At 46.4% G+C, this 238682-nt stretch overlaps 11 protein-coding genes, 2 non-coding genes and 1 pseudogene across 32 annotated transcripts; 8 read left to right on the top strand and 6 right to left on the bottom strand.

Moving 5' to 3' along the window:
• Window positions 1–5876: 5876 nt before the first annotated feature.
• Window positions 5877–35120, top strand: CHD4 (chromodomain helicase DNA binding protein 4). 7 transcript variants are annotated; one of them, XM_041735479.1, is made up of 40 exons: window positions 5877–6028; window positions 6903–7080; window positions 10574–10695; window positions 10937–11131; window positions 11349–11467; window positions 11593–11834; window positions 12090–12217; window positions 12467–12602; window positions 12757–12935; window positions 13119–13358; window positions 14348–14551; window positions 14662–14867; window positions 15227–15358; window positions 15439–15535; window positions 16221–16412; window positions 16899–17099; window positions 17287–17424; window positions 17698–17819; window positions 17911–18084; window positions 18424–18565; window positions 18652–18783; window positions 18899–19016; window positions 21225–21349; window positions 21689–21926; window positions 22090–22265; window positions 25989–26169; window positions 26254–26340; window positions 26431–26519; window positions 26623–26756; window positions 27077–27221; window positions 27335–27500; window positions 27770–27867; window positions 27977–28106; window positions 28495–28566; window positions 28869–29006; window positions 29265–29373; window positions 29485–29617; window positions 33096–33294; window positions 34163–34326; window positions 34502–35120. In XM_041735479.1, the coding sequence occupies exons 2-40, from the start codon at window positions 6981–6983 to the stop codon at window positions 34517–34519; spliced, it is 5721 nt and encodes a 1906-aa protein (XP_041591413.1). In that variant the 5' UTR covers window positions 5877–6028; window positions 6903–6980; the 3' UTR covers window positions 34520–35120. The 7 variants fall into 7 exon arrangements, with proteins under 7 accessions (XP_041591413.1, XP_041591415.1, XP_041591412.1 ...); XM_041735481.1 differs by having other exon boundaries at window positions 10916–11131; window positions 12796–12935; XM_041735478.1 differs by having other exon boundaries at window positions 10916–11131; window positions 25992–26169.
• Window positions 27545–27684, top strand: LOC121480465. Its single transcript, XR_005984983.1, has one exon.
• Window positions 35121–35563: 443 nt separating the features above from the next.
• On the top strand, window positions 35564–47974 carry NOP2 (NOP2 nucleolar protein). The gene is made up of 16 exons (XM_041735482.1): window positions 35564–36075; window positions 36372–36481; window positions 39008–39053; window positions 39201–39289; window positions 39460–39707; window positions 41436–41491; window positions 41607–41761; window positions 41866–42065; window positions 42215–42304; window positions 43321–43408; window positions 43485–43625; window positions 44200–44339; window positions 44473–44562; window positions 44724–44846; window positions 44968–45196; window positions 47197–47974. Exons 2-16 carry the CDS (start codon window positions 36376–36378, stop codon window positions 47850–47852), a joined length of 2457 nt encoding a protein of 818 aa, XP_041591416.1. The 5' UTR covers window positions 35564–36075; window positions 36372–36375; the 3' UTR covers window positions 47853–47974.
• Window positions 47975–48416: 442 nt separating this feature from the next.
• IFFO1 (intermediate filament family orphan 1) lies at window positions 48417–61815 on the top strand. Of its 9 annotated transcripts, none has more exons than XM_041735486.1 (10): window positions 48417–49261; window positions 53242–53302; window positions 53462–53557; window positions 54857–54997; window positions 55278–55286; window positions 55940–56121; window positions 56266–56386; window positions 56664–56759; window positions 59665–59795; window positions 60758–61815. In XM_041735486.1, the coding sequence occupies exons 1-10, from the start codon at window positions 48489–48491 to the stop codon at window positions 60855–60857; spliced, it is 1710 nt and encodes a 569-aa protein (XP_041591420.1). In that variant the 5' UTR covers window positions 48417–48488; the 3' UTR covers window positions 60858–61815. The 9 variants fall into 9 exon arrangements, with proteins under 9 accessions (XP_041591420.1, XP_041591423.1, XP_041591418.1 ...); XM_041735489.1 differs by having other exon boundaries at window positions 48421–49261; window positions 55281–55286; window positions 55964–56121; window positions 60754–61815; XM_041735484.1 differs by having other exon boundaries at window positions 48421–49261; window positions 60754–61815.
• A 1101-nt stretch (window positions 61816–62916) lies between these two features.
• Window positions 62917–66769, bottom strand: GAPDH (glyceraldehyde-3-phosphate dehydrogenase). The gene is given in 13 exon segments (XM_041736910.1): window positions 62917–62986; window positions 63092–63273; window positions 63373–63451; window positions 63543–63585; window positions 63588–63642; window positions 63644–63694; window positions 63919–64000; window positions 64100–64215; window positions 64328–64418; window positions 64542–64648; window positions 64732–64831; window positions 66415–66455; window positions 66672–66769. Coding segments are annotated over 12 exon segments (999 nt in total). The 5' UTR covers window positions 66438–66455; window positions 66672–66769.
• A 2421-nt stretch (window positions 66770–69190) lies between these two features.
• Window positions 69191–92381, bottom strand: NCAPD2 (non-SMC condensin I complex subunit D2). 3 transcript variants are annotated; one of them, XM_041736820.1, is made up of 33 exons: window positions 92248–92381; window positions 91637–92160; window positions 90719–90868; window positions 87006–87081; window positions 86678–86736; window positions 86024–86202; window positions 85579–85721; window positions 83314–83441; window positions 83116–83239; window positions 82798–82945; window positions 81639–81836; window positions 80578–80712; window positions 80392–80479; window positions 80123–80303; window positions 78951–79075; window positions 78113–78349; window positions 77593–77767; window positions 77215–77299; window positions 75419–75552; window positions 74930–75062; window positions 74755–74839; window positions 74514–74681; window positions 74037–74206; window positions 73132–73243; window positions 72936–73059; window positions 72700–72855; window positions 72059–72236; window positions 71879–71973; window positions 71314–71394; window positions 71018–71201; window positions 69966–70092; window positions 69718–69879; window positions 69191–69493 (listed from the first exon to the last, which is right to left on the bottom strand). In XM_041736820.1, the coding sequence occupies exons 3-33, from the start codon at window positions 90843–90845 to the stop codon at window positions 69408–69410; spliced, it is 4203 nt and encodes a 1400-aa protein (XP_041592754.1). In that variant the 5' UTR covers window positions 90846–90868; window positions 91637–92160; window positions 92248–92381; the 3' UTR covers window positions 69191–69407. The 3 variants fall into 3 exon arrangements, with proteins under 3 accessions (XP_041592754.1, XP_041592753.1, XP_041592755.1); XM_041736819.1 differs by having other exon boundaries at window positions 91637–92375; XM_041736821.1 differs by lacking the exon at window positions 91637–92160 and having other exon boundaries at window positions 92248–92375.
• LOC121480471 lies at window positions 86281–86608 on the bottom strand. Its single transcript, XR_005984987.1, has one exon. It is a non-coding gene; the product is annotated as a small nucleolar RNA U85 (small nucleolar RNA).
• An 81-nt stretch (window positions 92382–92462) lies between the features above and the next one.
• MRPL51 (mitochondrial ribosomal protein L51) lies at window positions 92463–93638 on the top strand. Its single transcript, XM_041735390.1, has 3 exons — window positions 92463–92697; window positions 92782–92892; window positions 93323–93638. Exons 1-3 carry the CDS (start codon window positions 92619–92621, stop codon window positions 93517–93519), a joined length of 387 nt encoding a protein of 128 aa, XP_041591324.1. The 5' UTR covers window positions 92463–92618; the 3' UTR covers window positions 93520–93638.
• A 3160-nt stretch (window positions 93639–96798) lies between these two features.
• On the top strand, window positions 96799–97347 carry LOC121480222 (annotated as a pseudogene).
• Window positions 97348–112027: 14680 nt separating this feature from the next.
• On the top strand, window positions 112028–119588 carry VAMP1 (vesicle associated membrane protein 1). Its single transcript, XM_041736829.1, has 5 exons — window positions 112028–112407; window positions 115727–115853; window positions 116063–116221; window positions 116925–116976; window positions 117389–119588. The coding sequence occupies exons 1-5, from the start codon at window positions 112382–112384 to the stop codon at window positions 117403–117405; spliced, it is 381 nt and encodes a 126-aa protein (XP_041592763.1). The 5' UTR covers window positions 112028–112381; the 3' UTR covers window positions 117406–119588.
• A 52-nt stretch (window positions 119589–119640) lies between these two features.
• Window positions 119641–127341, bottom strand: TAPBPL (TAP binding protein like). Of its 2 annotated transcripts, none has more exons than XM_041736825.1 (7): window positions 127020–127341; window positions 126013–126228; window positions 125626–125883; window positions 123304–123642; window positions 122203–122505; window positions 120944–121027; window positions 119641–120756 (listed from the first exon to the last, which is right to left on the bottom strand). In XM_041736825.1, exons 1-6 carry the CDS (start codon window positions 127339–127341, stop codon window positions 120948–120950), a joined length of 1518 nt encoding a protein of 505 aa, XP_041592759.1. In that variant the 3' UTR covers window positions 119641–120756; window positions 120944–120947. The 2 variants fall into 2 exon arrangements, with proteins under 2 accessions (XP_041592759.1, XP_041592758.1); XM_041736824.1 differs by having other exon boundaries at window positions 119648–120756; window positions 126013–126231.
• Window positions 127342–127507: 166 nt separating this feature from the next.
• On the bottom strand, window positions 127508–130759 carry CD27 (CD27 molecule). 2 transcript variants are annotated; one of them, XM_041736828.1, is made up of 6 exons: window positions 130470–130759; window positions 130189–130320; window positions 129091–129303; window positions 128847–128936; window positions 128471–128590; window positions 127508–128214 (listed from the first exon to the last, which is right to left on the bottom strand). In XM_041736828.1, the coding sequence occupies exons 1-6, from the start codon at window positions 130603–130605 to the stop codon at window positions 128090–128092; spliced, it is 816 nt and encodes a 271-aa protein (XP_041592762.1). In that variant the 5' UTR covers window positions 130606–130759; the 3' UTR covers window positions 127508–128089. The 2 variants fall into 2 exon arrangements, with proteins under 2 accessions (XP_041592762.1, XP_041592761.1); XM_041736827.1 differs by lacking the exon at window positions 127508–128214 and having other exon boundaries at window positions 128244–128590.
• A 65672-nt stretch (window positions 130760–196431) lies between these two features.
• On the bottom strand, window positions 196432–203514 carry LTBR (lymphotoxin beta receptor). The gene is made up of 10 exons (XM_041736148.1): window positions 203164–203514; window positions 202928–203024; window positions 202582–202707; window positions 202350–202502; window positions 201893–201989; window positions 201653–201744; window positions 198665–198772; window positions 198300–198325; window positions 197517–197745; window positions 196432–197352 (listed from the first exon to the last, which is right to left on the bottom strand). Exons 1-10 carry the CDS (start codon window positions 203257–203259, stop codon window positions 197111–197113), a joined length of 1266 nt encoding a protein of 421 aa, XP_041592082.1. The 5' UTR covers window positions 203260–203514; the 3' UTR covers window positions 196432–197110.
• A 7972-nt stretch (window positions 203515–211486) lies between these two features.
• SCNN1A (sodium channel epithelial 1 subunit alpha) lies at window positions 211487–236073 on the top strand. Of its 2 annotated transcripts, none has more exons than XM_041736147.1 (13): window positions 211487–211549; window positions 212222–212581; window positions 223027–223294; window positions 224367–224557; window positions 228606–228709; window positions 229108–229271; window positions 229698–229796; window positions 229995–230112; window positions 233592–233670; window positions 233801–233858; window positions 234039–234094; window positions 234242–234317; window positions 234658–236073. In XM_041736147.1, the coding sequence occupies exons 2-13, from the start codon at window positions 212226–212228 to the stop codon at window positions 235036–235038; spliced, it is 1950 nt and encodes a 649-aa protein (XP_041592081.1). In that variant the 5' UTR covers window positions 211487–211549; window positions 212222–212225; the 3' UTR covers window positions 235039–236073. The 2 variants fall into 2 exon arrangements, with proteins under 2 accessions (XP_041592081.1, XP_041592080.1); XM_041736146.1 differs by lacking the exon at window positions 211487–211549 and adding an exon at window positions 211568–212047.
• The last annotated feature ends 2609 nt before the right edge of the window (window positions 236074–238682 follow it).

Genomic DNA, 238682 nt, shown 5'->3' with positions numbered 1-238682 from the left:
ATTATGGGATGGAGAGGCCTTAGGAGACAGGGAGAGTATTATGGGCTGGAACAGCCTTAGGAGACTGGGGAATATTATGGGCTGGTGAGGCCCGGATCCAACTGGAGGCGGGAGGAAGGGGTGCGGGGCGGGAAGGGGGGGGTGGTGGTGGAAGGGAATATTATGGGCTGGAGGCCTCCTGCGACCAGAGGCAAGAGTATTATGGGCTGGCAAGGCCTTCGGTGGCCAGAGGGGGGAGCAGCGGGGGATGGCACCGGCTGCATGTGACTGAGGGGGGGGCCAAGTTGGGGGGGTGGCGAGTGGGGGTGGGGGAGCATATTATGGGATAGCTCTTTGTACCTACTGCGGGGACTGCTTCTCCAGAAGATATTATGGGATGTCGTGTGTGGGAGGGGGAGTGGGGCTGGGGGGATTATTATGGGATGGTGGTGCAGAATGGGGAGGGCCTGAGGAGCTCTTCTCCAACACCCCCCCACCCCCTACTCTCTTGCCATCCTCCCTAAGGTCTGTCTTCTCTTTCAAACGGCCCAAGGGGAACACCTGAAATCCACCCCGACACGCACACACTTTGAGCACCTCAACCCATCCTGGGCATCTACCCTAACTAGCAGACACCTCCAGGGTGCTCAGGGGGGAAAACGGCCCCTGGGAATTGGGAGAAAGCCCCAAAGCAGGGTTGGAGTGGCCAGTGGACCACACCTCCCACCTGCACTGTGTCCCCTTGGCTCTCAATCCCCTTGGGCCACTCTCCTCCCCTTCTCCCTCCACAAAGTGGGGGCCCTTGATCCTCTTCCCCTCCCCCCTCCCCTCCATTTCCTCTCCAGCTCCCTCCACAGCCGTAACCAGTAAAACAGGCGGCCAGCTATTATGGGATGGCTGCTCCCGGCAGCTCTGCAGGGAGGGGGCGGTCACCGCGGAATGTCTCTTGTGGGTGGCTATTATGGGATGGCCGCCTCTCTTTTTTTTGGGGGGGGTGGGGGCTAGCAAAGAGAAGGATTATTATGGGATGTGCCCTGCACAGCTGGGTGGGGCTGTCCTGGGTAGGTGAAGCTCTGGGGAGGTTGGGGGGGGGGGGTGAGGAAGGAAAGGAAGGAAGAGGGAGGGAAAGGAGCTGGGGAGGGTGGGGTGAGCCCTGGAGTCAGACCTGAGGCCTGGCAAGAGTAACTGGCTGGAGAGGTTCTTCTGTGACAGCTGTTTGAAGGGGCCCCTGGGGCAGGCAAGAGTTGGTCAAATCTGAACCCTGGACACCTGGGTCCCTTTGCAGCTTGTCAGCTGCAGGGTGGCTGAGTCCAGGGCCTGCAGCACTGGGCTGGCAGTGAGAATGCCTGCGTTCTGGCTGTGTGGGCTCTAGTGCTCCTGGGTGACCACAGTACCTAAGCACTCTCCTCCCCACTTTGTCTTCCTGGATTTGAGACTTGGGACTACAGCTCAGGTAGGTAGGTTGGGCCAGGGGGGCTTTGCAACCTTGCAGTAACACTCAGGGGACAGAGGCTTTGTTGGCTCCTGAAGGGCAAATGCCTGGCCTGTCACCCCCCCCCCCCCCCAAACCCTGCACACCTGCATCCTGTCTAGCCATTAGAATGCATTGTCACTTTGGCTTTTCTTCCCTATGTTGTCTTTATAAACCCCTTTTTCTGACAAAGCAGGAGAACACTGGTCCCTTAGACCTCTTATGTGCAGAGTTTCTGGGGCTCACGCAGAACAGATATGTAGAGAGAGCATGTGCTGAGACGTCCATGGACAACCCACTCTGAGTGTTATTCTAGGTTCTTCTGTACCATGGGATGGAAACATGGGATGGAAACAGAACTCTAAGGTAACCGGCTAGAGAGGCTGTCCCCCTGGGTGCATTAATCAGGAGATTATCCCACCCTCAGTCTCTGTGGGCCAATCATGCTAGTGGTTTATTTGTAATTTATCTGGAAGAGTAGCATGGGGCCAGAATAGGGAGTGGGGGAGTATAGAAGCACCAAGACCACAAAAGCAATAGTTAAACACACACATCCTAGCCCTCTCTGGAACTCAAGAAGAGAGGAGGGGATTCTAACATTCTCCTTGTGGTGGTAGCACGGAGAGGTGGGGAGTAAGATGAGGAAGGTGGTAAGTGGGTAGAACTTGCAGGGATGGGGGCAGAGGGCTGTGGAGGACAAAATCTATCCATATTTATAACCATAGGCACAAAGCTGTGGCTACCCAGTTATAAAACTCTCTTCCTGGTTTATATTATGAATCACTGTAGTAATGTGGTATACATAGGAGAAGAAAAGGCTAAGGGCCAGATGGAGATATTACAGAAGGGAATTTGAGGCCCAGAGGCAAGCTGGATCCCCGAGAGAAAAGGGGGGAGAGAGGAAGGCATAATAGATCTCCAGCAGCTCTACTTGCAAAAGAGAATCTTGTTGGAAGAAGGTATACCCACATTATGGTATCTTAAAAGAGCTGCCTCCTCTCCCCTAAGCAAAGAGTACAAGGTTCATCTTTAGTACTCAGAGAATCATGGGAGAGGGTTTGCACAAATGGATGGGGCCCAATCTTGGTGTCATGAGAATTGAATCAGGGAGGCTATGACAGCCTTACAGAATGGGGGAAACAGCCTGTACACCCATGGATGTGGCAAAAGGGTGGTCTAGGCAGTTAAGTCAGGCAGGAGTTGGTGAAAAGAAGTATCCACATCATTGGTGCTCTGCTTGGAAGCAAAGGGATAGTAACTTTCTTTCTTTTCAAGATTTATTTATCTATTCATGAGAGACACAGACTGAGAAAGAGGCAGAGACCTAGGCAGAGGGAGCCCAATGCGGCGGGGGCGGGGGGGGGGGGGGACACCATCTCGGGATCTCAACCTGAGCCAAAGGCAGGCGCCCAAACGCTGAGCCACCCAGGCGTCCCGGGATAGTAACTTTCTTGGAGCAAGTTCTTACCTCCTGAATTTATTTCTCCTTGCTACGTCTCCAGCCCTGGGTTCCTAGGCAAGGGCAGAGTCCTCTGGCCAGGCCCCTTCTCTAGGAAAGTGAGATTAGAAGAGCAATGCAGTGATGGCGTGAGGTCTATCCTATTCACTTCTGATTAGGAAGGCTCCTCCTAGAAGAACATCCCAGTTTCTCTACCACCTGTCCCACTGCCGTAGGTCTTGGATTTGTATGAAAAAGGCACATGAGAACAAAGAAAGGCATTATCTCTGCCTCAGGGGTCAGGGGCAGCAAGGCAGTGGTGCCGGGACATTGGTTCTCATTTGGGTCCTGGCTCTCTGGGAATCAGGAAGAGGGAAAAGTGACAGATTTATGGGTGCAGGCTCTCTGAGGGCTAACAGGTCTTAAGATTGAGCTCTTGGACTTTCTAGGGCTGGGTCCCCAAGGTACTGCAAGATAGGCCCAGTCTGGGAAGTGGAGGGTACATGTTGGAAGACTACCTTGCAGCATAATTGAATGAAGGAAGCATCCTGGAATGTTGACTTGTACACAGGAGGGAAGATGGTGAATATTATACATCGAAAGGTTTTTTTGGATGGAGCATGGGGCCCCAACAAGATAAGAATGGGGGCAGTTGGAAGTATGAGACTTCAGGATACAAACAGTCCAGGTTAAAAATGTCCAGGACAGGGATGCCTGGGTGGCTCAGCGGTTGAGCATCTGCCTTCAGTGCAGGGCATGATCCTGGAGACCCGGGATTGAGTCCCGCATCGGGCTCCTTGCATGGAGACTGCTTCTCCCTCTGCCTGTGTCTCTGCCTCTCTCTCTATGTGTGTCTCTCATGAATAAATAAATAAGATCTTAAAAAAAAATGTCCAGGACATTGAGGGTCAGCATAATTCGGTGTTCAAGAATGAGGGTAACAATTCTGGTGTGTTAAGAGTCTCTCAAGAAGGAGGCACATGATAGGATATTATAGGATTCAGAAACGCTGGATAGATGGACATTGCTTTCCAATCAAAATCCCTTAGTGTGGTAGGGAACAGAGAGGAGATATCTTGGCCACCCATCTATATCATCCTTTTGGAATACCTTGTAGCCTATAGAAGGACTATCAAGAACCTCTGTTGGGATCTGATCTCTCCTGAGACCAGTTGGGATTTATTTTATTCTCTGTAACAGGAAGTTGGGAAATAGCACTGAGCAGTGTTCCCTTGACACCAGACATTCTATCTTGTCTCATTGTTTGATGAAGGGAGGCACCTGTGGTCCTTGCATTCCCTGTGGTGCCCACCTTGGTGCCTTACTAGGTATGCTGGCAACATCTGTTAAATGAACATGAGTAGCAGTGAGTCGAGGGAGAGTGGGTCTTGGATCTTGGCATATATATTATATATATATAATATGTATATTATATATATATATTCTCATGTCACATCATGGTGGGATGTCCATCCATGGGAGTGGCCCAGGTGTGTTGCACCACCTGACCTGGAGAGGTAGGATGAGGTGGGAGAAGGACTGCTGAAATGTTGAGAAGTAGGCTAAAGACTCCTTTCTAAAGATTGGAGTTTATTATGATTAGGGGAAGCTGTGGGGCGAATTAAACTTTATGTAAATGGTTCATCTGGTCAGCCTGGTATTTGGCTGGTCTTACTCAGTATTTAAGAGCTGGAGCTGGAGGTAAGCATCTGGAGAATAACTGGATTTGGGTGGGATTGGGTGGGGCCCTAGGTTGACTGGCAGTTCCTGAGAGTCTAGAAATGGTCTGAGGGAAGGTAGGGCTTGCCCTAGACATCAAGAGGTTTTATGCCAGGATACTGCTTTGGCCTAGAAAGGGATAAAGGTATGTACAAGTTGGGGTGGGCAGTGTGGGTAGCAGCCTGCTTACAACCTTGTGGCTCTGGGTGTTAGAATAGACCTGACAGCCTGAGGAGGTGGGGGAGGTATGAATGTGAATATTATGGGATGCCTGGCTGGAAAGGTATAGGGGTGGTGGCTGGCGATGAAGCATTATGGGATGTGCTGGGAGTATGAGAGTATGTCTGGTGGACCTCGGGCTCCTTGACATTATTATGGGATATCAAGGTGTGGGTGGGAGAGTAAAATTATGGGATATCTTTCCAGCGTTAGAGGAAAGGAGATTGGATGTCCATCTGTAGGGTGACAGTAGGGCTGCCGATCATTAGAGGATATCTCTTTGACAGAGGAGAAGAGGTGATTATGGGCTGTGGAGTTAGAACGCATGTATGAAGGCTGAGGGTGGTGGTGTGAGGATCTAGACCCTAGTCTGCAGGGGCTGAGGGCAGCTCAGGCTAGGGGGTTGGTTATTATGGGATGTCAGTATAAAAGTGGGAAACTGATTATTACGGGATGTGTGTGGGAGGAGGCCGAAGTGTCCGTTGTAGTACTGGGGGGGGGGGGGCGTTGTTTCTGACTATTATGGGATATCAAACTGGGGGTGGATGAAGAGTGGTTATTATGGGATGTCTGTGGGGGATGGGGAATGAGTATTATGGGCTGTGAGGCTTAAGTGCTGGGAGGGGTGCTTATTATGGGATGGCCATGGGGAAGGAGAGGTGACGAATTATTATGGGATGTTAGCATTAGGGCCAAGAGTGAAGAAGTTGGCAAAGGATGGCTATTATGGGATGTCTGAGGTGGGGAAAGGGTTAGTTGCAAAAGGTCTGCGATATTATGATATGTCAACAACCTTAGCATATAGGTGTATGGAGTGTATGTGTGTGTGGGGTGGTGGTGGTGGGGTGTCCGTGTGTATTATGGGATGGCCGGAGGTGGGTGGTTGCCCGGGTGACACGCGCGCGCGCGCTCGAAGGGGGCGTGGCCAATGGTTGCCGGAGCGACGAGGGGGCGGGGGTTGCCCGGGAGACCTAAGGAGGAGGGTGGCGGTAGTGGAGGGGGGGTTGGAGTTGGTTGAGGTTATTATGGGCTGTCCGTGGGGGGGCGGGGCCTGTGCGGTGGGATTTCCCGGCCGGTGTTTCGGGCCCTTTAAGAGGCGACGCCGGAGCCGGAGCCATTTTCCCCCCTTCGGCCGCGGCGAGGAGGAGCCGGAGCGGGAGTGACACCGGGCCGGACCCAGCGCGACCTGCGGCGGCTCCGGGGTGAGGAGAGCGCGGGGTTCCTAAAGAGACGCCCCTCTGAGCCTGACCAGCCCCCAAGCTCATCCCTGCATCCACCCCTTCCTTAGATGTCCCGGACTCGCGGACCGCCCCCTGCCCAGAGGAGCCGACCCTTCCTTTTCCTTGCCTGCAGGGCGCCCTGCCCCCCCACCCCCCCACCCCCGCCCTAAGCCGGCCCGAGTCCTGCTCCCCGCGACTCCCATCTCGGGCTTGGTCTCCCACAATGCCCGGCGCCCGCCCCCTCGCCCTTTGCTCACTTGCCCCCCGGGACACGTGGCCCGGCCCCCTGCCCGGTGGGCGCTCCCTCGCCCCCCGCGTCCCAGCCTCCAGCCCCCTGGAGCGCCCGAGCCTCCACGCCCCCTCGGCCCCGTGGCTCCTCCGGAGAACCTGAGTTGTCCCAGAGGACAGCCTTTGGAGAGCTGCCCTGTCTGGGGACTGGCCCCTCCCCAGGCGCAGGGAGGCGCCCCCCCACCCCCAAGTGACCTTGTGTCCCCGAGCGCCTCGCTGCCTGCCGCCTCCCCCGACCCCCCCGCGCCGCGGCCACTCGGACCCCCCTCCCCCCGACATACCCTGCTCGGTCCAGCCTGGTTTCTCCCCCTCCCCACGCCTGCACCAGCCTGCCCTCGGGGGCGTCGCTCCCGCTCATCTGGGGGGCTCCAGTTGGGGAGCCGGCTTCCGGGCTGCCCTCGAGGAGTGTGGAACTAAGTTCAGCCTGAGTGGTTCGGGTGCCCTGCTAGGGTGGCTGGGGTTGGGGGGGCCGCTTTGGTGGTGGGCGGAAAGAGCGGGTGGGTGTGGGGGAGGGGGACAGTGCGCGTCACTGACTGTTCTCTCTTTCTTCCCCCCCTCCCCCGCACAGTGACTCGGGCCAGTGTAGAGGGCCCCAGGCCGCAGGCAGGAGCAGCTGGGCCAATTCCCTGGCCGGGAGCGGAAGGGGATGGCGTCGGGCCTGGGCTCCCCGTCCCCCTGCTCCGCGGGCAGCGAGGAGGAAGATATGGATGCACTTTTGAACAACAGCCTGCCCCCACCCCACCCAGGTAAATCTTCCCCAAGGGCCCAGGGCAGGAAGGAGGCATTTGGGCCCTCCCTAGCGACTCTGGTGAGGCAAGGTTGAGTTTCTCTCTCTCCGTGCAGAGTCTGAGGTGGAGGGCATCCGAAGGGAGTGGTTCCCTTCTGCGGAGCTCTTGTGGGAGGGGGTGGAAGCCATGTGCCTCCTGGGCTCTGGGACCGAGATGCAAGCTTGCTGTACTGTCTGTTTTAAGGAATGCTATGCAGTTCCCAGTTGAGGGAGCCCTCTGGTCTGGAGACCTTACCTTGTGTGGGTCCACGGAGGAATGCAGGTGGCTGGGACCCCTTGGAGGTGGGGTGGGGGTTCGGGTGGGTGTCGAGGATTGCATGTTGAAGACCAGCCCGGCATCTGTGTTAGCAGGATCCTGTGGTTGCTGCTGTGGAAAGGAGAGAGGGAGTGCTGGTTACTCTCTATCTGATTATTTTTAGCTTCTGATCAGTTACCGGTTTTCTGTGATGTCTCAACTGTGAAGTTTGAATTGCGCTCCTCCGCTGGGATGTAGAGAGCTTTTAGCAGGCAGATTGCTGGAATGTTTCAAATGGGGAAATGATGGGGGCTTGGGGTAGGATGTCACAACCTGAAGGATATACTAGGGAGGGGCAAAGGAAGGGAGGTGACACCCTGGGCACCCCCCCCCCCTTCCCATAGCAAATGGACATAATACAGACTTTTTTCCTAGAGGCTTCTGCTTTGGTGCAGGGAGCCTAGGGTTTGGGCTGGTGTCATGAAGTGTTTGTGTAGGTGTGTTGGGGGTTGTTCTGTGTTTGTGGGTGGCTCCTGGGACTGGCCAAACCCGTATGGTTGTAATCATCCTGCCTGATTGGAGAAGCTCCTGACTCTCCTCAAATGGTGATTGATGTCATGCATCTGAGTGGATGTCTCTCTCTTGTCTGTCTTTCCTTTTTCACAGCCCGTAGCTAAGTCACCTACTTGTTTCCTTGACCTTTTTTTCAAGCTTCTTTTTTTTTAAATGTCATTTCTTTATCCTTCTGCTTATCTTTATTTTTGCTTTAATTCCGGAGCCTGCTGGTCGTGTTTTTGTTTCCCATCAAACATCTTTCACTTCTGCCTTCTCTCTCCTTAGCTGTAGCAGTAAGTTGTGGAGGTCTGGGAAAGATGTTCCTACATTTTGGTGTTTTCTAAGTTGGAAGTCTTCAAGTCTTAGTTTGAAACTGAGGCCACTTAGTAAAGGGGTCAGTCTTGTTGCTGAGTCTTCAGCTGTTGGGATGAGAAACTTAGGCTCGAGTCTCATCACTGTGTAGACCAAGGTGGCAAATTTCTGTACTGTTGCCCAAGGTGGGGGTGGGGTAGCAGCATTGGTAACATGATCTGACTCTCTCTCTGAGGGGCAAGAAAAGTAGTAGTGCTGTCCAGCCAATGTTGGTTCCACATTTTGGCTTCCCATTGGCCCCTTGGGCTGGGGCTGCCCCTGTGTTGATTGGGAGCAGTGCAGGCTCCCAGGGTGAACTCTGCCCCAAGCTGTAGCATGACCCAGTTTTTCCACTTGCCACACCCCATTCCTGCCCCTTTCCCAAATCTTCTTTTATGTCTCAGCCACTTTGAATGTTGTCTTGGTGCATTATCTGCTTGAGAAGTTTGGGGGTCTTATGTGGATGGGTGTTCCCTTCACCTGCATGGGTTTGTCCTGGTATCCAGCTTTCACGGAGGTGAGGAAGATGAGGAACTGAGAGATGTGACTTATTAGTGAGGGGGATGACATGGGGGATTGCTTTGAAGAAGCCTTAAGAAAATGGTTCTTTCTGGTGAGATCCAAGCTGGTGTTCCATTCCCAAGGGAATGGGAGGGGCTTTCATATGCCTGGCCTGATCCTGGGCTGAGTGGGGGGAGGCTGATGGTGCTTTGTCAAGCCTAATGTCTCATATTCCCTAGTATCTGCCTTGCTCAGGAAGGGCGGAGCCAGAAGCATTTTAGGGCTAGTTCTGGGAGTCAGGGGCGAAGAGAAGAGAAGGAAGCATATTGTCCCGCACTGTCCAGGTGCTGCTCTTCTTTTCTTCGTGTGAACATCACATATGCTGGATAGGTGGCTACTTCTAATCTGTGAGAGGTAGTTTAGGGCCTATGGCTTGGACTCTTGAGGAGGTAGGTGGTGAGAAGGGAACTGAGTTGTGGAGACTTCTTCTGGTCTCCCATTCCTCAAGCTAAATTTTTTGGGTATCAAAAATTCAAGAAAGTTGCATGCTGTGACCACAGCTCCACTGAGCCTTTGTTAAATCTTAGTTCTGATGATTGGAAAAATAATTATGATTGAGGCAGTGACCCAGTCTTTCTTGTAGTATTACCCTTCATGTTTGTCTTGGGTTTCCTTGCCTAGGACATTAAAGTGGCTTGTTGAGAACTGTGTCATCCCAAAATAGGTGTTAGGAGAAGTGGTATGTGGACCTAGGGCCAGGTAGCAATTTGGGAAGTCTTGTGAGGGTAGTCTTTCCTCGGCTACCTCTCTCAACCCAACCCCCTCTCCCCTGCTACTTCCTGTCCTATGTTGGCAGCTGGGTGCCCTGGGCTGGCTTTTGCGGTCAGGAGCCATTTTCCCTCTCTTCAGTGGGTGAGGCACTCCCTCCTTCTCTCCACTCCCGCCTCCCTGGGCGGGGGTGGCTTAGGAAGAAGGAGAGAGAGGAGGGAGGAGGGAGTTGGTGTGAATGTGTGTTAGTTACAAAGGAAGCTGCGTCCTGGCCTTCTCCTCCCCCTGTGCCCCTTCCCACCTAGCCCTGCCCAGGAGCTCTCAGTATTACCCTAGGCTTTGTGTGTGCTCCCAGCCAGGGAAGGAGGTGGAGCCAGATGGGAGGAGGATGGGGGTGTGTGTGGAGGAGATGGTGACAGCTGGGCTGATTTGGGCCCCTGGGGAGAAGAGGCTACTGACCCAGGAGAAGCTGGGGAGGAACAGTAGAGCTGGAGATGGGGAAAGGAAATTATGTTTGGGAGTGGGTGTGATATTGGGCGGACAACTGAACCTGGGGCTTGAGGATTCTGGTGGTTTTGAGCAGTGATGACCCAGAGTGGGTAGTCAAGGGTGTGGTTTCTGGGCCCCCTGCACTGATAGGCTCTTTCATTTTCATTCCTTGCTTTGTAGAATATTTGGTGGGCAGTTAGAGGAGGGCTAGATATATTTCTCTTATTTGGTTAATTCTAAGCAGCTTGCTGGAGCTGCACTGGTGAACATATAGAGGACTCCTGTTAGAGATGAGGGAAAGGAGGCAGGGGTCTGGACAGCTGCCCGAGGTGGGCCTGGTCTGGCCTGGCAGGCCTATTTCGGGTATATACAGCTCTCTCTTTGTCTGTTTTTGTCCTGAGTATCAGCTTCCTTCTGTGGAGAGTATAGCAGTTCTCTTCAGTGGAATCTGGGACAAGAGGTGGGGGAATAAAGTCTAAAGCCTCTGGATTAGGCTCTAACCTTTTGCTATTGATCTTTTCTCTACCTGTCTTTCTCTGCCAAATATATGTAGAAAATGAAGAGGACCCAGAAGAGGATTTGTCAGAAGCAGAGACTCCAAAGCTCAAGAAGAAGAAAAAGCCTAAGAAACCTCGGGACCCTAAAATCCCTAAGAGCAAGCGCCAAAAAAAGGAGGTGAGTGGGTGACTGGATGTTTTGGGGAATAATAAGAAGAAGGGAGCAGCTCTGAGAATGGTCGAGGGGTAGGAGGGGCATTTGTTTCTTCTTCTAGAATGGTGGGCCAGGTCCTGAGGTCCTCAGCCCTGGGGATGAGCCTCAGGGCTGTCCTGAGGTCAGCATGTGTGTAGCATGTGTGTGTCTGTCTCCCTCTCCCTCTCCCCCTTCCCTGCTCCAGCGTATGCTCTTATGCCGGCAGCTGGGGGACAGCTCTGGGGAGGGGCCGGAGTTTGTGGAGGAGGAGGAAGAGGTGGCTCTTCGCTCAGACAGTGAGGGCAGCGACTATACCCCTGGCAAGAAGAAGAAGAAGAAGCTTGGACCTAAGAAAGAAAAGAAGAGCAAATCCAAGCGGAAGGAAGAGGAAGAAGAGGATGACGACGACGATGATTCAAAGGTGCCTTGGACCTCTGTCCTTTCCTCTGTGCTTGCTGTCCACTTCTGTCCTTTATCTCCCAGATAATACCCTGCCCCTTAGTGCTCTTCTCTCCCCGTTTGAAATGATTTTCTCTTTGCTCTTCTTCCCTGGTCTTGCAAGCCTTCATCTCAGCTCAGATTCTCTTTAGCAAGTGTGGGTACTAGGTGTCAGGTCTTTGACCTTGCTCTCTCTGCAGGAGCCTAAATCATCTGCTCAGCTCCTAGAAGACTGGGGCATGGAAGACATTGACCATGTGTTCTCAGAGGAGGATTATCGTACCCTCACCAACTACAAGGCCTTCAGCCAATTTGTCCGGTAAACAAGAGCGTCTTGGGCCTGGGAGAGGAGAGTGCTTGTATGATCTCTTCTTACTTCTCTTTCTCTCTCTTTTATTCTTAAACTTCTTTTCACTTTGTTGTTCTTGTCCATTTGTCCCCCAGGCCCCTCATTGCTGCCAAAAATCCCAAGATTGCTGTCTCCAAAATGATGATGGTTTTGGGTGCAAAGTGGCGTGAGTTCAGCACCAACAATCCCTTCAAAGGCAGTTCTGGGGCTTCAGTGGCGGCAGCAGCAGCAGCAGCGGTGGCTGTGGTGGAGAGCATGGTGACGGCCACTGAAGTTGCACCACCTCCTCCCCCGGTGGAGGTCCCTATCCGCAAGGCCAAGACCAAGGAGGGCAAAGGTGAAATGGGATCCAATGCAAGGCGGGACTGACATGGGCTTGGGATTGTTGAAGTTAGAGGAAGCATGGGGGTGCTGCTCTGTTAGCCTAAAGATAGAGGAGTGTGAGGGAGAAATGAGTCCTGGATTTAGGAGGTTTGGGAAGCTGAACATGGGGAAACCAGCTTAGGTGGAGAATATTTTATCATCTTCCCCATCTTCTACCTTGTCATGCATTTGGATTATACTATCTTACTTGTGCTTTTCTGATCTTTAGGTCCCAATGCTCGGAGGAAGCCAAAGGGCAGCCCTCGTGTACCTGATGCCAAGAAGCCTAAACCTAAGAAAGTAGCTCCCCTGAAAATCAAGCTGGGAGGTTTTGGTTCTAAGCGTAAGAGATCCTCGGTGAGAGCCCAACCCATCCCTTTGGTGAGGGTGTCTTATCTAATAATGATGTTACTTTATGTCAGAGTCTAGCCTTTATAGTAGGCATGTAAGAATGGGGACAGGTGGCTCCACAACAAGGTGACTAGGCTTCTTACTTGACTGTCCTGGCTGGGGTTCTAGCACCCTTAGTAAGAGAGTGATCCCTTCTCTAGCATTCTCCTTTCCCTTGGCTTCAACCTCTAACTTTCTTTCTTTTCATTCTGCCAGAGTGAGGATGATGACTTAGATGTGGAATCTGACTTCGATGATGCCAGTATCAATAGCTATTCTGTTTCTGACGGTTCCACCAGCCGCAGTAGCCGCAGCCGCAAGAAACTCCGAACCACTAAAAAGAAAAAGAAAGGTGTGTTTCTTTTTTGTGTCTGTGTGTGAATGGGATAGGGTGGGAATGATTGGGGAAGAATCTCCCTAAGGAGATCAGGGTTAAGTTTATTTTAGAGGGGGCGGGGGGAGGTAGTTTTTTTCTAATAACTGGGCTTTCCCTCTTCCTTGCCCAGGCGAGGAGGAGGTGACTGCTGTGGATGGTTATGAGACAGACCACCAGGACTATTGCGAGGTGTGCCAGCAAGGCGGTGAGATCATCCTGTGTGATACCTGTCCCCGAGCTTACCACATGGTCTGCCTGGATCCGGATATGGAGAAGGCTCCTGAGGGCAAGTGGAGCTGTCCACACTGCGTGAGTACCTGGCCATTGTGTGGCCCTTTGGAACCCTTGAGAGGAAGGGTGGGATGATGAGGTTTTTTTGGGCCTGGGTGGTGTTCCTGGTGTGGACTTTGGGAAGCATTCAAAAGAATGGGTGTGGTTCTGATTTGGGTGGGTGGGGGGTGGTGGTGATCTGACTCTGGTCCTTTACTGCAGGAGAAGGAAGGCATCCAGTGGGAGGCTAAAGAGGACAATTCAGAAGGTGAGGAGATCCTGGAAGAGGTTGGAGGAGATCCTGAAGAGGAGGATGACCACCATATGGAATTCTGTCGTGTCTGTAAGGATGGTGGGGAGTTGCTCTGCTGCGACACTTGTCCTTCATCTTACCACATCCACTGCCTGAACCCCCCACTGCCAGAGATCCCTAATGGTGAATGGCTCTGTCCCCGTTGTACGGTGAGTGATTGACCCCAGCAAAGGTGGGAGGTGTGGGTAGTGCAGTCTAGCAGAAGGGTATACCTCTTTCATGTGTCGGCTTGGCGGGGGAGGGGCGCTGAGGTGCAGGAGAGGTCATTGGAGAACTCTTTGTCTTTTAGCCCTGAGACAAGTTATTTTCCTTTCTCACATAGTCTGGGAAAACGTAGGACTAACTTTGAATAGAGGAGTTGATGTTTTGCCAGCTCTCTTAAGGGTTGTGCTTCTAGCTTAGAGCATCCACCCTGTCTTGGCACCCAGCCTTGAGGTCTTGGTAGCTTATTTTATTTTACTTTATTTTTTAAAATATTTTATTTATTTATTTGAGAGAGAGAGAATGAGCAAGGGGAAGAGCAGGGAAAGAGGGAGAAGCAGACTCCTGCTGAGCAGGGAGCCCTACATGGGGCTGGAACCCAGGACCCTGGGATCATGACCCAAGCAAAAGGCAGATGCTTAAGCAACTGAGCCACCCAGGTGCCCCAAGGTCTTAGTAGTTTAAAATGGTTAGTAGAGTCACTTAATTGCTTGTCAGTTGGTTATGAGAGGAATTTTGGGATCCAAGTCTTGGGGCTTTCTGTGCTTTCCTTGTTCTGGTTTGTTGTTGAAGTCTAGTTACTGGCCTTGTTAAACATATAGTAGCAATAGGGTCACTCAGGTACTGGATGAAGTCCAGAAGTAGAGCAGGAGTTCTATTATTATTTACTTAGAGTGGTCCTTCTTGAAATGAGATTTAAATTTTTTTTTTTGAGATTTTAAAGTTTTTATCATTTATTTATTTAAGAGAGAGAGTGAGAGCATGTAAGTGCACGAGTGGGGGTGCAAGGGTGGAGGTGAGGAGAGCAACTCAAGCAGAGTCCTCGATCCCATGACCCCGAGACCATGACCCAAGCCAAAACCAAGAGTCAGGTTCCCAACTGTGTCATTTCCTCCTCTTGGTAATGATTTGGTGTTGAATCCTCTTTTTTTCTCAGTGTCCAGCTCTTAAGGGCAAAGTTCAGAAGATTCTAATCTGGAAATGGGGTCAGCCACCATCTCCCACACCAGTGCCTCGGCCTCCAGATGCTGATCCCAATACTCCCTCTCCCAAGCCCCTGGAGGGGCGGCCAGAGCGGCAATTCTTTGTGAAGTGGCAAGGCATGTCTTATTGGCACTGCTCCTGGGTATCTGAACTGCAGGTAAACCTGGGATAGGTGAGAGATCTGGGGGCTGCAGGGAAGAGGGTCGTGAGAAACAGCCTTGTGGATGGATGCCACTCCTTGGTGACTGCTATCCTCTCTGCCTGCAGTTGGAGCTGCACTGTCAAGTGATGTTCCGAAACTATCAGCGGAAGAATGATATGGATGAACCACCTTCTGGGGACTTTGGTGGTGATGAAGAGAAGAGCCGGAAGCGTAAGAACAAAGACCCTAAATTTGCAGAAATGGAGGAACGCTTCTATCGCTATGGGATAAAACCTGAGTGGATGATGATCCACCGAATTCTCAACCACAGGTACCAGTGGAGCTGGGCCAGACTGGTGGTGGTCTTGGGCATATTGGAGGTAGGCAGCATATCCACTGAGAGACTGCTGCCCAAGGGATTAAGAAAATGGATGTCACCGGTGATTTAAACTTGGAAGAGATGTGTACTTGATATATTATTAACTGACTGAATCCTGGTATTTGAGCCACAGGAGAAGACTATAGATTAGATGTAATTTTAGGTCCAAAGACTGTGTAGTAGAGACTCTGATTACATGTGGCATCTGGCATTCCTAGAAGTCTAGTTTTTGGAATACCCATTATTGGCACTTTTTGAGAGTGAGGCATGGCCTTCTGGCTCTGAAGATTTTTTTCTCCTTGACCTTGTAGTGTGGACAAGAAGGGCCACGTCCACTACTTGATCAAATGGCGGGACTTGCCCTACGATCAGGCATCCTGGGAGAGTGAGGATGTGGAGATACAGGACTACGACCTCTTCAAGCAGAGCTATTGGAACCACAGGTGGGCAGCTTTGCTGAGGTGTGGAGTTTGTTCTTATTGAGAAGGACTCTAGACAGCTGTGTGATGTTTGTCTTCTTTAGGGAGTTAATGAGGGGTGAGGAAGGACGACCAGGCAAGAAGCTCAAGAAGGTGAAGCTGAGGAAGTTGGAGAGGCCTCCTGAAACTCCTACAGTTGATGTGAGTTGGGGCAGAAGAAAGGGTAGAATTTGTTGGGTAGGAGGATAAATCTCATGTGCTCTAGTCCTCTGATGGTGCTCTTACTGATGCTCTGCCAATAGTAACTTCAGAGTAGAATGCTTCCCTACTTCTCCACAGCTCTAAACCAGGGATATGCTAGAATCATTTTCTTCTTGCATCATCAAAAATAAAAACATAGGAGATGGTGTTTCCTGTGATTGAGAAAGTATTATCTAGGGATGGGTCACACAACCACACTTTAATGAAACTGGTATTGGAACCTGGGTCTTCTGACTCATAATTCAGTGGCTCAGTTTCTCTGGGTTTTATTTGTGTAATATAATGTAAGGGCTGTTAAGGTTAAAAAGATGACCCTAGGGGGAACATATGATTATTTACCAGGTGAACCTTGCTTAGCAGAATTACTGTATTGCTAGGGAGGCTACGATGTATCTTTCATCAGGGATCTGTAGGACCAAGATCTCCCATCTGTCTGACAGGTTAGTTGCCTTCCTGGAGGATCCTAAATCAAACACAAAGTTACAATGGCTGTTGGGGATCTTTCCCTCCCCCACAATCTTTGTGGCTCTTAAGAATCTAGTGAGGATGTGTGAGGAGCAAGCATCTGTTACCTTACAGAAGGGAGTTCTTGCCGGCACTTGACTTCCTTCATTTCATCCTTCAGCCAACAGTGAAGTATGAGCGACAGCCAGAGTACCTGGATGCTACAGGGGGAACCCTGCACCCCTATCAAATGGAGGGCTTGAACTGGTTGCGCTTCTCCTGGGCTCAAGGCACCGACACCATCTTGGCTGATGAGATGGGCCTTGGGAAGACTGTCCAGACAGCAGTCTTCCTCTATTCTCTCTACAAGGAGGTAGGAAAGCTGGGGCTGTTAGTTTTTTTATGTGGGTATTTTATGTTGTGGTCGTTTCACATTTTGAGGAGAGAGGAAAAGGAAGGAAAAATTGGTCACAAAACTTGAAGAACACTGTTGAATGACAGTCAGGTAGACACATGTCCACAGAGATAGACTGGGGAGATGGCAACCTGGGTAGAGTCAGTGGTAGATGCATAGAGCCTCAGTCTTGGAGGAATAAATACCTGTTGAGATAAAGAGAGTTGTGAGTGGAATTAGCATGGAAAGACATACAGGAAAGGCTCAGATTTTAAATTCTCTGTAAAGGTGGCTGTGCTGTGGGAAGTAGACAAGGCATTTACGTACGTAGAGAAAGGCAAGGGTAGGAGCAGCACACATGCTGGTCCTTGGCTGGCTTTGTGGGCAGTGGTAGAGATGGGTGCTAGGCCAGTACTATGCTGGGGCCTTCAGTCCTTACTCTGCCACTTTTCTTCTTTCTCCAAGGGTCATTCCAAAGGCCCTTTCCTAGTCAGTGCCCCTCTTTCTACCATCATCAACTGGGAGCGGGAGTTTGAAATGTGGGCTCCAGATATGTATGTGGTGACCTATGTGGGTGACAAAGACAGCCGTGCCATCATCCGAGAGAATGAGTTCTCCTTTGAAGACAACGCCATTCGTGGTGGCAAGAAAGCCTCTCGTATGAAGGTATCTCAGTGGGAGGGAGAGCACCCTAGAGGGAGTTGTTGCTGTGGGCTTACTGCTTCTTCTGACCTCAGTCCCTGAGGTGAGGCAGAAGGATAACAATTGGGAGGAGGAAAGACCCCATAAGTCTCTTGGGTTAACCTGCATTTGAGGAGTTGCACATTAGTGACCAGGTCTTCTCCTTGTGTAGAAAGAGGCATCTGTGAAATTCCACGTGCTGCTGACATCTTATGAATTGATCACCATTGACATGGCTATCTTGGGTTCCATTGATTGGGCCTGCCTTATCGTGGATGAAGCGCATCGTCTCAAGAACAATCAGTCAAAGGTGAAGGAAAGGAGGGAGGTTATGGCCCCTGGTTTGAATTTTCTGGTACCACCTACTCATTAAGAGGGGACCTAGGAGGAGAGGAAAGGGTGAAGTGGTCTCTCTGCCTTCCCTCCTCACTTGGGATTCCCCTTGGTGGCCAGACCTTAAAAGGGAGATAGAGATGGGGGAGCGGGGAGGGCTTAACTATTGGGCAGCAAAACAGCTCAGTTTGCAGAAATTTACCAGAGCCCTCTTTTCATTGAATTTTACCTTCTCCATCTGCTTCTTCAGTTCTTCCGGGTCTTAAATGGTTACTCACTCCAACACAAGCTGTTGCTGACTGGGACTCCATTACAAAACAATCTAGAAGAGTTGTTTCATTTGCTCAACTTTCTCACCCCTGAGAGATTCCAGTAAGTGTACATTTCTCCATAATCAGCTGATAATTCTGCTTCAAATCTTCCTGTTGCCCATTTCCTATATCACTTTCCTTTCTTTCTGAAGCAATTTAGAAGGCTTCTTGGAGGAGTTTGCTGACATTGCCAAGGAGGACCAGATTAAAAAACTGCATGATATGCTGGGCCCTCATATGTTGCGGCGTCTCAAAGCTGATGTGTTCAAGAATATGCCATCCAAGACAGAACTGATTGTGCGTGTGGAGCTGAGCCCCATGCAGAAGTGAGTCAGAAGGTTCAGAAGCATCGACTCCATTTTGTAAAAGTAGTTAGACACCTACTAGTCTGAAGAGTGCTTCCGATTCCTCCCTATACTTTGCTTCAGGGCATCTGGTGACCAGCGCAAGCAAGATCTCCAGAAACTTGATGCCATAGTTCTTATTTAGTTGAATACCTTATTTAACATGGTGGTGCTGGTGCTTATTAGGGTTCCATCTGTTAGGTCCCAAAGTGAGGTATGTTGGGAGGAAGATCTCAGACTTTGGGATGGTATTATGAGTCATGTGAAGTTAGGAGTCCTATAAAAGCTCTTGAGTCTGATCTTTCTGTCTTGTCCACGTAGGAAATACTACAAGTACATTCTCACTCGAAACTTTGAAGCACTCAATGCTCGAGGTGGTGGCAACCAGGTTTCTCTGCTAAATGTGGTGATGGATCTGAAGAAGTGCTGCAACCACCCATACCTCTTTCCCGTGGCTGCAATGGTATGCTGTGCCTTCTCTTGCTCCTCACTGGGCTGGAGTTGCTCCATTTGGTTCAATGTTTTTCTCTTTTGTGCTCCTTTCCTCAGGAAGCCCCTAAAATGCCTAATGGCATGTATGATGGCAGTGCCCTAATTCGAGCATCTGGGAAATTATTGCTGCTACAGAAGATGCTCAAGAACCTTAAGGAGGGTGGGCACCGTGTACTCATCTTCTCTCAGGTATTTTGTGGGCTAGGCTGGGAGCTTGAGGAGAAAACGGTAGACAGCCCTCAGCGACATGAGGCAGGCAATTGTCATCTGACTCCCCCTTAATTAAACTGTGCTTCTTTTCTAGATGACCAAGATGCTAGACCTATTAGAAGATTTCTTGGAACATGAAGGTTATAAGTATGAACGTATTGATGGTGGGATCACTGGGAATATGCGGCAAGAGGCCATTGACCGCTTCAATGGTAAGTCAGAAGGAGTGGCTTCAGTCTGTATGTTCTCATTCACTCACGACTTTGCATGGATCATTTGTTCTTGTATGTCTGCTTTTCTGTGTGGTTCTTTAGGATTTTTGTCAATTGATGTGGAAGAGTAAAGCTTTTGAATGCCCTGATTGAATGTATTGGGCTTTTCCTAGCAGATAATTTTTTCCTTTGGAATCTTCATCCTTTTTTTTTTTTTTTTTTTAATTTATTTATTCATGAGAGACACAGAGAAAGAGGCAGAGACACAGATAGAGGGAGAAGCAGGCTCCATGCAGGGAGCCTGACATGGGACTCGATCCAGGGTCTCCAGGATCACACCCTGGGCCGAAGGCAGGCACTAAACTGCTGAGCCACCAGGGCTGCCCCGTCTTCATCCTTTTTGATACACGAGGAGCTTTCATTTAACCCTCTTTGTTGTATCTTGAGGCCCAGAGAGGGACCAGGACTTACTCAACTAAGCCATTCATAGCAGTAGCTGCTGCTCTTCTTCCTCCTCCTCCTCCTCTTTATTTTTAATTTAATTAATTTTTTTAGAAAGTTTTTTTAAAAAAAATATTTATTCATGAGAGACACACACACACACAGAGGCAGAGACATAGGCAGAGGGAGAAGCAGGCTCCATGCAGGCAGGGAGCCTGATGTGGGACTCTATTTCAGGCCCCCAGGATCACTCCCTGGACTGAAGGCAGGCACTAAACTGCTGAGCCACCCAGGGATCCCCTAGAAAGTTTATTAACTTTTTTATTAATATCTGCACTCACCCATGGGGCTTGAACTCGTGACCCCAAGATTGAGTATTACATGCTCTTCCAACTGAGTCGGCCAAGTACCCCCTCACTTTTTATTTTAAAATAATTTTGGGGGATCCCTGGGTGGTGCAGCGGTTTGGCGCCTGCCTTTGGCCCAGGGCACGATCCTGGAGACCCGGGATCGAATCCCACGTCCGGCTCCCGGTGCATGGAGCCTGTTTCTCTCTCTGCCTCTCTCTCTCTCTCTATCATAAATAAATTAAAAATAATAATAATTTTGGACTTCTTTTTGTTTTGTTTTTTTTTGTTTTTTTACGATTTTATTTATTTATTTGGCAGAGAATGAGAGAGCACAATCAGGTGGAGGGTTAGAGGGAGAAGGAGAAGCAGGCTCCTGGGAGACCAGGGAGCCCAACACAGGGCTTGATCCCAGGACCCTGAGATCATGACCTGAGCTGAAGGCAGACGCTTAACCTACTGAGCCACTCAGGTGCCCCTAATTTTGGACTTTAAAGTAGCAAAAAATAATACAGGATTCACATATATTCTTTACTCAGCTTCTCTTAATAACCGCTTCTATAACCACAGTACAACTGTCAAAAGCAGGATGTGATGACTGATGTCATACTAATAACTAAAATGTAGACCTTAATTGAATGTCACCACTTTTCCTCCTAATGTCCTTTTTCTATTTCAGGATCCAATACCAGATCTCCCATTGGATTTGGTTATTGTGTCTCTTCCTCTCTGTGACAGTTCTTCATTCTTTCCTTTGCTATCATGCTGTTGATACTTTTGAGGATCACTAGTTAGTTTTTCTGGACTGTCTCTAAGTTTGGGTCTGTCTGACGCTTTCTCTTGAGTAGGTTGAGCTTATTAGACATTTTGGGCAAGAATGCCATAAAAGCAATGCTATGTTCTTTTCATTGCATCATACTAAGGGGAGGACATGATATTGATAATGTTCCATTACTGGTGATGTTAACCTTGATCACTCAGTTCAGGTGGTATCTACTTAGTATCTCTACTGTACTCTTTTTCATATTATAATTGATATCTTTTTTTTTTTTTTAATTGACGTATCGTTGACATAGTAAAGTATCAGGTGTGCCGGGTGGTAACTAGACAACTGTGAGTTATGCTCACTACAAGTGTAGCTGCCATCTGTCTTCATACAACACTATTATAGTATCCCTGTATTTCCTGTGCTGTGCCTTTCACCTCCATGACTGGATGAGGGAGGTATTTGAGACTGTGGTCTTATACTGTTTCTCCTTAAACTTGCACATTGATCTCAGCATCCATCCGTGGACCTTGCTTACGGTGATTTACTACTGTGGTGTTTGCCTGATGATGTTTTATATTTCTGACATTTCTTCTACATTTATTAATTGGAATTCAGGAGACACTAATAATGCTGTTTTGGTTCCTTTTGTAGCACCGGGTGCTCAACAGTTCTGCTTTTTGCTTTCCACGCGGGCTGGGGGCCTTGGAATCAATCTGGCCACTGCTGACACAGTTATTATCTATGACTCTGACTGGAACCCCCATAATGACATCCAGGTGAGCAGAGGTAGCGGCCTTCATATACAGTAACTTACTGGTATAATGCAAGTATTCTCTGTGAGGGCTTTACCATCTGGAATTAGTTGTTCCAGGGGGGAAACAATAGATTCTTTCTATGTCTTTTATATCACATGAGCCAGAGAGTTTGGATTAGCTATGGTCTTATTTTGGATACCATGATAAAGGGTGGGGTCGGGGGGGGGTAGTTCATTTGAAAGCAAGTTGCAGCTCTTGCCTTGTGCTGGATTTAGCTTATTATGTGAACATCAAGGCAACAGCAGAAGCAGGAAAATATGGTTACTTCAATTTCTGGCTTTGTTGTGTACCCAACTTCAGGCTTTTAGCAGAGCTCACCGTATTGGGCAAAATAAGAAGGTGATGATTTATCGATTTGTGACCCGTGCGTCAGTGGAGGAGCGCATCACGCAGGTGGCAAAGAAGAAGATGATGCTGACGCATCTAGTGGTTCGGCCTGGGCTGGGCTCCAAGACTGGATCCATGTCCAAACAAGAGCTTGATGACATCCTCAAGTTTGGCACTGAGGAACTATTTAAGGATGAAGCCACAGATGGAGGTGAGCTGGTCAGGAACTTGTTTTGGTGTGGGGCTCGGCCTCTCTAAAGGGTATATTGATACTTAGGGTCCTGAGACTTGGACCTAGGGTCTTCTAGGATGTGCTTTTACCACTGCAGCTGCTGAAGCTGACTTTGAGGGTGTGGACCCCTGATTCTTTACAGGAGGAGACAACAAAGAGGGGGAAGATAGCAGTGTTATCCACTATGATGATAAGGCCATTGAGCGACTTCTGGACCGTAACCAAGATGAGACAGAAGACACAGAACTGCAGGGCATGAATGAATACTTGAGCTCATTCAAAGTGGCCCAGTATGTGGTACGGGAAGAAGAGATGGGGGTGAGTATGAGTCCAAGTCAATGCTGTGCTTGGTGATTGGTCTGGAAATTGTTACTGAGACCAGGATGGTATTTGATCCAAGAGGAAAACATCTGTACGTAAGTCAGTACATTGATGAACTGATAAACCTCTTTCTTTGAAAATAAATACTATCACATATGGGCAGTCGCATTTTCATTTTTGCCATGGCTGTCAGAAAACTCATAGCTAAATCTCCTACTCAAAACTTATCTGTATTAGTTTTTCCTCTTCAGAATCTCATTTTCACTAACTCATTTTATTAACCCTACGAATTAACTTTTTTTTTTTTTTTTTTTCCTACGAATTAACTTTTGATTGTTACCAAGTCTCTGGAGAAAAGGCAAGAGATGAGATACCTATCTAAGCAAATCATTTCCCTGTATTTTTAAAAAACATTAGAATTGTTTTCCCTTCTTCTCTTCCTTTCCTTTACTTGGTCTCTTGTACAAAACAACAACAACAAGAAAACCTAAAACTGATAAATGCGTGGTTTCTTTAATACCCCCCCCCCCCCCCCCCCCCCCCCCCCCGCAAAATAGAGTATAAAATGGGAAAAAAAAATCACTTTCTCTTCTGGTCCCCTTTAGACCACTCAACTCAGGGTTCTTTGAATTGGCGTAGATTTCTGGCAGTATTTGCTATCTTTTCTTTTCTCATCTTTCCCATTCAGAACCATCTCCCTTGCTGTGCTTTTCTGATATATACCTGTTACCTTTGTTCCCTTCTGGAGGTGATGCCACCAGCCTCTGTTGTGGGTAGTGGTGGCTAAAAAGTCTGACCTGGCTCTATGGACCAGCAGTGTTTAATCATGACAGCCCTTCTGTAAGGTGCTCCCTGTTTCGGTCATGGCAGGGCTGTGTGATTGACTGGGGCAGCACATGCTGGGTGTTTGGGAAGGGAGGGTGGTTCTCTCACTGATGACCTCTGCTCTCAACTACTCAGGTCCACAAATGGCCCTCTCTCATAAGTGGCTGCTTTGGCTGTTTACAATATTTTTTAAACATATTTTTTGAATAAATAGTAATTCACATTCAAAAGATACAAGGAATCACTTTCTTTTTTTTTTATTTTTTTTAATTTTTTTTATTTATTTATGATAGTCACAGAGAGAGAGAGAGAGAGAGGAAGAGACACAGGCGGAGGGAGAAGCAGGCTCCATGCACCGGGAGCCTGATGTGGGATTCGATCCCGGGTCTCCAGGATCGCGCCCTGGGCCAAAGGCAGGCGCCAAACCGCTGCGCCACCCAGGGATCCCAGGAATCACTTTCTAATCTAGTTCCCTCCCTGGGGATAACTGATTTTTTTCAGTTTCTTGTATGTTTTTCTTTTCTATTCTTTCTTTCTTTTTTTTTTTTTTTTTTTAAGATTGTATTTATTTATTTGAGAGAGTGAGCAAGAGAAAGAACGCAAGCAGGGGGAGCAGCAGAGGCAAAAGGAGAAGGCTCCCACTGAGCAGGGAGCGCAATGCAGGGCTCAATCCCAGGCCCTTAGGATCAAGACCTGAGGGCAGATACCTAATGGACTAAGCCACGCGAGTGCCCCAGTTTCTTGTATATTTTTCTAAAGGTATTTTATGTGCATACAAATTATGTGCATATCTGTCCATCTATATGCACACATGCATGTGCTTACAAACACCTTTTTTCCTTTTTTTTTTTTTTTTTTTTTAGAGTGAGAAAGCACATAAGTACAGTGGGGCGGGGAGAAGTAGAGAGAGAATTCTAGGCAGACTCCATGCCCAGCGCAGAGCCTAACATGAGGCTGAATCTCAAAAATCCTGAGATCTTGACCTGGGCCGAAATCAAGAATTGGATGCTTAAACTACTAAGCCACCCAGGCGCTCTTCCCTTTTTTAAAAAAAACACAAAGTAGAATTTGTTATATATAATGTACTTTGGTTTTGTCCACTTAATAAATCTTAGAGATTTAGGGGTGCCTGGGTGGTTGAGCATCTGACTCTTGATGTCACTATTTATTTGTTTATTTAGATTTTAATTATTTATTCATGAGAGACAGAGAGAGAGAGGCAGAGACACAGGCAGAGGGAGAAGCAGGCTCCATGGAGGGAGCCTGATGTGGGACTTGATCCCGGGACTCCAGGATCACGCCCTGGGCAGAAGGCAGGCGCCAAGCTGCTGAGCCACCCAGGGATCCCCACTGATGTCGCCTTTAGTCATGATCTCTGGGTCTTGGGATCAAGCCCAGTGTGGGGCTCTGTGCTCAGTGGGGAACCTATTGGGTTTCTCTTGCTCGCTGTCTTCCTCTACCTCTTCCGCTTGCACTCTCAGTAAATAAGATATTTTTAAAATGAATAAATGAATCTTTGAGATTTAGTCCAAATTATTACATAAAGACCTTCCCTCCTCTTTAAAAAAAAAACAAAGTTTTATTTTTTTAAGTAGTCTGTACCCACCATGGGGCTCAAACTTCCAACCCCGAGATCAAGAGTTGCATGTTCAGAGCGCTTGGGTGGCTCAGTGGTTGAGTGTCTGCCTTTGGCCTAGGGTCATGATCCTGGGGTCCTGGAATGAGTCCTGTATCAGTCTCACTGCATGAAGCCTGCTTCTCCCTCTGCTTCTCTGTCTTCTCATGGATAAATAAATAAAAATCTAAAAAAAAAAAAGTTGCATATTCTACTGACTGAGCCAGCCAGCTTTCTCCCCTCCCCACTCCCCCCCCCTTTTTTGGGCTGTATAATATATATCCTTATTTGGAAGTACCATGATTTATTTTTAAAAATTGAGGTACATAATTAACGTGAGTTTCAGGTGTGCAACAAATTGATTTGATATTTATATATTTTGTAAAATGATCACCATGATAAGTCTAATTAACATCTGTTAACATGCATGGTTATATGTTGTTGTTTTTTTTTCTTGTGATGAGAACTTTTAACATCTACTGTCAGCAGCTTTCCAGTATGTAATACAGTGTTACTAACTGTAGTTACTGTGCTGTGTGTTGCATTCCCAGGACTTGTTTGTACCTTGAAGTTTATACCTTATACCTTTTGACCCTCTTTACCCATTTTGCCCACTTCTTATCACCAGGAGTTTATTTGGTTAGTTCCATAATGATGGACATTTAGGTGTTTTCTGCTAGTATGCTGTTTGTAGTGGTTTTGTACTAATGTAAGAGATTTGGAATCAGTTGCTGGTCCTGAAGTGTCTGAAGAAAATAAAAGACTTTCAGAGGAACATAAACATTATTGGGACCTAAGAGGATATGTTTGTATAATTTGCTGGATTGTTTTTTGCACACAGTTGGCAAACTTAAATGAAGTTACGACGAACAAAAGAGCTTATGACTCTTCTACTTTATGTCTTATGAAGTCTTTTACAGTATTTCAGAAGACCTTCCATCCTACCTTGCTAACCTTTCTTCTCTACATTTTGCTGCCTCCCAACCATATAGGTGTCTGCAAAGGGGGTTAGAAGAAAGCATACTCTCTTCATCCTTCTCTTGTGATAACAGCATCATCTCACGTTTTTCTTTAGTTATGTTGACTGCTAATCTCTACGTAATGAGCGATGTCCTGTCGATTAAATTTCCTTTTAAGTTCTTAGGTCCAAAGAGGCACACTAAAAGTATTTCAGAGCCCAGTCCTGAAAAGGAGCTAGTAGAATGGGAACTGTGAGGACCAGGGGTAGCTGGTGGTGCTGACTTCAGCACCCCTGAGTCCTGGCCCTCCCTCTGTCCCAGGAGGAAGAGGAGGTAGAACGAGAAATCATAAAACAGGAAGAAAGTGTGGATCCTGACTACTGGGAGAAATTGCTGCGGCACCATTATGAGCAGCAGCAAGAAGATCTAGCCCGAAATTTGGGCAAAGGAAAAAGAATCCGTAAACAGGTCAACTACAATGATGGCTCCCAGGAGGACCGAGGTGTGTGTGGCCGGCCCCGCCCCCCACCCATGGGCCGTTCCACTAGAGCAGTGGGCCCCGCTCATCTGCCCTCTCTCCCTCCAGATTGGCAGGACGACCAGTCCGACAACCAGTCCGATTATTCAGTGGCCTCAGAGGAAGGTGATGAAGACTTTGATGAACGTTCAGAAGGTGAGAGCTTTGCCTTTCTGCTGACTTTTTAAATATTGCTTTGTTTCACACCCCTACCAGCATCACTCACATGTCCTTTTCTTCTTGCAGCTCCCCGCAGGCCCAGCCGTAAGGGCCTGCGGAATGATAAAGATAAGCCATTGCCTCCTCTGTTGGCTCGTGTTGGTGGAAATATCGAAGTAAGTGCCATTTGGTTCTAAGGTGGGGTGGGTGAGTGCTAGATACTTGGTCATCGATGGAGTAAGGCCTACTCCCTCTCACTTAGGCTCCTCCTTCCTCTAGGTACTTGGCTTTAATGCTCGCCAGCGAAAAGCCTTTCTTAATGCAATTATGCGGTATGGGATGCCACCTCAGGATGCTTTTACCACCCAGTGGCTTGTGAGAGATCTGCGAGGCAAATCAGAGAAAGAGTTCAAGTAAGTGGAGAGCTGGAACAACTGATGGTAGAGCAAGAACTTCTGATCTCTGGTGGTTCCATGGTACTAGTCAAGGCTGCACAGGGAAACAGGCAGGTTCCTCTGTTGAAGTTGGTCGGTGTAACCACTAGTAATAGGGTTCCTTGTGTTCCTAGTTTCCCTAGAGGAGAACCTGGGGCATGGTGTGGGTTCTGGAGAACTGGCCTTCAGTGTGATGGCAGGCTTTATCTTAAGATGGAGCCAGAGTTGTTTGGTGGAAAGATCTCCTCTAGGAGTTGGCCTGATTGCTGTTGAACTCATTTTCTCACTTCTTTGCTCAGGGCTTACGTATCTCTTTTCATGCGACATTTATGTGAGCCGGGAGCAGATGGGGCTGAGACCTTTGCTGATGGTGTCCCCCGAGAAGGCTTGTCTCGCCAGCATGTCCTTACCAGGATTGGTGTCATGTCCTTGATTCGAAAGAAGGTGAGCCCTAAGCCTCTCTGCATTGTTCAGAGTTTCTACGGGAAACTAGAGGACAAACGGGAGAGGAGCCTAGAGCTGAAATTGGTCTTCACCTTCCTGTCCCATTGCTACAGGTTCAGGAGTTTGAACATGTCAATGGGCGTTGGAGCATGCCTGAGCTTGCTGAAGTAGAAGAAAATAAGAAAATGTCCCAGCCAGGGTCACCTTCTCCAAAGACTCCTACACCCTCCACTCCAGGGGACACACAACCCAATACCCCTGCACCTGCCCCACCTGCTGGTAAGTCTGTCTGTACTGTCTGTCCTTTTCTGTTCTTTTTTTTTTTGTCCTTGCCAGTGTTTCTTCTGCTCCCTTGTGTTCAGCTCTGACAGAGGAGTCTGGCAGGACACACAGCAATCTCCCTCTCAGTTTAGGAGAGCCGTCCTAAGAATAGGGCTGGCTCTTAAAGGCACGAGAGGACAATTTAAGATAAGACCAACTGAGAAGGCATGACCTTTTCTCTGATCTAGAACTTTCTTCCTAATTAATTGCCTTCTATTGGTCTGCAGAGGATGGGATAAAAATAGAGGAGAATAGCCTCAAAGAAGAAGAGAGTGTAGAAGGAGAAAAGGAGGTTAAATCTACAGCTCCGGAGGCCACTGTTGAGGTAAGAGATGGGGGTGACCGGATGCCATACGGAAGATAAATGAAGAAGCCCATTCATCTTTTCAGTTGCTGGCCTGTCTGCCTCAACTTATGTATTTTTTCCTTTGAAGTGTACACAACCCCCTGCCCCTGCCTCAGAGGATGAAAAAGTCCTTGTTGAACCTCCTGAGGTTGAGGAGAAAGTAGAAAAGGCGGAGGTGAAGGAGAGAACAGAGGAACCAATGGAGACAGAGCCCAAAGGTATCCATGTTTCCAAGTATTACATCCAGATCCCTGTGAAACTTAGGTACTTCTAGCTGGGCTAAGGAAAGGTCAGGAGGAAGTGACACCCTGGAGAATCCCCTACCCTTGATTTTATATTGAGGGTTTTTAATTCCTTAAGACATTTTTTATGATGTTAGTCATTGAGATTTGGGGTTAAGACTGTTCCAGTTGGCTATGGTGTGGGACAGAGGAGAATCTTCTTTATTTTTCTTTTTTTATAAAGATTTTATTTTTAAGTAACCTGTACCCACCATGGGGCTCAAACTCACAACCCCAAGATCAAGAGTTGCATGCTCTAATGACAGCCAGCCAGGCACCCCAGAACGTTCTTTATATACTCTCAAATCCCATCTGTTCCCCCCAGGTGTTGCTGACGTGGAGAAGGTAGAAGAGAAGTCAGCAGTAGATCTGACCCCCATTGTGGTAGAGGACAAAGGTGAGTGTTTGGCGAAGCTGATCGTGACTAAAAAGGACTCTAAAACTAGATGCAAGGACTTTATCTCTGGTACACCCCCTGGCTTCTCACACCCATATAACTATTTAATCCCAAGCTAAAAGACTCCATCTGTCCCTACATATGATTGTCACGGGCCAGTGACATTTTTCTGGGTTTGAGAAATAACTGTATGGAGAAAGGGTGAAGGTGGCTGCGTGCTTAGAGCATATAATGCTGTAGGTAAGGGCCAAGGTGCTATGCTTTTGTCTGGAGCTGACATTTTTTTTCTGCATATCCTGTAGAAGAGAAAAAAGAAGAAGAAGAGAAAAAAGAGGTGATGCTTCAGAATGGAGAGACCCCCAAGGACCTGAATGATGAGAAGCAGAAAAAAAATATCAAACAACGTTTCATGTTCAACATCGCAGATGGTGGTTTTACCGGTATGACATTGAGGGACCAACTGGGGTTTAGAAGGATCTGAAGTGAAAGTAGGGCTCTTGTCAGAGGCCAGGATACAAAGATTTTACCTCTACCAGATAAGGGACTGCCAAGTTGATTGCACATTCCTGACTCTATGTTAGAAAGCCAGAGGCCTACTCCTAAGATGGCATCTGTGGGCCAGGAATAAATAGCTTTTTGAATTCTTACAGATATTTGCCTCTCTTGTTCTTCTCCACCTTCCCCAAATTCCTATTCAGAGTTGCACTCCCTTTGGCAGAATGAGGAGCGGGCAGCCACAGTCACTAAGAAGACTTACGAGATTTGGCATCGGCGGCACGACTACTGGCTGCTGGCTGGCATCATAAAGTATCCTTTGCTGGAGTCTGGGCTGAGGTTCTTGGTAAAGGGTTCTGAAGGTCCTACTGTTTGAAGTTTCTGCTTTCCTTGTCTTGTTTTTCCTGAGCAATTTTCCAATAGCCATGGCTATGCCCGGTGGCAGGACATCCAGAATGACCCACGCTATGCCATCCTCAATGAACCTTTCAAGGGTGAAATGAATCGTGGCAATTTCTTAGAGATCAAGAATAAGTTTCTAGCCCGAAGGTTCAAGGTGAGCAGGATAGGGAGGAATATAGTGTTGAAGTGACAGCCTTTGTAGTGCAGAAGGGACTGTAGAGGAGGGTGTCTCTTCATGCAGCCATGCTGTTTATTGCATTCTCCTGTTACTTAACTCTTTGTATTGCTCCCAAGTGTCTTAAATATTAGAACTAAAGACACAGGAGCACCTGGCTGGCTCAGTCTGGAGAACACGTGATCTTGATCTTAGGGTTGTGAGTTTGAGCCCCATATTGGGTGTAGTGATTCCTTAAAATAAGTAAATTAAAAATTAAAAAAACACAACAGGACAGACTTGAAGATTAGCTCTTTAAGGGCCTAAGATGACTGTGCCTAATAAATGACACAGAAGAAGGGGCACCTGCCTGGCTCAGTCAATAGAGCATAGGACTCTTGATCTCAGTGTTGTGAGCTTCAGCCCCATGTTGGGCATGGAGCCTACTTAAAGAAAACAAATAAATAAAAGAAATGTAAACTAATAAATGACATGGATATATCAGGGGAACAGTATAGGTTAGAGTGTTAGGAAAGATGGAGAGGTAGGACTGAATTGGATCTCTGAAGAGGGAAGGCTGTCAGTGGGCTAGTGGTACTTTTTTTTTCCCTAGGTTTGAGAGAGCCTATGTGGATAAAGGGGTGTGTGGGGTGGATGCAAAGAGGAGATGTGAAGGTAGAGCTTCATTCTCAGAATCACTAGGGTTAGTAAGCCCAGGACTGAGAGGAGTCTCCGTCTGGAATTCAGCAAATGTATGTTGAGGGCAACTTGTGTGTAGACTGTCAAAATGGGGTACCAGTGGATAAGTCGTGGGTTTTAAGCTGAGTATCACTGGGGGAGTAAGAAATGTACACTAACCGTTAGACATCATGTGCCAAGCAGTGAGTAGCACAAGGATACAAAGACAAAGACATGAGGCACGGTGCCTGTTTTCAAGGAGCTTTTAGTTTAAGGTAGAGGCAAATGTGTGATCAAATGAATGCCACTCTATGTATTGGGAGAGCTCCGTATGAAAGTTCTCCAGGGGGGAGTTTTGGGGAATCCAGAGAGAGCTCCTGAATAGCTTCATGGAGAAGGCATTGGAATTAAATTTTGATTAATGTCATAGAAATAGCTGGATAGAAGCAGAAGGCTGTTTGAATCAACAGGATGAAGTAGGGCAAAGGCCTAGAGGCAGCAGAGCTTACAGAGTTTGGAAACAGCCCAGTGGGCTGTAGAAAACACTTGTGTTGGGTGATGGTGGGAGGTAGATTAGAGAGCAAGGTAAGAAGTAGAGGTTAGTAGGTGGGTTTTTGGCACCTGATAAGAGTTGGGCAGCCATTGAAGGTTTGTGAAGAGTTATAATACAACCAAGGGAAATGGAAATAGAACATTCATAAGATTATAGAACTGTCATATAGTCAGGAGGTGTAAGGCTGGGCTGTGATGCTTTTTGTAGAAAATGAAAAGGGCGGGATGCCTGGGTGGCTCAGCAGTTGAACATCTGTCTGGCTCGGTGTGATCTGGAGTCCGGGGATTGAGTCCCACATCAGGCTTCCTGCATGGAGCCTCCTTCTCTGCTTATGTCTCTGTGTCTCTCATGAATAAATAAATAAAATGTTTAAAAAAAAGAAAAGGATGAAATAAAGGAAATCAGATACCAAATAATTGATAGGATTTACTGATTTATTGCAGTCAGTAAGCCTTTTCTCTTAAAGGGCCTGATAATAACTATTTTAGGCTCTGAGGGATACACATGTTGCAAATACTCTGTCATAGTGTGCAAGCAGCCACAGGTTATAAACAAGTGGGAATGAGTTCCAATAAAACTTTATTTACTGACATGAAAATTTGAACTTTATGGTTTTTTTTTCATAAAGTGCCACAAACTATTTTTCCAGCCATTTAAAAATGTAAAAAACCACTCTTGGGCCATAAAAAAACAGACAGTAGGCCAGATTTGGCCCATAGGCCATAGTTTGCTGACTCTTGACTTAATGGATTTGAGATTAAAAACTAAAATTTGAGCCTGAGTCGCTGAGAAAAATTATCATTGGCAGATCAGGGAAGTGAGGAGACGGAGCAGTGTGTAGAAAAGAGTTAAGTTCAGTTTTAGAAAAGTGCTAATATCCTCCCTCTACCCATCCTCCCGCCCCAAACGTGGGATCAAAGAATGATCATACATGAGTGAGATCAGAACACTCAGTGCTTGAAATGCAGGTTCGAAAAGCATCAGATCCTTTGTACGGAGGGGCTGGCTGAACTGGGAGAGGAGAAATCACTTAAGGGAGTGCTTTAAAAGAACAGCAAGCCAAGGGCTGATGATCCTGGGGAAGGGTCATAGTTTGGGACAGGAGGCAGTTGGTGAAGAAAACAGGGCATGTAGATTGAAAGTAGGTGCTTGGTCAGTCTGGGGATAAATTACTCTGCTCATTGGAACACATCTTGTAGAAGAAACAATAGCCCATTATTCTCATACTGTCCTATTTCCTGACCCCTAATGGCTTTATTGTCTTTAAGAACCAGTGGATGGATACTTGAGCAAATTAAGTCTTATAACTTCTGAATCAACATTCTGTCTCTTGGAATATATTGCAAAGAACCTTTTACATAGCTCCATCAGGTGACACGTGTAAGTGTTCATTGCAGTATGATTTTTGGTGGTGGGGCCTGGACATAACCTAGATGCTTGCCTGGGACATCGACTGGGAGTGTAGATAGGTAAAACGTGGATTCACATGGAGCATTTTAAGCAACAGTTAGAAGGAATGAAATATATATGATAGAACAACATAAATTGAACATTTTAAAAAGATCTAAAGTGGGGAAAGGAATAAAAGGTTTTTATGTGTACAGGACAACAACATTCTGTAAATTAGAAATGCACACATGAAACAATACTCAGTTTTCAGGAATACCTGCACAAAGCCATGTGGTAAGTATATTAGAAGCACTGCTTGTTGGGAAAGAAAGGAATGGGAGTAAGATACGGAGACAAAAGAAACAAATACTCTTAAAACATAAAACCACTTAAACAACATGATGTGGTAGGTATATCCATAGGACAGACTATCATGCAATCATTAAAAAATCATCTTTTATCAAGGGCAGTTTTAATAAAGGAAGGTTTATTAGAACTTCTACAAAGTTCTATGGAACTTTGAGTGAAAACAGGTGTACAGAGTGATCTCAGTTACATAAAAAATACAGATGCTAGGAACCTCAACACGTTAACAAGTATCTATAGGAGGTGCAATTACTATGATCTTAGTTTTTTATCTGCTCTATTTTCTAGATATTTAACATTTTTGTATAACTGAATTCATAAAGGGCAAAGAGTTTTAAAAACATGGATTTCCAAATGGGGATTAAAAAACACAGTGTTGAAGGGCTTGGGTTTGGGGGAGCCATCTGTAAGTTTCTTTACAGATTGGGAAAGGCCCATCGGAAGCAAAGTGAGCGTCAGTGCAACTCCCCTCTGCTCTTTATCCTTCTCCAGCTCTTAGAACAAGCCCTGGTGATTGAGGAACAGCTGCGTCGGGCAGCTTACCTGAACATGTCAGAAGACCCCTCCCACCCTTCCATGGCCCTAAACACGCGCTTTGCTGAGGTGGAGTGTTTGGCGGAGAGTCACCAGCACTTGTCCAAGGAGTCAATGGCAGGAAACAAGCCAGCCAATGCGGTCCTGCACAAAGGTAGCCAGTGGCTCCCCTGCCTCCTACTGACTCAGCTTCCTTCTGCTATCTCTCCCTCACACATAGTTACTCCTGGTTTCCAAACCATTTTTAGAGCCCCTCTGTCTGGGTGCTTAGGATGTGCTGGGGATCTTTGCCTTCTTCCTTGGAAAGCTAGTATCTTAGGGGCAATCCAGGACACTAGTTCTTTGGCTCTTAATATATTCAAGTTCTTGGAGGTAGAAAGCAAAGCGGAATAATAGGGTGTTACTGGCTTACTGTAGAGGTAACTTCTGGTGTTTTAAGATCCTGTCAAATTCAAGGCACCTGGGTGGTTCAGTGGTTAGCGTTTGCCTTGGGCTCAGGTCGTGATCCTGGGATCAAGTCCTGCATCAGGCTCCCCACAGGGAGCCTGCTTCTCCTTCTGCCTATGTCTGTTTCTCTCATGAATAAATAAATAAAGTCTTTGGGGAAAAAAAAAGTTAAAACATGAAGAGGGGTGGAGGGCGAAATGAGGGAAAGAAGGCTGATATAAACAGGAAGGAAGAGCTCCAAAAGGTGGAGAGGAAAGATGGTGAGAAAAGGAAACAATAGAAATCTCTCAAGGAGTGGAAAAAATAGGAGCAGTAAGGGAGCAAGGTTAGTGTGAGGGTTCAAGAATGTAAAGATGCATAGCATCATGGACAGTTGAAACTGGAATCTGAGAAATAAGAATTTGAGTGTGGCGGAGGCTGGTCAGGGGACTCCAGAGAAACAGTACTCCAGTACTGGAGCATAGTACTCCAGCATTCCAGCACATCACTCGCTTGGTCACTGAGAAGTAATGAGGGGCCGGGTAAGAAGGTTCTCAGTCTTGACGACCACAGCTCACCTTCTGTATTTCCTTGTGCAGTTCTGAAACAGTTAGAAGAACTGCTGAGTGACATGAAAGCTGATGTGACTCGACTCCCAGCCACTATTGCCCGGATTCCCCCAGTTGCTGTGAGGCTACAGATGTCAGAGCGTAACATTCTCAGCCGCCTCGCAAACCGAGCACCTGAACCTACTCCACAGCAGGTAGACCCCTGTCTTCTGGCCACCTGTTTCAGCAGAGCCATACTGGAACTTGTAACTTTGCTCTCGGTCCCGAGTTTCATATACTGGGCAGGTGGGGCTCTTACCAGGGAGTTCCCTTGGGATTGGGTAGATCCTGTGGTTTGGAATTCTGACTCCTTTGGCTTTTTTCCTATAGGTAGCCCAGCAGCAGTGAAGATCTGGATCTATGATACCACCTCCACCGCTGAGCAGTGACCTTCCTCACTTTCCCTTGCCCAGCTTCTCCCCGGGGGGCCTGAGAGACCCTCTCCTTCCTTCTGCCCCATCTTCCGTGTTGTAAAGGAACAGCCCCCAGTGCACTGGGGAAGGGGGGAGTGAGGGGCAGTGGTGCCCTTCCTGCTGGAGAGACAAGCAGCAGTAGCGCCGGCGCCATCTGCAGGGAGCTGGCGGGCTGGCCTTCTTCTGGGTCCTGGCTTCTCCCCACTGTAACGCCTGTTACACACAAACTGTTGTGGGTTCCCGCCAGGCTTGAAGAAAATGATCTGAATTTCTTCCTCCTTTTGGTTTTATTTTGTTGGTTTATTTTGTGTTTTTTCTCCTTTTTTGGGGTATTCAGAGTGGGCCGGGCCCCTGGGCGAGACACAGCTACCTCTGTTGGCATCTTTTTAATACCAGGAACCCAGCGGCTCCAGCCACTGAGCAGCTAGAATGAAATAAAGTGGAAAAAAAAAAAAAAAAAGGAAAAGAACCAAAAGCATAAAAACCACAGCAAATTTCTTGATGAAAATTGAAAATAAAAATTTCCTTGTATTTTAGTGCTCTGGTTCAGTGTGGGTGTAGGTGAAGGTGGGTGAGTGTGTCGGGTATCCTACAGAAGAGCCATGTTCCGTGTGCTTGTTGTGCCTTAGGTGCTCGGGACCCAGGATGACCGACCACCACCTGGAAAATGAGCTACAAAACTAGACCTGGGTTCATACCCTGTGCTGCTGTTCCATAGCTTTGTGAGCTGAGAAAGTTAACTTACTGGGCTGTAGATGTCTCATAAAATAAAGATCTCTTCCCATAGAGGTGGGGAGATAAAACTAGTAAAGTGCTTGGAAAACTTTGTAACAGCTGCTAAGCGCACCGCCTTAGCGCTTCTATTCGAAAGAAGGCTGCAGGGTATGGTTAACTTGTGTGAAATGAGGACCCAAGAGGCCGCCTTCAGCCTCTGGCGGTGTGAAGCCAGGCAGAGACCTTCCTCGACGGGCTGAGCAGGGGTCTGTGGGGCCGAAGAGGTGGCTTTCCTGGTCAAAGGGGCTGGAAGGAGGGGAGTGGCATGGGGTTCCGTGATCCCGAGACTAGAAGGAGGGTGGAGCGAGCCACGAGGGCCGCCGCCGCGTCCTGGTTAGGGGTGGGGCGGCTCGGAGGTACCAGTTCTTCCCGCTGAAATCTGCGGTGAATCAAGAAGCCAACACTTTGCGGGAAGGGCGGGAAGTCGAAGACGGTTCCGTCCTCCTCGCTTTCTCGGCCTCGGAGAGTGACAAGCGGTCCGCCTCTGAATCTCCCCGCGGGCCCCGCCGCCAGCCCAGCGCGTTCCCAGGGCGGCAGTCCGTTCCGGGTCTGCGGCGGACTGGAAGGGACCGGAAGAGGCGGGCCGCGAGGTCGGCGCGCCTCCGTGCGCCTGCGTGAAGCGCTTCCTCCGAGCGCGGAGTCGGAACCGTGACCTCGGGGTGCACGTGGAGTGTCGCGCCGCTCCCCCGGACCTCTGGGGCCTGGAGCCTGTTTCAGGTGAGCCCGGCCTTCGCGCGGGTGTGGAAGTCGGGGAAGGGTGACTGCACTGATCCAGACTGGGGCGTTGCGAGGGGGACGCCGTACAAACGGCGTGGGACCCGAGGGCCGCGCCGGGCCGGGCCGCGCGTGGGATGGAGGTCTGGGCTTGCCGTGAGGGTCCGTTGAGGGAGAGGTGCTGGGTCGAGGCTCCAGGGTGCCCTGCCCCACTCTGATACGCTGAGTCTGCCGTCTCCGTTTCCCTTTCCCTTTCCAACACACGCGACTCTGTCCTCTCCCATGTTTCTTTTCTCCAGAACTATGGGGCGCAAGTTGGACCCCACGAAGAAGGAGAAGCGCGGACCGGGCCGGAAGGCTCGGAAACAGAAGGGTGCTGAGACCGAACTCGCTAGATTCTTGCCTGCAGGTAAGGCTTAGGGCCCCCCCTCTCCTCCCAGGCCTCTAGGTTTTGCACCGTTCTTTCATCTGAAGCACATTCTCCTCCGTTTCTCGTCTCTGTATTTATTTTCTGTTCAAGGGGAATTTTCTTTGAATGAGTTACTAGCTTTATACATTTGAAGAGAAACCAGAGTTTGTTGTATGAGTTTTTAGAAAGCCAGTATGAATGGAGGCACCTGGTGGCTTGGTCGGTTAAGCGTCCCACTCTTGATTTTGGCTCAGGTCATGATCTCAGGGTGGTGAGATGGAGCCTCACAGCAGGCTCCCCACCCAGTGGTTCACTCTCCCCTTACCCACCCCATCCCACCCTCGCTCTCAAAAAAATAAAAATAAGTGTGAATGAAACACTTATTATCATCAGCACTTAGAAATTAGGGAAGATGCAGCAGGGACCCAAGTACCCATGCAATGAGAGGTACAGGTTAATACTAGGTTAATACTGAGTAAGGTTATTAGAAGACCTACGCATTTCGAGTTTAAAAAGATTTTAATCTGGGTTTTGGAAAATGGTTGATGTTTTAGTAAGTGGAACTTGGAAAGGGAACAGACCACTCACATCAACTGCTTTGTGGAGGAGGTGAGCATGGGAAGGCACAGATCTGATTCCCATATGGTGAATAATCTATGGCATGGAAGGCTGGGGATGACAGAAGAGTGGACAGGTAGTTTGTGTTGGGCATTAGATAAAAGATGCAGGTTTTTGAGATACTAGAAAGTGCTAGCACTGGGACACCCAGGTGGCTCAGTCGGTTAAACATCAGACTCTTTTTTTTTTTTTTTTTTAAGATTTTTTATTTATTTATCCATGAGAGACACACAGAGAGGCAGAGACACAGGCAGAGGGAGAAGCAGGCTCCATGCAGGGAGCTCGATGTGGGACGTGATCCAGGGACCTCAGGATCAGGCCCCGGACTAAAGGCGGCGCTAAACCGCTGAGCCACCCGGGCTGCCCTAAACATCATCAGACTCTTGATGTCCACTCAGGTCATGATCTCAGGGTTGTGGGATCAAGCCCTGCATCAGGCTCCTTGCTCAGCGGGGAGTCTGCTTGAGGATTCTCTTTCTCTCTTCCCTTCCCCCTGTTCATGCACACTCTCTCCCCCTCTAAAATCTTTCAAAAGTGTTAGCCACTATACTGAATCTGTTGGACATGTTATGTCACCTCATTCTCTTAGTGCTTTGTGAAAGAGACATTCTGAAGGAAATGAATGTTGAGAGGTTAAGCAGCTTGGGCATTTGCAAATGACAGGGCTGGCATTTAAGCCTTTTTATTTTTTGGAGAATGTATGGAAAACTAGTTACTAAGGTAAAATCTGTGGCTGGTCACTGATTAAATTGAGAATAAAAGAAAGCAGAAGAAGGGATCCCTGGGTGGCTCAGCGGTTTAGCGTCTGCCTTCGGTCCCGGGTATGGTCCCGGAGTCCCGGGATCGGGTCCCTCATCGGGCTCCCTGCGTGGAGCCAGCTTCTCCCTCTGCCTGTGTCTCTGCCTCTCTCTCTCTCTCTCTCTGTCTCTGAGTAAATAAATAAAATCCTAAAAAAGAAAAAAAAAAAAAAAACCAGAAGAGAAGACAATTTTGTCACATAAATCCATTTGTTATAGACCAGCAGTGTTTCAGATGGTGGAGCTTCTGCTGGTCCCTCAGTTCCTTCAGTCTTCTGATGGCAGAGTTGACTGCCACAGCAGAAGTGGTGGTATAGGTCCAGGCACCACAGGCTACTCCATATTTATCATCCCATCCCCAATTCAGACCTTCTTGGGGGGTTTAGGCATGTTGCAGCAAACCAGGTCCAAGGCCAGAGAGAAAAGATTAATTTTGAATCTCTCTTGTTACCAGAATGATGGTAATACTATTTACTGAAATCAGAAGTCTGGAGGGAGGCCCAGTTTGGATTTAATTGATGAACAACCACATATAGATCACCTCCTTTACATCTCTCATCCAGCTCCTTGTAAAGCTCTGTGGAGCGAATTAGAATCTACTCCCTTTCATTAGTGTATTCTTTTTTTTTTTTTGTAAGATTTTATTTATTTATTTGACAGAGTGAGAGAGCACAAGCAGGGGGAATAGCAGGGGAAGAGGGAGAAGCAGACTCCTTGCTGAGCCGGGAGCCAAACTCAGGGCTCAATTCCAGGACCCTGAGATCTGAGATCATGATCTGAGCCACAGGCAGAAGCTCAGCGGACTGAGCCATCCAGATGCCCCTAATTAGTGTATTTTTTCTCTACGTTTATTTTCACTTCTAATTTTTTTTAAAAAGATATGTTTATTTATTCACGAGAGACACAGAGAGAGGCAGAAACACAGGCAGAGGAGAAGCAGGCTATGTGCGGGGAGCCTGATGTGGGACTCCATCCTGGCATTCTGGAATCATGCTGAGTCGAAGGCAGACGCTTAACCACTGAGCCACCCAGGCACCCCTCTCTTCTAATGTTCTTTTTCATTTTCTTTGTAACCTATTGTTCTGCTTTTCTCTTTTTTTAAAAAATACAGCTGGTGATGAAAATTCTAAGAGGCTATCTAGTCGTGCTCGGAAGAGGTGAGTGTGGTTGTGCAGGTTTACCTGGATTGAATTGGTACTGCTTATCTTTAGTCCCATGATCACATGTGGAAAGGGCTGTTTGGGGACTGTCACATTTCAGTGGCAGAGCCTAGAGGTATGTTCCATTTCCTCACTTCTTTTCAGGGCAGCCAAGAGGAGATTGGGCTCTGCTGAATCCCTTGTGATGCATAAGTTCCCTGGGACCAAACCATTGCCTGGAAAACTACCCAAAGGTCAGTGAGTATAGGAGCTGTGTGCTCTATAACGAGTCTGCTGGGTTCTGGGTGGGGAAGGCCTTGCTTGGCATTTCTGGAGAGAAAGAAACAGGACATCTTTAGGAATAGAAAGTGTAGGTTCCATCAGTGTGTGGCTGCCGTCAGTCCAGAATTCCTCAAATCCTTAGGAATCTCTGGAGGAGCTGTCCAGACACCTGGTAAGAAGGGAGCCCAGCCCTTGCATCACGGTACTCAAGGCAAGAAGCATCCAGCACTGACCCATAGCAGTGAGGAGGAAGAGGTGGAGGAGGAAGACTCTGAAGAGGATGGTGTGCTGAACCAGGGGGACCTCTGGGGCTCTGAGGACAGTGATGCTGATATGATAGATGACTATGGCGCCGACTCCGACTCAGAGGGCGAGGATGAAGATGAAGAGGTGAGCTTTAGTTCTCTGGGTGTTAAGGAAGGGATCCTTGCCTTTTAGTCTTTCCGGGTCCTTGAGACTCAGTGACAAGGATGAGCTGAGTAGAGAAAAGGGGTTTTAGCATTCCATCATTGTTTTCCTGTCATCTGTGTTTGCTCAATGCACACAAAAGTGTAGAAAAGCTGTAGGATTGATCATTTTGAAATACGAGACTCCTTAGTGCTGGTGAGGACCTGGTCAGGTGGATACTTGAGTGCCCCACTGAGGGGAATAGAGAGCATACATAGTTTTTTAGTGAAGCATTTGGTGTTTGAGAACCTTGGAGAGTTTCTTCCTTTTGACCTAGTAATTCTGTTTCAGAGGAGGATCCAGAGTATGGACAGATTTATTGACTAGGGTTTAAGAAGTTATTTATGTAGGATTGCCTGGCTGGCCAGTCAGTAGAGCATGGGACTCTTGGACTTGGGAGTGTAGGTTTAAGCCCCATGTTGGGTATAGGGATTACTTTTAAAAAGGGAGGGGTTCTTTATGTATTATTATATAGTTAGTATATGAATATGTTAGGAAAACTTCTCAGGTGATACAAGGTGTTTTTTTTTTGTTTTTTGTTTTGTTTGTTTTTTTTATGAAAACAAAGTTCACATTTGCACCTTTTTCCTAGACTGCCTTTTCTCTACAGAGTTACTATCAGGAGATTTGCAGGCACCCTGTGGACTATAATGCTCCAAACTCTGGAAGCTGCCAAAATACCCAATATGCTTAAGTAAATTTTAATTTCTTTATACGCTAAGTTATAAAGTGTATAAAGTGTGTAAAGAAGCTTATAACTAATTAATAAGTTAACATTTGGCTATTATGTCTATGAAAGTCCTGGTGATCTGTGACTGAGAAAGGGCAGGAAACAAATTTGAGGATGCACTGGGTGGCTCAGTCAGCTAAGTTTTGCCTTTGGCTCAGGTCACGATCCTGGGATCTTGGAATCGAGTCCCTCGTCAGGCTCCCTGCTCAATGGGGAGTCTGCTTCTTCCCCCCTGCTTATGCACTTGTGTTTTTTCTTTCTCTCAAATGAATAAATAAAAGCTTTTAAAAAAATTATTCATTTGAGAGACAGAGCACATGCATGTGTGGGAGCAGGAGAGAGGCTGAGGGAGAGAATCAGACTCCTGAGTGGGGCTCAGTCTTAACTACTTTGAGATCATTGACATGAGCTGAAATCAGGAGTCAGCTGCTCAACCAACTGAGCCACACAGGCATGCCCCAGGTTCTGAGCTTTTTAAGGAGAAGGGAACTACACACAAAAGTTGAACAGTTTTGGTGAAACCCCTTGATCCGTTACTTAGTTGCAGCAACGGTCAATATTGTACCAATCTGGGGATCCCTGGGTGGCTCAGCGGTTTGGTGCCTGCCTTTGGCCCAGGGCGCGATCCTGGAGTCCTGGGATTGAGTCCTGCGCCAGGATCGAGTCCCGCGTCGGGCTCCTGGCATGGGGCCTGCTTCTTCCTCCTCCTGTGTCTCTGCCTCTCTCTCTCTCTCTCTCTCTGTGTGTGTGTGTGTCTATCATAAATAAATAAATAAATCTTTAAAAAAAACTGTACCAATCTCACATTTCACTTCTTTAGGTTCCATGCTTCTGAGAGTGTACTTTTGCATTTAGGAAATGATAAAATACAGAGATAAAATACTACCTGGGAGGGTAGGAGGGTAGGCTTTGCATTACTAGCCCCTTGTCTCTTTTTTCAGCTGCTGCCCATTGAGAGGGCTGCTCAGAAGCAAAAGGTTCAGGAGGCTGTGGCTGGGTAAGTTTTAGAAACTCTTAAGATGGAGACCAGGCAACAGCTGGGGTGAAAGAATTGAGGGAGGAGCTGGTGTCTGTTTTATTCTGTGAATCCTTGTTTCTGAACCTGTTTCTAGGGGCCAGTGGAGTGAGGAGGAGACTGAGGAGGAAGAGGAGAAAGGGTCCCTTCAGTCACGCCCCCAAAAGGATGATGAGACAGAGGGGGGCTTACAGATTAATGTGGATGAGGAGGAGTCCTTTGTGCTGCCCCTTCCTGGGGAGATGGAGCAGGATATCCTTCCAGTGCTGGGTGAGGGGTAGGGGAAAGGTGCTTGTGAGAGGGGATTTCCAGGCTCTGGACATCATGAAGCAGTTACAGTTCCTTAACACATCCACATGCCCAGGCTCCAGACTTGCAACGGATTCACAAGCGCATCCAGGATATAGTGGGAGTGCTGCGTGATTTTGGGACTCAGCGGGAGGAAGGTCGGTCTCGTTCTGAGTATCTGCACCGGCTTCAGAAGGATCTGGCCACTTATTACTCCTATGGAGACTTCCTACTTGGCAAGCTTATGGACCTTTTTCCTCTGTCTGAGGTACTGAAGTGCTAATCTAATGCCCCTTCTTTTCTTTTCTCACCCTCTCAATCTTACCATGTGTGAGGAAGGCATCCTCCTTCCTCTTTCCTCTTCCAGCTAAACTCCTTGGCCAGCCTGACTTGCTCCCTGCCATTTTGCTTTCCCAGCTGGTGGAGTTTTTAGAAGCTAATGAGGTGCCTCGGCCCATCACCCTCAGGACCAATACCTTGAAAACCCGACGTCGAGACCTCGCTCAGGTAAGGGATGGATTTTGAGATTTTTGTTTTGTTATCTCAGGGGGGTGTTGACTTCTAACCACAGAAACTCCCCTAACTGACTTAGATGGGGGTTGAGGAGTGGGCTGTTAGTACCTAAACATTTCTTGGTCAGGCATGATCCAAAGGCAAACTCAGGTAGGCCTAGTGTCATACTGGATTTATCTGACTGGCTTGGGGCCCGGGAACTCTGAAGTGGGAACTTGTCCCTTCAGCTTGTGCTCCCTGTGACAGGGTTGAGATGCTGCATCAGGATTAAAGTTCTGCCTCAGAACAAAATGGGAGTTACCTGCTTTTTAGATCATTGAGGGGCTGGTGAAACTGATTCTTGCCCCCACACATGCACAAACAGTATTTTAAACTCACCGTTTTAGAGGGTTCAGGGGTCCTATGTTAAATACTGGTGTTCTATGGTCACTGGCAGGACCCTGTGTGTAGTCTTCCTGGTGTGAATGTAACCTACCTGATCCTTATCTTTTTTTTTTTTTTTTTAATTTTTATTTTTATTTATGATAGTCATACAGAGAGAGAGAGAGAGAGAGGCAGAGACACAGGCAGAGGGAGAAGCAGGCTCCATGCACTGGGAGCCTGATGTGGGATTTGATCCCGGGTCTCCAGGACCGCGCCCTGGGCCAAAGGCAGGCGCCAAACCGCTGTGCCACCCAGGGATCCTGATCCTTATCTTTAATGTGCTATAGCCGGTGATGTTATATTTTATAGTGGTAAGGGGGACTGAGCCTACTGGAACATCAGAGTTCAGTTCCATGAAACCAAAGGACAAGAGCTGGCAGTCTGCTCCATTCAGATAGAGTTCAGGCCTTGAGTTAGAGCCTAAGGCTAAGGGAAAGGACGTCATGGGGTGATATAGGAGAGGCTGCAGTCAAAGAGTCTATGACGATTTTGTTGTAACTCAGTAGAACAATATTTTTATATTTCCACCTGTTTTCTGGATACGGTAGCCTACGAGGTTATAAAATCTTTATCTTTCTTATTTTCAGGCGCTAATTAACCGTGGAGTTAACCTGGATCCTCTGGGCAAGTGGTCAAAGACTGGACTAGTGGTATATGATTCTTCTGTGCCCATTGGTAAGTATCCCCTGCCCCATAGCCTCTTTGCCCCTGCCCTTGTCCCAGCATGTCACTGACTGGTCCTCCTCCACAGGTGCTACCCCCGAGTACCTGGCTGGGTACTATATGCTTCAGGGAGCCTCCAGTATGTTGCCAGTCATGGCCTTGGCACCCCAAGAACACGAACGGATCTTGGACATGTGTTGTGCCCCTGGAGGAAAGACTAGCTACATAGGTATGAGAAAGGCAGGCAAGGGTAGGAGCCATCTGGCTCTCTGCTTTTCTAAGTAAATGAGGTCGTTGACTCTCTGGTGCTCAAGAAAACAGTGCATAAGCAACTAGCAGAAAAGTGAAGAGTACAGACTCTGGATTTGGCCTGGGTTCCAGCCCCTTGTACCACTAAGTGCCCATATGACCACAGACAAGCCTCTGGTCTTGTCTTACTATGTGAAATGGGGCAACTGTGCTTGGCTTGGCAGTTACATTATACTTGAATTGTCGGGGTTGAGTTATGTTTTAGAAGTCCTTAGCAAAGTGTTCAGTATATAGCTAGTTATAGTCATTTTATTAAGCTATTATCATTTAAGTAAATTAGTCTGGAGGACCAAAAAGATGCTTGGTAACTGAAAAACACCACACTGGCAGTCTTAACTCATCAGAGAGTGCAGGTCTAGATCTGTCCTGTAGACCATGGGGAGGAGGCCTATTCACACTAAAGTTGCCTTGAAATGGTGAGAATTCACCACTTCACATGGATTTTTGGGCTGGAGGGTGGCTGGCTGGTGAGCACCATGCCTCTCTCCCTTCAGCCCAGCTGATGAAGAACACAGGTGTGATTCTTGCCAATGATGCCAATGCTGAGCGGCTCAAGAGTGTCGTGGGTAATCTGCACCGGTTGGGAGTCACCAACACCATCATTAGCCACTACGATGGGCGCCAGTTTCCCAAGGTGTGGCTCCCCTCTGTGTGTCTTCTAGTTTGCCTGTCCCCTTCTTGACTTCAGTGTTGAAATTTGCCCCTGGAAAATAATGGTGTGATATGGACCACCAAAAACACCTAATTAACCTATCCTTTTTCCCCAGGTGGTGGGGGGCTTTGACCGAGTACTTTTGGATGCTCCTTGTAGTGGTACTGGGGTCATCTCCAAAGACCCAGCCGTGAAGACTAACAAGGTGAGGTGTTGGGGGGGTGGGGCTAAGAGTGAGTGTGGGGGCTGGCTGAGAAGTCTTGGCCTAGTCCTTGCAAGCAGGGATGAGAGGTGGAGTCTCACCTCTTTTCCTGAGGCTGGCTTGTGACATTTTGACACCCTTCTATCGGTCTCTCCTTGGGATAGGATGAGAAGGACATCTTGCGCTGTGCTCACCTTCAGAAGGAGTTGCTCCTGAGTGCTATTGACTCCGTCAATGCTACCTCCAAGACAGGAGGCTACCTTGTATACTGTACCTGTTCGATCATGGTGAGGCCTCTGTTGTGGCGGAGCTCAGGGGACAGGGCCAGGAGGCTGTTGGCCCCTTAGAGCTCCCTTCAGCTCCAGCTCTACTTTTCCTTCTCTCTTCTTGTCTCCTTGATGTATCCAGGTGGAAGAGAATGAGTGGGTGGTAGACTATGCCCTGAAAAAGAGGAACGTGCGGTTGGTGCCCACAGGTTTAGACTTTGGCCAGGAGGGTTTTACTCGCTTTCGAGAAAGGCGCTTCCACCCTACCCTGCGTTCTACCCGCCGCTTCTACCCTCATACCCACAATATGGATGGTTTCTTTATTGCCAAGTTCAAGAAATTCTCTAATTCTATCCCCCAGTCCCAGACAGGTAAGCATACTCTGCCCTTTCTGCCCTTCTTCACCACCTTTGCTCTTTCTACCTTTTAGGAGGTTTATGACTGCAGGGAAGGGAGGGATTTCTGCCTCTTTCATTCCAGTCAGAATCGTTCCAGAGCCTGGACCCCATTTGAGTATATGTTAAAGAATTCGTGCAGCTGGGAACCTTTTCCTTGATCCTGCCAAGTGGCTGCAGTCTTTGGGCACTAAATGCATTCCCAGTGCAGTTGTGGTTTCTTTTCCTTCTTGGCCAAGGGTTGCCTTCCTGGTAATAGACCTCAGCAGAGGTCCAGCATTGTCAGCACCGGGTTGGCACAAGACTCCTCTGGACTATTAGAGGTTCTTTGAGCCCATCACACTAATTGCAGATCTTTTTCTCAACCATCTTGAGTCTGGCCTAGATCTCGGAGAAGGGTGGGGTTTTCTGGAACAGGCTTCAGAGTTCTGCCAGCTGGGCTATAAGCCTAGGTTTAGTCTTTTTTTTTTTTTTTTTAAGATTTTATTTATTCATGAGAGACACAGAAAGAGAGGCAGAGACATAGGCAGAGGGAGAAGCAGGCTCCATGCAGGGAGCCCAATGTGGGACTCAATCCCGGGACTCCGGGATCATGCCCTGAGCCAAAGGCAGACAGAGACTCAACCGATGAGCCACCCAGGTGTCCCTAAACCTACGTTTAGTTGGAAGAGGGAGAAGTGAGTTCTCTGAATACAAACTGTGACTGAGTTGATTTCTTTTTTAAGTTACTTATTTATGTAATCTCTATGCCCAATATGAATTGAATTCTTGATCCTGAGATTGAGTCGCATGACTGCAATTTTTTTTCTTTATAAATAATGGTCCTCACGAAAGTCACATCTGAACGTTAAGGGAAACCGTAAGAACTAGCAAAATTTGCTGTAACTTTATTTTTATTTTTGTTTTAATTTTATTTATTTAATCATGAAAGACACACACAGAGAGAGAGGCACAGGCACAGGAAGAGGGAGAAGCAGGCTCTGTGCAGGGAGCCTGACGTGGGACTCGATCCCGGGTCTCCAGGATCACGCCCTGGGCCAAAGGTGGCACTAAACCACTGAGCCACCGGGGCTGCCCTTGCTGTAACTTTAAAAGTACGTATTTAGGGACTCCTGGGTGGCTCAGCAGTTGAGCATCTGCCTTTAGCTCAGGGTGTGATCCTAGAGTCCCAGGATCGAGTCCTGCATCAGGCTTCCTGCATGGAGCCTGCTTCTCCCTCTGCCTGTGTCTCTGCCTTTCTCTGTCTCTCATGAATGAATAAATAAAATCTTAAAAAAAAAAAGTATTTAATGTCATTTCTCATTTGTGCCTTACTAGCCTGTTTCTAGTTGCTGTGTATGACTTATTTTCTTGCATCTCATCAAAATCTACATAAACAAAAAACACCCTCAGACTGGTCTTTGATTAAAAAAGAAAAAGCCCAGTGCCTCAGTTTATTCAAGGTTCACCTCCTCCTCAAGAGTGTCATGTGACCTGTCCTGAAGGGGGCACAGCTTCCTCTGAAAACCTTTTTGCCCAAGGATGGATAATCTCTTCCTTTTTATTTGTTTATTTTTGATCCCTTTCTCTAATACAAGATTCAGATGTGACTTAAATAAAGGCCAGGTAATATTAAGTAATACGGATCTAGATAGTGTACTTTTTTTTTTTTTTTTTTTAAGATGTTATTTATTCATTCATGAGAGACACAGAGAGGCAGAGACACAGGCAGAGGGAGAAGCAGGCTCCATGCAGGGAGCCCGACATGGGACTCGATCCCAGGTCTCCAGGATCAGGCCCTGGGCCGAAGGCAGGCTCTAAACCGCTGAGCCACCCAGGGATCCCAAGATAGTGTACTCTTATGCCAACTACGTGGCATATTTGGTCATTAGTAGGCAGTTTCCTTATCTTGATACTGGTTCTAACTTCCTCTAGTAATGATCAGGAACCAGTGGTGAGGCCCATTTTCTTAAACCACATGTTTCATTTTAACCTAGGAAATTCTGCAGCTTCCACCCCTACAAGCCTAGACTTGCCTGAGGTGAAGGGCCAGGTGACCCCCAAACCTGAGGGCAGCAGCCAGCCTGCCAAGAAGGCCAGAGTGGCTATGAAAGCAAAGCAGCAGTTGCAGAAACGGCAACATCCCAAAAAGGCCTCTTTCCAGAAGCAGAATGGCTTCTCCAAAGGGACAGACTCAGGATTGTCCACTGTATCTTGTGACACAAAGTCCCAAGCTTCTTCCAAGCTCCAGGACAGCAGTCAGCCAGCTCAAGAGATCAGGGGACCAAAGGTGACTAAGAAACTAAAGCAACAATCAGCTACGCTGCTGTCCTCCAAGAAGGTTGCCTTCCGGAAGCCGAATGGCCCTCCTAAGGGCACGGACACAGAAGTGCCTGTGCTATCCCTTTCCAAGACCCAGGACACACTCAAGCCTGAGGACTGTGATCAGCCCCTTAGAAGCACCAGAGGGACCAAGAAAGTAAAGCAGCAGTTGCCAGCACAGCCTTCCAAGAGAGCTGCCTTCCGGAAACAGAATGGCACCCCCAAGGGACCTGAGACTCCCGCCATGTCCCCCGTTGATTCCAGCCAGCCCCCACCAGCAAAGAGGAGAAAATCTCAGTCCAGAGGCAGCAGCCATCCAGTGTTGTCTTAGATGAATTGCTGGTACTAGACTGGGGTGGCTTACTGCTGTTGGCACAGGGTTGGAACTCTTAACCTCTGTGAGGCTGGTGTCCCCACTGCGTATGAAATCTAATACACATTTTATAATCTCTGGCCACTGTGTGTTTTTTGAAGGGACTGGGTACTGGCTTTGTTGCTTGAAGAGTAGTGGCGGGAGGGTGGGGCAGGGCCCCTCTGAAGAGAGAAAATAATGTAGTCTACTGAGAAATGAGTTTCAGGCTCTTGGGCTGTCTCCTCAGGGGCTCAGGGTCTGGAGTCAGTTTGGATTCTGGGGAGAGGAGGGCAATGGGGGTGTAGAGGGGATGGGCATCCTGCCAGAACCCATGGAGTAGCAAAGGACCTGGATTTTCTTCCTCTGTGCCACCCTGGCTTGCAGGCATGGACTGGGGTCCGCCAGCCTCAGACCCGGAAAGATCCCGGTGCCAGCTTCCAGCCCGGCCGTTCATTGGCTTCCTCTCTCCCCTGCCCCGCCCCCGTGACCTCTGCCCCTACCGTCGGGCCGTCTGATTGGTTGCCCCGCGTCCGCCTGGCGCCTCATTGGCTCTTCCCCCTCGCCCTCCATCCCTGCTCCTGTAGCGGTGTCGGTCTCCCAGCAGAAGACGCCACCATGAATCCGTTATTCGGCCCCAATCTCTTCCTCCTGCAGCAGGAGCAGCAGGGCCTGGCCGGGCCGCTGGGGGACCCTCTGGGAGGCGACCATTTCGCCGGGGGAGGGGACGTGTCCCCGTCGTCGCTCGCCCCGGCCGGCCCGGCTGCCTACTCGCCGCCCGGGCCGGGCCCGGCCCCCCCCGCCGCCATGGCTCTCCGCAACGACCTGGGCTCCAACATCAACGTGCTCAAGACCCTGAACCTCCGCTTCCGCTGCTTCCTGGCCAAGGTGCACGAGCTGGAGCGCCGCAACCGGCTGCTAGAGAAGCAGCTGCAGCAGGCGCTGGAGGAGGGTAAGCAGGGCCGGCGGGGCCTGGCTCGCCGCGACCAGGCCGTGCAGACCGGCTTCGTCAGCCCCATCCGGCCCCTTGGGCTGCCCCTGAGCGCCCGGCCGGCCGCCGTCTGCACCCCGTCGGCGCGGGTGCTTGGCTCGCCCGCGCGGTCGCCAGCCGGCCCCCTCGTGCCCTCCGCGGCCTGCCACTCGTCGCCCTCCACCTCCACCTCCACCTCCTACTCCTCGTCAGCCCGCTTCATGCCCGGCACCATCTGGTCCTTCTCTCACGCCCGCCGGCTCGGGCCGGGACTGGAGCCCACGCTGGTGCAGGGGCCTGGCCTGTCGTGGGTGCATCCCGACGGGGTGGGCGTCCAGATCGACACCATCACCCCCGAGATCCGCGCGCTCTACAACGTCCTGGCTAAAGTGAAGCGCGAGCGGGACGAGTACAAGCGGAGGTAGGGGACCGGGAAGGTGGGGACCGGGCTCAGCGTCATGCCACACATGGGGCCAGGACGAGGTGTGGGTGCTGGAGAGGACAGCAGTGCGGCCCAAGAATCAGGGAGGAATAGGAGAGTAAAGTTCCTGCTGTGTAAGGAGGAGCTTGGAGGTAGACAGACGGCACTGGGTACAGGAAGAGGGGAATCCACAGGGAATGCAGAAGTCACACTCGTGACAGGAAGAAGGATTCTCTAAGCGGAGGATTGTGGGGAATACATATTTTTTCTTGTGGCTTTTCTTTCTGTCTCATCTAGGCTGCAGTGTTTGGATGACTGCATTAACTGTGGGGTCGTGTGCTGTGTGAAAGGGACACGCGTTTGAGTGGTCACATCTGGGGTACTAAGCCTCTCCAGGCGCAGCCCTCAGAGCAGTTTTGTGATAGAGGCTCCACATACTGATCAAAAGTAAGAGACATAGCATAGAGCTTTCATTTGGGAGTCTAAATGAAATTAGAAGGGAGTGGTAAGGGAGGGGCTGCATCTCGGAGTGGGCGACCCTGCCACTGCTCTGGGTTTCCCAAAGCAATGTTGATGGAAACTGGGAACTTACCCCAGTTCCATATGAAAGGCTCTGGGACCCCAGAACATTGCTCAGAGTAAGTAAAAAATAAATAAAATAAAATAAAGAAAACAAGGGGGAAAAGGAATTTGCTAGGGAAAGGGGAAGGGACTGGTAGTTGTCACAGGACTTGTGGAAGCTGGGGGAATCTGTGAAAGTGCAGAGAGCCAAAGGATGACGAATTGTGAATGAAGCCAGCAGAGGAACCGAGTGGGGAAAAGTTGAGAATATGGACACACCCTGTGAGTATAAGGCAGCTGGGGGCCAGGCCCAGTGCTGTCTGAGGAAGACGATTTGGGTTTTCTGCAGGGGACTGGCAGGGTAGCACAACGGGCCAGGGGAAGGGATGTGATGCTAGTGCTGGCTGTATATCAAGTGGATCCCTTAGAGGGTTGATAACCAGGCCATGAGGAAGGAGCATGAACATAGCCAGCCCTCTGTAGACTTCGTGAGGGATGCCATGGTTGAGAAGGAAGATGACAGGTCAGCAGGAGGCTTTATTTTGGGAGCCATTATGGTTAACCTCTTAATTGACTACTCTGACCCCTTGTGGGCAAGCCTGGGAACTACCCTTGCGGCCCAGTGTAGCGGAGATTGGTGTCCTCTGGGGCTTGGCTGAATGCTCCCAGAGATTACCCCAGGGTCTGGGGGCAGCCTTCAGGGATCTGTAACCTGCCAGAGTCTAGCAGATTGCAGACCAGCAGGCTTTCTGAGGTTGAGTCCTGTCCTCATGCTGGCTTCCTTCATCATAGCCCGTGTTATAAGTGCCTTTGGGAGTCTCAGTTCTCCTAAACCATTCTCCTCTCCATTATTTAGATGCCACCCAGAACCAGCCTGCCCCAACCCCTGGCCCAGCCCCAGCACCTGCCCCTGCCCCTGCCCTTGCAGGAATTAATTAACATTGCCAGCAGCAGAACACGGACAGTTCTGGAATGCACCCATAACCACAGAAACAACTGCTGTTCTCGGGTATTTGTTTTTTCTTAACTGAAAGAGTGTTTGTCCTTGGTCCAGCTGTCCAGGGCAGCAGAGAGTTATTCCTTGGGGATTGATGAGCTCATCGCTCTGCAGCACGCTGCTGTGCAGAGGGCCCTGCAGCTAGAGTTGTCTGGTACGTGACACTGGCAGTTACTCGTTCCTCCACCCCAGATCCTGTGCCCTCGTTCTGTTCTCTTTAAAACAACACTGAAGCTCCTATCTGTGGCCTGGAAGGCATGGGTAGAGCTTTAGCAGTAAACTGGGAAGAATCTGAGGCCTCCCAGGTTCTATTTTCAGCTCCCCCTGCTTTGTGCAACCTTGGGTGGATCTCTCCTGGCCTCAGTTTTCCAGCATAGGAATGGCCCCTGCTTCCTCACTTTGCTCAAGGATACCGTTTATTTGGGAGGGAGGTCTTTAGTAAACGTAGAATTCATGGAGATGGCTCAAATTCTACCCATGTCAAGGGAACTTTGTGAGACCAGATTTGAATGGAGGTTGGAAGGAACCTACTCGTGGGAAAGTCAGGCTGGACAACAGAGAATTCTAGTAAGCGTCCAGGGGCGCCTTGGCTGGCTCAGTCAGAAGAACACGCGACTCTTGACCTCAGGGTCGTGAGTTTGAGCCCCACTTTGGATGTAGAGTTACTGAAAATAAATAAATAAATAAATAAACAAACAAACTTTCAAGAATTCTGGTAAGCTTCCATATGAATTATTTTCAGATTAAAACAACAACAACAACAACTCTAAGGTTTTGTTCACCTCAATCTTTCCCTAACTTCCTTATTTAAATTTCTACCTGAATTTGTTGCTTCCTGCCCTTCCCAGTGCATCTTGCCCAGGGCTATTGTCCCCTTGCCAGTCTTGCTTCCTCCAGGGACTCACGGACTCAGGGGTATGAGGGCACTGAATCCCACACCTGCAGGCTGTCAATGAAAAAACCCACAGGCCCAGAAAAGATAAAGTCTTATCTATATAAAGATCTAACTTGATGCTGCTAGGGCCCCTCCCTGGCCCTGACTGACTAACTGATGGAGAATGCTAGAGCAAAAGAAGGAAGGACATGGGGACAGCGGGGAAGGGTGGGCAGAGGGCCAAGAGGCTGGGGAGCTGGGTTGCGTGATGGGCCGGCAGGGTGGTGGCCAGGCTGGCTCCACGAGGAGGGGCACTTGCTGATGTAGAGGAGTTATTTTTAGGAGCACTGCAATGCAGAGCCCAGTGAGGAGCAGGAGGGCATGGAAGGAAGAGGCTGCGGGCAGAGCCCAGGAAGGGAGAGGGGGGTGAGGTGGGAGAGGGAGGAGTAAGTCCCACGTCTGCAGAATCTGTCGGTCAGCCTTTCGTATTCTTGCTATCCTTTTTGCAGCCTCTGGCTCCCTTTCTGATCCTAATCCTGTGGCTTCTCTTGTACCATGGCTTCCTTCCTCAGCCTGGAAGAAGTGGCAGGAGGTGATAGGCTGTCTGAGTGGAGGCTGTGTGAGTGGGGTCTGGGCACCCTAGCAGGCCCCTGAAACCCTCCGCAGCGTGCCGCCCCCAGCACTGTCCTACCGCCTCTGCACTGCCATGGCCTGTGCACTGGCTTGCCAGGGACTCACGTCCGGGGAGAACCCTAGCTCTACGCAGCAGAGTCTGCCTGTGGTCAAGGGGGCCTCCTGGAATTCCAGGAGATGCCGCTTCTGGTTCCTACCCATCGGGTTGGCAGAGGTGCTTTTCTGTACTTTGATTTCCCTACCCTCAGATTTTGGGTGTCTGGGAACCCCAGCTTTCCATCGCTTTCACGCCTCAGGGCCAGCCCCATCACCTCTCCACTGCTTGCTTTCAGGGGCTCTGTGTGGGCCTATTCTGGAGCTTGCAGGGGACAGACTTTCAATGTCTGCTCCCAGGCTCTTGACCTACCCTGTGGATGTGGTGTATGTCCTGCAGCTGCTTCTCTGGTGTTAAGTGGCACCACGAGAGGCAGGGCAGTGGGCTAGAGGAGCCCTGGTCTGGTGCGGGCAGGAGGCAGGAGACTGGATCTGTGCCACCAAAGGTGGGGGGCCGGGCTGGTGGACCGCAGTGGGGAGAAGGCCAGCTAAGCAGCTGGCTGGGCCAGGGCCTGAGAGGGACAGGCGCTGCAAGGGCGCAGAGTGGTAGCAGTTGCTCTTAAATCCAGTTCCTGGGGCATGGCCCAGAGGTTCTGGGAAGGCAGCTGGTGAGCTTGCACTTGCCAGGAGGCGCGGAGCCACCCGACAGCTGCAGCTGGCCACCCACAGACTGGCCAGCCATTCCTGTCCACAGCCCCTGTGCATCTAGGGCACAAGACCTAGAGTAAGAGAGGCCTGAGCCAGAGAGGTGGGAGGCAGGGAGCTGTGGGGTGGGGTGGGACCCCACACCTACATTCCCCCCCTGTCCCCCATGTCTGCCAGGTGGGAAGAGGAGTACACTGTGCGGATACAGCTGCAGGAGCGAGTGAATGAGCTCCAGGAGGTGAGGGCTGCCCACCACTGTGCTCCCTCCATGCTCCCTCCTCCCCACCCGGCCCCTAGCAACCCCCCAGACCCTGTCCTCCCCTGGCCCTTCCTTGTCTTCACCTGCATTCTGCATCGACAGCACCACTAACAGGCAGGGCTTTCTCCCCAACTGCAGGAAGCCCAAGAGGCTGATGCCTGCCAAGAGGAGCTGGCCATGAAGGTGGAGCAGTTGAAAGCTGAGCTAGTGGTCTTCAAGGGGCTCATGAGCAATGTGAGTGCAGCCACCTCACGCCTGAGACCAGACAGATAAGGCCTTTCTGGTTTGGGCCTGTTGGTTTCCTGGACCCCATCCTCACCCACTTCATTTAAAAAAAAATTTTTTTTAGATTTTATTTATTTATTAATGAGAGAGAGAGAGAGAGAGAGAGAGAGAGAAAGAATGGCAGAAACACAGGCAGAGGGAGAAGCAGGCTTCACGCAGGGAGCCCGATGTGGGACTCGATTCCCAGTCCCCAGGATCACGCCCTGGGCTGAAGGTGGCTGAGCCACCTGGGCTGCCCTCCTCACCCACTTCACTATGCTTCCATCTACCTCTGCCTGCCCCTACACCACCCTCGTTCAAAAGGAAAAGAAGGGGGCACCTGGCCAGCTTGGTTGGTTAAGTGACTGCCTTCAGCTCAGGTCATGATTCCAGGGTCCTGGCATCGAGCCTACTTTGCCCTCTCCCTCTGCTCCCTACTTGTGTTCTCTGTCTCTGCCACAAATAAATAAGTAAAATCTTTTTATTTATTTTTATTTTTATTTTTTTAATTTTAAAAATTTTTTTTATTTATTTATGATAGTCACAGAGAGAGAGAGAGAGGCAGAGACACAGGCGGAGGGAGAAGCAGGCTCCATGCACCGGGAGCCTGATGGTGGGATTCAATCCCGGGTCTCCAGGATCGCGCCCTGGGCCAAAGGCAGGCGCCAAACCGCTGCGCCACCCAGGGATCCCAGTAAAATCTTTTTAAAAAGAGAAAGGAAAAGAAGGAACAAAAGGCTCGGTGTCATATCCAAGAGGCACCATGGCCTCCATCATAACTAGAGGTTGTCAAGCGGTTAGTTAAGAACCCAGAGCCCAGCTCTGTGGTGTGGCCTTGGTGAATTCCTTCACCGCTCTGCCTCTGTGTCCTCCTCTGTGGAATGGGATAGTAAAGGCATGTACTTTGCAGAGTGACTGTGGAGATTGTAATGCTCTTAGGACCGTGCTGGCACAGACTTAATGCTGAATGAGTGTTAGCCATTCTTCTTCTGACAATATTTCCTCCACTTTTGTAACACCCAGTGGTCTCACTGGGAGCATCAGTTCTAGGAGGGAGCCCCTGTGGGTCCTGGGCTGTGCCCTCCAGGGCTCCCTGTCCAACCAGGGGGCCTGTGGCATGAGCAGCCCATGAGTGCTGCAGGGAGGGCATTCAGGAAGAGGGGGCCATGGTGGTGTGTGACTGGAAAGATGAGGATCTTACCAGGGCCATCCTGGGGCTCGTCTAGGGTACTGGCTGCCCTCTCACTGCACCCTACCTTCCCTGGACAGAACCTGTCTGAGCTGGATACAAAGATCCAGGAAAAGGCCATGAAGGTAGATATGGACATCTGTCGCCGCATTGACATCACCGCCAAACTGTGTGACGTGGCCCAGCAGCGCAACTGCGAGGACATGATCAAGATATTCCAGGTGAGGGGGTGGGGCTGCCCACAGGCCCTGGGCTCCTGCCCACGCCTGCCCGGTGCCTCAGCTCCTCACGGGAGGGGGGCGCAGGCAGGGTCCTTCCTTCATCCTCCTGGGGGCCCCACCCCGGCAGTGGGGGCCCTCCATGGGACTAGGCTGGGGGGCAAGAAGAGCCTCTGAAGAGAAGGTTCGGAAGCCATCTCTAACGCCGTCTCCCCCTCCCTCTCTCCCCCTCTGTCCGCCTCCTCTCCTCTCTTCCTTTCATCTTCTCTTGCTTCCTCCACAGAAGAAGCTGGTTAGTTTGGCTCTCATGCAAGCTTTTGAATGTCCCGTCCCAGTTTCTCAGCCACCCTGGCCTTTGGCCATCAGTTTTGACCTGCTGGGCTATTGGGCCCAGACTTCTCCCATCTCCGTTCTCCTTGCTCTTCCTCCGCCTTTTCTCTATCTCGTTCCCTCTTTGCTCCATTTCTTTCTGCCCCTTCTCCGGCTTCCCAGATCTGGACATGAGACTCAGGTTCTCCTTTGTATACACCGCGTCCTCCTCTTCCTTGCAGCCTGAAACTTGCCTTTTGGTTCCGTCATCTCATTAGAAAGGCTTTTTTTTAATTTTTATTTTTTTAGCAAACAAATCCTCCGTAGTCATTCTGCACATCTACCGTGGGTGCCCCAGGGCCATTTCTCCCCTGGTCTTACTGCCCTATTTTCTCTGTTTCTTCTTTTTCTTCTCAGTCTGCAGCCCTGTCCCCATCTGTGTCTATCCGCCTGTCTCTCGGTAATTCCGGTGTCTGTTGCTGTCGTCGTAACTGTGTCTTCTCTCTCTGTCCCTGTCTACCCCACCCTCCCGCTGGTTCACGCTTCTCTGCTCCCTCCCCACCCCCAACCCCCCAACCCAACCCCTGCCGGCACCCATCCGCCCTTCTCCTCATGCACCCGGCCTCGTCTCTGTAGTCTCTGCACTTGTCTCCCATTAAGGTCCCATCCATGGGGGGGCGGAAGCGGGAGCGCAAGGCTGCCATCGAGGAGGACACCTCCCTGTCGGAAAGTGATGGGCCCCGCCAGCCCGATGGGGATGAGGAGGAGAGCACAGCCCTCAGCATCAACGAGGAGATGCAGCGCATGCTCAACCAGCTGTGAGTCCTGAGTCCTGCAGGCCCACCTCTAGCAGCCCCCATCCCGAGGCCGGAGCCCCCACTACCCACCTCCCACCCCCAACAGTGGCCCTCCTCTGGCAGAAAGGCCCCCGCCCTCCTTGACAGCGGGTTCCCTGTCTCTAGGAGGGAGTATGATTTTGAGGACGACTGTGACAGCCTGACTTGGGAGGAAACTGAGGAGACCCTGCTGCTTTGGGAGGATTTCTCAGGCTATGCCATGGCAGCCGCAGAGGCGCAGGGAGAGGTAATGGCCCCTCTCTCCTCTCTGCCTCGGGGCCGGCCAGGCCTGCCCCCCACCTCAAGCTGGATGTCCCGTCCCCTCCCCCTCCTCCCTGCAGTCGCTGCTTTCCCTCTGTGGCCTCCATCCTCTACCTGCTTCTCCCCTTCTCCTTTATCTTCTCCACCGTCTCCAGCTTCCTTTAACCTTACTCTCTCTCTCTCTCTTTCCTGCCTCGGCCCTGTGCAACACCCCCATCCCACCCTCCCCTCTGGCCTTGCCCTTGCTTCCCTGTCTGCTCCAGCAGCAGGAAGACAGTTTGGAGAAGGTGATTAAAGATACAGAGTCCCTGTTCAAGACCCGGGAGAAAGAATATCAGGAAACCATTGACCAGATAGAGGTAAGGCTGGGGGTTGAAGCTGTGACCCCAAGGGTGCCAGACACCAGACCTTTCCCTCTCTCTCTTTTGTGGGGCTGGAGCCTTAAGACCTCAGGCTCTGGAGGGGGGTGGACAGATGTGGGTTCTTTTTTTTTTTTTAAAGATTTTATTTATTTATTCATGAGAGACACAGGGAAAGAGAGGCAGAGACACAAGCAGAGGGAGAAGCAGGCTCCATGCAGGGAGCCCGATGCGGGTCTCGATCCCGGGTCTCCAAGATCAGGCCCTGGGCTGAAGGCGGTGCTAAACTGCTGAGCCACCCGGGCTGCCCCAGATGTGGGTTCTAGTCTCAGCCCTGTCACTTACTTTCTGCTGCTCCTGCTTCTAATGGGCTACTTCCGCTCTCTGAACCTATTTCTTTATTTGTCAAGTGGGGTCTGAATTGCAACCCCCTCACAAGCTGGTCTGAAGATCAAATTAAATGAGGCAATGAGCTGAGGGCAGTGCCTGCCTCCTAGTAAGCACGCTGCGTGGTGGTTTTACAATTATCAGTAGTACTGTCCGGGTGATAGCAGCAGCTACTAAGTAGACTGTGACTTTTCTGTTTCCTAGCTCAGCCCTTCGGCTGATGGAGGAACCTCTGTTGTCCTTCCTTAGCCGGGAGGGTCCTTCGGAAGCAGGCAAGGGAAGCAGTGCTCTAAATTAGAGCTAGGCCTGCAGCCACTGAGGGAGATTTGTGGTGCTCTGGGTGGAGGGGCGGCCTCCTGCTCACAGGGAGGGCCCTTCGCTTAGGGAAGAGGCTGTGGGCCTGTAACTCTCAGCCTCTCTTCAAGCCCATGTGGCATATTTATATACTTGCTGCTCTCACACTGCCTGCATTTTGAGAAGTTGACAGATGATTTTTCTACATGTGTGTTCTCCCAACACATATCACATGGTCTTGCTTCTTTAAACCACCTGTTTTGTCTCTTGCCCAGGCAGACAGAGGCTGAGTGGTTTTTTTTTTTTTTTAAGACTTTATTTATTTATTCATGAGAGCTACACATAGAGGGAGGCAGAGACATAGGCAGAGGGAGAAGCAGGCTCCACCCAGGGAGCCCAATGTGGGACTCCATCCCTGGTCTCCAGGATCACGCCCTGGGCTGAAGGCGGCGCTAAACCGCTGAGCCACCCAGGCTGCCCGAGGCTGAGTATTAAAGGCCTGCAGCCATGTGTCTGCTCCCCGATGAGGAGGGGGTGAGGAGCCACTTGCTTTCCATCCACTTGCTGACACATGTGGCAGTCTTCTTCTCTTGCAGTGAGATGGTGTTAGGAGAGGTGTTGGGAGAGCTCATGGGGCGGGGGCATTAGGTGCAATGTTGGCCCTGGTGACCCCCGGGGTGACTGGGATGAAGGCAAGGTGCATTTCCCATTATCAGTGGTAAAGCCAGGGCCAGATGGAGGGTGGGAAGGAGCTCCTGCTGTCTTTTCTGCTTCCTCTCCATCGAGTCCCAGCCCTGTGCCGCCCTCTGGTCACAGAGCAAGGCTGTGATTTTCAGTGGAGGCTGTTGGACACCTCCTAGCGTGTGGTGGCTGCCTTCCCTCACCCCTGCTTTAGACGTGTGAGATAAATAAGGGGACACACACAGATACATAGCGGCAACTGGTGGAGATTTGGAGATACATAGCCTTGTCTTTGTATAGAATACATTTGCTTCATTTCCTTCTTTCCTGTCCTAGTGAGTGATGGCCTCTGGAAGCTAGCCCCTTCCCCTCCTGCTCCCCTGAGCTAGAGAAACTGGGGTGAGGCAGCAGCCCATCTGAACAAAAGCTGGTAACCCCTGGTTGTCTTCCTGGATTGAGTGGTGGGTGGGCATGTCCTGCTGCTCTGGCTTGCTACGGTGTTCCAGCTCTGGAGTCAAGGCTGCCAGCCAAGCTGTATCTACTGGGGCTCCCGATGCACCCAGGCCACCATATCTTCTCTCTGGCCCTGTGACCCATTTGTTTCTTCCTCTGAGTTCCCATCTTCTCCCTGTCCAGTTTGGATTAGTTCTGGGTGGTTTCCTCTATCCAAGTTGGATTATTCATGGGTAGTTTCCTACCCTTTCTCTGCTCTCAGGCAGCCAGGCCAATCTCCTTCAAGCAGTTTTATTCAGCCTCTCCTTTTGGCCCCTGTCCTTTGTACCCCAAACAAAGAGAGGTCCAGATTGTCTCTGGCCCAGATCTTTTCCGCCTTTGCCCCACCTCTCAGCTCTACCTCTGTGAAGGAGGCCGTATTTCCTTGATTCTGAGCCCCCATTTTCTCACGAACGTTTCCTGGAACATTTCCTGAATGGGGATACATCTTAGAACCATTAGGACACTGGCTGTGGCCGCATTCTTTCTGTTAGATGCTGAGTCGGCTCACAGGTGAGACAAGAGGGCACTAAGGAGAGGATTGAGCCTCTTCCAGCAGAGCAAACGGGAGGGCCCCCTTTGTGCTGTGCTATGTCCCGGGGGTCACTAAGTGATTTCCCCATCAGGGTGCTGGGCATGCACAGGCAGAGATGAATACGACCCGTGGCTGGCCTCCTGGGAGCACCTGAATGAGAGAGGGAGACAGATGGGGTGCAACCTTGTACAGGGCCATGTGGGAAGCCCGGTGAGGGGGCAAGGCTGTGCGCAGATGGCCGCCGGGCTCTCTGTTCTGCTCACATGTACGTTCCTCTCAGAGAGGGTCCGTAGCAGAGGCCTCTGCCTTCCTAGGCAGAGATTCCCAGGACAACTAGGAGGAATGAGAGTACACTGGGTGCCTTCTGACTTGGCCTGGCTTATTTTTAATCTGAGCCCTCACCCATGGCCGCCTGCCACCCCTCACCCCCGGTGGTGTTCTTGGTGTGTTACCTTCCTGGGAGTTTGGGGCAAGGACAACGCTGACCTGGATGGCCCTGCCCTGCCCCTGCCACAGCTGGAGCTGGCCACAGCTAAGAATGACATGAACCGACACTTGCATGAATACATGGAGATGTGCAGCATGAAGCGAGGCTTGGACGTGCAGATGGAGACCTGCCGCCGGCTCATCACACAGTCTGGAGACCGGTGAGGACCTCCCCTGGAGTGGGGGCTTGGCCTGCCTTCTTCCGCGTCTTCCTCCTAGGGTGCGCACGGGCGGGGCAGGGGAGTGGTGGACCAGAGGCCCTGTGACCCTGAGACCCCATGCATCGTGATGGGAGGCCCTTAGAGGCCACCTGGTATGTCAGGCCAGCCCGACAACCTTCTCTCCCTTAGCAGGCGGATAAGGGGTGTGTGCCCATTTGTGGCTGGACAGCCCAAACCTCCCAATGCCACTAACCCTGGTGGTTCCCCTGGTTAGGAGCAGCTAAAAATTGGCAGGGAACAGAAGAGGTGTGGGGGCAGATTTTTATCTAAAGCCAGGGCTACAATTGGTGCATTTAACCCTGTGTAAGCTCTACCTCTACAAAAAAGTAAATTTTAAAAAGTCACAAAAATACTAGACAGAGTAGATTTAGATAGACATAAATTAAGTCTGTGCACTCGGGCTCAGGCAACCTCTCTCATACTATGATTTAAGATACTTCTTTTTTTTTTTTTTTTTAAGATACTTCTTTTTAAATTAAATTAAATTTATTTGAGAGCAAGCAAGTGAGCACAGCAGGGGGAGAGGGAGAGGGAGACTCCCCGCTGAGCAGGGAGCCAGACGTGGGGCTCGATCCCAGGACCCTGGGATCACGACCTGAGCCGAGGGCAGATGCTTAACTGACTGAGCCACCCCGCAATTTGAGATATTTCTGAACTCTGAGCCTCCCAGAGTCCACAGGATAAAGACAGGGACCATATCCCGTCAGAGTAGGGTAGAAGAGCTTTCTCCCTTCCCTGCTTCCCTCACCCTGCGGCCATCCTCGCCTTTGTGGCCCTCCTGTCCTTGCCTGAGATGGTGCTCACAGGCTTGCCTGAGAATAAAGTCACGGGAAAGAGGAATGCCAGACTCAGCAGGATGCCTGCCTGCCCCAAGGTGACAACTGGTGTTTTTTTCTAGAAAGTCTCCTGCTTTCACTGCGGTCCCGCTTAGCGACCCGCCGCCACCGCCGCCAAGTGAGGCTGAGGACTCCGATCGTGATGTCTCATCTGATAGCTCCATGAGATAGGGACCTACCTCCAGCTTGGTGCCCTGGGGCCCCCACCCTGCTGGGAACTCACCGAGCCAGAGGGGGGTTCACAGAAGGGGAACATCATTCGTCTGGCCACACCAAGCCTTGCCCCTGGGGACTGGGGCGCTCCTCCCTCAGCCTTCCTGCCTGGTCCTTAGCCTCCAGGGCCCTAAGGTGTCTGGAGTGAGGCTCAGCCCGCCCGTCCCAGGCGACTCCCACCACAGCTGGGGCTCTGCTGCCTTCATGCGTGGGTGTCTGCTACTTTCTCATCTTTAAAGTCCTGCCAGAGCAATTGTGGCTCCTTACTTTCTCCACTGAGTAAGGAATGTGGTTGTCAGAGCTTCCTTCCATCTCTGGCCTCGAGCCAGCTGGCTGATTCTGTACTGGTGCTAACCAGCCCAGGTACTAGTATGAAGTGGATTAGGCTGGATGTTCTATGGCTTATAAACACATGCAGTGGGAGGAGGACAGACTGGGTAGGCTGTTCTGTCCTCCCTCTGTCGTTCAAGTGCTCACTGCCGTCTGCCCGTGGATGGCAGAGACACAGCTGTGACCCTTCCCTCACGGAGCCTGGGTCAGGCAGCTTCTCAACCTGACTGGGTGCAGTGTTGTGGAGGGAAGTGGAAGCCCTTGCTTGTTTCCCAGTCAGTGCTGAGTGGCAGAGAAAAAGGTGAAGCTACTTGTGTGTGTGTGTGTGCGTGTGTGTGTGTGTGCGTGCATGTGTATGTGCTCAGGGTCTTAGTCTCTTCAAGAATCCATTGGAGATCTGTCTCCTCCGTGTCTGTCATACACTGAGGGGCAATAGGCTAAGATGTCCCAGACTGGGAAGAGGTTGGGAGAAACTGGAGACATGGCAATGAGGGAGGACACGTCAGCCTAACTGCCTGAGGAAGGCTGAGCTGACATTGGAATGGAATCTTTAATAATAACCTGGAGAGTAATTTACTGAACACTTGTGTGTCACTGTTTGAAGCACTTTCTGGTGCTGGCTACACAGTCCCTTCTGGGAGGTAGGCACTGTTCATCACCTTACACGTGAGCAGGTACAAAGTAAGGCGGGGAGGTTGTAAGGAACTTGCCCCAGTGGAGGCTCCAGTGGCAGAACTGGGGCCTCCATCTGTGGCTGAGGCCAGCCTGTGCTTCCACCCCTGAAGCCCTCACCCAGGGAGATGGCACTGATTCCTTCAACATGTCCCGAGAAAGTACTAGAGGTGGACATTACCCTCACTTTCCTGACCACTTACCACAGTGCTTAATACAGCCACAGAATGTAATCCTTCCAGACCTGCAGGGGCTGGGCACTGGCTTATCTTGCAGATGGGAGTAACCAGGGCACACATGCCAGTAACTTACTCCAGATCTCACAGCTGTGAGGCAGAGTGGAATTTGCACCCTGGCAGTCACTATATTCCACACTGCTAGGGCTCCACTTCACAGTGGCCAGGTAACCCAGCCTGGCCAAGGCTGTTAGATTTGCTAGCCCAATTCCAAAGCCCTGATTTCTCTGCTAGGTTACCCTCCAGGGGACTGCAGACAGTACAGCTCTGAGCTGGCCAGGTATCTGGTGACAAAATGGACTGGTCCTCTGAAGTGGCCATGCAGGATCCTGTAGCACCAGGGGCCCCAGAGGGATACTAAGCCATAGTAAAGAGCAACAGCCCTTGGTAGGGAGTGCTGTGTGCACGCAGTCGTGAAGGATGCCTTCTGTTAGGGGAGGCCCATAGCTGAGTTTTGCCGGTTAGGGTAGGCTGGACTGACCTCTCTTTGGCACACAGCCTAGCTCCCCTCCCCTTTACCCCAGACCCTGTAATAAACTAAAAAAACAAAACACAAAACCCCCAAAGACTTGGCTGGGTACAGTATATTTTATTGATGGTACATGACAAGGTAGGGCTCCCCAAGCCCCTCCCCTTCCTCAGGGTCTAGGATGTAAATTGGAGGTCAGGAGATTCTCAGTGTGTTGGGGGATTAAGTTGGGGCAGGGACTCCCCAGCAGCTGAGGGCCTCTCTCTTCCTCTTGTTCTTGCTGGGGCTGGTGGTCCAGGAGGCTCTTATTCCTTGGAGGCCATGTGGACCATGAGGTCCACCACCCGGTTGCTGTAACCGAATTCATTGTCATACCTGGAAGGAGATCAAGAATTTAAAGCCCATTTTCCTGAACCGGTCACCAGAGGGCACCAGACTCCAACTTCTTTCCTAGGTGCTGCTCCACACAGGGCCACTTACCAGGAAATGAGCTTGACAAAATGGTCATTAAGGGCAATACCAGCCCCAGCGTCAAAGGTGGAAGAGTGGGTGTCACTGTTGAAGTCACAGGAGACAACCTGGTCTTCAGTGTAGCCCAGGATGCCCTTGAGGGGGCCCTCCGATGCCTGCTTCACTACCTTCTTGATGTCATCATATTTGGCCTAATGAGGTAGAAATGAGATGCTTATTCAAGGTCCAATTTTGCGGTTTTCCCTGGGACACTAATCCCTAGGCCACCACCTTTTCCAGGTCACACTTACAGCTTTCTCCAGGCGGCAGGTCAGATCCACAACTGACACATTGGGGGTGGGGACACGGAAGGCCATGCCAGTGAGCTTCCTATAGATGGGAGGGGGCAGAAGCAGGGTCAGCGACATCCTCCCTGGCCCCCCTCAGATGCCCAGGGCAGAAGAGCAGCAAGGAACCTCACCCGTTCAGCTCAGGGATGACCTTGCCCACAGCCTTGGCGGCGCCAGTGGAAGCAGGGATGATGTTCTGGGCAGCCCCTCGGCCATCACGCCACAGCTTCCCAGAGGGGCCGTCCACGGTCTTCTGGGTTGCAGTGATGGCATGGACAGTGGTCTGGAGACAAGGGGGAAGGAGTGAGGGCCTGCCAGTAGTCATCGCCTCACCGACCCTTTGGCCTCCCTCTTCCCCTTAGGAAGAGTTTAGGGATAGAGTGACCGGACCTCGGAACCCCCAATGCCCCATAGCTCCCACAGCCCAGGATCATGTTCTAAGTGGGGAAAACAATGTAGTCCCAAGTGAGAAATGAAGGACCTAGGCACTTTCCCCATCACTCATACCATGAGGCCCTCCACGATGCCGAAGTGGTCATGGATGACTTTGGCTAGAGGAGCCAAGCAGTTGGTGGTGCAGGAGGCATTACTGTGAAGAGGGCGACAAGTCAAGGTCAAGCCAAGTCCATCCTGGAACACGCACAAGTACTATGGGACCGCTTCTCCACTATTCTCCTGCCATACCTACCTGACAATCTTGAGGGAGTTGTCATACTTCTCGTGGTTCACGCCCATCACAAACATGGGGGCATCAGCAGAAGGAGCAGAGATGATGACCCTCTTGGCCCCGCCCTTCAAGTGAGCCTGCAGTAGGAATCATTATGATCCAGGGGCTCCCTTTCCTGGTCTACATTCGTACTCCCTACCAAATCCCAGGGTCACCCTTCTCCACCTTTATAGTTTCCCTGGCACTCACCCCAGCCTTCTCCATGGTGGTGAAGACCCCAGTGGACTCCACAACATACTCAGCACCAGCATCACCCCATTTGATGTTGGCGGGATCTCGCCTACGAGGGAAGACAAAGATGCCAAGTTCAGAGACACAAGGTACCATGAACCTTGAGGTGGTCACCCCATCCTAGTATCTTCCCTCAAAGCAAACTTCTCCCTGTTGTGTCTTGCACACTTACTCCTGGAAGATGGAGATGGACTTCCCGTTGATGACAAGTTTCCCGTTCTCAGCCTTGACTGTGCCGTGGAATTTGCCGTGGGTAGAATCATACTGGAACATGTACACCTGGAGGGAACAAAGGAGGGCATTGACGGGCTGCGCTTCAGCCAGGCTCGGCTCCCTAGCTCAGCTGCAGGGGCAGCACTCACCATGTAGTTGAGATCAATGAAGGGGTCATTGATGGCGACAATATCCACTTTGCCAGAATTAAAAGCAGCCCTGGTGACCAGGCGCCCAATACGGCCAAATCTGAGAAGAACAAAAGGTGAGACGGAATGAGGTAGGGGCATGGAAGCAGCCCCAGGCCAACTTACTCTCTTCCAGAGGTTAGAAGATGGCACTTCCCAGCCACCAGAAAGTCCCAAGAAGTCTAATTTTATCTTTCTGGGCAACCTTGCCAGGACACCCTGGCCAAAAAGTGAAACCTGCCCCAAGAGGTGATCAGATTCAAAGACTTGCCCAACTCGCCAGTCCCCACAAAGAGGAGCAGTGCAGGGCCCCCGCTCCTGCCGCTCTGGCCACTCCCACAGTCCGGGTGCATGGTGTTTATCACCCCCCACTAGCTGCGCCCTGAGAAATGCTTGTTCTTGTCTGGCGGAGCTTCAGGATACACCCTCTGGGCAGCAAAGACGTGCACACTTGGCATTACCAAGTTCAAAGGGCAAGAGTAAAGGTCAGAAACGAACTGGCCATGGAAAGCCCATTCCTTCCTCCAAAAGAGAAAGGGGAAAAAGGAGTAGTTCTCAACCTCCTAATCTCATGGTTCCAGTTTGCTAAGCCCTCTTCTAAACATCAGGCTTGAAGCAGCAGATGTGTGGGCGTGGGCGTGGGGGGCCGGTGGGGGAGGTAGAAGACTAGAAGCCCAGGCCCCCGCTGCAGAAAGGTCAGGCAGCTATATTTAACCCCAGATTAGGACGAGTGGGGATCTGATTTCTGGAAGATGGAATGGGGAGAAGGGCAGGATTCCCAAGGCTCACGGACACCTAATCCTCCCAGTGACCTTTCTAGCCTGGCCCTTAGGGTTGGGTCAGCTCTGGGCGTGGGTGAAGAGAGCTTCCAGGAAAGCCAAGGTGCAGGAAGGGGCTGCCGCCTCAGGAGCCATCTTGTGGCGCAAAATCTCTGACTGCCCATGACTCAGCTCCCCCAACATGGCACTGAGCTGCGCTTCCACACCTCTTTTTCTCTCTAGAGAAAGGAAAAGAGGTAAAAAAAAAAAAAAAAAAAAAAAAGACGAAAAAAATACAGGAGGGCACCCTTGGATCCTTGTTCCTAATCCCCCAGAGAATGTCCTAGGAGGAGCATCCCCAAGGGAAGTCGCCGGCAGCCTAGGGATGGTCCGCGGGCAGGTCTGCAGCCCCGCCCCACCTGGTTTCCGGGGCGCCGGCGACCGCACCCCGCGGGCCCAGAGCAGGGCTGAGTCACGGGCGAGCAGCAGCGAAGCGCTACGGGAGCTTCCCTAACGGCGGTTCCTGCGCTTCCTTCCCGGTTGCAACATGGCGGCCGGGTGACCGCAAGCGGGCCGCGCACCCCGCCGGCCCGGGCATCCCGGCCCCCCCCGGCTTGGGGGGCGGGGGCGGGGGAGGGGCGCACCGCGGCACGTGACCCCGCAGGGCGCGAAAGCGAAGAAAGCGGCCGGGGGATTAGGGGGCGGCTGCTAAGCCGGGCGGCGGCGCCGCGGACGCGCCGCGGGTGGGAGGGAGGCCGCGCCGGGGGCCACGAGGCCGTCTGCGGCGGCGCCTCGCGGGTCCCGGGGCCGACCTTGAGCTCTCCTTGGGGGGGGTAGGACCACCGCGCCACGCTCCCACGCACCCGGCCCGCGGCCCCGAACTCACCCGTTCACTCCGACCTTCACCATCGTGTCTCGGGGACGCGGCTGCGGACAGAGGGGGGCGAGCATGAAGGCGCGGGCGGTGCCCCCCTCCCCCCCGGCCTCCATTCCCACCCCGCGCTCGGGCACGTCCGTCCGTGCCCCGCGCGCCTCCCGCCCCGCAGTGCCGAGGTGCGGCCGGGTACGCGGGGCCCCGCGAGGCGCCGGGCTCCTGGGGCTCCCTCCCCGCGGCTCCCGTCGGCGGGGCCCGGCCGGCCTTACCTGGCGCTGCACCAGAGGACGCGGCTGTCTGTCGAACGGGGACGAGCAGAGAGCGCCGGCGGAGGCTGCGGGCTCCTTTTATAGCGCCGGGCCCGGCGGGGGGGCAGGGGGGCGCGGGCCCCGCCTCCCGCCCGCTCGCCCAGTCGCGGCCCGAGGGCGCGGAGGCCTGAGCTACGTGCGCCCGTAAAGCCGCGAGTAGCCGGGCCCCCCCCTTTTTTTTGGACGGGTCTGCGGCCCCCAGCGCGCACGCACCCAGCGTGTGGGCCGGGGACGGAGTGGGGGAGGGGACGGAGACCGGCCCGGGGGCGGCGGCGAGCTCCGAGGGAGCTCTGCGGACCGGGGCCGGCTCCTGGGGACGGCGGAGGGCCTCCGGGAGCCGGGGCCGTTAGCGTTGCTGCACGGATGGCACGGGGGGGCCCTGGGAGCTGGCGGGACGGGGAACCGGAGCCGGGACCCCTCGCCGCTGCACGCCGCCACCCCGTCCCCTTTCTTTCGGAGGCTGAGGCGGGAGGCCTGAGACACTTCTCCAGGCTCCGCGGTAGTGACGGGGGATCCGCGGAGGAGAGGGCCCGGCAGGGGTCAGCCCGCCGTCCGCCGGGCCCGGCCCAGCCCCAGCCCCCACTTCCCCCGCCCCGGGGCCCTGGCTCCCGGCCTCTGTGGGCCGGGGACCTGGGCTGGCGCCGGGCAGGGGTCCTGGGGGCTCGGGGGGCGGCTCGGAGGCGGCCGACGGTGGGGGCGGCTTCTGCACGGAAGGTCACGCTGCCCTGCGAGCTGATAATTGGGGAGGACAGACCGGGCCCTGTGTGCACCAGCTGCTGGGCCCCAGGCGGGCTGGGCCCCGGGGGGGCAGGCCGGGGGCCCCCCGCTAAGTCGCTCCGGGAGAGCTGAGGGCTGCGCCGCCCGGGCCTGGAGACAGTGCCCCTTTCACCCGCTGCAGCCCGGGCGGGAGAGCGGGACGTGCGGGCGGAAGTCCCTCCCCATCCTGGGACGTGCGGGCCAGCCCCGGAGCCAGGGACGCCCCGGCTCTGCGGGCGCCGGGAATGTGGGGGGCAGGGCGAGCGGTCGGAGGAGGGAAAAAAAGCCGGGAGGTCTCCGGCACGCGGTGGGAAGCGCCCCGGCCGCTCGCGAGGGAGAGGAAGGGGCCCGTTGCCCTCCAGCAGTCCGCAGCCCCAGCTGAGGATGGATGGAACGACGGCTTAGGGAGGGGTGGGGTGGGATGGACTTGGCCCAGCAGCAGGTGCTGGGGGCTGGGGACCCAGGGGCCTCTTTGCTGGCCCAGCGTAACCTGAGACCAGCCCCCTTCTCTAGCTGAAGAGCCTGCAGCTAAGTTTAGCCCGCCTGGTGATAACCTTTGCTTAAAAGGCAGAGAGCACACTCCCCGGCACCCCAGCTCCCAGTCCCTGCCCTTTCTGGGATTGCCCTCCCTCCTTGGGGCCCCAGAGCCAAGTCAGTGTCTGGCAGCCATGTGCATGCTTGGTTCCCAGGGGCTTTTCACGAACCCCAAGTGCAGGGCCAGAGGGCACCTAATGGGGACAGGAGGTGACAGATAGGATGCGCCACAGGCTTTCTATCGTGGCCTGGGATGGGGACTCAGAGGCTCAAGCAGGACCATTAATCTTTCTCTGGAAAGGGTCCTAGCCCCTTCATGTTCCCACACTACCCACAATGCGTTGTCTGAGGTCCCATCTTCCCTTTTGCCTGTTGCGCATCCTTTTTCAGTAGTGTCCTCAGCCAGAAAGAGGGAGCTCAGTGCCCACAGAGCATTACTGATGCAGCCTGCCGTTGTCATGACAGCAAAGACATCACTGTCGTCATGAGAGCATGCTCACTGCCTCCTGGTCCAGGTGACTCAGCAGACAGACTTGGGGAGTTGAGGGGGTGGGCAGGCTAAAGCAGTGCCTGCCTGAAGGGCGGACTTCCCACAGACTCTGTAACAGTAAAGGGATTCTTGGTAGGTGGAGTTTCCACAGATGGTGGAGAGGACCTGACCTTCCATCAGCCCGGTGTCCAGGTCAGTCACCTGTCCCAGAGATGAGCTTACAGAACATAAAGCGGGGAGGGGAGCACACAGACCAGCCCTTGGTCTGGAGAAGGGTTTCTCCACCTTGGCACCATTGATGTTTTGGGCTGAGTAGTTATGTTGTGGGGTCTGTCTTCTGCATCATAGGAAATTTAGCAACATCCCTTGTCTCTACCCACTAGATGCCAATAGCATCCCTCCAACCTAGGTTGATGACAAAAATAATCTCTAGACATTGCCAAATGTCCCCTGGAGGGCAAAACTTCCCCCAAGTGGAGCAGCATTGATCTGGAGACTAGACACTGTGTGCTCTGCTGCCGTGAAGCAATCCTGCTATTTGGGCAGCATGGGGAGGTTGAAAAGGGGAAAATAAGGCACCAGGGGGAGCATGGAGCTTGAAACAGCCTCTAGAACCTCCCCTTTCTGGACTGATAATCCTCTGCCTGCCTCCTGTGTCTTGGCTGATGTGAAAGATGAAACAGACAAGGCTAGGAAGAATAAAAACATATAAAAACATTTATTCACTAGGAATAATTGTGGCAGACACAATCCAGTGAAAGCAGCTCAATCCTGCTCAGTTAGGCTAGTTGAAAAACCATGCTTTAAAAAAAAGAAAGGAAGACAGGCAAACAAGTGTTTTACAGGAGCAACAGACTTCAAGGTCACCCCCACAAGACACCCTGCACAGCAGGGATGGGGACAGGGAGGATGACCTCTTAGGGCCTGTGCCTTCGAAGAGGTGCTCGGCGGATGGGTGTGGTCTTCTTGGGTGTCTCCTCTTCTGTCATCTCTGCCGAAAGCTCTACTCAGAGGATTGGAGAAATAAGAAAAAGCTGAGTCACAAAGATGGTGAAAAACAGATCTCAGAGAACAGTGGGATGGCCCCAGACCACACCGCAGAAATCAAACCCAAATTGCGCGAGGGGAGGACACCTGGGGGAGTCCATCTACACAGTAGGGCCCCATCGGAACCAGCCTCACCACCCAAGTTGTGCTCCCTCTGGGCCAAGGCCGGGGGCAGCATACCTTCCTCGCTGGACTCATCACTTGAGAAGACAATTCTGGGTTTCTTTTTGGAAACTCGCTGTTGGGTATTTGGATGCCGATGGGCAGTACGGCAGGACTTAGGGGTGACAAAGTCACCGTCTGATGAGGCTGCAGAAGCCAGATGCTGGTGCCGCTTTGAAACTAGAAAAGGCAGAGACACCAGTCCCAAAAAAAGGAACCTATGAGAGGAGGCCTGGTCTCTCCACCCGTGGGGCTGCCTCACATACCAGTAGAGGGTTTCTTGGTGGATGGGGCTCTCTGGCTACCCCGTTGGCCAACCTCCAGGTCTTCTACTGCATCCAACCCTCTGGTGTGGCAGACCCGAAGCTTCTGCTCAAATTCGTCAATTATAGCCTGGAAGGGAAGAAGAGATGAAGAATAGGCCTGGAAACAGTTTTTTGTTTTTTTTTTTAAGATTTTAAAATCTTTTTTTTTTTAAGATTTCTTAAGATTTTAAGATTTTTTAAAAGATTTTATTTATTCATGAGAGACACAGAGAGGCAGAGGGAGAAGCAGGCTCCATGCGGGGCACCCAATGTGGGACTCGATCCTGGCACCCCACGATCATGACCTGAGCCAAGACAGATGCTTAACCACTGAGCCACCCAGGCGCCCCTGGAAACAGTTATTTCTATGATGAAAAAGAAGTCCATGAAAAGACACAGTAAAAACTAAAATGCAGAACACAGAGAGAGGCCAAGCTGAGAGGTGTACATTCTGCCTGACTCAGGTATAGGATGTTCTGGAAAAGGCAAAACTGTGGCAACAGTAAAAAAGATCAGTGGTAGCTGGGGGCTTGGGGTCCAAAGAGTGGGGGAAGCACAGACACTTCTCTGGCAGTGAAACCATACTGTGTGATACTATAATGATGGACATAGGCCACGACACACTTGTCCAAACTCACGGAATGCACACCAAGAGTGACCCCAAAGGTAAACTATGGACTTTGGGTGATAATGATGTGTCAACACAGATTCATCGATTGCAGCAAATGTGCCACTTTGGTGGGGGATATTGATTGTGGGGGAGGCTGTGTGTGTGTGGGGGCAGGGGACATATGAGGAACTCTATGCCTTCCACTCAATTTTGCTTTTGAACCTAAAAGTGCTCTAAAAAATAAAGTTCAACTTTAAAAAGAGAAAAAGAAACAGGAATTGAAGACAGAAAGACCTGGTCTCAGGTCATGCTGGTGACTTGGCTGCAGTGCAGCCTGAGGCAGGTGAGGCAGGCCCGGGCAGCACAGACACAGGTGTCTTTGCTAGGGCTGGACCATACTCACCTTGCCCTCAGGCTTGGCTCCACGCCGCAGCTTGCCCACGACCGACAAAAAATCACCAAAGATGGACTCATCTGACAGTTTATCCCCAAAGCAGTCAAAGTTGTCCAGCATCTTGCGGAGGCCTCGCTCGGTGAGCGGCAGCTGTGACACACAGTACGCCAGGTCCCGGTACTGCCGCTCAGTCCTGCAGATGGCAAGGGCTTGTAGGAAGCAGCGGGATGCAGGGGTAAAGGCCCGTCCTGCCTGGGCCTTGGAGGCTCCCACCGCTGCGGGGAGCCCCGGGGGGAAGGCAGTACCTGGCTGTGCGGAAGCGCTGACACAGCTTCTCCACCAGGCTCTCAGTCTGCTTGTCCTTGGTGATGTAGGAGAGCAGCTGCCTGAGGAAGGGGAGACGTGTGACCTCCCAGGGCCAGCTCAGACCTGTGCCTGACACAACCCCGTCCCTCCCTGGGCACCAGCCTGCTGCCATCCTCCTGGTTGATGGAGAAAATCCCCTTGGCCATGGCCTAGGCCTGCCTCAACATTCCTCCTGCCCTCTTCGTATGCTATCGGCAATAGGTACACCCCACGCCCCTGAGAAATTTTCACTGAGAATGGAAATTTATAACAAAAGCACTGCCGTGTAGTGAGGACTACTGTGCCTACCACCATGTTAGAAACTTTCTTGTACTGAACTTGCTCAGGAACTAAGGGACAAGTCTCACAGGCCTCATCCTTTAGAGGAGGAACATGCACAGAGAGGTTAAGTTATTGCTGGAGGCCCTATGGCTAAGAAGCAGAGCCAGAATTCAAGTATAGATCCGTCTCCTTCCTAAGCATCTACTCCATGAAAAGTGTGCTTCTGGGCCCGGGGAACCATACTTCATGATGATGTGGAAAGGTTCTTCCTCCACCCCTCCCTCGGGGTCTGACAGGCGGCTGATGATATCTGGAAGGAGGTTATAGATCGCGTTGCCCTGAGACAGAGAGTGTCACGTTATAGAGATGGTGGTGTGCCTATTTCCTGAGCAGCGAGCCCTCAGCTTCCTCACTGCCTCTCACCTTGTGGGAAAGCTCATTGAAGAAGTTCTTGGCCAGAGCAGTGATCTGAGGCATGGGGTCAATGAGCAGCACAGCCATCTCGCTCACCTGACCCTTTACCTTCACCATGTCCTTTAGAATCAGGTGCGTCATCACCAGTCCCGCTGTTTTCCGCACTTGCTGTGCTGGGTCCCGGAGCCTGGGGATGAAATCTTAAATCACTGGCAGGAAAGGCCCTCGGGGGGAATCTATTACCCTTTCTTCTTCTTCTTCTTCTTCTTCTTCTTCTTTTCTTTTATTTAAAGTAAATTCTATCCCCAATGTGGGGCTTGAACTCATGACCCCAAGGTCAAGAGCCTTATGCTCTACTGACTGAGCCAGCCAGGTGTCCCTCTATTACCCCTTCTTAATGTGACAGTCTAGAAGCAGTTAGAAAGCTGGGACCAGGGAAAGAGGCCAAGCTTGCAGTCAAGGCTTGGGATTGAGGCGCCAATCCTTTTGGGGCCATACAAAGCCATGGCCTGTACAGGCCAAGTATCAAGCAGATGTTCCAAGTAATGCTAAAGACCAGACAAATACAGTTTTAGTGATTCTCATACTTGCCGGATTACAGCATCCCAGAGCTGGTGAGGCCTGCTAAAGTGTCATGAGGGATCTCCTACCGAGCATACAGATGAGGTGTCCAGGGGTCCACCAGGTTTGGGAAGCGGATGGCCAGATCCCCAGTAGCAATCATGAGGTTAGACCGGACAATGGGGAGTGAGGACTTTTCCAGCATTGTGAACAGCAGACGAAGCTGGGAGTCACAGAAAGTGGCACTAGGGGCCAGAAGAGGGTCATCAGGGAGACTGTCCAATCCCCATCCTCTCAGAGAAGGGACTAACGCCCCAGGGCTTACCTGATCATGCAGAACTTGCCCAGGGCAAGTGAAGCTGCTGCAGAGAGCTCAGGGTTACTGTAGAGGCCAGGGTTGTTGCAGACTTTGAGTAAAAGCGGAACAAAGGCAGCCAGGACCTGTTTGCCTGTCAGAAGAACAGCTCTAGGTTTGGGACATGTTACGCGGGCCAGGGAGCAGACCCCTCAGCAAGTCTTACCATCTAATAGCTCCTTCTCGCAGATGCCGCGGATGAGCTCTGCCTCTGTGTCATCAGCAGTGGCACCCGCCAGCCCCATCTCCTCCTCCATGGTGGTCTCGGAGCTGGTGTTCTGGTGGGATAAGAAACCAGACGTCACAGCTTATCTGGGACAGTGTTGTTGACTAGAATGCATTTTGCAGGAATGCATCTGGGGAAAGGCAAGTGCTGCAAAAGTACTCCTACGACTGTCAAATGTGTCTGTGAAGAGGGAGGACTCCTCAATTAAACAGGAAAAGAACTAGGTCTTTGTCATTTTGTTTTCATGTTGCCAAATCTGAATTGGCAAGTTCGAAACAAATGGCATTTATTTTCAAGTTGCCAAAGCATATTCCTCCATCTCTGAACTCGTCCTCAGAGAAGCATGTCATGTCCTGTATACAGTCAATAGATGGATCACGTGGACAATGGTTCAAGGTCACAGAGGTCAGACCTTATTCCACTGCTGCGAGGCTTATTGGACTGCAAGGCATCACTGCCTCTAGTGGAGAACACAAGGTCCCCATCAGGCGGCAGGCCCAGTGCCCAGGGCTGATGGGAAAGGGGGGGCAAGTGCGTGCTCATCCTCATAAACAGCACCTCCGGGGGGGGGGGGGGCAGCCTGTACTGCAGGCCGAGGCCCCTAACACAGTGCTCTGTGTTTCCCTAAAACCTTCCTTCCTGGGTAATAGTGTACGGCCTGCTCCATCTTTGTTCTCACTAATCTTTCCCAGAGTAATAGCACCAGGGAGCAGAGTGTCTTCCTTGTTTCATTTATTGGTAGAAAAGCACAGATCCCCAAGAGGAAATGTGAATGACCCATGGTCATGAAACAAATCTGGGCAATGGTTGACAGAGAAACCCAAATGCCCAGGCACTTCATTCACCTTCTCCTTTGGGTCCTTAGTCTTCTGCTCCTGTTCCTCCTGAAGAACCCGGCGCCGACAAAGCTCTCCGCTCACTGCCTGTTCCAAATGTACCAGCTGCTGCAGAGCCACATCTCCAGCCAAAGACAGTAGGTTCATCAGTAGGAAAGTGGGGAGCACAGGGGTGTCCTCTGGAGGAGGGGAGGGGGATAGCCGGGAGAAAAAGACAGAATCAAGTCTCACATGGCCCTGCACCCTATTTTGATAGATCTTCTTCTTGTTTGTGTGCTGTACACAAACTAGCAAAGAAGTAAGAGATGGGGACAAGGGAATGGTAGAAGCAACTGGCCCAACCTAAGGGTCTTACAACAGTGAGAGTATGGTCTGGGGTGGGGAAGGGGCTGGTATAGAAAGTAGTATTGGCAGTGGCTGCTGGCCTGACAAGGAAAGCAGTAGAGTCTGGCTGCTGCCCACTGAGGACCCTCTTTGCCTACTTACTCGGGCCCTCCTGGGTGGTGCTCTTCTCTCCCAAATTCTCCAGGGCCTGTTTTGCACAGCCCTGCAGTATCTGGGCACAGATCACGTCGGGGCCCTCTGCCAGTTGGTAAATGAGGGTCACTGCCACCTCTTTGAATGGGATCCAGAGTGGGTCTGGGTGGACAAAGCCTGCAGAGAAGGGAGAAGTCACTCATTGCAGCCAAAGGACTCGATTCTACCCAAGGCCTTCATGATAACTCACCTCTTGTGATCACCTCCCGCAGTCGCTCAAATAGCCTATGTTCCTGAGGCAGCCGGAAGGGAGGGTGACGTTTGCTCAGAGAAGGCTGTTGAGAACAGCAAAGACAAAATGTGCCTATGTGTTGAGAGTGGGTAAGAGGAGCCCCACTCTCCTTGGTTTGGAGACCCCCCCATACCTTTCTCCTGTCAGAGAGGTTGGCGATGGCATGGCACACCTGCTGGGCCAGCCGGTAGTCTTGTGGAAACTTCTCATCCAGCCCTATGTTCACCAGTGTGTCTAAGTTGCTTCCCACAATTTCTGGTTTTCCTCTAGGAGAAGGAAGCCACAGAGTTAAAGCTAGTCGGGGACAGCACTCTGTAGGGAATAATGCCCAGTGGGGTAGGTAACAGCAAGCACTCTGTGCGAGGCTTTGAGAGTCCTGGAGCGCTACACAAGAGGCTCTACAGGGCTGGCCCTCAGAATCCCTCTCCCTGTACCAAATCCCATTATTTCTGTTGGGCGGGGTGGGGGGGCTGGTACTTGCACTGTTTTACTTTTCATTTAGGTAGCCAACTACTACCTGGTACAGCTGTGGGCCTGACTGCTGGTACCGAAGGGAAGGGAGCCTTCTCAGAGCCCTCCCTCCGCCTCTTATTCCTACTGCCTGTCTGGACCTGAGCCTTACCGTGCCATCATCCCAAGAAGCATGACAGAGGAACAGCGCTCCAGAGGAGAGCAGGGGACCTTCTGGGTTGCCCGCTCCCACAGCACCTGGGTCACTGCTGGCTTCAGTTCATCCTTCTGCACAAACTCACAGAGCTGGAGAAAAAAAAAAAAAAAAAAAAGGCTCAAGCCAGGAAATAACAATTCGCCTGATCCTTGTTCCACTTCTCTGAAGAGAGCACTGAGAACCCGAGGTGGGTAAAAGCAATGCTTAGGCACAGAAAAGGAAGGAGGAGGAGTCTGGGGAAGGGCTTCCATCTCTGTCACTTTTCCATCCTCATGCCCTCAAAACTGCATTTAAGATGACATTTTCAGAGTGACCTTGTTGAGTTCTGTGTGGATCCGTGGCTCTGACCACATTTTGGAGATTTCTAGTAGGTTTTGGTGCTGTTACAACAATGCAACATGTCTAAAATGGAAGTCTGCATCCCCCCTTGCCTTTTCATTTTGCCCAGAATACCAACACTCTTAGTCTCATATGCTTGAAACTTCACAGTCAACGTTTCTTCACTTCGTCCCACCTACTCTTTAAAATTCATCTTCCATTAAGTGCAATTCCATAGCTTTTCCTCCAAGGCCAGCCCCTCACCACTGCACACTGACAGCAGCCTCCTCTCCACCAACCTGTATGTTCCTGTTGGACCAGTCTTCCCAACACCTACTTCATCATGCCATACCTCAGCTCATCTTTTAGAAACAGCTCTTCTTTGCCTACAGTAGGAGCTCCGGGACCACGAGCTAGCCTCCTAGCCTGGAAGACTTCAGGCCAGTGGCTGCCACGGGGCTCTTCTTTGCCCCAGAGAAGAGAAAAGGTGGCTGGCAGGAATGCTCCACCTAGTGGATGCTGGTGGTCAGCACCACTTCCGCCTTCAGGCTCCACAATCCAAATGCTTCAAAGCACATGGGCCTCACTAAAATGGGGCAAACTGAAAGTCCTGGACTTGTGAAAGGCATTCAGGGACCTTTCAATTCCGTTCCAACCTACACTCCCACTTTATCTTTTGCAGGTAACAATTTCCAGCCAGAACACAATCTTCACTCTGCAACTTTTTGTGCTCTTTCTTGGCTCCCTCCTTTCTCTAATTCTCTGTATCCTGCTCATCAAGACGCCGCTTAAGTCCTCCCACTGTTCTCCTTCCCACATACTCATCAGAGAAACATACAAGGTAAGAGTATGTTTTCCGGAGCTCATATTGCCTGTGTCTCTCCCACAAACCAGCTGTCATTAGCCAAGTACCTTAACCTCTCAGAGCCTCAGGACCTGTCACCGTAAAATGTACATTAGCAGCATCATTTCAGAGGGTTGTATAAGCATGATGCAAGCTCCTACGAGCAAACTGCTGAGGACAGGCCTGGCATATATATAATAAGTGTTATTATATTACCATTCCTGCTACAACCATTACTTAGGCCAATTTTTCTGGCACTGATGTGCTACCTCGTTCTATAAACGTTTTATGTTTTTTGGCTATCCACTATATTGTTGGTTCCTTTAAAGTTGGAAACTTGAAAATAATCTTATATTCTGTAGGGCTGAGTAAATTGCTGAACACACAGTAATACTTATTGAATGAATAAAGAAAGTAGAAGTAAGGGGGTGCCTGGCTGGCGCAATCAGAGGAACGTATGATACTTGATCTTGGGGTGTTAGGGGTTTGAGCCCCACGCTAGGTGTAGAGATTATTTAAAATAACTAAATAAGCCAAAAACAAAACAAAACAAACAAAATAGAAAGAAAGTAGAAGTAAGGAGACTTACAATTTCCTCAAGACACTGGATGGTCCCAACTGAGGCATCCACTAGCAGCAAAGAGAGATTTTGAATCAAAGCCTGGGCCTTGGCTCTGTGGGAATAGCAGAGCAGAGGTCATTAAAAACTGCTAAGTTTGAACCCACAAACAGGTTATTAGGGCTATCCCACTATAACGTCGGATAACTATGTAGGATGGGTTTGACTGGAAGTCTGAGCTCCACTGAATCCCATTACAGATCTATGTCCGATGATTTCAGAACTCCTCTAGAAGGATGCCCCCGCATCCCCACCATTCTTTTAGGAGACTGCAGACTCCTAAAAGACTGTAGTCCTATGAGAAGCCGACCTCAGAGAAGTTGGCAAAGGCCAAAGTACCACATATACCTGGCGGAGTCCCCTTTGGGGTTGAGGTAAAGTTGGCGGTAAGCATTAAGCACAGCTTCCCGGACACCAGGCTCCTTAGACCAGATGAGAGGCAGCATGCGGCGCACCCCAAACAGGGCCTGAGGTACCCCAAATTGGAACACCATCACAAAGAATTCAATCACCTCCTGTACCACTGAGAGGATAGATACAAATATCACCCATTACTTGGCCAAATTCTCCTAATACTTAAAGACAGAACCTTTCTTAGTGTAGCAACATGCAAGTGGAAGCTTTCCTTACTCTCCCTGAGAAAGTCAACTCCCGATGGCCCTATCAGGAACTGTGTGTTAAAATGTGTATGCTCCATGGGGATATACACAGCCAAAAGAAATAAAGAATCCAAAAAATAAAAATAAAAAAAAAAAATAAAAAAGAATCCTTGCCTTTTTAAGGAGCAGATAATTATCATTAAAATATGGACAAGACTGATTTTCCCAACCCCAAGACCCAGTCCTTACAGAGAGGGACACTGGCATACCTGTTGTTGTATTTTCATACATCATCTTGCTGATGATGCCAATGGCCTCTGTGATCTTCAGAGAGAAGCTATAGGCGTCCTGCAGATACTGCACCAGCATCTCCTGCTTTACCAGTTCATCATTGTCCCTGGATTTCATAGGCTCTGACACACAGGGCTTATCTTTACAGTCTGGCTGTTTTGGGCCCGTGTTCCCTGCAGGCCCCTGGGTATTCTCCTGTGTGGAAGCTACTGGGCCTAGGAGTTAGACAATTATAGGATGGTTATTCCTTGAGGGCATATGGGGCAACCCAACACCTGTAACATCCCTGGACATTTCTTTCCACAGTGGGAAGTTCTACATTTAGAACCTACTCTAAAATATCTTGGTTAGGGGCACCTGGGTAGCTCAGTGGTTGAGCGTCTGCCTTTGGCTCAGGGTGTGATCCCAGGATCTGGGATCAAGTCCTGCATCGAGTTCCCTGTGGGGAGCCTGCTTCACCCTCTGCCTATGTCTCTGCCCCTCTCTCTGTGTCTCATGAATAAATAAATAAAATCTTAAAAAAAAAAAAAAAAAGATATCTTGGTTCATTTCTCAAAAAAGACTCCTAAAGTCCTCTATGGTTTAGAAACACCCTTTCCCTCCACCAAATGACTATCTTTTTTTTTTTTTTTCCCCAAATGACTATCAATCTTAAGCCTTTGGGCTGCTTCTGTTCCAGAGTAGAGCTCTGACAGCTCTCTGGATTTCTTCAGCACTGGGTTCTGTTAGCCAGATCAGCATCTAGCATGAAGTCAATGGCACATAAATACTAGTAGAAATGTTTTGTTTGCTAGCTGATAAAGGAAAAGGAATTACCTTTGAAAATAGTCTCCAGAAGATTCAGGAACCTGGTCTCCTCTGACACTTCTGGGTCCATGTGACTAAAAGGTTCAGACTCCTGGAAGTGGCCTATAGCTTCCTGAGTGAGAACGATGACCTGCCTGTCAGAACATCCACCTGTCACCAACTCAGAACTGACAAAAGTGTCAATGCAGTCTTCTATAAGGGAGCCTACCTCATGGTTCCATAGAGAAGCTAGACCTACTGCCCCAAAGAAAAGGAACACTTCTCATGCTTACAAAGTTGAGAAACACCTATTAAAGGCAGAGCTCAAAAAACACTTCTCCCACTTCTACATTGACAATGTTTTACTACACAGTCTTCAAAACACTCAAATAAGGCTTTTCAAATCTTGTGGCAAACATCTGCTTAAAAACTTTGCTAAGTCAAAGTCTGTGAAAAATAAGAATTCAATAACTGGTTAATTTATGGTATATCCATACAATGGGATTCAATGTAGCCATAAAAAATAATGAGGCAGCTATTTATTAGGCATATATATTAAAAACACACAATACATGGTTCAGTGAAAAAAAGCAAGGTGGTAGACCAGAGGGTAGAACACTCTATCATTTGTGTAAGAAGGGGAGGAAAAGAACATGTTTAACATGTCTGTTATCTCTGGAAGAATGTGCAATAAACTCAGAATGTTGCTTCCTTGTGGAAAGAGGCACTAAGTGGCTAGGAAATAGGTCTGGAAAGGACTTTACGATACATGTCCTTTTTATAATTTTAAATTTTGTACCATGCAATGTACTAATTTTTTAAAAAAAGATTTTATTTTTAACTAATCTCTATACCCAGCGTGAAGCTACAATACATGTCCTTTTTATAATTTTAAATTTTGTACCATGCAATGTACTAATTTTTTAAAAAAAGATTTTATTTTTAACTAATCTCTATACCCAGCGTGAAGCTTGAACTCATGACCCCGAGATCAAGAGGGTCCACCCACTGAACACCCAGGCACCCCTCAACCATTTCTATTTTACAATGAAACTGAGGCCCAGGAAGTTTAAACAACTTACTTGTGATTATACTAGAATTATACTCAGACTTTCTTTTTCAAATGGAGAACATTTGCATATATAATTATAACATTATTTACAATTAGTTGTTTGTGAAGTTTCTTAGAACCTTTCACATACTTGTAACTAGCCTTGGCAAGCAACTGACGGATGCGTGTTTTCACACCTTCAACAGTCTCTGTATTAGCAATTGCCTCAGGAATCTCCTCTTCTTCCTGGGGAAGCTTTAGCAGCTGCTGCAGAGTAGACTTCAACTCTGGCAGCATGGCTTCCCACTCCTCCTCTGGGTCCAGCACTGTGGCTGAATGAGAAATTTTCACTTAGACCCTTTCTTTGGACTTTCTGACAGCAAGAAGCAGAAATGGCTAGGGTGAGCAGGAACTACTTACAAACAGCTGCAGCTTGTCTCTGGGCCCTCATCTCTTGTAATTTCTGTGTCTCCTTCTTCAGTGGTCCAGCGAGGTCAGTATCACTAAGCTACCAGGGTCAAATGAGTATCAGAGTCACTAGGTCACAGAATTTGATCCCCGTTTCCATTTAATTCCTTCTCTTTGGGGTAGATCAAGCTTACTTACCTTGCAGGAAAAGGGATTGTTGGCAAGAAAACTGGCCAGGAGCTGAATGGCATTTTTACATACTAGTACCGACTTGTCTGCCAGACGACCCACTGCTAGGGACACCACTGCTTGGAAACGTGTCAGTGGGAGAGCCTGCATGGGGTACAAAGAGAAGGATGAGCTCACACCCCACACTATCCATTCTGCTAAAGGTGATCTGGAAGTACACTCTATGTGAGCAACCCACTATCTATTTATTTTTAAGATTTTTTAAAAAAATTTATTCAGAGAGAGAGAGAGAGAGAGAGAGAGGCGGAGACACACGCAGAGGGAGAAGCAGGCTTCATGCAGGGAGCCTGACGTGGGACTCGATCCAGGGTCTCTGGGATCATGCCCTGGACTGAAGGCGGCGCTAAACCGCTGAGCCACCAAGGCTGCCCAACCCACTCATTCTAAAGGAACTTTTCGGGATCCCTGGGTGGCGCAGCGGTTTGGCGCCTGCCTTTGGCCCAGGGCGCGATCCTGGAGACCCGGGATCGAATCCCACGTCAGGCTCCCGGTGCATGGAGCCTGCTTCTCTCCCTCTGCCTACGTCTCTGCCTCTCTCTCTCTCTGTGACTATAATAAATAAATAAAAATTAAAAAAAAAAAAATAAAGGAACTTTTCTATGGGATATAGAATAGTTTCTCTTCTAAGTGGTTAAGACATAGTATGGAGGGGATCCCTGGGTGGCGCAGCGGTTTGGCGCCTGCCTTTGGCCCAGGGCGCGATCCTGGAGACCCCGGATCGAATCCCACATCGGGCTCCCAGCGCATGGAGCCTGCTTCTCCCTCTGCCTGTGTCTCTGCCTCTCTCTCTCTCTGTGTGACTATCATAAATAAATAAAAAAAATTAAAAAAAAAAAAAAAAAAAAGACATAGTATGGAGCCAGGTTTAAATGGAGCCAGGCTTCCTTGTCCTTGATAGAGGAAGACCTTTATTACTGGTAGTAACAATGTGAATTCCAGACTATTCTATGGGATACTGGATTCCTTTTTCCAGAGTACTGTATGTGTTTATCATGTGTAAAGTTATTCACCTTCTGCTGCACAATTCGGGTGAAGAGTTGTAGAACACGGCTCCGCACAAAGGAGTTGACATCATGGCCATGGGCTTGCAAGGTGTCCAAGAACTGGTCTCTGGTGTCTCGGGCCGCTTCTTCCAGTTGATCACCATTCAGAACCTGCAGGACCATCTCTGCCATAGCTGCCAGCACAGCATTGCGCATCATATAATTCTAAGGGAGAGCAATAAAAAGGGTCTGAGGCTCCACACTCCAGTCCTAACTCTCCTTCCCCCAAACTCTTGGGCCTGTCCAGGCACAAAGAAGTGGCAAGGCCCTCAGTGAAGGGTAAGCTTGCTTAACTGTGACTTTTTCAGGTCAGCTACTTAGGTTTACCCCTGAGATCACTAGAAGGGGCCTCGTCTGCTCAGAGAATATAGAGACAAAATAAACAAGAGGCCCAAACAATTTTCCCCCATAAGGTTCATCACATATATGCACATTTGAAAAGTGTTCATTTCTACCTTTCGTTGGGAGGCCTCAAAGCCTTTGATCTTTACTAATAAAACACCCCCTTCCCTCCCACTCCCCTTCTCACATTTTACTGACAAAGAGTGAGACATGAAGCACAAGTCAGCCCCCAGGGTGCCAAGCAAGTCCACTGCCAGAATCTGGTGAATAGGGATTAGGGCTTCTGCCAAGCCAGGAGCCAGAGAATGGGGTCTTGCACAAGAAGTTCAAGTGAATTAGATGACTGAGTGGACTGTTTTTGTCTTTGACATTCACCTACGAGTGCCCTGCATCAGTTTGGGAGGCAGCCAGGCAGAAAGAATTGAGAGGCGGCATTGTTTGGAGAGTGCAGGCGAGCCAGGTGGTAGGAAGAACGGAAGGGGCTTCATCCTGAGGAACGGAAGGGACTCAGAATCACAGCTGAGTGACTCTCACTAGACCTAAGGTGTGGAACTGCCAACCCCCCACCAGACCAGGATAAAACCAATTGATACTGAAATGGGGATTATTCAGTGGCTCTTTAGTCAATGAACTTTATCTGCTTCTCTGTAGGAAGAAACTGTCAAGAGTTATGCTTAGATACCTTGACTTCATGGGAAAGCCATCTTCTTGTTCTAAAGAACAGCCTTATAGCAATGTACTTAAAATCCCCAGACGAACTGGAGATCCCCAGGGGGCCACGTACCTCTCCATCCAGATAATCCAGCAAAATGCACATGCTGGACATCAGGATGGCCGGGATGCGTTCTGCTAGTTCTGTCAGGAAGGCTGCAAAGCCCTTTACTCCCACAGGGTCCCGACTCAGCTCCTGGGGACACTTTTGTCCAATCTCTCTACACAGGGAAGAAAACACAGCCACAGCAAGTTAATTCACTTCCTAGTAAGGGAAGGTAAGACTGCTATCTAACATATGAAGAAATCTAGAGTGCACAGAGAAAATACTTCCCACCTTTCTGTGTCTTCCCCGAGGGAGGGGAGAATCAGAAACTCAGAGAAGAGTCACCTTACGATCTCTCCCACTATGCTCTTCATTCCATAATCAGTCGCCCACAGACTCACAGCCGCCACCAGTACGGATGCCAGGTGTTCAAAGTGCTGCAGCATCTGGATGATTTTCACACTGGCACCTGTGGACATACTAAATGTGAGAAAAATTATAGGCAAAATGGAAAATATGGGGCAAAGCAGAGGGCTAACTTACTGAGCATATGGTTATAACGTGTCAAGGCGACACCGAGCAGGCGTGTTATGGCTTCCCGGGTGGGGCGGTTCTTCTGGTGACTAATAGTGGGGTTCTCCAGGAGGCGGTAGCAGCAGCCCGTAACCAAACTAAGAAAGGAAGGGAAGGAGATGTGAAGTCAGCTATATGGATTCCATTCTGTTCAGGCCCTGCATCATTCATTCTCCCTCACCTGCCCCCAAAGTCAGGGGCTTCTAGCTTTCTTCATTCTATTGCTCACCTTCTATACCAAGTTGCTTTGCTCTGCTGACCCTAGATAGATGTTCTGATCTTCAAGATGACCAACTTTCAACAGTTATGATGCCTACGCAGAACCCAAATAGATGATAAAAGGTAGGAGAAAGTAACCAAAGACCTCTCTCTCTCTCTTTTTAGAGATTTTATTTATTCAGGAGAGAGAGAGAGAGAGAGAGAGAGAGAGAGAGAAAGAGAGAGAGAGGCAGAGACACTGGCAGAGGGAGAAGCAGGCTCCATGCAGGGAGCCCGATGTGGGACTCGATCCTGGGACTCCAGGATCACGCCCTGGGCTGAAGGCAGGTGCTAAACCGCTGAACCACCCAGGGATCCCCCAAACCAAAGATTTCTCACAGTCCTCATCTGATCAACCATTCAGCTGCATGGGATGTAGCTGATCATGCCTTTCTCCTGGAAACACCTCTTCTGGCCACATGCCAGACTCCCTTCCCCAGGGTACAATAGGGATTTCTGCTCTCCTCTAGCTACACTTACTGATTTAGTAATCTCATTCAGTCTTGGGGCCATAGATAGCATTCATATAAATACACTGTATTCCCAAATGAGTACCTTAGCTGACCTCCCTCCAGCGCTCCAGATTTGTACACTCAACATCGGAGTCAGAGAACATTGCTAGGTTGTCTGGTAAGAACCTCAAACTTTGTATCCAAAACAGAACTTCTGGGATGCCTGGGTGGCTTAGTGGCTGAGCCATCATGCTCAGGGCATGATCCGGGAGTCCCAGGATCAAGTCCCACACTGGGCTCCCTACATGGAGCCTGCTTCTCCCTCTATCTATGTTTCTGCCTCTCTCTCTCTCATGAATGAATAAATAAAATCTTTAACAAAACAAAACAAAAATCCCAGAACTTCTAATTGTCCATCCCCCGTCCCATTCCCCCCACCCGACCCCAAAACATGCCTCACAGCCTTGCCTGTATTTCAGTTATTGGCAACTCTGTTCTTCCGAATGCTCAAGCACATACCCTGGGGGAGTCATCCTTGACTGCACTCTCCCTCAAATCTCACACACATCTGTGAGCTCATCCTGTAAGCTCTACCTCTGGGAAACAGGTACAGGATCCATGCACATCCCTTCATCTCCACTGCCACTCTTGGGTTGAAGCTCCCACCATCTCTTGCCCAAGTCACTGCAACAGCCCCCTAACTGGTCCCCCGCTTTCTTCCTTTCCCTTCATAGTAACCTAACAGTAACCAGAGCTTGATGATCCCATTAAAATTCAAGTCAGATCACCTCACTGCTCTGCTCTGAATCCTTGAGCGGTCCCAGCTCATGCTGAGAAAATGCCAAAATCACCACAACAGCTAAGGGTCTACACACTTGGCTCTGCACCACCTCTGGGACTTCATAGCGTGTCCCTCTCACTGCGTGGCTGCCCTGGCCTCGCTGCTATTCCCTGTCCTGTACATGCCAGATACATGCCCTCCTCGGGCTCTTCGTACCTATGGTTTTATTCCTTGACTTTCCTATTCCTCCAGACCCTCTCATGGCTCACCGGGCTTCTTCTTCATCTTTGCTCAAATGTCACCACTTAAAGAGGTCTTGCTAGGATAGCCGATTTAAGACCGCAACTCTTCCATCAAACTCTCCAATCCCCACCCCTACTGTTCTCCACAATAATAAACTATAAAACACACCATATATTTTACTTATTTAAAAAATCATTTTCTGCTCTATAAACTCTAAGAGGGTAGAAACTTTTGTTTCCAGTGCCTGCCATACATACCAGCCATGTGCTCAGGAGACACTCAGTGAAGTCTGTGTCACGAATGACTAATGGGATTAAAGCTGAAAAATTCACGGTAGTTTCTAACATTTATTATCTACTTCCTAACAACTCAGTGTTATGAGTATACTTCTATGTGTTACATATAGAAGTGAGGCATGAAATGAAGTATTCAGAAAGATGTCTGGCAACAAAGCCCTTGTTCGTCACAGCTCACTAACCCATAGGCATCTTAACCACCCACCTGACAAATTCCTCTTCAATTATTGAGTGGTTCCACAGGTGACGAATATCCAACTGGAGCAGCTGTGTTAGAAGCTGAAGAATTGGTTGTCTCTCTTCTTCCCAGTCAAAGCCATGGGCTGTTTTGGCCCGGGCTTTCTTCCCCTAGAAAAGGGTCATATATTTAGGGAAATATAAGGAAACAAAAGCAGATTAAGCTCTGCTAGTCCGAGTGCCTAAACTATCCAGTGTTGAGACAATGTAGAAACTAACACAGAAGACGTATTACAAGCTCTAAAATATAGAGGAGGTTCTTGTCAGGGAAGGATATGCTGTGATACTTTTGAATACTTCCCCATAAACCCTAAGTAAGGACAGAAAAGATTGCCAGAACTGTTGGATTCCCTTCTTTCCATTTCCCTACCTTTCTAGGCCCCATATTAAGTAAGCCAGAAACTGCCAATTACCTTCCCAAGGTCCAGGTCCATGAGGTTTGTCTGGCTGCTCATGGTCTCAAAGGATTCCAAGAGGCGTATCAGAGCATAGCAGTTCATTTTGAGAGCATTTAGGTGGGCACTCCTGTCTGACACACTCAAAGCTGCATCATCCAGGATAGCGGGAAGTTCCTGGGAATGACGGGATACCACTAGAAGGGGCAGAATCTGGAGTCAGCTTCATTCACTTTCCTCACACACCCCAACTTCAAAACACCTTTTGCATTTGCAGCCATCAGATTACCAAAGATCTGTGTTTCATCTCTCAGTGGCCACAACACAAGCCAAATCCTTTGGGACCCCTGACCTCTTTACCCTGAACATGCCCTGTCCCCACTCTCTCACTCCAGCTACCCTAGTTTCTCTCTGGCAACTGGAAGAACCCTCTTATTAAAGAGAGGTAGTTCAAAAGTAGGAAATATTTCTTGTTGGTCTGCCCTTACAGCGAACACACATAACTCTGTATTGCCCACCAAGATTACAGACCTTAATAGGTCAAAGGTCCCCGGGCTTAGCCAAACCAACTGAATCACCACAGCCTTGATATCATCACATGGCTGACAAAATACAGGAGTAAACAAACAATGACAAACACCTTCCATCACCTAACCCCTGACCCACAGATACCTTTTATCAGGAATTCCAGAGTATCTTCCTGGAGGCCAGGATCTATACTTCGAAAGTGACTACGAGGGAAAGAAAGTGTGGGGGTTAAGACAGGAAACTGCAGATCCCATTCTAAATCAGATCAAACCTAAGAATCTAATACTTAAAAATATCTGTGAAATTGCTCGAATGAATGTGGTGTTAAGTTGGGTCAATGCTCATTAGTAGGGATCTCAGCACCCAGAACCTTTGTCAGTGCATCTATAATTTGGAATTTCAGGACTAACATGCAAAGTTAGGGTAACTAGCCACTGGTTCTTAAAGTACCAGCTAGGTGCTTTATACTTACTGTAGAATGCTGTAGACTGTATCAAAGTGTTCCAGCATAGCCAGGGACCCCTGAGCTCGGAAGGCAGCCTGAAATGCTATAAAGATGAAAGAAACTAATTAATATGGAGGGGAGAGGCCTTTTTTGGTAAATTCTATTGATGGCAGAAAACTGAGTTAATTACTTTTATTGGTTGAAACACCAAAAGAGCTCATTTCGATGTAACCTATTATAATATCTTACATTTGTCATGTTTTATAATGAAAGCCTTGCTTGAGTTTCATGACATCTGTGAGTTAGATAAAGCAGATGGTATTATGCCTATTTTACGGAAAAAGCAATGAAGTCTCAGACTAGTTGTGTGACTTGTCCAGTGTAGTTAATAGTGAGGACCTATTTTTTTTTTTTAATTTTGAAATTACAAAAGTGGCAAAAACCATACAAAGTTCTTACACTTTTCACTCTGATAATGTTAACATCTTATATAACCACCACTCAAGAATCTATTCTAAATTAAGAAATTAACATTAACTGAATGCCATTAATGAATCTACAGACTTTATTTGAATTTTGTTGGTTGTTCTATTTGTCCTTTTCCTGGTCCAGGATCCCATCCAGGGTCCCACAATGCATGTAGCTGTCATGTCACTTTATTCTTCTGTCTTTGTCTTTCACAATTTTGACACTTTTGAAATGTGCTAGTCAGTTATTCTGTAGAATGTTCTTTGGTCTGGGTTTGTTTGCTATTTTCTCATGAGGTTATGCATTTTTGGCAACATAACTGTAGAAGGGATGCTGGATTCTTTCAATGCATCATACCAAGGAGTACATGGTATCATTGCCTTATTACTATGTTAACTTTGACCACTTGGTAGTATTTGCCAGGTATCTCTATTGTAAGTTACTATTTTCTGCTTTGCAGTAATTAAGTATCTTGTGGGGTGATACTTTGAAGCTATGCAAATATCCTGTTTCTCATTACATTGTGCCCCTGAACTCCACAATTCTACAACCAACAGACTGACTAAACCTGCTCCTCTCATATTCTACTCCATTTCAGTTAATGGCAGCTCCATTCTTCCACAAGCCTTGTCATCATGCTAGTCTTCTTTCTTTAACCCTAAAATTCAATCCATCAACAATCCTGTTTGCTCTCCTTTCAACATCTGTTCAGTACCTAACTTTTCAGATTACCTCCACTGCTATTACTCCAGGCACGCTAACTGGTACCGCTATATTAGCCTCTCCATTGGTCTCCCTGTTCTTCCCTTGGCCCTCATACTCTGTTCCACAGAATAGTGATACTTTTAAAATGTCAGACCGTGTTACTCCTGGGCTCAAAACCCAATGGCTTTCAAACTTACACTGACGCTGTATCTTTACTATGACCTACGAGGCTCTAGCTTAGTGCTCCTCCAACTTAAATGTGCATCCAAATTACTTGGGGATCGTCCTAAAAAATAGATTTTCTGATTCAGTAGTTCTGGGTTGGGTCTTGGATTTCCAGTAAGTTCCTAAATCATGATTCTAATGTTGCTAGTTTGAAGACCACACTTTGAGGAGCACAACTCTAAGAGAATCTGCACCACTTCTCACCTGATCTCCCTTTCCCTAGCTTACTCCACTCCAACCATATTCGCATTTTCCCACCTCAGAGACATGGCACTGGCTTTTCTTACTGTTTAGAATGCCTATGAGAATTGGCATAGTTCACTTCCTTGCTTCTAAGGCCTCTGCTCAAATGTCACCTATTAGCAAGCATTATCAGATCATCCAACATAAAATGTAGTTCCTACCCACCACGCTGTATCTTATCTTGCTTATTTTTCTCCCTGGCACTTGCAACTATCTGATATATATTGTATTTATTTATTCCTTGTTGAGAACCTTGAGAAAAAACTGTCAACCTGTCTGTTTTGTTTACAGTTGTATATCCAGTACCCAGAATAGTGCTTGGCACACAGTATATTGTTAGTAAATACTTTTTCAATAAATTAAACAATTTGATCTTGTAGAACTTATAATTAGGATTCTAAACACCAAAAGCAATGAAATTATTATAAAAAGAACTCTAAAGAGAGTGATTATCTATTTAAAAAATAATGCATTATGGGATGCCTGGGTGGCTCAGAAGTTGAGTGTCTCCCTTTGGCTCAGGGTGTGATCCCGGGATCCAGGATCGAATCCCACATCAGGCTCCTTGCAGGGAATCTGCTTCTCCCTCTGCCTGCGTCTCTTATGAATAAATAAAATCTTAAAGAAAAAAAGAAAATTTTAAAAAATGATGCATTATAATACCCAAAGAACAATTTGCTACAGTGGGCAGCCTAGGCAACTGGTGATGCACATATCAATACAGTATGGAGAGAACAGTCTATCTCTCCTCTATAGTGGATACTGTTGGCTAGCCACCTACCCATTGACTTCCATACTCTGCATTCTTTGCTTACCAAATGGTGATACGTCTAGGTTTGGGGAGGCTCCTAGATAACGATCTTTTTTTTTTTTTTTTTAAGGTTTCATTTATTTATTTGAGAGAGTGTGAGTGAGCAGGAATGGGGAGAAGGTGAGGGCAAAAGGAAACTCCCTGCTGAACAGGGAACCTGATGTGGGGCTCAATCCTGGGAGTCCAGTATCATGACCTGAGCCAAAAGCAGACAGACATCCAACTGAGCCACCCAGGTGCCCCAATAATCTTGATCAATTTAGACAATCTAGGTGATTCCATTTCCCTTACCAGTAAATAGTTAGGGAAACAGGCAAAATCAATTTTGGCTAACTCTGATTGGGAGGCTTCTGATAAAGCTTTAAAAAAAGAAAGAAGAAAAGATAAAATGAAAGAAGAAAAGAAAAAATCTTTTAAAAGATTAAAAAAAAATCACCCTTTCTACCTTTGGAAATCAGAGCTAGGAGCTGCCATTTAGCAACCATGATGGGAAGGCAGAGAAGAGATAAGACGGAGTTAAATTCTAGCTGATGTATTAACCAACACTTCTTGTAGGAGTTAACAAATTAAGTAGGCAATTATCTCTATCTTACAAATGAGGAAACTGAGGCACCAAGAGAATAAGTAACTTGTCCAAGGTCAAAGTGGTAGAGCCAAGATTCAAACAGATAGCTTGGCTCCTAAGTCTTAATCTCTACTTTATGTACCTCTCCAAAACAACCTAACCGACACAAGACCACTTCCAATAAGTATAGTGACATTATGGGATCTTGTTGATAATGTATAAATTGCCTTGTTCATCTGTAGGTTTCAAGGGATAACTGCATTGTACATATGCTGTTCAGTGTTGCAGCTGTACATGTCCCTCCCACCCCCAATTATTGCATACTCTTGGAAACAAGAGATCTAGACTTTTAAAAAATATTACCTGATACAGGTCAAGCAAGTCCCATACATTCTGAGAAAGATACCCTCTCCTGTAACTTTTAAACCTACCAGAACTTAATTTTGGCATATGGTAAGAGGTAAAGATCAAAACTAAGTTTTTGTCCAAAGAGTAGCCACATACATCAAGACTGTTTATTGAATAATGGAGAAAATGAGGTCAATGTGTATGTATACTTCCCATGTAATACATCCCAAGCAATGCTAGGAAAAAATTGACTAGGAAAGACAAGTTCTTTGCCCTCATGGAGCTTAGTGGTGTGGTGGAACAGAGAGACGATATAATTACATGTAAGATGGTTGTTTTGAGGTGCTAGGCACAGTAGCAGCTATGGAGTCTTACCTCTGAGCTGTGATGGAAGATGTTTGATCGACAATATCTCTTGCACAACATATTGATTCACTCTTCCACTTTTCAACAACTCCTCTGGGGATATGGGTAGATGGAACTCATACAGTTGGGGCGACATCTTTCTTCCACTGACTCACAGGGCTGGAAACCAAACAGCAAACAGGTCAGGGTCTGTAAGTAAGGCCTGTCTTTTTATCTGGATATATTATTCCTCCCCTCTCCAATATACGATGCTTATATTAAACTTATTTCAGGCTAGTAATGTTATCTTAGAGGATGTGAGATCAACCCTGAACTAGAAGCTAATTCTAGTTGTGACTCTGTCATTTGGTCATGTCACTTAACCCTATGAACCTCATCTGCAAAACGAGTTACCAATCTCTGATTATTTTACAAAGTTGCTCTGAGGATCAAATGAGTCAAAGGGTATGAAAATGTTTAAAGAGTTGTAAGGTGGCATATCAATGCATCACGTTAGCATTATTATTTCTGTTTTTATGGACAAAGCTTAAATACTGAGAAAATGTCTCACCCGAGGCCAGGACAGTGGGCCAGCATAGGCTAGTGGGTGTTCCGGCCCCAGAATGGGGAGAGTATCAACATTTAACATTTGTTTACTGTGTCACGTTCTTGTTAGGCTATCTAAATACATATCTGATCTAGTTCTCCGAATGCCAATCTCAAGGAATGCATCAAAATATAACCCAGTTTACAGATGAGGAAATTGAAATTAAGAAAGGTTAAGCAATTTGCCCATATTCCGTTGCGGATCTGTTTCTACGGCATCTTACCCCAAGAATATACACGCCTGCAACCTCTTCGCCTCTCATACCCGGATTAATACCGCGACATCCCGCCCCGCACCCAACATTCCTAGCCTTTCATGCCCCCAGCCCATTAACACCACACCTCAAGAGTTCGCCCGCCGCTCCTCCGACTCGGGTTGTGAGGACGAAAAGAAGGAAAAAACACGGAGTGCACAATATGCACCAATCAGCACGGCAGCACTCGAGCGGGCAAAGAAACGAGCCAATCCCCGGCAGGCGGAGGCAAAAGCCCGCCTCCGAACCAGGCGCCGCGCGGGCAAAGCCACAAACGTGGAGTTCAAATCTCAACGGCCGCTAGGAGGCCAATCGCGACACTCCCTGCAGAGACCGGCCAATCACATGCCAGAAGCCGCCGGAAGGGCGGGGCCTAGACCCAGTACCCGCCTCCTCGTCTCCCGGCCGCCTACTCCTGCGGCGCCCCTAGCTGGGAAGTGGTAGTGCCCTGGGCTAGGGACCCACTCAGTCACTCCCCCCACGTCCCCCAGTACTGGAGGCAAGTCCAAGCTGGGAGTTGGGAGGCTGAGGCTCTCATCCACGTTCCGCCATCTCCTCTGCTATGTGACGTCCAGCAGGCCACTTCACTCTCTGAGCCTCAGATCTCCTCCCCTGTATAAAAGGGGTAATAAGAGCAGCCTCAGCGCAAAACTGCTGTGAGGCACAGAAAAAAGAAGCTCGGGGTTCCAAAGTCCGCACCTTCATCTTCCTCACAGTTGAGGGACGCCCCAGGAAAGGGTGAATTTTCTTGAAATTCAGTTTTGAGGCGTCCCAGGCAACGACGAGACGAGTCCTCAGCCCCTCCGGCGTTCCATGATTTCTGCAGGCGAACCGGAAACGCCTGGGCGGGGTGGGACGGGAGGACGTCAAGGCCTCCGTACGACGGAACCCGGGGGGCGGGGCTATGGCTGGGGAAGGCGGGGCCAAGGCGGTGTGAGGCTCAAGATGGCTGCCTCCACTTAGCGTCGAGTGTCGCCAGTGTGGAAGGTCCTCGTCAGCTCCTTGAAGGCCACGAGCAAAGCTACTCTTAGGCTTGTGCGGTGTGCTGTTGTAGGGGAGAGACAAGAGCAATGACAGGGAGCCTCTCTTTGGGGATAGGAAGGGTCCTATGGGGCCAGGTGCCCCTGGCCTGCAGAAGCTTCTCTCTGGGTAAGTGGCTGATGTATTAAAGACGCCCCGAGAACTGCTTGTCAGAAGCGGCTCATAGCCATTCCTTTTCTTCTCCATCCCTAGGTATTCCTAGAATGTTCCATGTAAGGGTCACCCTCCCTCCTCCCAAAGTGGTTGATCGTTGGAACGAGAAGAGGGCCATGTTTGGGGTGTATGACAACATCGGGATCCTAGGTAAGACCCGACCCCGTGGTACAGAATTTCAGAATGGCAGCTGTGCTGTAACGACTTTTTTCAGCTGTGTAGGAATGGTATCCTGCTCGATAGTAAGAGCAGACACCTACGTGTCAATTTAGGTTGTGTGCAGTGTTCTGAGTGCTCTACACTCATTAACTCACTTAATCCTTATAATAGTTTTTTCACCTTAACAGGCAAGGAAACTGAGGCACAGAGAAGTAATGTGATTTTCCCCAAGCTAGTAAATGGCAGTGCCAGAATTTGAGCCCCAAACAGCCTAGCTCCAGAGTCTATGCTCTTGATCTGATGGTGTAACATGTCTTGTTTACAGGTATAGCTCAGGAAAAGCAACTCTGCTAAAGGCTTAGCGGATTGAAGCTGGGTTCTCTCTGGTCTTAGAACTAATTCATTCTCTTATATTACACAGGAGACTTTAAAATGCACCCCAAAGAACTGATCAAGGGCCCCAGATGGCTTCGAGGCTGGAAGGGGAATGAATTACAACGTTGTATCCGAAAGAAGAAAATGGTTGGAAATAGAATGTTCCTTGATGATCTGCACAAACTTAACAAACGCATCAGCTACCTCTATAAACACTTTAATCGACATGGAAAGTACCGGTAAAAGAGAAAGCTGGAAACTAGAAGAGGCACATCTGTCACGCCGGAGAAGGGGAACAGTACTTTTCCTTATAAGGGAAGGAATTTGTATGCTCCCTGTAATAAAATGGGGCTTCTTTGGAATCTGTTAGCCACAAACTTTATTTTACTCTAGATGCTGCTTTTGTTCATTCCTGTAGGCTATGAAAGTCTGACTCATCCATAAGTCCTATAGTCTTAGGTTTGCACTTAACCACTTGCCCTTTAAGAAAAAAAAAATATTTTTGGCACTTTTTGATATTTAGACTTTCATGTATTGAAAGTGGTCATTTTTAATTACCTCATAATTCTGTTATGTTAAATATATTTTTCAAAACACCTTCACACTGGTTAAAAAGTAACAGATAATTGGAATTATGCTTCTGCATGATCCTCATCAAAAATATTTGGTACCTTTTCTGAGTTAAGAACTGTAGGAAAAACAAAATGTAATAGCTAATATGCTCTTCTAGTTAGGGAATAAAGATCTATTCTCATATGTACACTTTAATATGAGGCATTTAGTACCATTTGAGGGACGCCTGGGTGGCTCAGTGGTTGAGCATCTGCCTTTGGTTCAGGGCGTGATCCCGGGATCCTGGGATTGAGTCCCACGTGTAGCTCCCTGCAGGGAGCCTACTTCTCCCTCTGCCTGTGTCTCTCTCTCTCTCTCTCTCTCTCTCTCTCTCTCTCTGTGTGTGTGTGTGTCTCATGAATAAATAAGTAAAATCTTTAAAAAAAAAAAAAAAGTACCATTTGAATGGCTTATATCCTAAGCCTGATTATCAGAATCATCTTGGTAGTTTCATAATTTCAAAAACTTGGTCTCTGCCTCCAAAGATTTGTGATTTGTAGAGCTGAGCTGAGTCTTGAACATCTATGTGTGTTTTCTTAAAACACATTTTAAAAGTGTATCCCTGTATATCATGCAAAATTTAAAAATTGCTAAAGGTGGGATACCTGGGTGGCTCAGCGGTTGGGCAGATGTGGTTTGGCTCAGGGCATGATCCCGGTCTGGGGTCAAGTCCCATGTCGGGCTCCCTACAAGGAGCCTGTTTCTCCTTCTGCCTGTGTCTCTGCCTCTGTCTCTCATGAATAAATAAATATTTTTTTAAAAATTGCTAAAGGGTAATCAGGTGAAAACTTTTCTCACAGTGAAAAACTTTCTCACAAAAGTTTTTGTGCTCCTTCACAGAGGTGACCACTCTTAAAAAATTCTTTTTAATCCTTTGGACATAGACTGTGCATGTACAAGCATATATTAACTGCATATTTCTTTTTGAGAAGAGTAGGATTCCATACTTACAGTTCTGTACCTGGCTTATTTATTTACTATAACTTGGATATTCTTTTATATCCTCACATTCTATACCATAATGTTTTACTAGTTCCATTTTGATAGATATTTAGATTGTTTCCAGGCTGTACTTATTCAAAGTATGTGTCCTCTAATTTTAGATGAGTCTGATTTTAAAATCTTTTAGATGATTTTAATTAGCCATGTTTGGAAACCTCTGAAATGGAGATGAATGATCTAGATAAAAAAATTTGGCCTAATTAGGAGAGGCTTCCTAGAAGAGGTTGGATTTCAATAAGGAAAGAAAAGTGGTAGAACATTTCATGTGCGGAAGACAAGAGTGATCAGTGGTACATATGACCCAGCAATTCCATTCCTGTTGGGCATATACACAACAGAAATGAAAACATGTTCATACAAAAACTGGTACACAAATGTTCATAGCATTATTCATAATAACAAAAAAGAAGAAACAACCCAAATGTTTATCAACTGATAAATGCTTAATGGACTAGTTGGCTTAGTCCATTAAGCAACTGTCTTAAGCTCAGGTCATGATCTCAAGGTCCTAGGATGAGTCCTGTGTTGGGCTCCACACTCAGTGGGGAGTCTTCTCCCTCTCCCTCTGCTCTTCCCCCTTCTGTTCCTCCCCCTACTTGTGCTCATGTGCCTTCTCTCTCTTTCAAATAAATAAAATCCAGTTCCCTGGTGGTCTAGTGGTTAGGATTCGGTGCTCTCAAATAAATAAAATCCTTTAAAAATGTATATCCACACAATATTCCATTATGAATGGAATATTATTCAGCCATAAAAAAGAATGAGATACCAATACATATAACAATACAGATGAACCTTGAAAAGTTGAAAACACTATGGTAAATCAAGGCAGTCATAAAAGGCTTTTATTTATATTAAATGTCCAGAATAGGGGCGCCTGGGTGGCTCAGTGGTTGAGCGGCTGCCTTTGGCTCAGGTCATGATCCTGAGGTCTGGGGATCAAATCCCACATCAGGCTCACGCTCACTGTGGGGGGCCTGCTTCGCCCTCTGCCTATGTCTCTGCCTCTCTCTGTGTGTCTCATGAGTAAATAAATAAAATCTTAAAAAAAATGTCCAGAATAGGTAAATCCACAGAGACAGTAGATTAATTGTTGCTAGGAGATGGGGTAAGGGCTGATGAATGAGAGATAACTGCTAACCGGTACAAATCTTTTTTGGGGATGATAAAAATGTTCAGGAATTAGCAGTTGCACAACCTTGTGAATACACTTAAAAACATAAACTAAATGAGTGGATTATATGGTACATGAGTTATATCAATTTGTAAAATGATTTATTTCTAAATTAAGCTTTATTTTTAAAATAAAAGTAAATACATGCATATGGTTAATCAAAAAGAAGGGAAAATGGGACACGTAGGTGGCTTGGTTAAGTGTCTGACTCTTGATCTCAATTCAGGTCTTGATCTCTGGGTCGAGTTCAAGCCCTCTGTAAAGCCTACTTTAAAAAAAAACAGGAGTAGGGGCGGGGAGTTGACAAAAACAGCAGTCCCCTGTTTCACCTGTCTACTCTTCACATTAGCCTCCCAGAATGAAAGCCTTTCACATTTAAAAATTTTAAATTCAATTAGTTAACATATAGTGTATTATTAATTTCAGAGTACAGTTCAGTATTTATCAGTCTTATATAATACCCAGTGCTCATCGTATCACGTGCCCTCCTTAATGTCCATCACCCACTTATTCCAAGCAGTTTCACTTCTGTGAACTATCATATTTATTATCATAATTTGAAATAATACACCCTACTGCTCTTTAGGATTTATCAGCTTTAGACTTTATTAGCTTCCTGTTATGAAAGATGAAGATTTAACCCTCCATGATTATCTTAGTTGATATTGAAAAGGAAATTTAAAAATTCAACTCCTATTTATGATTTAAAAATAAAACAGGGTTAGTCTGGTGACACACTAGCAGAGGCAGTGGACGGGATTGTTCTCTTGGAGGGGAAGCAAGATAAAAGGGTTAGCCATGGCGTCTCTGATCAGAAAGGTGATCAGCACTGCGAAAGCTCCAGGGGCCATTGGTCCTTACAGTCAAGCTGTGTTAGTCGACAAGACCATTTACATTTCGGGACAGCTAGGCATGGACCCTTCAAGTGGACAGCTTGTGCCAGGAGGGGTGGCAGAAGAAGCCAAACAAGCTCTTACAAACGGGTGAAATTCTGAAAGTTGCGGGCTGTGACTTCACTAATGTGGTAAAAACAACTGTTTTGCTGGCTGACATAAATGACTTCAATACTGTCAATGAAGTCTACAAACAGTATTTCAAGAGTAGTTTTCCTGCAAGAGCTGCTTACCAGGTTGCTGCTTTGCCCAAAGGAGGCCGTGTGGAGATTGAAGCAGTGGCTGTCCTAGGACCTCTCACCACAGCATTGCTATAAGTGGGCCCAGTGTTATTTAGTCTGGAATCGTAACAATGTTTTTAAGTTTACATCTTAATTTTTACCGTTGATGTTGGTAAGTATATAATTGGCTAAAACATTTGAGGTCATTATGGAAATAACCATACAATAACCATTATGGAATTAAGCATGAATTGGAGATTAGATGACAACTCCAATTACTGGTGCCAAAAATCACACACACACATAACTCATGGTACTAGACGTCGGGAAAGAGATGCTTATTTACATACGCAAATAAGTGAAAGTAGAGGGTAATAAATCATGCAAGAGAGGAATTACCATTCCTAATAAATAATTAAGAGCACACGTAATTCAGTTAAATCCTATTAATTTAATGATGTGAAATAATTAGTCCTCACATGAGCTATATAATTCTGCTTTTACTTGAATAAAATTAAAGTACCTGAAATTTGAATGGTAGAGATAAAAGAGAATAAAGTGGATCACAATTTTAATATATAGTATTTTTCTAATGGAAATAAAATAGACATGCAGATTTAAAAAAATAAAATAAAAAAAAATAAAAAATAAAAAAAATAAAAAAAAAATAAAAAAATAAAAAAATAAAATAAATAAAATAAAATAAAACAAAGGGGATCCCTGGGTGGCTCAGCAGTTTGGCGCCTGCCTTTGGCCCAGTGCGCGATCCTGCAGTCCCGGGATCAAGTCTGGCGTCGGGCTCCCGGCTTGGAGCCTGCTCTCCCTCTGCCTGTGTCTCTGCCTCTCTCTCTCTCTCTCTGTATATCATGAATAAATAAATAAATAAATAAATAAATAAATAAATAAATAAATAAATCTTTAAAAAATAAAAATAAAACAAACCTTGTTGATTTCAGCTCAGGTCATGATATCAGTGTTGTGAGATAGAACCTTGCCTTGGGCTCTGTGTTGGTGGTCGTTGGTGGTCATGGAGCCTGCTTAAGGTTCTCTCCCTCTCCCCTTCACCCTACCACTCTTGCTCTCTCTCAAAAAAAAAAAAAGAAGAAGAAGAAAAATCAGCAACAAGACAAGGATGCCCAGTATTACTGCTGCACTTTAACTTAGTATTGAAGGTCCTTGTCAATGTCATGAAAGGGAGAAAGAAAAGGAGAGAATGTTTATGAGAACTGAAAAAAAAAAGATCAAATTGTGATCATTTACAAATTATGTGATTTTCATTGTCTAAAACAGGAATCTTTAAAACTTAAAGCTGAATGGGAAAAAGAAGCAGATTGAGATTTAAAACCTCATGTGTGCGGGGATCCCTGGGTAGCGCAGCGGTTTGACGCCTGCCTTTGGCCCAGGGCGCGATCCTGGAGACCTGGGATCGAGTCCCACGTCGGGCTCCCGGTGCATGGAGCCTGCTTCTCCCTCTGCCTGTGTCTCTGCCTCTCTCTCTCTGTGTGTGACTATCATAAAAAAAAAAAAAAACAACCTCATGTATGCAAATTAAAAGTACATGCACAGAAAATAATACACATTTTGCAAAAACCCAGAATTACATCAAGCAATTTATGATGTTTATGGCTGGGGAGAATAGGGGAAAAAGAAATTTAAAAAATGAAACAGGGATCCCTGGGTGGCGCAGCGGTTTGGCGCCTGCCTTTGGCCCAGGGCGCGATCCTGGAGACCCGGGGTCGAGTCCCACATCGGGCTCCCGGTGCATGGAGCCTGCTTCTCCCTCTGCCTGTGTCTCTGCCTCTCTCTATCTCTCTGTGACTATCATAAATAAATAAAAATTAAAAAAATATTAAAAAAAAATGAAACAAAAAAAATCTTTCAATGGATAAGTAAAGATCATGTGGTTTCCTGGAAAAACAATGTTCTATTTTTGTCCTTAGGGTGATTCATATTCTAAGAAACATATTTATTTATTCTTGTTGGTTTCTTAAACTTATCAGTGTTTATTATAACAAATTGAACTTTACACACCCTCAAGTTCCTTTTGGTGTTCTCACACCTATTCGATAATCATGTGTAATGTACATGCACAATATAGCTGTACACATTAATTTTCTGGGGCTGCCATAAGAAAATACCACAACTTTGATAAGTTAAACAACAAAAATTTATTGTTTCTCATTTCTAGTGGCTTAGAAGTCTGAGATGCCAGTAGGTCTCAGTAGGGTTGGATCCCCTGAGGGCTGTGAGGGAGAATCTATTTCATGCCTCTCACCTGGTTTCTGGTAGTTTGGTGGCAATCTTTGATGTTCCTTGTCTTGTAGACATATCAGCCTGATCTCTGCCTTCATGTTAACATGGCATCCTCCCTGTGTATGTATATCTTCAAATTTCCCCACTTTATAAAGATACTAGTTATACCAGAGTGGGGCCTGCCCTACTCCACCATGATCTCATCTTAACTAATCACATCTACAAAAACCCGATTTCCAAATAAAATCACATTCCTAGGGACTGGGTGTTAGGACTTCAACATAAAAAAAATATTTAAAATATTTTATTTTTAAGTAATCTCTACACTGAATGTGGGGCTTGAACTCACAACCCCAAGATCAAAAGTCACATGCTTCACAAACTAAGTCAGCCAGGTGCCCTGGGACTTTAATATAAAAATTTTTGAAGGACATGATTGAACCCATAACAATGGTCTTCAGTCTTCCCAATACATATTTTTACTACTTTGGCATAGATTGATATATATATACATATGATTTATATATATAAATATATAATATAAATATATAAATATATATAACATATAATATAAATAAATATCAATATATATATATGATTTAATGCTCTCTCTCTATATATATCACATTCTTATGCTTTTGTTGTTGGTTCTTGAAATTCAGGATTCCTTCTAACTTCAGTAGATTCTCCAGATTTGGTTTTGGAAGAGGAAGCCAGTGACCTCTCTTCGTTATCTTGTCAGGAAACTGGATTTACATGTCTCAATCCCCTTCTTTCTTTTTTTTTTTATTTTTTTTATTTATTTATGATAGTCACAGAGAGAGAGAGAGAGAGGCAGAGACACAGGCAGAGGAAGAAGCAGGCTCCATGCACCGGGAGCCCGACGTGGGATTCGATCCAGGGTCTTCCGGATCGCGCCCTGGGCCAAAGGCAGGCGCCAAACCGCTGCGCCACCCAGGGATCCCATCCCCTTCTTTCTTATAGTTCCCATCCCCCACTCCTCTTCATTGTAGTTATGCATTTTGGCTTGAATCAGTAGGTAGTGTCTACATTATTAGGACCATGTAAGTATTGTTTCCTACTTAGTGTAATGTGGAATAACTTGGGTTTCTTATTCAAAAACTCTGTATCTTTGAGATATGATTTGCCCAATTCAATGGCTTTTAATATATTCACTGAGTTGTATCTCCATAATCATGATCAATTCTAGAATTTTCATCATTATTCCAAAACGAGACCCTATACTCCTTAGTTGCCACCCTCAATTCCCCTTTCCAATTCTAGACAAGAACTAATCAACTTTGTGTCCCTATAGATTTTTGCCTATTCTGGATATTTTGCCTAAATGGAATCATTCCATGTGACTGGCTTTTTAAACTCAGCATACTGTTTTCAAGGTTCATCCAAATTGTAGCATGTATCAGTACTCCATTCCTTTTTATTGCTGAATAATATTCCACTGTGTGGATATACCACACCATATTTATCCATTTATCAGTTGGTGGACATTTGGGTTGTTTTACTTTTGGCTATTCTGAATAATGCAGCTATGAACATAAAGGTAAGAAGGTTTTGTGTGGATATTTTCAGTTCTCTTACATATACACCTAAGAAGTGGAATTGCTAGGGGACACCTGGGTGACTCAGTGGTTGAGCCTCTGCCTTTGGCTCAGGGCATGATCCTGGGTCTGGGGATCGAGTCCCACATCAGGCTCCCTGCAGGGAGCCTGCTTATCCCTCTGCCTATGTCTCTCTGCCTCTCTCTCTGTATCTCTCATGAATAAATAAATCAAATCTTAAAAAAAAAAAAGAAGTGGAATTGCTGGGTCACATGATAACTGTTAGAGAAACTGTCAACTCTTTTCCAAATTGGCTGCATTATTTTGCATTTCTACCTGCCGTGTATGAGTTTATTTATTTATTTATTTAATTTATGATAGTCACAGAAAGAGGGAGAGAGAGAGAGAGAGAGGCAGAGACACAGGCAGAGGGAGAAGCAGGCTCCATGCACTGGGAGCCCGACGTGGGATTCGATCCCGGGATTCGATCCCGGGTCTCCAGGATCGCGCCCTGGGCCAAAGGCAGGCGCTAAACCACTGCACCACCCAGGGATCTCCCGGGTATGAGTTTAATTTCTCCATATGCTTGCCAACACTTGGTATTATCTTTTTTTCCCCACTACAGCTATCCTAGTGGGCAAAAAGTAGTATCTCATTGTGGCTTTGATTTGTATTTCTCTGATGGCTAATGATGTAAAGCATCTTTCCTTGTCTTTTTTTTTTATTTATAAAAGATTTTGTTTATTTATTCATGAGAGACACAGAGAGAGGCAGAGACATAGACAGAAGGAGAAGCAGGCTCCTCACAGGGAGCCCAATGTGGGACTCAATCCCTGCACTCGAGATCACACCCTGAGACAAAGGCAGCCACTCAGAGGCTGAGCCACCCCGGAGTCCCTCTTTCCTTGTCATTATTGGCCATTTGCATATCTTCTTTTGAGAAATGTCTATTTAGATCCTTTGTCTATTTTCAATTTTTTTATTATAATTGAGTTGGATGAGTTCTTTATATATTCTAGATATAATTACCATGCCAGATATCTGATTTACAAATATTTTCTTCCATTCTATGAATCATTTGAAACACAAAAGTTTTTTTTAAAAAAAAAAACATTAATTAGGGCAGCCCGGGTGGCTCAGTGGTTTAGTGGTGGCTTCAGCCCAGGGTGTGATCTTGGAGACCCAGGATCGAGTCCCATGTCGGGCTCTTTGCATGGAGCCTGCTTCTCCCTATGCCTGTGTCTCTGCCTCTCTCTCTGTGTGTCTCTCATGCATAAATAAATAAAAATCTTTTTAAAAAATTAAGAACTTTATTTATTTAGTTTAGAGAGAGGAGAAGAGGGAGACAGAGAGGGAGAATCTCAAGCAGATTCTGCACTGAGTGCAGAACCTGACTCAGGGCTAGATCTCACAACCCTGAGATCATGACCTGAGCCAAAAATGAGATTCGGAGGCTTAACGGGTGAGCCACTCAGGCACCCTGAAGCACAAAAGTCTTAAATTTTTCTGATGCTCTGTTTACTTTTTTCTTTTGTTGTTTGTTTCTTTGTTATCATATCTAAGAAACCATTGCCTAATCCAAGGTTGTGAAGATATAGTTATGCTTTCTTTTAAAACTTTTATAGTTTTAGCTTTTACATTTAAGTTTTTGATACATATTGATTTAATGCTTGTGTATGGTGAGAGGTAAACATCCAAATTCATTCTTTTGCATGTTGACATCCAGTTGTCCCAGAAGCATTTGTTAAAAAGATTATTCTTTCCCCCATTAAATGGTTTTGACACCTTTGTTGAAAATCAATGGACATAAGTGTGAGGTAACTTCCCTTTCTTATTTAACTTTTTGTTTTTCCTTAAGTTAATGATTGCCTCTTTTTATTTTGTATAATTTTCTATGTATCTAGCTAGAATTTTTTCCGTATTTCATCAGACCTGTAAAAATACGTGTTCATATTATTTTTCAAATATTTAAACATGTTAGATACTTTATCTGCTTTTTTCTCTGGAGTCTTTCCTGCAGCTTTTTCTAACCTCTTATTTCAGTCAGGACACATTGTTTCTGGGTCTATGGCACAGCTATCATTCCAAGGATTTTCTTTCCCCAGTTATGTGTGTGGATCCACCACTCCATTCCTTATTATCTATTGCTTTTCTCTTTCCTCTTTGCCAGAGTGTATTTTGTAGAGGCCTACTTGAAAAGAGAGGTAAGAATTTTGATGCTGAAAGAAGTCTATATTCTAACTTTTGATACATATTGATCTTTTTTAAAAAGATTTTATTTATTTATTTGATATATATATATAGAGAGAGAGACAGAGACAGAGGCAGAGGGCACAGTGGAGGGAATGGCAGAGGGACAGAGAGAAGCAGGTTCTCCACTGAACAGGGAGCCCAATTCTGGGCTTGATCCCGGGACCCTGGGACCATGACCTGAGCTGAAGGCAGACGTTTAACCAACTGAGCCACCCAGGCGCCCTGATCTTTTTAAAAATATTGATCTTATATTGATAGTTTGGTTAGTATGGAATTCTAGATTAATGATAATTTTTCTTCAGAATTTTAAAGGCACTACCACATTGTCTTCTATCTTCTAATACTGTATTGAGATGCCATTCTGATTCCTGTTCTTTTTTCCCCTCTGAATTCTTTTAGGATCTTCTCTTTTTCCATAATATTCTGACTTCACAAAAATGTGTCTTGATGTGCTTCTTTTTTCTTTCATTGTGTGGGGCACATAGCACATTATTTAATCCAGAAGGATTTGTTCAATTCAGGAAATTTTTCTTGTATTTCTCTAATAATCTCTCTCTACCTCATATCCTGTTTTCTCTTTTTAGAACGCCTATCAGTAGAGATTGGACTATTTGGCTTGATTTTCTAACTTTCTTTCTTATTTTGTATCTCTGTCTCTGTTGGCTCTTGCTCTTGCAACCTTGTTCCTTATTTGTTTGTGATTTTTTTTTTTTTTACCACAATTTATATTTCTTGGAACTATATCTGTGGAAATTCCCCAGGGCCTAGCTTGAATATGAGCTCATCCAGAGAGGATTGCATTGGTTCTGCCTAGTGCTTGGTGGCACTATTAACCTAAAACCACTTTAAATTCTTGCCATTTTGTTTTTAGGATCAACCAAAAATTGAGGTAGAAAACCCATAGCTTGTGGTTGTAAATTCTCTGCTAGTATTTAAAAGAAAAAAATGAAAGATCTCCACTAGGAACCTAGGTTCCAGACAAGCAATTTTCAGTGAAGTCCCCTAGGGCAGTGGGGGTGTTAGTATATTTTAAATCCACTCTTACATGACAATATAGGGGTTCTGACTTTATGGTGGGGAACTTCAGTTAAATTTCCAACCCTAGAAAAGCCTTGAACTCTGTTTTGTATACCATGCTGGCATCAGTGAGGCCGTCATCATGCCTAAATTCAACTTTTTTTTTTTAATTTACTTATGATAGTCACAGAGAGAGAGAGAGAGAGAGAGAGAAAATGAGTGGGGGGAGGGGCAGAGGGAGATGAAGAGAGAGATAGAGAAGGGGACTCCCTGCTGAGCAGGGAGTCCAATGCAGGGCTCAATTCCAGGATCCCGAGATCATGACCTGAGCTGAAGGCAGACACTTAACGAATTGACACCCAGGCGCCCTTCAAGTTTTTATTTAAAAATGTTTAATTTATTTATTCATGAGAGACACAGAGAGAGAGTGGGAGACGCAGAGACATACACTGAGGGAGAAGTAGGCTTCCTGCAAAGAGCCTGATGTGGCGCTCAATCCCAGATCCTGGGATCATGCCCTGGGCCAAAGGCAGCTGCTCAACTGCTGAGCCACCCAGGCGTCCCTCAAGTTTTTACTTAAATTCGAGTTAGTTAACATAGTGTAGTATTGGTTTCATGAGTAGAATTTCATGATTCATCACTTACATATAACATTCAATGCTCATCACAAGTGCCCTCCTTTTTTTTTTTTTTTAAGATTTTATTTATTTATTAGAGAAAGAGAGGGAAAGAGAGCATGAGCCAGGATTAGGGGATAGAGGGAGAAGGAGAAGCAGACTCCCCGCTGAGCAGGAAACCTGATGTGGAGCTTAATCCTAGGATCCTGAGATCATGACCTGAGCTGAAAGCAGCTGCTTAACCAACTGAGCCAGGTAGGTACCCCAACAAGTGTCCTCCTTAATGCCCATCACCCATTTAGCCTATTCCCCTACCCACCACCACCCCTCCAGCAACCCTGTTTGTTCTCTATAGTGAAGAGTCTCTTATGTTTTGCCTTGCTCTCTGTTTTTATCTTATTTTTTCCTTCCCTTTTATGTTCAACTGTTTTTTTTTCTTAAATTCCACATATGAGTCAAATCAAATGGTATTTGTCTCTCTCCGATTTATTTCACTTAGATAATACCCTCTAGCTCCATCCACATTGTTGCAAATGGCAAGATTTCATTCTTTTTGATGTCTGGACATTTTGGCTCTTTTCATCATTTGGCTATTGTGGACATTGCTGCTATACACAATGGAGTGCATGTGCATCTTTGAATCAATATTTTTATATATTTTGGATAAATACCTAGTAGTGCAATTGCTGGGTCATAGGGTAGTTTTATTTTTAACTTTTTGAGGAAACTCTGTATTGTTTTCCAGAGTGGTGGCACCAGTTTGCATTCTGACCTTTTTCCCCATCTTCCCCAACATCTGTTATTTCCTGAGTGGTTAATTTTAGCCATTCTGACAGGTGTTAGGTGGTATCTCATTGTGGTTTTGATTTATATTTTCCTGATGATTAGTGATGTTGAGCATTTTTTCATGTGTCTGTTAGCCATTTTCATGGGTCTTCTGCCATTTCTTAACTGGATTATTTATTTTTGGGGTGTCAAATTTGACAAGTTCTTTATAGATTTTTTTATTTTTTAAATAAAAATAAAAAAAATTTTGAATACTAATCCTTTATCTAATATGTCATTTGTAAATATCTTCTCCCATTCAGTATGTTGTTTTTTAGTTTTATTGATTGTTTCCATTGCTGTGCAGGAGCTTTTTATCTTGATGAAGTCCCAATAGTTCATTTTTGCTTTTGTTTCCCTTGCCTCCAAAGACGTGTCTAGTAAGAAGTTTGCTGCAGCTGAGGTCAAAGAGGTTGCTGCATGTGTTCTCCTCTAGCATCTTGATGGTTTCCTGTCTCACATTTAGGACTTCCATCCATTTTTAATTTATTTTTGTGTATGGTGTAAGAAAGTGGCCCAGTTTCATTCTTCTGCATGCGGCTCTCTAGGTTTCTCAACACCATTTGTTGAAGAGACTGTCTCCTTCCATTGGATATTCCTTCCTACTTTGTTGGAGATTAGTTGGCAATAGAGTTGAGGTCCATTTCTGGGTTCTCTATTCTGTTCTATTGATCTATGTGTCTGTTTTTGTGCTAGTACCCTACTGTCTTGAGGATTACAGCTTTGTAATACAGCTTGAAGTCTGGAATTCTGATGCTTCCTGCTTTTCTTTTCTTTTTGAATATTACCTTGGCTATTCAGGGTCTTTTCTGGTTCCATACAAAATTTAGAATTGTTTGTTCTAATTCTGTGAAAAATGCTGATGTTATTTTGATAGGGAGTGCATTGAACGTGCAGATTGCTTTGGGTAGTGCAGACATTTTAACAATATTTGCTCTAACCCATGTGCACAGAATGTTTCCCCATTTCTTTGTGTCTTCTTCAATTTCTTTCATTAGCTTTCTATAGTTTTCAGAGTACAGATCTTTCATCTCTTTGGTTAGATTTATTCCTAAGTATCTTACAGTTTTTGGTGCAATTGTAAATGGGATCAATTCCCTGATTTTTCTTTCTGCTGCTTTGTTATTGGTGTATAGAAATGCAACAGATTTCTGTATGTTGATTTTATATCCTGCAACTTTGCTGAATTCGTGTATCAGTTCTAGCAATTTTTTGGTGGAGTCCTTCAGGTTCCCTACAGAGTATCATGTCATCTGCAAACAGTGAAAGTTTGAATTCTTCCTTGCTGATTTGGATGCCTTTTATTTCTTTTCATTGTCTGATTGCTGAGGCTAGGACTTCCAGTATGATGTTGAACAACAGTGGTGAGAGTAGAAATCCCTGTCTTGTTCCTGACCTTAGAGGAAAAGCTCTCAGTTTTTCCCCAATGATGATGATATTAAGTATGGGTCTTTCATATATGGCCTTTATGATGTGGAGGTATGTTCCTTCTATCCCTAGTTTCTTTCTTTCTTTCTTTCTTTCTTTCTTTCTTTCTTTCTTTCTTTCTTTCTTTCTTTCTTTCTTTCTTTCTGAGTTTATTCATTCATTCATGAGAGACACACAGAGAGAGGCAGAGACATAGGCAGAGGGAGAAGCAGGCTCCATGCAGGAAGGCTGATTTGGGACTTGATCCCAGGACTCCAGGATCATGCCCTGAGCTAAAGGCAGATGCTCAAGCAACCACTGAGCCATCCAGGTGTCCTGATTCGTAGTTTCTTGGGGGGTTTTATCAAGGAAGGATGCTGTATTCTGTTAAATGCTTTTTCTGCGTCCATTGAGAACATCCTATGGTTCTTATTCTTTCTTTTATTAATGTGGTGTATCATGTTGATTGATTTGCTGTTATTGAACTACTATTGAACTGCAGTCGAGGAATAAATCCCACTTGACAGTGGTGAATAATTCTTTTAATGTACTGTTGGATTCAATTTGCTAGTGTCTTGTTGAAAATTTTTGCATCTGTGTTCATCACAGTTATTGGTCTGTAACTCTCCTTTTTAGTGGGTCTTTGGTTTTATTTATTATTTTTTATTATTTTTTATTATTTTTTTTTGTTTTTTTTTGGGTCTTTGGTTTTAGAATCATAGAATGATTTGGTTTCTGGCCTCATAGAATGAATTTAGAAGTTTTCTTTTCATTTCTGTTTTCCATTTCTGTTTTTTTCATTCTTCTGTTTCACAAGCATAGACATTAACTCTTCTTTTATTTTCTTTAAAGATTTTATTTATTTATTCATGAGAGAGAGAGAGAGAGAGAGAGAGAGGCAGAGACACAGGCAGAGGGAGAAGCAGGCTCCATGCAGGGAGCCCGATGTGGGACTTGATCCGGGGACTCCAGGATCACGCCCTGAGCCAAAGGCAGGTGCTTAACCACTGAGCCACCTGAGCCTCCCAAAATCTCCCTCTTGGGAGATTTTTGATCAGTGTTAAAATTTCTTTGCTGGTTATTGGTCTGTTGAATTTTTCTTTCTGCTTCAGTTTTGGTAGTTTACATGTTTCTAGGGATTTATCCATTTCTTCCAGGTTGCCCAACTTGTTGGCATATAATTGCTCATAATATTCTCTTATAATTGTTTGTATTTTTTTCAGTGTTTGTTGTGATCTCTCCTCTTTCATTCATGATTTTATTTATTTGGGTCCTTTCTCTTTTCTTTTGATAAGTCTGGCTAGGGGTTTATCAATTTTGTTAAATCTTTTAAAGAACCAGCTCCTAGTTTTGTTGATCTGTTTTACTGTTTTTTTTTTTATTTCTATATCACTTATTTCTGCTCTAATCTTTATTATTTCCCTTCTTCTGGATTTATTTATTTATTTATATTTTTTTTATTTTAAAGATTTTATTTATTTATTCATGAGAGAGAGAGAGAGAGAGAGAGAGGCAGAGACACGGGCAGAGGGAGAAGCAGGCTCCATGCAGGGAGCCTGACGTGGGACTCGATCCCAGGCTCTCCAGGATCAGGCCCTGGGCTGAAGGCAGGGCTAAACCGCTGAGCCACCCAGGCTGCCCCCCTTCTGCTGGCTTTAGGCTTTATTTGCTGTTCTTTTTCCTATTCCATTAGGTGTGTGGTTAGGTTGTGTTACCAAACTGGTTTTTGACAAAGGTGCAAAAGCAATTCAACAGTGGAAGGTTTGCTTTCTCAACAAATGGTCCTGGAGCAATTGGCAATAAAATGAACTCTGACAAAAAAAAAAAAAAAATGAACTCTGACCTAAACTTTACACCTTATACAACAATGAACTCAAAATAGATCAGAGACTTACATGTGAAACATAAAAATATACAACTTTTAGAAAATAAAATAAAATAAATCATCAGAGTCTAGGGCTAGGCAAGGGTTCTTAGACTTCATGCTGAAAGTATAATCCATAGAAGGACAAGTCGATAAATTGGATTTGAACAGAACTGAAAACCTTTGCTCTTTGAAAGATTCCTTTAAAAAGAAATGACAGACCAGGAGAAACCATTTATCAGACAGAGTACTTTACCTAGAATATTTAAATAATCCCCAAAACTCAATAGTAAAAAAACAAACAAACAAACAAAAAAAACCAAAAACCAAAACAAAAAAACCAACCCAATTAGAAAATGGGCAAAAGACATGGGCAGACCCTTCACCAAAGAGGATACATAGATGGTAAAAACAACAACAACAACAACAACAACAACAACAAAAACCACACACACATTAAAACATGTGCAACATCATCAGCCATCAGAAAACTGATAATTAAAACTACAATGATATATTGCTACAGACCTATCAAATGGCTAGAATAAAAAAAAATCGTTGACAACACCAAATGCTGGTGAAGATGTGGAGAAACTGGATTCTGCATACATTGCTGGTGGGAATTTAAGCGGTAAAATGACTTGAAAGCAATTTGGCAGTTTCTTCTAAAACTAAACAGGCAATTACCTTCCTACCCAGTAATTGCACTTTTGAGCTTTTACCCCAAGGAAATGAAAATTCATGTCCATGCAAACCTTTACCCAACTGCTCATAACATCCCCAACCTGAAATCAGCCCAAATATCCTTTAATCAGATAGATGGTTAAACAAATTATGGCATGTCCATTCCACAGAATACTACTCAGCAATGAAAACTATTGATACACGCAAGTTGGTTAGATTTCAAGGACATTATGGAGGAAAGGCTGCTTTTTCAACAAATGGTCCTGGAGCAATTGGACATCCATAAGCCAAAATAGGGGGAAAAAAGCCAATCTTAAAAAATTTCGCACTGTATGATTCCATTTATCTATTTATTTATTTTAAGATTTTATTTATTTATTTATGAAAGACACACAGAGAGAGGCAGAGACATAGGCAGAGGGAAAAGCAGGCCCCTTGCGGGGAGCCCAATGTGGGACTCAATCCCAGGACTCTGGGGGTCATACTCTGAGCTGAAGGCCGATGCTCAACCACTGAGCCACCCAGGCATCCCTGTATGATTCCATTTATATAACATTATTGAAAGAAAGTTATAAAGATGGAGAACAAATTAGTGGCTGACAAGGGTTAGGGATTGGGGTGCTTTCGGCTATAAAAGGATAGCACAAGGGAACCTTGTAGTAATGTCCTAGTTCTATAGGGTGATTGTGGTCGTGGTTACAGGATTATATACACATATTGCATAAAACCACACACACACATGAATGCACGTAAAACTGGTGAAACATGAATAAACTCTGTGGATTGTACCAATGTTGATTTCCTGATTTTAATATTGTACTGTTTCTATGGTAGGAAACTAGTGGAAGAGAGACAGGGAAACCTCTCTGTACCTTTTTTGGCCCACCTCATGTGAATCTATAATTACTTTTATTTCAAGTTTAAAAACATCTTAATTTTTACAAAAGTCACTGATTTTAAGGTTTTTTTTTTTTTTTCTGGCGAGATTTGGTAGTGTTTAAGGGTTTAAACAGGGTTGTGACATTTGGATAGATCTTTCTGGTAGTTTCTTAGAGGATGGATGTGAGGGATGGTAAAACTAGAAGCAAAAAGATATATTTTATTGATTCTAGGAGGCATTTAAAAATCATTTTAACATTTAAATTGGGATGTTTCACTATAACTATTAGTCAGACAATAGTCAAATTATATTTGTCATACCCACTCAGAAGAATCAAAACTTGCCAAATGGTTGTCTAAGGCTTAGAAGAAGATTCCAGAGACAGAAGAGGAACACTCTTTTAAGAAATGCTGCATCACCAACGCCTTTGATGGAATGCACAGAGGACTACATTGTGAAAAATCATGGACATCTAAGACTGAGTAAAAAAAAAAAAAAATCCTAAGACTCAGGCTCTGAATATGAAGTTTTGAAAATACCATTACCATGTTACCCTTTAAAAAGTTTCCTTTTGGGATCCCTGGGTGGCGCAGCGGTTTGGCGCCTGCCTTTGGCCCAGGGCGCGATCCTGGAGACACGGGATCGAATCCCACATCAGGCTCCCAGTGCATGGAGCCTGCTTCTCCCTCTGCCTGTGTCTCTGCCTCTCTCTCTCTCTGTGACTATCATAAATAAATAAAAAATTAAAAAAAATAAAATAAAAAATTTCCTTTTTATGTATGCACAAGAGTGAAGAATTATAAAAATCTGTATCTATATAAATCTACACTTTCGATAAATGTAAAATAAAAATCCAAAGTGACAAGAAAGCATGGTGTCAGTTTATTTGCCACCTTTTTTTCCTTAGCAGGAGCTAAAGTAATGGTTAAGTTTTACAACTGATGGTGTCCAGGCAAGGGATAATAGTCAAAAGTGAGAGTAGGACAGTGATACCAGGAGAGCAAATCCTTGAAAAACTAAGAAGGAAAAATCGGCTCGACTTGGTGAGTTATCATCAGAGGAGGTGTAGAGATGAACAGGTAAGGAAATCTGGAATGATTTCCAGGTCTTTGGTTTGGGTAGCTGAGTCGTTGCGGTGACCTGGTGCGGGGGAGAGGAGGCGCGGGCTTGCAGGGGGAGTTCGATTTAGAATACACTGCGTGAGGAGCCGGCTATGTCGAAGGAAAAGGATGAATGAAGCCTTCGTTGATTGCTCTGGAGGGACCGAACCCAGCGCCCGGTACTGGGTCGCTCTCCACCTAGCACTTCGGGGTCTGCGCGAAGCTGAGCTGGGGCCCGGCCCCGGCTGTGATTGGCCGGAGCTGCGGGCGCCGGGGGCGGTGGGCGGGCCTGGGCTTCAGGAACTGCTCAGTGATTGGCTGGCAGGTACCCAGAGCCCTAAATCAAACTGTTGGCACCGCCCCTCCAGGGAGCTGGCGCCTGTTTCCAGCCGACTGTGGTTGTGGTGGTCACGCAACGATCCCCCCAGGACCCCGCTGCTTTCGGGGGTCGGGCGTGGGAGGAGAGCTGGGATTGGCCAACTTGCAGGCCCGGGCGGGCGCGGCCTCGGTCGGACTGGGCTTCTGGACGCGCACCTGTCCTGTGCGTCGATTGGGCGGCGGGGTCGCCCACGTTACCGGGAGGCGTGGCCGGCGCTGATAAAGGGTGGGACCCGCGCGGCCCCTGCGGTCCCTTCCAGCGCAGCTAGAGCTCCGGGTGGTCCGCTGGGCGCGGGACTTGGCGGTTCCGCGGGCTTCAGCCGCAGCGTTCCCCCGGCCAGGCATCTGGCCGCAGCCTCGGGACACGAGATGGAGCCCTCCTCTGTCACAGAAATGTGAGTGGACTCGGGTGCGGGGGGCTCAGCGCCTCCTCGCCAGCTCCCGCCCCTGGCGCCGGCGCTGCGGGACGGAAAATGGCGCATTGCAGCAGCTGCGGCCATGCGGGAGCCACCGCCGCGCGCCGCCCGCCGCCCGCAGACCGCGCCGCCCCCGGGCAGCGAGAGCAGCGCCCCATTCCTGCCGCAGCCGCGGCGGCACCGCACGGGCGGGGCGGGGCGGGGCGGGGCGGGGCGGGGCGGGGGTCCCACCTTGGTGCCACGCTCTCCTCTCGCCCGCGGGGCGCCCCGAAGCCCGGGGCGGGGCGAGGTATCGGGGGGCGGTTCGAGACCCTTTCTTGTTGTCTGGTCGAATCTGTAGGGCCTCTGGAAGCTGTAGTGGGTGCGCTTGCCGCTTAGTGACTTGAGCTGCCCTGCCCTCTCCTCGCCCCAACGGTGGCGCGTCCCCGACTCCCCCACCCCTCTCGGCGGGGAGCAAAGATCCGGAAACTTAGCTGACAGCTCTTTGGCGCCAGGTGAGCGGCTCTGAGAGACTCCAGGGGCAGTGGCATGTGGTCCCAAGCAGCCACTCCTCTCCAGGCCACCTGTACAGGAGGTGTCTTCCCTGTCATCGGGTCTTAGCCAAGTACTTGCAAGAGAAATCGAACTGAGGATCTCTGCCTTCCCCCAACAATTCGATTTTAGTTTTCGACACAACCCGCACCCGGAGATCCTGAGGGAGAACGGTGGCCGGACAAAGGAAGGATTTCCCTGTCAGGACCACCAAATACTTAATAGAGAGTCTTCTTTCTTCTTACTGCCTGGAGTCCTGTCTTGGTTCTAGATATATTTGTGTTGCTTCTCAGAGTGACAAAAAAGGGGGAGGATTTACTTATGTGACACATGGGTTATGACTACCCCTGGATATTTTATTGCTGAGTGTTCCCAACTCCCAACAAATAAGAAGTGAAATGGTCCCTTCGAATGCTTTATAACCATTTCACTTTTTCTCTATTTGGTTTCTACAGTTTTTTTTTTTTTTTAATTTTTATTTATTTACGAGAGTCACAGAGAGAGAGAGAGGCAGAGACACAGGCAGAGGGAGAAGCAGGCTCCATGCCCTGGGAGCCCGATGTGGGATTCGATCCTGGGTCTCCAGGATCGCGCCCTGAGCCAAAGGCAAGCGCCAAACCGCTGCGCCACCCAGGGATCCCCGGTTTCTACAGTTTTAACTGTATGTGATAGTCTATGCATTTTGGCCAAGCCCTAAGATTCCATTCCCCTGCCACACACATTTTGGGGGAAGAGGGGGACAGACAGGTACCCAACAGCAGGGAGCTGGCATGTGGGATGAACTGAAGGAAATGGAGAAAGCATGGTGACTAGCAGGGCATCACGAGATCTCTGACCTTAATCTTGTCATTGGGGCCACCATCTTGGACTGCTTCCAAGACCAAATACTGGCTGCTACCTACTCACTGACGTTTCCACCTTCAGAGAACTACATTGCTTAGTTCAGTGGTAACACAAGAGTCTTGTGGCTTCCATGCCTCTGTATCTTTCTTTCCTTTGCTTCCTCCAGTGCTTTAGAAGGAAATAAGAAAGTGATTTTTTGAATGAGGGTGGGTTGGGTATAATCTGCTAAGAAAGCCTCTTTGAGGAGTTATTCCCCATCCTTTTTATTATTATTATTTTATTTAAAGATTTTTATTTATTTATTCACAAGAGACACACACACACACACACACACACACACAGAGGCAGAGACACAGGCAGAGGGAGAAGCAGGCTCCATGCAGGGAGCCTGACGTGAGACTCAATCCCGGGTCTCCAGGATCAGGCCCTAGGCCGAAGGCGGTACTAAACCACTGAGCCACCCGGGCTGCCCATTCCCTATCATTTTAGACCAAAAGAAATTCACTTAGGGAGGGGGAATTTTCTGGGTATTACTTCTATTGTGAGTAGTCAAGGCCTCCTCTCCAACCTCCAACCTCCTCTCCTTTTTGGTGACTTGTGATTAATTCCTAATGCATTTACTCTTGGACTGCTCCTATGAGGTATGTTTTGTGAGATTTTGCTTCTATTTGAAGAGTTCTTACTGTAACTTCTATTCTCCATTAAGTTTGAGAGATCTTCCTCTGTCGGTAGGTTCTTTCTTGGTAGAGAAAAATCTCATGCCTTAGGTTAGACTTCTGGGAATTCTTTAAGAGATGAATTTAGCCTCCGTGTGTTGGGACATGGAAAGGAGTTTATCTTGAAGACCCCATACTAGATTAATGCCATCTAAGTGTAAGGGAAAGAAAGAACAGAGGTGCCTGGGTGGTTCAGTGGTTGAGCGTCTGCCTTCGGCTCAGGTCGTGATCCCGGGGTCCTGGAATCGAGTCCCACATCGGGCACCGCACAGGGAGCCTGCTTTTCCCTCTGCCCATGTCTCTGCCTCTCTCTCTGTGTCTCTGTGTCATGAATAAATAAATAAAATCTTAAAAAAAAAGAACGATCTCTGTGTGTAGTGTAAACCAAGATTTCTCTCTGGGATAGAAAGAACTAGGGAAGCCTCCTGAGACTTGATACCAAATCTAGAAAAGGAAAGGACAGGATATCTATGATGCATGTACATTGAGGACCATTATCTATATTCTTGCATCCTGTCTATGCTCTTGGAACAGTTTCATAACTAACACAATTGCTTTAGGACCCAATTCTATCTAAGTGAAACACTCTTCTCTGCCAAAAACAAAGCAAGCAAATAGTTCTGTCTCAACTCTACCTTTAGAAGCCTTGCCTTTGGTGATTCTCCAAGTTGTTCTTACAGTAGCCCCAATATACTAATCACTGTGGGAAACAACTAATAACCGGTTTCCTTTAAACAGAGTCTGTCAACTTGCTTGTCTTTAGGCTTGGATAAAAGAGATGTTCTGTCTGTAGGCTTTAGTCTTTTGTATGGATTTCTCCTAATCTGGATAGGAGTTTTCCAGTTTGACTTCATGTGAAAGGCTTCTTTTTCAGTCAGGAAAGTGCCATTTAGTTCAGGGTTGGCACATTTGTCCCTGTAGCCGTTGTGCCAGAGGATGTTTGAATTTGATCAAAGGATAGCTCCAAACAGGATCTCATGAAGCCACCCTGGATGTTTCTGAACCCCATTTAAATGTTATTACAAGATCTTTCACCTTTTGCTTCCTCCTCTATGCTGCATCTCCCTACTTGGTGTCACCAAGAAGTTAGAATCCCTTCTAGTTGCATATAGTCTAATTACCATTACATTTGTGATACTGGGCTAGAATGCACGTGGTTCCTTTCTTGTCTTAGTTACTTTGTGTACTTGGTCCACTTCTCTCCACAGGTCTGCCCCAGCTCAGCCACCCACTGAAGGGGCAGAAGGGACTGCCCCAGGAGGTGGTCCCCCTGGCCCTCCTCCTAATACAACCAGTAACAGACGACTACAGCAAACCCAGGCACAAGTGGAGGAAGTAAGTGGAGAACTTTTTCTCTGAGTTTCCAGATAGTAGAAGTTTAGAAACTTATTAATTAATTAATTAATTTAATAAATACAGGGGGAAATCTCTGAGAAGCAAGGTGTCCCTGAGTTACACAGGGCCAGACTTGAGATTCTGTTGTATTTACCCTTGTCTCGAGCCAGGAAGCTTACTAGCTTTGTTTCTGCATCCCTCACCCCTAGGTGGTGGACATCATGCGTGTCAATGTGGACAAGGTCCTGAAGAGGGATGAGATACTGTCACAGCTGGATGACCGAGCGGACGCCTTGCAGGTGGGAGCATCACAATTTGAGAGTAGTGCTGCCAAGCTAAAGAGGAAGTATTGGTGGAAAAACTGCAAGGTGAGTTCTCTTGTCCTCTCTGGCTTCCTTTCTTGGGCCTAAAGAAGGCAAGAAAATCCTCAAGTTCTACCTTCCTAACCCAAGGTGGCACAGGATCTCAGGCCCTGCAGAACCCTGGGGAGGAAATCTGAGTCTTCTTGACATGCATTACCCGGAATTGCCCACCAGGGTAGGCTAGAGTATTCAGAACCACTAACTGGGTGCCAGCCATACCCTGAACAGTGGTCATTTAGGCTGCTTTTTCCCAAAGACCATGGGAAGATCTCGCATGGCCCTTCCCCACACACAGCCAACATAGACACAATGGCTAGGGTAGGGAGGTATATATTTAAATACCTGCAGCTTTTAGGAATGAGCTGAATGCTTCACGAAGAAAAATGAAGCAACTGACTAAAGATCCCAAGTCTGCATCTCTGCTGACATTCCTTTCAGAGCCTTCAGGCAATAGGAGAGAAGCAAAATGGAGCAAGCTGCAGATGCTCTCATGTTTTTGGGAAGCCTCAGCTCTGGTGCAAGGGTGGCTGTCCCATGGGGAACAGGAGGGTCGAGCCCTCCCCAAGAGGCCTGCATGTATCCTGGGTGATTTGTGGCTTCTTCCACTGTCCCAAGGACAGAGGAGGTTCTTTTACCACACCCCTAGTGGGAACATCTCTCTCCTCTTCCCCGAATCCAAGGGCCCATTTTTTGGTCAATGTTTCCTCAGATGATGATCATGCTGGGAGCTATCTGTGCCATCATCGTGGTAGTCATTGTAAGTAAGTATCGCTGAGGTTGCTGGTGGGGTGAACAGGTGGGAAGGTCCTGGAGTCTTCTCCCAGCCCTGCCTGCCTGCCTGCCTGCCTGGGGAGTGGGGCTGCTCTGACTGAGGTATGGAGATCGCTGCTGTGGAACCATCACCTGGTTCGGGAGGGAGGACGGGCAAAGACAGGGGACTTCTTTGATGGACGAGCCTGCTCCCGTGCAAGATGCCATGGGAAGATGGCCCCTCCTGTTCTGAGGAAGCGGGGCTGTGCTGTTTGTCACTGGCTTGGGTCAGAGGGAGACCACGGGGATGGGACACCTGCAACGGAAAGGCCCAGATGTCTAGTAACTTGATGTAATTTGCCGTCTTGTTCTCTCCTGTCTCTTTCTCTTCTCCATCTGGGACTTCCTGATTCCTGTGTCCAGTCTACTTTTTTACTTGAGAATGTGCCACCCCCTTCCCTCTTCTCCATCGCCATCCAGACTTAAGTCCATCTCCTTCTGTTTGCTCTCTCAACGAACGTCCCCATATACCTTCCTCCACCCTGTCCTGGCTTCTCCATTGCCCAGTCCTCCTTTTCTGTTGCTTTCATTTGCACTGTGTCCCTCAATGCTAGAGTTGCTGCTCGTGGCACAGTCTTGAAGTAACTTCCCAAAGAGCATTAGCTGGTACCTCCCTACCCCCTTCTTATATGCTCTTAAGTTCCCCAGGGCCAAAAAGAGCTGGAGGCCAAGAGAAGAGGAGGGGTATAGCTGAGGTGACATGCCCAAGAAGGTGCCAAGATCGGGGGAGAACAAGGGCGTTGATGCCCATGGTGTCATCAGGAAAGGCCAGGGCACTGGCAGGAGGTGGCTAGGGACAGCTGGAATAGCAGCCCAGGGCTGCCCTGGTCACTTGGGGCTCTTCTCCTAGGCCAGGCTGGAAGAGGATCCTGGAGTGGGCTCAAAGTCCAACTTGGTTCTGGGCATTGCCCTTTAAGAAAGTCAAACCTGTTTTTGCAGTTATTTCTAATCTGTTAGTCCAAGAATTTCTATGTCTGTTGGGGATCTTACAGCCTTTTGCTTTGTTTTCTGGAGACCTATAGAACACGTTAATTGCAAAAGTACTGGCTTCATTCCCATCCTGGAAGCAGCCCCATAATCTCATAACTACAAGGGGCTGTCTCTTGTCTACATTTTCTGTGGCATTCTGTATTGTTCAGGAGAGCATTAGATAATTTCAGATGGCCAAAACTGGGGACTCTCAGTTAGTTTTAGTTGTTGGCATAGATAGAGAACGAGCGTTAACTATAGACAGACAACGAGTCAAGGGCCTAATTTGAAAAAACAAGGTTGGAGGAAGCCACTTCTTGCCAGCTCATTGGGGACGGTCCTGCTCCTCCCTTCCCGTTGATAAAGTGTGAGGTGTTAGAATTGAGGACCCTTGGGCTCTCAGGGATTCCTTTCCTCTACACTGTTCCCATGTACTCACCAAAGACAGGGTTGAGGCAGGAGGTCCTTCCTGAGGCTGGCCGAATCTGAGTATTCAGAGAAGTCTAGGATCCCTGCCACCCTGGTCTTGGCAGGGAGGCGGGATGGTCTGTGGACAGGTGTGCTTGTGCACTGCTGTGCTGTCATGGGGCATCTAGAGCCACCTGTCTATTCTTCCTGCATTGTGTTCCCCTTCTAAACCACCTGTACCCTTCTGATTTCCACTTTGCCTCCTTGCCTTTCCTCTCTGCATGGTTTGTGGGGGCAGACAGTGGGACCTGAGGATGGGAGACACAGCTGGGCTTCAGGATAGGTTGTGGAGTGGGAGAGACCCAGATTTGACGGGAGGAAGGTGGCTGGGAGCAGGAAGGGGGAACATCCATCACCCCTTAGTCCTCTTGTCTTCTAGCCCACAAGCAAAAAGAGGCTGAGGCCAGGCCAGGCTGGGTCTGGATGTTCACTTTCCATGCAGCAGCATTTCATTGCGCAGAACCATGCTTTCTCTCCCTTCGCCCCTGCTTCCCACATTCCCTTCGTCCTGCCCCAGGGCAGGCCCGAAGAGCTGGAAGAAAGCAGTCAGTATACCCTCCCAACGGCCCCCCTCGAAGGTCTCCACTCTCCTCTGGGCTCCTCCTTGCCTAATGCAGGGGGGTCACCGCTGGAGAAGAACCACCACTGTCCTCGATGTGTCCCAAGCCTGGAGCAAATTCACCCTCTTGGCCCACCCAGCCCCAACATGGGAATTTTTTCCTGGGTCTCTGTTCCTCTGTGGCTCCCCAGATGTAGTTGGCTTTGTTCTCTTGGGGATGCTCACCCTTCTACTTTCTTTCTTACCCCACCCTGTGCCCTCTTCTGTGTCTTTGCCGTGTCCCTCTTCCCTCCTGCCACCCATGTGCATGAGCAGACGTGTATCCAAACTCCGGGACTTTGCAGTCAAATGAAGCTGAGCTTCCCACATCCCCTTCTTCCTTGGTTTGCCATGAGGCGATGTGGGGTTTCCACTGTGTGTCTGTCATCACCTCCGTGTTTTTTCCTACCCCCGACCTCATACTTGTATAGAATAAGAACAGTTGTACTTCCACCAAAGGCATGTGGCATATTTACCAATTTCATGTATTCTGCACAAAGGCAAAAAATATAAATTCCTACCACTAAACTGTCTTGGTTGTTGTTTGGGTTGGAGTAACTGAGGTGGGGTGGGGGAGGGGTGGTTTTCCTTCTACAGTGTGATGTTGCTCAAGGCTGGAAGGCTCACATGTGCCGCATGGTACTCAAGATGAAAGATCTGTGTTGGCAGAGGAAGTGGTCTCTACCCTGTCTTTGTACCTGGCACAGCCCAGCTCTCCCAGGTGCTAGCGAGAGGAAGTGATGACAGGAAGCTGAGTGCATGTCTGAAACATCACATCACAAACCGCTACAGGATTTCTCAGACACCACCCATGTACCTCCTTCACAGGTCCTCAGGCTGCCCAGCCTGACCCAGGGGGTACCCAGATGAGGCCTCCACCAACACACCCAGCTCCCCAACCTTACCTGCAGTTGAGGGAGTGAGGACCCTGTAGGTATCCTGAAATACTCAGTAGCTGTCCAAAAGGGCATGACCTTAATTGCAGCTCAAGGTTACACAGAGCACAGCATGGTGCCCCAGGGCTTCCTCTGAGGGCCTTCATTTCATGCCTTGAACACTGCAAGTTGGTGGGAGTAGGCCTGGGTACAGGGCTTAGTTGGGTCCAATGTGGGGAAAAGACAGGAAAGTAGAAAAGCTTTGTTTCTGAGGACACAAGGGACTTTTACTTGACTAGGGTTCAAATGCTTATGTGTTATGGCCCAATCCCCACCATTGCCCCACTGTCCCTTACTTGCTCCTTAAAAAAAAAAAAAAATTTAGAGAGCAGGAGCATGAGTTGGGGAAGGGGCAGAGGGAGAGAGAATCTTCAAGCAGACTCACTGCTGAGCGTGGAACCCACTGTGGGGCTCTATCTCATGAACCATGAGCTCATGACTTACCCGCTTACTCCTTAATCTCGTCCCATTTTCTTTTCCTACCACAGGCTCATTTTTAACCTCCACCCAGACATTCTGCTTTCCTACCACCCTCTCACCCCTTCACATTGTGTTCAGCCCAGGGACACAATGAAAAAAGGCAGAGACCTACACAGAGACAGAGTACCCATGATCTGTGCCTTCTTCATGCCTTTCTTGGAGTCTTTTTGAGCTCTGAGACTTGGCTAGAGTCCTTCTGGGAGAACGTGACTACTCTTCTTTTATCCTGAGGCAGGAGAGTGGTTACCACTTCAGAGTATAGACAGATCTTGGTGAGGTAGCTAGGAGAAGACAAGAGAGAAGGAGGTTGGTTTCAATTGGGGTAATCCCAAAAGTAAGGGGCTGTGGGGACTGCTGGAACTCAGGACACTTGGGCTTCATCCTCATCCAGGTGGGGAGGTGGCTAGAGCTGGCTGATTCACAACTGAGGAGGGGTAGGGGCAGGGCTGAGGGCAAGCAGGTGTTTACCTTGTCATCTTTGAAGTCCCAGGAACAACAGTGCAAGAAGGAAGAGGCCGCTGGCAAATAGGACTCCAAAGGTTGTTTCCTGCTCTTTAGGTTGAGATCAGCGTGGGCAGAGATCAGTAGGCGGGAATTATGTCTGAGCCCAAGCCCGAGCCCACACCTGCCCCAGCAAGAGGGACAAAGCTGAGAGAGGAAGAGAGGGAATGTGCAAGTGTCCCCATCCCTGGTTAAGGAACTCATAGCAACAAATGTTCTGCTTTCACCCAGGAACTACACACACTAGTATTCGTACTTGTTAAAAGTTGTCAGATGTTTGTGTGTTCCTCCACACAGAATTTCCTGCCTCTTCCCCTGCTTGGAACATTTTTAATTGCTTTGCAAGAGAGACTTAGGTTAGATTAGTTGTTGACAGGTAAACTGAAATTTTGCAACTAGCTGGGGAATGATGTAAGCTGAGATAAAACCCCAGATTTTGGGAAGCTTGCAGGCTGGCAAGCCGCCAAATAATGCCCAATGCTCCTGGATGTTTGCAGGTCTTGTTTAAAACCTTTCAATGATATTCTGTGACTTCAGGATGAAATTCCAGCTTGCAGGCCCATTGTGATCTGCCCATTAAAAGCAGTAAAGGATGTAAGGCTGTAGGGGAGTCAAGCTGCCCATATTTCATATTTTCTCTCTTACCATTTGCTAGGCAGGTGACCTTGGGCAAATTCCCTAACATCTGTAAGTGCCAGTTTGCTCATCAATAAAATGGGGGTCGTGATAATAATACATGCAGTCATACAGCTAAGTGCTCAGTAAAGCACTTGATTCATGTAAATGCCCAATAAATGTAATTATTCAAGTTTCAGAGCCGCTTCTCTCTTTTCCCACACACCCTTGGCTCTAGCTGTGCAGTTCCCCAAATGTTCCTGAGACTTTATAATTTGGCCTTCACATTCAGCTTGCTCAGCTGGCGTGTCTCCTCCAGGCCATCCTCCCTGACTGCCTAGTCCATCCCTCCAAGCTGACTAAGCTCTTTGAGGGCAGGAACAATTCACCCTTTGTCTCCAGCTCTCAGTATATTACCTGGCATCCTGGAACCTGGGGTGTAATGGAGTCTCAGGATGTAGTGGCAGCTATGGGGGCTGCCATCTCAGGAAATAAGAAGTAGAAATGGAACAAAGTGCTGTGGGAAGCAGAACAAGGCCAGAGACGAGCTGGGGGCAGGAGAGCCAGGAGCCCCAAGTATAGAAGTTGAGAAAGGACGGCACTCCTAGTACCTGGTGGGGCAATCCAGGTGCTGACACTGAGGGGCTGTTCCAGGGAGATGTGGGTAATCTGACAGGTGTAAGTGGTGCCCTCAGGGCCTGGTTCTGGGGTCAGGAAGGAGGAGATGCTGTAGGTGCCGTCTGAGCTTTGCCGGAGGCCAGAGAAGGAGGCACCAGAGACCAGAACTGGGGATCCACCTAGCTCCTCTCGGGTCCACTTCACAGTCATGTCCAGAGGATAATAGCCAGCGATGTTGCAGACGAGGGTGGCTGGCACAGCTTTGTTCGCCAAGCTCAGTCGTACTTTGGGGGAAGCTGGAAGAAAGAATGAGGAGTGAGTTTCCAGAGGGATCTAACCTGATAGCAGAGTTGCCCAAAGCCTGCTTTCTTTTCTTGCTGGTGTGGAAGCTGGAATTAACCCTTTAGTGGAGTGCCAAGGAGGGGGTGGAAGGGGTCCACCCTGGTTGCAGGCCAGAAGGGGGCACGTCTTCCACAGGTAATTAAAAAACAATAGTAAAACTTAGTAAAACCAAGTAAAAGTTGGCTTCTTAACATCACTATTAGCTCGGGATGCCTGGGTAGCTCAGTGGTTGAGCATCTGCCTTTGGCATGGGGCATGATCCTGGTGTCTGGGATCGAGTCCTACATCGGGCTCCCTGCGAGGAGCTTGCTTCTGCTTCTGCCTATGTCTCTGCCTCTCTCTCTGTGTCTCTCATGAATAAATAAATAAAATCTCTAAAAAGAAAAAAAAAATCACTATTAGCTGGTGATTTTCAAGGACATCAGTAATGGAATACTCCTGCCAATCTGATGGCCCCCATGGCCCCTCGGTTTGCTGCTGCTCCTCCCCAGGATGTGGTCCAGAGGACTGGGGTACTTGGGAGCCAGCCAGCCAGGACAGGGCAGCAGAATCCTGGATTGGTAGACTGCTTGGTGGAATTATCCTGGAGTCTGACAGGGAACAGTCTGTGCTTCTAGAATGGAGGTGGCAGTTAGGTCGTGGCAATGCATTCTGCCTCTCAAGAAACTGCCCTTGTGTTGGACTCTGTCCTGAAAAATACTCTCATAGGCATATCCCTTACCCTCTCCCTGGAGAACTGAGTATGGCCTCACCTTGGATGTGGAAATGGATGTTTTGTTGAGCTTGGTACAGAGAGGTGGTGATCTGACAAATGTAGGTCCCCTCGTCCTTCAGAGTGAGGCTAGGGAGGGTGAGGGAGGCGTCCCCGGCCAGTAGTAGCTGCTCAGGCTCCAGGGTGGCGCCCTCCCGCTTGGCATGCTGCTGCCCTTTGGTCCACCTGTACACCATCTGGCCACTGCCCTTATGTTGCCGCCGCCATTCCACACTGGTCAGGACCAAGCCCGGTGCCATGGAGAAGCCACAGTGCAGGGAGGCTGAGGACCCCAGCAGCAAACTCAGGGATGGGGTCTGTGTTGTCACTTGGAGCTCCACTGTAGTGAGAAAAAGAAGGGTAATTGTGGGCTACTTCCTCCTTGAGTCCCCCTGATCCCTAACTATGGGCATGTTGTAGGCATACACCTGCCCCTGCCTCCTCCTTTGGACAATGAGGCCAGTTGAGCTCAATTCCCACTAGATGGAACACAAAGAAATAGTGCTCTGGGAAGGCAGCCTGACACACGATAATCCTGAGTATTCTGGAGTCACTTACCCCGGGACAATCTGACAAAAGCTATGGACTTCTCACCAAAAAAGTACATATGCAAAATTATGAGTTACTGTTGACTCTCAGGTCAGACCACTGGAATAGCAGAAAAAACTTTGGAACCCTGCTTCTTCCACTTATTAGCTCTGTGACCTTGGGCAAGTCACTAAGGGTTGCCAAGGTCATCTGCTTAAGGCAAGGCTGCTGTGAAGACTAGGAGTAAGAGGGTTTTTAAAAAAATTTATTTATTAATTCATGAAAGACGCACAGAGACAGAGAGAGAAGCAGGCTCCTTGTGGCCTTATGTGGGACTCGATCCCAGGACCCTGGGGTCACGACCTGAGCCAAAGGCAGATGCTCAACCATTGAGCTACCCAGGTGCCCCAGGAGTAAGAGTTTTAAAAAACACACAGTAGCAGTATTTGTGCCAAATGTGCTGATTTGAGTCTAATGAGGAAGACAATCAGACACTTCCAAATAGTGGGATATTTTATGAGACAGTGGGCATGCACCCTCAAAGTGTCCTTGCCAGGAAAAGAATGTTCTGGACTTAAGGAAGCTAAAGGCACAGGACAGCTAAATATAATGCATGATCCTTGTTTGAATCCTGGCCTTAAAAAAAAAAAACAAAAAACCCAAAGCAACCCAGAAAGCTACAAAGAACATTATTAGGGCAACTGGAGAAGTCTGAATTTTGACAGTACTACTGTATCAATTTGAAAATTTCTTCAGTCTGATGCTTGGTGGCATACCCTCCCTGGCAGGGAGGAATATTTTATCACTGGTAATATTCAAAATGGCCAATATGGTGATAGTGTAATGGTGAAAATATGTTCTTGAATTCTTTACACACTGTAGCCCTTTATTGTCTGCACCATTGTAGATTGCTCCCCACTTTGGTTTGCTGCTGGGGTGATGGTTTTGTGATTATGAAGGAAACATCCTTGTCTTTGGTTATAAACATTGTTTTGTTTTGTTTTTAAACGTGTTTTAAACAAATACATGCTATACATGGAAACTTTTGGGGTGAAGTGCTGAGATATCTGCAACTTTCTGTTAGTTCGGGGTGGGGGTTATTCTATCCTTTCATCTATCAAGAGAGTGGATGTGGCAAAATACTAATAACTGGTTAATCTAGGTGAATCGTATACAAGTATTCATTATGGTTGATACTGGACAGACATGAGAACTCCTCTTTCCTGATGTGGCAGGATAAATTTAGGTTGCACCACAGAAAGCTTCGAGTGTTCTGGGGCTTTCTACGGACAGGAGGGTAGCCCCCTAATCGCTGGACTTGGTTGTCTCTTTTTGGAGGCAAAATACTGTATTTGATCAACTCTAGAGAAACCTATCATCATGATCTCAATTTCCTATACCCTCTGGTATGTGCTGGGTGGGAGAGTGTAAGGGCCAAATTTTACTAACAAGAGATAATGAACAAACTTGTATCCCTGTGCCTTGCTCTAACCATCCTAAAACACCAGACCAGGCTGGCTTTCACTGGGATACAACTGTGCATGGCTTAATAAGACTGCTAGGGATAGCATATGTGAATAGAGCATCACATGTCATTTCCTCAGATGAGGGAGGTGAAAATAATCCAAATCCAATTATTTGGGTCTTTCAGAGAAGGGGCCAAGGCTAGGGGACACCTTGAAATGACTGATATGGACAGAGGTGTACTTGTTCCCTTCCTTTTCCTCCTATCCCCCCATAGCTGACTACTTGAAAAAACCCAAAATTTCCTTTCTGCTACTTTTAATCTTCTCACCGGTAGTCTGTACTGTCCCACGGGGGCTCAAGGGCAGGTTCAGTGTGGGGTGCAAGACAGCTCCATTTTCAGCATCCCTGGGAGTCTTCATCACCATGGAGATATCAGGTCCCTCTCCAGATACCTGCACGTTGGTGATGAACCAAGCTGCCTTCTCAGTGGTCTGGAGAAAATAGTAGGAGATCTCACACGTCACCTCCTTCCCGTTGCAGTCAGCATGGAGCAAGGCCTCAGCCTGGGGAATCTGTACCAAGTTCACTGGGGGAGGAGAGGACACAGATTTGGTTGGATTGAGGACACTTGGGCCCATGGAAAGCAGGTGCAGCGAGTGTACTTGGGAACTCGGCTGTCTCAGCAGAGAGAGCCCTGAAATATTGGGGCTCTTACCTGAGGCCTCGAAGGTAATGGATGGGTTGTCTTTAGCCAGTGTGCCCCCTTGGAAATCGATGAAGCCTTCCAGGGAGCCATCATCCAGCACTGGTACCTGCCTCAGCACGAGCATGGCCTTCACCATATTTCTACTGCCGGCAAAACCTCCAAGGTTCCTACCTTCCTCCACCAGGAAGCAGTCTAGGACCACATCCACTGCTTGCCACTGCCTTTCTGCTGCAAATTAAAGATGGGGTGAGCACCCTCTTGCCCAGAGAGTTGCTCCTGTGCTCGTCGTCACCCACCCCAACTGTGGAGTCATGAAGGAAGGGGTAAAAGTCTTCCAGGGTCTTAGCTGGCTCTGTGTCCCACTCTTGTCACCTCCAAACCAGCCTTCTGGGAAGCACCTGCTACTCTAGGTACATACTTGGTATGAATTATTTAAAATCCTGGATTTGCCTTGCTCAGAAGAGTTTGTTTTTATTTTACTACAGCTGTCACAGGAAAAACTCTCTTTGGGCAAAGGCATTCTCAGCAAAAGCAAATAAAGAATTGCCACTGGGAGGGGAGACAGGACACTTGTGTGGCAAGGGGCATTGGCAGCCATCTTCTCCATTTCCCAGCCAGCCCACTGAGTCTCCTCTGCTTTTTGCCATTAAGGTGGCCTTCCTCTCTTCCACGTTCAGGGCTCACCTCCTCCAGGGATTTCCTAGCCAGGAACCCTTCCTTCTTGGGTGTCTGCTCCCAGGCATTGTCCTCTTCAGTAGGCCCACCACCACATCTACCCAGGAGAACACACTTTTCTTCATCTGGCCTTCCCCACAATCTTCCTTCTCCCCAATGCTACTGGTGCCTTACTTTGCCAGCCTTTTTTCCAGTTGGGCTTAGGAGGCAATTGGAGGCCATCCCTGGCCTTTCCCCACAACCTTTTCCCCTTCTGGCATCTCAGGAATCTTGGGGTGGGTGGCTATCACATCTGCCCTGGGCCCAACATTTCCCCTCCCCAGCCAGCACCCCCCACTCACCTGGGTCTGCAGCTGCACCGGACAGAGCCAAGCAGAGCAGCAGGTACCACCCCTCCTCTGGGCCCATGGGGGCCGCCCTGGACAGCCAAGCAGAGCAGCAGCCACCACCCTGCTCCTGCCCCTCTCCCCAACGGCCTTTTTGCACCAGCTCCTGCTGACTGGTGCCTCTGAGCTGCGGAAGAGGGGTCTCTCCAAACCACCCCTGCCGGCCTGTTGCTTTCTCTTCAGTCCTCAGCCCACTTTCGCTTTCACTTTGGCTATCATCGTGGCTGCCTTGCCAGTCAGTGAAGCCACTAGGTGCTCGTTCCAGAGTCCTCTTCATTGTTCTCCTTTTTTGTCGCCTCGCCCCGCCCTACCACCCCATGGCTCCCACCCTCCTCCCCCTTCTGCTTAAGACCTGACTTGACGGCATGTACCCTTTTGCTCCCCACCCAAGAAAGTGGAGCTGAAATAAGGGGGAGACTGCAGCCAGATGCAGGATCCCCAGTAGCCTGGGGACTCTCTTCATTTTCTGTGGGTGCCACACCCACTTGCAGTTCCCATTCCCTGACTTGGGCGGGGCCCTCACCACTAGTCTGCGCTGGAGAAAGCTCCTCCTTCAGATCTCTGATCTGGAGGAGGAGGCTGGGAGTGGCCTGCACCTGGAGAATGGAATTTCAGAGAGAGCACCGCTGGGAGAGCTTCTGTGTGTGGCTGGCTGTCACTTTATTTTGCTGAGTTTCTAGGTCAGTGATACAGCACATGGTGTTTCGTAGGGGAAACTGTGTTCTCCAGCTAAGGCCATAGCCCTCTGGTGCAGGGCAGGAGTGAAAGTGGGTGGGTCAAGACACACTTGAGTCCCTGTGTCCCACCTTCCACCTCATCCCCATGTGTCCTTTTCACTGCCAATCTCCAAAAGGCACTTTCTCAAGTCTGCACATAGGAAAGGGTTCTGATAACAGGATGGTACTGAAACTGGGGGCGGGGGTGGTGGGGCAGTCTTGTCCCTTCTGGATGGCCACTGGGGTGGGATGGAGGCTGAGGTTTTATTGTACTGATGACCTGCCCACCCCTCTCCGTGGTGTGCAAGCTCAGCAGTAGGAAGCGGGTTCTGGTTTTCGGTAATCTTCCTGAATGGGGATGGCGCCACCCTCTTCCTCCCTGGGGCAGCTGTAAGGACAAGGCTCCACAGGCACCACTGGGCATTCTTCTTTGTCTGCGGGAAGAGAATCAGATGAACCTTCACTGGCAGTGAGGGTGGGGGGTGGTGACAGGAGTGGAGATGAGCCAAGGAGGGTCAGCTTAGCTGTCAGGGGGTTGCCAGCTAAGAGGGAAGAAAGAAAAGGTGGGAGCCAATGTTGGTAAAGATGGAGTAAGGAAAGATTCCCTGAGGCTCCAGGCATGGGCAGGGGGCCTGGGATGGTAGGGCTGGGGACAGGGAGAGGACTGGAAACCTGTATGTTGTCTCTTACTTAGCCTGTATTTTCTTTGTTGGTGGAAGAACAGAGCTCCGATCATGGTGAAAGCAAGAAACATTCCAGAGAGGATCACAAAGATGCGGATGCAATCTGAGCTGCACAGAGACCTTTGGGCTGTGACAGGCAGAGGCCACACAGGGTTTTTGGAGAGAGCCTAGGCCTTCACTCCCCTCAGCCTAGGCCCATTGTCACCTCCCCTCCCAACTGTCGCCCATCCCCTCCCCTACTGCTACCACTGGACTCAGTTCTTTCCTAACCCGTAGACTCTGCTTCTCCCCCTTCTAAACTCTCCTCCTAGGAGCTTTCTGGCTGGCTTCCCTCTCCTGTATGCAGTCTCTCTGGGGGTAGAGAACAGGGAGAGAAAACTCACGTGGCCAGTGGGTGGAGAGAGCTGGAGCAGGCAGCCACCTGAAGTCAGCCAGGGTCTGCATCTGCCGGACTGTGCTGGTCTCCTGCATCTCTGGAAAAAGAAACAGGCTGAGCAGGAGCTGGGGAATCTTCTAGGCCTAAGGAAGGCCTGAGACCTAAGACGCACAATGAGATGGGAGGGCTGACTGGCTGGCCAGGCAACTTACTTGGGGATGGTGGTGATTGTGGTGAGAGCTTTACTATACCTGTCACTGGACAAAGCGTTGCCTGGAACTTAATTTTGGCGTAAGGTAAGTGGGTGGGTTGCAAGTGTGGGCCTGGGGCTGGAGACGGATGAGGTATCAGTAAGGGGTTTGAAGGAGGATCACACTCCGTACACTGCTTGTCCCTGCACTTCCAGCCCTTGGGGCAGTCACACTCCGCATTTGCCGTGAGAGTGCAGTTTCGAATGAGAAGACCTGGTGACAGAGGGCGGGGTGGGGGGGGGACAGGGACACACAAGCAGTTCAGGCCTCAGAGACTTGCAAGGTGCACTTGCTAAATCCTGCCCTGAGCTCCCAACCCAGACCCACAGTGAGGGACTCCTGCCCCTCGCTCCCTGTCATCTAGTGCCTCTGCCTCTATTACTAGGGTCATTAAAGGGAACACTGAGACCTTTTAGAAAATTCATTCATGGGTAAGCAGTATAGTAGTTCAGTTACAGAGTCCTCACAAGGGTCCTGAGGGGGAACATTTGTGCAAAGGGGCCACTTGAAAGTCTGCTACTCTATGTAGGCTGGCACATGGTTTCTGAAATTCTAGCTAAGCTGGAGAAATAATAAAAGAATCCATAATACAGCTGCAGACATTGCACTTCTTCATTTTATAAAAGATAAAATTCTAAAATAAACAAAAACATGGGCCACACACACATATTCATTTTCCTAAATTGGCTTTTGTGTGAAAAGAAGAAAGATATTTCCCCTCGGCTGGTATTGTTATATCCTAAGAAAGATGTACTCCAGGGTCCAAACAAATGCATGCTTCAGATGCAGCCAGTTCATCAATAAGGGGTCGCTTATCTGAAATCTAGGGACCTAGGGCCACTTCCCCTCCCGTTTTTTTCACTTACCCCTTCTTGTCATGATCTGAGTTATACACCCATTCTCAGCAGCCCCCCAAATTCTGCTTTCCCCTTAGCTGTAACACTAGAGTTCTCCCTAGGGTATATGCCCAGGTCATCCCATTTCCCAGCATTGCCTCCACTTGCAGTAGCCTCGAAGTGACAAGCTCTGACCCCCTCCTCTTTGCTTCTCCACACCCAGCTCTGCCACCTTGCTGCCCCGGAGGCTTGCCCATCTCACCAGAGTTACAATGCCGACAGCTCTCACAGTGGCGCCGGGCGTGGTGGTCTGGTGAAAAGGAGGCCCCCGGTATGCAGGGATCACACTGAGCAGCCTCTCCATGCCTTTCACAGTCTTTCACGAGGAAAGTTCCTGTGAGCAGAGGTCTAGGGTCAAGGCGCAAGGAAGGCCACTTCTCTGCCCTCTTCAAGGCAGGACAGGATTCCTCTCCTTGCTTGAGCTCAGACACACTCTCTGCTACCCCCCCACCCCCAAACCCCTGGCGAGGCCTCCTCTCTTACCTGGCTTACACATCTGACAGCACCGTTCTCCCTGGACCTGGTAGTGTTTCTCCGGACAGTGCTTGGGGGCTGGGGTGGCTGAGAGCCCCGCCAGGGTCCCCAGAATCCACAGCCAGCAGGGAGGTGGCCGGGCCATGGTTCTCACTCAGGGGAGCTCTTTTTGCACCCCAGTTGCAGACTGCTGGCCTCGGTGGAGCTGGCACGTCCAGCTGGGTGCTGGTACCTACTCTCTGTACCTCCTGGGCAGCAGCTGCAGGCCCTCTTCAGAAGTTGGCTTCAGGTGGTAAGGCGACCTTTGATGGCAGCTGAAGCTCTATTGTGCCTGTTTTTTTTTTTTTTTTCTCAGAACAGCGACTTCCACCCCCTCCCCCTTTTCCGTGTGCTGGGTGCCAGCGAGAGTATTAAAGGGCAAGCTTTGTCAGAAGATCTGCTGCTCTTCAAAGGCATCCATCCCCTCCAACATGCCGGCCTCTCCCAGTTTCCATCTGGCTCCTTTTTTTTTTTTTTTTTAAAGATTTTATTTATTTATTCATGAGACACAGATAGAGAGAGAGAGGCAGAGACACAGGCAGAGTGAGAAGCAGTCTCCATGCAGGGAGCCCAACGTGGGACTTGATCCTGGGACCCCAGGATCACACCCCGGGCTGAAGGTGGCACCAAACCACTGAGCCACCCGGGCTGCCCTCCATCTGGCTCTTGTGCTCACTAAGAACATAACCCACTCATGCCCGTCTCTTTTAGAATGTTGGTTGCATGGGTCACTACCTCTTCCCTTCACACACTTGTGCACAGAGATGCCCACGTTGCCCCCTGTTCACAGCTTACAAACTAATAACAGTTTAGAGAAGGAGGGGGGACCTGAGTACAGGTCTACCAACTTTTATCTGAAACTCTTGGGGTCAGGTAAGTTTTAGAATTCAGGATTTTTCAGATTTGGGGGAGAAACTAGCCCTGCAAAATGCCCTCACAGGGCTGGCATAGCACTCACAATCAAGCACAACATTTCTGCAGCAAAAGAATATTGGGGCACCTGGGTGGCTCAGTCAGTTAAGCATCTGCCTTTAGCTCAGCTCATGACCCTGGTGTCCTGGGATTAGAGTACTGGGTCAGGTTCCCTCTGCTTCTCCCCCCAGCTCATGCTCTCTCTCTCGAAAAAAAAAAATACATTTTAAGATTTTATTTATTTATTCATGAAAGACACAAAGAGAGGGAGAGGCAGGCCGAGGGAAGAAGCAGGTTCCCTGCAAGGAGCCAGACGTGGAACTTGATCTTGGTTCTCCAGGATCACATCCTGGGCTGAGGGTGGCGCTAAGCTGCTGAGCCACCCGGGCTGCCCAATATATATATTTTTTAATTTTTAAAAAAGAATGAACCATTGAAGCTAAGTGGGTTTAATAAGGACCGTAACTAACCCTTGCATCGAATGAGGTCTGGTTTTATGGCCAAAAGACTTTGCTACAGAATTGTTCAGAATTGCAAACAAGGGACTTATACCCGTGTCCTCCTCTCTGCTAGGAGATCACATGCAATCTCATTTCATCCTCCTGCCAGCCCGTGGGGTGGGTATCACTGTGCCTCTCGGCCTTCCCTTTTCACCTCACTACCGATTTCATTCTTCCCAGCCTTGGGACTTGGGATGAGATTCCCTGGGTAATTGTTTGCCTGTTTCTGCTGTTCTCCTGGGAAGGCTGATCTGGGGATATTGGAACTTGTTGGACTTTTCTCTCTTTGAACCCACAGTTGATTTCTCCAGGCCCCTTTTCATTCGGGGGCTTTGGCGCTGTTTCCACACTGCTCATAAAATGTCACACTCCTGTGACCTCACCTGTTAGCTCTGTTCTCTCTCTCACTCTGGTTTCCTTTCTCTTCATATTTTCCATCCCCCTGCTTTCCTCCAGGCCCCTATTCTCTTCAAGAGGGTCCTCACACGTGGGAAACCACATGTGAGTGTGATCTGAAGAATTATTTCTACACAACCACTCTTCTACCTTGCAGGCAGGGTGCCTGAATTCCCACCTCAGAGAGACAACCTTGTCATCTGAGGATTGTGCTGTCACTAACAGTCCTGTCCCATCCCCAGATTATGGTCATTCTTTTCACTGTGCATCTTTTTTTTTTTATAAATTTAGTTATTGGGGCACCTGGGTGGCTCAGTGGTTGAGCAACTGCCTTTGGGTCAGGTCGTGATCCTGGGGTCCTGGAATCGAGTCCCTCATTGGGTCCCCACAGGGAGCCTGCTTCTCCCTCTGCCTATATCTCTGCCTCTCTGTGACTCTTATGAATAAATTAAAAACAAAAGTCTAAAAAAGTATTTACTTATTTGAGAGAGAGGGAGAAGCGCAAAGGGAGAGAATCTTCAAGCAGACTCCCCACTGAGTGTGGAGCCCCATGAGGGGCTCCATCCCACAACCCCTGAGATCATGAACTGAGCTGAAACCTATGGGTTGGACACTTAACTGATTGAAGCCCCCAGGTGCCCCTTCACTATGAGTCTTAAACCTGGGCATGGGAAGTGGGGGCCTGTGGGGTTGGAGGACACCACACAAGAGCAAGGAGGAGTTGGGACCTTCAGGGAGAACTTGCAGAAGGGGGAACTGGAGGACCCAGAGAGGACTGGCAACTTTCACAATCTCACGGCTACTCACCCACGTGAGGGAGGCTTCGGTGCTCTGTACTAGGGCCCATCATCCCTCTTCATGGGGGAAAGGGCAGGAGCAGGGTCTGTCTGGCTTTCCTGGAGTACTGTGGCCCAGAGGAGGAAACCCAGCTTTCTGGACCTCACTTTGCTCTAGGTGAATGGAACCTGGACTGGCTCCCTGGGTAGTGCCTTCATCTTGTCTACAGGTCTGCGAGAGAAACCTGCTGACCTCTCCCTCGGAATCTTCCTTTACCACATTCTCTTTTGGGGTGCAGCTTCTCTCCACACCTGCTGGCACAGAGGTCTTTTCTTCTCAACTCTTCCCTCCTCCTCCTGCATCTCCAGAGACAGGCCCACGGAAGCACATCTCTTTTGATGATTTTCTTTATTTCTGAGGGCCTGACTAAACCCTCAAACTGGAACAGTGACCATAGCCCAGATGGCAGCTGGGGCCACCCTACTTCTTGATATCTAGGTAAGACAATCCTCACCTTTCAAGCAGGACAGGTCCTGGACAGAGTGAGGAGGAGGCAGAGCTGTCAACTGGCACCAACTCTGGTGGTCCAGCTGTTATGGCCCTCTCTTGTTCCCACTCAGCTCAAGTCCAGTTCTTGCCTTTGTGCTCCTGGCTCTTTCCTTACCTCTGCCCTGACACAGGTTCCTGCCCTATACAGGCTTTCTTGAATTTTCCTCCAAACCAATGGTAAACAGAAGGCTGTTAGGTGTGGCTAAACTTTTGCTTAAGAAACGTTTACATATCACAAGGTTACAACTTAAAATTGAATTTTAGGTATTGTTTTCAACGGTCCTTCCTGCCCCAGAGATTTATGGGTGGTCTCGCTACCTCATAAGGCAGCAAAGGCACTGACCGTCTTGCTGGCACTGCCCCAACCCCACCCTTTCCTGTCACAGACTGTCAGGCAGCATACCCCATCTGTCTTCAGCCCCTCGTCCCGGAATTGGTCTTGGCTCTTCAGAAATCTATGGGATTTCTGAGTGCCTGGGTGGCTCTGCAGTTGAGTCTGCCTTTGGCTCAGGGCGCAATCCTGGGTCCAGGGTCCAGGGATCAAGTCCTGCATCGGGCTCCCTGCGAGGAGCCTCCTTCTCCCTCTGTGTCTCTCATGAATAAATAAGTAAAATCTTTAAAAAAAATAGAAAACTATAACCAAAGTATTGAGTGGAACAGGACTCTCTCCAAGATCCTTTCTTAGAAGGAAGTTCTGTTACATAACACAGATGTCAGACATCACTGTTCCTGGAGCACCTGGGTGGCTCAGTAGGTTAGGCATCCATCTTTGGCTCAGGTCATGATCTCAGGGTCCTGGAATCGAGCCCTACATTGGGCTCCCTGCTCTGCCTACACTCAAAATACATACGCGGGCACACACACACACACACACAAATCTTAAAAAAAAAAAAAAAAAAAAAAAAAAAAAAACACTGTTCTTGATCCTTACCAACAAATCCCTCAGTTTTTCTAGCCTTCTCTGTCCCTCCCACTCCATTCCCTACCCCTACACCTCCCTGCTTTAGGTCCTCCTTCCTCCCCTCGAGTCTTTAAGAAACCAAGTGGGCAGGACAGTAGGGTGAGCTCACTTCCCAGTTCTGTAATTTGCATTCATGGGACTCCTGGCCGGATCTCACAGAGGACTGAGTTTTCATGGGCATTTCTTTCTTTATTTCTGATTTTATTTATTTATTTATTTATTTATTTATTTATTTATTTATTGATGATAGAATGAGAGCAAGAGTGAGAGCAAGAGAGCACTAGAAGTGGGGAGAGGCAGAAGGAGAAGCAGGCTCCCCGCTGAGCAAGGAGCCTGATGCAGGGCTCTATCCCAGGACCCTAACATCATGACCTGAGCTGAAGGCAGACACTTACTGGACTGAGCCACCCAGGCGCCCCAGTGGACATTTCTTTCAAACTTTGACTACTTTTCAGTATCTCAACTCCAGCTCCTAATATTGCCTAGCACATTAAGGTACTCACGAAATACTGGGTGGTCTGTCCTCAGCCTTATTCCTTAATAGTTCCAACCACAATTATAAGTTTGACATTTCAGGGGGCCCAAAGCCACACTGACCTCCTAAATTCCACTCCTCATTCAATAAGAATTTGTTGCATATCCATTCTGTGCCAGATACCAGCTAAGTAATGGGTCACAAAGGTGAAAAAAAATAAGCATGTGGTTTCTGCCCTCGTGGAATCAGCACATCAGTGAGAGAATCAGAAATGGATCAACTAATCTCAAAGACAAACGTAAAGTTATTAGAATGGTCATTACTGCAGCACCAAGAAGGGCAGAGACAGAGTGCAATAATGATGCCTGTCCCCTAAGGGGTGAAGTGCTTCAGCCAGAAAGTTTTGCTGAGCTGTGTGGGATGACGTCTCTCCACCTACTGAAGAATTGTTTCTTCCTTTGGTTTAGGTTTCTAGATGTCACTCTATTTTTTTTCTTTGGCCACTTCTCTTCTTGAGCCTTAATAGTTTTTCTTATATAGAGATGATATAAAATAGGGGTAATCTGTTCCTTGAAAGCTTGGGAGAATTTATGTGTATTTTGAGTGTAGGCTTTACACTGATGATTTCATTCAGGTTTTCAGTTTCTTCTGGAGTCAGTTTGGTAGATCATATTTTTCTGGGAGACTATTTAATCTGCTTCACATTTATGGGTGTAAATGTTTAAATCACCACTAGATCTATAGTTATTTTCCCTTTTTCACTTCTAATATTGTTTATTTATTTTTTTTTAAAGATTTATTTATTTATGATAGACATAGAGAGAGAGAGAGAGAGAGGCAGAGACACAGGAGGAGGGAGAAGCAGGCTCCATGCCAGGAGCCCGACGTGGGACTCGATCCCGGGACTCCAGGATCGTGCCCTGGGCCAAAGGCAGGCGCCAAACCACCGAGCCACCCGGGGATCCCCCTAATATTGTTTATAATTTCCTCACTTTTTTCTGATATATTTTCATGAAATACATCTAATTATGACTTACATCAAAGAACTAGTTTTTGATTTCACTATGTTTTCCCATTATTTCTTTGTTTTCTGTTTCATTTTACTCTCTGGAGTAATTTTAAAATTATCTCCTTTGAGGAGCAAAAAGATCTTATTATTTTTTTTTCTTTCTTTGGGTACATTCTGCCATTCTTTTTCTAACTTCCTTTTTTTTTTTTTTTTTTTACAAGTTTTATTTATTTAAGTGATCCGTATACCCAATGAGGGGCTCGAACTTATGACCCCAAGGTCAAGAGTTGTATGCTCTCCTAATTGAGCGAACCAGGTGCCTTCTTTTACTAACTTCTTGAATTTGGTGCTTAGTTGATTCATTTAAATTTCTCTTTTATAATGCATGCATTTAAGACTATAAATTTCCCTCTAAGAACTGTTTTAGCTATGCTGAAGCAAGATTTTGTGAAAATATATTATTACTAAATATTGTTATGTTGTATAAAATTTTGTTATAGATTAATATTTTAGTGGGAGCAAAAAGATCTTTATGTTATAAACAAGTAAAAATAACATTATCTTTAACTATTGTTTTCCTTGGGACTCCTGGGTGGCTCAGTGGTTGAGCATCTGCTTTTGACTCACAGCGTGATCCCAGGGTCCTGGGATCAAGTCCCACGTCGGGCTCCCTGCATGGAGCCTGCTTCTCCCTCTGCCTGTGTTTCTGCCTCTCTCTCTGTGTGTCTCATGAATAAATAAATAAAATCCTTAAAAATAAACAAATAAATAAATAAATAAATAAATAAATAAATAAATAAATAAATAAATAATATTGTTTTCCTCAACTTTATCTCATCTTTTTTAATTTAAAAAGTTAGAAGTGAAAATGGAAAAGAAAATTGAACAATTGTAGATAGGATTCAAAGTCCCTTTGATCAGTCTTCTCTCCCAGTCCCGGTCCTTTCTCTGCTTCCTCAGAGGTAATCACTGTTGCAGATTAGTGAGTATTCTTCCAGAACTTTTTCTTTTTAAAGATTATATTTATTTATTTGAAAGACAGCATGAGCCAGAGAGCACAAGCAGGGGGATGAGGAGAGGGAGAAGGAGAAGTAGGGTCCCTGCTGAGCATGGAGCTGGATGTGGGACTTGATCCCAGGACTCTGAGACCATGACCTGAGCTGAAGGCAATCGCTTAATCAGCGGAGCCACCCAGGGACCCTTCCAGAACTTTTTCTAAACAAACAAATAAATTATATGTTGTATGTTTCATTAGTTTAGGGATATTCATGACCACAAATGAGGAACGATCCCCTTCCTTTGTTAGGCTATATGGTAACAAACAGGTTCTTTTTATATAGGAGAGAATGGAAGAGCAGAACCTCCAGAGACAGACATCTGTCAGCAAAGAATCAAGCGGATCTTTCCAGCAAAGTCTCTTTTCTTTTTTCTCTTTTTTTTAGTCTCTTTTATTTTCTACCTAAAATATTATTGAGCAATAATCAGGTATTTCTTACTCTGATCTCAGCCCCTCTCCTACTGTGAGAACCCTCTGCTTGAATTTGTCAGAGCAGGGAAGACCACCTGTCTCCCGGGAAGGGGATGAAAATCCCCATGTGCAGCATGTGGTCACGACTTCTCCCTGGCAAGGGCTTATCCCCCTCTTTTATACCTGAGGTCATTGACAGTGAGGACATCTAATTTTAACTTTTCCTTTCGTATCTAGGGCATGGCACATTATATCTGTTCTCTTAAGAAAATATTACACAAGCCTATAGTAATTCTCCTAACGCAGAATAAGAGATTAAGCCAAAGGAACAAATCATGCGTTGGTTCTCTCAGTCATTAGAGAATTAACTGTCAGGGGTGCTTGGGTGCCTCAGTAGGTTAAGAGTCTGCCTTCAACTCAGGTCATGATTCCAGGGTTCTGGGATCCAGTCCCGCATCAAGCTCCCTGCTCAGTGGGGAGTCTGATTCTCCCTCTATCCCTCACCTTGTTCATGCTCTGTCTCTCACTCTCTCTGTCTCTCTCTTAAATAAATAAAATCTTTAAAAAAATAAAAACATCTTAAGAAAATCAATAAAATCTTAAAAAAAAAAAAGAAAATTATTTCTTGGAATGAAATAGCCCCAAGCCTGGCAATTCCATGTTCTTCCTGCAATTACTTTTTAAGGCCTATCTTTGTCCAGATAAAGAGTTCATCTCAGTCTGCTCCTAAGAAATCTCCAAAGGCCTCAGCCCAAAATATTTTGGGTTTTTTTTTCATAAATGATATATAACCTTCTAAAATTTGCTTTTTGCTTTTTAAATCCAGTAACATACCTTGGAGATCATTTTATGTTTTTTTTAATAATATTTATTTATTTATTCATGATAAACACACACAGAAAGAGAGAAAGAGAGAGAGTGAGAGAGAGAGAGAGAGAGAGAGAGACAGGCAGAGGGAGAAGCAGGCTCCATGCAGGGAGCCCGATGTGGGACTCAATCCCAGGACTCCAGGATCACACTCTGGGCCAAAGGCAGGTGCTGAACCGCTGAGCCACCCAGGGATCCCGCATTTTATGTTATACTTATGGAACTACTCATTTTGTTAAATAGACAATGGATGTACATAGGCTTTTTAGCCATTCTCCTGTTTACCATACTTCTGTTTTTTTCCCCCAACATTTCATTATTACAAGTGGTGTTGCATAGACATTTCCTACCTCCTCGTACATATGGGAGTGTGCCTTTAGAATAAACACTGGGCATTGGGACCACTGAGTCACAGAGTATGCGTCCTATTCACTTTAATAGATACTGGCAAGTTGCTCTCCAAAGCAGCTCTACCAACTCACGCCGACCAACAGTGGAATGAGGACACATTTCCTCACATCCTGCCAAATTTCATATTAGCAAATCATTTTAGACAATCTAATTGGGGGAAAATGCTGTCTCATTGTTGTTTCAGTGTATGTTCTTTTGAAAGGCAGTGAGCCACATCATTGGTGGCGTGGATCTCCTCTTTTGTGACATCTTTATCCTTGTGTCACCACCAGTGTTCTAAAGTCCACTCTTGGCTCTTTACAGAATCCTTGGCTGTGTGACTCCACCTGCAGGGCCTCTGCCAATCCTGTGGAACCCTTCAGATGTTTGCCTAGGGCTGAGAATAGCCTCCTTGTGGCAAGGCTGGTCATTCCTGTCCTGTCCCTTAATAAGCCTTAGGAGACTGCAGACTTGCTCATGGGTGGTATTCCTTAGCTCATTTGTGAGATGGAAGTTGAGACATGTCTGACCCTTAGTTTCCTTTGCTTCAGCACTAGATTCCTCTGTAAAACCCTACAGTGACCCCAAGCCCAAACTGAAGGGCTCCTTGGTGCATGTTGATTCTTTTAAAGTTGAACTAAAATTCAACATTTTAACCATTTTATAATGTACAATTCAGTGTTTTTTAGCATTTTCACAAAGTTGGGCAAATATCACCAGTATCTAATTCGAGAACATTCCTATCTCTTGAATTAAAGGAAACTTCACACCCATTGGCAGTTCCACTTTTTCCCTCCCCTAGCTGCCTTCCCCCACCCCTACTTTCACTGTTTCCTGTCTCTATAGATTTGCCTATTCTCAATATTTCATGTAAATGGAGTCATATAAGACATGACCATTTGTATCTGGTTTCTTTTACTGTAGTATAATATCTTCAAGGTTTATCCAAGTTGTAGCATATATCATCAGTACTTCATTCCTTTTCTTTTCTTTTTTTTTTTTTAAAGATTTTATTTATTTATTCATAGAGAGAGAGACAGAGAGACAGAGACACAGGCAGAGGGAGAAGCAGGCATCATACAGAGAGCCTGATGTGGGACTCGATCCAGGGTCTCCAGGATCACGCCCCGGGCTGCAGGCGGTGCTAAATCGCTGCGCCACCCGGGCTGCCCTTCATTCCTTTTTATGGCTGAATAATCCGTTGATAGATATACCACATTTTGTTTATCCATTTATCAGTTGATGGACTTTTGGGCTGTTTCCACTTTTTGACTATTACGAATAATGCTATCAACATTTGAACCTTAAACATACAATATACAACTATGAGTGAAGTTGCTGGGTCATATGGTAACTCTAACTTCTTGAGGAACTGATAGACTGTTTCCCACAGAAACTGAATCATTTTACATTCCCATCAATGGTACATGAAAATTCCAGTTTCTCTGCATGCTTACCAACACATGTTAATTTCCATTAAAAAATGATAGCCATCATAGTTAGACTGGAGGGGAATCTCATTATGGTTTTGATATGTATTTCTCTAACACTAATGGTGCTAGACATTTTTTTCATGTGCTTACTGGCCATTTGTATATCTTCTTTGAGAAATGTGTATTCCTTTGTCCATGTTTAAATTAGGTTATTTGTCTTTTTTTGTTGAGTTGTAAGAGTTCTATTTATTTATTTATTTATTCATAAAGATTAAAGATTTTATTTATTTATTCACGAGAGATGCAGAGACATAGGCAGAGGGAGGAGGAGCAGGCTCCCCTCAGGGATCCCAATGTGGGACTCAATCCCTGAACTCCAGAATCACTCCCTGAGCTGAAAGCAGAGCTTAAGGGCTGAGCCATCCAGGCGTCCCTAAGAGTTCTGTTTTTAAAGATTTGTTTAATTGAGAGAGAAAGCACATGCATGAGTTGGGGGAGGGGCAGAAGGGGAGAGAATCTCTAGCTGAGTGCAGGGCCTGAGGCAGGGCTCCATCCCTTGACCATGAGATAGTGACTTGAGCCAAAAACCAAGACTTGGTCCCTCAACTGCTCAACTGACTGAGCTACCCATTCACCCCAAGTTGTAAGAGTTCTTCAGGGGTACCTGGGTAGCTCAGCGGTTGAGTGTCTGCTTTTGGCTCAGGACATGATCCTGTGGTCTGGGATCCAGTCCCACATCAGGCTCCCTGCAAGAAGCCTGTTTCTCCCTCTACCTGTGTCTCTGCCTCTCTCTGTGTCTCTTATGAATAAATAAATTTTTAAAAAATATTAAAAAAAGTAAATATTCTGGATACTAGACTTTTATTTGGCATATGCTTTGTAAATATTTTCTCTATTCTATGGGTTTTTTCGTTTTCATGATAGTATCCTTGATACATAAAATAATGTTTTAAATTTTAATAAAGTACAATTTCTTTTGTTGCCATATTTTTCTTTTTTGATTTTGGTGTTATCTGAAATTTGTTCTCTAAGCCAAGATCACACAGATTTTTATCTGTTTTTTTTTCTAACATTTTTATGATTTTTAGTTCTTACTTTATTTTTTCTCAATTTTGAATTAATTTTTGTGTATGATTTGAGGTAAGGGGCCAAGTTCCTTCATTTGCCTGTGAATATACATTGTTCTAGCACCATTTGTTAAAAAGACTATTATTTTCACATTGAATGGCATTGGCATCTTTGTTAAAATTAATTGACTATAGGTATATACATTGATTTCTGGACTCTTGAATTTATTGTATTGATCTAAATATTTGTCTTTATGTCAGTACCACATTGATTTAACCATTGTAGCTTTTTTTTTTTTTTTTTAAGATTTTATTTATCTACTTGACAGGGGGAGAGAGAGAGAGCACATGCAGGAGTGGGAGAGGGAGAAGCGGATAAGGAACCGATGTGGGGCTTGATCCCAGGATCCTGGGATCACGACCCTAGCCGAAGGTAGACAATTGACAGACTGAGCTACCCAGGCAACCCTAACCATTGTATCTTTGTAGTAAGTTTTGAAATCAGGAAATGTGAGTCCTCCAACTTTTCCTTATTGTTCAAGATGATTTTGGCTATTCTGTGTCTCTTGCATTTCCATAGGAATTTAGAATTAGCTTGTCTACTGCTGCAGAACTGTATATTAGTTTGAGGGAGTACCGTCATTTTAACAATAATAGTAAGTCCTTCAATCATAAACACAGAATGCTTTTCACTTATTGAGGTCTCCATTAATGTCTTTCAACATTTTGTGGTTTTCGGTGTACAAGTCTTACACTTTCTTCTTTATTATTTTTTTTAAGATTATTTATTTATTTATTTATTTATTTATTTATTTATTTATTCATGAGAGACACACAGAGAGAGAGAGAGAGAGAGAGAGGCAGAGACAGGGGCAGAGAGAGAAACAGGCTCCATGCAGGGAGCCTGATGTGGGACTCCATCCAGGGTCTCCAGGATCATGCCCTGGGCTAAAGGCGGTGTTAAACCACTGAGCTACCCGGGCTGCCCCACTTTCTTCTTTAAATTTATTCCCAAGTATCTTTCCTTTTTCCTGATGTTATAAATGAAATAATTTTCTTAGTTTCATTTTTTAATTGTTCATTGTTCATGTAACATGTTGACTTTTGAAAGAGGCAGTTGTTTTCTCCGGAGTTGGAAGGGGATGCCTTGTAGTGTAGGTGTGTTGCTATCACACCCTGTGGGCTGTGGCTTGGGCTTACTTAGAACTTATCTGAAGTCACAGATGGAGAGTTAGATTCTGTGATGCAAAGGGAAATATATCTGACTCATCTTTCCCATTCCCCTTTTGCTTCTGAAGGCTTCCTTGACTGGAGAAGAAGAGAGTGGGTTAGTGGCAGAGGCTTCCGCCTCTCTCACAGATGCTTCTCTTGACCCTTCTCTCCTTCATGGTTTTTAGGGGCCCTACTGCAGTTATTCTTGAAGAGCAAGGATTTTGGTAGCCTTCTCTCTTACCTGCAAATTGGGCCAGAATCTTCTCTCCTTTGGTGAGCACCTTGCCCATAGAGGAATGTTGAGGGTGATAAGTGCAGGCAGGATCCTGAACACTTGCAGTGGGGAGGCTATCAGAGGAATCTTTTGGGTAAGGTGTATAAGCATCAATCAGATGGTGAAAATCTGAGAAATGGAGGATCAGTCAGGGTAGATCTGTGCTGTCTAGACTATGTCCAAGGCCATCTCTCTGCTTGATCACTTGCTAGCTGGGCCAGTTACTTAAGCTATGAGTCTGTTTCCACTGTAACATGAGGATGCCGATGTTTGCCTCACAGGGTGGATGTGAGCAGTTAATTGTGGTAACTTGGGGGCACACCTCTTACAGGGTTTGATGCAGAAGGTGTTAGTAAATGTTCCTTGGAGTATGAGTTGATTATCAAGTTCCTTTCCTTCTTGGGGTTGGAGCAGTGGGAGAGCTCAGGATTCCTGAGGAAGAGCTCATAATGGAAGGGAAAGGATAGAGAAATTCTTCAGGAGAGGTATATGGAAGGCATATGGGACAAATCTTTCCTTTACTAGAGCTCAGAGGTAGCAATGTGAGCTTGAAGATGGGCAATGTGGAGGTTTCTGGGGCTGAAGAAACTCCATCACATTTCATGCCAAAGAAATGGGACAGGCTGGCTAGGGACAGTTGCAAGAAGTAAGTCATTGCAAGTTTGTATATTTTTATATTTGAAGGCACAGAAAAAAGGCTAAGCATAGTTACTAGAATTTTTTTTTTTTTTTGTGATAGTCACAGAGAGAGAGAGAGAGAGGCAGAGACACAGGCAGAGGGAGAAGCAGGCTCCATGCACCGGGAGCCCGATGTGGGATTCGATCCCGGGTCTCCAGGATTGCGCCCTAGGCCAAAGGCAGGCGCTAAACCGCTGCGCCACCCAGGGATCCCCAGTTACCAGAATTTTAAACAAATATTAGTTTATTAAAGTAATTAATTTCAAAATATAATTTTTCTTATGCTTTTTTCTTTTTTTTCTTATGGTTTTTAAGTTCAAATTATAATTTTTGTTATTCTATTTTGAATCTAATAAATTTGAAAATCTTACTTATTGCTTTTCTTTAATTTCAGTCTATAGTTTTTTTTTTATAATACAGTAAAACAAAGACAATGATCTTCACTTTTGGGGAGCATGTGTTGTTTTGGGGTAAAGAACACATAACAAAATTTATGATCCTGTTAACTATGCAGTTTGATGGTATTAAAGACATTCACAGGGATGCCTGAGTGGCTCAGCTATTGAGCAGAGTCTGCCTTTGGTTCAGGGTTTGATCCCGGAATCCTGGGATCGGGTCCCACATAGGGCTCCCTGCATGGAGCCTGCTTCTCCCTCTGCCTGTGTCTCTGCCTCTCTCTCTGTGTCCCTCATGAATAAATAAATAAAATCTTAAAAAAAAAAAAAGACGTTCACATTGTTGTACAACTATTACCATCCATTATCCTCCCTTTTAATCTTTTTCATCTTGTAAAACTGGAACTCTATACCCACTAAACAAAAGCTCTCTATTCTTCCCTTCTTCCAACCCCTGGCAACCACCATTCTACTTTTTGTCTTTATGATTTTGACATTCTAAGTACCTTGGTAAGTGGAATCATACATATTTATCTTTTTGTGACTGTATGAAGTTCGATGTGTTTATTTCTTTTATTATCTGTGCTTTTGATGTCATATCTAAGAAATTATTGCCAAGCATGTGGATATCAGTTATCCCAGTACCATTTGTAGAAAAGACTGTTCTTTCCCCATTGAATAGTCTTGGTACCCTTGTCAAAATCATTTGACATATAAATATAAATATATATAAATGCACAAAGATTTATCTGGGCTATCTATTCTGTTCTATTGGTCTATATGTTTGTCTTTATGCCAGTACTACACTGTTTTATTTACTGTAGCTTTGTAATAAGGTTTGAAATCAGCAAGTGTGAATTCTCCAGTTTATTTTTGTGTGTTGACTTTGAATCCTGCTATTTTACTGAATTCATTAGTTCTAACAGTTTTGTGTCTGTGTAGTTTTTAGGGTTGTCTACATGTAAGATCTGCAAACAGATTACTTCTTTTTTTCCAGTTTAGATGCCTTTTTAAAAAAAATTTTTAAAATTTATTTATGATAGTCACACACACACACACACAGAGAGAGAGAGGGGGGCAGAGACATAGGCAGAGGGAGAAGCAGGCTCCATGCACCGGGAGCCCGACGTGGGATTCCATCCCAGGTCTCCAGGATCGCGCCCTGGGCCAAAGGCAGGCGCCAAACCGCTGCGCCACCCAGGGATCCCGCCTTTTATTATTTTTTCTTGTCTAATTGCTCTGGCTAAAACTTCCAGTATTATGTTGAATAGAAGTGGTAAAAGTGAGCATTTTTAAAAAAAGATTTTATTTATTTATTCATGAGAGAGACAGAGAGAGAGCGAGCGAGCGAGAGAGAGAGGCAGAGACACAGGCAGAGGAAGAAGCAGGCTCCAGACAGAGAGCCCAATGTGGGACTCAATCTCAGGACTCTAGGATCACTCCCTGGGCCTAAGTCAGGAGCTAAACCCCTGAGCTACCCAGGGATCCCCCAAAGTGGGCATTTTTAAGGTAATTCCTTATCTTAGAAGAAAAGCTTTCAATCTTTTGCCATTGAGTATTTTATTTGTGTGGGTTTTTCATATATGGATTGTATTATGTTGAGGTAGTTCCCTTCTATTTCTAGTTTTTATCATAAAAGGGGGTTGTTTTTTGTCAAGTACTTCCTCTGCATCAATTGAGATGATCATATGTTTTTCTCCCTTATTCTGTTGACGTGGCATATCACATTGATTGCTTTTCATATGTTGAATCATCTCTGCATCCCAGGAATAAATCCCACCTGGTCATGATGTATACTCCTTTTATTATGCTGTTGAATTTTATTTGTTGAGAATTTTTTTTTGCATCAGTGTTCACAAAGGATATTGCTCCATAGTTATTTTTTCTTATAATGTCTTTGTCTGGCTTTGGTGTCAGGGTAATGTTAGCATCATAGAATGAGTTAAGAAGTGTTTCCTCCTCTTAAATATTTAAAACAAAATTTGAAAAAGATTGGTATTAATTTTTCTTTAAATGTTTGGTAAAATTCACCAATGAAGTCATTGGGTCCAGGGCTTTTCTTTGTTGGGAGATTTTTTTGTCGGGGGGAGGGGAGATTTTTATTACAGATTCAATCTTCTTACTAGTTATATTCAGATATTCTAGTTCTCTGTGATTTAGTTTTGACAGGTCTTGTGTTTCTAAGAATTTATTCCTTTCATCTAGGTAATCCAACTTGTTGGTATACACTTGTCCATAGTACTCTCTTGTAATTCTTTTTATTTCTGTTGAATAGGTAGTAATACTCCACTTTCATTTCTGATTTTAGTAATTTGAGTTTTCTCCCTTAGTCCATCTAACTAAAGGTTTGTCCATTGAGGGGCTTTTGAGAACTGCATTTTGGTTTCATTGATTTTCTCTATTATTTTTATATTTTCATTTAGTTTATCTCTGCTCTAATCTTTGTTATTTCCTCTCTTCTGCTAGCTTTGGGTTTAGTTTTGTTTTCTTTTTCTAGTTACTTAAGTTGTAAGTTGGGTTGTTGATTTGAGATTTTCCTTACTTTCTTTTTAACATGAGTGTTTACAGCTATAAATTTACCCTTTTATATCACATTCATTGAATCCCAGAAGTTTTGGTGTGAGCCTTTTGGCTAGAACCACCATCTTCTGGTAGTTTGCCCGAATGACCAATGTAAAGGGAAAGATGAGAGATATCCACTGTATGTTCTCTAGGCGTTTTGGAAAACATGGAGTTGGTCCTTTGGTCACATACATGTGAATCTGCAAGAAGTGTGATATTGTAGACATCAAGGGAATGGGCACTGTTGAAAAATTAATGCCCCACAAATGTTACTATGGCAAAACTAAAACAAACACATTAAGGGTATGATTCCTTCTATGAGAATGAATGTACATGTTGAGTATACTAAGCACTCTAAGAGCCAAGATAGCTTCCTGAAGCATGTGAAGGAAAATGGTCAGAAAAAGAAGGAAGTCAAAGAGAAAGGTACTTGGGTTTAACTGAAATGGCAGCCTGCTACACCCAGAAAAGCACACTTTGTGAGAACTGATGGAAAGGAGTCTGAGCAGCTGGAACCTATTCCCTATGAATTCATGGCATGATAAGTGTTAAAAAAAAATACCTCTAGTCTAGTCTCTAAAACTATTTCTCTTAATTAAGTAGAAGTGTGATGTTTTCTCCCCTAAATAAATATTTAAAGCCAAAAAGAAAAAAAAGTTTTGGTATCCTGGGTTTTTATTTGCATTTATCTCTAAGTATTTTCTTTTTTTGAAAGGAGGAGGGGCAGAGGGAAAGGGAGAGAAAGCCTCAAGCAGACTCCCCATTGAGCACAGAGCTTGATGCTGGACTTGATCCCAGGACCCTGAGATCATGACCTGAGTGAAGCTAAGAGTTGATGCTTGACTAAACTGCCCCTCTAAATAGTTTCTAATTTCCCTTGTGGTTTCTTCTTTGACCATTTGGTTGTTTAAAAGTGTGTTGTTTAAAAAAAAAAAAAAGTGTGTTGTTTAGGGCAGCCTGGGTGGCTCAGCGGTTTAGTGCTGCCTTTGGCCCAGGGTGTGATCCTGGAGACCCAGGATCAAGTCCCACGTTGGGCTCCCTGCATGGAGTCTGTGTCTCTGTCTCTCATGAATAAATAAATAAATTCTTTAAAAAAAAAGTGCGTTAATTTCCATAATTTTGTGAATTTTCCAGTTTTCATCCTATTGTATTCAGAGAAGATAATTTATATGATATCTACCATTTTTTCTTAAGATTTATTTATTTATTTATTTGAGAAAGAGAGAGAGTAGTGGGGAGGGGCAAAAGGAGAGAGAGAAAGAGTCCCAAGCAGACTCTATACTAAAGGTGGAGCCCATCTCAGGGGCTGGATCTCATGACCCTGAGATCATGATCTCAGCTGAAACCTAGAGTCAGTTGCTTAACCAGCTGAGTTACCCAGGTACCCCAGTATGATATTTGCCTTTTAAAATCTATTGAGACTTAGTTTGCAGCTTAACATATAGTCAGTCTATTCTGGAAAATGTTCCATGCACATTTTCAAAGAACGTGTATGCTATTATTGTTGGGCAGGGTGTTCTATACATGTCTGTTAGTTCTAGTTGGTTTATTGTGTTGTGTCAATCTTCTGTTTCCTTACTTTTCTGTCTGTTTTTTCTACACATTATTGTGAATGAGCTATTGAAATCTCCAACTATCATTGTAGAACTATATCTCCCTTCAATTCTGCCAGTTTTTGCTTCTTATATTTTGATGGTCTGTTGTTAGGTATGTAAATGTTTTTAATTGTTATATCTTCTCAATATATACTTCTTAATATATAAATATTAAGAAATATATATAAATATATATATTTATATATATTTAAGTGATATATACTTGATATATACTTCTTGATATATATTTCTTAATATATACTTCTTAATATATAAATATATATATAATATATATATTATATATATATATATAAATATATATATATATATATATTAGGCTGGGCATGGAGCCTAATTTGGGGTTTGAACTCACCATCCTGAGATTGAGACCTGAGCTGAGATCAGAAGTCAGATGCTCAACTGACTGAGCCACTTGCATGCCCCATCTTCTTCAGTATTGAATTTTTTATTAACATGTAGGGTCCTTTATCTTTTGTAACCTTTTCTGATTTAAAGTCTATTTTGTCTGATATTAGTGTAGCCATCCTTGTTCTCTTTTGGTTACTATTTGCATGGAATATCTTTTTCTATTCTTTCACTTTCAATCTGTTTGTATCTTTGGATATCAAGTGATTCTGTTATACACAGCATATAGTTGGATCATGTGTTTTTAGTCATTCTACCAATCTTTTTTTTAAAGATTATTTATTTATTTATTTATTTATTCATGAGAGAGAGAGAGATTGAGAGATTGAGAGAGAGAGAGAGAGAGAGGCAGAGACACAGGCAGAGGGAGAAGCAGGCTCCATGCAGGGAGCCCCGCGCGGGACTGGATACCGGAGACCTGGACTGAAGGCGGTGCTAACCTGCTGAGCCACCAGAGTTGCCCACCAATCTGTTATTTTTTTTTTAAATCTTTATTTATTTATGATAGTCACAGAGAGAGAGAGAGAGAGGCAGAGACATAGGCAGAGGGAGAAGCAGGCTCCATGCACCGGGAGCCCGATGTGGGATTCGATCCCGGGTCTCCAGGATCGCGCCCTGGGCCAAAGGCAGGCGCCAAACCGCTGCGCCACCCAGGGATCCCACCAATCTGTTTTTTGATTAGAGACTTTAATCCATACTTTTAAAATAATTACTGATAAGAGGGTGTACTTTGGTTATTGTGCTATATGTTCCATATGCCTTATAGCTTTTTGTCCCTCATTTCCTGCATTTCTTCTTTTGTGCTTAGTTGATTTTTTGTGGTGAAATAATGAAATATTGTAGTGACATAATGGTGTTTACATTTAACATCCCAAAGTCATAACACTTTAGTTTGAACCTGTAGCAGTTTAAATAACACAGAAACACAGATTTCCATTTTATTCAACACCGTATTTTCTTGACTTTCTCCACATCTTTAGTTCTTTAAGCATTTTATTTTTATTTATTATTATTATTTTTTTATTTATGATAGTCACAGAGAGAGAGAGAGAGAGAGAGGCAGAGGGAGAAGCAGGCTCCATGCACCGGGAGCCTGACGTGGGATTCGATCCCGGGTCTCCAGGATCGCGCCCTGGGCCAAAGGCAGGCGCCAAACCGCTGCGCCACCCGGGGATCCCTCTTTAAGCATTTTAAAAGACATTTGTTTTAAAGTCTTTGTCTAGTATATCTGCCATTAGGTCGAAAGCGGCGCTAAACCCCTGGGTCACCGGGGATGCCCATGGCTGCTGCTTTGATTCTGCCTTTCCACCTTCCCAATCTCTTGTGGCCAACCCTAACCTCGAACCATTAGAAAAATGTGGCTTCATCTTCGCTAAGCTGATGTTGTACAAAGCCACCATGTTCATTCCAAACCTTCTTGGAGTTCAAAGGACATATCTCCACTTAAGGGAGCAGTTTTCCTATCTCATCTGTACAATGTATGACCATGATCTGTGATTAGCAACTCAAGAAGGTTAAAGTTGTCTATTTGCCAGAAATTTGAGGTTAGGATGCCAGACCTGGTGCCCACAAACATCTAGGTCAGTCTCCTTGACTGAGTGCACGAAGTAAATGTTTTAAACTCCATTTATAAATTTGATATTTTGATTTCCTCTAAGTTCATAGTCTTCTGATGGATTTAGATTTGCATCCTGCTTTCTGTATCCAAGTTGTACCTTCACTGGAGTACATGGCAGTCTGGGATCCCCCTTCAAGCTGCAGCTACTCTTGGTGACTCGTCAGTTTGGCCTGAATAAATATTACTCCTTTCCTTATTCTTGTCCGAGTGGATCACAACTGTGGAGATGTTTTAATGACATCCTACCTGCATTCCTTACAAGGCTGTGCTCACAACCTGGAAATCACATTAATGCCTATTCTGAGCACTGGATTAGGACCCTGCAAAGCCTCAGGAGTCCTCCAGGGCATGGAGATAGAAGCATGTGCACTGTGTACACCCAGGATCAGGATCTTCATCGTCTATATTACACATCCATGGTAGACCCCAGGGAGGAATGTAGGGTTCAGGGTCACCTCTAGGAAAAGGACTGAAGCCAGCAAGAACCACACACAAACTTTTGAAAAAGAGCAATGAGGCCCCTTGTGGGATACTGAGTGTGGGTAAAAGGCTTTGTGGACCAATTGTATAACAAGAGCTCAAGCTTTGGCTTGGTGCCTGAGAAATTCTGCTCTTGAGTCCTACAGTCAAATTTGAGCAGATGCAGGATGATTGTTGTCCCATCTGTCTGGGCTTTGGGTGCCACCTTGTGGTGGAACAGCAATTCTGGTCTTCTGAGAGTCCCATGCCCTCACAGGAAGGAACCCAATCTTCTGTCTCCAAGGCCGTTACTATTAAAACATAAGGACACAGGTGCCAGTCATCCGATATCTCCCCAAAGCTTTCCTGTGTCTGCAGAGCAGGCTGGGCTTCATTGACTCCTAGAGGTTTGGGGAAGCCTCCAAATGAAGTCAACTGATATGAAGGGAGGGACTTAGTACCAAAGATTCCAGTCTGTAGCTGTTGAGGATTTTGTCTTTAATATAACTCCGAAGAATGTGCCAGAACATTATCTGATCTTAGAAGCCCCTGTACTTTCCAGCCTATTTTAGCCCAGGCTGTAGACCATGGCTCTTACTTAGCTCTTTTGGGGTCAAGGGGCTCCTCTGAGGACCCAAAGAAAGATGTGGATTTTCCTTTAGAAAATGTACAAGCATATGCGAGTAGGATTTTGCGGAGATAGTGAGCTCTTCAGGGATCCAGGGATGCCTATAGTTTGTAAAAGCCTCTACTCTAGATTCCTAATTCTGTCAGTGTTTTGGAGGCTTGATGCCTTCAAATAGATTTGCTATCATTCTGTGGAGATTGACAATGTCCGCATAAGGACAAGACATCTAGAGATGGAGAAAGGACATTGTAAAATTTCTTCTCATGAGAGAAGTAACATCATTAGCCTCAAGATGTACAAGGAGCTGCCTTCTGTTGAGAAGCAGATGTTCCTTTTGTGAAAGTATCTGAGAAAGAGAAATAACAAAAATAAATGACTCACATAATGAGCGGAAGGCAAACCACTCTCTAGAAGGGTTTCCTAAAACAAGTCTTAACTCTATTTCAGACGTCTGAAAGTCTCTGAAAGTCTTCTGGAGGCAAGGAAAAATATTTAAGAGTTTCAAAAACTCACAGTGGGGCAGCCCAGGTGGCTCAGCGGTTTAGCACCTGCCTTCAGCCCAGGGCGTGATCCTGGAGACCCTGGATCGAGTCCCACGTCGGGCTCCCTGCATGGAGCCTGCTTCTCCCTCTGCCCATGTCTCTGCCTCTCTCTCTGTGTGTCTCTCATGAGTAAATAAATAAAATCTTAAAAAAAAACTCACAGTGGCCTGATTCTAGAATAAAACTAAAACATATTCATCCATGATACCTTTCTTTAAAGGCATTTTCTTTTGGTTTGGTGCTATTCATTTGCTCAACAGATATTTACTTAATGTATATTGGTAAAGAGAAGTTTAGAGTTGGTAGGAACTTCTGGCATCTGTTATTTTGATTCCTTTTTTCTCAGACAAGCAACACCAGGACCAGAGAGGTAAAATGTCACTCATTCATTTATTCGTCATTCAAGCTTACCAGTCATTTCTTATGTGTCAGGGACTGGGCTTTGTAGGAGGAATAAAAGAGGAAAAACGCTGAGAATAATCTAATGAGATAGAGAGGTATATAGACAAATGGCCATGATTATTTAAGTTAATTATTTTAATAGAGGCTATTCAAAAAAACAGAGGAAGCTTAACAAAAACAAAACAAAACAAAAAAACACCCAAATTAATTATATCTGCTAAGAGTAAGATGACTTTACAGAGGAGGTAGCACTTGAGCTTGCAAATTGATGGATAAATGGGGGTTTGCTAGGTAGGCTAGCTGTGTTTGTTACAGGCTTCAGACATAGTAACCAGATTGGTCAATGCAATATGGCACCAGACCAAGGGATGAGTGGGGCCTAAAATCTAGCCTGTACTCCACTGTGAGGAAGAGGTGCCTTTTCCTATTTTGCACAGAGGCACAATATGGGTCTCCAGTTCTAAGATGTGGGCGAAGGCATGGACATGTAGAAGAACAAGATATGTTCTGAGAACTATCAGCTCTGAGAAACATTAGTTCAGAATTACTAGTGTAAAAGTATAGATGAGAGGTGATGAGTCCCAACAGGTGAGTAAGGCTAGGTAATTAAGGGCTTTGTCCCTCACCATAGCTAGTAGTGGTCATGCTGGAAATGGGACCTGAGTGCCTTCCTTCCAGACCACTGACCTTTCTACAACACTGAACTGTGTCTGGGTAGACACTGAGCTCTGTGCTGGGTGCTGGGCAGCACACAGGAATATGCACAGGCCTTGGTGTCAGGGTTTGCAATCAGGGAAGAACACAAGACCTACAGATGGAGAATAAGAACAGCAAAATGTGATTAGGAGCAAACAGGAGGAGAAGGAGCACAGGGCATAAGTTCAGCACCCAGGAGTGCTTTGCCACAGGCCAAGGGGCAGGCCAGTGAACAGAATTCAAGGTCAAAGCTGTCTGACTCCAAAGCCTTAAAAATGCCCACACTCTAACTCAACAGCTCCAGTTCTAAGAACCAATCCTAAGGAAATAACTGAAGATACTTTTAAAACTATAAGGATGGTCTGTGAAAAATATTTTGTAACGTTAAAATATTAAAAAATTAAAACATTAAACATTAAATACAAAAGAAAGTAACATAAAAACAAAACAATGCAAAACATTAAACATTGACCAAAAAAAGGGAAATAATCTAAATGTCCAACAATAAGAGATTGGGTTAGTGTATTAAAAATGATGGAATATAAGGTAGGCATTAAAAAGATGTTTCATTTTTAAAAAAGATTTTATTCATTTATTTTAGAGAGAGACAGAGACAGAGAGAGCATGGGGGGGAGGGGCAGAAGGAAAAGAGAATCTCAAACAAACTCTACACTGAGCACAGAGCCCGATGGGGGGCTTGCTTGATCCCAGCTCCCTGAGATCATGACCTGAGCCCAAATCAAGAGTCGGACTCTCAACTGAATGTGCCACCCAGGTGCCCCCCTAAAATAATGTTTTTTTTAAAAAAGATTTCATTTATTTATTCATGAGAGACACACACACAGAGAGAGGCAGAGACACAGGCAGAAGGAGAAGCAGGCTCCCCTTGGGGAGCCTGATGTAAGACTTGATCCCAGGATCCCAGGATCACAACCTGGGCCAAAGGCAGATGCTCAACCACTGAGCCATAATATGTTTTAAATGTATATTTATTAATAGGGGGAAAGGTCAGTTCATTATTGAATGAAATGAGCAGATTAAGCTGCATACTGCACAATACTGTCTTTATAAAGATATTGAAGAATTTATATCTGGTAGGGCATGGTAGTGATTAACTTTTTTTTTTTTTTAATTCATGAGAGACACAGAGAGAGAGAGGGAGAGACAGGCAGAGGGAGAAGCAGGCTCTCTGCAGGGAGCCTGATGCAGCACTAGATCCCAGGACCCCCAGGATCACAAGCTGAGCCAAAGGCAGATGCTTAACCACTGAGCTACCCAGGTGCCCTAGTAGTGATTAACTTAGAAAGATGTGATGCTGGTTGACTTCTATTTTATAAATTTTTTGCTAACATGAATCTTCCAATTTTTTCCTATAATGAATAGGTCTTACTTATGCAACAACAAATAAAGTTACAGTAGAGTATTTTACAGAGTTTCTATCTCCTCCCTGGTGTAAGATGGGGGCATCTGTTAGGATTAAATAAGATAAAACATTTAAACATTCAGCACAGAGGTTGGCATATAGTTAAGCATCATTAAATGTTAGCTACTAATGCTACTATAATAACAATGACAGCATTAATAATCACTGCTATTCTAATTACTAGGCGTATTAACAACAGTACTATCCCAAACCACAACTATCACTACTGGCTACTGGCTACTGGCTCTGGTCCAGGGTCAGGCCTTGGAAGAAGGACTGGGGCTGTGATTTTGGTTTTCAGGACACAGTCCAAGTAAGAGGCTTTGCCTCAGTAGCAAGTTTTGGGTGGGAGGCAGAGTCAGAGATTAGAAAATGAAGTAGAAACTGTTCTCAGGCCAGCTTCTGGCCTTGGTGATGTTGGATTCAGTGCCAGGGTGCTGGGTTGGAACTGCAAGTGTCAGATGAGGGCCAAGGCATGAGTGGAGGCTGCAGAAGCTGGACACTACTCAGAGAGCCTCCTTAGGCCTATGATTGCCATGAAGGCCCAGTCATGTTTGCCTTTGTCCATATTCCATCTGAACCCATACCAACTAAGAATCCTTCTCCCCCTTTCTTGAGTCTACCCCCGTGGAGGTCTTGCCCACCAAAACAGATCCTCCTTGACCCTTTGTACCACCTCTCTCCAAGCTCTTACCCAGGTTCTCTTTCCAAAGCCAGACCTTATCCAATCTTTTCTTATTTTATTTTTAAGATTTTATTTATTTATTTGAGAAAGAGAGAGAATGAGAATCAACATGGGTGTTGGGAAGCAGAGGGAGAGGCAGAAGCAGACTCCCTGCTGAACAGGGAGCCTGATGCAGGGCTCGATCCCAGGACCCTGAGATCATGACCTGAGCTGAAGGCAGACATTTAACTCACTGAGCCACCCAGGCACCCCAGACCTTATTCAATCTTATCGCTGCTTCCCAAGTTTGCAGCAGTTGGTGGTGCTCTCTGGACTATCTTCCTCTTCAAAAACCGTCTCCCACTAGGAGGTATTGGACTACCCGTGGCATCTTAGCCTATGCCAGCTAAATCCAACTACTTCTGGCTAATTAATTTGTAAGATCCCTAACTCATGATGCCCCAATGATAAATGTACATTCTTTGTCTCTGATAGCATTTTCTGAGAAGATGTGCAATGTGGCAGGATGCAGGGGTATTTGAAAAGAGCTTTTTTTTTGTTTGTTTTGTTTTAAAGAAGTAGCAAGTAGTGACATTTGTTTTGAAGTTTAATGTATGTGTAATAAAACAGATATTAAATGTACAGTTTGATAAATCTTGGCAATTGCACATGCACGTGTTACACCATTCTAATCAAGTTATGGAATATTGCCATTACCCTAGGAGGTTCCTGTGTACCCATTTCCAATGTGTCTCCCCCACTCCACCAAATACAATGATTGTTCTAATTTTTATCATCACAGATTAGTTCCGCCTGTTCTAGAATTTCATGTAAATGGAATCATTGTTTTTATCTAACTTTTTTGCCCAATGGAATGATTCTGAGATTCATCTGTGTTGCTGCCTGTACCCATAATATCCTTTTACTGTTGAGTGTATTCCATCATGTGAATATATGACAATTTGTTTATGCACTCACTTCTTGGTGGAAATGTGCATTGTTTCCAGTTTTTGGCTAATAGTGTCAAAGCTCCTGTGAACATTCTTATACAAGTGTTTTGGATATATGTTATTATTTTTCTTAAATAAATACTTAGGTGTGGAATTTTTTGGTTATAGGGTAGGTATATATTTAGCCTTCTAAGAAACTCCAAAAGAGTTTTCCAAAATAGTCGTAACATTTCAGACTTGCGTTAGCAATTTCATGAACATTCCAGTTCTTCTACCTACTTGCTAGTATTTGTGGTTGTCAGCTTTTAAAATTTTAGCCAGGCTGTGTTATTAGCCTTGTGTTTTATTAATGTAGCAGTGATACAAATTCTCGTTTGCCTTAAAAAAATGTATGGCTTTATTTATTTATTTATTTATTTATTTTTTTAATTTTTATTTATTTATGATAGTCACACACACAGAGAGAGAGAGGCAGAGACACAGGCAGAGGGAGAAGCAGGCTCCATGCACCGGGAGCCCGATGTGGGATTCGATCCCGGGTCTCCAGGATCGCGCCCTGGGCCAAAGGCAGGCGCCAAACCGCTGCGCCACCCAGGGATCCCAAATGTATGGCTTTAAATTATGATTTCTTTTGATTATGGAGTAAATATGTGAATGATAAAACCTCATCAAAAACAAAACAAAAGGGATCCCTGGGTGGCGCAGCGGTTTGGCGCCTGCCTTTGGCCCAGGGCGCGATCCTGGAGACCCGGGATCGAATCCCACGTCGGGCTCCCGGTGCATGGAGCCTGCTTCTCCCTCTGCCTGTGTCTCTGCCTCTCTCTCTCTCTGTGACTATCATAAATAAATAAAAAATCAAAAAAAAAAAAAATTTAAAAAAAAAAAAAAAAAAAAAAAAAAAAAAAAAAACAAAACAAAAAACCCCACCCACAATGCTGTATACACCGCTGGGTGTATAATGGTATCTCATAAATACCTTTGGATTATTTAGAAGTGTTTCACTTTTCAATTATTAGGGGATTTTTTTGATATTATTATTTCTAATTTTATTCTGTTGAAGTTGGATAACAATCTCTTATTTTCATTTCTTTTAGAGAGAGAGAGAGAATGAGGTGGGGGGAGCAGGAGGGGGAGACGGAGGGGGAGAGAGATAATCTCAAGCAGACTCCCTGCTCAATCTCACAACCCATGAGATCATGACCAAAGCTGAAATTACAAGTGGATAACCCAGGTACCCCAAAAGATAATCTTTTAAAATGGTTGAGATTTGCTTAAAGACAAGCCTGTGGTATATTTTAGTGAAAGTTGCATATGTACTTGAAAAGAATGCAGGGACACCTGGGTGACTCAGTCAGTTAAGTATCTGCCTTTGGCTCAGGTCATGGTTGCAGGGTCCTGGGATTGGGTCCCACATAGGGCTCCCTGCTCAGCAGGGCGTCTGCTTCTCTCTCTGCCCCTCACCCCACTCACGCTCTCACTCTCTCTCTCTCTCTGTCTCTCAAATGAATAAATAAAATCTTTCCAAAAAAAGAATAAGAATAAGAATAAGAAGAAGAAGAAGAAGAAGAAGAAGAAGAAGAAGAAGAAGAAGAAGAATGCATAGTCTTTTGTTATTGGGTGGAGTGTGTGATGAATTTAAGTTAGGTCAGGTTGGTTGCTAGTGTTCAAATCTCCTACATCTTTCCTGATTTTTTTGTCTACACAGTCTATCAGTTACTGAGAGAGGAATTTTTAAATCTTCAACTAGGATTGTCTACTTCTTCCTGTAATATTTTTGTTTCATTTATTTTGAAGTTCTTTTTTAAGATGTATACACGTTTAGTTTTATCAATTCTTAAGTATTCATACTTAATTCTTTTTAGTGAATTGACTTTTTTATAGTTATGAAATTAGTTTGAAAAAATCTCTGTAATACTTATATTGAGACTGGCTTTCTTACCTTTAGTGTGTGCATGGTATATATTTTTTTCCATCCTTTATTGTCAACCAGTCTGTGTCTATTTTGAGTGTGTCTCTTATAAAAAGGATATAATTTGGGCTTAGTTTTTAAAATCCAGTCTGATAATCTTTTACATGGAGTGTTTAATTGATTTACATTTAATGCACTTATAATATGGTTGGGTTTAAGTTTTGCAGTACTGCCCTTAGACAGAAGCAAGACTGTCCAGGGTCCCACAGTACTTAGGGGGCCTTGTGCTTTGGAGTGCCTTTCTCAAGAATTTTAAGTTCTGCTGCAATGCCTTGGACCAGTGAGCCTGGCAGTGCCATCTGGGCAAGGTGCCGTTAGACCAGACATGGTCCTGTATGGATCCCTTCCACCAGAATGGTGCTGATACACTGATTTGGGGTGACTCTCAAGTTGGACACATTCAGGGCTCTTGGATATTAAAATGGCTATTGCCAACCCTTGGGGTTGAGTACCATGGTGCTGCTTCTGCTCTGTAGTACCCCAAAGGGGAGAGGCATTAGCAGGCCTCCTACCCTAGTCAACCCCCCATTATGCAGAAGAAGTCAACCCAATTCTTCTGCAGGCTCTGAACTATGGGTCCTCCCTTGCCTGCAATTGATGTGATGTGTGATTTGGCTCAGCCTTTTTTTTTTTTTTTCACCCTTTTGGCGATATAATTCACATATCATACAGTTCACCTATTTGAAGTGTGCAAGTTGATGGTGTTTAGCATATTCACAGAGTGTGCAGCCATGCCTACAATTTTAGAGCATTTTCATCATCCCCCAAAAGAAACCATGTGACCATTAGCAGTCACTCCCTATTTCCCCCATTAAGGCAGGTCTAGGCAACCACTAATTACTTTATGGATTTGCCTACTGTGCACATTTCGTATAAATAGAATCATATGATATGTGGTCCTTTGTTATTGGCTTCTTTCACTTAATGTAATGCTTCTGGGATTTATCTGTGTTATACCACCTATTAGTACTTCATTCCTTTTCACTGCCAAATAATATCCCATTGTATGACTATACCACATATATTTTTTAAAAAAGACTTATATACTTATTTCAGAGACAGCACAAGTGGGAAGGGCAGAAGGAGAGAGACAATCTCAAGCAGACTCTGCACTGAGCATGGAACCTGATGCAGGATTCAATCTCAGGACCACGAGATCAGTACCTGAGCCCAAACCAAGAGCTGGACGTTTAACTGACTGAGCCACCCAGGCACCGCTCTTGTCATTCTTGAGGAATATGCACCCATTGCTACAGTCAATTTTATTTTATTTAAATTTTAAAATTTTTTTTAGTTTTTAAAGATTTTATTCATTTATTCATGAGAGACAGAGAGAGAGAGAGGCAGAGACACAGGCAGGAGGAAAGGAGGCTCCATGCGGGGAGCCCGATACGGGACTCGATCCCGGGACTCCAGGATCACGCCCTGGGCTGAAGGCAGGCGCCAAACCACTGAGCTACCCAGGGATCCCCACTACAGTCAATTTTAGAACATTTCCATTATTACCCCCAAAAGAATGCCCATACTCCTGAGCCATCATCCCTCATTTTCCCGCAAACCCTTCCAGCCCTAAGCAATAGCTAAGCTACTTCCTCTTTCTTTCTTTTAAAGAATTTATTTATTTATTTATTTGACAGAGAACGAGTGAGAGAGCATTTAAGCAGCAGGAGGAGGAGCAGGGAGCCTGATGGCGGGGCTCAATCTTAGAACCCTGGGATCATGATCAGAGCTAGAGGCAGATGCTTAATTGACTGAGCCACCCAGGTGTCGCTCTCCTTCCTGTTTCTCTGGATTTGCTTATTCTCAACATTTCATATAGATGAAATCTTACAATATGAAGTCCTCTATGAGACTGACTTCTTTGACTTAGCATAATATTTTCTTGCTTTACCCATGTTGTATTTTCTTCTTGTTGCTGTGGACACATTAACAAGAGTGCCAGTTTCTTCTTGAGCTCTATCCACCCTCCTCCTCACACCATGCACATCATGAAAACCTGTAAAAGCCAGATAAATATAGAGCCCACTCAACATATTGTCCTTTTTAAAATCACTAACTCTCTTCCAGTTTGTACCCTTTTGGTCACTCTCCAATGTCTTCAAACATTTTTTATATTTTATTCAGAGTTTATAAATATATACAGTAGCCCCCCCTTATCTGTGGGGGATATATGAGAGCACAGATAGTATTAAACCTATATATGCTTTGCTTTTTCCTACATGTACATAGCTATGATAAAGTTTAATTTATGAATTAAGCACAGAGGTTAATAACAATAATAAAATAGAACAAATGTAACAACAGCATATTATAATGAAAGTTATATGACTGTAGTCTCTTTCACACGTACACACACACACACACAACACAACACATCTTCTTGTATTCTTCTCACTCTCCTTGTGATAGTGTAAGATGATAAAATGCCTCTGTGATGAGATGAGGTGAAGTGAATGATGTTGGCATTGTGATACAGCGTTAGGCTACCTTCTGAGGATATGTCAGATGAAGGATCATCTGTTTCTGGTCTGTGGTTGAGCAGAGGTAACTGAAACCACAGAAAGTAAAACCTCAGATAAGAGGAGACTACTGTATTTCAATACCAGCTACTTTGCTGTTATCAGAACAATCTGATCTTTTAACCTCAGTGTTAGACTTTGACTAGTCTGTGTACAAGAATATTGAAAGACCAGCTGTTTTCTGGACTAGAAAGTCCAAAATTCTGGCAGGGCCTAAATCTTAAAGGAAACTCAGCTCATTTGCTCATCCTTCTAACACTCATAGGTTCATTAAGCATGTATTTGACATTAGGCAGTACGCTAGCAAGAGAAATGTCTGAGACATGGTTCCTATCTTGAAGTTTATCATCTAGCATAAGAACAAACAAACATCGGTGTAGTGTTTAAGTGTTTATAAAGCACACATTCTGTCACATTTATTTTATTTTATTTTATTTCATTATTTTTTAAAAATTTTATTTATTCATGAGAGACACAGAGAGGCAGAGGGAGAAGTAGGCTCCATGCAAGGAGCCCGACGTGGGACCCGATTCCAGGACTCCAGGATCACGCCCTGGGCTGAAGACAGGTGCCAAACTGCTGAGCCACCCAGGGATCCTGATTCTGTCACATTTAATTGTCACTACAACTCTTATTTCCCCCACTTTGCAGAGAGGGAAACTCTTTGACCATAACCTCCAATTCTTGCTCAACTACTCCCACGGTTCCTGGTCTACTTTCAGGACAACCAGTCCACTGCCTCTCCACTTGATTTTCAGGCATTAGCTCCTTCCATTTTCACTTCCCTGTCCATCTTAGATCCAATAGTCCACCATTACTTCTGTCACTCTTTTGTGGATTTTATAAAATCCTTTGTCTCTCTGAGCTTTAATCACACTTTTGCGGAAACACCCTAGCCCTAGATGGACTGAACTATTTCCTTCTCTGTGCATACGACTGGGTCTCTGAGTACCACTGAGCAGTCTCACATGTCAGCATAGATGGGTACTTCAAGTTTATGGCCACCAACTGAGCTCTCAACACTACCTGCTGGTGATCCAGCTCCGTCCTTCTGGCTAACATGCTCTTTCCCTCCATGCAATGACTACTTGCACTTCCTCCATTCAAACTTCCAACTCCTACCTCATCCTCTTGCTCTCAACAGCTGACTTAGCATCCATCTTTACCAAAAAACTAAACACTACCAAATATACAAACACACCTGCATTTACACATATCCTCACTCCCTGTCCTCCTTTACGATGGACATAGGTCCTTCCTCCTATCAATTCCTCCATATGCACCCCGAACCCCACTTTTTCCAGCCTGCTCAAAAATCATATCATATGATTCCCTCCGTTTTGAGGTTTCAACCTCTTCTCTACTGGCTCCTCACCTTAAAAAAATACCTTCCATTCAATATTGTCAAGATAACAGTTCTTCTCAACTTGATCTGTAGTTCAACATGATCTAACCCAAATCCCAGCAAGTTATTATTTTTTTTTCCAGCAAGTTATTTTATGTATATTGACAAACCAATCTAAAGTTTAAAAAGACTTGGGATGCCTGGGTGGCTTGGCGGTTTGGTGTCTGCCTTCGGCCCAGGGCGTGATCCCGGACTCGCAGGATCTAGTCCCACATCGGGCTTCTGGCATGGAGCCTGCTTCTCCCTCTGCCTGTGTCTCTGCCTTTCTCTCCCTCTCTCTGTGTCTCTCATGAATGAATAAATAAAATCTGGCTGGCTCAGTTAGAAGAGCATGTGACTCTTGATCTCATGGTTGTGATTTGTGTTGGGTGTTTTTTACTAAAAAAAAAAAAAAAAAAAAAAAAAAAAGACCCAGAATAGCCAATTTAGCATTGAAGGAGAACAATAAAGTTGGAAGAAGACGGAAACTACCTGTTTCAAGACTTACTATAAAGCTACAGTAACCAAGATAGCATGGGATGGGCAAAAGGAATAGATACAAAATAGCCCAGAAGTAGGTGCACAGAAATATAATCAACTGATCTTTGGCAAAAGACCAAAGACAGTCAGTGGAGAAAAGATAGTCTTTTCAACAAATGGTGCTGGAACAACCAGACCTACAAAAACAAACAAACAAAAAAAAGAGTCTAGAATAGACCTTATACTTTTCACAAAAATTAACTCAAAATGGATCATAGACCTAAATGTAAAATGAAAAAAAAAAAAAGTAAAATGCAAAACTATAAAACCACTAGAAGATAATATAGGAGAAAAATTTAGGAATCCTTGAACTTGGTAATGACTTTTTATTTTTTATTTAATTTTATTTTTAAAAATATTTATTTATTCATTCATGAGAGACATACAGCGAGAGGCAGGGACATAGGCAGAAGGAGAAGCAGACTCCTTGTGGGGAGCCTGATGCAGGACTCGATTCCAGGACCCCAGAATCATGACCTGAGCCACAGGCAGATGTTCAACCAGTAAGCCACCCAGGTGCCCCTGGCAATGACTTTTTAAATACAATAGCAAAAGTAGTATTTGTGAAAGAAAAAAATGGTAAATTAGACTCCATTAAAATGAAAAGCTTCTACTCTATGAAAGACGCTGTTAAAAGAACAAAAAGATAAGCCACAGACTGAGAAAACAGGCAAGACACAAATCTAATAAAGAACTTGTGTTAAAAATATTCAAAGAACTCTTTAAACTCAACAATATGAAAATAAGCAACTCAATTTAAGAATGGGCCCCTAAGGGGCGCCTGGGTGGTTCAGTCTGTTGGGCGTCTTGCTTTTAGCTCAGGTCATGATTCTAGGATCTTGGGATGGAGTCCCACTTTGGGCTCTTTGCTCAGCCAGGAGCCTCCCCACTTTCTCTCTGCTGCTCTCTCTGCTTGTGCTGTCTCTCTCTCTCTCTCTCTGTTAAATCACTCACTCACTCACTCACTCACTCACTCAATCAATCTTTAAAAAAATAAAAGTGGGACCCCCAAATGGGCAAAAAGATCTGAACAGACAACTCACCAAAGAAGATGTACAGATAGCAAATAAGCATATTAAAAGATACTAAATCTCATGTCATTAAGGAATTGCAAATGAAAACAAAATATTATTGCACACCTATTAGAATGGCTAAAATCCCAAACACCAATCTCCAGTGAGTAAAGGGAACAACAGGAACTCTCATTCATTGCTGATGGGAATACAAAATGGCATAACCAATGTGGAGGACAGTTTGGCAATTTCTTTTTTTTTTTTCAAAGATTTTATTTATTTATTGATGAGAGACACACACAGAGAGAGAGGCAGAGACACAGGCAGAGCGAGAAGCAGGCCCCATGCAGGGAGCCCAAAGTGGGACTCGGTCCCGGGACTCCAGGATCATGCCCTGGGCCAAAGGTAGGCGCCAAACCGCTGAGCCTCCCAGGGATCCCAGTTTGGCAATTTCTTACAAAGCTAAACATAGTCTTATCATAAGATCTGGCAATTGTCAACTTCAGTATTTGTCCAAATGAGTTGAAAACTTAGGTCTCCACAAAAACTTGCACATGTATGTTTTAGCAGCTTTATTCATTATTGCCAAAGCTTAGAGGTAACCAAGACATTCTTCTATAGGTAAGTGGATAAAAAACTGTGGTACACCTAGATCGTGAAATATTCTACAAAAAGAGAAATAAGCCTCTGAGTCACAAAAGAACAGGGACCAACCTTAATGCATATTGTTAAGGGAAAGAAGCCAGTTTAAGAAGGTTATCAATTGTGTGATTCCAACCAAGACATTCTAGAAAAAGCAAAACTATAGAGATAGTAAAAAGATCAAGTGTTGTCAGTGGTTTTGGGGGAGGGAGGGATGAAGAGGTGAATCATAGGGGATTTTTAGGGCAGTGAAACTACTTTGTATGATACTTTAATGATGGATACATGACCTTATACCTCAAACCCACAGAACAGCACAACACAGAGTGAACTCTAATGTAAGCTATAAACTTTAGTTATTAACAATGTATCAGTTTGAATCATTAGCTGTAACAAGTGTGCCACACTAATACAAGATGTTAGTAGTAGGGGAAGCTGTGTGTGGAGGGGGAGAAAGAATATATGGACACTCTCTGTACTTCCTGTGCATTTTTTCTGTAAACCTAAGCTTTAAGAAACAAAGTTAATTAATGAAATTAAGTTCAATTAAACCCAACCCAACCCAACCCAACCCAACAGTACCTCCCTTCAATTCCATGTCCCCCTGCAGTTATTGTAATTTTTCTCTTCCCATGATGGACATACTTCTTGAAAGAGTTTGTCTAAGTACTACAGAAAATAAGAATTTACATTGATCAAATGCTTATTAATGTGTTGAACATTCTATGTAGATTGTTGTACTCACTTCTTACAATAGTCCTATTGCATTGGTATTATTTTTATAGATTTGGATCCTGATGTGTAAAAAGTTTGAGTCATTGACCAACTTCAAATTGTTAATAAGTGTTGAAACCAGTGTTTGAGCACAGCTGCTGGACCTTAAGGGTAATGCTCTTAAATCACTCTACTCATGGGCTCCATTTTTTTCTCCAGGGTCTTGGCAGGCATTGCACAGCTCCAAGGACACCATTATTCTATAGTCTGTGTAAATGGTGGCTCCTGAGGCATAATTTGAAAGATGCCTTCCATAAGTCTACCATGTGGTAGCCCTGCTTACCTCCCATCCATCCTTCATCCCCATCTCTTTACTGGATCTACTCTTGCTAAGGTCAATGACTACACTTTAATACATCCAACAGACACTTTTCTATCTTATTTCTCCTCTCAGCAACAATTGACCACTCTTTTCTTCTTGAAACATTTTTTTCCTTGGTTTCTTCCTCCTTCTTTGGCTGTTCTTTCTCAGTCTCCTTTGCCAGCTCTTCTGCCTCTACCTGGCATTAAATGTGGGAGAACCTGCAGAAGCAGGTTCTTGTCTAGGCTCCTTCTCTCGTTACCCTCATACACCTTGTAGGCAATCTACTCTTATTCTTCATTTCTCATCTATATATCTAGGACTCTAAAATTTATGTCTCCAACCTATCTGGGACTAACATTTGATTGTCTCACAGATATCTTACACTCAAAATGCTCAAAATAGAATCTTTCAGATCCTTTGCCATACTTAATCCAGCCCCATCCTCCTTTATTTTACTTTATGTTTGAAATATACATCCCAGCCTAAAATTGCATAAATGTGTATGTATAGTTTAGTGAATACTTACAAAGTGAAATGACTATGTAATTACTATCTACATCAAAAGATGGAGCATCATTGAAAGCTCAGAAGTCATCTCTGTGCCCCTCTCCAATCATAATCAACCTTCTCCTTCCTAGAGCAATCACTTACATGGTCTTTGGTGATGATCACTTCTTTGCTTTTAGTTACATTAATTTCACCACTTATGTATATATCCCTAAACAATGTAGTTCAATTTTTAAAAAAGATTTTAAAATCGTATTTATTCATGAGACACAAAGAAAGAGAGAGGCAGAGGCACAGGCAGAGGGAGAAGCAGGCTCCATGCAGGAAGCCTGACACGGGACTCAATCCTGGGTAGGTCTCCAGGATCAGGCCCTGGGCCGAAGGCAGCGCTAAACTGCTGAGCCACCAGGGCCGCCCCTGTAGTTAAATTTTTTAAATGGAAAAATGAATGGAATCACACTGTATGTTTTCTTTTCTGTCTTGCTTCTTTTTCTTAATAGGATGTTTATGACATTCATGCTTATTGCCATGTTTCACTCTAGTGCATCCATTTTCACTACTATATAATGTTCCATTGTATGACTAAACACACAATGTTTATGATTATGAATTGTTTATGATGATGACATTGGATTTATTGCCAGTTTTTGGAACTAGGATTAAAACACTGTTTCTGTCGACCCCACTGTATAGGAGTCTTTGTAATAATATGCATGCATCTCTCTTAGTATATAACTGAGAGTGGAATTGGTGGGCCACAGATTATTGTCAGCTTTGCTAGATAATGCCAAACTGATTTCAAAAGCAATTGAACCAATTTAGTCTTCTTGGACAGTATATGGGAGTTCTGGTTGCTCCACACACTTATCAATATTTCATACAATGTACTTTCAGAGTTTTGAATTTTTGCCAATCTAGTGGGTGTGGTTTTATTTGTATTTCTCTGGTGTCTAAAGAAACTGAGCACCTTTTTATGCATTGATTAGCCATTTGGATTTCCTTTTTGGTGAAGTGAGGTTTAAGCTTTTGCTATCTCAAGGTCTGGATTCTTACTGTCCCTTATGGGTAATTCCTTATGATCCTGTCATCTCTGTGGTGAGTTTTCCATGATTTATAAAAAGTATCCATTATTTTTGGTTGCTTTCAGCCAGAGGTCTGAACTGAAAAAACTAGTCTGTAAATACTGGGAACTGGAAGTTCTCTACTGGTTTCCTTAAAAAATTATTTTTCTCTTAAAAATTATTTTTTAATGAAATATTTTTCATTAAAATTTATTTTTAATAAAATATTTCTGGCATATAAAAGCATAGGTATTAGGGTGCTTGGGTGTCTCAGCTGGTTAAGCATCTGACTCTTGATTTTGGCTTCCAGGTCATGGTTTCAGGGTTGTGAGATGGAGCCTCATATTGAGCTCTACACTGAGAATGAAGCCTGGTTAAGATTCCCTCTTTCTGGATCTTAGGGGAAGAGAGGAAAAAATAAGACAAGACGAAATCAGAGAGGGAGACAAACTGTATGAGACTCTTATTTTTTTTTAAGATTTTATTTATTTATTTGAGAGAGAGACACAGAGATAGAGAGCGTGAGCAGGGAGGAGAAGGAGAAGCAGACTTCCCCTGAGCAGGGAGCCTGACCCAGGGTTCCATTCCAGGACCCTGGGATCATGACCTGAGTTGAAGGCAGACGCTTAATTGAGTCACCCAGGTGTCTGCCCCCCACCCCCCCCCACACTCCAGGAGACTCTTAATCATAGGAAAGAAACTGGAGAGGGTCACTGGAGGGGATGTAGGGTGGGAACATGGGGTAATTGGGTGATAGGCATTAAGGCATTATTTTTTTTCCCTGCTCAAGGCTATTTATTATTATTATTATTATTAATTTTTTTGTTTTTGTTTTGTTTTGCCGCCGGCGGAATCGGAGACACCGACGCAGGCAGGGTCACGCGAAACCAGAATTCCTTCCGGAGAGCAAATCCGTACAGAAGGTTTTGAAGGGAGGAGAGAGCTGGGGAAGGGGGGGTGCCTGGGAAGGAGGAGTTGGGGACACAAGGAGCTTTACCTCTAAAACCAAAACTACCTAATTGTTAATAATTGAATTTAAATTTTAAAAAAAAGATTCTCTCTTTCCCTCTCCCTCTGCCCCTCCCTAACCATGCTATCTCTCTCTTTCTCTAAAAAAAAAAAAAAAAAAAAAAAAAATGAAAAAAGTATAGAGGAATAAAATAATCACAAACACATATACCCATGTTCGTCTTAAAAAGTGAAACATTGCATGTAAAATTAACACCCTTTGATATTATTTTCCCCTAGAAGAAGTTAATATTTTGAATTTGGTTTCATCATTTCCTTGCACATTTTAATAATTTTTCTACAATGTCTTATATGGATATTATGCTTATTACTTAATTTTCATATCAAAGTAGAATTAAAATCTATGGAACACGGGATCCCTGGGAGGCGCCACGGAAAAAAAAAAAAAAAAAAAAAAAAGACCCAGAATAGCCAATTTAGCATTGAAGGAGAACAATAAAGTTGGAAGAAGACGGAAACTACCTGTTTCAAGACTTACTATAAAGCTACAGTAACCAAGATAGCATGGGATGGGCAAAAGGAATAGATACAAAATAGCCCAGAAGTAGGTGCACAGAAATATAATCAACTGATCTTTGGCAAAAGACCAAAGACAGTCAGTGGAGAAAAGATAGTCTTTTCAACAAATGGTGCTGGAACAACCAGACCTACAAAAACAAACAAACAAAAAAAAGAGTCTAGAATAGACCTTATACTTTTCACAAAAATTAACTCAAAATGGATCATAGACCTAAATGTAAAATGAAAAAAAAAAAAAGTAAAATGCAAAACTATAAAACCACTAGAAGATAATATAGGAGAAAAATTTAGGAATCCTTGAACTTGGTAATGACTTTTTATTTTTTATTTAATTTTATTTTTAAAAATATTTATTTATTCATTCATGAGAGACATACAGCGAGAGGCAGGGACATAGGCAGAAGGAGAAGCAGACTCCTTGTGGGGAGCCTGATGCAGGACTCGATTCCAGGACCCCAGAATCATGACCTGAGCCACAGGCAGATGTTCAACCAGTAAGCCACCCAGGTGCCCCTGGCAATGACTTTTTAAATACAATAGCAAAAGTAGTATTTGTGAAAGAAAAAAATGGTAAATTAGACTCCATTAAAATGAAAAGCTTCTACTCTATGAAAGACGCTGTTAAAAGAACAAAAAGATAAGCCACAGACTGAGAAAACAGGCAAGACACAAATCTAATAAAGAACTTGTGTTAAAAATATTCAAAGAACTCTTTAAACTCAACAATATGAAAATAAGCAACTCAATTTAAGAATGGGCCCCTAAGGGGCGCCTGGGTGGTTCAGTCTGTTGGGCGTCTTGCTTTTAGCTCAGGTCATGATTCTAGGATCTTGGGATGGAGTCCCACTTTGGGCTCTTTGCTCAGCCAGGAGCCTCCCCACTTTCTCTCTGCTGCTCTCTCTGCTTGTGCTGTCTCTCTCTCTCTCTCTCTGTTAAATCACTCACTCACTCACTCACTCACTCACTCAATCAATCTTTAAAAAAATAAAAGTGGGACCCCCAAATGGGCAAAAAGATCTGAACAGACAACTCACCAAAGAAGATGTACAGATAGCAAATAAGCATATTAAAAGATACTAAATCTCATGTCATTAAGGAATTGCAAATGAAAACAAAATATTATTGCACACCTATTAGAATGGCTAAAATCCCAAACACCAATCTCCAGTGAGTAAAGGGAACAACAGGAACTCTCATTCATTGCTGATGGGAATACAAAATGGCATAACCAATGTGGAGGACAGTTTGGCAATTTCTTTTTTTTTTTTCAAAGATTTTATTTATTTATTGATGAGAGACACACACAGAGAGAGAGGCAGAGACACAGGCAGAGCGAGAAGCAGGCCCCATGCAGGGAGCCCAAAGTGGGACTCGGTCCCGGGACTCCAGGATCATGCCCTGGGCCAAAGGTAGACGCCAAACCGCTGAGCCTCCCAGGGATCCCAGTTTGGCAATTTCTTACAAAGCTAAACATAGTCTTATCATAAGATCTGGCAATTGTCAACTTCAGTATTTGTCCAAATGAGTTGAAAACTTAGGTCTCCACAAAAACTTGCACATGTATGTTTTAGCAGCTTTATTCATTATTGCCAAAGCTTAGAGGTAACCAAGACATTCTTCTATAGGTAAGTGGATAAAAAACTGTGGTACACCTAGATCGTGAAATATTCTACAAAAAGAGAAATAAGCCTCTGAGTCACAAAAGAACAGGGACCAACCTTAATGCATATTGTTAAGGGAAAGAAGCCAGTTTAAGAAGGTTATCAATTGTGTGATTCCAACCAAGACATTCTAGAAAAAGCAAAACTATAGAGATAGTAAAAAGATCAAGTGTTGTCAGTGGTTTTGGGGGAGGGAGGGATGAAGAGGTGAATCATAGGGGATTTTTAGGGCAGTGAAACTACTTTGTATGATACTTTAATGATGGATACATGACCTTATACCTCAAACCCACAGAACAGCACAACACAGAGTGAACTCTAATGTAAGCTATAAACTTTAGTTATTAACAATGTATCAGTTTGAATCATTAGCTGTAACAAGTGTGCCACACTAATACAAGATGTTAGTAGTAGGGGAAGCTGTGTGTGGAGGGGGAGAAAGAATATATGGACACTCTCTGTACTTCCTGTGCATTTTTTCTGTAAACCTAAGCTTTAAGAAACAAAGTTAATTAATGAAATTAAGTTCAATTAAACCCAACCCAACCCAACCCAACCCAACAGTACCTCCCTTCAATTCCATGTCCCCCTGCAGTTATTGTAATTTTTCTCTTCCCATGATGGACATACTTCTTGAAAGAGTTTGTCTAAGTACTACAGAAAATAAGAATTTACATTGATCAAATGCTTATTAATGTGTTGAACATTCTATGTAGATTGTTGTACTCACTTCTTACAATAGTCCTATTGCATTGGTATTATTTTTATAGATTTGGATCCTGATGTGTAAAAAGTTTGAGTCATTGACCAACTTCAAATTGTTAATAAGTGTTGAAACCAGTGTTTGAGCACAGCTGCTGGACCTTAAGGGTAATGCTCTTAAATCACTCTACTCATGGGCTCCATTTTTTTCTCCAGGGTCTTGGCAGGCATTGCACAGCTCCAAGGACACCATTATTCTATAGTCTGTGTAAATGGTGGCTCCTGAGGCATAATTTGAAAGATGCCTTCCATAAGTCTACCATGTGGTAGCCCTGCTTACCTCCCATCCATCCTTCATCCCCATCTCTTTACTGGATCTACTCTTGCTAAGGTCAATGACTACACTTTAATACATCCAACAGACACTTTTCTATCTTATTTCTCCTCTCAGCAACAATTGACCACTCTTTTCTTCTTGAAACATTTTTTTCCTTGGTTTCTTCCTCCTTCTTTGGCTGTTCTTTCTCAGTCTCCTTTGCCAGCTCTTCTGCCTCTACCTGGCATTAAATGTGGGAGAACCTGCAGAAGCAGGTTCTTGTCTAGGCTCCTTCTCTCGTTACCCTCATACACCTTGTAGGCAATCTACTCTTATTCTTCATTTCTCATCTATATATCTAGGACTCTAAAATTTATGTCTCCAACCTATCTGGGACTAACATTTGATTGTCTCACAGATATCTTACACTCAAAATGCTCAAAATAGAATCTTTCAGATCCTTTGCCATACTTAATCCAGCCCCATCCTCCTTTATTTTACTTTATGTTTGAAATATACATCCCAGCCTAAAATTGCATAAATGTGTATGTATAGTTTAGTGAATACTTACAAAGTGAAATGACTATGTAATTACTATCTACATCAAAAGATGGAGCATCATTGAAAGCTCAGAAGTCATCTCTGTGCCCCTCTCCAATCATAATCAACCTTCTCCTTCCTAGAGCAATCACTTACATGGTCTTTGGTGATGATCACTTCTTTGCTTTTAGTTACATTAATTTCACCACTTATGTATATATCCCTAAACAATGTAGTTCAATTTTTAAAAAAGATTTTAAAATCGTATTTATTCATGAGACACAAAGAAAGAGAGAGGCAGAGGCACAGGCAGAGGGAGAAGCAGGCTCCATGCAGGAAGCCTGACACGGGACTCAATCCTGGGTAGGTCTCCAGGATCAGGCCCTGGGCCGAAGGCAGCGCTAAACTGCTGAGCCACCAGGGCCGCCCCTGTAGTTAAATTTTTTAAATGGAAAAATGAATGGAATCACACTGTATGTTTTCTTTTCTGTCTTGCTTCTTTTTCTTAATAGGATGTTTATGACATTCATGCTTATTGCCATGTTTCACTCTAGTGCATCCATTTTCACTACTATATAATGTTCCATTGTATGACTAAACACACAATGTTTATGATTATGAATTGTTTATGATGATGACATTGGATTTATTGCCAGTTTTTGGAACTAGGATTAAAACACTGTTTCTGTCGACCCCACTGTATAGGAGTCTTTGTAATAATATGCATGCATCTCTCTTAGTATATAACTGAGAGTGGAATTGGTGGGCCACAGATTATTGTCAGCTTTGCTAGATAATGCCAAACTGATTTCAAAAGCAATTGAACCAATTTAGTCTTCTTGGACAGTATATGGGAGTTCTGGTTGCTCCACACACTTATCAATATTTCATACAATGTACTTTCAGAGTTTTGAATTTTTGCCAATCTAGTGGGTGTGGTTTTATTTGTATTTCTCTGGTGTCTAAAGAAACTGAGCACCTTTTTATGCATTGATTAGCCATTTGGATTTCCTTTTTGGTGAAGTGAGGTTTAAGCTTTTGCTATCTCAAGGTCTGGATTCTTACTGTCCCTTATGGGTAATTCCTTATGATCCTGTCATCTCTGTGGTGAGTTTTCCATGATTTATAAAAAGTATCCATTATTTTTGGTTGCTTTCAGCCAGAGGTCTGAACTGAAAAAACTAGTCTGTAAATACTGGGAACTGGAAGTTCTCTACTGGTTTCCTTAAAAAATTATTTTTCTCTTAAAAATTATTTTTTAATGAAATATTTTTCATTAAAATTTATTTTTAATAAAATATTTCTGGCATATAAAAGCATAGGTATTAGGGTGCTTGGGTGTCTCAGCTGGTTAAGCATCTGACTCTTGATTTTGGCTTCCAGGTCATGGTTTCAGGGTTGTGAGATGGAGCCTCATATTGAGCTCTACACTGAGAATGAAGCCTGGTTAAGATTCCCTCTTTCTGGATCTTAGGGGAAGAGAGGAAAAAATAAGACAAGACGAAATCAGAGAGGGAGACAAACTGTATGAGACTCTTATTTTTTTTTAAGATTTTATTTATTTATTTGAGAGAGAGACACAGAGATAGAGAGCGTGAGCAGGGAGGAGAAGGAGAAGCAGACTTCCCCTGAGCAGGGAGCCTGACCCAGGGTTCCATTCCAGGACCCTGGGATCATGACCTGAGTTGAAGGCAGACGCTTAATTGAGTCACCCAGGTGTCTGCCCCCCACCCCCCCCCACACTCCAGGAGACTCTTAATCATAGGAAAGAAACTGGAGAGGGTCACTGGAGGGGATGTAGGGTGGGAACATGGGGTAATTGGGTGATAGGCATTAAGGCATTATTTTTTTTCCCTGCTCAAGGCTATTTATTATTATTATTATTATTAATTTTTTTGTTTTTGTTTTGTTTTGCCGCCGGCGGAATCGGAGACACCGACGCAGGCAGGGTCACGCGAAACCAGAATTCCTTCCGGAGAGCAAATCCGTACAGAAGGTTTTGAAGGGAGGAGAGAGCTGGGGAAGGGGGGGTGCCTGGGAAGGAGGAGTTGGGGACACAAGGAGCTTTACCTCTAAAACCAATAATACATTATATGTTAATTAATTGAATTTAAATTTTAAAAAAAAGATTCTCTCTTTCCCTCTCCCTCTGCCCCTCCCTAACCATGCTCTCTCTCTCTTTCTCTAAAAAAAAAAAAAAAAAAAAAAAAAGAAAAAAGTATAAGGAATAATATAATCACACATATAACCATGGTTCTGCTTAAAAAGTGAAACATTGCATGTAAAATTAAGGCCCTTTGATATTATTTTCCCCTAGAAGAAGTTAATATTTTGAATTTGGTTTCATCATTTCCTTGCACATTTTAATAATTTTTCTACAATGTCTTTATATGATATTTTGCTTATTTCTTAATTTCATATCAATGGTATTAAATTCTATGTATCGGGATCCCTGGGTGGCGCAGCGGTTTGGCGCCTGCCTTTGGCCCAGGGCGCGATCCTGGAGACCTGGGATTGAATCCCAAGTTAGGCTCCCGGTGCATGGAGCCTGCTTCTCCCTCTGCCTGTGTCTCTGCCTCTCTCTCTCTCTCTCTCTCTCTCTCTGTGAGACTATCAAAAATAAATAAAAATTAAAAAAAATAAATTCTATGTATCTTTTTAGTAACTAGTTTTATTTTGACACCTCTCTACACTCAATGTGGTACTTGAACTCACGAACCTGAGATCAAGAGTTGTGCAATTTTCCAACTGAGACAGCCAGGTGCACCTCACTTTTTCAGCTATTAGAAAACAAAGCCCAAGTCAACTTTCTTTTATATGTTTCTTTGCACATGTGAACAAGAGTTTCTCTAGATAATATACTTAGATGTGAAATGTGAACCATATGTCAGAATATGTATCTTCTGCTTAGCAAGAAATGGCCAAATTCCTCTTCAAAATGATTTCAATTTATTTTTCCATTAGTTATGCATGAAAGTGCTGCTTGCTTCAAATCCTCACCAATTCTTGATTTCATCAGATTTTTAAATTTTTGCTAAATCTCTATGTGTGAGGGATGCCTGGGTGGCTCAGGGGTTAAGCACCTTAGGCACCTTAGGCCCAGGGTGTGATCCTGGGGTCCCCCCGGATTGAGTCCCACATCGGGCTCCCTGCATGGAGCCTGCCTCCCTCTCTGCCTATCTCTCCGTGTCTCTCATGAAGAAATAAATGAAATCTTAAAAAAAAAAATCTCTATGTGTGAAATACTACCTTTCTATTTTAATATGTATTTTCATGGCTACTGGTGAGGTTGAGCATCTTTTTTTTTTTTAAAAGTTCTAATTTAAATTCCAGTTAGCTAACATACAGTATAATATTAGTTTCAGGTGTAAAATTCAGTGAGCCAATACTTCAAACAACACCTGGTGCTCATCACTACATACGCACTCTTTAACCCCCATCACCTATTTAACACATCTTTCCACCCACCTCCTGACTAATGACTGTTCTCTGTAGTTAAGAGTCTGTGGCTGGACATCTTTTTATTTTTATTAATTTTTATTTATTTATTTATTTAATTTTGGGGACATCTTTAAAAATTTTTTTTTTGGGGGGGGTTGGTTTTCTTCATTAGCGAGTTGCCTGTTCTTATTCTTGGCCTATTTTTCTGTCAGATCATGTGTCTTTTTCTTACTGAAATATATATATATATTTTAAAATTCTTTGTCAGTCATATGAGTTGTAAATATCTTCACCCATTGTATCCTGTGTTTATATTGTCTTTCAGTGGACAGAATTTTTACATTTTAATATAATCAAATTTATTAACAAATAGATAAAGCAAACAGAAAAACTCAACCCCTCAAAACAAAAACAAACAAAAGAAAAACAGCAAACAAGATGGCATATTTTAACCTAACTCTATCAATAATCACTTTAGATGTGAATAATCACTTTAGATATTCTGAACATATATCACTTAAAAGAGGTTAGGAAGCAAGACCCAACTATGTGCTGTACTAGAAATTCACTTTATTTTATTTTAAAAAAATATTCTAGTTATTTATTTGTGAGAGACACAGAAGAGGGACAGAGACACAGGCAGAGGGAGAAGCAGGCGCCTCGCAGGGAGCCCGATGTGGGACTCGCTCACTGGACCCCAGGATCACGACCTGAGCGGAAGGCAGATGCGCAACTGCTGAGCCACCCAGGTGTCCCTACAAATTCACTTTAAATAGAGAGTGCTCAATAGGTTAAAAGTAAAAGAATAGAGAAAGATTTACCATAAAAACACTAATCAAAAGAAAACTGGGATGTTTATATTAATTTTACATAGAGTAGACTTCAAAATAAGACCAGCTCAGTGATATCCTTTATCAGGGATAAAGAGGGACATAATATATTGATGAAGCAGTCATTTCTCCAAGAAGACATAGAATCTTAAATGTATATGCACCTAACAGTAGAGCTTCAAAATATATGAAGTAAAACTAAAAGATCTAAGGGAGAAATAGAAAAATTTACAATTTTTATGTAAGGATATAGATACCTGAATTGCACTATCAATCAACTTGGCCTAACTGAATTGACATTTATCGAACACTCTGCTCCACAGCAGCAGAATATAAATTTTTCTCAGATGCACATGAACCATTAGCCAAGATAGAATATATTCTGGGCCACAACATGAACTTTTATCACATTTAAAATAATGTAAATCATACAAAATATCTTCTCAAATCATAATGGAATCACAGAACAGTATCTGGAATGTCTGCAGATAATAGGAAGCTAAACCACACTCTATGGAATCACCTACAGGTCAAAGAAGAAGTCTTTGAGCAAAATGAAAATTAAAACACAAAATATTGAAATTTGTGGAATGATGCTAAAGCTGTGTTTTGAGGGAAATTTATAGTATGAAACATATATATTATAAAAGAAGAAATATCTAAAAGGAATAATGTAAACTCTAACCTTAAAGAAAAAAAAGCAAATTAAACCTAAAGCAAACAGAAGGAAAGAATTAAAGATTAGGGTAGAAATCGATGTCATAAAAAAAAAATAGGGGGAAAAACTGATCCAACCAAAAAACCGGTTCTTTGAAAAGATCAATAAACATGATAAACAACTAACTGGACTGAGTAAAGGGGAAAAAAAGAGGAGAGAGAGAGGACACAAATTACCAATAACAGCAATGAAAGAGGGATCATCCCTACTGAACTCACAAATGTAATGAAAGAAAACCAGGGATGGCTTTATAGCCACAAATTTAATGAACTGAATCCTTGAAAGACACCAACTTCCAAAACTTACTTGAGGGAAAATAGATAACCTGAAAGACACTGAATTTGTAGTTAAAAATTTTCTAATTAATAGAATTCCAGGCCGAGATTAACTCCCTGATAAATTATAACAAGCACTTAAGGAAGAAATAGTCTATTCCAGAAAATAGAAGAGGAAACACTTCCTAGCTAATTTTATAAAACTAGCATTGCCATAATACCAAAATCAGACAAAGATGTTATGGGAACATAAAACTACTAATATCAATATTCTTCATGAACATAGATGCAAAATTCCTCAACAAAATATTAGCAAATCAAATTCAGTAACATAAAAAAGATAAGAGCGGCACCTGCATGGCTCAGTTGGTTAAGTATCTAACTTTGGCTCAGGTCAGGATCTCAGGGTCCTGGGATGGAGCCCATGTTGGGTTCCCTGCTCAGTAGGGAGTCTGTTTCTCCCTCTCCCTTGGACCCTTCCCCTGCTTGTGCTCTCTCTCTCAAATAAATAAAACAACTTTTTTTTTTTAAAGATTTTATTTATTTATTCATGAGAGAGAGAGAGAGAGAGAGAGAGAGAGAGGCAGAGACACAGGCAGAAGGAGAAGCAGGCTCCATGCCGGGAGCCCGATGCAGGACTCGATCCTGGGACTTGACCCTGGGATTCCAGGACGGTGCCCTGGGCCAAAGGCAGGTGCTAAACTGCTGAACCACCCAGGGATCACCCCCTTTTTTTGTTTTTAAATAGGATAATTCTTCATGACCAAATGAATGCAAGTTTGATTCAACATTCAAAAATCAATGTAATACATCATATTAACAGACAAAATAGGAAAAACCATGTGATCATCTCAATAGATGCTGAAAAAGCATTTGACAAAATTCAATATTCGTTCATGATAAAAACTTTCAGCAAACAAAGAACAGAGGGGGACTTCTTTAACCTAATAATGTGCAGAAAACACTAAATCTAATAGTGACAGATTGAGTGAAGATTGGGAATAAAGCAAGGATGTCTTCTCTTACCATTCCTGTGACATAATAAAAAATATGTATTTGGTTTCTGCTCTCAGTTCCTGACACATAGCTTCTAAAACCCTTGTAATTTCTTGAGTGATAGGAATGTCTTTTGTTTTATTTTTATTTATTTATTTATGCAAAAATTCTGGTTTTATTTTTACTTATATTGGTCAGAGTTGATGTCAGAAACTTACAGGCAAACAATAACTTGTGTTTTCTACCTCTTAGCTGAACAAACAAAAACACAATGTGGCATTATCATTAGGTAAGACTTGCTATTTTACATTTCACACAAGAGTGCAAGATTATTTTTTCTTTCTTTTTCTTTCTTTCTTTCTTTCTTTCTTTCTTTCTTTCTTTCTTTCTTTCTTTCTTTCTTTCTTTCTTTCGATTTTATTTATTCATGAGAGACATAGATAGAAAGGCAGAGACATAGGTGGAGGGAGAAGCAAGCTCCCTGTGAGGAGCCTGCTGTGGGACTTGATCCCAGGACCCCAGGATGAGCCAAGGCAGACACTCAACCACTGAGCCACCCAGGCGTCTCTTCCTATTTAGATTCTTCACCAAAAGATCAAATGACCTCTCTGTGAAATGCACCTGCACATTCTCAGTGGGAACGTGATGAACTCCATTTAAGGTAATGTAGATTTTCACAAATTTATCTGCTGATCCCATTTGTAATTACCGATTTTCACTGTATATCCCACTGTCATGGGAGCAGCCACAGGCAGCTGGTTTTTCATTGTCAGGAAGTTCTGCTGTTCTTTGTGATTTCTGCTGCATCTTGTTCTTGATTTCTGCCTCAGTCTTGGATTTTTCAGCTGTAAGGACACCATGTACTCTTTTTCTCGTGGCCTTTTCCGGCAGCACCTTCACTTCTTCTTGATTTTTCCATGGCTCTTCCAAAGCTGGAGTCTGGGTCAGGCTGGCTCTGCAGGGCATGAGGGAGCTGCAGCCCTGCAGGGTAGAGAACAGGAAACAGCATGGGGATCCTGCTCCAGACAGACCCCGCCCCGGGCAGGAGTCACAGGTCACAGTGCCTGCTGCCAGTGTGCACACCCGACCTACCGGATCTGGAGCAAGCTGTGGCCCGCCTCCTACTGGCAGCACCTCTCAAGGGTGTTTTGTTTTCATGTGGCGACTCTTGGTGGGCTCCTGGATAGCTTCAGGATGGGAGCTGGTCACCAGAAGGATGAAGCCATGATTAGAAGTTTGGAACTTTCAGCCCTATCCACCTTATCCCTTCAGGAAGGGAAGGAGGCTAGAGATTGAGTTAGTAATCAATTCTGTTTAAGTGATGAAGCTGCAGTAAAAATCCCTAAACTATGGGATTCAGAGAGCTTCCAGATTGGTGAATGCATTCATGAGCTGGGATCCTGGTACACCCCACGCTCCATGGGGCAGAAGTTCCCGGACAGCAAATTATTGTAGTTGAAGAAGAGGTCTTGGGAACCGCTGATGTGTAGGCAAGTTGGACGGAAGTGTAGGTAACCTACTAGCTCTGTGTAGCTAGTGTCAAAATTGAGCTAAATTGTAGGACACTAAGTTGGTATCTGCAGAGAATTGGAGAATTTCTTGCTGTGGAAAACCCATACCTTCGGTGTCACATGTGTTGTGAGTAGAAACAGATCCTATTAATTGGCTTCAGAGAAGTGGGATTTGGTAGAACATCCAGAGCTCACAGAAACTTATGGCTTGGCAAGAGAAAGTAAGAAAGGGCAGGGAATAAGGAACCTTTGATCCCTGGACAGCCACCTAGTCTCTCATGGTCTGAAACTGCAGCTGTGCTGAAATCAGTCACTGATAGAATTTAGAAATGGTGGTAGACCTGATTCTCAAGGAGTTGGCTCATTAGATATATAAAGAAATGCAAAATAATGAGAAGCATGCTAAATATACACTACCTTGGTTATTATCTGTAATAGCTGAAGTGAAAGTAAAAGAAAGTGGTAGGTCAGACTTTGATGCTGGACCTTTTGCTTCAGCTACTAGCCTCAAAGCTGCCTGTAAAGAGGGAAATTATACTCTAAGGCCTCCGCTTACCATGAAGGTTGTTGAGATGGGAGGACAAAACTAAGAAACGACTAAAACCAGGAGTGTAGTGTGAAGGAGTTGTCTTATTTTGGAGATGCGTATCATTGGCTCCCTGAAGAATTTTTACCTGAATGGATTGTGAGAGTAATTAATTTGGGGGCTGTATCTTTTGTTTTGAATGCTGCAGATTAGCAGAGCATGTTTGGGTTGAAACAGGACCTGCAGCTCACTGTGGAACAATCACAGATGAATGAAACACGATCCAGAAATGCACAGGATATTAGATGGAATGGCCAGTGTGGAACTGGATAAAAAACACTGGAAAGTATGTTTACCCTGAGAAGATGGTCTACCCAACTTCCCTTAAAAATACCAAGTGGAACACCCCAGATGAAGCAGCTGCTGTGGTTCACATACAAGCCATATAGGACTAGCTTTGTGGCTTTGTGATGACCAGGATATCCACTTGCTCATTACCCTTGACATATGACAAGATGCTCCTTAATGCAGGAGCCCAGTGTACTGGGAATCCAAAACCTGGCGGTGGAGTCTTAACAGGGCTTAGGATGAGATTAGGAGGATATGCAGATACGGCAGTTGATGGAATGAAATGAAAGTTGGGATGGAAATTGATGATGGGTTTGAGATGAATGGCCCATATTCTGCTTGAAAAGCTGCTGTGTTAAGATGATCAGATGGAGAGACTGATAAAAGAGGGTCATCTCTCAATGGGCTCAACTGTTTCCTAGTAGTGATGAAAGAACTGAACATTGGTTAAAAGCCCCTGTGTTTGGGTTTTTACACTCATGGGCAGTAGCCGGTGGCCTGGCCATATGCTCACGGTAGAAGGGCAAAGGAAAACTGGACTATTAAGGGGATGTCTGAAAAGGATGTGGCCATGTGGAAATCACTCTGGGAATTTAAAGGGCACATTGAAGCAGGGCATGCTGATGCCCACCTGGAGAACTCCCTTCCAGATTTAGAAGGTGATTGACACCATGAAGTAGACTTTTAGAGCACTCCTTTGAGGTGGCCACCTAGCTTTATGAGATGATTGGACATGTGGATCCTGCAGCAGTACATAAGTGGGCTGAATCTAGACATCTTCCTCTTGTACTCTCTAAGGCACAAAATCCCAACAAGAGAGAGACTGCAGATGGCTCTGGGAGAGGTGCCCCAGGGGCAGTGGGGAAGCCCTGCACATAGTTGGTGTGTGGACTACATTGGACCAATGCTGGTAGCCCCAGGGGATTATAAATAGGTCCTAACAGGAATAGCTATGCTGGACTAGGCTTTGCATACTTGATGGTAGACCCAAACATTAAAAATACTCTTAAAGGATTGGCACAGAAGACACTGCCAATTTGTGCCACTGAGAGACATTTCTTTAGACCAAGGGATACACTTTATGGCCCTTAGGGTCCAATGGAAAGCAAAAAGATATCACATCAAATAAGTAAATCACGTCACATATCATTCTCAGGGTAACTGTCCAGTAGAGAATTGGAACAAGTTGTTGAAACATTTGCTGCTTGAAAGCAGGGGAGATAAAGGCATAAGGGGCTGGTTTACCTGCCTTCCTGAGTGTGTACTCACGCTTAATGTGAGGGGGAGCTATGGACAGTCCTCTCGGATAGATCCTCTAATTCTCTTGGTGACCTGTGGAAAAGGGGGTGGGGAGGATGTTGGTGTGACTATATAGTTCCCCATATCACCATAGTTTCTTTTTTCCTGCCTGATGCAGTAGTACCAGGACCAGGGATGCAGCTGTAGACACCAGGAGCAGGGATTAACTATACCTTTAAACCTTTATGCCAGAATTCTTAAGGGCCCGATAGTGTGGACTGTGACTTGACCACATCTGGCAAAGCTGGGTTAACAGTGGATACTGATGTGTTGCCTAGCAGTCAAGACAGCCCACTATCTCTGCACTTGTATCACCCTTCTCTATAGGAATGGGAATGGACTGACAGAGGAGCTTGCTAAACTACTATTGCTGTCAGCAATCTGGACCAGTGAAGTGGCCAAACCCAGTGTCCTTCCCAAAGATAAAAATGTTTGGGTAAATATAAATGGAAAGAAGGAGAAATAATGGTTGAGGGTAAAGGAATGAATAAGTGGTTTACACAAAAGAGGAATCTAATATAGTAGTCATACCTTGAGAGAGGCTCAGAGCAAGAGAATACTATTATCTTTCAGCACTATTATACCAGATGCCTGGAAAGGGTAAAGCTATATGTTTGCTGAGAGAACCCCCGCTTTTATAACCTGATGTGAAAGGATTTCAGTCTAAAATGGAACCAGAGGATATGAAATGGAGATAGATCCTCACACATGTGCCCTCAGAACAGAACCAAGAGTCTGATTTTGATTAAATGCCTGATTTATGGAAGACTGAGACTTATCTCCTGACCAATGAACATCCAATGAATAAAGAATCTCTCCCCATATTTTTTTTAAAAAAATATTTTATTTATTTATTCATGAGAGACAGAGAGAGAGAGGCAGAGACATATGTAGAGGGAGAAGCAGGCTCCCTGCAGGGAGCCTGACTCGATCCTGGGACCCCAGGATCATGCCCCTAGCCAAAGGCACACACCCAACCGCTGAGCCACCCAGGCATCCCTTTCTCCCCATATTCAAGCCAATGAATTTTCTGCTTAGACTCCAGCTGGGCTTCCCCCTCTTTGTACTCCTTGCCCAAAAATACAGCCCACCCCAAGCAGTCAGTGGACCTGCCTATAGCTTGCTACAACATATGTTTCCCGAATTGCAATTCATCTACTATTCCTGAATAAACTCAATTTCTGGTAATTTGAACTGGCTTTATTTTACCTCTTTTATTTAGGTTGACACCAGCAAGGGCAAATGGTAGACTACAAACCTGAGTGGGTATTGTTCTGGAGACATTCTGCTCATATGATATGATGGTGAGCTAGACCAATTGTTAATAAATAAATTGGACTCTAATGATGTGCCACTACCTTTTAAGTCCTATCTTTCAGGCTACATCTATTACAAAGAATATTGCTTGGGAAGAAATTTCTGAGAACTACTTCCTTTTGGACTGTGTGGTGTATGGCTCCCAACAGACAGATGGTTGTATAACTAAATCTTGATGATCAAATTCTTAGAAAGGTCCTGGTTATAATTGACAATATATAATGGTTGCATACATAAATACTTATCACCCCCCCTTTTTTTTTTTAAGATTTTATTTACTTCTGAGAGAGAAAGATTGAGAGAGAGAGAGAGAAAGCCCAAGTGGGAGAAGAGGCAGAGGGAGAAGCAAACTCCCCACCGAAGAGGGAGCCAAACATGGGGCTTGATCCCAGGACTCCAAGGTCAGTGACCTGAGCTGAAGGCAGATGCTTAACTGACTGAGCCACCTAGATGCCCCTTTATCACCCTAGTTTTTGTGGATAGAAAGCTATTAAGCTAAGTAGGGAAATATAATGGGCCCCGAAGGGATTAAAGTAGTGGGGCATCATGTGATGGGTTCTAGTTCCCTTGGAGAACGGTCCCACCCTGAGACAAGGAAGGCTGTGGGAGGCCTTGTGGCATAGTCAGACTAAATTACATCTAGGTGTGACTACCACTCATCTAACTACAGCATAGGAGACCTAACATTTTTGGGTATAAAGCTTGTTTCCTAACTGCACTTGTACCATTAGCATACAATGACAACAACACAAATGGTGGATTAAATAGCACTACAGACAGAAAAGGAACTAAGTGCCAGTCTACATATCTTGTGGCAAATGGAAATTTTTTTGTTTTTAGATTTTATTTATTTATTTGATGCACAGAGAGAGAGAGAGAGAGAGAGCACAGAAGCAGGGGGAGTGGCAGGCAGAGGGAGAGAGAGAAGCAGACTCCCTGCTGAGCAGAGAGCCCTGACATGGGGCTCCATCCCAGGAGCCTGGGATCATGACCTGAGCCAAAGGCAGAGCTTAACCAACTGAGCCACCTAGGCACCCCCTGGAATTTGTTTTTCATAAGGAGTGATAGAAAGATTTATTAATTAGACTAATCTGAAAGCAGTTTACAGGGAGCTCTCTTGAGGAGGAAGGCAAATGATGGGAGTCAGCCTGGAAGGATAACAAGGCTTTAGCAAAGTGAGTCAGGCTGACTTAACAAATAATGCTGGATAATGCTAGAACACAGCAATAGAAAAAGACTTGCACCCTGGCCCGAGTCCCCTGACTATTTTAACACAGGCTAAAGGAGGTTAAAGTGGCTGTGAGGTAATGGCCTTCAGTCCTAGCTTTGAGGGAGGCTAAAGGGGCACACCTATGGGAATCTTATGGAAGATTATGGAATCTTATGGCAAACTTAGGGAAGTTCCTTGGAAGCACTTGTCTACCTCAAAATAGGCAGAAATAAATTGTATCTTGTAGTATAGGTGGTAGAGATAGAAACCATCTTAAATACCACTTGTGGAATGGAAACCAGTCTCAGAAAGCCTGTGAGATGAGGTGGGATGACTGGCTTTGTCCCCATTTAACTTGGAACCCAGAAATAACCTCATAGCCAATTGAGGCAATGCCTGTTCTTAATAATATCTGGTATATGGGCATAAGTAGTTACTGTTGGGAAGGCAAAGCAAATACCTTTGTAATTCTTACTGATTTGTTCTGTAATGAAAGCAAATTGTAATATGATCATACTGTGACATAGTGATGTTGGTAAAATTCAACTATCTCATGCAAATAAGTCTTGTGGTCATACTGATACTGATGATCAAATGTATTTGGGGATTGAATTAAAGCCTCCTCAGGATATAATACCTATGGAAAATGACTGGCCTGAAGAAGAACTGGATTTAGCTAACCATTAGCTCAATTTCTATGTGAAAGAGTCCCATAAAACTTATCCTGAAGTACAAATTGCAGTAGATTAAGGGGGAAAAAAAGAGTAATCAAATTAGTACAAGAACGTAAGATGTATATAATGGCTCTTTAGAATGTGTTCTTTTCTTCTATCCCTATTCTGTAGTGGCTTGTCCAAATGTTAGGCATATTTTGTTGGTACTATTGCTGTGTTTGTTCTATAAATATAAATGCTCTGACAGGTAGGATCATTTTGCTGTAAGGAATCTGTGACCAGAACACCTATTCAATATACTGGAAGTCCTGGCCAGTGTAATAAGGCAAGAAAATAAAAGTTTTACAGGTTGGAAAGGAAGAAATAAAACTGTCTTTGTTTGACATGACATAATTGTCTGTATAAAAGTCCCAAAGGATCTACAAAAATACTACTAGAACTAATAAGTAAGTTTAGCAAGTTTGTAGGATATAAGTCCAATATACAAAAGTCAATCATATTTCCATGTATTAGCAATAAACAACTGAAATTTGAATTAAAAAATACAATTTATAATAGTCCCCTCACCTCCCAACCCCACTTAAATATTTAAGCATAAATATAACAAAGTATGGGGCAGCCTGAGTGGCTCAGCGGTTTAGCACTGCCTTCAGCCCAGGGTGTGATCCTGGGGACCAGGGATCGAGTCCCTCGGCAGGCATGGAGACTGCTTCTCCCTCTGCCTGCATCTCTGCCTCTCTCTCTCTCTCTCTCTCTCTCTCTCTCTCTCTCCACCTGTGTCTCTGATGAATAAATAAATAAAATCTTTAGAATACATACATATATATATATATATATATATATATATATATATATATACACATAACAAAGTATGGGCAGGATATGTATACTGAAAACTACAAAACACTAATAAAATAAATCAACAAAGATGTAAATAAATGATGAGATATACTGTGCTCGTGGATTGGAAAATTCAATATTGTATGGATGTCACTTCTCCCCAGTTTGATTTATAGAGTCAGTGAATCCTCAATCAAAATCACAGCAGGACTTTTTTATTTTTTGATAGAAATTGGCAAATGGATTCTAAAATTTATTCGGAAAAGAAAAGGAACTGAAAAGAACTAAAAAAAAAAAAACCAGTTGCAGGAAAAATTACACTATTGAATGTCAAGACTTGTTAGGAAACTACAGTCATCAAGATAATGTGGTATTAGCAAAAGGGTAGAAACGTAGGCCTGCAGTACCAATAGAGAGCCCAGAAATAAACCCACACAAATATTACCAATTGAGTTTTGACAAAGATACAAAGGAAATTCAAGACAGAAAGAACAATCTTTTCAACAAATGTTGCTGGAACAACTAGACATTTGTATGCAAAAACAAAAAACAAACTTCAACACATACCTCATATGTACACAAAAAGTAATGGCTCATAAGCTTAGATTTAAAAAAATGAAATGACAAAATATCTAGTAAAAAACACAGGAAAAAATCTATGTGAACCTTGGGTTTGGTGATAAGATTTCAGGTACTACATCAAAAATGCAACCCCACAGGGTGCCTAGCTGGCTTAGTTGGTGAACTACTCCATTTTTGATCTTGGGGTTGTGGGTTTGAGCCCCACTTTGGGGGTAAAGATTATTTAAAAATGCAATCCATAAAAGAAAAAAATTGATAAAGTGGGCCCTATCAAAATTTTAAAACCTTGCTCTGTGACAGATATGTTAAGAGAATAAATAGCCAAATCACAGGCCAGGAGAAAATATATGCAGATCGATTATCTGATGATGGACTTTTTCCAGAATACATAAAGAATTCTTAAAACTGGATGAGAAGACAAATGACCCAATTTAAAAACGTGTGAAAGATTTAAAAAGACACTTCAGCACATAAGATATACAGATGGCAAATAAGCATGTGAAAAGATGGTCAACATATGTCATTAGAGAAATGCAAATTAAAATCACAATTAAGGGGGCAGCCCGGGTGGCTCAGCCTTTTAGCACCTGCCTTAGGCCCAGGGCGTGACCCTGGAGATCCCTGCATGGAGCCTGCTTCTCCCTCTGCCTGTGTCTCTGCCTCTGTGTGTGTGTGTGTTTCTCATGAATGAATAAATAAAATCTTTAAAAAAATAAAATAAAATCAAATCAAATCAAATCAAATCAAATCAAATCAAATCAAAATTAGGTACCACTGTTCGCCTCCCAGAATTGCTAAAAATCACTACCACCACCACCAAATGTAATTGAGCAAAAGGAACTCTCATTGCAGGTGGAGATACAAAAGGATATACTATTGTCACTTTGGAGGACAGTTAAGCAGTTTCTAATCATGAGAAAACAGACAAAAGCAAACTGAAGGACATTTTGTAGAGCAATTGATTAGCACCCTTCAAAACTACCAAGGGAAAAATAAGGAAAGAAATTGTCACAGATCAGAGAAGACTAAAGGGTCATGACCACTAAAGTCAATGTAGTATTTCGGATTGGATCCTGGACAAGCAAAAAGGACATTAGGGGAAAATTGGTGCAATCTGAATATAGTCCATAGCTTAATTAGTATTTCAACAGAGTTAATTTCTTAATTTTAACTAACGAATCATGAGTATACGATATTAAAATAAGAGAGGCTGGATGAAGGATATCAAAACTTTGTGTACTATCTTTGTAACTTTTCTGTAATTCTAAAATTATTCCAAAGTAAATAATTTAATGAGAAAAGAAATCCCACAGGGAGAAATACACTCATTAAAGTGGCTAATATTAAGGTAACTGACAATCTCAAGTTTTGGTAAATATGTGAAGCAAAGGAACCCTCATGCATTGCAGGTGGGATTGTAAATTACTTCCATCATTTTAGAAATGTTTTAGCAGTATTAAATAAAACTATACATATTTCCATATTATGATTTACCAGTTTTATTTCTAGGTATGTACTTAAGAGAAATGAGTGCATATGTCTGTAAAAGAAATATTTTTGGTAATTTTATTCGGAATTGCTAAAAATTTGAAACAACCCTTAAATTAGAAAGAACCAAGAGAGGGGTGTGTGTGTGGCTTGGTCAGTTGAGCATCTGACTTCGGCTCAGATTATGATCTCAGGGTCGTGGGATTGAGCCTCCTCTTGCCTTGCCTTGGGCTCCCTGCTCAGTGGGAAGTCTGCTTCTCTTGCTCCTCCTCTGCCCCTCTGCCTGCTTGCACTCTCTTTCTCTCAAATAAATAAATAAAATCTTAAAAAAAAAAGAAGCAAGAGCATGGGCAAATTTAGGTGTATTCATATAGTAGAATACCACATGGCATTTTTTTTTTAAGAGAGAGAGAATGACAAAGTGTGAGCAGGGGCAAGGGCCAGAGAGAGAATCCCAAATAGGCTCCATAGCATAGAGCCCAATGTGAGGCTTGATCTCAAGACTCTGAGATCATGACCTGAGCTGAAATCAAGAGTTTGATGCTTAACTAACTGAGCCACTGAGGTGCACCTGCATGGCAAAATTTTAAAGAGAAACCAAATTATTAACACTAGCAATAACAAGGATACATCTCAAAAACATGACATTGATTAAAAGAAGTCAGACACAAAAAGGCAAATACAGTATGATTCCGTTTATATGTAGTTCAAGTATAGGCAGCTTACTAGAATAATTGATGAGCATAAGTCATAAATTAAATAGTGAATATCTCTGGAGATATCCTGTATCTCGATATGTTACATATCTCCCAGAATGTTAACTGAGACATAAGCAGTAAGGATTACTGAGAGGGGAGGGGCATGAAGTCTTCTAAGGGTACTGAGAATGTTCTTTATCTTCTGGAATGGCAACACAAGTCTATCCATGTGTAACACTTCTCCAGGCTGTGCTTAAGATCAGTACACTTTACATACTTTACCATACATATCTTATGACTTAAAAAAAAAAGATTTTGCTTATTTTTTTGAGAGAGAAAGAGAGAGAGAGCACAAGCAGGGAGAGGGGCAGAGGGAGAAGGAGAAGCAGACTCTCTGCTCAGCAGGGAGCCTGATGCTGGGCTCAATCCCAGGACCCTGAGATCATGGCCTGAGTTGAAGGCAGACACTAAACTGACTGAGCCACCCAGGTGCCCCCTGTATCTTATGACTTAATTAAATGTGAAATAAAGAAGAATAAAAACTATAGTGAAAAAAACTTAAGTGGTTTGCTATTGCCTTTAAAGTCCAAAATCCTTGGGACACCTGGGTGGCTCAGTGGTTGAGCATCTGCCTTTGGCTCAGGGCGTGATCTTGGAGTCCCGGGATTGAGTCCTACATCAGGCTCCCTGCATGGAGCTTGCTTCTCCCTCTGCCTGTGTCTCTGCGTCTCTCTCTGTCTCTCTTTCTCTCTCGGTGTCTCTCATGAATAAATAAATAAATAAATAAAAATAAAGTCCAAAATCCTTATTATAGTTTATAAGTCAAAGCGATCTGCTTCCTACTACTTCTCCAGCTTCATCTCTGTTCCCAAGCTCCAGCCAAACTATTCTTCCTATCATGGAGCCTTTGCATGCACCATTCTTCCATCAGGAGAATTCTCTCCTCCCCACTTCCCTTAGCTAACCTTAATTATTCTGCAGGTCACATCTTGAATTTCCTTAGGGAATCATATCCTGATCCTCAAGCTCAGATTAGGTCTCTGATTACATGGTGTGTTTCTCCTTTATAGCACTTACTTCACTGTAATTATTTTTCAAGTTTCAGAAGGCTAGATACTAGATTCATCTTGTTTGTTGTTGTATCTTCAGATGTCCAGTATGTAGTTTATATTCATCTAATGTTTACTGAATGCTAATTTTGAAAGTGAGGCTTGGATTAGTTTAATAAACCCAAGATCATCAACAAATCCTGTTGACTCTGTATCTCCAGGGGATATCTCTAAACTGTGTACTTTCTCCATCTGTCTTGCAGGAGCCTTCTATCTGGTCTTTCTGCTCCCATTCTTTATTCATTATCCACTGGATTATTACAGATAATAATGCTCTATTTTTCTATTCTCCATATAGCAGCCAAATTGATCCTTTCTAACATGAAAAGAGATTGCACTTCTCCCTTGCTTGAAATGGCTTCTCTGGATTTAAAATATAATGAAACTCCTTATTTTGGCTTATGAAGTCCTATGTGATATGACTGTCTGGCTCCATCTAGAGCCACTTTTGCCTTCACCCACCCAACTCTAGTCTAGACTTGTAATCTCTTAACTCCTCTAATGTCCCAAGGTCCTAGGGACTTTTACACTAGCTGATCCCTCTGGAACATTCTTCCTCTTGATCTTCCTATGATTGGTTCCTTCTGTGTATTCAGCTCAGATGTTACCTCCTCAAAACGACTTCCATGACCACTCAATCTAAAGTAGCTACATAGTGACTCTCACTTTCCCTGTTTCAGTTTTCAGCATAATACTTATTCTTGCTGATTTATTTTGATCATCTGCCTCATCTATTGAGAGTAGGAGTGTGCCTTTATTGTTTGTTTAGCTTTGTATCTTTGATACCTAGAACAATGTTTAGTACATAGTAGGTGCATAGCAGGTAAATATTGGAAATTTGATGAATGCATGATACCTCAATGCCTGAGCTCTTTATACCTTTCCAGCTGTTGGTAACCACAGGCTCACTGAATCATGTTTCTCCACAGATCACTTAGAACTGTGCTGTCCAGTACAGTAGCCACTAGCCATATGTAGCTATTTAAATATAAAATTAAGTTAAATTTAAAATTCAGTTTCTCCAGGGGCACCTGGGTAATGCAATTGGTTGAGCAACCAACTCTTGGTTTCTGTTCAGGTCATGATCTCAGGGTCCCAGGATAGAGCCCTGCATCCCAGTTCTGGGCTGAGTGGCGTCTGCTTGAGACTCTCTCCCTCTTGCTCTGTCCCCCTCCTGTTCTGTGAGTGTGTGTGTCTCTCTCTCAAATAAATATTTAAAAAATAAAATTCTGTTCCTCCATTGCCCTAATCACATGTCAAGTGCTCACTAGCCACATGGGGGCTAGCAGCCACCATATTGGACAGCACAGATAATAATTTTTATCATTACAGGAAGTTCTTGTTGGACAATGCTGATGGAGCTTTTACAAATGGACTAGTCCCAAATGGAGCCTTTAAGCCTTGAGTATAACAATAATTGCCTTTTGAAGTCTTGTTGCTCCAGAAAGGCTTCTGCACAAATTGCCCTATTTGACTGGACAAGTTTCTTTATCAAACAGGTGTTTCCAGGTCAGTTCATAATTTGAGGATCTCAGAAGTATACTACTTGGAACAAATAAAGCTTTTCATGATAAGCACATAAAAATGAACAGAGGGCAGCCCAGGTGGCTCAGCAGTTTAGTGCAGCCTTCAGCCCAGGGCCTGATCCTGGAGACCCGGGATCGAGTCCCATGTCAGGCTCCCTGCATGGAGCCTACTTCTCCCTCTGCCTGTGTCTCTGCCTCTCTCTCTGTGTGTGTGTCTCTCATGAATAAATAAATAAAAATCTTTTTAAAAAGTGAACAGATACCTAGAAGAAGATCTAACACGGAACTATATAACTCTGTGCTGAGCAGAAGCATGGATGGGGGATGTGTTGATACTGGGTTGGGGGAGGTGAAAGGTTTGTAGTCCTAGATATTAAACTAAATTAACTCTAAGGTATAATGCCTTTAAGGTGAACTGTTATGTCAGAAATTTAAATATAATTATAAGGTTATGAGGAACATAAAACAGACCAATATTAGGGCCCAGTTTATTAATGAGAATCTGAGATGAAATATTAGCAAACAGGATCCCAGAGGTACATTAAAAGAAAAATACAAGATAAAGTGTGGGTTTTTCCAGAATAGTAAAGATAGTTTAGTATTAGGAAACTGATTTAGATAATTCATCAGGTTGATAGATTTAAGGAGAAAAGTAGTGCAATCAACTCTGCAAAGGCTTCAATGACATTTGTTTACTTCTCATAAAAATTCAATATCCATTCTTAATTTAAAACCTCGGTGAAACAGTAAGTGATGGATATTTTCTTAGCATAATAAAATAAACATATATATTACAATCCTTGCTGAATGGGGAAATACTAAAAGTATTCCCATTAAAATCAGGATCAAGACAGTAATGTTCATTAATGCTATGACCATTTAACATTGTTCAGAAGGTACTAGGCAATGTATTTAGACAAGATTAAAATGTATTAGATATATAAAAACTAGGCAGTAGAGATTAATTTCATAGGATTTAAAGATGATAATCTAAAAGAATCAACTATTAAAGATGATAAGAGAATTCAGTAGATAGCCAGGTAAAAAAAATTAAGTCAGAAAAGATCCTGTTTCTGTAGCATTTACAAAGATAAAACACCTAGGAATGACCTTAACAAGAAATACTCAAGATCTATACATATTTTTTAAATTAAACATTAAAACACTACTGAGACACACAAAAGGAATCAATACACAGAAAGTCATCATGTTCTTGAAAGGAAGGCTCGCATGAGGAAGATGTTAGCTCTCTGTGAATAATCTATAAATCTGGTGCAATCTCAATATGAATACCAATAGAAGTTTTTTTGGGGGGAAGGGTATTAAAGATGCTGATCTTAAAGTTCATTTGGAAAAAGAAATAAGAAAACATAGTTAGAGGGATCCCTGGGTGGCGCAGCGGTTTGGCGCCTGCCTTTGGCCCAGGGCTCGATCCTCGAGACCCGGGATCGAATCCCACGTCAGGCTCCCAGTGCATGGAGCCTGCTTCTCCCTCTGCCTGTGTCTCTGCCTCTCTCTCTCTCTCTCTCTCTGTGTGTGTGTGTGACTATCATAAATAAATTAAAAAAAAATTAAAAAAAAATTTAAAGAAAACATAGTTAGAGATGAATGGGAGAATGAGGTAATTGGGCGATGGGCACTAAGGAGGGCATGTGATGTGATGAGCACTGGGTGCTATATGCAACTGATGAATTATTGAAAATTACATCTGAAATTTATGATGTACTATATGCTGGCAAATTGAACTTAAAAAAAAAGAAATTCTGGAAACATTCTGGAAAAGGAGATAAAAAGGACCTCTAATAGATATTAAAATATAAAGCTAAATTAATTGAAAAACTGTGGGTGCTGGCAGGTAAAAAAGACAGATCATAAGAGGAGACCTGAAAATCCAGAAGTAAATTCAAGTTCTTACACGTATTTGGTTTATGAAAATGGCAGTGTTTCCAATTAATGAAGAAAAAAACCCATTGTTTAATAGATGATTTCAGGGGTAGCAAGATAACATGTGGAAATTATCCAATAGAAAAATGATAAGGAGGGCAGCCCCGGTGGCACAGCGGTTTGGTGCCGCCTGCAGCCCGGGGTGTGATCCTGGAGACCCGGAATCGAGTCCCATTTCAGGCTGCCTGCATGGAGCCTGCTTCTCCCTCTGCCTGTTGTCTCTACCTCTCTCTCAATCTGTGTCTCTCATGAATAAATACATAAAATCTTAAAAAAAATTATAAGGGAGATGAACAGACAGTGGAGATTAAACTACAAATGACTCTTTAACATAATGAAAATGTATACTCATAATAAGATGAAAAAGTTCAGTCACAATAAGAAATGCAAATAAAAATTACACTGATACAACCTTTTTCACCTTTCAGATTAGCAAAACTCAAAATGTTTGATAACACACCAAAGTTGGTGTTTGCATACGGAAGTGGACACTCTTAAAAAATAGGGATCCCTGAGTGGCTCAATGGTTTAGCGCCTCCCTTCAGCCCAGGGTGTGATCCTGGAGACCCAGGATCAAGTCCCACGTCGGGCTCCCTGCATGGAGCCTGCTTCTCCCTCTGCCTGTGTTTCTGCCTCTGTCTCTCACTCTCTATGTCTCTCATGAATAAGTAAAAAAAAAAAAAAAAAAAAAAAGCTTTAAAAAAATAGCTAATGTTCAGTCTCTATGGAGGGCAATTTGGCAATATTTACCAAAACAAAATATACCTACATTTTGACCCTTTATTTTATTTTATTTTATTTTATTTTATTTTATTTTATTTTATTTTATTTATTTTATGATATTATTTATTTATTCATGAGAGACACAGAGAGAGAGAGAGAGGCAGAGACACAGGCAAAGGGAGGAGAAGCAGGCTCCATGCAGGGAGCCCGATGCGGGACTCTATCCCAGAACCCTGGGATCACATCCTGAGCTGAAGGCAGCTGCTCAACTGCTGAGCCACCCAGGTGTCCCATTGACTCCCAATTTTCTTTCTAGCAATTTTAAAAAAGATTTTTATGTATTTATTTGAGAGAGAGAGAGAACGAGTCAGGGGGAGGGGTAGAGGGAGAAAGAGAAGCAGATTCCCTGCTGAGCAGAGTGTCTGCCACCAAAGTGGGGCTCAATCCCAGGACCTGGAGATCATGACCTGAGCTGAAAGCAGACACTTCATTGACTGAGCCACCCAGGCGCCTCTCTAGCAAATGTTTTTTTTTAAGATTTTGTTTATTTATTCATGAGAGATACAGAGAGACAGGCAGAGACAGAGGCAGAGAGAGAGGCAGAGTGAGAGAGGTAGGCTCCATGCAGGGAGCCTGACGTGGGTCTCAATCCTGGGTCTCCAGGATCACACCCTGGGCTGAAGGCAGGCGCCAAACCGCTGAGCCACTGAGGCGTCCCTCTAGCAACTTTTTTGATAGCACTACTCCCACATGTACAAAACGACATATATTATTATTGTGGAACTTTTTTTAAAAAAGAGATTTATTTATTTATTTATTTATTTATTTATTTATTTATTTGAGAGAGAGAGAATGCATGCAAGTTGGGGAGGGCCAGAGGAAGAGGGAGAAAGAATCTCAAGCAGACTCTCTGCTGAGCATAGAGCCCAACTCAAGGTTGTATCTCACAATCCTGAGATCATAACCTGAGCTGAAACAAGAGTTGGACACTCAACCAACTGAACCACCCAGTCACCCCTGGAATTGGTTTTAGTGGTAAAGGTTGGAAATTAATTAAAAAGCCTCAAAGGGATCTAGTTTAATGGGGCAGCCATGTAATGGGATACTATACAGATGCAGATACACAAATTAAGGAGGGAGCTTTTTGATACTGGTATGGAATTATGGCCAAGGTATTTTGATAAATGAAAAAGGCAAGGGGAAGGATATACAGAGAATGTGCTGCCATTTGTGGAAAAAAAGGAGGAATATATATATATATATTTGTAGTATTTGTATATATTTGTCAATGACTTCTGGAAAAGCATCAGAAACAGTAACATTGATTGCTTCCAGGGAGGGTACTTTAGTGGTTGAGTGTCAGGAGTGGAAGAGAAACATTTCACCATTTACTCTTTGATATTTTCTGAATTTTGAGCCATATGAATAAATTACCCACCCAAAGAAAGAAAATGAAGTTAAAACTAAAAGAGAAAAAGAAAACTTACACTGATTTACATAAAAAAAAAGAATGTCTCATGAACCATATTCTTTTTTTTCTTCCAGGACCTCCATCCTCAGAGGATTGGCTTTTTATCTCTGTGGCCCCTTCTCATGATAGCAAGATGGCTGCCACAGCTCAAGCATCATTTCTTAGCTTCCTTACTGGCTTCCCTGCACCTATGCTGTCATTGGTTGGACTCAGTGTTGGCTTTGTCCTCCATGTGATATAGGAGTGGCGTTCTCAAAGATAACATATGGGGGGTTCGCTGGATTCGACTTAATTGTCCCATTATCAGCTACTCTTGTATCTGGTTCTTTCTTTCAAGATTTTATTTATTTATTCATGAGAGATACAGAGAGAGAGAGAGGCAGAGACACAGGCAGAGGGAGAAGCGGGCTCCATGCAGGAAGTCTGATGTGGGACTCAGTCCTGGGTCCCCAGGATCACGCCCTGGGTGGAAGGCAGGCGCTAAACCACTGAGCCACTCAGGTATCCCGTTTCTTTTGAAGACAACAATCAAGGGAGTGCCTGGGTGGCTTAGTCGGTTTAGCATCTGATTCTTGGGTCTCAGGACCCCGACTCAATCGCAGGACTGCAGCTCCATCCCAGGACCCTGGGATCCTGACCTGAGCAAAGGCAGATGCTTAACTGATTGAGCCACCCAGACACCCCAGGGCTTACTTCTTAATTAAAGGAGTTTGGATCTAATACTCTCATGGTCAGCCTTAAATAACCCAACCACTCAATGGATCGGACGGCTCCTGCAGCATGTGTTTTATAGCCACACCATCTTGATGAGCCCCAGTGACAGAGTTCTTAACATCAGACCCAGATGGTGGCCTTTTATGGAAGGAGAAGGCGGCTGTCTGTGGCCTTGCTCACAATCCTTCACGTTCAGGGTGTCTCTACCAGGCGGCGAGGCTGATAAATTCTGAGGCCCAAACATTTCCTAATCCTAATCAAAGAGCTTGAGAAGATTTAAAGTTCTTTCTCTGGGAAAAAAAAAAAAAAAGACAAAAAACAAGTAAACAAGTAAAAATCATAGGTGCCCCTTCTTAGTTGAAGGAGATCGGCCTGGATCGCTTCACTGTCTGAATGTGAGTGTGATCTCTCATATTTTATGTCTGAAGTGCACATCTTTCCCTTTGATCAGCCTTGTGGAAAGAGCATGCTTTCACTTTGCATTGTGGTTGGCGGTGTGAGAGTTGGCCACGACTGAATGCCCACAGGACATGAAGAAGTCTGATTATTTGAGAAAACCAGCCCTTTTTGTTGTTGCTGTTGTTTTTACCTGTTCAGAGTTCTGTAAGGGTGTGGTGTGTGAAGTTTTTATCTAAGAGGCCTCTGGAGCCTGACGGACTGGGTGCCAATCCAGCTTTGCCATTGGCAGCTGAACTGGGCAAGTCACTTGCCCTCTCTGTGGCTCAGTTTCCCCATTTGTTCAACAAGAATAGTAAAAGTCTCTATCCCAGGGAGATGTGGTAAGGATTGCCTAGGTTAATATTGCAAAGGCTTTAGAACACTGGCTGTTACTTTGTCAGCCCTGGAATAGTGTTTTTATGTGAATCCGTAGAAAATAAGTGATCTAGGTCTTATCTCCTCTTTATTTGCATGTGGTTACAATTTATAAATACACTTGCTGTTTTCCTCCCCCTCCAAAACTCTCCCTTCTCCCTAGTAACTGTATCCAAATCCCCAATGTTTAATGACTCCTTTTCTTGTCTGGGAGGAGAGGGGAGGGGTGGTCCTCCACGTAACTCTGTCTTCATGCAAGGGTCTACTTCAGTCCATGTGAAGTGTGGGCTCTCAAAGGGCCTCTGAAGCTGGGGGATGAACACCACGAGTCTGCTGCAGGTCCCACTGATGTCCTTGCAAGTGACCACGTGGCTGGCATCCTTCTGCGCCACACTGAGAGTTCAGAGTGTCATGATGGGCAGCAGTTAGCATCATATGTCCTGTCCGTGCTGGAAGCTGAGCTGCCACAGCCCCAGCGGGCAGAAGGGTCTGCAATGAAGTCTCAGGCCTGCTCAGATGGTGGCAAGAGTCTGGTAGCAGGTACATGTCCAGCTAGTGGCCAGCCCTGCTCTCGGAGACGCGTCTGAGGCCTGGCCCCTTGGGGTCTGCCTCTCAGGGGCCCTGCCCAGGCCCTCTGTCAATCCCATGTGGGTAGGGCAGCCTCAGGGGTAAGGTGTTCTCGCACCTGCCTTCTCCTGGCTTTTCCCAGACACTAAGAGGCATGGGTGTCAAGTTGGGTCCTTGTCCCTGTTAGAGGGCATGGCACCCCAGGGTCTCTGTTTCAGCCAGATGCCAAGCTTTGCCATCCTCCTGGTAGGGTGTAGAGAGCCCAGGAGGACCAGGGGCACCCTCTTCAGGGGTGGGGTATGGAGGCTCTGGGGAAGCAGGGGGGTCTCCAGGGCCTCGTGCTCCCCCCAGTACTGGCCCATTGTAGATGTAGATGTTGCCAGTCACAGTCACAGACCCGCCGGTGACGTGAATGCCATTGGTACCTGTGGGAGGGAGGCAGAGTGAGAGGGGCTGATGGTGTTTAGTCTTACTCTCTTTAAGTCTTCTCATTTCTGTCTGGCTCACATTCTTCTCCTGCCCACTGTCCCTCCCTTCCCACCTTTCCTTCCCTGCCCCCACTTCTCCCTGCCACCTGCCCTAGGCTTACCGTGGGCCACCTGGCCTTGTTCTGGGAACTCAGGCTCCAGCTCTCTGGCCTGGCTGAGAGGACTCTGCTGCTGTAGCATCTCTTCCTCCAGACTTGGGGGTGCTGGGAGTCTGGCTGAGGCTGAGGCCAAGTCTCCAGAGAAGGGTAGAAGAGGCTTTACCAGGTCCGGGAAATGTGGGTTGACCCTAGGAGGCTCCCAGCTTCCGTCAGCAGTATTTGATTCCTCTCCCTATAGGAGAAAGGCAGAGAACCAACCAATGATGTGGGCCTCAGACCCCCGTCTTTCTTTAATCCCCACACCCCACTCCATGCTTAGGCAACTGTTCTCCTCTATTCCACTTTGTGCTCCCTGCCACAGGGCCTTTGCACTCGATGTCCCTCCTCCCGACACTTTCCCCTAGATATTGTGATGGTTGGCTCCCTTATTTCTTCAGCTCTCTGCTCAAATATTAGTTCATCAGAGAGGCCCTCTCTGCCCACTCTAAGAAAAATATACCCCCACCTGTTGCCACTGTCCCCCTACCGTGTTTTATTAGCCACTATCACCCCCTGATTCATTTAACTTTATTCTTGCTCCCCTGGCCTATAACTCTGGGAGGGCAGGTACTTTGTTTCACTCACTGCTATATCCATGGTGCCCAGAATGGTGCCTGGCACATGGTAGGCTCAATCAATCATTAGTTGAATGGATGCTGAAGCCTGCACACTCTTATCCTGCCTACCCCACCCTGTTCACTTATGCCTGCCCGCCCCTCCTTATGCCTCCTCAGCCTTCCCTGTTACCTCTGGACGCCTTTTGAGCAGGGATCCTGTAATAGAAAATGAAATGAGGGTCAGGCCTCCAGTAGGCCTGGGCCGCTGCTGGGGCTTTCACCCTTCACACCCTGCTGTGGCGTTTGCCCCCCACCCTGGGTTCCCAGAAGGAACGAGCTATCATTGTCCTTATTTCCAGCCTCCAAAAGAGGGACGGGGTGGACAGAATATCCGTGCTGGGGGCGAGCATCTCGAGTCTTCGGGATGTGGATGGGCCGAAGAGTTGGCACTGGGGAAGCTGACTGTTCCTCCCACCCCAAACTCCCTCCTTCATTCAGGTGGGGACAGCCAGCTGGCCAGGCCCACTGCCCTGCTGGTACCCAGCTCCTTCCTACCCAGCTTCCTGCAGAGGGAGGGGTGGTTCTTCCAGGTGCAGGCCAGGACCGTGGTGAGGAAGAGGAAAGAGGCCAGTGGCAGCAGGATAGCCAGCACCATCACAGTTCCTGGGGGGATAGAAGACAGGAGAGCCATGGTGACATGGGGTGGGAGGTGCAGAGGCAGGAGGGAAGCTAAGGACCAGCTTTCTAGTTCTCTGGGTGACCGAGAGAAAAGGGCAGCACAGCTTTTCCCATCTAGACCCACTGTGGTTCCTAAAGGCAGTTAGAGAAGCTGCCCTTGGGTTACAGAGAAGAGGAGCCAAGTTGGACTTGGGGAGGACCTCCTGGCAGCCAGCAGAAACTCTGTCATGGATGGAGGTTTTTTGGGGGTGGTTCTGGTGGCCTGTGGGTGAGAACAGGAGTGTGCACAGGTGGTTTTCCAGGGCTGGAAGAGGGTTGCTGGGGTGGGTGGTGGGGCAGGAATGCTGGGGCTTGGGTTTGTAAGCAGACTCAGCACAGGGACAGGTTTCTGTGGAAATGACCATCTTAGAGAGAGGCCACTGTAGGAGCTGGGATTGCCCCTCTGTCTCTGTGGGGGTGTTAATGGGGGTGGGGGAGGAGGGGCTGCAAGGTCTCCACCCTCTTGCTCAGGGCAGGTTCCGGGGCAGGGAGTTGGAAGGGAGGCTGGGAGTTGGGGTTCTCAGGTTCTGGTATGTAGCAGTGGATAATTCCTGTCTGTCTGCCTTTCTTTTAAAGATTTAATTTATTTATTCATAAGAGACAGAGAGAGAGGCAGAGACATAGGCAGAGGGAGAAGCAGGCTCTCTGAAGGGAGCCTGATGTGGGACTCCATCCCAGGGCCCTGGGATCATGACCTGAGCCAAAGGCAGATGCTCAACCACGGAGCCACCCTGAAGCCCTAATTCCTGTCTTTCATAGCAGAGTCTACAGCACCCATTAAGTGTGTCTAGGCAAAGTCAGGAACACTTGGACATGTGTATATTGGGAGCTTGTCCTTCCTGATCCACCTAAATCTGGGGCCTGAGGGAGAGCAGAGTGGGAGGCATGGGAAAAAACTGGACCTGGAGTCAGAGACATCTGGGTCCTGGCCCAAGTGGATGACTATGTAAGTCATTCTACCTCTTGGAGCATCAATTTATTCAAAAATAAAATGAAGGGGTGAGGTACATATGATCTAAAATTCCAGCTCCAGAGTGCCAATTGTATTTGATACATCATTAAAAAGTAACAAAAGGACATGGAAAAAGATTTGATATATTTGAATGAAAAATCAAGTTACAAAATATTCAAATGACTCCACTTCTGGAAAAACAATTAGATGTATAGACATACATAGAAAAATGTCTGGAGGATATATTAAAAAATATTAAGAGTTGGATAATGGTAAGTGATGATCCTGTGGATGATTTTTAGTTTTGTTTCTCTGACTTTTCTTTTTTCTTTTTTTTCTCTTTTAAAGATCTTTATTATTATAAGAGAGAGAGAGAGTGAGCGAGTGCCAGCAAGAGACTAAGAGAGAGCATGAGCATGGGGGTGGGGGTGGGGTTGCAGAGGGAGAAGCAGGCTCCCCACTGAGCTCGGGGCTGGATCCCAAGACTCCAGGATCCTGACCTGAGCCTAAGCCAAAGGCAGACGATTAACCAGCTGAGCCACCCAAGCTCCCCATGAATTTTCTAATTTTCTAGAGGTGTGCGTGCTTTCTGGCATGGGGTCTGGAATAAGAAAGAACTGAGAAGAGATCTTCATAATACCAGTTACCATGTGGGTGATCTGGGGCAAGTCACATAAACTCTGCTGAGCCTCCTCCCCTCAGTGAGGATAATAATAGAACTACAGTTGACCCTTGAACAACATGGGGGTTAGGAGCACTGACCCGCGTGCAGTTGAAAATCCATGTATAACTATTGATTCCCAAAAAGTCTTAACAGCAAATAGTCTACTGTTGGCCATAAGCCCTACCAGTAACATGGTTGAGTAGCACATATTTTGTATGTCATGTATTTGTATACTGTGTTAAAGTGAGAGCAAAGAAAATGTTATTAAGAAAATCATAAGAGAAAATATATTTATAGAACTGTGCTGTATTTATTGAAAAAAAGCCACATGTAAGTGGGCCCGCGCAGTTAAAGCCAGTATTGTCCAAGGGTCAGTTGTACTTTCTAGGGTCATTAAGCAAGATTAAATGAGTTAGTGATTGTCAAGTGCTGGCAGAGTGCCTGACACACTAACTCTCACTACATGAAAGCTATTATTATAAATATTTGGTAATTTAAAAAAGGTAATAAACTTTCTCCCAACAAATAATGTTCACAGTCATTAGAAATATCCCTTAATCATCTGTTAGGCTAGGAAACCAGTAACTTCACAGAAAGAAAAAAACAAAACAAAACAAGAGTCAAATGTGGGATGAACTCTCTCATAATGAAAGTGTGTAATCTAATAAAGAGATTTTCAGGGACACCTGGGTAGCTCAGTGGTTGAGCGTCTGCCTTCAGCTAAGGGCGTGATTCTGAGTCTGGGGATTGAGTCTCACATCGGGCTCCCCATGGGGAGCCTGCTTCTCCCTCTGCCTATGTCTCTGGCTCTCTATCACTCATGAATAAATAAATAAAATCTTTAAAAAAAGGAGAGAGAGAGGGAGAGATTTTCAGTCTAGTAAAGTAGATTATATGATAGGGGCATGTCCAAAATGATGACAATGATGTCAGTTACAATCACATATCAGTGTAGGAGTGGTCCTTGGCATGATATTATATGCAACTTACAAGTTATAATACATAACTTAAAAAGAGCGTATGTATTTGTGTATATTAAGCTGGCCTCGGGATACTCCGAGTTTTCTTTAGGGAACTTCTCTGCTTGCCCCAATTCTGAGGGAGAAGGATTCATCTTTTCCCCATTTTCTTAGATGGGAGGAATTAAGGCATCTTCCCACAGTCCTCCCACCCACCCCCTCCTTGTGCTCCTCAGGCCCAGGCCCCTCACCTGGCGTCTCAGAGTGCTCTAGTGGATTTCTGCAGCTGGTATCAGACTTGGCAGTGCCTGGAACTGCCTCCACCAGGCCCTGCTCTTCACACCTGTGGAGGATAGAGAGGCCCGACTCAGGTGCACACAGGGCTGGAAGTGGCAAGGCGAGCCCTTGGATGGTGAGTATAGCTGGGGCGGGGGGTGGTCAGCATCTGGGACTTCTGGGGTGGTAGGGGTACGGGGCGGGGGCACACTCACCTTGTGTGGGGCTGGCAGCGGGCCCTGGGGGAGGAGGTATTCTGGAAATGCCCTGCTTTGCAGGGAACACAGTTACTGTTAGCCACCCCGACTTCATCTGGCAAGAGAAAAACAAGGGCCAGCCAGGGTGAGTGGCCAAGGGGAGTCTCTCCATGAGTTTCCTTTGCTCCCACTGGAGGGCCCCTTCCTGCCTGCCTACCTCATTCTGGTCTCCCTCTTGCCCAAGGGGCCTCCCCAGAGCTGAGAGAAAGCTCCTGAGGCATCTGTTCCCAGTTCCAAGTCTCTGCACACCCCTGCTGTGAGCCTTTCGCGGGAGTGGGCAGTGAGAGGGGGGGCTCTATATACCAATGAGAACTACCTTGGGGCACCCCACAGACCCAGCACTATGCACCCTGCCCCCTTCAGGATCACGGGGACCCAGCGTCCTCCCTGCCCTCTGGCCACAGGGACCTCTGACCTGTCAGCTCAGCTTCGGTGCCAGGTGGGCAGTCAGAGAGTGGCTCGCAGTGTACACACTCAGTGTCCCAGTGTACGCAGAACATTCCCGGCTGGCAGCGGCACTGGGTTTTCTGTCTGCTGGTGCAAGGCACGGTCTCCTCAAAGCCCAGCACTGGTGGGGAGACAGGAGAGCTCAGCGGAGGGGCTGCATGCCAGGAGATCCCAGCCTCCCCAGGCACAATGCCACTCACTCTGGTCACAGGGGCGGCACAGCTGGCAGATGGAGAGATGGTTCCAGTGCTCGTTGTAGGAATTTTCGGGGCACATGGCACACACTGTGTCCTGGCTGCGGCTGCATTCCACTGAGACGTGTGTGCCTAGAACGTGAGTGGGGCAGCTGGAGTGTCAGGGGAGCAGGGTCCCCCTCGCCTCTGCTGCCTGCTGGGGGACCCTGTCCTCTCGACAACCGCACATGAAGGATGGCCAGCTGGTTTTCCTGGGAGATGGTGTCTGCCTTCCCTCCAAGGGAGAGAGGTGGGCCGGAGTCCCCTGCAACTCATCTCCCATCCCCGGCTTCCTCTGGCCCTTGCCTCTCACCTGGGGGGCAGCGGGAGCAGCAGACCTGATGCTTGGGCTCGTAGTATTCCTTCTCCCGGTCCTGGCAGGTTTGGTTCTCCGTGTGGTAGGGGAGCTCCTTCGAGGGGAGATGAGGAGCAGGGGCGGATTGTTCAGGGGTCAGCTGGGGAGGGCAGAGGGACTAGAGGGAGGGCTGCCCAGACCCCTCCGCCCCTCCCCAGCCGGCCGCCACCCACCTGCATGGGCCCCTCCCTTACCAGTCGGGCCTGGGATGCTGCCAGGAGACCGCAGAGGCCCACGATGAGTGGCCCCCAGGCCAGGCCGCAGGGGGAGGCGGCCCATGGCAGGCGCATGGCGGCCAGTCGGCCAGTCGGCCAGACGGGTGGAGGCCTGGGAGGAAGGTGGGAGGCCTGCAAGTCCTGGGCAGCGGTGGCAGCAACCTCTGAGCCCAGGGCCTGGGACGGGGCTCAGGCTGACGTGCCCCCGGGGGCCCAGCGGCCGGGCCTGGCCTGGCCTCCAGGGCTCCAGCGCCAGGCTCAGGAAGTGGGAGTGGAGCGAGCCGGCCTTCGGGGCGGGGACAGGGAGCTCTGGGAGCAGAGGCAGCTGTCGCAATCACAATCGGGGAAGAGGAACAGGCTTGGCTGCCCCGATGCAGGGCGGGAGGGGGCGGCCGGGAAAGCACGTGAGGGCAGCAGGGCCGGAACCGGGCCTCCTCCCTTCTTCGGAAGTCTGGCCCGGAGGGGAGGACCACGGAGCCAGGCTAGGTGGGGAGGGGGCAGCGGAGCCAGTGGGCAAGGCTCAGATGAGCCCTGGAGAGCAGGTCAGAGCTGACTTGGAACAGAGACAGACGGACAAAGCTGTGTCCAGCTGGGTGCCAGATCTGAAAGTGGAAGGGCCTGTGACCCACGGACACAGAGAGTGCGGGGCCCGCAGAGGACCACAGCCAGCCAGCCACGCAGCATCTAGGAAACAGAAGTCCCAAGCTGGCATCCGTCTGGACTCCTGGGGGTTCCTGCCCTGTTGTGTGCTTTTTAAAGATAAGCTACAAAGGAATAACAAGTCAGCCGGCCCTCCCCATCCTTGACCCATCCTGGTGCACACATTAGGGGGCACAGGTCACCTACAAGACACTGCAGAGAGGGCGGCGGCCCCTGATCCCCAGTGCTTAGATGACAGAGAGGAAGGGTAGACCCAGTTCCCGAAGACCAGTAGGGGTGGCTGCGGGGAGCTGGGCAGCCACAGCCCTCCTTCCCAGCTTCCTCACCCAGGAGCCTCTGAATCCCTCTGAACTGGAGGAGGCTGAGATCCCTCCCATCTAGCCCCCTCCCCTCAAGGATGAGAAGACAGAGGCTGAGGGGGCCACATAGAGGAGACCGGGATTCCAGGGGGACTTGGCCTTGTCCCTGCCCCCTTTCTTCCCATCATTTCCTTGCAACCCATGAACAGCACCCTCCATGTCCCCTTATGCCAGGCTCTCCAGTCCTCAAGATTCTGTGCTCTTGGCTAGCTCCCATCTGTCCTGGAGGTCCACCAGGGCTCCGAGAAGCACCCCCACCCCAGGCCACACAGCCACCCACCCCAACCCCCAATGCAGTCTGTGACCTATTGTTTTTTGCCTCCCTCCCCACCAGGCTGGGAGCTCTGCAATGACCTGGACTGAATCCTTAAGTCTGGGTCCCTATGCTTAGCCCAGTCTGGCCCATTCCAAGTGTCCAGTACATAGTTATGGAGTAAATGGTGATGCCTTGTCCACGTCACATAGTCGATGTATGTGGAACCAGCCTAGACTCCAGAGTTCCTGATTCCCAGGTCCTGAGCTCATTCCGGCAATCATGCTGCCTCCTCTTCTGTACTCATCCTTTCAGGAGTTGGTTGGTCTGACTGGCTGGACAGCCTCTTGGTGGAGGAGCTGGGAAGTCCTAGTGTAGGAGGGTGTCTGGGGAGGAGGCTCACAACAGAGTGAAGGGCCTCCCTGAGTTTAGGCCTTTTGCTGTCCTCCCCTGGTACAGATCTGTATTGTACTGTAGTCAGATCTGTAGTCTGCGGGCCAGTGTTTATATGAGTGGTCCAGGGCTGCCCAGAAAGGGACGAAATTTCAGAGCTGCAATGCACCACTCAGGGCTCCTGCTCTTTCCGGGTCAAGGGAATTGGGGGCTGGGATTGGACTCACCACTGAGCCCTTCAGTGCATGAAGGTGTATGTGTGTGTGTAGGGTCCCTAGAACCTCTTTTCTCTTTTTATTATTTTTTATTTTAAAAATATTTTATTTATTTATTCATGACAGAGGCAGAGACACAGGGCACTCCCTGAGGAGAGCCTGATGAGGAACTCGATCCAGAACCCTGGGATCATGACCTGAGCCAAAGGCAGATGCTCAGCCCCTGAGTCACCCAGGTGCCCCTCTTTTTACTTTTTATTACGGAAATTTTCACGTAACATATACCTACACAGAAGGGAAGAAAATAACATTGTGAACTGTAGCTTCGGCTCATGGCCAGTCTTCTCTCTTCCATACAGCCCTCCTCTGTTCTTCTAATCTTTCTTTAATTCTTTGGAAGGAGACCCCAGACATGTATCATTTTCATTTGAAAATATTGCAGGATTTTATTAAAATGCTAGGAACTCCAGTTTTTTTTAAATTGAGGTATAACTTACAAATAATGAAATGCATAAAGTATGCTAATCTTATATACACAGATTGGTGAATTTTCACTTTTGTAAGTTCTTGCGTATCTCCCTAGAACACTTCTTGCACTTCAAAAGGTTCCTGCTTCACAGGTAAGCACTATCTCAGGTCTTTTTTAAGCCCAGGTGGCTGAACTCCTTCCTGCTGCCAGTCTTATGCTGTCAGTTCACCTTCAAGGACTCTCTGGATCCTAAAGAAGAGTCTTAAGATGTGGACTTTAATCCCCTCTCTGGGCCTCTTTTCTTCTTCTTCTTTCTTCTTCTTCTTCTTTCTTCTTTTTCTTCTTCTCCTCCTCCTCCTCTCCTTCTCCTTCTCCTTCTCCTTCTCCTTCTTCTTCTTCTTCTTCCTTCTTCTTTGCCAGTCACCTACTGGTTTGCTTGCACATCTGTTCTGTTCTGGATCACTATTGGGAACTACATTTCCCAGATTCCCTTTTCCTCCAGCTTCTGGGTAGGTTCAGCCAATAGGAAGACCCAGGTTCTTTCTCCCCTTTCTTTTTGCTATGGGACATGGGACATCACCTGTGGTTGGTTGTGCTTCTTCCTTCTTTCCTTTCATAATCCTGTCTCCTCTCAGGGAGCCCCCACTGTTGACTTCCCTTTGAATGGCTCAGGAGGCCTCTGGGTCTATAAGGCTACATGACCCTGCTGGCTTTCCAGCCCTAGAGATAGGATGGACTGGCCTCCTGCTTTGTAGCTTTCTGGGTTGTCTTGCTGTCCCCCGTTGGCTTCTTATCTTCTTCATCACCTGTGTACCAATTCCCTGGGCTAAATTTCTTCCATTTGAAAGACTTGGAGTGTTTCTTGTTTCTAAGCTGGACCATTATTGATAAAGCTTACCAATAAGTAGTTATTATGCCTACCCAATCTCCTCCAGAGGATAAAGGAAACTCACAGGCAGATCCATGAATTCTTTATGGGCAGGGCATTGTCTTGGTTTCTTTCCTTTGTGTTCTTTGCCAGCTTCCTTCAAGTTTTACTGATTTCCATTGGGCAGTACCAGGTGTGGACTAGTGTACCCCATAGATTCCCAGAATGTTTGGGAGTGGGGCTCTTCTCCCAGGCCTACTTTCAAGGGTAGTGGTGAGAGATTTTTCTTCCCAGAGGTCCAGGAAGAATCTCAAAAAGGGGTTGGTGGGAATGGATTCTTTTAGATACTCTCTCTGTTTCCTCTTCCCCACACTGCTCTTAGCCACCTGGTGTCCTTAAAAAGGGCTTGGGAAACACTGAGAGACTTATCATGGGTGAGGGCCTTCCTTCCCCAGTGTGTTGGCATTTTCACTGGTGACCATCCTTTCCAATAATCCCAAGAATTATTGGTAGAGAAATCGGGTCTTGACCCAAAGGAATAAACTTCTTCTTCTTTTTTTTAAGATTTTATTTATTTATTCATGAGAGACACAGAGAGAGAGGCAGGGACATAGGTAGAGGGAGAAGCAGGTTCCACGCAGGAAGCCTGATGTGGGACTTGATCCTGGGACTCCAGGATCGTGCCCTGAGCCAAAGGCAGATGCTCAACTGCTGAGCCACCCAGGTGTCCCAAGGGGTGAACTTCTAATGGTGAACTTCTAAGTCTCCTGCCAGGAGACTGGAGTAGGAGTGGCAAGGAGGAATTTTCTGGTGCATCCTTTTAGGTTAAGGACACCATATTAAGTCTAGATAGAAGGATCCCTGTTTTCCACGGTGTCAGTCCAGTGTTGAGAGGCTAATTAGCTCTAAGTAGTGAGAATAAAGAGTTGCATTTAATTGAGTGACTCATTTTTTTATGCTAGAAAGAATAGAGACTGAAATGCAAAAAGTGAAGGAAATGTAGATAAATTAATAGATTACAAATTAATGAGTTGTCAGCGGAAATCAGGATGTTGGATGGAGATGCTTTCTCATAGCCACATCATTCTCTGCCAAAGATAAACTTTGAGTCTGAAGATGTTAATTTTGCTGTCTTCTGCAGAGTAGGTCAACAAACAGTGACCACTGGACAGTGGGCCACCAAGATGAATAAGACTAGCACCTGTTCTCAGAGAACTCAAAGTAAGGCCTGTGCATATGCACGCACATGGATACACACAGGTACACACACACACACACACACACACACACACACACACATGCCAGGATAATAATAGTATACAGTGATAAGTGCCACCATAGAATTCTCAACAAGGCTTTCTGGGAGTGGAAGAGCATTATTTCCATCATGTCCTGTTCCCCAGAGAGCAAGGAGCAGGAAGACCCTTCCAACTTACAACCCTCATCCCTTTGCAGACCCTCTGTTTTTCTTCTCTCCCTGTTGCCTTTGCACATTTTATGGCAACCCCACAGGGTCAGGGGATGGCTAGTGCTAGGAGGGAAGAAACAGGGAGAGGCTAGGGGAACTTCCAAAACAAGTACAGCAAGGCCCTAGGTCCCCCATGGAACAAGACTCCACTTCTCTGGAAGTCAGGGGAGCAGCTCTGAGTGTGGAAAAAGAAGAGGCTCAGCTCTTCATTGGGCCTCACTACTAACTCCTTGTTGTCTGTGGGCAAGGCACTTTGCTTCTCCAGGCCTTGGCTCCCTCCTGTGTTAAGTCAACTGGAAGGGGCCTGTAGGACCATCTGGGCTGGCTCACCTTTCCTCCCCGCTGCCATTTTCACTTTTTAGATGAGAATATGGGGGCCCTGAGAGATAAAGTTGCTTTTTCAAAGTCACATAGTTTAGGGGTGCCTGGGTGACTCAGTATGTTAAGCATCTGCCTTCAGCTCAGGTCATGATCCTAGGGTCCTGGGATCCTGCTTTATGCTCTCCCTGCCACTCCCCCTGCTTGTGCTCTCTCTCTGTCAAATAAATACATAAAATCTTTAAAAGAAGAAAACCACAACAAAGTCTCATAATTTAAAGGCAAAAATGGGAGTTAAAGAATACCTATGTCATGGTCCCACTTATGAAAAAAAGTATAAGTTTAAAGAAATACATATAGGTCTATAAAAGCACACAAAATATCCAGATGGACATACAGATTATGACGGCTCTCCTTGGGCCGAGGGGTGGGTAAGAAATGGGACAAAGGGGAGCTTTTGTTGGTCTGTATATTTCTGTATTGTTGGAAAGTTGCATCGTGACAACAATGTATTTGGGCATGATTTCTGCACTTTCAAAGATACTATTTAAAATGGAGCCATGAAAAATAAAATAAATAAAATAAAATAAAATAAAATAAAATAAAATAAAATAAAATAAAATAAAATAGGGATCCCTGGGTGGCGCAGCGGTTCTGCGCCTGCCTTTGGCCCAGGGCGCGATCCTGGAGACCCGGGATCGAATCCCACATCGGGCTCCCGGTGCATGGAGCCTGCTTCTCCCTCTGCCTATGTCTCTGCCTCTCTCTCTCTCTCTGTGACTATCATAAATAAACAATAAAAAAATAATAATAAAATAAAATAAAATAAAATAAAATAAAATAAAATGGAGCCATGACCGAAGCAGAAGAGCAAGTCTTAGATTTCTATGTTCCTCACAACAACAAACTCGATCTGGCCCATTCCAGATCTAGAAGGACACTTCCTGTAAGCATGCGTTACCTTCCTGTACCTTGACAGCAGTTATAGGGACACCACACGCTCAAGCTCAGCCCAGACCAGGCCTTGCAATTCTTCTTACAGAGCCTTTGAGATTAAGACTGTGTGCTGTGCTTTAAGCTATGGTTGGATTTCAGACACCAGCTAGCTAATACAGAAGACAGGGCAGTGCCTCTGTGAACCTTTCAGATGAAAGGAGCAGGGTGTCATATACCCTATTTGTAGGTAGGATGGTTCCTTGTTTAGGGACCTGGTTCCAGGGAGAATGGAGGTTCTAGGAGTGTCTGGGTCCCATGGGAATGTGAGGGGACGGTGTCAAGAGATTTTCAGAGTCAGGGAGATAACCCAGGACCCAGATTGCTAATGAGCCCATGGACTCTGTGTGTGAACCTCCCTAGCTTTCAAAACCAGGTGCAAGGGGGCTCCAACTCCCCGTGAGTCTCTGGCTGGTTCATCATGGGAAATAAATGGCAAATGCCCTCAGTAGACAACCCCAAAGGAGAAGAATTATGATTTTGTGTTTCACTTAGCTTCTATTTTGTTTGAAAACTGGTTTCTTTTGTGGAGGGTCAGTTTCTTCATCTAGAAAATGAAGGAAAACCCAGGCTTTCCCTTTCTAGGAGGGGTGTCCGCAGCAGGGATCAAAGGAAGGGAGGGGACCCGATTTGGAATCCTGGTTGACAGCAGCTCTCACTTTAAGAGGCCACAAGAGACCTCTGGCCTCAAGGGGAAGCTCCATAACCTGGCTGCACCCCCAATTTGGAAGTACCCTGCTTCCTTCTTATTTGCCTGGCACACTCTTTGGCGTTCCTCAAGAGGCAGCTGCGATGTTACCTCCTCCAGGAAGTCTTTCTGAGTCTCAGGGTGAGTGCCTCTCCCCTCTCCCAGCCAACCAGGGGTTCTCTCAGTACTTAGTTCTTATCTCTGCCACTAGAGTCCTAATCTTATGTTGCCTGCCTATCTTCTTCCACTGAGTCTTCATCAGTGCTCTGGCAGGGCCTGTATCTGCATGTCCCAGGACTGCTCCTCCTGGGAGGCACTGGAAGCTGGAAGCCAGGAAGCGCCTGTGGTGGGTGGGTGGGTGTGGGGGGCCACCCGTGGTGGACACCACCTCCCTCCTGTGAGGCTCAGGGCCTGGGTTGTATGGCTGTGCCTCCTTGGGATATGTCTCTGGGCTTTCTCCCTGACCCTTCCCTTTCTGTGTCCTCACTGCTTACACTTCACTCTTTATCCTCTTGCTGGATTAAGTCTGGAGCAGAGATTTTGGAGGAGAAACACAGCCCCTACCAGTGAGCTTTTTCCTTCCTTCCAGGGCTGGTGTAGCCTTGAACTGTGCCTTCTCCCTCCCTGACACCCATGCTGCCCACATCCCTCCCTGTTCCCTCAGGGCCTGCTGTCCCTAATGCTCCTTGGGCTCCATCCAGGTCTGTGCCCAAGTGCCCTGCCTGGCCCCTGTGCTGCCTCTCAGTGACCACATTCCTGCAACCCCGTGACCACAATAGGGGACATTACACATTCCTGGCCTGGCAGCCTATGGTGTGGTATAAAAAAGAACAGAATGTCCCAGGGCCCCGCCCAAGCTTCAGCTTCACCTGCACCTTCGTCCCTCCCTGGCCTGGGCAAGGTAGAGAGTGGGAGTGGGGAGTCAGGAGGGCAGAGGATGGAGCAGGGAGGGTGGGCTGAGGGGCGCTCTGTACTCCAGAGCCCAGTGGGGCCAGGAGGTATTCCCAGTTTATTGAGCAGGGAGGAGGCTTGCAGATACCCCTTCTTCTTCTACAAGACCTGGGGGTGAGGCTGACCCTCGGGTGCCTTTGGAAGGAGTCCTCAGGGAGGGGCCCCAGCTCCTGGAAGCCCACTTGGGGCTTCTTCCTCCTTGATCTCCTGCCAGGGAGGGGAGAGTCCCTTCAGGGCTGGCTCCCTCCACTTCAAAGGCCTGGTCCCCACCCCTCTGCCCCTCCAGCAACTCTGCCCTCCCCTCCCAGGCCTCCATCCTGTCCTCCTCTCCCTTTATCTGCCTTCCCTGTTCTCCTGGTCTCCCCCCAATCTTAGTCCCTCTCATTTGGGCTCTGTTTCTTTGTTTTAGGCTCCCAGCTTGGTGTTTAGGATTCCTCTTCTTGTCCAAGATCTCTGGCCCTGCCCGGTCAGACTGTCTCTGGCCTCCTGGTCTGTCAGCCCCTTGCCATTACTTTTGGTTGGGGGGGGGGCCTCTCGCCCCCTCCAGCCCTGAACTCCCTGGGCATCTGCCCTCAGGAGTTCTCCTCCCCTTGGAGAACTCTCTGCTTTGACTCCTCCTTGGCCCCTCCTCCTGCCCTGCTCACCTTTAATTGAGATGCTAATGAGGCTTCTGTCGCTTCCATCCCAGCCTGGCGGGCGGGCTCCCCAGACTGCCCGCTGCACCTGTCAGGTGAGGGGGAGGAGAGGCTCGGCTGCCAGATTCAACTGGAAAGGAACCAGTCCCAGTCCAGCCACAACCTGGGAGCTGGGAGCAGGAGGCAGCCCAGACCTCCTGGAGCCCTTCTGTCCCTGGGACAGAGAGGAAGTCAGGACACAGCTGAAGGCGAGGGCCAGGGACGCAGGAGAAGAGCCCACCTAGACTGAAAGGGGGTGACGCGGGGAGAAAGAGGAAGAGAGGCAGGATCAGAGAGCCTGGCACAGACAGGAGACAGGCCAGGAAGAAGAGAGCTGAGAAAGAGACCCAAAGAAAAGCAGAAAACAGAGAGAGAGAGAGAGAGAGAGAGAGAGAGAGAGAGAGAGAGAGAGAACCTGAGCTGGGACACAGGTCTTGCAGGAAGGAGACTGACAGCTGAGGAGACAGACAGGGAGGTGCTGGGACAGAACCCCAAAGGGTGGCTTCCCAGGGAAGCCCAGCAGCAGCTCTTCTCAGTTCTGCGGACTCCAGCAGGTCAGCCAGCTCTGGGAAGGTGGAGGGAGCGAGGGAGGGGCGGAGAAGGGTGGGCTCCAGGTGGGATGGGGGCCTGGCTAGTAGCCTCCCTCTGGGTCGAGGTGATAATGGGAGAGGCACCAGAGCTCAGAATGCAGCACTGACCCCGACCCTCCATGACCCCTGCTCCCCAAGGCTCATGAAAGGAGAGTGTCGAGAGGAGGAGGGGCTGGGCCCCAAACCCGCGGCCCCCCAGCAGCCCACAGAGGAGGAGGAGGCCCTGATCGAGTTCCACCGCTCCTACCGGGACCTCTTCCAGTTCTTCTGCAACAACACCACCATCCATGGTGCAATCCGCCTGGTGTGCTCCAAGCACAACCGCATGAAGACGGCCTTCTGGGCCGTGCTGTGGCTCTGCGCCTTCATCATGATGTATTGGCAGTTCGGCCAGCTGTTCGGGGAGTACTTCAGCTACCCCGTCAGCCTCAACATCAACCTCAACTCCGACAAGCTTGTCTTCCCTGCTGTCACCATCTGTACCCTCAATCCCTACAGGTCAGTCCATCCACCAATCTCTCTGCCACCTCCCAGGGCACCTGGGACACAGGAGGCAGACCTGTAGACCCGCAGACCTGGAGAGGGGTAGGAGGTGGTGAGATGGGGAACCCCTGCCCTGAGGGGCTGGTGGCTCTGGCCAGCGGGGGTTGGGTGGGGGACCCTCCTTGTATGGCTTATCCAGAGTGTGGTTGGTTGTTGGGCCAATGTAGCCCTCCTCCTCCCTTCTCCCTTCCCTTCTGCCTCCCACAAGTGGGAAGGAGTGCTGATGAAGTGAGATGCCGATAAACTCCAAAGGGCAGGATAGAGATCATTCCCATCCCTTCCCCGAAGCAAAAGGAGGGCGAAAACAGGCCTCCTCCACCCTGAGAGAAGAATGTGATGAAGAGGTGAAGGGGTTGCAGGTGCTGTGGTGGTGGGTGGGGGGTGGGAGCTGGCAGGGACTGCCCCCCTCCCAAGTGTGTTGGTCCTGGTGTAGCAGGGGAGTGTAGAAGGGGAGTTTGTTTCAGAGAAAACAAGGTGGGGGTGGTGGCAAAGCAGTCTGAGAGCACTAAGGCTGGGGGTAGAGCCAGAAGGAGACCAGGATAGGATAGAAAGCAGCCCCTGCTCCCCCATTCCAGTGGTTCCTCCCAAAGCCCCAGTTGACCCTGCTGGGCTGTACAGCTAACCTGCCTGGGTGCCTGACCTTTAAGTGCTCAGGTGTGTCCAACAGTTTTGGGTTTCATCAGTGCCCTTTGCCAGCTTTTCTCTTGGAAGCCAGAGGGGACGGTAACCATGGAGAAGAAAGGAGGGCAGGGTTAGGTGTTCATATATCCTTTTGATTTGTATTCACTCGGTCATGCAACACCTTTGGGGCACTTGAAGCATGCCTGACACGGTGCTAGGCACTCGGCAAATGGGATCATTCATCGTTCATTCCTTCTTCACTGAAGGCCAGGTACTTCGCTAGGTTCTGGGGGCCGGAAGATAAAATAAAGTGGAGACAGGCGGCACAAATAACAGGAGGACCAAAACACAAAACAAAAGAAAAAACCAAAGCAGCAGGAGGACTGGGTGGTCAGTATAATAAAGACTGTGAGAGGCACAGTCTCTGCCTTCAGGGAGTGTAAGATTTCTGAGTGCCTGCGGGTGTGACCGCACGTGTGTGTGTGTGTGTGTGTGTGTGTGTGTGTGAGCAAACACTGGGTATATGTGTGATTATGGATGATGGAGATTGGTCACATACCAGGGGCGGAGGCCCCCCATGCATTCTATTGTGTCCAGGGGCGTGTCATGGGCCTAATAAGGGTTGGGACGTCCTGTGCTGCAGAGAAAACACTGCTGGCCATTTCAGGGATTGGCCTCCATATGCCCTCCTGGCCAAAGACCCACTTTCTGAGAAGCTGCTTCATGCAACAGATGCTGCTAAGTACTCTGTAGCACCCCTAACTCTCTCAGCAGCCCCAAGAGGCAGGGACTATTATCTCTATTTTACATTGGAGGAAACCAAGGCAAAGACAGTCAAGTCACAAGGTCACCGAGATAGGGACTGAGTTGCGGCTCACCCTCTGTCTGATTACAGACCCTTGCCTCTTCTTAATACCCCAGGTGCGGGACATGGAATATATGAAGTTTGTAGTCAAATATTTACATCTCATTTCCAGGTTCTCCTTTCTCTCCCCCAACCCCCACTCATTTTTCTTTCCTGGTGCCCTGGGCCTTTGCTTCTCTTCCTCTTGACACTCTGCTGCTTCCCTGCCCTGATCTTTCCTCCACTTATTCCTCTTCACCCCTTTGGACCATGGTGGAGGGGTGGGACACTGGGACCACCCTGAGCCAGCAGGGAGGGGAAGGCAGGCAGGTGGGAGGGACTACAGGCTGGGTAGCAGGCTATCCATAAATATTTGTGCTTGGGAGACGTGGGTGGGAGACGGAGAGGGCAGGGCTCCATCTGTTGACACCTGCCTGTAGATAAACTGAGGTCCTGCAGGGTCCAGGGTCATGGTCAGTCCAGGAAAAGGCCCCAGGGAATGAGACCAGAGCTACAGGCTGGGAGGGATGTGTCCACACAGAAAGAATCTCACCTGCATGACTGGCAGCTGCAGGATTTAGCAGAGGAGCGCACACCCAAGACAGGAGGGGAGTCAGGGAATGCCCCCTAGCACAGGAACCATGTTGAACACCACATGCTGCCCCTACTGCTTTATAAGCACTGTCTCATTGAATCCTGCCAATTCCATGAATAAGAAATTATTATTATTTCCATTTGGAAAGGGATGTGAAATAATTTGAGCAAGGTCACATAGCAAATAATAAAGAAATAACAACAATGATAGCTAACACTTCATGGCACTTAATGTGCACCGGATAGGTTACATTTTATATGAAGTTATTTAATTATCACAAGAGACATCTGAAGTAGGTACTAGTATTAGTCCTGTTTTATATATGAGGAGACTGAGGCCCAGAGAGATTAGGTCACCTCCCCAAGCTCACACAGGTGAACAATCACCCAGCCACCCCACCTAGCAGCCACTGCATCTCAGGTTAGCAGCTGAGTCACAAGCTGAGTGTGTTTGATTTCAAAGCTCTTTCTTCCTCTGCACTTTAAGGAGGGGCTGGGTGAAGGTGCCATGGGGCTTCAGGCTGCTGGTGGGGCATGCTGGGTGGGGGTGTAGGGAAGAGCAGCAGTGAGATGAGGGATACTCAGGAGTGCTGGAGAGAGGGATCCAGGGTGCTTGGCTCCTGCTCAGGGAGGGAGATGGTGGGGGTGGTCAGGTTAATGCAGCCTGGTGAGTGGTGACCTGGGTGTGAATCACTGCTGCGGACTGGCAGCAGGTGCAGGAGATGGGCTAGATGAGTGATCCCTACAGGGAAGCAGCAGGGAAGAGGTGGAAATCAGTGGATAGGATAGAAGAGCTGCTGCAATAACAGGAAAGACGCAAAGTCAGAGCAGGGATGCCCACAGCTGGCAGCAGGTGGTCCACGGCCAGCAGAGATGGAGCCCTTCTGGGCTGCTTTGGAATTTCTGGGAGAGGGGGCAAGGGCAGAAGACCTTCCACACTAAAAAGGGAAGTTCAAAAAAGTCAATGTGAAGGGTCGGCCAGTGCAATCCATTTCTTTTTTCGCCAGTGAAGGGTTTTTTTCATATCCACATCCGAGGAAAACTGAGCCTGAGAACGTATTTTTCATCCAATCCTGGGAGAGACTGAGGCGAGACCTCAGGAAGATTTCGATATTCTCAGCAAAGGAGGTCACAGAATTCCCTCCCTAAGATGGCAAAGCAGAGGTATGGTGCAGGAGTGGGGTGGGGAGGGCTCTGAGCTGGACCCTCTGTCCCTAACCCCTCGAGGTCTGGAGAGCAGGCTCTGCGGTGGCAGGGCTGGCAGGCCTGCCTCTGCCCAGCACGAGAAGGATGCACTCCTTCTCACGTCAGGCCCCTCCTCACCTCCATAGCAGCTGTCCTTAGAAAGTTCTTCCTTAGGTAGAGCTACTATTGACCCTGTTAGGATGTCTAGCCTCTGATCCTGGTTCTGTCTCTTTGAAGAAACCCTGAAACTATCTCCTTCATCCAACGGCCTAGAGTTCAGGTGTGCCTAGGGCAGCAGCACCTGCCGAGGAGCTTGCAAAACCCACTATTGGAGTCTGATCCTTTTAACAAGCTTGTTAGATAAGGAAGGTGATTCCTCTCCCCACCCTTCCCCTGCAGAAAGATGAGAACGTAGAAAGCCTGTAGGCTTTGCAAAGGTTGCCCCACTGTTATGTGGAGGAGCCAGAATTGGAATCTGCTGGTAGGCTCTGCTTTTTAATTTATTTTTATTTTTTATTTATTTTTTAAAAATATTTTATTTATTTTTTCGTGAGAGACACATAGAGAGAGGCAGAGACATAGGCAAGGCAGAGGGAGAAGCAGGCTCCCTGCGGGACCCCAATGCAGGACTCAATCCCAGGAACCCAGGATCATGGGGCTGAACCTAAGGCAGACATTCAACCACTGAGCCATGCAGGTGCCCCTAGGCTCTACTTTTTTAAGGCCACAGAGTTACATGGTGGGTAAGTGGCAGGCAGTGCTCCTGTGTCTCTGTGGCCTGCTCTTCTCCATCAAGAGTAATGATAATAAAACAACAGCAGTGGTTGTACGGTGCCTCCTCTGCCAGATATTTGTCCTCAGGACTTTTCATGTATTTGCTCATTCACTCCCCATAACAACTATGAATAGTCCCTTTTACAGGGGATGAAGCAGAGGCAGAGAGGAGAAGTAGCTTCTCCAAGGCATCAAAACAATGGGCAAGGCTCAGACTATGCCTGGAGAGCTGATTAGAGCTTAGTTCCGTGGATGAAATGGTTTCTAGAGCTTTCACCATCCAGGCTGTCCATCCTCGGAACAAGCATTAGTTTGTGAACATCGATTGCTCCTAAAACGTTGCAGCCGGGACTGAATTGAACCTGCAATTTGAGAGCTTGGAGTTGACTCTGGAGGGGCTGACTCTGTCTTCAGGAAGGCTCACAGCTGAGAGGCTGCCCAAGGGCACCTGCCTGTGAACACAGTGTGAAGGCTGAGCTCTCAGAGGCTGTGAGTGTGTGTCCCTAAGGGCTATTTGTCCATAGCCCCCTGGGAGGCAGGCTGGAGGTGCTGAGACATGGGGGAGAATGAGGCAGAGGAAGGTGCCAAAGAAAGGGAAGTCAGGGCTTCTTGGTGGTCTCTGGAGGAGGGAGGGAGGGGAGTAGGGCCTCAGAGGCACCCTGGCTGGAGAGGAAGCTACTGAGTTTCCAGGGCTCATCCTGCCTAGTGCTTCGGACTGCTGGCTGAGAATGCTTTATGAGGGTCCTCCTGGAGAGTGGGATGGACAAATCCAAGGGCAAATCCAAGGCTGGGCAAATCCAAGGCTGCCCGGTAAGAAGGGCTTTCCTGTGAGGGCTACTGAGGGGAATGGGGGAGGGAGGAGATGCACACAGGGAGGTGGCTGGGGTACAGACCCCTAAGTCTCTCCATCTCCCTGCTTCTGCTAGTCTGTCCCAAGCAGAGAAGAGAGGCTGGAGGGGAGGTGACCAGTGGCAGGGAGAGGAGATGGTGCTGCCCATTCTCGGGTGGTTCTGAGTCCGGAGTGGGAGTAGTGGGAAAAGCAGGGAGGAGGAAGTCAGACAGGCCTGGGTTCAAATCTTGGTTCAGATACTTCCTTGCTAAGTGGCCCTGGAGAAGTTGCCCAGTTGATGGATGGTCCTTAGTTCCCTCAATTGTCAAATGGAGAGACTAATGCCTGCCTGACTGAATCGTGTGAGGGTTGGCCCACCCTCCAGCGTAGGGCTGTCTGCCAGCGCACATGGGAGGGGGGTAGTGGCCATGACAGGGTAGGAGGTCAAGATAAGAAGGACTGCACTGTCTTGCTGAAGCCCCATGTTTGCATTCTTTCTCACCTCTCCAGCCCTAGGTCTCTTACCAGGGCCCTGTTTGCAGAAGATCTGTTATCATTAGTGGGTTTTACCTGGTGGCGTTTTTCTTAGTTCTAGGTGTCAACCGAAAGGGGCAGGGAGAGATTTGTTTTCTGGAGGGGTGATATGGGAATGCTCCCTTCCTTAAGGCTCCCCCACCAGAAGAGGAGAAGCAGACCTTGGGTGAGGGGAGCCTGTTTTGTATGGAGCCTGGCCTCTTCTGGAGGTGGGAGGTGGGAGGTGGAGTCCCCTCAGAGGCCTATCAGGAAGAGGTAGGCAGGAGCTGAATAGGAGAGGGCCAGTGAGGGGAAAACTGGCATAGGGACAGCCTGTGAGGTTGGTCTGTGGGGAGGAGCAAGGTAGCTAGAGAAGGTGATGGACCAACTCTAAGTCGGTGATGAGGATGAGGGAGGTGCACAGAGGAACCCGAGGCAGCTGAGGGTGATGTGGAAAGGGAATGCTCAGCTAGAGATGTGGTGGCTCATGTGAAAACAACTCCAGCCAGTGTGGGACACCTGGATTCTTCCTATGTGACCAGGAGAAAGACAATTGAGTTTCCTGGGCTTCATTCAGGCTTCCGTCCGCGTCTTCCTGATATTCAATGGCCTCTTCATTTTGTGTTTCTCACTGAACCTCCTGAGAGTTTCAGGTGGTATGCAGATCTAGTGTTATGCCCATTTCACAGATGGGGAAACTGAGGCGGGATTCAGAAAGGGTAAGTTACTCACCAACATTGCCCAGCTAGAAGTAGGTAGCTGGAACACCACGACCCACACCCAGTTAATTCTGGCTCCAGTGCTCCTTCTGGGGCAACTTGCCAACCTCTTGAAATAGCCAGAGCCAGCAGGAACAGAGTGGAAGGCAGCGTGATGGATAGAGTGCTTTCTGACATGGTTCCTGGCTCTGTAACCTTGAACTAGTCACCTGCCTAAGGTTTTTCACCAGTAAAAAGGAAGGACAATAGTATTCGCTTACAGTGGCTAATAGTTTGCTGAATTACACTGAAGATTACATGAAATCATTTGAATTCTGATACCACAGTGCCTGGCTCAGAGTAAGTGCTCAATAAAGACCAGCCGCTTTCTGCCACCCTCTTATTTTATTTTAAAAGATTTTATTTATTTATTCATGAGAGACACAGGGAGAGAGGCAGAGACACAGACAGAGAGAGAAGCAGGCTCCTTGTGGGGAGCCCAGTGCAGGCAGGATCGCACCCTGAGCCGAAGGCAGACGCTCAACCACTAAGCCACCCAGGCATCTCTCTGTCCTTTTAATTACCAATCATAAGCAAGTATCTGGGAATGTCAAACACATACCTTTGTCCTGAGCTACTTTTTCTGAGGGGATGCAGGGGTAGCTGGAGCTGATACCTGGGCCCTTGCCAGCTAGACTTTATGAAGGAGAGAGAAACAGAGCCAAGTGGAGGAGACAGAGAGGGTATGGCCTAGAGATTGGTTAATGTAGCTGCACATTAGGGCCCCTGGGGTTCTTGTAAAACAACCTTATTTGGGGCCCGCCCTTTCCCACGAAACCTGAATCTCTGGCAGTGCCTGCCACACACAGGTATTTGACTTTCTTTCTTTCTTTTTCTTTCTCTTTCTTTCTTTCTTTCTTTCTTTCTTTCTTCCTTCCTTACCTCCTTCCTTCTTTCTTTTTTCTTTTCTTTTCTTTTTTTTCTTCTTCCTCCCTCCTTCCCTCCCTCCCTCTCTCTTTCTTTTTTTGAGAGACAGAAAGAGAAAGCGTGAGGGGAGGGGTAGAGGAAGAGAGAATCTAAAGCAAGTTCCATGCCTAGCACAGAGCCTGATATGGGGGGGCTTGATCTCACCACCATCATGACCTGAACTGAAATCAAGAGTCACTCAACCAACTGAGCCACCCAGGCACCCCTGGACTTTTTCTTTAATTGAGGTATGATTGACAAATAATAACACGCACAAATCTTAAGTCCTCACTGAGGTTTGCCAATCAAGATCCTGAACATTTCCATTATGTGGTGGCCCAGGTAATGGAAGTCCATTCTGAAGTCCATTCTCCATCTCCCATGGTCATTCTCTGACTTGCATCATCATCAATTAGTTTGACCTGTTCTGAGGCTTCCTATGAAGGATATCACACAATGTGAATTTTGGTGTTTTTCTGCATGTGTCTGGCTCAACTCACTCATTTTACTGAACTTAATGTTTCGATAATTCTCTCATGCTTTTGCCTATATCAGCCTCCTTTTTTGCTGAGTGGTACTGATGGACATTTGGGTTGTTTCAAGCCTTTTGGCTATTATGAATAAAGGTGCTATGAACGTTCAAGTACAGCTCTTTATATTTTCATTATGCTTGAATAAACAGCTAGGAGTGGACTCGAGTAAAATATCCAGAAGTGAAATTGCTGGCTCATAAGGTAGAAACATGTTTAACTTTATAAGAAGCTACCAAATGTCCCTTGGCTGTGCCATTTTAGGCTCCCACCAGCTGTAACTCCAGCTGCTCACCATTCTCACCAGCTGCCACTCCAGCTGCTCTCCATTCCCACCAGCATTCGACCTTGTCAATCTTTCAGGTTTAGCCAGTTTTTTGTTTTTGTATTTTTTTAAAGTAGGCTCCATGCCCAGCATGGAGCCCAATGCAAAGCTTGAACTCAGGACCTGAGATCAATAGGTGAGCTGAAAACCAAGTCTTATGCCTAATGGACTGAACCACTCAGGCACGCCTAGGTTTAGCTTTTCTAATGGATGTTAAATGGTACCTCATTCTTTTTTTTTTTTTTCCCCAGAAGTCTGCCTTTTTAAGAATTTGTATTTTTCATTGAAGTTTAGTTGATGGACAATATTCTGTCAGTTTCAGGTATATACTATAGTGAATCAACCATTATGGTTTTAATTTACATTTCCCCAGGACTAATTACGTTGAGCACCTTTTCTTGTGTTTAGTGATTATTTATACATATCTTTTGGTGCCTTTTTACTTTTATTTATTTTTTTGTTTTGTTTTATTTTTGGTTCATTTAAAAACAATTTGTCTTTTTGCTGATTTCTAAGAGGTCTATATTTCAGGATAAGTTCTTCCTAAGGTTTTATTTTATTTAAATTCAATTAATTAACATAAAATATATTACTAGTTTCAGAGAGAGTTTAGTCATTCATCAATTGCTTCCTTAGATATTTTTTATTCCAAAAATATTTTCTTACCTCAAGGTCATGAAGATATCTTCGATGTTTTCTTCTTGAATTTTTTTTTTTTTTAAGATTTTACTTATTTATCCTTGAGAGACACAGAGAGAGAGGTGGAGACATAGGCAGAGGGAGAAGCAGGTTCCCGCAAGGGTCCCAATGCAGGACCTGATCCCAGGACACCAGGATCACAACCTGAGCTGAAGGCAGATGCTAAACCACTAAGCTACCCAGGTATCCCTGATGTTTTCTTCTTTTTTTTTTTCCTGATGTTTTCTTCTTGAATCTTTCTGGTTCTGAAATTTATGTTTAGGTCTATGATCCAAACTGACTTAATATTTGTGTATAAACTGAGGTAGAAGTTGAGTTTCCTTTTTAAAAAATCTTCTCAATACAGCAGATGGTTGTTGCAGCACCATCTGTTTGAAAAAATTATTTTCCCCATTGAATTCGTGTTTTGGTCAAAACTCAGTTGACTGCATACTGTAAGTTTATTTCTGGACTTTATTCTGTTCCACAAATCTATCGCTTATCCTTACATAAGCATTACATAAGCATTACACTGTTTTGATGACTGGCTTCACAGTGAGTCTTGAAGTGAGGTAAAGTACTCCAACTGTGTTCTTTTCCAAAATTGTTTTGAGGGGTGCATGGCTGGCTCAGAAGAAGAGTATGTGACTCTTGATTTCTGGGTTTGAGCCCCATCTTGGGTGTAGAGATCACTTAAAAATAAATAAAAACAAAATTGTTTCGTCCACTCTACATTCTTTCCATTTCCACATACATCTTAGAATCAGCCTGTCAGTTTCTTCAAAATGTCTGCTGAAAAGTTGATAGGGATTGTGTTGAATCTCCAGACCAATTTGGAAGACGTGAGAACTACACAGAATTTCTGACTCATGAACTCATGTAACTCTCCATTTGTTCTGGTCTTTGAGTTCTCTCAGCATGATTTTCGGGATAAAGTTCTTGCCAGTCTTTCATTAAATTTATTCCTAGTACTTGATGTTGTTTATGGTATTGTTCTGCGATCTCAATTTTCCATCTTTTTGTTGCTGTTTTGTAGAAATACTGTTAATTTTTGTGCATTGGTTTTTGTATCCTACCACCTTGATGGATTTAAGAGTTCTAGGTGTGGTTGTTTCGTTTTGGTAGATTCCAGCCATAAGGCACTGCTACGACGGATTTTCATGATGAAGATGGTAATAGGGCCTGTACCGAGAAGGAATGTGATGATTTATACTGGACAGTGTTTAACTTCTGGTGTTTGGGCCCCACCCATCACTTATTAAAACTGAGTCTTCGATGGGGAGGGGCCGTGCAGCATCTATAGTTTCAGAGTTCCAGGCTAAATTCTAGAAGTGCAGTGAGGCACCTCTAATTTAGAAGGTGTCAGCCCAGCCAGGTGGCAGGCGGGCCCAAAAGCCTACCTGGGGGGAGGCTGAGGAGCCCCGGGCGAGACGACCCGCACACCGCAGGTCGCCGGGAGCTCGGCGGCGGCGCAGGACCAGGCCACACCCTCTCCCGCCTTGGGCAAGGGCAGGCGAGTTCCGGGTTCCCTTCCCGGCCTGGGCGGGGTGGGGGGCGGGGGGAGGGCGCCTCTCGCCTCTCCTTTCGGATAAACAGGCCGCAATAAATGCCGTCACCGCCGGGGCTCACCGTCGCCTCCCCTGCCCCCGCGGATCACCTTGTCTATACTCCCACGTCCCCCCGCCCTCCGAGAGGCCCCTGCAGACACCAGAGCTCTTCCTCGCGGGCTTCTCCACGATGAGCCGACCTCACCGGCTTCAGGCGAGGAAACTGAGGCCCCGAGGGGCCGGGGACTCGCGCGAGGCCGACCCCCAGCCCGAGCGTCCTCCATCGCCCCTTCCAGGTACACGCAGGTTAAAGAGGAGCTGGAGGAGCTGGACCGCATCACCGAGCAGACGCTCTACGACCTGTACAAATACAACTCCTCCAATACCCTGGGGGCCCACCCCCGCGGCCGTCGCGACCTCCGGGAGACCTGGCCGCACCCCCTGCAGCGCCTGCGGGTCCCGGCCCCGCCCTCCGGGGCCCGCCGAGCCCGCAGCGCCGCCTCCAGCGTGCAGGACAACAACCCCCAAGTGAACAGGAAGGACTGGAAGATCGGCTTCCAGCTGGTAAGGCCCCGCCCCCGAGGCCCCGCCCCGAGGCCCCGCCCCGAGGCCCCGCCCCCGGGGCCCCGCCCCCGGGGCCCCGCCCCGCCTCGGCGTCCGGGCCCTGCAGTTCCGCCCGCGCCGGGGACTGCGCTCCCTTTCCGGACTCCGCCTCTGCTGCCTAGCAACGGGAGGCGGGACCTCCTCGCCCCGCTGGCAAGATACATAGTTAAAGAACGAAATAACAGCTCCGTGTGCGCGGGCACGTGGGGTCTCCTGGCCAGGGCCTCTGTGGGAGCCTTTCAGTGGCCGAAGTCACACCCGCTGTGCAGAAAGCACGTTTCCGAATCGCCAGCCTCCACTGGTGGGACTCGTGGGGACCACCAGTAGGGCACTGGGGCTCTGCCGGCCTAAGAGAATACGGAGACAGGAAAAAGAGATACTTTATTTTTTTAAAAAAGACTTTATTTATTTAGTCGTGAGAGACACACAGAGGCAGTGGGAGAAGCAGGCTCCATGCAGGGGGAGTCCGATGTGGGACTCCATCCAAGGACCTCGGGATCACGCCCTGAGCCAAAGGCAGATAGATGCTCCACCCCTGAGCCATCCAGGTGCCCCGAGAAAGAGACTTTAAAAAAACAGTTTTAATAAAAAAATAAGGGAGAATAAGCAGAAGTGGGAGCATACCAGAGGAAAGAAGAGAGACCCTCTTTGGGGAGAGTGGACTATTCAACCAGGAGACCGGGATGCTGTCCTAGCTCAGTTGCTGGGGCAAACCTCTTGATTCCTCTGTCTTCCCATCAGTAAAATGGGGGAGATGGAGGCTTGCCCCACCCTCTTGCAGAGGCTGTATAAATGACCCACAAGGTGTGTACAGCTCTGGGTCTCCTTGGCGGACCCCTCCTCAAGCCCATGCTTTCCTGGTCCTCTCTCCTCTGGGTTCTAACTTCTCTGTGCCTCCTGTTCTGCCCCACTTCTGGCACCCACCCCTGTGTATCAGTCCTCAGGACCCCAGAGGACTCCTTCTTTGACGTCAGCCTGCCCTGCAGCCTGTCCCCTGCTCCTGGCCCCCTGACACTGTGGTTTCTGTGTCTAGTGCAACCAGAACAAATCGGACTGCTTTTACCAGACTTATTCGTCAGGGGTGGATGCGGTAAGGGAGTGGTACCGCTTCCACTACATCAACATTCTTTCAAGACTGCCAGACACTTCTCTATCCTCGGGGGAGGACATGCTGGACAACTTCATCTTTGCCTGCCGCTTCAACCAGGCCTCCTGCAATCAAGCGTGAGTCCCTCCCGCCTGGTGGTGTGCTCCCCACGGGGTCTCCTTCCCAAAGCCAGCCTGAGGCTCTTATGGGCAGCACCCAGGAAATGCTCAGTGCAGGGAGCAGGGGGAAGCATCTACTTCAGGTCCAGACCTCTGTCCCATGGGTTATCCTGCAGGGCTGGGTCTGAGTGAGGCAGCCTAATATATGGATGCCCTGGGAAGGCTGGAGTTGAAGTCTGGCTTTGAGACTCCAATGGCGAGAAGCCTGCGTCTCCATCTTTCTAAGGTCTCTTTGTCACTAGCACCAAACTCCAAAGTGCCTGGAAGGTCATCCTCTCAGATGAATAATGGTTTGGTGGAAATAGCATGGATTGAATGAGGGAGTGAATCTGAATTCCTGCTCTGGCTCTATAACTTCCCAGCCAGGTGACTCCGGGCATTTCACATCACTCTTCATAGCCTGTTTCTTTGCAAAATGGGAAGAAAATGAGATTCATTCAATGTTCATTCAACAAATACTGTTTACTGTCTCGGCTATGTGCCAGTTACTGTTCTAGGCATTTGGGATACATTAAAAGGGAAAATGTATAATAAGTGCCTTTTGGCACTTTTACTCAAGGGAAAAAGATATTGATTACACCTGTCTCCAAGTTCATGTGGTAAGTGTGAGGGCATTTTGTCAACTGTAGTGAGAAGTGGGTCTCATTGTTCTTGAACTCAAACAAATTCAAACAAGTGAATGTGGCTTCCCCTAGACCACCAGGCCAGCCCTGGCTAAGGATCCTTCCCACTGCATTGCACCGCCCACCAGGCATTCCCTCTGATAGAGCTCCAGTCATAACCTCCTTGCAAAGAAGTTGTGGCAGCTGGCAGCTCTCTAAGGCCGCAGCCTCTGGCCCCTCCTACCCCTGCCTTCCCTTTCTGTTCCTTGATGTTCACGTTTTCAGGCGCCATCTCTCTGCCTCTGCCTGGCTGAGAAAGGGTACTAAGGCAGCATCTCCACTCTCTAGGGGCCCTTCCCTCTCATGTCACTACGGAATGGCAGCAGGGCCAGGTGTCACCTGCTTCTGCCTCCACCCTCACCTCACACACACACACTCAGGCCAGCACGCGGTTTTGTTTCTGTCTCTAGTCTTCATGTTTTGAAGACTGGAGCTACCTGCTGGGAAGCTCACACCTGCCTCAAGTATCTCTAAATGTCACCTTCCCAACGATCCTTCCCCTCTGCCAGCCCTGTGCTCCTACCTCCCCATCAACGGAAAGTCCATAGTTCATCGCTGTCTTGACGGTTAAATCACTTCCTTGGCTCAGAGCCTCGTCATTTCTCACCTGGCTTATTATAATCTCCTTACCTCCCATTGTCTTTCTGACTCCAAATCCTGTCTTTATTCTGCAATTCTTCCAATTAGCTTAAAATACTCCGTGGTCTCTCATGGCCTTTGGAATCGAGCTGAAACTCACAATAATGGCTTCTCTCTGTAATCTTTTCTCTAATAACAGCTTGATTGAGATACAACACACCATAAAATCCATCCTTTAAATGTATACCATTCAGTGATTTTTAGTATATTCACAGAATTGTGCAAGCGCTATCTAATTTTAGAACATTTTCCTCACCCCCAAAAAAAGTCCTGCACCTACTAGCAGTCATTTCATATTCTAACCCCTCAACCCTGCCCAAGCGCTGGAAACCGGAAGTCTACTTTTTGTCTTTTACCGATTGCCTGTCATGGACATTTCATATAAATGGAATCATCCTCTATGTGGCCTTTTGTCTCTGGGTTCTTTCACCCAGCATAATGTTTTTAAGACCCATCCATGTTGTAGCATGCATCAGCACTTTATTCTTTCCACCCCCCTCTCTCTTTTTTTAAGATTATCTATTTGAGAGAGATGGGGGGAGGGGCAGAGGGAGAGGGAGAGAGAATCTTCAGGCAGATTCCCTACTAAGTGTGGAGGCTGACATGGGGCTTGATCCCACAACCCATGAGATTACAACTTGAGCTGAAGTCAAGAGCCAGACACTGAGTCACCCAGGCGCCCCAGCACTTATTCTTTTTATGGCTGGATAATATTCCGTTCCATTGTATGGCTAGCCCACATCTGATGTATCTGTTCCTCAGTTGATAGACATATGGGTTGTTTCCACTTCTTCTTGACTATTATGAATAATGTTATTATGAACATTCCTGTACAAATTTTTGGAGGGATGTGTGTTTTTGCTTCTCTGACACATACACCTGGGAGTGGAATTCTGGGTCATAGGGTAATTCTATATTTAACATTTTGAGGAACTGTCAGACTGTTTTCCAAGTGACTGTCGTCCCATTTTTACATTCCCCCCTTCAGTGTATGAGGGTTCTAAATTCTCCCCATCCTTCACTTGCTCTTGTCTTTTTGACTTTAGTCAGCTTAATGGATGCTTATAATCTTAATAGCAAACTTACGTAGCTCTAAGTGCTAAGCCCTGTTCAAAGTGCGATTTTATTGTTACAACACACCCGTGAGGTAAATACTGTTATCCTCCCCATTTTGCAGAAGAGGAAACTGTAGTACAGAGAGATTAAGTAACTTGGTTGGTCCCACAGCTAATGCTTGTTAAAGCTAGGGTTCAAGTGTGGGTAGTTTGGGAGTCTGTGCCCCCCCCCCACCTTTTTTTAAGATTTTATTTATTTACTTGACAGAGAGAGAGAACACAAGCAGGAGGAGTCGCAGGCTGAGGGAGAGGGAGAAGCAGACTCCTTGCAGAGCAGGGAGCCTGACACAGGGCCTGGAACCATGACCTGAGCCGAAGGCAGATGCTTAACTGACTGAGCCACCCAGGTGCCCCTGGAGTCTGTGCTCTTAACCATCACATTGTATTGCTTCCCATATATTCTCCCATTATACTGAATGTGTATCTCTTTATATGTGTTTTAGCAAAATGTGTGTGTGACAAGTGGTGGTGTCTCATTTCACCTCTTTTTTTCTTTTCTTTTCTTTTCTTTTCTTTTCTTTTCTTTTCTTTTCTTTTCTTTTCTTTTCTTTTCTTTTCTTTTCTTTTCTTTTTTTTTTACTAAGCTCTGTTTTTAAGGTCCATCCATGTTGTTCCATCCAATCTGTTGATTCCACCTCCTACATGGAGACCATGGTGTGCATCCATCACATTGTACCTGTCTGTCCCCTGAACAGGGCTCACGGGCCCTTCAGGATGGGCCTCTGTTTGCTTTTGGAGACTTCTCTTCCATCCCTCCCTGAATCCAGCCTTTGCTCTGGAAATGCTGGCTTCCTGGCACTTCCCAGAATGGGCACCAGCACTTCACATCTCTGGGCCTTTGTTCTTTAAGGCCAGTGGAATATTCCAAATCACCTAGTTCCATTCTCCTCATTTGACAGATGAAGAGAATAAGCATACAGAAAATGACTTGATAAAGGCCATCCCAGCAGACCCCTCTCATCGCCCCCCCTGAGATCTGACCTTCCTCCTCTCAGCTCCATGTTCACTACTGGTCTCACTGTCTCCTTTAACTCTGTTCTCTCCCATTTCTCTGCTTTATTTGTTCAACCACTATTTATTAACTACCTCCTATATTGCCTGTATGCCAGGAACTATGCAGTCAACCCAGAGATGATACAGAGATGAATAAGATGTGACCCCTGTCCTCAAGGAGATCACAGTCCAAATGGGGAACTAAGATTTAGACATGTGAGAAGCTAGGGACACTGTGGAAGTCTTCATAATGCAACACAGCGACTCAAGAGAGGTCACAAGGCCAGTGAGGTCAGGTGGCCTGGTGGTAGGAGACTGGGCTAGAAGGTAGATGGCCTGTGTTTGTGTCCCAAGTTGGTCATCACTGTTTGTGTGACTTTAGGTTGTTCCTTGACCTCTCTGAGCCCTGGCTTTCTCTTTTAGAATATGGGGATGATACCTTCACAGGCTGTTGGTTGGAGTGGCTGAGGGAGCGTGGATAAAGCTCCCGGGGCTATGTTGGCACATTGTAAGTGATCAGGAAACAAAGGTCACTGAAACTCCTGCTCTCTCTGACCCCCTACGCTTTCCTTTGTGACCCTACTTTCTCCTGGATAGGAATTACTCTCACTTTCACCACCCGATGTATGGGAACTGCTACACTTTCAATGGCAAGAACAACTCTAACCTCTGGATGTCTTCTATGCCTGGGATCAAAAATGGTGAGCAACTCCTCATTCCCAAGGTCCCTGACCTCTTCCTCAGTGCTTCCCACTGCCCTGCTCCCCCACATTTGCCTACTTCGTGCTCACGTCCTAGAGATGCCATGTGCCTCTCTGGTCCTCCCCGCAACGTGCCTCACTCGATCCCAGAATCGCAATCCTCTCTGGTCTTTGTTCCCCGCAGGCACCGCAGAGCCCACTTCACATGTGAGAGGAATCCTGTCCCAGTTCTGCTTACCCAACCCCGAATCCAGCTCAGGGGTTGCCAAACCCCTATTTGGGTCTTCCTGGCCTTGCCCTCTCCTGGGGCCGTAGAGACTAGGCAGGTGGGAGAGGGCATGTCTGTCCCCGAACGCTTGTCCCAGACCTTCCCTGCTCTGCTCCCTCTGCACCCCCAGGCCTGTCCCTGACACTGCGCACAGAGCAGAATGACTTCATCCCGCTGCTGTCCACGGTGACTGGGGCCAGGGTAATGGTGCATGGGCAGGATGAACCTGCCTTCATGGACGATGGCGGCTTTAACTTGCGGCCTGGCGTGGAGACCTCCATCAGCATGAGGAAGGCAAGGGTGCTGCCTGGGAGGAGAGCTGCTGGTTGGAGAGGCCAGGGGAGGTGACATGACAGCCTGAAGACTGTAGAGGGAGATCATGTAGGGTGTGTCTGGGGCAGGTCTTCAGGAGTAGAATCGGTGGTAGGGGGCTGGCAGCATTAGGGACCTTAGGAGGGACCTGGGATGGGAGTGTTGAGAAGTTTCCAGGACATGTCTAGGGTTCCAGGGCTGCCCTGGAGCCCGTGTCCTTGGGAGTAGCACTGGGATAGGCACATTGGAAGGCGCTTGGGGGATGTTTTGACATGGCAAGGCAGACAGGAGAGGTTGGGGGGTAGGAGATATAAACCCCCTGGGCTGAGGGTAGACAGTTCAGAAAGGGGCCCTGGCCACATGCTCTGACCTATGACCTCTGACTTCCTTGTGCACATGGGTTCTCAGGAAGCCCTGGACAGACTTGGAGGCAACTATGGTGACTGCACCAAGAATGGCAGCGAAGTCCCTGTGGAGAACCTCTATCGTTCCAAGTACACACAGCAGGTGAGACTGGCCTGTTTCTGCGGCAGCTGTTTCCCGGGCCAGCACTGTTGGACAGTCAAAAGTTAGGGGTGTGTGTGTGAGAGAGAGAGAGGCAGGTGGAGAGAGGGGTGCGGAGAATTGTTTGTCCTTCCCTCCCCTGTGTCTTCTGGGCAATGCAGGAAGGAGGGTGGGCCTGAACCGCCTTTCCCTCTCCTCCAGGTGTGTATCCGCTCCTGCTTCCAGGAGAACATGATCAAACAGTGTGGCTGTGCCTACATCTTCTACCCATTGCCTAAGAATGCGGAGTTCTGTGACTACAGGAAGCATAATTCCTGGGGTGAGACCGCAGGGAGCCCCTGGCCCACACCTGGGCCCCAGGACTTTCTTAGAGCTGGAGTGCTCCTCTCTGGGACTCCTAGGATGCTAATTGTCTCTCTCTCCTGTGTTCCAGCCTTTAGACTCACCGCTCAGTTTCCTCTCACTCTCTCTCTCTCTCTCTCCTCTATCCCTGTTCCTCCCTCCCACCTTCTCTCTGTGTTTTGACTTCTGTGTGTTTATAGAGAATGACCCTATTTAAAAATAACTTGCAGCAGGGATCCCTGGGTGGCGCAGCGGTTTGGCGCCTGCCTTTGGCCCAGGGCGCGATCCTGGAGACCCGGGATCGAATCCCACATCAGGCTCCCGGTGCATGGAGCCTGCTTCTCCCTCCGCCTGTGTCTCTGCCTCTCTCTCTCTCTCTGTGACTATCATAAATAAATAAAAAATTAAAAAAAAATCTCTAAAAAAAAAAAATAATAACTTGCAGCATAAGGAAGGAAAAGCATGTGAGGAAAATCTCCCTCCTTCACTCCACACTCTGCCTGTAGCTTCCTTGTCTCACCAGGTGCTGGGCAAGGCACGAGACAGCTCACTGGGCAGCAGAAGAAAATCCTAGAAGTTCTATGTAGCTATCTAATTCCCTAACATCTTCTATTTTATATATATTTTATAATGGACCTAATGGATCAATTCTATAGTAGCAAGTATGACATTTATGAATCAAATACATATGTCAGAGATAATAATTTAGGACTTCTAAAATTAAGATTTATTTATTTATTTATTTGAGAGAGAGAGTGAAAGAGAGCATGGGGAAAGGGGCAGAGGGAGAGGGAGAGAGGAACCCAAGCAGACTCCATGCTGGGTGCAGAGCCCAACCTGGGGCTCAGTCTCACAACAGTGAGATCACCACCTGAGCTGAAACCAAGTGTCAGACGCTTAACTGACTGAGCAACCCAGGTGCCGCCAATTTAAGATTTTTTTTTTTACCTACAGGAAGGCACAATCAAAAAAATTTAGAGAGTACTGAAATCCTGGTTTAGGAGTGGACACATCCCTCTTCCTTCCCGCTATAGCTGAGTTATGCTGCATGAAAACTCTGTACTAGGAGGCTGAGGGAGAAAGATAATCCCAAACAAGAAACTAGAAAGTAGGGATGCCTGGGTGGCTCAGTGGTTGAGCATCTGCCTTTGGCTCAGGTCGTGATCCCAGAGTCCTGGGATCGAGTCCCACATCAGGCTCCCCCTTAGGGAATAAAATATTTTAAAAAAGAAGAAACTAGAAAGTAGAGTCTTGGCAGTCATGGCACACATGCTCTTACCTGGTGCAGCTGACCATTCCTCCCAAGGTCCTTCTTCTGGGATCCCCCTGGGCCCAGGCTGGTGGCCACTGCTGGAGGAGAGGAGCCTCCACGTATACAAGGGGGCAGGGCAGACCCCGGGGATTTGTGTCTGCCTCTCTGGGTTCTGTCCCTGTGGATCTTTCTGCTCCTCCCTTCCCAGGATCTGCTCCGTGTGGATCTCTCCCCTGCCAGCACTTGGTACACCCAGCCTCCTGTTCTCATCTCTCCTACCCTAGGTCAGAGCCCATCAGAGGTGGGGGGAAGTCAGGGGCCATCTGGCTTCCCCATCTCCTTTCTCAGATGAACAAGCTGAGGCCCAAGGGGAAGCCATGATGTGATGTACCCCCTCGGGCGTGCAGAGCAGGGACTCCCCACCCACTGCTGTTCCTCGCTGCCCTCAAACAATGATTTCTAAGTGGCTGCAAGTTTGAGGATCTGTGAGAGAAAAATAACAATGCTCGTTGCTGAGAGGCCTTGAGGATGGGGGAGAGTGTCTGGGGGACACAGTCTGCTGCTTCCTAAGGACTCCTGAGTCCCTAGGGGAAAGGGCCCAGCTGCTCCCCCAGGCTTTGCCATTCCAGACACCCAGTCCTGGTAGGTAGAGGGATTTGGGTCAGAAATGGAGGACTTCTAGACTGGGCAACTAAAAGTAGCAAGAATGACACTGTACCCTTACTTAGAACTTGACAAATAGAGGATCCCTGGGTGGCTCAGCCGTTTAGCCCCTGCTTTCAGCCCAGGGTGTGATCCTGGAGTCCTGGGATCAAGTCCCACATCAGGCTCCCTGCATGGAGCCTGCTTCTCCCTCTGCCTATGTCTCTGCCTCTCTCTCTCTCTCTCTCTCTCTTTCTCTCTCTCTCTGTGTGTGTCTCTCATGAATAAATAAATAAAATCTGTAAAAAAAAAAAAAAGAACTTGACAAATAGGGGAGAAGGGGGGGATTCATAGAGTCATCGCCCCTCTTTTTTTAGGTAACAATTTTATTGGGGTAATTTCTATTTCAGGTAATTCACCCACTTAAAGTGCACAATTTGATTTTAGTATAGTTTTAGTTTTCAGTGTAATCATGGAGCTGTGCAGCAGCCACAGTCAACTTTTGAACATTTCCATCGCTCCCCAAAGAAACTTCTTACCCATTAGCAGTCTCTGAGCTCCCCATGCCCTGCACCCACAGCTCCCTGCCTCACCCCTGGAAACAACTAATTAACTTTGTGTCTCCACACACTTGCCTATTCTGGACATTTCATATGGATGGAACCCTATACTGTGTGGTCCTTTGTGACTGGCTTCTTGGGTTTAGCACAGCATTTTCAGAGTCGTCCACCTTGTGGCATCTGTCAGTACTCTGTTCCTTTTCATGGCTGAGTAATGTTCCAGTGTACACATCTACCTCTTGTGTTTACACATTCATCAGTTGATGGACATTTGGGTTGTTTCTATTTCCTGTTTCTATTTTGTGTGTGAACATGTGTTTTCAGTTCTCTTGGGTATATACTTACGAGGGGTGTTTCTGGGTCATATCGTAACTCCGTGTTCGACATTTTGAGGAACTGCCCGCCTCTTTTCCAAAGTGGCCGCACCATTTCACAGTCCCAGCAGCAATGTAGGAGGGTTCTAGTTGCTTAACATCCTCACCAGTACTTACTTATTTATCTTTTTAGTGGCCATCCTGGTGGGTGTGAGATGGCATCTTGTGGTTTAAGCTCATTTTTTTTTTTTAAGGTTTTATTTATTTATTTGACAGAGAGCGCAAGCAGAGGGAACAGTAGAGGGAGAGGGAGAAGCAGACTCTTCACAGAGCAGGGAAGCCTGACACAGGGCTTGATCTCAGACCCTGAGATCATGACCTGAGCCAAAGGCAGATACTTAACTGACCAAGCCACCCAGGTGCCCCTAAGCTCATTTTTCTTACATGACAACTGTTCCCAGTTTTCTTTTCGATTTTAGATTTTTGTCCATATCCTACTCATCTTTACATAGATGTGTCCTAGGTCATTTTTTGGTTTGGGTTTTTTTTTTTTGGTGCTGCCACTCAGGAAGCATCACTATAATGCTACTTGTGACATGGGTACCTACATATCTTGGGAGATCTCTTGGGTCTAGGATGGAGAAAGTTGAGGTGCCCCAGGAAAATGGGCACCTCTCTGCACCCACAGGTTACTGTTACTATAAGCTCCAGGATGCCTTTTCCTCAGACCACCTGGGCTGTTTCACCAAGTGCAGGAAACCATGTAGGTGAGTGTCTCCTTCCCCTGAGGTACAGATTGGGCAGCTGGCTACTTGACTGGGTAGAAGACAGGATCCTTGGCTAAATCTTTGAGTGGGAGAACCTCACTCCCACTCTTGCTCCTTTCTCCATCCCCAGTGTGACCAGCTACCAGCTCTCTGCCGGTTATTCACGATGGCCCTCAGTGACATCCCAGGTAAAGTGGGGAAGGGGCAGGATAGGGGATGTGTGTGTGTGTGTGTGTGTGTGTGTGTGTGTGTGTGTGTAACACCATGGTCTTCTCTGGGTATGTGTAGGGTTGTGTTTAATCCCACACCCAACCCTATAAGCCTGAAGAATATGGGGTGACCCTATTGACACACCCATTCTGTGCCAGGACTGGATCTTCCAGATGCTATCCCGACAGAACAATTACACCATCAACAACAAAAGGTACATCCTACCCTGATCTGGCCAGGGAGGGGAATCCTTGGGAGGGAAAACCAATCTAGGAAGAGGATGTGATTGGAGAAGGGTGTTTGTGAGGGTCTGAGAAATTAATCCATCAACATTTCTTCCTCCCCTCGTTTCGACTCCAAGAAACGGAGTCGCCAAACTCAACATCTTCTTCAAGGAGCTGAAATACAAAACCAATTCGGAGTCTCCCTCTGTCACGGTATGTCTGCAATTCTCTTGAAGGTCTTAGCAGGTGGCTGTCAGGGAAGACAAGGGGGTCCCTCTGTGGGACTGCAGAGGTCTGGGCCTGGAAGGTAGGGGGAACAAGGAAAGATGAGGGGGGCACAGGGCAGGTTGAGAAGGTTGGAAGAAGGGGAGCTTGGCTGGGTGATGAAGTCTCTCTCAGCGTGTTGGGAGGGAAAGGTGTGCCCGATGGGTATGACTTAGACAGAAGGCGGTGGGAGTGTAGTAAGGGCCTCATGGAAGGAGGGATGGGGCTCCTCTTCCAGAGCCCACCCAGGCCTCTGCCCTAGGGGTCACTGTGCCCTTCCTCCTTACAGATGGTCACCCTCCTGTCCAACCTGGGCAGCCAGTGGAGCCTGTGGTTCGGCTCCTCGGTGCTGTCTGTGGTGGAGATGGCTGAGCTCATCTTTGATCTCTTGGTCATCACATTCCTCATGCTGCTCCGGAGGTTCCGAAGCCGATACTGGTCTCCAGGCCGAGGGGGCAGGGGTGCCCAGGAGGTGGCCTCCAACCCAGCTTCCTCCTTCCCCTCCCATTTCTGCCCCCACTCCACATCCCTGTCCTCATCCCTGCCAGGCCCTGCTATTTCCCCAGCCTTGACAGCCCCTCCCCCTGCCTATGCCACTCTGGGTCCCTGCCCATCTCCATCCAGCTTGGCGGGGGCCCACTCCTCTGCCTATACTCTGGGGAAGCCCTGAGCAGGAAAGAGACTGTCCCTCTCCACCCAAGGCAGGCGCTTCCCCTGGTGGGAGGGGACCAGGCTTGGCAGGATTAAAGAAAGTTTGGGGACTTCCTCTCAGAGCTGCCCAACTGCCTTTGGTGTGAGGGGAGGGAGGCAGGATGGATAAGGGGCTGCAGAAATTGTCCGGCGAACAGGGGCCAAGGAACTTGCCCAGAATTGCCCCGTACCCTTCTGCCCTGTACCCTCTGGTCCTGCCTCTAGAAGACTCTGATTCCCCTTCCCCATTGCAAACAAATCTGCTTTTCCCTTGGATCAGCCAAGCCAAACTCGGAGGTTGGACAAGGAACCTTCCTAGGAAACCACTGGTGACCGAAACAAAACACAAGCAGGTGTGCACAAAGGCACGTGCAGGTTTCCTACCCAAAGATGACTAAAGCCAATCTCAGGCCTGGCCATGCTGTTTTCCATGACACGTTTGCTCCTCTTCTTGAACTTGAGTGGGGAACCCCACCCAAAAGCCCCCTCTGCTAGTACTTGGGCAATTCCCCTTCCCAGGGCAGGGCCTGGAGTAGACCAGTCTAGTGAAGGCTTGGCCATTCCTAGTTGGCTCCAGGACTCTTCCAGCCTCCTCTACTCTGTGCCCCCACAGAGCCATACCCCAGTGTCTCTGTGTCCTTCATACCTCTGCATATTTGCTTAAGTTATTTCCTCAGCCTGGAAGCTTTGCACACCATCTGGAGAATTCCTGTGCATCCCTTAGGACCCTGCTCAGACATCACTACTTCTATGTGAAGACTTCTGCTCCTCCTTATCTTCCCCAGATTTGATCACTTCCCACTCCCCTGGACTTCCACTGCACAGCATAACATCTATTGGAGTGCGGATGTTGCATTATGCTTTCTTGTTCATTTGTGTCTCCCTCCCCAACTAGACTGTGAGCTCCTTGTGGTCAGGGACAGAGTCTTGTTTGTTTATGTATCATCAGGGACTAGCCCAGTGTCCCTCTTAGAGCAAGTAGGCAGGTGCTCAATAAATATGTTTGCTGCATAAAGAATGTCTGGAGAGCTGTACGGGGATACTGTCGACGGGGTAGGGAATGGATGCAAGCCTCTGGGTCACCGCCCAAGCTCCTTGGAGGTCCCATGGTGGGGAGAGGGCAACAGACTTTCATACCCTTGGCTTCACTATGGAAGCAACCATTCTTCAGGGGTGTTGGCAGAGATGAACTGTACTGCCGGCTCCCCCATGGGCATTGCTGAGCATCTGCTAGATGTTCATCACCATGCTCGGATAGGAGGGCGATGCCATGGTGCTGCTCCCCTCAGGACACCTACTGGGGAGCGCTTGCAATGACTCACCCCTGTCTACTGTTTGAACTTTCTTTCTCTCCCTAACTTTACTTACCATCACCAGACATCCACCTCTTCAACTGCTAAGTGCCACTCTACACCAGTTGCAAGATAACGCCCTCACCTGCCCACCTCCCTATCAACTGACCCACAGTTGGGGGTGGGTGGAGAGGAGGAGACTAGGGCCAATTTCTTCTGGAACCTCAAAACCTGGTATATTCCGATTCTCTCATCATTGCAGAGAGGACAACAGCACCAACCCTCCTGCTTTTATTAAAGGAGAAACGGAGATGTGTGAGTGGAACCCCAGTTTTTTGGAATCCTGGTTCCTTCCTCCATGCTAGCCTGAGACCTGCAACCCGGAAGTCACTCTTCCTCCTCATCTTTGAGGACACCTCCCTGCTGTCTTGGTCTCATCCCCTCTTCATTACAATCTTCCTGTCTGGAGAGAGGGGCGATGGGAATCCTGGTGAGAAAGTGGGGGAGGTGCTGAAGGGAGTGGAGAAGTAGAAAAGGTCGGAACCAGAAACTGACATGAGGACTTCTGATTCGAGCCCATGAGGGGAAATGGTGGTGTCACAACAGGCTCCCCTGTCCGGGCCCTTGGGTCCAGCCTGTGCTGGTCTGCTCTCTGCCGCGGCCCAGCCTGGGCCTTGTCCCTCCCTGTCCTCAGCCCCTCTCCTCTGGCTGCAGGACGAAGCTGGCTCTGTTATGAATGACAGCCGGCTGCTCTCCACCCCCACAACCCCAGGCCCACTCGAGTTTCTTCCGGCCCACTGCATTTCCATTCTGTGCTGTCTCTTCATCTTTTCCCTATATATCTTTATCTTTCTTTTTTTTTTTTTTATCTTTATCTTTCTTAATCTTTTATCTCCATATACCCCTGGACTCCAGGATTAGGAGTCAGAATGTGGGTCTGAGAAGAAAGGCTTCAGGTTGCCTTTTTTTCTTACCTGATTGAAGTAACTTGCCCAAGCTCATAATTCTTACAGAACCAGCCTGGAGCCAGGTGTCCTGCTACTTATGACACATCCTGCCTCCCTGTGAGACATGGAATCAGATGACAGGGCTGGGGCTAGAACCCCTGGCACCCAGACTTGGAGTCCAGAGTCCTTTCTATCTGCTGCTATGTGTGTGTGTGTGTGTGATGTGGCACGTGATGGAGGAAGAGGGGAACCTGTGCTCTGTTCTCGTCACCTGTTGCTCCACAAGCCCTAACAGTCATTCCTTCACCCCCAAGTTCACCCCTCTCTTATGTCTCCATCTCTGCAATTCCCTCCCATTATTTCTGCTTCCCTGGAAGGGGTCATGGCCACCTTTTCACCTCCTCCATGAGACTAGTTAGCTTTTCATATTCCTGCAAACACCTACCTCTCACCGTTTTTTTAAGACTTAATTTTTTTTTTAATTCTTTTTTAAAATTTTTTTTTATTTATTTATGATAGTCACAGAGAGAGAGAGAGGCAGAGACACAGGCAGAGGGAGAAGCAGGCTCCATGCACCGGGAGCCCGATGTGGGATTCGATCCCAGGTCTCCAGGATCGCGCCCTGGGCCAAAGGCAGGTGCCAAACCGCTGCGCCACCCAGGGATCCCAAGACTTAATTTTTAAGAAAGATTTTATTCATGAGAGACACACAGAGAGGCAGAGACATAAGGCAGAAGGAGAAGCAGGCTCCCTGTGGAGGGCCCACTGCAGGACTCGATCCCAGGACCCCAGGGTCACGACCTGAGCCAAAGGAAGACACTTAATTTCTGAGCCACCCAGGTGCCCCCAAGACAGAATTTTATTGAACAATTTAATGCCACATTTTTCAAAATTTAAAGTACGTGCACATTTATCCTAAACAATGAAAGAAACTCTCTTTTTGTGCCAGGCTATGTATGTAATGTAAAGGGGCACAGAATGTACTGGTAACGTGATCCAGATAGCTGTAATTCCCAAAGCATTTTCACAGATATGATCTCGTTAATCCTTATGACATCATCTTCCCCATGTAGGTGGGTCAGGCAATGTTACCCTCACCTAATAAATGAGGCTTGGTGGGGCACCTGGATGACGCAGTCATTGAACTTCTGCCTTTGGTTCAGGTCGTGATCCTGGGGTCCTGGGATCAAGTCCCACATCAGGCTCCAGGTAGAGAGCCTGCTTCTCCCTCTGCCTCTCTCTCTGTGTCTCTCATGAATAAATAAATAAAATCTTAAAAATAAATAAATAAATGAGGCTTGGTGGAGGTTTTGCCAAAAGTCCCTCAACTTTTTGTGGCAGAGCCAGCATCAGCAGCTGGGGGCCCTGGCCAGGCAGAGTAGATG

Source organism: Vulpes lagopus, chromosome 21 (genome assembly GCF_018345385.1).
Source record: "Vulpes lagopus strain Blue_001 chromosome 21, ASM1834538v1, whole genome shotgun sequence".
Taxonomy (NCBI): Eukaryota; Metazoa; Chordata; class Mammalia; order Carnivora; family Canidae; genus Vulpes; species Vulpes lagopus.
The sequence above is the reverse complement of the archived record's forward strand: the minus strand, read 5'-3'. Positions and strand labels throughout refer to the sequence as shown.

Coding starts and splice junctions, on each gene's coding strand:
- CHD4 (XM_041735475.1), top strand. CDS start 6,981: ATGGCGTCGGGCCTGGGCTCCCCGTCCCCCTGCTCCGCGGGCAGCGAG. Junction 21,927..22,089: donor GGATGAAGCCACAGATGGAG/GTGAGCTGGTCA, acceptor GATTCTTTACAG/GAGGAGACAACAAAGAGGGG. Junction 22,266..25,988: donor TACGGGAAGAAGAGATGGGG/GTGAGTATGAGT, acceptor CCTCTGTCCCAG/GAGGAAGAGGAGGTAGAACG.
- NOP2 (XM_041735482.1), top strand. CDS start 36,376: ATGGGGCGCAAGTTGGACCCCACGAAGAAGGAGAAGCGCGGACCGGGC. Junction 36,482..39,007: donor CGCTAGATTCTTGCCTGCAG/GTAAGGCTTAGG, acceptor TAAAAAATACAG/CTGGTGATGAAAATTCTAAG. Junction 44,563..44,723: donor CAGCCGTGAAGACTAACAAG/GTGAGGTGTTGG, acceptor TCCTTGGGATAG/GATGAGAAGGACATCTTGCG.
- IFFO1 (XM_041735484.1), top strand. CDS start 48,489: ATGAATCCGTTATTCGGCCCCAATCTCTTCCTCCTGCAGCAGGAGCAG. Junction 53,303..53,461: donor GAGTGAATGAGCTCCAGGAG/GTGAGGGCTGCC, acceptor CCCCAACTGCAG/GAAGCCCAAGAGGCTGATGC. Junction 56,387..56,663: donor CCGCAGAGGCGCAGGGAGAG/GTAATGGCCCCT, acceptor TGTCTGCTCCAG/CAGCAGGAAGACAGTTTGGA.
- NCAPD2 (XM_041736820.1), bottom strand. CDS start 90,845: ATGTCGCCCCAACTGTATGAGTTCCATCTACCCATATCCCCAGAGGAG. Junction 87,082..90,718: donor TCTTCCATCACAGCTCAGAG/GTAAGACTCCAT, acceptor TCATCTTTATAG/CATTTCAGGCTGCCTTCCGA. Junction 71,202..71,313: donor CAGCGCTTCCGCACAGCCAG/GTACTGCCTTCC, acceptor TGCCATCTGCAG/GACTGAGCGGCAGTACCGGG.
- MRPL51 (XM_041735390.1), top strand. CDS start 92,619: ATGACAGGGAGCCTCTCTTTGGGGATAGGAAGGGTCCTATGGGGCCAG. Junction 92,698..92,781: donor CTGCAGAAGCTTCTCTCTGG/GTAAGTGGCTGA, acceptor CTCCATCCCTAG/GTATTCCTAGAATGTTCCAT. Junction 92,893..93,322: donor TGACAACATCGGGATCCTAG/GTAAGACCCGAC, acceptor TATATTACACAG/GAGACTTTAAAATGCACCCC.
- VAMP1 (XM_041736829.1), top strand. CDS start 112,382: ATGGAGCCCTCCTCTGTCACAGAAAT. Junction 112,408..115,726: donor CCCTCCTCTGTCACAGAAAT/GTGAGTGGACTC, acceptor TTCTCTCCACAG/GTCTGCCCCAGCTCAGCCAC. Junction 115,854..116,062: donor CCCAGGCACAAGTGGAGGAA/GTAAGTGGAGAA, acceptor CCTCACCCCTAG/GTGGTGGACATCATGCGTGT.
- TAPBPL (XM_041736824.1), bottom strand. CDS start 127,341: ATGAAGAGGACTCTGGAACGAGCACCTAGTGGCTTCACTGACTGGCAA. Junction 125,884..126,012: donor CATTACCTTCGAGGCCTCAG/GTAAGAGCCCCA, acceptor CTCCTCCCCCAG/TGAACTTGGTACAGATTCCC. Junction 121,028..122,202: donor CACCTGGATTGCCCCACCAG/GTACTAGGAGTG, acceptor CTCAACCTAAAG/AGCAGGAAACAACCTTTGGA.
- CD27 (XM_041736827.1), bottom strand. CDS start 130,605: ATGGCCCGGCCACCTCCCTGCTGGCTGTGGATTCTGGGGACCCTGGCG. Junction 129,304..130,188: donor CTGTCGGCATTGTAACTCTG/GTGAGATGGGCA, acceptor CTCTGTCACCAG/GTCTTCTCATTCGAAACTGC. Junction 128,591..128,846: donor TCTCTCCACCCACTGGCCAC/GTGAGTTTTCTC, acceptor TGCCTGTCACAG/CCCAAAGGTCTCTGTGCAGC.
- LTBR (XM_041736148.1), bottom strand. CDS start 203,259: ATGCGCCTGCCATGGGCCGCCTCCCCCTGCGGCCTGGCCTGGGGGCCA. Junction 202,708..202,927: donor CTGCTCCCGCTGCCCCCCAG/GTGAGAGGCAAG, acceptor CTCACGTTCTAG/GCACACACGTCTCAGTGGAA. Junction 198,773..201,652: donor AGAGCACTCTGAGACGCCAG/GTGAGGGGCCTG, acceptor CTATCCCCCCAG/GAACTGTGATGGTGCTGGCT.
- SCNN1A (XM_041736147.1), top strand. CDS start 212,226: ATGAAAGGAGAGTGTCGAGAGGAGGAGGGGCTGGGCCCCAAACCCGCG. Junction 223,295..224,366: donor GGAAGATCGGCTTCCAGCTG/GTAAGGCCCCGC, acceptor TTCTGTGTCTAG/TGCAACCAGAACAAATCGGA. Junction 228,710..229,107: donor TATGCCTGGGATCAAAAATG/GTGAGCAACTCC, acceptor CTGCACCCCCAG/GCCTGTCCCTGACACTGCGC.